Source organism: Malaya genurostris, chromosome 2 (genome assembly GCF_030247185.1).
Source record: "Malaya genurostris strain Urasoe2022 chromosome 2, Malgen_1.1, whole genome shotgun sequence".
In the NCBI taxonomy this organism is placed as follows: Eukaryota; Metazoa; Arthropoda; class Insecta; order Diptera; family Culicidae; genus Malaya; species Malaya genurostris.
This window is the reverse complement of record NC_080571.1, coordinates 343,395,596-343,666,370: the sequence shown is the minus strand read 5'-3', so window position 1 is coordinate 343,666,370 and position 270,775 is coordinate 343,395,596. Positions and strand designations below refer to the sequence as shown.

Sequence of the window (270,775 nt, the reverse complement as noted above, 5' to 3'; positions counted from 1 at the left end):
ATTGATGAAATTAAAAATGAACTAAAAGAATTGCTTGGTTTTGCCCCTTCCCAAGTAATACTTATGAAAAAAGAGCGAATGGTACTTCTAAACCACGCTCTGGAATTTCTTATGAACTTTACCTAATACACTTCAATCGAAGTGATGTAAACAATTTGAAAACTTTAGAAAAAGTACGTTTCATTTCCCACATTAAAATTCATTGGGAACATTATAGACGGCATAATCGTATTGCAAACTTAACGCAATGTCGTCGTTGCCAAGGCTTCGGACATGGAACCAAAAATTGTCATATGGATATACGGTGTTTGAATTGTGGTAAATCGCATTCGAAAGACGTTTGTCCAATGAATGAAACCACTGATAAATTTTCATGTTCAAATTGCGATGGAAATCATAAATCCAATTATTTGAAATGTCCTGTCAGGGAAAAAATTTTAAACGCTCGTTCGCTTAGACAACAAGTCAAATCAATGACCCTCAATTTACAGAACATACCTGAAAATCAAAAAAGTACGGGTGTGTAATGTCAGTGACATAACTGGATGTCGTGAATAAAACTGACACGATTTCTTTTTGTCGTGAATACGACTTACTTTACTATGGGGCGCCTTTTCAAAATTATCCATATGGAAGAATGGGCAGAACTTAATCGTGAATACCTCGACTTGTATTAATGGCAGCAACATAATTCTTTCACTATTTCATCAAAAATATGATCAGGAATTTAGGATAATATTTCGAACAGTGTGAGATAACCACAAACTACTCAAAAATTAAGTTTTCTGAAAATTTTAAAATAACGCAGAAAACTCATTATTTTTGCTTGGGTTTTTCGCGCAAGGAGACGATTTTGAGGTAGTCAGGCACATATCTTCAACTAGTGATGGGCAATACGGCTCATTTCGATGAGCGGCTCTGAACCGACCACTCTTTCGTAAGAGCCGGTTCATTTGAACGACTCATTGGCTCTTTTTCAATAAACGTCAATGTGGAGAAGCAGTTCGAGAGAGTGAGTGTGAGAGCCTCGTAAATGCATGAGCGGTATGGGCGATCTAAAATTGTGTTGCACAACTAGAGGTGTCCGTGTGCGAGGGAGCGGAATATTGAAATGAATAAGTTGAAATTCCATTTGGAAAAAAATATATTTTTCTTCTCCTATTACGACAGAATTCTTTGAAAATTCACTGCTGAATAAATGTTCCTATGTATTTTTGACAGCTTCATTAGAAAACATCATCGTTTAACCAACAAAGCAATCAAATTTGGGCGTACACAGGCACACAGATTTTGCAAGTTGAAACGCAGATTTTAAAATGGCAACTCTGCTTGAGAGCCGCGGTTCAATTTTGAAGAGCCGTGGTTCGTTCGCTCATTGCTACGAGTCGGTTCGAATGAACGGCTCGTGAGCGCTCGCCCATCACTATCTTCATTGAACGTTATAAAAGGGGAACCGTGGTCGAAAATCGATTATTTCTTCTTGTGCGTTGGATGAAAGCAGACGTCGGGGCGAGAAGACGCATTCAAACAGCGGCATCGGAGAGCGCACCTTCTGCGTGGTTAAAAAACTCAAACGCTCAGGTCGTAGTTCTCATTTGCCTTCCGGTCGTCAAGGCGAGAAGACGCATTAAACCAGTTTCGCATCATTTGGCACTGCGAGCGGATGTGTCGGTTTGTACGCAAAGCTAGTTTCAACTTAAGCAATCCGAAATGAGATAATCGACGTCAAAAATCGTTTAGTAGTGAAAAGGGGGAAAGTTTCGCAATTCACACAATCGATCAACTATCAATTCGAATTCGACAGTGTAAAGAAATCGTGTCAGTTTTATTCGTATTCACGACATCCAGTTATGTCTCTGACATTAAAACACCCGTACTTTTTACTTTCGAATTCGAATTGATAATTGATCGATTGTGTGAATTGTGAAACTTTTTCCCTTTTCAGCCCATTTTTTTTAAACTCCTGCATGTTCCCAGCTGCCTTACCAGTCTTCTTGAAGACCCCCTTTCGACCGAATTTCTCCACTTGAATCGACCTGTCCGCATCGCTCACATCCTCCCCAACGACGACAGTAAAGTATTGTGGACCTGGAAGGGGTTTTGAGTCATCCATTACATAAGTCTCATCGTCCATCTAAACGCACTTAGCCATGTGTCCAGAACATTAATTTTCACTTCATTTTCAATACGCGACATTTTGAAAACGCAGAATTTCAACCGCACAAACAAGTAAACAAACGAAAGCTGACAGCCAAACGCACAGCATGCTGTGATCTAAGCATAAAAAACCATCACAAATACATGCGTACAACACAAATGTATGTGGACAGCTTATTTTCGAAGCACTCCTTAGAATTTTAAACGATTTTTGATGTCGATTATCACATTTCGGATTTGCATATTTCATTGAAAGAAACTATCAAGATGCTGTACAGGATTCATTTCTGCCTTCTAGAAGGGCCAAATTGTGGAATTCTGTGCTAAATATCGCACAGTTCGCAACATTTTTCTCGAACGTTTTTCGCTCAGCGAAAAGTGCACGAAGCAAATCAAATTATTTTGGATTTTCTCTAAACTGATGATTTTTACCTTCGATTTACAAAGATGAAATCTTAATAGTTCTTTAGATAATATTTAGAGCCATTAGAACGACTGATTTTATATAATGTTGTCCACTTTTCGTTTTCTTTCTCTCCAATGCAAACGACCAGAAGCTCTGTTACATGATGCAATCGCTCTTGTTTGAGTTGAAACTAGCTTTGCGTACAAACCGCAACACTTCCGCTCGCAATGTCAAATGATGCGAAACTGGCTTAATGTATCTTCTCGGCTTGACGACCGGAAGGCAAATGAGAACTACGACCTGAGCGTTTGAGGTTTTTTACCACGCAGAAGGTTCGCTCTACGATGCCGCTGTTTGAATGCGTCTTCTCGCTCCGACGTCTGCTTCCATCCAACGCATAAGAAGAAATGATCGATTTTCGACTACCGTTTCTCCTTTCATAACGTTCAGTTGAAGATATGTGCCTGACTACCTCAAAATCGTCGTCCTTGCGCGAAAAACCCAAGTGAAAATAAAGTTTTTCGCGTTGTTTTCAAATTTAGAGGAAACTTAATTGTTGAGTTGTTTGTGGTTATCTCACACTGTTCAAAATATTATCCTAAATTCCTGATCATATTTTAGATGAAATAGTGAAATAAGTATGTTGCTGCCAATAATACAAGTCGAGATATTCACGATTAAGTTCTGCCCATTTTTCCATATGGCTAATTTTAAAAAGGCGCCCCATAGTAAAGTAAGTCGTCTTCACGACAAAACCGTTACAAATGCCATGCCTAATTCTTCTAAGGCACTTATTTCTTCGAATTTAATACAAAAAACAGGCACGCCATCCAGTTCATCTTCTAACGAAAACAATTCATTGACAGGTAGATCGACCTCGTCATTATCTTCTTCTAATGTCAGTTATGTTAGTATAACAGGTAGAAATGTACCACTTAATTCTTCTAATGTAAATAATCAAATCACAGGACCGTCTTGCAGTTCATCTTCTAACGAAAACAATTGATTAATAGGTAGATCGGCCATATCATCTTCTTCTAATGGCAGTTCTAATGGCAGTCTAGCTACAAACATTCCTTCAATGCCATTCGCTTCTTTAAATGAAGTTGATTTAGGCGATATAACTGAAAATAATATGATCTACATACAAGATCAACTTTTTCCGAATGAATTCGACTTCATCACTTTTTGAAGCATTTCAAATCGGATGGCAATTTGCAAATAATATTATAATGAATTTAAAATTTAACAGTGATATTAAATAATTATTTGAATATTTTAAATTGGAATGCTCGATTTTTGAAATCGAGTGAAGACGAATTTTATAATTTCCTCAAAGTTCACAAAATTCATATTGCCATTGTGACAGAAACTTTTCTCAAACCAAATGTCAAATTGAAAAGTTATCCACATTATGTGGTTCATCGATTTAACAGGTTTACTGGAATGGGTGGTGGAGTTGCCATTTTTGTCCAACGGCAAATTAAACATCGAATTTTACCTTCTTTCAATGCTAAAGTTATTGAAAGCTTGGGAATCGAAGTTGAAACCATTCATGGAATTTATTTCATCGCTGGAGCGTATTTGCCATTCCAATGCACCGGCGAACAATTAAATTTCTTTAAAGGCGATTTGCAAAAACTCACAAGATATCGACCGAAATTTTTCGTAATAGGGAACTTAAAGGCAAAGCATGTCCAGTGGAATTGTAGGCAAAATAACAGTAATGGTAAAATACTTTATAATCAACTCTCAGCTGGTTACTTCACAGTTCTTCATCCCAGTAATCCGACTTGTTTCTCTTCCGTGAAAAACCCGTCTACAATTGATCTGGTTCTAACGGATCAAAGTCACATTTGTAGTGAACCAATTACACATGCTGACTTTGACTCAGATCATCTTCCTGTAACATTCAGACTTTCCTACGAAGCTATAATTAATCCAATTAGTTCTATATTCAACTATCATAGAGCTTATTGGTTGGATTACAGATCTCACATAGAAAATGATGTGAATCATGAAACTATTTTAGAAAATTCGGCGGACATCGACACAGCAATTGATAATTTGAATCATTACATTATCGAAGCTAGAAATCTTTCAGTTCCCAAAGCTCAAACTAAATTAAATTCTTCTATCATCGACGACAATATCAACGTTCTCGTGATTCTGATATGAAAAACATAGTTAAGGATTTACAAAAAGAAATTAAACATAGATTTACTCTTTTGCGAAATGAAAAGTTGAACAAATTAAACCTCTAAACCTTTCTGGAAGTTTTCTAAGGTTCTTAAGAAACCTCAGAAACCAATTCCTGCTCTCAAGGAAGGAAATCAAATACTTCTTATAAATGGCGAAAAAGCTCAAAAACTTGCTCAGCAGTTCGAGAGTGTCCACAATTTCAACGTTTGAACGTTGTGAGTCCTATTGAAAATGAATTCTCACTGAAATATGATCATATTTCAACCCAAGTGTCATCACAAGATGATATTATTGAGACGAATTTTGATGAAATTAATCAATTATTAGGAAACTTAAAAACATGAAGGCTCCTGGTAATGAAGGAGTCTTTAATATTCTCATTAAAAATCTTTTCGATGTTGCCCTGAGACTCTTGGTTAAAATTTTCAACAAGTGTTTTTCATTAGCTTATTTCCTAAAAAGATGGAAAAACGCTAAAGTAATTCCTATCCTGAAATCTGATAAAAATCCAGCAGAAACATCAAGTTATCGACCAATTAGCTTACTTTCTTCTATCAGTAAACTTTTTGAAAAAATTATCTTGTTGAGAATGATGTCTCATATAAATGAGGATTCATTTTTTTTACCAGAGCAGTTTGGATTTCGTCATGAACATTCAACTACTCATCAACTTGTCGGAGTAACGAACATGATAAAAGCAAATAAATCTTCTGAGTTATCCACTGGAATTGCTCTTCTAGACATAGAAAAAGCATTCGACAGTGTTTGGCACAAAGGTTTAATAGCAAAAATGTCTGATTTCCAGTTTCCTATTTATTTGATCAAATAGATTTAAAATTATTTAACTGATCGTACTCTTCAGGTTAGCTAGCAGAATTGTAAATCTGAATTGCTACCCGTACGAGCCGGTGTTCCGCAGGGTTCGAGCGTAGCTCCAATCTTGTATAATATTTTCACTTCTGATCTTCCAAATCTACCCGTTGGTTGTCAGAAATCGCTATTCTGTGACGACACAGGTAGAAATCTAAGAGTGATCTGCAGTCGCCTACAAAGAAGTTAAAATATTTTCAGTGATTGTCTGTCAAAATGGAAAATTAAACCAAATGCAGCAAAAACGCAATTAATTATCTTTCCTCATAAGCCAAGAGCTTCTTTTCTGAAACCAAACAATAATCACATTCACAAATTGAATGGCTTGGAATTGGCATGGTCTGATCAAGCTAAATACTTAGGTTTAACGTATGACAAAAAACTCACTTTCAAGGATCACATTGAAGGAATCCAGGCAAAGTGTAATAAATATATTAAATGTTTATATCCTCTTATAAACAGAAATTCTAAGCTCTGTCTAAAATACAAATTGTTAATTTATAAACAAATTTTCAGATCAGCCATGCTTTATGCAGTACCAATTTGGTCAAGTTGTTATTCCACCAGGAAGAAAACGCTTCAAAGGATTCAGAATAAAATTCTGAAACTGATTTTGAAGCGTCCTCCCTGGTTTAGTACAAATGAGTTACACAGACTCACAAATATAGAACCATTAGATGTAATGTCACATAATATTATAAGCAAATTTCGACATAAATCGATGCAATCTTCAATTGAATCGATTCGCTCTCTGTATTAGTTAGTAAGTTAGTATATAAGTTCCTTTTCCCCATTACACAATACAAGTAGGTTTAGAATTTTCCCTACACAAAAATCTCAGAATTGCGGAAGCAAATGATGTCCTCATGGTAATAACCAAATCATATATATATATATATATATATATATATATATATATATATATATATATATATATATATATATATATATATATATATATATATATATATATATATATATATATATATATATATATATATATATATATATATATATATATATATATATATATATATATATATATATATATAATAGGGCTGAAAAGTCACCACTTGTGGTATTTATATCTTAATAATTTAATTTTAACTCATATTCCAATAAATAGTTATTTTAAAAAAAACTCATTTAATTCATGTTATCTCGTTCACTTCACCCAAGTATCAAATCTGAAAGTCGTTCACCGGAAGGGATGAAAAATTTAATCATTGACAACACATTCAAATCATTTATATCGATTATTATTCTCGGTGCGATCCGTCCGATGCCCTGTTTCAGATTCAATATATTACAAGTGAATTTATTAGAGGACAAATTTCCTTTCAAATTCAATTTTACTTAACTTTCCAGTAAGTACCTTCTCTGATATCAATAAACATGTGCTGATTGGCTGTCATGCGTCATCAACAACCTTGTAAAACCGTTAGAACCCCATATTCTGGAGACAACTCTATCTAAGTAGGCTCTGTATAAACACCTAGTTTATACACATCTACTTCGAAGTAGTTAATCGCCGTTCCATTCTAATACCAATCAGTTACGATTGCACGGTGAAACAGCTGTTTTCTGTTTACTAAACTTGATCCATATTCATTGCAGCCAATCGTTTTGCATTTTCATATTCTAAACTGCGCATTTTGCGTCAATTCAGATAGGATGTAAATAAAAATAAAGATTCATTCACTCGGAGTTAGACAGTTAGACTCTGTCTAGACAATCCTTGCCAGTGTAGGGATGAATCACAGCGGCATCAACATCCGCGGAAAGCTCATCTCTGCCAGTGCCGATCCCTGTTCTCTAGATGTTTCAATTAGCTAATTAATGCATTATGTCGTCATCCAGTTGATGAATTGATCTCACGGGTTATGTGCTAATTTATGCATATATTCAGAGCCGCATTAGTTACCTCCCTCATGCGAATCTAGATCAATTGCAGTTGCCTATCACGAAACAAGGGATTCAATCAAGGGGTGTCTGATGAAATTTTTCTCGGACTTGAGCAATGGCCTACTCGGATTAGAGGTCTTGATTTTAATTAATTCTACTCGTACCATTCCTTTGGCGACAGACGACGGGTCTTCTCGGTTTGCCTTTCAAAGATGGAAATCCTTTGCAGTAGTCTAGTAGTATTTCAGTAGTATTTCAGCACTATATAAGTGGACAGATGAGTTCTGGTTGCCATCATAGTCGATTGAGCTTCCGCGTTTGAAGTTAGTCCTGTCGAGTCCGAAACTGCCCAACATGAAGGTTTGTTCGAAACATTAGTGAAATTTAAAATTGAAATTTTAATAAGTTTCGTTTTATAGTGCTTCGTTGCCTTAGTGATCGCTGCCATTTCGATGGTTACCGATGGCGCCGCTGTTCCATTACTCTATGCAGCCGGACCGATTGCCATACCCGCTCCGGCCGGTTTGGCCATTCCCGGTGCAACCGTTGTCCAATCGAATCCTGCTCTAGCGCATCTTTTGCCAGCGCCCGGTGCAATTGCGGTCGATGTTTCCGGAGTTCCATCGGTGGTCGTAGCTCACGCCCCAGTAGCCCCAGCCGTTGTCGCAGTGGCCCCAGTCCCGGTCGCTGCTACTTCCGTTTCCGCCACACGAGGTGCCGTTCACGTTGCCCCTCTACCGGGACATTCGGTTTCGCAGCAACAACTGAACTTGGCCCCTGCCCCAGGATCGGTGTGAAGGACCTAGGATCGGATGAATACCTAAATCATAATGTCAAAGTTGATTTTCATAAGAGAACGTGTTGAAACGGAACATGTGTACAGTGCTGAAAAGTTTACCAGAATACTCTATTGTAAAATAAAGTGCAAACTGAAAACCTGAGAGGGGTTGGAAATAAAAATGGTGTTGAGCTTTATTATTCTTCCGCGACGAACTCTATAACTTTTCCATCAAGACCACTCCAAACCGTTCAGCACAGAGATGTGGGGACATCAATTCAAATTGAACAACCATTCGTTTAAAAATACTCATTTTCCAGTAATGAGTACAAAGTATCAAAGTATTTGCTTTGATTTGTATCTAACGGTAAACTTGTGCGGCATTTCTCCGTTAAATGAGCGCAAGCGAAATAACGATTAATGCTATTAATTGCTATTAATGCTGATTGAGTGGCAGCGAGACAATCTTTACTAGAGTGAACAGGTTTGTGTGCAAGAGTAAAGCAAAATGAATATTATTGACGAGGATGCAGAATTTTATTTTAATTATGTTAATAATCTAGCAGACTCTGAAAGAAGAACAGTGGGTTTCCCGACGCACATTGAATAAGTTGATTTTAACAACAAAATTTCCAAAATATCTATAAAATTAGTTAAAATTGAGAATTTACTCTGCTGAAAAATACTCTTATTTTTTGAGAATGTGTTTAGTTGGCGAATATCCTGGACACAAACCAGCAATATTTCAATCACAAAGAAAACAAAAATGAAATTGGTTTTATTGACAAGTTTATTAGCCAAAAACTAATAAGAAGTGTCAAAGCAAGACAATCCATTAAAAAGCTAAAAAGGGCAATCTTGTTGAAACTGCTTGAAAATTGTTTTGAAGTTTTTCGCATGTGTTCGATATAACTTTATTTAAATTTCTAAACCGATATATAAAATGTCATAAACTGTTAGTGGAAATCATTTTTCTTCAGAATTTGTGCGCACTTGAAGCGATTGTGCGTAATAGTGTTTTTATGCGGAACAGTGAAGTGAATTTCGAATGTTTCACTCTAATTGAATATGTCAAATGTAGTTTTTTTGTATCTTCAAACCTTCCGAGCTGCGCCGTCCGGTGTACTACTTGTATTCGGTATACATTTATTGTGGTTGAAAACAACGTTTTATTTCTCTAATTCAACTAAAAACTAATCTCTAATTCAACTAAAAAATCGGAAATGAAGTGTGCCTTAGCTAAGAAATGACAGCACGTTTAATTGGTGAATTTAACTAAAAAAATTTCCATTTCAACAAATATTTTATTATTATTAAGGGAATTAAAATTAAAAAATCTAAATTAGCAAAAGTAAGATTTTTTTAGTGGTCTCAAAAAATAACTAACTAAAATCAGAAAATCAACTAATTTTTTCGCCAAAATGCTGATTTCGGTCTTTCCGTGCAGTGATGCCAAGGCGTAGAAATCCAAAAAATAAAATTATTTTTTTCCTGCACTGTATTATTTTTCTGAATTCTCAGATAAGAGACGGATTACAGTTTAATGTATAAAATTTTTTGAATAAGATATAATCTCTCCATGTCCTCTCAAACATAGGGTATTTTAAGTTTTCTTTTCATCCTTCCATACAAAATATATGGCGCAATGAGAAATCACAGAAACAAGGACCAGACTTTTGTAACTGAAGTCGGTGTCAGTAAAATTTAAATAAACGGCTGTATGATAAATAAAATCAGAAAATTTATAACATACATAACATAAAACAAATATATAATATAATTCTATTTATAATATATCAGACTATTAAAGTTTCATGATTTTTGGTGAGAGTATCATTGCAGTACCGTTTTTCTAAGTATTGTCCATCGTTTTATACCACCACTAAGATTCGAATACCGCGTTTGAAAAATTCCTTTTCCTCAGATTCGACAAATGAATCGATCCAATTTTTGATGGTGTCGTAGTTTTTGAAGCTGACCTGACAAGTTATGCACCATGGATTCGAGCAAATGTCAACCGTATGGAACAATGTCAGGTAAAAAATGGCGGCTTGGGCAGAACTTTTCATTGCAGCGATTATAAAAATAAGCTGTAAAAGCTTTCGAAGCATGGAGTCTTGCATTATTATACTATGCCCTGAGGATCTTCATATTGCGACCGCTTTTCATGCAATGCTCTGTCTGAACGCATTTGAGTAGCTCATAATAAATAGCGCCCAGTTGATCCCACCACATGCACTTTTTATGTTTTCCGGAACTTTCTTGTAGTCCATATAAAAATTCCCAAATTCGAACCACGAAAACCACTTTATGCATGTTTGCTCAGCGTAATTTTTTTCGTCATTTTTCATTTAACGTAGTTTAATATGATACTTTAACATAATAAAAATCCACTGTTATTACTAAACCGGTAGTATTCAACCAAACTTAGCTTCCGCCGTTTTTTTCAAAATTAAAAGCTTTATTGCGAAAAAGTGTTTACAGATGTATTATTCACAGTATGAAGCAACCCATTTTTCCAACTATTAGAAGGATTGAAAATGTTGATCTGCCAGGCCGTGTGCCATCGAACGGAATATGTAGAAGTCAGAAGGGACGACATCTGGGGAATACGGCGGGTGGGGCAAGACTTCCCATTTCAGCGATTCCAGGTACTTTTTGACCACATTTGCGACGTGAGGCCGAGCATTGTCGTGTAGCGAGATGACTTTGTCTTATCGCTCTTGATATTGTGGCCGCTTTTCTTTTAGCGCGCGACTAAGGCGCATCAGTTGCGTTCGGTAGCGATCTCCGGTTTCAAGAGCTCTTCATCAAGCAATGCTTCTAGTTGTTCATCTTTGAAGGTTTCTTCTCTTCCACCACCATGTTTGTCTTCGACATCGAAATCACCATTTTTAAAAGTTGAAACCACTCCCGACACGTTCTTTTACTCAGAGCAGCATCACATCAAGTTTCTGAGAGCATTCGATGCGCTTCAGCTGCATTTTTTTCGAATTGTAACAGAAAAGTAAAACTTCCCGCAAATGGCGAGAATTGGGTACATAAACAGACATTTTCGAGCGTGAATAATACGAAAACAAGAACAACTGTCACCGAAACGGCGATGACAATTCGTTAGTGTGTACAGTACACTCACTTTAAAGGCATTATCATCTATGTATTTTGACCAGCCTCAGCCGGTACAGCCACCTAAAGACTGTCCCAGAAAGTATGGATGCAACCAAAACCCGCTGCCATTTCGCAATGGTTCAGAATCTGTCAATTTTTATGGCTGCGTCCTGTTGTTTACAATCTTCTCTAATCACTTGTTCAGTTGTTTATTCGTTTTCATTAGTTTGTGTCGAAACGCGTGGACTTTTAGCAGAACAACGTCGAAAAATTGTGTACAAATGGTGCACAGAACGCGGACTGTCATTGAGAAAGATAGCAAAAAATGCGAAATGCAATCAGGAAGTCCGGTGAGGATAACACCTTTGAGGATAAACCGAAAACGGGTCGAAAAAAAGGTCCTGCTAACCCTCAGTTGGATAAACGTATACTGAAGGCGTTCGAGCAAAAGAAGGAGGTTTCAGTTCGGGATGTGGCCAAAAAAGTGGGCACTTCGAAGTCAAATGTTCTTCGTGCTAAAGAACGTTTGAATCTTCGAACCTATAGGAAGCAGAAACAACGAAAACGTAGTCCGAAACAAGAAGCATCGATCAGGCCGAGGGTTCGAAAGCTGTACAATAGGATTCTTGCTGGAAATTTGAACTGCATAATCATGGACGACGAAACCTACGTGAAACTCGACTACAAATCCTTGCCGGAACCACAATATTTTACGGTGCGAGAAGAGCAAGTGTTAAACCAGTCCGAGACATCGATTGATGTCGAAAAATTTGGTAAGAAAGCTATGGTCTGGCAAGCAATTTGTAGCTGCGATAAGATTTCGAAACCCTTTATCACCACTGTTTCAATGAACAGTGGAATATACATTAAGGAATGTTTACAAAAACGACTTCTATCCATGATTTGAAGCCACAAGGATCCTGTTGTCTTCTGGTCAGATCTTGCTTCTTGCCACTACTCGAAATCAACGGTAGAATGGTATTCTGCCAAAAATGTCACTTTCGTCCCAAAAGACATGAATCCACCAAATTGCCCACAACTTCGACCAATTGAGGAATTTTGGGGCATTAACGAAGGCACATCTTAGGAAACATGTCTCGGCAGTCGAAATCATTCAACAGTTCGAAAAAGATTGGAAAAAGTGTCAAAACTTGTCGCCAAGAAGTCTGCACGGAATTTTATGAGGAACGTTCGCAAGAAGGTGCGCCAGCTAGTCTACAATGGCTAAGTAGCAAATGTTGAGAATAATATTCTGTTGTTGTAGTCTAATATTATCAGTATATCGAATAAAATTTGAATATCTAACACTTGTGGATTATTTATAGCAAGATCAAAGTGCGTCTATACTTTCTGGGGCAGTCTTTACCGTATAAATGTTTTAATTTCATCTGTGAGTAGTGTACTTTCGGACTGTTCATGTTAGTGTAATTAAAAACGGTGACCGCTTAAAAATTGGCTACTAAAGTGAAATGGTATTATTTATATTTTCATGAAAGTGCATCTGCAGCATTCGGCTTGTCAGCAACATTCTTGAAAACGGAATCAAAAAAGCTCGTCCAGCAAACCATTCTGCAAGTGTGCCCTGTGAACGTTTTGCTGGTGAATTCCCTCTTGAGAATTGTAATCTTTTATTGTTTTTTCTATATAATCTGTGAGTTCAGTGATAAAACTATTAGCAACTACTTAGGGAAAATTTCGTTTTTCAAGCGTGAACGATTAGCTACCCTTCCCGAAGAGACTAGAAGTTCAAATAACTGAATGATTATTTAATACAACATTTTCTGTTTTTATGCATAACTACAGTTAACTTTGCTAAGATTGTGTCATTGTTCAGTTGCACGAGTGATACCTCATTGAAACGTTTCATTTTGCTATTAGAGTGCATGCCATTGCTCAACTGTAACGTTTCATTGATCGTTTGTGGTACGTGTCTTTGCTGGGTGTCATTGCTAAACTGCCAGCACGATAAATAAAAAATGGCAGTTTAGTTAAAACAACAAAGTTGTACCAAATTTAAACCAATCAAATTCAGAAAAAAACAACTAATATTTCGCGATCGTTGACTTTTCGGTGTGGTGGCCGAGCAGCCGGGTTAACAATTCCCAGTGTTTTTCAGTGCAACAAAATTTTTCGGAGATGAAAGAATCAATTTCGAAAGACATAGACTTGTTCGAAACCTACCAGCGAAAGTCGTTCTCAAGTATGTTTTATTAAAATTGTAGGGTAAGAACTCCCTATTTCATCTCATTTGTAAGGACGTTACCTTAAAAACAAGATTTAGCCACTAAAATTACAATGATTTTTAAATATTTTCGCTTAATTCACCTTGCTCCACATTGAGATCTGATTCACATTCCTTGGAAATAAAAATAATATTCATAAAACAGCAAAAAACACTTATGACATGTTCACTACTCTGCTCCTAATTCCATCTCAAAGGTTTTATATTCATCCTATCGTTGGTCCTTTATTCATCCCATAAATTAGCAATGGCGACAGCAACCAAAATATTTACTATTACACTCTCAGGTTCAAAATGTCAGAATTTTTCATAAAAAGGACCTGATGCCAACTATAAGACAAGGCACGATATTTTTAGAACCAGTTTGGAATCAATTGAATTTTGAAAATTATTGGCGCGTTTTCGTTTCCTTTCGTTTTACATTTAAAATTTTATTGTAAGGTTAATCTTATGCAACCGTTTTGCAAACTCCTGTTGCCGTTGTACCGTCGATCAGAAATTACATTCAACGGAATTTTTCCTCACTTACTCTGCCCTTTTTTGGCATTGAAAACTTCACTGTATATTTTGCTTTGTTTCCTAGAACATAGGATATTATGATTGATGATTGCTACTTACGTGCACTAATTTTATCCATATTTAAGAAATTGTTACTGCTCAAAGCATAAACAATTCGTTTTTCTTCTGTTGTTGAATTTTAATCGTTCCGAAACGCAGTACGAAAATCTGAAACAGTAAATAGGAAGTTTAATGTATCGTTCCGGAATGATACTTCATGGGATGCAGAGCCAGCGATGCCATTTATAGAGATTTATCTGTATTATGAAGATGTTTGTATTCGCGTACTGATTTAATACATATTACCTAAACTCAATACAGATTTGTACAGGTTCACTAAAAGTAAAAAAATTATCTTTTCTCTTTGAGCATCTATTAGTATTTGATTGCAGTGCTGAGACAAAAGTTTATTAATCAACAGACAAATCACATATTGAAATGGAAGTCTGCTGTGCAGATATTTGTTGATGAACGCCGAAATACATTTATATTATGATTTTAAAGCGATTTGAGCTAATATTCATGGAAGTCGTGGCATCATGAAACATTTTCATACTAGATAAATATATATAATTCAATTGTTATTTAATATACTTTTGAGTGCGGCAATGATTTAAGGAGATATGAAGAATGATATTTGCATTACATTTTTGTAAAAAAATATTTCATTTTATTGATGAATATTTTTTATGCAAAGCAATGCAGATTTTCTATGAAAATATCTGGCATCTCTGTGCACAGCCGATGAAACGCACACACTCAACAGCGTAATATTGACATATATCGGAATGAAACCAGTGCAACTGGGTTTGCCACAATGGTTATTTGATTAGTAATTAACACGCTCTTTTTGGTAATATTCGAATCCGAAAGAGTTTTATTGAAATATAAATATCAATAATATTACTAAACTAATACCAAAAAATACTTATTGATGATAATTAAAAGAAGAAAAAAGAAAATTTGTTTATGTAACATTGTGAGAAAACTTAGCAACCTTGCGATACGAACTGAGATGAAAACAAAGCGCAATCAAGTTATTTAAGTGCAAATTTTCATCTCTTATTTTTGAAGACTTTCATTGCTTAACAGGTAATTTCAGAAGTCTTTAATCGTTGATTACACAAGTGTAAAGTAAACTTTACTAACTATATAGTCATCCAGCATTGAATAGTGGTGTAATTATGTGAAATAGTGATGATGTTTTGAGGCAAATCGATTAGTAAATATTCAGAAACATGATGAATTGTAAAACTTCAGACGAAAGTGGTTCCCAAATTTAAAAAGTTAGTTTATTTTAAATGAAAAAAGCTATCGCTGAAGGTTTTCAAACTATTTTTTTTCAATTGGAAAGTGTGGCAAAAACTTGAATAATTGTTTTAAACATTTCACAGTTTTGCTCAGGTACGTTGAAGGATATGATTCATGTTCAAAGTTATGAGATGGAAATTGGAGCTGAGATGAAATAGGGAGCCCTTACTCTAGTATAATAATTATCCTAGAGTTGAGGGTGTCAAGTGTCAAGGCATAATTTGTCGTTTTGCGATACGATCAAACGATCAACATGTTTCATTAAATGTGGACATTCATCTTACGCATGGTTGGATTCGTGCGTTGAGAATGGTTCGCCTGGCATGGAAGGTCGTGATCGTCAATTAACAAAATGATCGGAAGTAAGTGGGCTCGAACTAATTATGCCGAAAAAACAAGGTGGAATCCTTAACTATCAAGAATATAAATACTAAAGTTCTCCGGCAGTTACAGCACAGTTTACCGTGAGCTCTTCGAAGCATCAAACCAGTGTCTTCTCAAAAAAAACAAAAAAACGAACCATTTGTGAAAATGAAGGTAAAATTTTCACGGAGCTAACAACTGTGAAGTGATCTTATAAAAAGTACAATTTTTTTCCAATAGGCTTTCGTCGCTCTGATTTTCGCCTCATTGTGTATTGTGGCCCACGGATCGTACGCCCCGTCGGTGTGGCCTGCCAGTTCCCTCGGTTGGAACTCGTGGAACGGCTGGAACAATGGCTGGAATGGCTGGAACAGCTGGGATGATCACAGTTCGATCGCATGGCCAGCATATGGAGGAAACTCGTGGTCATCGGCAGCATGGCCAGCGGCTTCCCTCTACAACCAGGGCTGGAATGGATGGTACGCACCGAAGACCACCGTCGTTCAGGCCAACATTGCCAAAGTGAACCCATGGGGATTGCCTTGGGGATCGTACGGACTTGGCTACAACAACTATCTGGGAGCAGTTCCGGCTGCCAAGTACATTGCCGCCAACCCGGGATCGGTTCACGTGGCTCCACTCGTTAGCCACGCCATCAATCAGAAGCTGATCGTTGCCTAAGCATAAGTTCAGATACTTTCTTTTTTTTCATTTGCTACGATTGTGATATTGGATTGGAAATAAAACCGTTTTTAACATAAGTTCTTTGGTCCGCATTTACTACACTTACGAGGTTGAACAACAGGTTCGTTTGTTGAAATCCACCCACATTTTCGCTCGGCTTATGGCCACTGATTTTGGTCCAGGTGAGTCGGTATAAAAAAATGGCAGCAACACTCGCTGGGTCAGAAATGATGATGAAGCAATACAGAGAAATAAAATGTTCTGCAGCATTGTTGATCAAGTCCAAATAACACATGCTTTAAGCGATTGATTTAAGCTCCACTATCGAGCAGAAAGTTGTTGCCTTAGGTTTTGGTGTCTACAATTCGATCGGACAGGTTGGTGCCAGTCGGCTGCTCGGCAACTATTAACTGTTCGGCAGTTCGACAACGATTGCCCAAGATTGTTCAAAATGTTTGTATCAAACGGCAGTACTGACATGTGGCTTGAACAGTTGTTCTTGAGTTCGACGATTTTTGATCGTTTCGGGTGTAGAAATTATTTCAGCCACTGCACAGTAATTGCATTTGCTTGTTCTCGGTGATCAATTCTCGTTTCCCGGTCAGACTTCAGCAGTGGAAAATGAAATTCCTAAAAAAATGACATTAAAATGATAATTTCGATTTATTTACTCTGTGCATCAGTTTTCCGCATTCATTAAGATATAAGCGTTCAACTCGAGTTGACTGGTTTTATTTTTAGAGTTCGCGAAGCACGCGTCACTCTACCTTCCAAAACCAGTGCCACGATCGGACATATTTTTGTGGTCGGTAGCTGATATCTTTCCATCTTAGCTTGGTTAGACTGGAAACGGCGACCGCGTAAAGCTTAACTTGCAAGACCCTAGCCGGATTGATTAATAACAGGCGAGACTGATCGTGAACGCTCGCACACACACCCACAAACGATCATTGCTGTGAGGCACTATTTATGATAATAAGCATAGCGGTTCATGCTTTAACTGGATCGTACGCGGTTTCGTCAAGATCAATGTCACATACTGGCGGATTATTGACGGAAATAAGAAGAAAAAAACAGCGTAAAAGTCATGTCAATACATTGATACCGACAGTACTGAAATCTTCGGAAACTGTCACTTGAAAAAAAAAAAAGGCGGAAGGGTAATGTCAGAGACATAACTGGATAACGTGAATGCGCATACAAATCTTACATACTTTTTCCACACGGACTACTTGATTGTTTGTGTGAGTTTTACAAATTTTCAATGCAACACTTGCATAATTGTAACGATGCAATTAAGGGCTGAGGCCAGTGTGTTTTAGAGCGTTTTAAAGGGGCTATTTTCACGCTTCAAATCTGATTTTCTCAGAAACGGTGACGAATATCAAAAAACCCAATTGACAATCTCTTAGTAAATTAGTTTAGATTATTCTGTGAAAATTTTAGAATGATTCATTGACTTTAGCGGTCGGGAAAGTCTTTTTTCTGCAGGAAGAATTACATAGCTGAAAACGCCCTCTTTCAACTTGTTCATTGATTATCTCGCCTTCAAAAGCATGGATCAAAAATCTATCCTGACAATGGCTAGACAATTAAATTTAGATGCGATTAGTGCAGAAAAACATAGTTGTTGTCGCGATAAAAATGAAGTGAATGTTATTTTTATGAAGGTAAGTCGATTTCTAAGGCGGCGCCATTTTATCTGAGAGAGAAATAAAATCGGCTCAAAAAGGCTGCCAAACAAGCGGCAGCTTTCTTGGATTTTATGTGATGTAGTCAAACTTGTAACCGAAAATATCAAAACTTTCTTGGCCACACGGCCACATCGAGAGTCATTTTACACACTTGCGAGAGAGCATGGAGAGAACCGCGCCCGGGTTTGCGGTTCAATGCATAGGACGCTGGTCTTACAAGCCAGTTGTCGTATGTTCGAGCCCCGACCTGGAAGGATTCTTAGTGTCAGTAGGATCCATAGTACTAGCCATGCAATGATTCTGTACACTAAGAATCGGCTGCGAACTCTGTTGAAACAGAAAGGCTGTCCTCAGATCTTAAGGTGAAATGTAGTTCCAAAAAAAATGCGCGCAAATTTTTTACCGCTTGAATTGAACAAATCGTCGCACAAAGCATAACAGTCAAAACAGACACATAGAAGTCAGAAATATGTTCACTCATTGAGCGCAGCAGGCTTACCACACGCATTTTTTGGCTTGCAAAAAAAGGATTCTTTTTGATTCGTAGCAGATTTGTGAATATTCTACATTTTGAATATATCCTAATTCAAACTTTATTGCTATTGTTCACTAAGGAGTGTATCGAAAATAACCTATCCACATACATTTGTGTTGTACGCATTTGTATTTGTGATGGTTTTTCATGCTCAGATCACAGTATGCTGTGCGTTTGGCTGTGAGTTTTCCTTTGTTTACTTGTTTGTGCGGTTGAAATTCTGCGTTTTTTTTTCAATGTTGCGTAGTGAAAAGGAAGTGAAAATTAAGGTTCTGAACACGTGGCTAAGTGAGAAGGGTATTACTATGCGAAAATTGGCGAAGCGGATTGGAATTCATCATGCCAATGTTGAAACCATCATTAATAAGTTTGGGGAACACTATTCTTTGGATGAGCTACCAGGAAGTAAATCAATGTCAATACGTGATTTGGCAAAAAAGCAGGAACAAGTGTTGGAAGGATCAAGAGGCGAAATCACCCGAAGACCTACAAGAAGCAGAAAATCTCGAAACAAAGTGTACAACAAAAGAAGCGAGCAGCAACAGGGGCCCGGAAATTGTATTCGCGTCTTTTGCAGTGTCCGGATGCATGCATTTTGATCGACGATGAGACTTATGCAAAGGAGGACTCAAAAACCCTTCCAGGTTCACAATACTTTACTGTCGTCGTTGGGGAGGATGTAAGCGATGCGGACAGGTCGATTCAAGTGGAGAAACTCGGTCGAAAGGTACTGGTATGGCAAGCAATATGTTCCTGTGGTTTGAAGTCAACCATTTTGTACACTAACGGAACTCTAAATGCAGAAATCTATCGATTTGAGTGTCTGCAGAAGAGATTGCTGCCTTTATATAAGAAGCATAGTATACCTCCACTGTTTTGGCCGTATTTAGCGTCGGGTCACTATGCCAAAACCACTCTCAATTGGCTGGCGGAAAAGGGTATAAATTTCGTTGAGAAAAATATCATTCCACCAAATTGCCCTCAGCTTCAATCCGTCGAACGTTACTGGACAATCGTGAAGAGGGTCTAGGCAGCTGGGAACATGCAGGAGTTCAAAAAAAAATGTGGGCTTAAGCGTCCAAAAAATACGATGCAACACTTGTCCGGAACTTGATGAATTCGAAAATTCGTGAAGGAATAACTTAAATTTCATCCGGTTTTCATTATGCTCAAGTTTAACCTCGTACAATAAAGGATCAGTTTTTAGTTTGAATGAAATACCGTTTTTTTTATCATAATTTGAAAAAAAAATTGTGGATAGCTTATTTTCGATACACTCCTTCTTACAACAGAACTATATTATTCATTAGTATTTATAATTGGCTGAAAAGAGATTATACGTAAATGTATTGACTAGATGGTGTTTAGGGGTTCAAACCTCTCACGAAACATAGAGAAATAATTTTGTTATGAAAACTCTTCTCTATAAATATGACGAATTTCGCGCTATCTTGATTTGTTGTCCTAAAAAGTCACTTTGCCTACTTTGTTTTCCCAAAATTGATTCAGGCTGTCTTTTGAAAAGAGCTAAAAATTTTAACAAATTTTTTTCAAGGAGTTATTGTGAAAAATGATCAGTCCTGCAAAAAAAGTGTTGCATTAATGATTTTCACAAAATCATTTAAATTTTTCAATACAAATACTGAAAAAAAATCTTATCCAGAACTACACTGAAGAAAATTGATAATAAAATTTAAAATCGATTTACAAAACCATTATTGATTTTAATAAAATTTTCACATTCAAGGAAAAAAAGTTTTTCAAACAAAAACTATTTTTGTCGTAACTGATTTTATCCATTGTCTTTTTATGTAACACTAAATTGAACTATAAGTCTTTATCATACAAGATTCCAATGAGATAAGATAATTTCACCGTGTAATATGAGCTTTTAACACTAAATCTCCTCACACATCCTAGACCATGTAATATGGATATTCAAGACTAAATTTTTCACACACCCCAGACCACACGCAACGGGGTTTGCAAAACGTGCAGTTTTAGTGCCAAGAAAAAGAAGTTAGTTTTTGTAAGAAAACCCTTTTTCCCCTCAAAACGCCTATCTTGAAATAAATGAAAGGTTGGCTGGGAACATAATTATCGATGTTTGGACAAAATTTTATTCAAATAAAGTATGTCGTTATCTTGTGATTTGACTCCAAATTTCCAAGATCGATTTTTTTCAGTGTAAAATTCGATTAGTAATTTTTTCAGTGTTTTCATTCGAAATTTAGACATATTGTGCAAAAAATGATGAAAGCATCTAGTCTAGATCAATATAAAATTCGTCTATTTGAATCCTTCACTGAAAAAAAACCGGTTTTCAAAATTTAAAGTCTTTCAAAAATAGAACACAACTTTCGAATTCAATGAAACTTTATCCCAAGGTAGGTTGTTATGTTCCCTTCAAACCGTTCATGTAACGTAAAGCGGACAGTTTTAGGAGAAAAAGTAAACTATAATTATTTTTTTGTCCATTACTGATCCTATTTGCAAATATCGGGCAGCTAGTATTCTGAGAAATGCCTTCTCAAATTGAGATTCATTGATTTTTTGGACGATAATAACCTCCAGTTTAGTTTAGTACTGATAAAAAGATACTGTAATTTTTTTTGTTAAACTGAAAAATGTATTTTTTTGTAAATTGATTTTTAATTTTTAAAGTCAGTTCGATATGGAAGTTTTTCAGATTTTGATTGGAAAATTTGACTTACGTTTTTGTAGGCTTTGTCATTTTTCGTCAACTATTTGAAAAAAGTTTAGCCCTTTTTAAAAGACAGTCTATATCAATTTTGGAAAAAAAAACAAAGTGTGCAATGTGACATTTAAGGACAAAGTTTACATGCTCAGAAAGTTTCATTCAAATCTGAGAATATTCTGTCAACTGTGAATATGATTTATAGGTTTCAATGTTCTATATAAATGCTAATATTGGACTTCATTTCATTCTGTTGCCTGTCTAGATTAAATTTTTAGTTTTTCTACAATCTGAAGTAATATCTATTCGAGATGTGACTGAATATCAATTGATTTGATACCGTTTGACCGTTAAAGATTTTGTAGAGCTGAAAAGGACAAATATTGGTTTCCGATGATTGCGTTTGTATTCTTGGAAGCAGGTCGGCGATTTAATCGACTTTTCTAAATAAGTTCTTTGCGTTACTTTTGGAGTCCTGAATGGACCGTCAGTTGCTTTGTTGTCCTGGAAAAGATTATTTAGTTACGGATGATTACGTTTGTATTCCAGGAAGTAGGGCACCATTCCCAATCAATTGCTGGTTTAAGCCTACAGAATCGTACCATAAGTCGTATAATCGTTCACTAATATCAAACTATCGAAATGCTGTACGGGATTCATTTCTGGCATTTAGAAGGGCAAAATTTTCTGCGATATTAAACACTGTTCGGAACTTTTTTCTTGAACGCGATGCAGTCAAATGCTAGCATTATATGCACTCGTTTGATGCGAACTTCGCACAGCGAAGTAAACACAAAGCTAATCAAATTATTCTAGATTTGCACTAAACTGATGATTTCTACCTTCGATTTGCAAAAAAGCAATCTTAATAGTTCTTTAGATAAAATTCAGAGCTATTAGAACAACCGACTTTGTGTAATGTTCCCCATCGTTGTCCACTTTTCGTTTTCTTTTTCTCCAATGCAAACGACCAGAAGCTGGATTTGTTTGAAGCGAAACTCACACTGCGAATGTCAAACAGCAGATACGCTCACAGAAGAACTAGTTCTTCTGCGTTTAGCTCTGAGGAATGGAACCTACAATGAAACAAAGTCTTGGCATTACATTCCTTTTGTGGAATTTGGCCTTTCTGTTTCAACAGACTTCGCAGCCGATTCTTAGTGTACAGAATCATTGCATGGCTAGTACTATGGATCCTACTGACACTAAGAATCCTTCCAGGTCGGGGCTCGAACACACCACAACTGGCTTGTAAGACCAGCGTCCTATGCATTGAACCGCCAACCCGGGACCTACAATAACAAACTAAATAAATTCTAGATAATGATTCTAAGTTAATAGTTTTTACTTTCTTATTGTAAGAATCACTGGATATGAAGCAAAATTGTTCAATTTCGTTCATACTGTAACTTGATATTGTTTCAAACATAAACAGTCATTGTCATAGTTACGACGCAGCTTGCGATCAGATGCTTGTTGTTTTGCGTCAAAAGACTGAAACTGACAGTGAACCGAGCTCATCGAGAGGTCATATTCAAATAATACATAAGAAATCGCTGACCACTCCATCTTGAGTTTATCTTTGCTAATTGTAGAAACAATCACAAATCCTGTTATGCTGCTGATTAAAAATATTACCCAATTTAACTTGAGTATCTTACGCAGAAGTAACAGGAGTGCAGGTTTTCGCTGCGGCTGCTGTGTGCTCGAGACATGCAAAATGCTGCACTCCTGTTATTTCTATGAATCAATTTCATGCTTAATAGCGTTTTATTGGGTTTAATCTAAATAGTGCAGTGTAGTCAGCCAGCTGGAATTAAAACAGCCCTCCGTCGTTATCATAACTATTTGAATTGTAGAATGAAATATTGTTGTTCATATTTACCACCCTACGTGCCTCGAAAATATTGCAGTCATTATTGCTCAGTGGCAATTCGGTGGCGAATTCATTCAGTAGAGATTTTATTATTGTTAAAAATATAATTATTAAATCTTGCTCGAATTACTTCGGTGTCTAACTGAAACGTGACGGCGCTGGTCTTACAAGCCAGTGGTCGTATGTTCGAGCACCTACCTGGAAGGATTCTTAGTGTCAGTAGGATCATAGTACTAGCCATGCAATGATTCTGTACGCTATGTGTCGGCTGCAAAGTCTGTTGATACAGAAAGGCCAAATTCCACAAAAGGAATGCAATGCCAAGACTTTGCTTTGAACTTCGATTGGGCTCTGAATTTTGCGGATGCTTGTTTCATGAATGAGAATCATAGATGTGATTTTTTCAGTCACTGAAGTTTCAGTTTCAGTTTCCTTGCACTACCATACACTCCATCAGCAACTAACACATTTCAATTTAGATTTTCTTTCGCAGATTTGGCTTCAAAATAAAGGTTCGTATATCTTTTGTTAAAATTCCACGGCAATAGAAACTTTTGCCTCGCAAAGCCGGTATGTTGCTGAAAAACTATTTATTCCTTCGGAAAACTGCTTTTTCACAAAACACGTTCAATTTTGTTAATTTTGTATCGCGCAATCCAATACAGATGCACTGAAGCAGTGTAGCTAAACTATCTAATATGTAACAAACAATCAAAACCTAAAAATGTATGCAGTTTTTCATCAAACATTGACGAAAAATTGATCAAATTTACTATTTCAATTTGAAATCATGCTTTACATTTGTTGAAGCATATATTATTGAATAAATAGAATGTTCGAAATTAAATTCTATACGCGCCTTTGATAAACTGGTTGCACTGAACATAGAAAATTTGGTAGAATCGGAAGGTGCAGCATCGGTGGCATCACATGAGTGTTAGTGTCCCATACTGTATTGGAAAAAAAGTAACACACTACCAAAGTTATCAACTGGTAGCTGCACCTTTCTTGTCAAATTATTCTGAACGGTTGTTCCTTACTAGCGTTCTCGTTTTCAACACTGGTTTTTTCACCGATGTAGGGTAGGAAAATGTGCCTTGATAACCCTTTTCAAAAATGAGAGAAAAAAACTCTAGACCAATACTTTATTTGCCATACCGATGCAAAGTTTTGACGGGGTTCGTGGTAGAATTTTGGCATCCATGGACGATTTGGAGTGGAATTGCTTCAATATCGATGATAAATCGGCTGCAATGTCGGTTGAAACCAAAAAAGAAGTTCTTTACTTTACTCTAGAATTTAAATAAAGAGTATTGACCAAAATTCAATCATCGCCATTCGCAGCTAGATCAATGCCATTTTGATCGGAGATGGTTGGATCAAGTTTTCGAGGAAAAAAAATTGTCCAATAGAACACTTTTAGATTTTTCCGGATATGGCTCCTGGTTCCAGAGTTTTGGATTGATGACTAAGAAGAATCTGAAAATCACACTAACCTCAGACCAGCTCCTTGCAATCACTGTAATCGCATTATTGACCGTAAGTTTGACTCAATTTTACCATTTTGCAATGCTTGGTCATCAAAGTTGATTACCGGCAACCTATGCTTCCGATTCCGTTATCCATTTTCAGGTGAAGGTCGTCTACAAATGACCATCATCGAAAAATTCAATTAACACAAGTTAAATACATAAACACTATTGTATTTTTTAAAATCAGATAGAAGCGTTGCCATGGAATGGAGGACGACCCTTCATCCACTGCCAAATACGCCTACTTTGACGCACGGTTAAGCTTCACTGACCTGAGGTATTTATTTATGACTCGATAGTCAGTCAGCAGTAGCAAAAAAAAATAGAAGAATTAAATGCAGTAAGGTGCGTAGCGAAAATGAAACTCGGCCTTGACCACCAGTAGAAATAAAAAACGAAAAATATTGTCTAAATAAAATCTGTTCAAATTTATCATCATCCACGGATGTTGGAGGACGATTAACAAGTGGTTAATTTAATAGTGTATAAAAGTTGTTGTTATCGGAAGTAACCGGTCATAGTTTCTTCGAAGCTCCGGCTGTTCGGTTTGCCAATCGTCTGCACGATGTTGAAGGTATGCAAAGAAGTGACATTTTTTAGTTCAGTTTTTGCAAAAAAAGTATGTTTTTTTTCACGAATAGATCCTTATCCTCACAACCCTTGCGGTCTCGATTGCTGCTCAAATTGTAGTACCAGTGCAGCCTCAAGGACAATTCTTTCCTCCTGGATACCAAGACTACCCATCACTGGCCCAGTCACCGTTGACACCATTCAACGCACCTCTGGACGGATATTATGGTTTCAATCCTTACCTCGCACCCAACGGCTTTGGAGTTCCTCAACAAAATCCGTTCGTAAATGGTCCCTTAAATTTACCAACTGGACCGGGAGTTCCTCCTCAAACAGCATTCTTCAATCCGATCTACAACAACGCCATACCCCCAGTTCCGGCCTTTGGTGGTGGTTTGGTGCCTCCTCAGATACCGTTTCCTGGTTTCCAACAAATTCCCCAATTCCCACCTTTTGCTCAGGTGTCTCCTCCAGCAGCCGGTTCCCAGCCAGCCAGCCAGCAGCAAGTGGTTCAACATGGCCGTCCCTTTTCGGACGCTACAGCAGTTTCGTTCACCCGTTTTCAAACGGGACCAAACAACTCCACCGGACCAGCACCAGTGACTGCAACGCAAGGAGTCAACAGTGGAGTTCCGCGACCGGTAGCGCCAGTAACGCCGTACGTGAATGGTAACAATGGCAACGGCATCCTAACCGGAGGCTACGGTCCTGTCTATGCCGCTCCCGCGAGTAACGCTTTGAATCCGGCAGTTGCACAACCAAGTAGAAGCAGGTGAAATTAACTGAAAGAAGAAAAAATAAACATTGAATGTGCCTTTATTTATTTATAATAATTCTGTTTCCTTAATTCAACAATAGTGAAAAACGCCGATAGGGAAATTTTATTCCTAGTTCCTAGTTCATTGAGTTTCTCTAATAATGGAAAAAGATATTTTTTTTGCAGAATACTTTCATTAATGTACGATGTGATTCAATTTTTTTTCTATGTTCAATAAAAGTACCATGAAAATCGAGTCAATTCATAGCTCACATTCACTCGGTCATATCCCGAACATTTAAAAGTAATCAGACAAGTAGGCTTTGGTGACAGCGAACACACACCGAAATAGAAAATCAGGTTTTATTTCCCCTTTCAACTGTCAGATGGAATGCTTCGAACTAGAGTGCCTATAACCAGAGTGACGACATCTCATCCGTAATTTTGGCAACAATTCAAAACATTCCATTACCTTTACATTGAATTGACAGGTCGTTTGCTCGTTTGGAACTGGGAGCTGTCATTCCAAACGAACAGCTGTCGCCACTCTGATTATAGTCACTCTACTTCGAACAATAACAATAACAATAACAACAACAAAAACACTTTCAGTTTCGAAGCACTAGACCGTGTCACGTTCGGCCTTCATTTTCAATTATTCCAGTCGTTTCGAACAGGCCTCTCTACGGTGAGTGTTGAATTATTAAATTCTAAGACAATAAATAAGCAATTCAATTTGTTTTCTTCCACCGCACCTTGTTCTCCACCTCCTGTCTAAGTGAAACTGATGGGTCCCGCTTGCGGTCACCGGTCTATATTTGAGAAAGATACTTTCATGTGAGGTGTAAAATATTAAGTTAATTCTGGTATCCGGGTTGTATATTCAAAGAGTTTATCAAATCTTTTTTGGTCACTTTCTTCGCCACAGAATACTAGTTTGCCTTAGGTGGTATCCTGTTGGCAACTTGCACGACTTCTTTAGGTTTCGCTTGATGGTCGGGCCCTGGACGTCTGTTCGCCGGTCCAAAATTTGCTGGTTAATGGTTACATTCTCAATGTAAATGTCTCTTTTCTAGCCACATTAACAGCTAGCCTGCTTCACAAGATATTTCTTTGCGAACTTCGATAGCTTGGGACCTTGAAAAATCTTTCCTCAGTTTCCGTATAAAAGTCCTGTTCAATAGAATTGTACTTCATCAAGCTCGTAGCATTTTATGACTGTATTACATAACACATGAAATTATAAAAGAAAACTAATCTTTCGTACATAAGCTTCCGACATGGAATACCAGATTTTGATTTTTTGGAGAGATCCTTAGTAGAACCGGGTGGAAATGCATTTTGGTGATTAATGACGAGCATGATTCATCAACTGAGTGTTTGCAATTTGTCAGCAGCTCCCATGACTTCTTTAAACTTATTTAAAGTGCTACCAAAAAACGAAGAGCACTCGTCATACTCCGCATAGTTTATTCTCTAAATCCTTTATCAAGCATTATCCCTTGATCTAGACTTATTATATTACGAGTCTAGCTCCATATTAAGATCTGGGTTTTAGAATCGGGATTTCGATCTAGGCTTGGATTAGTAATATGTTAAGTAGAGATACAACTGCTCTTTCGCTTTTAGAGGTAAATGGACTCCACATTGTTTAACATCGACGGGCTTGAAAGATTGTTTACATCCGTTTTCACGTCATACGGTTATGTCTCTGACATTATCCACTCACTTTTTTAATAGTTACTTTTTTTTATTCGACAAGCAAAACATTCTTATTTTTTTTCATAATCTATTCACTCTCTATTTAAATAAGGAGTGTATCGAAAATAAGCTATCCACATTTTTTTCTTTCAAATTATGACAAAAAACGATATTTTTTTTTCAAACTAAAAATTGATCTTTTGTTGTACGAGGTTAAACATGAGCATAATGAAAACCGGATGAAATTTAAGTTATTCCTTCACGAGTTTTCGAACTTTTGATCGATCGTTCTTCATCAAGTTCCGGACAAGTGTTGCATCGCATATTTTGGACGCTTTTAGTTTTTTAAAAGTTTTTTTAACTCCTGCATGTTCCCAGCTGCCTTACCAGTCTTCTTGAAGACCCTATTTACGATTGCCCAGTAACGTTCGATGGGTCGAAGCTGAGGGCAATTTGGTGGATTGATATTTTTATCAACGAAATTTATACCCTTTTCCGCAAGCCAATTGAGAGTGGTTTTGGCATAGTCAGCCGACATTAAGTCCGGCCAAAACAGTGGAGGTGTACTATGCTTCTTATATACATATACTCTTATATGCATTTATAGCTCCGGTAGTGTAAAAAATGGTTGACTTCAAACCACAGGAACATATTGCTTGCCATACCAGTTCCTTTCGACCGAGTTTCTCCACTTGAATCGACCTGTCCGCATCGCTCACATCCTCTCCAACGACGACAGTAAAGTATTGTGGACCTGGAAGGGTTTTTGAGTCCTCCTTTACATAAGTCTCATCGTCCATCAAAACGCATGCATCCGGACACTGCAAAAGACGCGAATACATTTTCCGGGCCCTTGTTGCTGTTCGCTTCTTCTGTTCTACACTTTGTTTCGAGATTTTCTGCTTCTTGTAGGTCTTCAGGTGATTTCGCCTTTTGATACGCTGGATCATTCCGACACTCGTTCCATTGATTTAAAAATTTGCATTAAAATTGTCCGTTAACGATTTACCGCCAGTTACCAAAAATATAGCGACCCCCTGATAAAGATAAAAAATAATGTGTTACTCGAGCAACACTGCTTAAGTTGCTATGAACTAGTTACCAAGGATCCCAAGGATAAATAAACAAACATTTTGAGAAAGTTGTGGAATCGTTCCATAAGTTTTTAATTTGGTTCCCTCTGCGCCAGCTCAGTGAATTCCTGAGAACAACTCGAGGATTTAGACCAATGAAATGCTACAGCCATCATCAGTACGATTAAAGTGAGTGCCTCAATTTTGTTTCTGTGTTTTGAGAGCATTAATTCTTTTGTATGTAAACATACTATCATAACACTCCAAACATTATCTTCAACAACCTGTTTATTGCATATTTTTTTTATTCAGATTCATTTCTATTCATTGCAGTGCTCATGAAGTGGGATATTAACAGTCATTACAGAAGCAAAGCTCAGGAGGCAGATTTATAATATCAATATTTTTATGAAAAAGATAGTAAAATAAAAAAGGGGAAATATAAGCCACTCTTAAATTCCACGTTACGTTTTTTTTTTCTATAAAAATCTTTCGTATTCAAAGCAACTGTACTAATCATCATCTAATTCGTTGTGCCACAATCGATGCATGGCTAAAAAACAAAACCAATACCTTTGATAGCACTTCCAATCACAAGATGAGAGTTACGCAAGGAAAATAGTATAATTAATAATATTCGAGAAGTATTATCACAGACTAACAGACATGACAGTATGAGTAAATTCTTATACAAATAATTTTTCGTGATGTACTAGTTCCACCTATATTGTACTGCGCGAACTATTTACTATCGGTACACCCCTTGTGTTATGTGAAAGTTTTTTTACTAGTTGGTTTCCCCTCGTTTGTCAACACCGATCAGCTGCTTGCCGGGATGCCTGATTTCATCATAATATTTGAAAATGAATTATCACAATAAATTATTGGATTACGTTGATAATATATTTAACTTTTTTAGCGATGTTGAGAGGTAACCGTCTATTTTTCTCAACGATGCTCATCTATATTATTTTTTATTGTGTTGGTAATTTTCACCCGAAATTAAGTGGCGGCAGAGTAAATATTGTAACAAAACGCAGGATAAAATTGTACTGTATCCTGCATGAAATTCGCATGGAGGTAAACAAATCAAAACATTACAGGTAATTCTGTATGAAATGCAACTCTGTTGGTAAATGAAAAAAATAAACACAGTCTAGATGACAGACAGGATGTTTTTTGATAGGGTAACGTGGCGACATCATGACATAAGCGTGTACTGTCCCAACTGAAGGAATATTCGAAATGATCGTTAAAATGATTAAAGAATCTAATTTGAGTGTCCTGTCTGTTAGTCTGTGGTATTATATTGATCCGGATGCACAAAAGAAAAAGATAGTTCTTTTAAGTTACCAGATATTTTTTGTTTTATGCATATTATTGCTCGAAGAAAATGTTTCTCCCTCACTCACTCACACGGATTTTATAATAATAATGAATAATTCTTATAAGTATAATCAGGAAATTCTTTTCGCTTCTCCTTCAGCGACTTTCAAGCTTTCTAAAGTTTTTTGCGTCGTCTTACGATCACTGATTATCGCTTGCAAATAGTAAGTACACTCACAGCTCACATTATTTTTAACCCAATTATTTTATCGATGGGCTGACTGTAAATGTTAGTATATCTATACAATTCATGAAAAAAATTCCATAACACAGACTTGAATGTAGGATTTTAAATCCGTAGAAAACTTCGTTCGTTCAATTGCAAGTGAATCCTTTTCGGTTTTCTCAACAGAAGAATTCTTTTTTAGCAAATCCGAATGACTAGTCGATCCATTGCTCTGATACTGAAGCAGTTTCCACGGGAAAAGATTTTCCCACTCGGAAAATCCATTTTAATTATTCGCTTTCAAATATCCGATTTGCAGTTTGTTTTGTTTACATTTCTCATGTCTTCAAAATGCAGTAACCAAGGTTACGGTAACTGTTAATTAAAATCAATAATTTATCAACATGTGTTGCCAGTTTCAACATTTTTTTAAGGGATTACGTTTTGACATTACCAGTTACTGAGGCAGAGATGCCATTTGTACAGTTTTATCTGTATTACACAGATTTTTACATGCTCATACAGATTTAATATAGAGTACAGATTTTATACAGATTTCCCCAATTTAATACAGACTTATACAGATCTCACTAAAAGTAAGAAGCCATCTTTTAGTATTTGATTCCAGTGTCGAGATAAAAGTCTATCAATCAACGGACAAATCACAAATTAATATGGAAATCTGTGAAATCCATTTATATTATAATTTGAAACCAATTTGAACTGATATTCAATTTTTTTGCAATGACTTAGTGGAAACATATATTGGAGAAGCCAAATGAATTAAAAACTAATAGAAAATATGATTTATAGGAAAAAGATACGCTCAGAGACAGTACTTCATTTGAAGAAGTAATGGCATCATGAAACTTTACTGTCAAACTGATAGTTGTATGAGCCGACTCTACGTTTCATATTGGGCGTTGAAATTCCATGTCAAATTATAAAGTCACTAATTTCTAGCTAGATAAATATATGGGACTACAATTTAATTGTTGTGGATAAAAAAATGAAACTTCGGTTATTGAATATTCTGGTGAGCGCGGCAATGACTGATTGAATCTACCATCCTACAACCACAATCTATTGGAATAACATAGCTTAGCATCATTTTGTTGTAAGAATTTCATTTTATTAGTGAATGCAGATTAATACAGATTTTTTATACAAAGACTACAGATTTTCTATGAAAATATCTGGCATCTCTGTACTGAGGGGTAGTTAAATTTACGATACAGTTTTATTATACGAGTGGCAGATCGTGTCGTTTACCGGGTTTTCTGCCTCTTCCTGGTAGCTCATCCAAAGAATAGTGTTCCCCAAACTTATTAATGATGGTTTTAACACTGGCATGATGAATTCCAAACCGCTCCGCCAATTTCTCATAGTAATATTCTTCTCACTCAGCCATGTGTCCAGAACCTTAATTTTCATTTCCTTTTCAATACGCGACATTTTGAGAACGCAGAATTTCAACCGCACACACAAGTAAACAAACGAAAGCTGACAGCCAAACGAACAGCATGCTGTGATCTGAGCATAAAAAACCATCACAAACACATGCGTACAACACAAATGTATGTGGATAGCTTATTTTCGATACACTCCTTAAAGTATTTTGGAACTTCGAATTATTCAGTGTTCTAAACTGTGTCATTAGATTAGATTTTATGCAATGGAATACATTTCATTTGATTATGTGAAAATATAGAAAACCACCCAAACATATGTCGTAGGTTATCCTCAAACATCAATTTATATTCAGTGTTGATTTCACCGGACATACGTTTGCATAATTACTATCTGAATTTAAAACATTTTTAATGGCATTCGACGGGGAAACGGCTTTGAACATAACTTATGTCTTCATCAAGCATAAGGCTTTCCGTCGTAATTAAGCCCGATCAGTAGTTTATAACCGGGCACAGCCCAAGTCAAAAGTGCCAGTGCATTAGTGGATCAATTTAAATTGCTCGAATGACACGTTTACTAGATTTATCGAGCACAGAGAATTATGACCGTAAATTGCTATTGCGCGACACACGAAGGGTTTTGCTGAGTTGGGCCGCCGCGACGCCACACCGAAGAGGGAAGTCAGTCCAAGTGCAAAGAGACTCTGCATCTCGGATCACGGTTCGCTTCGACAAGTATCAGCTGGAAGATGTTGACCTTGATTTAGTTATTACCTTCCTTCATTCCTCACTGAACGAAGTAAGTAAATAAGTAAGCGAACGATCGCGCGAAGGAATGCCGAGTGAACTAAACTAAACTAAACTAAACTAAATTAAGCTAAACTGAACTCAACGGAATCTGAACCATTCTCCGTGAAAGCTTTTCAAATGCCCGGCGACACACGGAATGGGGTGTTAGACAAAAAGCGAGTGTGTAATGATTGGTAAAATTACAAGCACATGAGTTCGAGTGTCTATCCGCGGTGGGTTCACGTTTCCCGGCTTGTTGCTTTCGCGTTCGAACGCGCGTGATCAATGCGAATTCTCTGCGTTCACCGCGGGGAACTAAGTTTGGTTATGTTTTGTTTTTTGGTATTTCAGTTTGTATTTTCACGAAAGTCCCAATGTTTTGTGTTAATCAGTGAAAAATTAACATTCACATTCGATCAAGTACGGTAGGGTGTCTCTGAAGCTTTGGAAACCGAAAAAATTTCTCATTGAAACAGATGTTTTTTGAGTCACCTTACAACAAATTCCTCCGAAAGTGCCGCTTTTGATTTGATGGGTTTGCTGCATCGATGCACGCATAAAACATCTTCCTTTTTAAATTCAGTAGCGAGATAAATTATCTCACAACACCCCGGTTGGTGGCAGAAAATTGCGATGCGTTTGACATCAGCAAAGGCCTTCAGGGTATGGTTCAGTACCTTTTCGTGGGTTAAAAGTGAATTTCGACGAATGATGAGCAGGTTATGTTTCAAAAGATATCATTTTAAATTATCTTTCATCGTATAAAAACTGCCACCGGAGACTGATCAGAGATACAGTTTGATTGATCTTCCAGCGGTTCGGACAGCAGTGCGGCAGTGACTAGTGGCCATTGTAGACAAATCAAAAAAAAAGTTCTACTAGAATGAGGGTGCGTTGTATTTCTAAAATGTGTTCATCTTAAATCCAACTTAAACCAAACCTGTTTGTTTAGGTATTTATTTCGATTGTGGCAATTGCTGCTGTAGCAGCTGGCAATGCCGTTATCCAGGAGCCATCATCGCATCTGCAACCTCCCAGTGATTCGCAACAGGACTTCAATGCTCCATGGAGTGACCAGAGCTCTTGGGTACCGATCGCCGAACCTCAGCAGCCCATCCATGATTCTCAGGCCGGCAGCTACGAACAGTATCAAGATCACAACAACAACCACATCGATCAGGCTTCGCCGTCCGTCACCGTACAAGTGAACCACCCGAATTGTGCTACCTCATTTGCCACCGTCAACAATTATGCTCAGTGGCCAATCGGTGACGGCCACGCTCCGGCCGTTACGACGGCTGACCACACCGAACAGGTAGCTCCCGTGGTCGACTACAGCAACACTGTAGTGCAATCGAATCCATGGAACAACTACTACCACGCACAGGCACAGAACTCGTACGGATCCGGTCACGTCCAGTCGGCGGTGCCGGCGGTTGCCAAGTACATTGCCATTACTCCCGGATCCATCCACATCGCTCCACTGCCGGGACATACGGTTTCGCAGAAAATTGTAAATCTGGCAGCGGCCGGTGGTTGGTAGGGGATTCGTTTTACCCCTCCGAATCGGATGAAACGGGTGCAAACTGATAATGTTGACTAGTTGTAATAAAAAAATGCAGAAGACTGTTGATGTGATAATGATGCGTTTGTCTTTTCATTCCGCCTACTGCTGTCAAACTGTCTCCGCCCGCGGCTGTCAGCTAGTTCAACGTTTCAATCGGGGAAGAAGAAAAAAATCGCAGCAACCAGCGACTTCTTAGCATAAACGGTCGCAGTAATTAAACCGATCCAATAACTGTCAGCGGGAGGGAAACTGGTGAAAGATAAATTGTAACCATCTGTGTGAAAATTAATATTAATTTGCGTTGCAAATCAGTGCGGGGTTGTGTGAAAAGATATTCAATCGAGTGTTTTGTGCGGTTTCGCTTTCGTTTGATCGAACTCTCACGGTTTCAATTAGCTTGCAGAAAAAATGAAGGTAACTGTTTGGTTTTTTTTTGTGTTTGCCAAATTCGATACAGTAGCGTGATTTTGTGTTGTTTTCAGGACATGGTCCCCGGAAAAGTGCTTCTGGATTGGTGGGAGAAACCGAGTGTCCTTTATGCGTGAGTAGAAAGATTAAAGTTTCTTAAATTGAATGAATAGAAATTTATATATTAAAAATACAAAATGGAGCTGAAAGAGCAATTTTACACGCAAGCATTCTTCATAACTAGAAAGTACAATTTTCATTGTCATTTCCCAATTTTGAATCTAGCTTTACTGTTTAGAAGGGCCCAGTCCGATTGATTTGGTGTCTTCGGCAATGATTTAGGTTATGTGCCAATGATGTTGATGGGTTGATGAGTAGATGTCGGAAAACGTTATTTGAGGTGGTTCTTAAATCCCAGCTGGCGACTTCTGGTTTATCGATATTCCTTGAAAACCTTAACAATATGGGTATTTTCGGAACGGGATTTATGGGTACTTTTTGAAGACCATAGATACTTTTTGCACAACTTAGGATATTCGTTAGGGAGTGTAATGTTTGTACACGGAACCACCCGCGATCCCATTTCAACTAGAATATTAGTTGATTTTCTGAATTCGATTGGTTAAAATTTGGTACAACTAATCGATTGTTGTTTTAACTAAACTGTCATTTTGTTTTTCGATTAGCAGAAACGATGATTGAAACAACTAATTTAATTGGTTGAAAAAAAAAATGCTGTCAATTAGTGAGGACCCATACCTTTCAATTTCAACAAATATTCTAGTTGAAATAACAGACGTTGTTATTGAAACAAAATTCTGTTAGTTGAAAAACAAATCGATTTTAGTTGTTTTTAGCAGAATCAAAAAAATTGTGGTTGCTTTTAACCAATAATTATTGTTGATCTCATTAAAAATTGTTGTTGAATTAACTAATACGAACTGTTAATTTTAGCTACAGCCGATAACGAGTTTAATTTATATTAGTTTATTTATTGGAATTGTCAGTTGATTTGATAAATAGACCTTGAGTTCAGCAATATTTCTACTGTTTATAACAGTAAACTGTAGCAAAGGAAACAAATGAAATGGTCCAGTTTTTCCAAAACAAAAATTTGATAACCTAAACTTCCATTCACGAACCTTATAAAGGGTGATTTTTTAAGAGCTTGAGAACTTTTTTAAACAATAAAACGCATAAAATTTGCAAAATCTCATCGGTTCTTTATTTTAAACGTTAGATTGGTACATGACATTTACTTTTTGAAGATAATTTCATTTAAATGTTGACCGCGGCTGCGTCTTAGGTGGTCCATTCGGAAAATCCGCTTTTTTATCGACAAATTTTGTTCAGCGATGAGGCTCATTTCTGGTTGAATGGCTACGTAAATAAGCAAAATTGCCGCATTTGGAGTGAAGAGCAACCAGAAGCCGTTCAAGAACTGCCCATGCATCCCGAAAAATGCACTGTTTGGTGTGGTTTGTACGCTGGTGGAATCATTGGACCGTATTTTTTCAAAGATGCTGTTGGACGCAACGTTACAGTGAATGGCGATCGCTATCGTTCGATGCTAACAAACTTTTTGTTGCCAAAAATGGAAGAACTGAACTTGGTTGACATGTGGTTTCAACAAGATGGCGCTACATGCCACACAGCTCGCGATTCTATGGCCATTTTGAGGGAAAACTTCGGAGAACAATTCATCTCAAGAAATGGACCGGTAAGTTGGCCACCAAGATCATGCGATTTGACGCCTTTAGACTATTTTTTGTGGGGCTACGTCAAGTCTAAAGTCTACAGAAATAAGCCAGTAACTATTCCAGCTTTGGAAGACAACATTTTCGAAGAAATTCGGGCTATTCCGGCCGAAATGCTCGAAAAAGTTGCCCAAAATTGGACTTTCCGAATGGACCACCTAAGACGCAGCCGCGGTCAACATTTAAATGAAATTATCTTCAAAAAGTAAATGTCATGTACCAATCTAACGTTTAAAATAAAGAACCGATGAGATTTTGCAAATTTTATGCGTTTTATTGTTTAAAAAAGTTCTCAAGCTCTTAAAAAATCACCCTTTATATGCATACATATACGTATGTATGTGTGTAAAATTTTGTATACATATGAAAATTGGTGAAATAAAATCAATCATTTATATGTATAAATATATACATATATATGCACACGTGTTAGAATGTTGGGGAGTGTTCATATTCTAATGATTAAGAACAACATCTTTAACACCTGTAATTCACTTAAGTGGAATAATAACTCACATCAGAAACAGAAATTCAAATTCAACTTACCTTACAGAGAAAGCTCAAAAATTATAATCCGAAACTTCATTTTGTTGACATGAAATGTTTGGTCGAAGTGTGAGGCGCCGTTTGAGTACCCTCCCTGTTTCTTCATGGGCAGCTAATCAATCGCGGGATTGTGCATCGACGAAAACCGCCAACAGGGGTTCACACACTTTTCTACATATTTTTTGCATCTATCGAATCAGTTATTTCCTTTCCGTTTGAATGTTAATTACGTTCTTAATGTTGTAATTTAGCAATTGTTTTATTATACTCATTCCTTTCTTCCTCTAGACTAGCACTTATTTTCCGTACATGGTACATCCACAAGAAAAAGAAACAGGCAAATTTTTGGTGATTAGTTAATTTAAATTATACATACGACTTACAATAACAAGTTCACTTGAAAAGAATATGAAAAAATATATAAAACTGATAACAGGACCTACGACGGTAGCAATAATTATTAATATTCAATTTAGCATAAATTTTGACTGGAATTCGAGGTAACTGATGAGATCGTTAATTGAAAAATATGCACATACCGGAGGCAACATTTTGAATGATTTCAAGAAACACTAGCGTTCGTTGAAATAGCTAAATTTTAGGTATTTTATTTCAACTGAAAAGATTGTGATTTTAAAGCGCAAGAATTCTTAACTTTATCTAAATTTCGTTCATTCATAACAAATTTTTCAAATTGAATTCACTGTAAAAGTGTTTGTCAAGAAATTGACAGAAACGCAAAGGTGAAACATTTGTTTTTTTTTTACCTTTTTTTATCAAAATGTCGTTTGACATAAACTAGCACACTGAGTAAGATTGGTTCATGTTTTGTAGTTTCAAGTAGCAATGTTTTGTATATCAAACCAGATTTTCTTTTGTCATTATTTTAACAAAAAAAATCGTTGCGTGAAACCCAAATTTGGTTATATTTACAATTTTTTCTCTGCGTGTACGGTAACATTAATAATTAAAGTTGAAAGTAATATTAAAAATTAATACTCACATTATTGCGGTATTTTCACGTTTCAAGTTTCATTTGGGCTCGTTCTTTATAAAATTCAGAATCTGTTTTTTTTTTCAGCAAAGAATCAGCATAGCCTTATGTTCAAGGTTATCGTAATTTTCACCATCTTGTGGATTATCTATTTCAGTCCAGAAGCAAATAACTTCGTCTTACTAAAAATAAGAGCTCCAATGAGCCTAACAAATCGATTTTTTTGTTAGGCTCATTGGAGCTCTTATTTTTAGTATAATAGAAGAGTACTTATCTTTAAAATTTTAGAAATTTCGATCAATTTTCGATTAGGATCAGCGTAAAAACATCCACCACTACAATAACACCAATCTAAACTTCTGCCATTACTAATTACCAGAGATGCCAGGTAAAAATTTCTGACAAGGTTGCAAAAGTCTGTAAATTCGAAAAAAAAATCTGCAAAACGCGAAACTGCAAAATATAACGTCCTATTTAAAAAATATTTGTCTGCGAATCTGCAGACCTGGCATCTCTGATTTCGAATTCATTCGGATCCGATAACGGGAGAGTACTCAGACTCACGATGGTGAATGGACAGGTGGCGATATTTTTCCATCTTGAGTGCGGTTATCCTTATTTTTGGAAAAATTCATAAGGTCTGGAAGAGAATAGTTTATTCGTTGAGCGTTTCAGGATCATCTGTCGTATCACGTCCAGTTGTTATAACCGTTAACAAACTTTTTTTTTTCATATTTACCAAGACGGAAAAAATTGATAACTTGGACAATTAAACTATATACCCGAAAAAGCAGATATTAACTCTGAAATAGAATGTTAAGCCATGTTTTGTTCCGATGTTTACTTGCGTTGATTCCGGCGCTATATTATATTTTGTGAGAAAATAACAAACTCAGCCAAAACCGCCCTATCTCGCCGCCAGTGTTAGTTCTACAACGTGGATTCCATACTCTCATCTCTCATACACTACCAGGGATGCCAGGTCGTGTGTGCGTCGCTTCTAAAATAAGTCGGTTGAATATCTTTGTTATTAATATTGATTATGGGGTTGGTTATGCGACAGCAATGAGAAAAACTCGCTCGAGTACGCTAGACCGCAATTCCATAAACAAAATATGTAGTATTTGAGTTTTTTTTTCCATAAATACGTTTATTTGCTAAGGCAATTTACATAAATTTGCCAACGCCGTAGCATCACTTCTACATAGAATTGTTATCCTTATATAATTCTAATATAGAAGTATTTGATATATCGGTGTACACTTACATGCTTAGTAACTCATTGAAAACTGGTGAAATGTAGTTTCATCTGTAAACCTGGCATTCCTGTTTCACTCATCTTACATTGCCAACTAAAGAAAACGAAAACAATAAAAACAAATCTCAAAGCATAAAAACCAGCCCGCTGCTATGACATCATGAAACTGTGGCCAGCATCATTCTGCAAAACCCAAAACAATGAAGGAGAATGCAAAAAATTGGATATTACAAACTACTTGTTTATACAGTACCCTTTACCACACTTCCCCGCAAATTATCGATCAAAATATCATCACTACGATAAGGAAATTAAGATTTTACTCGATTTGAAATGCTCGAATGTTTGTTTACCATACTCTGAGCACTCTGCCCACCAAATGCCCCAGATGTTGGCTACGATAGCACTTGCTGGAGCGCCCCATCCTTGCCACAGGGCTGATAAAAACTGTTTGGATGGACAGTGATGGCACGTTTGCACATTTGTCTCAAATTTTGCAGAGGTTTTATAAAAGCTGCAGATATGCGAGAAATTTTTGTAGACTTTCTAGTGGTTTTGAAGATATTTTAAGGATTTCCAATTTGTTCTGAAACAATTAAAAAATTTACGCACTTCAAACTAACCCAGATTGCTTTTTTACCTTTTTTTATATATATAAAAAATAGGTATAGAATTCGCTCACACTTTCGAAAAATTTTCCGAGGCCCGGAGGGCCGAATGTCATATACCAATCGATTCAGCTCGACGAACTGAGCAAATGTCTGTGTGTGTGTGTGTGTATGTGTGTGTGTCTGTATGTGTGTTGTCAACTAAGAGGTCGAGATCTCAGAGATGGCTGGACCGATTTTGATCAAACTAGTCGCAAATGAAAGGTCTCCCCGTCACCCAGAACGCTATTGAATGGTTTTGAGATCGGATGTTTACTTTTTCAGTTATACGAAGTTTTATGTCAAAATTTTCAGTTTTTTGACAGTATCTGTCACACTTGACCTTGAAAACAGAATATGTTTTTATACTTAGATTCCACACGATAATACCTATCCAACGAGCCATAGATTGTTAAAATCCGTCCATTTTTAACGGAGATATCGAAATTTTTGTGTAAACGACTTTTTCCCCTATTCCAGCAGTAGGAGTTTTGAGTGCTGTATGACAAAGCAATGCTTGGGAGCAACGTAAAACACTATTTTTTATACTGTTATATACAATTGTTTCTAAATACCAAAAAGACTGTGTACAGCATCCTTTTTCATGACAGTTTGCCTTGGACCGATTTTAGCACGGTTCGTTTTTGGCAACATAATCGTTCGAATATGTAAACCAGATGATGGCAGAAGTTGAAAGCAATTCCATATTTATATTGTTTTAAACTAATTACAGTAATAAATGCTGGAATAACATAACACCCATATACCTTTCGAATCAGTTCGTCAAGATCAGCAAATGCGTGTGTGACAAATAATTTCACTCAATTTTCACAGAGATGGCTAAACTACAAACTCTACAAACTCAGATTCATATGAAACGTCGTATACTCCTAAATAAGGTTCCTGAATTACGTTTGGATCCGACTTCTGATTGCGGAACCACAGGATGATATGTGAAACGAAATTAAAATATTGCAATTCATTTTTCTCGTAGATGACTGAACCGATCTAATATTCAAATAAAACCTAAGAATCAACTATGATTCAAATGAGAGGTCTTCAAATCCTATAAAACATCTTACTTTTTAGTCAGATCCGACTTCTGGTTTAGGAGATACAGGGTGATTAGTATAAAAATGTCAATTTCACAAAAAAATAATTAGGTTTATCGGGTTTGCAGATTTGAATAGTCGATTACCAAATAAATTTATTTCAGTTTAAGCGGCATTCGTTTTTGGATTCGAAATGTACCCCCAAAATTTAATTCGCACTGCAATTTCTCAAAGATGTCTCCTCCTCAGGTGAATATAACTGATTTCGGCTACACCGATTTTAGAATTCCGGTTCCAGTATCGAATCGTTTCTCAAAGCTCAATCATTTTCTCAAAAAGACCAAATCGAACTTCAAACACAGAAATTCAAATTAAAGGACTTAAGGTCCCATACAAAATTGGTGAATTTTATCCTATTCTGGAATTACAGATGATGAGTTTTTAAAATTCATACCGATATAGAAGATGTAAATTGTTTGGCGTATTAGTTTAAGGCCATTCGAATCATTTTGGGTTATACTAGTTCCTGAATACCGGCTCTAGAAGTACCATAAATGATGACGAAAAACTCTAAAGTGGAACTTACTTCGACATCTCATGGAATGTTCAATCGATTGTCACACGTTAAGATTGAAATCCGATATGATTTGCAGTTTCGGCATTACAGGGTAATGAGTGAATAAAATCTCAATTTGCCGTTTAAAACGACGATAATTAAAATGATGTCATGAGAACTAAAACACCTGAGAATATCCATGCAAAAAACACATGCGGATTGATAAAAAAAAGGTATTATCTCACTGCTAGGTGGATTAATCACGTTTTTATTCCTAAATCTACAAAGTGAAGCACACTCTTTGACGTGCTACCGAACCGACTTTCAAAAAGCCTGACCTGGCACCCCTGAGGGTTGATTGCTTATTTCGTAAACAGTAAAATAAAAACTAAAATGCTCGAAAAATAATAAGGGAAGTATTAAATTTTATGTATCGTTTATTTGTTAAGCTAATTGAAGCTTTTATTCGCCAAAATCAGCTGTTTTGGTTTATTTGTTTCAGGTATTATGAGATGCTCAGGATTCGCACCACTGGCGTCAAAATACTACGACATCGATAGAATTTCTTCATACATTTATTGATCTCGTCAGTACGATGCAAATTACTCGATAAAGGAAAAATAATTTGGTTGATGAATATAATGAGGATGAAAATATAAACAAAAATACGAAGCAGGGACAAAAAACATTCACAAAAACTGTTAATTTACATTCCAAACGAATGTTACAATGTTTACATAGAAAGTAAGTCTTTTTGATTTTTTCCCCGAATTGTTTTTATTGAATCTTTTATGTTGCTTCGTAGGAAGTTGACAGAAATCAAAATGACTCTGACTAACCTTCTCTTCCTTGTGTTCTGCGTATTATTAATCTTTTCATGAAACTTATTCTATTCGTGGTTATACACAGTAAAAATGATATGCTTCTCCCAAGCAAATTTTTGTTTGTTCTTTGTAAACTATCACGAAGTGTAATTCCAAACGATTTGCTTTACTTAACCACAGAATTTAACAGCTAATCTAAATCTTATCATTTTTGATAGTAGCTTTTCATTTTGTAAATTGTCCTCTATTGATATGATATTGTGAAGCGGCTATGAATATTTCCGTTCAAACGTTATTAAACGGTAGCCAAATCATTCAGGTGTCGTCTCATACAAAGAGTTCAGAGTTAAATTCCTGAACGACATAAAATTCAATAGAAAAGAGAAAGTAACCAGAGTCACTGTCACTTACTATATTTTCATTTGAAAAATTAACCGAGAAAAGATTGTTTCTTATGTTAAAATAGATTAGCGTTATTTTCAAAATATCGGTGATTAAATGAACAATATCGTTTATTCTGTTTCGATGAGTATGGCATTATGCAAAAATCCTTTATATTTAATATGAACAAAGAGTATGCAATGAACACGTTTGAGTACATTCTGCCCTTGTTCAAAAATGATTGTTAGTTAATCTATAAATAATACTGTCGTTCACTGGCACGATTTGAAATGTTCGAAAGCACGATGCACTAGAATCAAGTCCCAACAATATCTCAATAACTTAATCTTATGTTTTCACCAATATTCACTGAGAACTGGAAGCACTTCACAAATAACTTTAAACAAAGCAAGTTTTCTGCATTATTACATAACTGTCAGTTAGAAAATCAAATATTCATATGTAACACAAAAATATCAAAACAATTCACAAGCAATTTCAATAAGACTATGTTGGTTTTGTTTTTTTTTTAAATTGTGTTGCTTTGACACTTCTCATGAGTTTTTGACTAATAAACTTGTTAATAAAACCAATTGAATTTTTGTTTTCTTTGTGCTGTCTTTCAACAGTGATGAATTTTAACCACAAAATAGTTGCCAAAGAGAATTTTGTGTGGGGTTGAATTTTTGCTGGTTTGTTTCCAGGATTTTCGCCAACTAGAAATACTTTCTAAAAACAAGAATTTTCTTCAGCAAATTAAATTCTGAATATCATCCAATTTATTAGTTATTTTGGCAGTTTTTATGTTAAAATCAACTAATTCAAAAACAGTAATACAAATTAGGTGCAGAGCTAATTTCGGTCGTTTTGTGCAAGGTTAAATTTATCCCGATACCGCTGTTCGGTACTTGTTATGGAATCATAAATTTATTCAAATCGAACGAACACAATTTTCACAAACGTTTTAACTATCGATGTTGTTTTCATTTGCATTCTGAAGCGATGCGAACAGATTTCAACAAAAAATATTTTGATTGCGATTATTGTTTTGCTTTCAGCTGTCTCCGGCATTTGACAGCATTCAAAACAACACATTTTTCAACTACCTGAATATATGCAAATCAAAAACCATATTGGTTGAATCAAAAAGAAATTAGTTGAATCAACTATCGCAAGAATCAAAAACTGCGATATCGCAATTTTATGATCGGAGGGTTCTCCGTGTAAGGGCATAACTCCGGAACTACTGCACGAATTGCTACACGGAACGACCGAAATTAGCTTTGCACCTAATTCGTATTACTGTTTTTGAATTAGTTGATTTTAACATCAAAACTGCAAAAATAACAAATAAATTGGTTAATATTCAGAATTTAATTTGCTGAAAAAAGTTCTTGTTTTTAGCGAATATATTTAGATGGCGAAAATCCTGGACACAAACCAGCAACATTTCAATCCCACACGAAATTCTCGTTGTCAACTAATTTTGTTATTAAAATCAAATAGTTTGACGCTGTCACTGCAGAAAGACAGCACAAAGAAAACAAAAATGCAATTGGTTTTATTAACAAGTTTATTAGTCAAAAACTCATGAGAAGTGTCAAAGCAACACAATTCGTTGAAAAACAAAAAAGGATAGTCTTGTTGAAATTGTTTTGATATATTTTATATATAGATTTTGAAATTTCTAACTGACCGATATGTAAAACTGCTGTAAAGTTGCTTGGTTTAAGTTTATTTGTGGAGTGCTTTCAGCTATCAGAGAATTATTAAAAGATTAACTAACAATCACTTCTGTGACCAGTGCAGAAAGTATATGTTTATTGCATATTCTATGCTTGCTTTGCCATTCCGACTTCTATCTCTGAACTTTTTGTATGAGACGACATCTGAATGCTTTGGTTTCCGCTTAGTACATGTAAATAAACGAAAATATACTCGTTTAGTCGCTCAATAATCAGAAAAGAAAGTAAACAAATTGAAACTGACACTTCCCTGTACGGTCATTTGGAAAATTTACCGTGATGTTACAAGCAGCATCTACAACAATAGAGTAGGACACATGAATCAAAGAGCTACTATCCGAAATGGTAAGACATTTTCATTGGCCATTCATTACATTCAGTGCCTAACCAAAGCAGATCGTTTGTAATTACGCTTCGTGATTGTAAGTGAGAGTTTACAATGAACAAACAAAATGTTGTTTGGAGAAGCAAATCATTTTTACAGTGCATAAGAATTCAACAAATTAGATAAAATGAGTTATAATCAGGACCGTACCCATATGTATTGTTTCTTTTGTTAAGAGGCCTTTTACAAACTTAGGAAAGCAGCTATTAGTTTATAGTGCAAAATCAATTATTCACATTATAAACAGAAATAAATTTATTAAACTCAAGAAAGTTTATTGATCAAATCAACTGACAATTCCAATTAAAATGAATTAATTAATTGGACTCGTTTTGGCTGTAGCTAAAATTAACAGTTCGTATTAGTTGGAATCAGTATATATTTTACTTAACTCAAGAAGGTTTATTGTTATTATTAACTGTCAATTTTCATTGAAATTAACAACAATATCACTTAATTCAACAACATTTTTTACTGAAATCAACAATAATTATTTGTTAAAATCAACCATAGTTTTGTTGATTTTGCTAAAAATATTAGTTGAATGAAAGTGGAGCGTGTCTTTGCTAAGAAATGACAGCATGTAAATGTTGCAAAATCAACTGAAAAATTAGCAAATTCAACCAACTTTTTAGCATCATTAAGGGGTTCGAAAATAACAAATCTGAATTAGCAAATATAAGAATTTTTTAGTTGTCCTAAAAAATAACTAACTAAAATCAGCAAATCAACTAATTTTTTCGCCAAAAAGCTGATTTCGGTCTTTGCGTGTATAAAACTTTGCACAGGTATTTCTTGCTCTTCATAAATTTATACATAAATATATTTTTTATAAGAGACTAGCTGACCCGTCGAACTTCGTCTCGCCCAAAAATTTGTTCGAATTTATGTTTTCGTACATCAGAATTGTGAAACGACTAAGTGGTTAACGTTTCTCTCCATTATATTTCTGAACCTACAATCAACAGAATTTGACACACATTTGCTTTAGCCCGAAAAGAAATATCACAAAAGATTAATGTGAAAATGTGAAATACTTCTGTTAAAAAAAAATCGTGCAAATGCACAGATTATCATCTCTAATTAAAGAGTTTCTTTTCTAGAGTTGTTCATTCTGTAGGGTAGGATATATTTACAATTAGTATTTAGCCCAAGTAACCAAAAGTTCGTAAAAGAGCAAAGGCTTCAGCAACATACAAAGCATTCTGAAGGCTCCGTTTTAAAGAAATTGCTCATACTTGAATGTTCACCCGACGCAACAGAACAAACTTTGAAGAAGTTCCTAATAGAGTTTTTAAACAGCGAGAAAGTATCCTCAGAACTTTTTCTGTACGTTCAAGTTGACAAATAGGCGTATTTTAGAGCTCTAACAAAGTGAATATTTTTCAGGCACTGTGGAACTTAAAAGTTGCTTAGAGAGACGACGCTTTAATTTTAATTTGGTATTGATCTTACCAATTTGAAAAAAAAAGCTTTACAGAACATGAAACATAAAATTGCAGTCTCAATCCATTATTGTAATCATCTTTAACATTGATCTAATTGTCACTTATTATGTGCTTATCTATTTCATTCGAAAGTAAAATGAAAAACCCTTTTTAATCCACCTAGTGGTGTGATAATGCCTTTCTCTTCTTCCATAACAGTGTCATGAAAATATATTTCATACTTTAATTAAATAATTTCGGATACTAATTTTGACACCAATTGATTCAGATTGATTCGAGTAGTTCACAAAAGCATGCTTTAGTGTTTATGTCACACAGTCAGCATCATTTTTCCAAACTAGTGCTTGACATTTGCGTTGCCTATTTGTATGAGAACAGTGATGCTAATCTAAAAAAGTCGGTTTTTCCAGCAATTCTAATACCTTTCTATAGAGAAAGGCAAAAAGCCTTCTTAGTCCACTTAGTGTAATTTTCATATATCTTGAAAAATCGCCAGTACATGAAATTTTCGATATCGAAAAAAAAGTTTGATGCCAAAAGGCTTAGAATTGCATGAAGCGTCGAGATTTAGTGTCATCTCGAAAAAAAATTTTTTGAAAAAGTCGACTTTTTGGGACTTAGAAAAAATATGAAAATTTTTCTAAGTCCCAGAAAGTTGATTTTTTCAAAAAATTTTTTTTTCGGGATAACACTAAATTTCGATGTTTCATGCAGTTTTAAGAGTTTCGGCATCAAAAAAAATTTCGATTTTGGAAATTTCATGTACTCCCCCTATGGTGCTTTTTCAAGGTCGAAAATTGTCAAACCTTTACCACCGGGCAGCACCCCTTACGCATGTCCGATTTAGGTCAAATTTTGCATGAAGGCTTTTTTCGAGGTGCTTAAACTTTTGAGCACTAGAACTTAACGAAAATAGAGGTGATCCTAAAATTTTGGCACCCATATATATATATAAGAGCGGTAAAAATCAATGTGTTTTGTCGGTTACGTCATTTATACCATCATATCTCCGGAACCAAAAGTCACAGCCATTTGATCTTCGAACTTGATCAATGGCCCGACAGTAGCTTTCAAACGAGCCCAAGTTTGTTAAAATCGGTTCAGCCATCTCTGAGAAAATTGAGCGCGTTCAAATATCTTCTAAAAGTGCACACACACATACACACACACACACACACACACATACACACAGACATTTTCCGATCTCGTCGAACTGAGTCGAATGGTATATAACACTATGGGTCTCCGAGGCTTCGTTCGAAAGTCGGTTTTTCCAGCAATTCTAATACCTTTCTATAGAGAAAGGCAAAAAGGCAAAGTCAAAGATCTGGCATTACATTCCTTTTGTGGAATTTAGCCTTTCTGTTTCAACAGACTTCGCAGCCGATTCTTAGTGTACAGAATCATTGCATGGCTAGTACTATGGATCCTACTGACACTAAGAATCCTTCCAGGTCGGGGCTCGAACATACGACAACTTGCTTGTAGGACTAGCGCCCTATGCATTTAACCACCAACCCGGGAAAAAATGAAATGAAAAAAAAATCTCTTAGTTTGCCTTTAGAGCTTGTAGAAGCTCAATCTTTTCATTGATTCATTAAAAAAAATTCTGATTTGCTAAACTCACGCTCACAATGGCCAATATTATTCATCTGACTTCATCACACAAAATCCTTTACCTGGTAAACGATATCAGAACTTTTTCTTTTGCCTACACTGCCCATATTCGCATATCAGTCCCATATCGATTTTCGCGAATTTCGAGTTAGCTGCAATGCAATCTATCCTCAATATACTCTCAGAAATTGCAATAAAAGTCCCATTTAGTGCAAATTTCAATAATTTTATGTGTTGCAATATTGGAATAGCACAGGTGTATTAGCGATATTTCATGTGATAATACCATGATTTAGCATTAGGTAGCACAATAAATTAAACAAATTTTAAATAAAATTTTGATCGTCTTTTTCTCGACATGCCGAATATAGGACTGATATGCAAGTATAGGCAGTACAGCGGTCATACAGCCATATGTATTTCGCCATTATTTAATTTATGTCGTATTCACTTGATTCTAAACCTAACCCAGTTTCCACCACCAGTTTTGGAAAACCGTTTGTTTAAAGTCAGTTTCGAACCTTGTTTCATCGTTGCTAAACTGAAAATCGAGTCCGTTTCGAACCAGGTTTTTATATCAGGTTCGCTCAAACCCCCGTTGTTAAGTGCTGACCCAACACAGTTTCGTGAAAATTGTCTGTTTGATGAAACTACCCTGGGTCAGTCATGTGCATTGCGCCATCCGGTAATTTTTCAAGCAATAATTTTCATACCCAATTAAGTACGTGGCTCGAAGTGACAAATCGCATGGATCAAGTATGCATCCACACGAAACTACACGTTGCGCGCCAAACGATTTTTTCAACGATCTAGTATTCTTTTCTTCGACGACCAAACACTTATGCAATTCGTTATGCGCCAAACACCTATCAATGATCTAGCAAGCATAGGCAACTTTTTCAAAAATTCCATTCTCCATACAAAACAACTTTATGGATTTTTCCCACTTTTCCGGCAAATTTTCCTATTTTTACCTTTTTTTATAAGAATAAAAAATAGGTATAGAATTCGCTCAAACTTTCGAAAAATTTTCCGAGGCCCGGAGGGCCGAGTGACATATACCAATCGATTCAGCTCGACGAACTGAGCAAATGTCTGTGTGTGTGTGTGTGTTGTCAACTAAGAGGTCGAGATCTCAGAGATGGCTGGACCGATTTTGATCAAACTAGTCGCAAATGAAAGGTCTCCCCGTCACCCAGAACGATATTGAATGGTTTTGAGATTGGATGTTTACTTTTTGAGTTATACGAAGTTTTATGTCAAAGTTTTCAGTTTTTTGACAGTATCTGTCACATTTGACCTTGAAAACAGAATATGTTTCCAGACTTAGATTTCGCTCGGTAATACCTATCCAACAAGCCATAGATTGTTAAAATCCGTCCATTTTTAACAGAGATATCGATATTTTTGTGTAAGCCTTATTCCAGTAGAAGGAATTTTGAGCGCTGTATGAAAAAGCAATGCTTGGGAGCAACATGAAACACGATTTTTTATACTGTTACATATAATTGTTTCTAAGTACCAAAAAGACTGTGTACAGCATCCATTTTTATGACAATTTGCCTCGGACCAATTTTAGCACGGTTCATTTTTGGCAACATAATCTTTCGAATATGGCATATATAAACCAGATGATGGCAGATTTTTTTTTAATTATATTGTTTTAAACTACTTACAGCAATAAATGCTGGAAGAACATAACATCCATATACCATTCGAATCAGTTCGTCGAGATCAGCAAATGCGTGTATGACAAATAATTTCACTCAATTTTCTCTGAATATTTCTTTTCTTCAAATTCAGATTCATACGAAAGTTCGTATGCTCCCAAACAAAGTTCCTGAATTATGTTTGGTTCCGACCTCTGGTTCCGGAACTACAGGATGATATATGAAACGAAATCAAAAATGTGTAACTCATTCTTCTCGTAGATGGCTGAACCGATCTAAGATTCAAATGAAATCTAAGAATCATCTAAGATGCAAATGAAAAGTTTCAAGATTCTTTAAAACATCTTGCTCTTCAGTCAGATCCAACTTCCGGTTTCAGGGATACAGGGTGATTAGTATAAAAATGTCTATTCCACATAAATTAATCAGGTTTATCGGGTTAGCAGATTTGGATAGTCGATAAAAAAAATTAACTTTTTTCAGTTTAAGTGGTATTCAGTTTTCGATTCAGAAGGCATCTAAAAATTTAATTCGTGCTATGATTTTTCAAAGATGTCTTCACTGATTTTCAAATATTTTGAAACAAATGTAAACTATACAGCTATTCAGGTGAATTTATCTGACTTCGGCCATACCGATTTTAGAATTCCGGTTCCAGTATAAAATCGTTTCTCAAAGCACAATCGTTTTCTCAAAAAAGCCTAATCAAATTTCAGAATGATCATGATCATGAAAAAATTCCTAAGATTTGACAAGAATCGATAATTCTTGAAGACCATGCCTACATTTTCTATACCTTAGATATGATTATATGGGGGGTGGATTTAGCAAGTGCCTTTAAAAAGAGAGATGTAACGGCATAACTCCGAAACTACTGAACGGATTGCTATCACACCTGCAACAGATGCTTTTTGCTTTTCGGAGATAGTTGTAAGGGTTTTTTTTATAGGGGAGGGAGTGTAGCAAGTATCCTTAAATTGGGGGGAGAGGGTCAATGACGAAATTTATAAAATTTGAAGAGAATCGACATTTAGACTAGAAGAAGTGTTTTTGAAAATAAATGCTCAAGTAAGAAAGTACGTTACAAGCACATATACATATGAAACTCGGAGATTACTAAGAAGATATTTATAGAGAGGAAGGTGTTTTGAATGTTTCTAACAAAAGTGTTCAAATATAAAACTGACCCAATTTGTCGAGAATACCATGAACATTATGATTATTGTGAGATCTGAGATGGGACACTGATCATTCGCAATCTGAACATGAACGGAGTATTGTTCAATCGGTTTGTCATCTAAGTTGTGTTCCATTGCAGTCAGAGTATCAATGGGGAGGACAATTTCTAGAAATTTTTTCGACCTTACTTCACGAAACGTTTCCGAGCAACGCCGGATGAATCAACTAGTATTCAAATTAAACCGGGAACTTGACGAAACCTTTGTTAAAATTTTGAAATATGTCAAAAAAACTTTTTATTCAATCAAGAATTTTCTTCATGAGCTAACTAGGCAACAATGAGTTTCTGGTTGACGGCATGACCAACAAGGGGAGCAACATGAACCGATCCTGGATTAGCAGCGATGTATTTGGCAGTCGGCACTCCTCCCAAATAGTTGTTGTAGCCATGTCCGTACGATCCCCAGGGAAGCCCCCATGGGTTCACTTGGGCAACGTTGGCCTGAACGACGGTGGTTTTTGGTGCGTACCATCCATTCCAGCCTTTGTTGTAGATGGAAGCCGCTGGCCACGCTGCCGATGACCACGAGTTTCCATATGCCGGCCAGGCAACCGAGCTGTGGTCATCCCAGCTGTTCAATCCGTTCCAGTCGTTCCAGCCATTCCAGGAGTTCCAGCCGAGAGAGTGGGAGGGCCAAGCCGATGGAACGTAGGATCCGTGGGCAGCGACGGCCAGAATTATAGACAGTAGAGCGACGAACATCTGAAAACATTCAAAGATTAGTTCTAAAACTGATTGAACGTGTATCAGTTTTTTACCTTCATTCTGAAGGTAATGTTAAGGGATTGTGATTCTGTGCAAGTCTCAAATACACTGTGCCCAGAATCGGCAAACATCATAGTATTTATACCATCCAATCGAAACTTGAAAATTTCAGTGTTCACAGCTAACTGGAATGGATTCCTTAAGCAATTAAGTCATTCATAAGAAAACTCGACTTTTCAACCCGATTTCAACCACTCCATTCGATTTAGTTTTTCAATTCTCTTCCGGATTGTCATTCCATAAACGAACAAAACGCGGTCATAATTACTGTCATGACAATGAGCTACAATCGATCGAACATTCGTTATCAAAAGGATATAAATACCAATGCTTCTAACAGTTACAGTCACAGTCCATCAGCAACATCCACCAGCTCAAATCGTCTACTAAACCAAACCAACTGTGAAAATGAAGGTTATTCAAACTGAATGAATTAAATTTCTTGAATCTAATTATTCTGTTTCACAGGTTTTTGTTGCTTTGTTATCTCTCTGTTTCGCACTCGCAGCCCAAGGATCCTACATTCCTTCATCATTGCCTCCTTATTCGCTCGGCTGGAACTCCTGGAATGGCTGGAACGACTGGAACGGATTGAACAGCTGGGATGACCACAGTTCGGTTGCCTGGCCAGCGTATGGAAACTCGTGGTCATCTGCAGCGTGGCCAGCGGCTTCCCTCTACAACAAGGGCTGGAATGGATGGTACGCACCAAAGACCACCGTCGTTCAGGCTAACGTCGCCAAAGTGAACCCATGGGGACTTCCCTGGGGATCATACGGACATGGCTACAACAACTATTTGGGAGGAGTGCCGGCTGCCAAATACATCGCTGCCAATCCAGGATCGGTTCATGTAGCTCCCCTTGTTGGTCATGCTGTCAACCAGAAACTGATTGTTGCTTAAGAAATAGATGATTTTTCCATTTCTTGAAATAATAAAATGACTTGTTTAATAAAATTCACATTGATTCATTTTTGTAACACCGTTCAGTTTTAGTATGAGGTATGGTTATTTTATATAAGAGTTGCCGTAACAAGGATCGGCTACCTGTCTTAGCGTTAGTAAAGGAGTTCAAGAAACAATGGATTCTGCATTGTTACATGTTTGATGTTCGGGGGACAAAAACATTTGAAGCTAAACCTTAAACGTTAGAGCTGTGATATCTTTAGAACAAATCATATACAGACACGGATAGATAAGCCATATTTCGATGTAGATGGTATTAGGGTGGCTCTTATTATTATTATTAGCATAGTCAAAAAAGCGATGCAATGGGGAAAAGGAAATGTAACGTAACTTCGACAAAGATAGAAATAATCAGAGCAGATTAGAATGGTTAGTGTTAGTAGACCAAACATATCTACATCTAATAGGAACTTAATAGGAAGTAACTCAATAGGAAGTAATAATCGTTTGTACCTCTTCAGACATAAAAGACTATATAGGAAAGCAGGGCCACGACCGAAGCGGATACAATGCGAAATTTTTCAAAGACTCATCGACGAGGACATTTAAGACACAGGAGCAGTTGGTAGGATGACAAAATACCAATACGATTCAGACGCACGACTCAATAATTGACTGGTTACAGGGTGAAGCACACACTTCCTGCCCAAGTGACAAACTCTCTGGCGAACTTGCAATAGAAGATATTCGTATCTTTCGTTGCAAATTGATAACCATAAAGGATTCTGTCGCTTGGGTTACATGCTGGAGGGAACCTATCAATGATAGACCGGTTTCCTCCATCGTTACTAGTGTTCATTTGGGCACCATAGCCTAGTTCGTCCGGTATGGAAAGTGCGGATCGTTGTAACCACCCCCCTCGGCCAGAGTAGCCTAAAAGAAAAAAAAATGACCAACAAGAAAAAAAAATTAACAACAAAATAACCCTATGTTCAGAATGCTCAAAATTATTCCAAGTAGAGTGATTTCTTATCATTTTAAATTCATATATCATGAGCATTATAATATTATCACAATCAATGTTCAATCCTTATATTATCTTCGTGTTTATGATAGTGCATAGAACAAAAATGACTATTCTGCCTTTCACTATTTTTGGCAAAAAGTAGTAATAAAAAAGTAGTCATAGTAGTAGTAATATCCTGGTTTTCTTTACGTTTCATACACTTCTTGACACTCCATATTGTGTTCGCCATATTCAAGCTAACAAAGGTTGTTTTGTTTGCATTTTCGTTATCATAACGTTGGGAAAACTTACCGATAACTATCTGAATCAATGAAGAAATCATATGTTATAATCTTATAATATCTAAGTTATTACTATATCAATTCACAGTAACGATTTACATATACGCTTACGTATTTATAATGGTTTCGCAACGAAAAATAAACCTTTTTACAACTAGTAGCTAAAAGCATAGCTGTGATTAAAGATATGTTAGAATCAAGTAACGATAACTTACAAATGATAGTTAGTTTAATGTGTTTACTTTATAAAGAAACACTGCTGTCACCATGTTTTAACCAGTATAACATAAAAAACATAGTCGTGCTCTTGTTGCAACATAGTTTGGACTTTGTCGTATCAGAACTAGTTGCGGATTGCTACTTGGGTATCGGGCCATTGATCAAATTCGAAGATCAAATGGCTGTGAGTTTTGGTTCCGGAGATATGATTGTATAAGTGACGTAACCGACAAAACACGTTGATTTTTACCGCTCTTATATATAAGGGGGCCAATATTTTGGGATCACCTCTAATTTCGTAAAGCGCTAGTGCTCAAAAGTTTAAGCACCTCGAAAAAAGCCTTCATGCAAAATTTGAGCTAAATCGGACATGTGTAAGGGGTGCTGTCCGGTGGTAAAGGTTCGACAATTTTTGATCTTGAAAAAGCACCATAGGGGGGAGTACATGAAATTTCTAAAATCGAAAAAATTTTTTGATGCCGAAACTCTTAAAACTGCATGAAACATCGAAATTTAGTGTCATCTCATAAACAATTTTTTTTTGAAAAAATCAACTTTCTGGGACTTAGAAAAATTTTGATATTTTTTCTAAGTCCCAAAAAGTCGATTTCTTCAAAAAAAATTTTTCTCGAGATGACACTAAATCTCGACGTTTCATGCAATTCTAAGCCTTTTGGCATCAAAAATTTTTTTTTCGATTTCGAAAATTTCATGTACTCCCCCCTATGGCGATTTTTCAAGATATATGAAAATTCCACTAAGTTGACCGAGAAGGGTTTTTTAGATTAGCATCACTGTTCTCATACAAATAGGCAACGCAAATGTCAAGCACTAGTTTGGAAAAAATATGCTGACTGTGTGACATAAACACTGAATCATGCTTTTGTGAACTACTCGAATCAATCTGAATCAATTGGTGTCAAAATTAGTGTCCAAAATTATTCAATGAAGGTATGAAATATATTTTGATGAGACTGTGATGAAAGAAGAGAAAGGCATTATCACACCACTAGGTGCGTCAATGATGTCATAATCTCGTCCGATTTGCGAAGTATGAACTATCGCACAAAAGGGAATAATTGGAGTACAAATAAGTTGCACAGACTCACAGACAGATATATAGAATTATTACATGCAATAAAATATAGTATCGAAGATAAACTCGAGATAAGCTGATCTACCTTTTTTACATGTATCATTTTGTAACTCGGGTCACTGGCAGTTTCAGTTTAATTATGATTTACATCAAAACAACAAGTGTCTTATCACTACGTGCGTTGTAACTATGACAATGTTCGTTCATGTATTAATAAAATCATGTTACAATATGAACAAAATTAAGGAATTTGTTTGCGTATGCACGGATTACTTATACCACGTTCACACTACGAGTTCAAACGAGTTTTAACTCTGATTTCATGTTTTAAGCGACATAACATGTTTTTCTTCCGTGTTATTCCATATTTAGAAACAGTCACATCAGTCAAGCACAACCCTGCTAGCATTTTCCGTCATTTTTCGACTATGTCAATTGGCAAGCTTTTATCGAAACAGTTTTCCATCAGAGTAGCCATGACAAAACAGAACAGGAAACTTGTACAATCATGCTTGTTTTTTTTTTGTTTAAAGACATCATTTATTGCTAAAAATATTTATTTCACGTAAATGGCCAAAGTTTCGAAGTAAATACCCTTCGAAACGTTGACAACTAACGTGATATAAACATTTAAAACCAACAAATGGCCAAAAAATGACTTTTTAATACGCAGAAGAAAACTTTCTGAGTGAAGAAGTGGAAAAGTTGAAGCGATTGACATAGTATTTTTACCAATTTTTCCGAGGCATTGTGAAAAAGCATGCTTCTTGAAACCGGGAATGCATCTTCAATTTTTTCACTGGGGACTGGTGTAGCGTAATGGGTATATCGATGCCTTTCACGCAGCCCACCTGGGTTCGATTCCCAACCCCGCACATAGGGTCAGAAAGTTTTTCTGGCCCGAAGAGGCGAATGACCTTAAGGTTAAAACCTCTATAATCGAAACAAAAAAAAAAGAAAAAAATTTTTTTTCACTGTAGATTTTTCTATTCCGAAGTACTACAAACTATTCTATGAGAATTCCCGAACCCAGTAAAGCTCCACAGTAATTTGTCTTCTTAACAAGTGCTTAATATTTGCGACGTAAACATTTTGCAGTTTGTTTATAAACAAACTCAATAACAAACAATATGTCATGCGTATAACATAATACAAGTGTAAACAGTTAGGTTTTAACTTTATATTACTATCGTTAAAACGTGTTATTTTCTGCAGGTGTGGACATAGTATTAATATACAAAAGCGAAAATCAATGAAAGTAACAAAATATGATCTACGGATTGTGTCACATATTTTCTTCTTTGTATTGCTGCCACATTTCACATTCACAATTTTCGATCAAAATATATAAAACCTTCTCTAATCGCGTTTTATAAAATGAACTATCAAACGTAATAAAACATCTGTCTTAAAAATTATTTCATTTGTTCAGATTTATATCTTGAGGTTGTTCGTATGAAAAATTGATCTTTTAAGTAACTTTGAAAACATCATAATTGACTTTTATTTAGAGGATATTTTAAATGTAAAATTTTGTGGAAGGTCTCCAAATAGAGTAGAATTCGTTGTTCTGAAAGAAATTTGCAAAAAAATCTAAACACTAAAAGTTGAGTAAGTTTTTAATTTGTCACTGTTTAGTGCATTCACCATCCTTTTTATTTCATTTTTAATGTAATCGTGTTCGGTCGTGTCTAGCATACAACCCTTTTATTTTTTTTTGTTCTAAACCTATAGCCGAATAGCAACTGAACAATTCTGCATAATTTAAAATAATTTACAGCAATTATGATAGTTCCGAAAATACCCAACATTGGAAACTGTTGAAGAATAATGAATAATGGGGATAAAGAGAATCCTCACATCTCTCTCCTCCCGTGCTACCAGATCAACAAAGAGAATTTTCAAATAAGACTGGGGAGTTGATGGAACCTTTGTTAAAAATTTGAAATTTGTCAAAGAAATTTTTTTATTCATTCAAGAATTTTCTTCATTAACTTTTCTAACTAAGCAACAATCAGTTTCTGGTTGACGGCATGACCAACAAGGGGAGCTACATGAACTGCTCCTGGATTAGCAGCGATGTATTTGGCAGTCGGCACTCCTCCCAAATAGTTGTTGTAGCCATGTCCGTATGATCCCCAGGGAAGTCCCCATGGGCTCACTTTGGCAATGTTGGCCTGAACGACGGTGGTTTTTGGTGCGTACCATCCATTCCAGCCTTTGTTGTAGAGGGAAGCCGCTGGCCATGCTGCAGATGACCACGAATTTCCATATGCCGGCCAGGCAACCGAACTGTGGTCATCCCAGCTGTTCAATCCGTTCCAATTGTTCCAGCCATTCCATGAGTTCCATCCGAGAGAGTGGGAAGACCAAACCGATGGAACGTAGGATCCGTGGGCAGCGACGGCCAGAATTAGAGATAGCAAAGCGATGAAGACCTGTGAAACAGATTAATTAGTTTCAAGAAACTTAATGTGCTGAAGTTAATTAACCTTCATTTTCAAAGTTGGTTCGCGTTTGTGAACGATTTGAGCAGGCGAATGCTTTTGTTGAACTGTGTCTGTGACTGTTAGAAACATTGATATTTATATCCTTTTTAAAACGAACGTTCGAGCGCTTACAGTTTAAAGTGACGACTCTAATTACGACCAAGTTCAATTTGGCTTATGTATTGACGAACCGGAAGAGAACACACAAACTCAATCGAATGGAGTATGAAACTCGATTATGTAAGCCATAGTTGAAAAGTCGGTAATTGTCTTCAGGAAAAAAGAATTTTCTGATGTTACTTGGAACGTATAAATACGGTGAATTTTCTGATTGTTAGCACAGTGTATCTAAGACTTGCACAGAATCAAAATCCTTTAGCGTCACTTTCGAAATGAAGGTAATAAAACTGATACACATTCAACTAGTTTTAGAACTAATCTTTGAATGTTTTCAGATGTTCATCGCTCTGCTATCTCTAATTCTGGCCGTCGCTGCCCACGGATCCTACGTTCCATCGGCTTGGCCTTCGCATTTTATCGGCTGGAACTCCTGGAATGGCTGGAACGATTGGAACGGATTGAACAGCTGGGATGACCACAGTTCGGTTGCCTGGCCAGCGTATGGAAACTCGTGGTCATCTGCAGCGTGGCCAGCGGCTTCCCTTTACAATAAAGGCTGGAATGGATGGTACGCACCAAAGACCACCGTCGTTCAGGCTAACGTCGCCAAAGTGAACCCATGGGGACTTCCCTGGGGATCATACGGACATGGCTACAACAACTATTTGGGAGGAGTGCCGGCTGCCAAATACATCGCTGCCAATCCAGGATCGGTTCATGTAGCCCCCCTTGTTGGTCATGCTGTCAACCAGAAATTGATTGTTGTTTAATGTGAATGTGAAAACCTAATAAAGTATGCTTGAAAAATGTTCTTGATTCTCAAGTCTAACTGTATTCATTTTCGTAAGTGCTTCCGAAATCGAAAAAAAAATGTTGATGACAAAAGGCTTAGAAAAAAATCAAATCAAGTTCCAGTAAGTTGATTTAAAAAAAAAATTTTTTTTGAGATGACACTAAATCTTGACGTTTCATGCAGTTTTAAGAGTTTCGACATCAACAAAAAATTTCGATTTTGGAAATTTCATGTTCTCTCCCCTATGGTGCTTTTTCAAGATCGATAATTTTCAAACCGGGGCAGCACCTCTTATGCATGTCCGATTTAGTTCAAATTTTGCATGAGGACATTTTTCGAGGTTCTTAAACTTTTGAGCACTAGCGCTTTACGAAATTAGAGGTGATCCCAAAATATTGGCCCCCTTATATATAAGAGCGGTAAAAATCAACGCATTTTGTCGGTTACGTCACTTATACAATCATATCTCCGGAATAAAAAGTCACATCCGTTTGATCTTTGAACTTGATCAATGGCCCGATAGTAGCTTTTAAACGAGCATAAGTTTGTTAAAATCGGTTTAGTCATCTCTGAGAAAAATGAGCGCGTTCAAATATCTTCTAAAAGTGCACACACACAGTTAGACATTTTCCGATCTCGCCGAACTGAGTCGAATGGTATATAACACTATGAGTCTCCGAGACTCCGTTCAAAAGTCGGTTTCAGCAATTCCAATACCTTTCTATAGAGAAAGGCAAAAAGTTCACTCTATTTTCTCAAAGACCGTTCCACCAATTTTCACAAGCTAAGGTTCCAATGAAAGGTCTTACAATCCCATACAATTTTAGCAAATTTCGTCCGGCTCCGGAATTATCAGCCTGTAATTCTCGGTAAAAAAATCTCAGTTTCAAGAGCGTGCACAGAATAAGTATGAATTTTACAGGTAGTATAATTCTACAAACAGTACAATTCATAACTACTCAACTTTTCAAAAGACGCCATATTCCACTCGTACGGAATTTCACAGGCTCCGAGTGTAACCAAGTGCCTCTGTATGGATTTATATGTATCAAATATTCATCAAGAAGATATGGGCTTCTGTGGTTCAGTCGATTAACTGACGTGCTTTGTAATCGAATGTTTCTCGGTACAAGTTTCGCTGTTGCTATCGATTTTTTGTTTTTTATTTCATTCAGTTTAGAGCCCCGTAATTTTCAAATCACACGTTATATTACATGTTACATGTGTGCATCTTATAAGATGTAAAATTACAAGATTTTTTCGAACTGTGTGGTTTTGTACATGATACTAAAAAAATCGAGCAAAAAACTTTCAACTAACCGTATAATTCTTCAATTGAATACGTAGGGTAACAGAGGTATTTTGGCCCACTTAACAAACTTCATGGTGCATCAATTTGAAACTAAACACAATAAATATTTCGGAAGGGTTTTTTTTAAAGATATTAAGATATTGGTGGATACTTTTACAAAGTGGGCCAGAATAAAATCAATCCTAAAGTGGACCAAAATACCTCTGTTACCCTATGGTTTGATGTTTGTTGAGATATATCCCGGTTCCAGAGGATTCAAATGAAAGGTATTATGTTCCCATAAATAAGTGTACAATTTTGTCCGGATGCAACTTCCGGTTCCGGAAATATAGGGTTAAGTGTATATGAAATTGCGACCCGTCATATATAGAGCGATTTGGGTTGTGCTAGTTACTGTATATGTATGTATGTATGTTTGAAGCCACCATCAGTTCAAGGCATTACCAATGTATGCGGGTAGACTTACAGTAGATTGCTGTTAAGAAGGCCAAAATGGGTTTTGAGGACACGGCGTCTTCCAGCAAGAGCATCCGGCCATATAATAAAGATAATTTTGCTGTACCGGCTTAAACCCGCCTGATGGTTTGTTTGTTAGAAGAGTGCGTCTTACTCATTTCAGACCTTCAGGGAAAAACACAAAGCTTCCCCCACATGGCTCAGGTTGGCATTCCACTCCATCATCCAGTCATTCACTTGTAAGATACCCTGATGCACTCCCTGCCCCTCCCCGTTGTCGATATACTTGAGCATAATACATAATATAATATAAATTCATATAAAAAACTAGCGGACCCCTGCACACTTCGTAGCGCAATAATATTAGATTAAATGTAGAAAATCAAAACTACTCATCAATTTTAATGATTATTAAAGAAAAATATCATTATAATGCTGTATGATAGTGACCCCAACCTTTTTATATCGCGGACAACAGGACAAAATATATAAAACCGATGGTTTACCGAAACGCAAACAGGCAGCGTGCAATTTACCATCCGAAAAAAACTCTAAATTCACGCTACAGACTCATAACGATTATTGACGGTAATTGAAAAGTTAAACGGATGAGAAAATGACGTTCAAATTGAAATGCATAGCAGTTTTTATTCCACGCATTCTAACGATGCCAATTTTCTTCTTCTGATTTGCCATTCAAAATTGTTGCCTCGACAACATTTGCGATTAACTTTTGAACTTCTAACTTTTTTCTGTACTTGTTCCTCTATTGTCTGCACTTTATTTTGTACTTTGTGTGCTTGTTTCTGTAATTTGTGTGTTTGTTCCTGTACTTTCTGTGCTTGTTTCAAAATTTGTTGTACTTTCTGCACCTGCTCCAGTATTTTCTGTATTTGGTCCTGTAACTTTTGTACTTATATCTGTACCATCTGCTCATTCTGTACCTTTTTCTGCACTCAATTGTGCCAGTACTTCCTTTACTTGTTTCCCTCATTTTTGAACTTGGTTTTGTACTTTCTGCACTTGTTCCTGTACCTTGTTTATTTTTTCCTAAACTTAGCTTCTGTACTTCCTTTTATTTCTGTACCTGTAGCTGTCCCTGTGAATTTCTCACAACTCAAAAATTATCTTTGGATGGAAATTATTTCGAATACTCTTGAATTAGAATAATCCAACGACCCTCATGATTGCTCGAGATTAGTGAAGTAGAATGGTAGAGTGTTCTGTAAAAATGAATCATCTGACAATGGTTTTTGATTCGATCTCAACATTTTTCCCCAATTCAGGTACACACGTACACAGCAGTTTTTACCTGCTCTTAAAAGTCACAAATGATTCAAGCAAAATACAACAAAATCAGTTTGACGGTTTATGAGCAAGAGAGTAAATCATTCGAATAGGTAAAACATGTCGATGAGTTCCCAAGTCTCGGTTCAATCGATGTAATTTAAAAACAGAAGGCAAACGAGATGGTTCGAGTACATTGGATGAAACTGTTCATAGTTACTCAAATGCAAATAATTTGAAATTTCGGAATACTCTGGGTTGATATAATTCGAATCACGTTTGGGCCAATTGAAGACGTTTGGACTCAAATTAATAACCGAACTTGCAATTTGAAGCAATTGACGAAATTTGGAGGTCGTTTCAAGAAAAAAATTACACAAAATCCCGTCCAAAAAATCTTTCAAAGGTATAGCACGCGAAATGCTTATGAAAAATTTAAGCCGAAAAAAAACAGAAAACATCCTTTAAAAACATTTATAAAAAGCTGTGTAAATCATACAAGTGAAAATCCGTTAAAAATCACCGCTGCACACGACTTTGCACGTGTGAATGTCTGTTGGATATCTGTTCTCTGTGAAATAACATAATATAATATAATGTAATGTAATAATATATAACGTAATATAACACAGTATAATATAATATAACTAGCTGAATTACCCGGCGTTGCTCGGAAATCTTTCTTGAAGGCAAGGCCGCAAAAAGATTCTAGGAATTGTCCTGCCCATCGGAATACTCTGAATGGAGTAAATCACGGCAACCCGATTTAACAATACTCTGTACATGTCCAGATTGCGCACGGCCAGCGAGCCATTTCAGATCTCACAATAATCATAATTTTTCCCAGTATTCTCATCAAATCGTTTAGTAGTTTTATGTTTTTTGTGCAATCCGATCAATTTTATCTTACACTTACTACACTCCCTCTCCCTCAAAATAACCTAATAATCTTTTTTGATATAAAAATAGTTTCTGTGTTTGTCAAGAAACACTCGAATACTTTTAAGTGAACTCAATACAGCTCTCCTACATGATTACTACCTTTGAATAGTGTAGAAAGTATCTGTGCTCGTCAAAAAGTATCGATTCACACCTTTGGTACATGTGCCAAACTTGGTGGCGCATCATTTAGTTATTTCGTAGTTATATTTAAACTTACATACAGTCGCTTTCATTGGTAGATGAAGATAAATTTCCATCATTTCTTTAAATTTTCCGGTAAAATGGAATCAGATCTCTTGAAATTATGAATACTTTTGCGTTTCATTCCAATTAATTATAGCAATACTACCTAGCATGACCTTGAAATTCTTGCCCCTCTCTTGTTTTACAAAAAATGGGAGAGGGAAATTGATTTTCAAAACCTCCTTCTAGTCTAACTCACCCTCCACCCACCCCCCCCCCCCCCCCCCACTATTTAGTCGACAAATAAGATAAATTTCAGAATAAGCACCTCTTGTAAGAGTCACTTGCTGCAATATCCACCCTTTTGATCCTATAGTATATAAGCTCGCCGAGAAATTGAAAAATGCCCTTAAAACTTCCTCTGAATTGCAAAAAGTAACTGTGCCAAGTTTGGCACAAATTTGTTGAGTTGTTATGAAACTTTGCCGATATATGCAAACACTTTCACTTTCAGCTTCTTTATTAGCGACACTTGCTATCCTTTCACGCGTATAAATATCCTGATAACCATCTCTTAGTTGTTATAAATCTCTGGGCCTGTCGAATAAAGATTTTCGCAAAATTCGAAACATTTTGCCTCAAATTCCCCTTGTTAGGAAACACTTATTATACACTCCCCCCTCAACTCCTAAATTATCCTTATAGCAACCTATAATAACTTTAGCCAAGTTAGGAGTGGTAGTCTTTTGAGTTGTTTTGGAATTATGGTCTACACTCAGGCAATAAATATATGGATTTTTATTAAGATATCTTATGGGTATTAGGAAAAAGAATATCGTATGCGAATCCACAGACCGCATTATGTAGTCACGAAAATTGGAAATCCAATTAAAAGCCTTAAGAAATTCATACGAAATTTTCAGGAATATTGTGCGAAATATTATGACAAACATAACTTCTCCCATATACTGCGGAATTCATAAGTTGTTCATATGAAAACTATTATAGTGATTGATGAGATATATATCGCAGACTCATAACATTATAATAGAGGTATAATTATTGTATTATTGAATATAATTATAATTATTGTATTATTGAAATTGTGATTTTGGTGAGTTTTGATTTATCATAAGATTTGCCTTATATCGTTTATCGTTAAGAATACTTGCTACACACTCTCCCCCCTGAAAATATCCCAATGATCATCTCTAAAGAGCAAGAAGTATCTGTGCCAATTCGTTCAGTAGTTAGGAATTTATGCCGTTACAAATATTACACTCCCCATTTTCAGAGGCATTCACTACATCCACCCCACACGAATATCCATATAAGTTGTGTAAAAAGTATCTATGATCTTTGAAAGGAATCAATTCTCGTCAAATTAAATACATTTTGTCATCACTCTCCCTGTTAATTAGATTTGCTACGCTTCCTCCCCTATAAAAATATGCTTATGACCATCTTTGAAGAGCAGGAAGTACCTGTGCTAAGTTTAGTGGCAATCCGTTCAGTAGTTTCGGAGTTATGTCGTTACCTACACTCATGGTTTTACACGGAATTCTTGAATTTCATCCGGACTTTGGTTTAAATTTGAAAGGCCATGCTAGTGTATGCAGAAATGAATTTTGTTGTTCTTATTCAAGGTATTTTTTGCAGAATCCCTTAGTAATATATGTGGAAATATTCAAATATATGTAATATGTATTGCCTTCGAAAAACTTGAGATAATGGAAACATTTTGTCCAGAATCTGTCTAGAGAGGCATCGACCAGAACTGTTCAATAGCCTATGTGCTTGGATTAGTAACGGTTTTGTTTGGTGCAGGATGCTCGTGACGTCATAATTTTTCTTCTGTTTACTTTTTCGTGACTACATTCTAGTCAATGATTTGGTTTTCTATTTGGTTTCACGATATTGAATTACTTTATTGATTTAGATTTCTGTGCGATATTTACAATTTAAGCAACGATTAACTTTTGAATCGATCCTGGATTGGCAGCGATGTATTTGGCAGCCGGCACTCCTCCCAAATAGTTGTTGTAGCCATGTCCGTATGATCCCCAGGGAAGTCCCCATGGGTTCACTTTGGCCACGTTAGCCTGAACGACGGTGGTCTTTGGTGCGTACCATCCATTCCAGCCTTTGTTGTAAAGGGAAGCCGCTGGCCACGCTGCAGATGACCACGAGTTTCCATATGCTGGCCAGGCAACCGAACTGTGGTCATCCCAGCTGTTCAATCCGTTCCAATCGTTCCAGCCATTCCAGGAGTTCCATCCGAGAGAGTGCGAAGGCCATGCCGATGGAACGTAGGAGCCGTGAGCAACGGTGGCGACCAAAGCGACGGATAGCAGTGCAATGAAAACCTGTTGAGGGAAATACGTTTGTGAAAATAATGAATTCTTATCCGTTTAACGTTTTTAATTACCTTCATTTTCACGTTTGGAGATGTTTGGTTACTTCTTGGAAGGTTGTTGTTTGACTGTGCCGAATTGGGTCACAACTGTTGATATTTATATGCCTCTGTGGGTGCTTCGCAAGTCCAGTGGAACGTGTCGAAACATAGCCGAAAATCACTTCCGTGTCGTCACTCGATTAGAAAGATCGAACCATCATCCATCTTGAAAATTATTCCAGCTAGTACAAGCCGGCCTTCAGAATCGGATCGGAACGCTATCGGCACAGCCGTGAAGCAACAATATAATGCTAAATTTCCGGTGGACCTCGTATAACAAATCCGTGACTTCCGTGTCTTGAATCGCGTGTGCAAGTCACGGGTGAGCAGTCTAGTTTTCACCTGTCTGTCTGTTTTCCTGTGTGTCGCACACCCCCGTGTCATCCTAGTTTTCCGTGCTGGGAAATTTAATTTTTCTTCATTCATTAGCTTATTTGTTCGTGCGGTTTAGCAGAAAAAGTGATACACGGTGCTGCAATTTGAGTGTGACGGTTTTGATGGAAGGTTCGCGTTGTGATTTATGGCAGATATTAATTTGGTTGTGGTTGGTTGAATTGGGAAAATGGGATGACTTTTAAATGTTGTCGGATTAACGCGAATGAATTTCGATTCAGATCTATTTATTCGGGTGCATTGTATGTTCTCGTAGCGTCTAATATTGCCTTGAAGACCAATGAAGGTCTCATTGGTTCTGTCGTTTATAGAATGAGAGAGTACCGGTATGGTTGTTTACATAGGTTACCACTTTCAGCAATGAGATTGAATGCGATTTCGACGATGAACAAGCCAGACATGTTAAATCGAAACCAAAGTCCTTCTTCAAATGACTTCCATTTGTTTGATGGGTGGGAGAATGGAACGGTGATAAACCTTGCACCGGTCGCACCCGTTATCCTGCTAAAACAAATAAAGTTTTTGGCAGAACATCATTGATTCCCCACAAACGATTGTAAAACGCAACACCACATTTGGACTATTTTTTTTTTTTCGATGGTGAAATTTCCTGTACATGCATGCACTTTCATCGTGTATGTAAAGTGAATCCATTGAGGCCCCGAAAAGTCAAAGTTTTCCCCGCCCTGTTCGCTGTTCCATCTTCGAACTCCACGGATATTGGCTCTGGTGTGAAGCACCCGGCAGCGTCCTGGCCCTGGTCGAAAGGGGGGAAACTCAGTCGTGCTTCAAAAGTTGTTAGGAGAACGTCGACCGTTCCCGGGTTTCGTGTCGTTAGTCTCGCCCACGGTGGCTGCCGGTCGTTTTGTTCGAGTTCGACGTCGCGATGGAAGTGTGAACCGACACCGGCAAAATCAAAGTCGCGATGTCGTGGTCGGTGATGCGGTGAATAATGGTGAATGGTGACGGTCGCCGGTGGTGGCAGTTTAGTGCCCGTTACTTAAACAATTTTGAACAGTCTGTTGATGGACTATTGATGAAATGAATCAATTATCGAAACATTCCATCAACCGATGTCGGTATCGATGCAAGAATGTTCATTTGCCGTGAAATGAGATTAGGACTGTATACGCATTAAGTGGTGGTGATAGGTGTGTACATAAAATGGTTTTATTGGAATTTTGAGTACATGAAATCAGTGAACGATGGAAGAATGAATGTATGATAATGATGATGTTATAACACTTCAAATGCAAAAGGGCTAAAAAGTAACGCGGACTACCAAGGGTATCACGAAAAGTGGAACGCTAATTTTGACTTTTTAGGAAGTTTTCAAAAATAAAGTTGTCAACTCAAAGTTATATTGAAAATTGCAAACCAAAGTCGTTTGAAAAAATTTCGTCTCAGTCGAAATGTTTTGATAATTTGAAAGATACCATCAAATATACGTAGAGAATAGAAGTTCTAATTGTAAACGTAATCAAATTTCCAGACAAAAGCATTGAAAAAACTTCGTATATGTGACATATTGAAAGCGTTGACATGTATATTTTATTTAACAATAGATTGCATTTAACACCAGATACCGGAATTGAAAATTTATGTTTTGAGTTATTTTAAAATATCGCTCAATATAGACATTTTTACAGAAATTTTGGAATATTTGAAATTTTATATATAGGCACTGTTTTGGGAATGCTACGCAAGCAGCTTAACGATTGATTTTGATACAAGCTAGTAAGAAATTTATTCCAATTTTCCAAAAATTGATATCTAAACAAAAATTTTGCTCCAAATGAAATTTTTGAACGCGAATAATTTAATGTTCACAGAAAAAATATTTTTTTTTTAACTATCAATTGGTGTAATGAGTTAATATAGATTTAAATATGCAACCCTGATTACTATACAAAATTGAACAAAGCACGCTGTGTGCTAGGCGGGTGCGTTTTCCTCTTCTTCCGTTGGATCTAGATGAAATTGCACAGTTCCTTTAAAGACACTCAGAGCTTCAATTTGAATCATGATTTGTGAAAATCGGTTTAACCGTTGCTAAGAAATTGAAGTGAGTTCCGTTTTTGGAGCTTTTCTTTACTATTACTGGTGCGTTCGGAAGCGGAAACCGGCACTAGTAGTCCCAAAGTATATTTATATATCCACCAACTAACAAGATCTGTCAACTAGATGAATTTTTTAATAAATTTTATAAAAATGTACACCTCGTATCGCCTTCGCTTGTTAAAAAATACTCACGAAATTGAAAATGTTTATTAATCGCACTGTAATACCAGAACCGGAAGCCGGATCTGGATCAACTTTTCGGAGACTTTTCAAAGAATTTTAGGACCTTTCATTTGCATCTTAGTTTGTAAACATCGGTTAAGAAATTTCCGAGAAAATTGAATGCGCATTTTTTCATAGATTTGCATATATTGCGTTGTAATTCCGGAACCGGAAGTTGGAAAAAGGTGAAATTGAATAGCTATCCATGGGACTAAAAGACCTTTCCGTTGAATCTAAGTTTGTGAAAATCGGTCACGCCATCTCTGAGAAAATCGTGTGACATTATTTGTCACATACACTCATGCATACATACACACACAGACATTTGCTCAGTTCGTCGAGCTGAATCGAATGGAATATGATATTCGGTCCATAGTGATTGTATAACCTTTCTATATTTTAAATATATATAAATATAATATTTTATATAAATTTTCTAGTTGTAACTCTTAAATAGTTTTTAGTGAACAGGAAACTTTATTTTGTTTCAACCATAGAGATTTTAACCTTAAAGTCATTCACCTCTTTGGGTCACAGAACTTTCTGACTCTATGTGCGAGGTTGGGAATCCAACTCAGGTGGATTTCGTGGATGGCATCGATTCGCCTAAACAGGAAACAGTTTCCCTTCACATATTTTAACTGGTGTTAACTTCAATCGATTAATTTAGCGGTTAACCTTTTTTCGTGCATGCCTTGGTATTACATTCCTGTAGTGGAATTAGACCTTCTGTTTCAACAGACCTCGCAGCCGATTCAGCGTGTACAGAACAGTTGCATGGCTGGTGCTACGATCCTACTGACACTACGAATCCTTCCAGGTCGGGGCTCGAACATACGACAACTGGTTTGTAAGACCAGTGCCCTATGCATTGAACCGCCAACCCGGGACGCATAGCAGCAGCAGCAATATGATCAGCAATTTATAATTAAATGATATGATTTTTTTGGAAACAATGAGGGAAACTTATAACGCTTGCTTACCTTTCTCGTACCCTTACCTTACCTAACAGCTATAGTCCTGGGGTGTCCTTTGCTGTATCAAGAATACGTCTACACATAACTCGGTCCATGGCTGCTCGTCGCCAGCCACTCAAGGCACGGATGCTTCTGAGATCACCTTCCATTTGATCGATCCACCTTGCTCGCTGCGCTCCTCTTCTTCTTGTACCAGTCGGATTAGATTCGAGAACCATTTTCACTGGGCTGTCGTCCGACATCCTTATGACATGCCAACCCCATTGTAAACGTCCGATTTTAGCTGTCCGTACGATAGGTGGTTCTCCTAGCAGCTGTTGTAATTCGTGATTCATACGCCGTCTCCACGTTCCGTCTTCCATCTGCACTACGCCATAGATGGTCCTCAGTACCTTTCTTTCGAAAATACTGAGGGCGCGTTGGTCCTCTGCCAGCATAGTCCAGGTTTCGTGGCCATAGAGAACAACCGGTCTAATGAGCATTTTGTAGATGGTCAATTTCGTGCGGTTGCGTACTTTTCTCGATCGGAGGGTTTTTCTGAGTCCAAAGTACGCACGATTACCTGTCAAAATACGGCTATGAATTTCTCTGCTGGTGTCATTATCGGCGGTCACCAGTGAGCCCAAATGCACGAACTCGTCAACCACCTCGATATCGTCACCGTCTATCAATATTCGTGGTGGGAGGCTTCTTCTCTAGAGCATCTTCCTCTCATGTATTTTGTTTTCGACGCATTTATGGTCAGTCCGATACGTCTAGCTTCAGCTTTCAGTCCGATGTAGGTTTCCGTCATCTTCTCAAGGTTACGTGTCACAATATCAATATCGTCAGCGAATCAAAAAAGTTGTACGGACCTTTGGAAGATCGTGCCACTCGTGTCGGTTCTCGCTCTTCGAATCACACCTTCTAAGGCAATATTGAACAAGATACAAGATTATGTAGAATGCTTCCTTCTCGTCATCGGGTCTCGTCTCATGTGGGCAGTGCACGTTGATGATGCTGTAATTGAAGAAACGGCCCTTGATCTTCAATACGCACACTCTAACACTGATTGGCTGCCACCCAATCACGCGCTGGCGCATCTTCCCCAACACTACAAATCCCGTTCCTAGAACGTTGGTTGTGCCACAGCTCTGGTGAAAGGTAGCCGCTCGATGCCCACTTTTTCACACCTTCTGTCCCGTCCAACAAAGTTCCTGCGGTGCTACGATATCGAAGCCGTGGATTTGAAGCATTCGGTCGTATCCTGGGAAGCCAAGCGATTTGCAGTTCCATGTGTCAAGCTTCCAATCGTAGTCCTTTGTCCGTTGCGTAAGTCTTTGCCGATTATTCCGAGTCGTATTTCTTACTTGATTTTGCGTAACATTTTTTTCCGGTAATCAGCCGCTCCTAACATGGACAACAGACGCTTTTTCGAGCCGCCCCAACATGGGGAACAGATGCTCGGGTAGGCTCGCTCTCTGTAAAGAGAAGGCAAGAGCCCCCTTCCCTGTCAGCATACGACCAAGATAACACCGGGGTTGGTTACCCGATCTTTCGTACCCCAGCCGGCACCGCGGGGAGGTAGGGATAAGAGTTACTGGACAAGAGACTCAGAACCACTTTGGGGCCTGAATTGCGCATTGTTCAGTCGTTTACCAACCCAGACTTTCTCGTACCCGCAACGACGGTTTTGTAGTAGTCAGGCACAAATTTGTACTGGACGAGTTTATATATTTATATTTATTTATATATATTTTAATCAACAGACAAACTAAAGTCCTAATGATTATTTCTAAGAATATTCAAAAAATTCGCTTTTATTCTGCTACGAGGAAAATGGAAATCGAATCCCATAGATACGCCATTGAAGGTTCGCTGCAATCCAATAACGGCACCGTTGATTCCGTAGTTAGTACGACGTAGAGGCATTCTGAGGAGGTTGTTGTTGCGAAGAGCTCTAGAATGAACATTGATGTTGATTTGACTAAGTAGTGCAGGGCAATCGATATTGTTCGTCGAAATATCGGCAATCAGCATTGCACGGAACAGATCTCGGCGTACTTGTAGAGTATCGAGTCCGATAAGCATCCCACGGCTTTCATAACTAGGCAGCTGGTGAGGATTATTCCAGGGCAAACGACGAAGAGCGAAACGATCGAATCTGCTCTGTATTGATTCAAGTCTTAAAGCTCCATTATGAAAGAGAGGGTTCCATACTGACGAACAATATTCGAGTGTTGACCGTACAAGCGAGCAGTAGAGAGATTTCAAACAATATATATCTGTGAAATGCTTGGCGGTTCTCATGACAAATCCTAGACAACGAGAAGCCTTTGCCACGATGTACGAAATATTCTGCTTGTAATTCAATTGTTCGTCGAGAAGAACGCCAAGATCTTTGACACAATTGACTCTATCAATCACTGATCCTCGAAGACAATAATTGAAACGAATAGGTGTTTCTTTTCGTGTGAAGGTGATAATCGAGCATTTGCTGATATTTAACGTCATTTTATTAATTTCACACCACTCGGAGAAAATTTCAAGCTCACTTTGAAGGAAACAGGCATTTTCAAGAGTCTTGATAATTTGGAATAACTTTAGGTCGTCCGCGAAAGATAGTCGTGAACCTTTCAATGAAAAGTTCACGTCGTTGAAATACAGTAGAAATATCAGTGGTCCGAGATGACTGCCTTGTGGAATACCAGAAAAAGCAAAAAACTCCTTGGAAACATTTTCATTGATCTTAACCGCCAGCCGTCGATTGCAAAGATACGATTGAATCCACCGAAGAATGTTGGAACCGAAGCCCAGTCGGTCCAATTTGGCAATTGTGATAGCGTGAATAATTTTATCAAAAGCAGCAGAGAGATCCCTGTAGACAACGTCCGTTTGATGACCTTTAGACACAGCATCCGTTATAAACGTCGTGAAAGTTAGTAGGTTAGTGGCCGTTGAACGTTTCGGCATGAACCCGTGTTGAGTTGCAACGATGTACTGCTTGCAGTGATTAAAAATAGGCTCCAAAACGACAAGCTCAAACAATTTAGGAATGGCGCTAAGAGCGGTGATACCACGGTAATTGTCGATGTTCTTCTTGTCTCCTTTTTTGTACACAGGAAACATATAAGCAGATTTCCAGATATCAGGAAATACTCCAGTCATGAGTGACAGTCGGAACAGAAGACATAGAGGTACTATAATACCACTAGAGCATCGCTTCAAAATAACTGCCGGGATACCGTCGGGTCCAGCAGAGTGTGAAGACTTCATTTTTGCGACTGCTGTTTTTACGAAACTTGCACTTATGTTGATTGAATTCATTGACTGTCCCAAAACGGGAACGTTAAGTGCCGCCTGGGTGATTTGGGAAGGTGCTAAGATTTCTCTAGAAAATATCTCAGAGAATGTTTTCATGAACATTTCGCAAATTTCCTGCATACTAGAACTTGTCTGTTCATTGTAAAACATAGATGAAGGAAGATCTGACTCCTTCCTTTGCTCGTTAACGTGCTTCCAGAATGATTTTGGATTAGACTTTAATCTCCTCTGTGCACTGCGTAAATAGTTGGCATAGCAACGTTCAGCTGTCTTTTTGTAAACTTTGTTGATTTCGCATAGTTTTGCCGGAGCAACAAACCTCCGTTCATAGAATATTTCTTTAATGCTGTCCTTTTTAAACTTTTCAGTCGTCGTAGTTCTACGGTTTGCCACGGTACTTGTTCGGGTGGCTTACTAATTTGTTTAGGGACATATTGGTCAATAGCATACATCAGAACGTTGGAAAATATTTGAGCTGCAAGATTAACATCGCCATTGTCAAGAATTTCACTCCAGTCAATGCTAGTAAGAAATGCAATAAAACTATTGTGGTCAGCTCTTTTAAAATTATATCTGACGATGTGAGATATCTTGCAATTGTTCAACGATCGATTCCATTCAAGCTCAATGTGCAGAGGAGGATGATGCCTAACGGACTTCACCAGAGGAGAGGGTGCTGCGCTGATTTTAGGTGCACAGTCCGATTTGCTTGAAAAACAGAGATCGAGGATTCTATTGTGCTCATTTTTAACGTGATTTATTTGAGGCAGTAAATTGAAACTGTACCGGTCAAGCAAGTTGATAATACCAGCGTGAAACGAGGAATGCATTGGATCAGTTTAAAAGATAAATCGATAAAAAAAGATGGTAAGGATCTTCCACCAACAAAACCTCAAACGCCTAGGTCGCCTAAGTCTATCAGTAATCGCATTGAGCTTCTGAATTCTGGATCTGGATTCGGAAACTGAAAATTTGGATTGGATACTGGAACTGAATTCAAAAACGAAATTTCGGAACTGAATTCTGAACCTAGGTTTACAATACAATTTCAGGTTACAATTTCAGCAATTAAAACTATGAATCTGGAAAGGAATCCTTATTCGGGAATTTAGATGCCGAATTCTTGGGACAAAATAAGGATATGATTTTTAGATCTGGATTCGGGAACTAAATGTTAGATCTGAACTCCGAGCCTGAACCAATTTCCTTTAATTTAAATTAAATTTAAAAATTAATTTCCTGATTTCAGAACCTGCAAGCTGGAACTAAATTCGATACTTGAATCCAGCTTCAGTTGCTGATTCCTGGTCCAGAATTTTGGTTCAAGTGTAGATAAACGATGACAAAAAATACTCAACAGTTGTAAACATCGAATAAATTCCGCAAATAGGTTCTTTTTTTAAAACTTTTTAAATATTCCCAAAAAACTATGTGAAGTTTTTGTCTTTCTCGTATAGAAAGGCTATGCAAAAAAATGAAAACCGACTTTTCAAATGAAGGATGTCATATACCATTCGACTCAGTTCGTCGAGATCACAAAATGTCTCTTTGTGTATGTGTGTATATTACAAATTATGTCACTCAATTTTCTCAGAGATGGCTGAACAGATTTTACATTTATTTCTGAACTTCATTTGGATCCGACTTTCGGAATTTTTTTATGCAATTTCATACAGATCCGAATTCCGGTTCCGAAATTATAGGGCGATGAGTGTCAAAACATTCAAATCGTCATTCAAAATGACAATGTAAAACTGGTTCGAGTCGGTACGTGCTGCTTTGCTCCGTTCGCAGCGTGCTTTGTTCAATTTCGTATAGTGTGAAGGGTTGCCATGTTTAAATCTATACTTTGCAAGTGAAAAATATGTAAATTTGAAAATAGAAGTACACTTATTGCTTTTCTCATATGGATTGAGCTTTTATAGGGTTGCACAACGTTATTAAGAGCAACCATCCAAAAAAAGGGTGAAATTCTTCTATATTTGGCTCAAATTAATAATTGCTTACTAAACAAACCGATTTCGGCTATACTGGTTCCAAGTTCCCGGTTTCAGAAATACCGGAAATAGTGACCAAAACTCTAAAACGAGACTCACTCAATTTTCTCAGAGATGATTTGATCCATTTCCACAAATTTATGCTCAAATAAAAGTTACTATAATCTCATAGGTTGCTGTTTAATTTCATCCGGGTCTGACTTCCGGTTCCAGATCTGTAGAGCGAAGTGTGTTTATTCATTTAGTGCGACGATGCAAAGTAAAGAAAAATTCTTATAAACTTCAGATAACTAATTACAAACTGAAAAGGATATGTTAGTTCATACCCAAATAAAGTTTCTTGTTTTATTTAAGATTAAAGATGATTTTCTTGACAGAATCTTCTAGTGATATTTTTGAAAATACAAGTAATATGAGAAAGGCATCATTACACCATTAGGTGTATTAAAAAAGGTTTTTGTCGACTTACTACGACTTACTTTACTATGGGGTGCCTTTTCAAAATTTACCCTCTGAGAGAGTGATAAGTTTTTGATCGTGAATATCTCTTGTTGTATCTAACGAATCAACATAATTTTTGCTACATGCCATCGGAAATATGATCATAATTTTATGATAAAATTTTCAGTTGTGTGACATAATCTCAAATAATTCAAAATTAAACTTTTCTGAAATGTTTGGTACAAACGAGTATCAAAGAGGATAATTCATAAGGCGCGTTTGCATTTCTCGAATTTTAAAAGCTCATAGCTCAGTGATCTGTGAAAGGATTTATATAATCTAACTACCAATAGAATCGATTTTTTCAACTTAAGCGTGTAAAGAAAACGCATTGAAGTATTTCAATAGTACACTATTGGAAAACCTGTCTCATTTGACCCATATCAACACCAGCCAATCAGAACGCGTTATGAGTAAGAGAACAAAATATCTGCTGCTGTACAACAAATCGTTCGAGAAAATGTTCCGAACAGTGTTTAATATCATAGTGAGTTCCAGAATTTGCTCCTTCTGAAAGGCAGGAATGAATCCCGTACAGCATCCTGATAGTTTCTTTCAATGAGATGCAAATCCGAAATGAAATATCGAAATCAAAATTCTATATTCTGCTATTTTTATAGCCATTAGGACCGCTCATTGGTGAAAAAGCTACAAACGAAATCAGGTAAAAACAAGCCTCTCAACAAAAATTGGATCAGTTTGGATTCTATCGCCACTGCGAGCAGATGTATTTTGTGTCGTTTGCAAAGCTAGTTTCGCCTCCAACAAGAGCGATTACGTCACAGCTGCCAGTCATTTGCATTGGTGAAAAAGCAACGGTGGAGAGTATTACACAAAATCAGTCGTTCTAATGGCTCTAAAAGTTTTCTAAAGAACTATTAGGATTTGTTGTTCGCAAATCGAAGGAAAATATCCTTAGTTTAGTGCAAATCTAGAACTGTTTGATTTGATTTTTGCACTTTTCGCTGTGTGAAATTCAATGTAATCTAGATCAAGTGAAGCCTTCTTTGTTTTTGCGAAAAATGTGGAAAAGGGGAATGCTTGCATAATTCATACATTTCATCAACTAATTGATATTCGGAAGTGTTAAGGAACATGTCAGTTGTTTTCGTATTCACGACATCCAGTTATGTCTCTGACATTACCCACCCACCTTTTTTTCTACTGAGCATGTTTAATCCCCCCAAAAAGCTACCATAACATTGTTTGTCGTTAATAGTTACTCTGATTTGTTTCTTGTTATTTAATGGTGTGTTAGAATATGTTTCTCGTCGTGCTTTAGTGTAGATGCACCGTTAAAAGTGAAGGTTGCAAAATTCGCTCGATCCACTAATACGAACGATTATTTATATTCGGGAGTGTGGAAGAAGCATGTCAGTTTTATTCGTAATTTTCGTCTTCCAGGTGTGTCTGTGACATTACTCACTCGCCTTTTGTCGTGAATACGACTTACTTTACTATAGGGCGCCTTTTCAAAATTTACCGCCTGAGAAAGTGATAAGTTTTCGTTGGTGAATATCTCTTGTTGTATCTAACGTATCAACATAATTTTTACTACATGCCATCGCAAATATGAACATCAATTTATGATAACATTTCCAGTTGTATGACATAATCACAAATAATTCAAAATTAAAGGTTTCAAAAATATTTGGTATCAACAAGCATTAAAAAAGAAAACTCATGACGCTTTTATCCTACCTGTGTTCTGTGTATTTATAAAAGGTTAATACTTGATATAATTCGTTCACAGTGATGTCAAATCTACGTAAATTTCCGTGGATCTACGGATTTGGATTTGGATGTTCTACAATACACGGAAAGTGGACAACGATGGGGAACATTATCCAAAATCATCAGTTTAGCGTAAATCTAGAATAATTTTATTAGCTTTGGACACCTTTCGCAGTGCAAGACTCGCACCAAACTAGTGCAAATAAAGCCAGCATTTGACTGCTTCACGTTCGAAAAAAAAATGTCCCGAACAGTGTTTGATATCGTAGAGAATTGGCCAATTTGGTCCTTCTGAATGCCATAAATGAATCCCGTATAGCATTTTGATAGTTTTAATTGACTGAAATAAGCAAAGTTTTGCAGTCTAATAGATTCTAGTTAGATACTTTTCGCGTTTTCTCGCGGATCTCTTTTAATTGGAATTTGTGTTGTGTTTGTCTTACAAACCAGTTATCGTATGCTCGAGCCCCGACCTGGAAGAAATCGTAGTGTCAGTAGAATCGTAGCACCAGCCATGCAACTGTTCTGTACACACATTATTGCCAAGATTTCTCGATGGGTCGAAACTGCGGGGATTTATGTTTTCATCGATGAAATCTACGTTATTATCAGCGGATGACTACTGAATGACTTCCCCGCACGGAACGCCCGAAATTAGCTCTGCGCCTAATTCGTATTACTGTTTTTTAATTAGTTGATTTTAACAACAAAATTTCCAAAATAACTATAAAATTAGTTAAAATTTAGAATTTACTGTGCTGAAAAAAACTCTTATTTTTAGAGAATGTGTTTAGTTGGCGAATATTCTGGACACAAACCAGCAATATTTCAATCCAACACGAAATTCTCATTGACAACTAATTTCGTTATTAAAATCAGAAACTTTGATTCTATTTATCTATCACCGTCATTACTGAAGGACAGCAGTGTCAAAGCAAAACAATCCATTCAAAAGCTAAAAGGGACAGTCTTGTTGAAACTGCTCGCAAATTGTTTAGATGTGTTTCGCATGTGTTACGATATATCCCTATATAAATTTCTAAACCGATATGTAAAAATGACGTAAACTGTTAGTGGAAAGTGTATTTATTCAGAATTTGTGCGCAGTTGAAGCGATTGTGGGTAATAATGTTTTTACGGGAAACAGTGAAGTGAGTTTCGAATGTTGCACTCTAATTGTATACGTCAAATGATGTTTTTTTGTATCTTCTCATTCCGGGCTACGCCGTCCGGTGTACTACTTGTATTCGGTTTTTGTTTTCCGAGTGCTCAAAGTTTTCAGTGAGAGAGTCTATTTCGCGAAGTCGAATGAAGAAAACAACGATTTAGAAGTAAAATTTTCAAAAAGAAGTCTATGTTTCGCTTATGTCTTTTTCTCCAATACAACATCGTATTTATACCTGCAAATATAGAAAAGAGAACCGCGACGAAAATTTTTTCCGGTAGTAGTGTGCCATCTAGTGGCTAGTAGTCATTACGGTGTTAACGAGCGCCATATAGCTGCTAATTGCAGAAACCAATTCAACCATTTATGTTGGTTGAAAACAACGTTTTATTTCTCTAATTCAACTAAAAAATTAGTTGAATGGATATGAAGCGTGCCTTAGCTAAGAAATGACAGCACGTTTAATTGGTGAATTCAACTAAAAAAATAGCCATTTCAACAAATATTTTATTATTATTAAGAGAATTAGAATTAAAAAATCTAAATTAGCAAAAGTAAGATTTTTTTAGTTGTCTCAAAAAATAACTAACTAAAATCAGAAAATCAACTAATTTTTTCGCCAAAATGCTAATTTCGGTCTTTCCGTGCGGCTGTAGTGGCAACTCACCAAATCTGACCAAAGCTCACGGGACCGTTATGGGCTTTAATGAAAGATAGTACGCGGTTTTTAAGGCATTTTTGTTTGTACGGCTTCGAGTCCATCGTCTTACTCGTCACGAACACTTTGAGTTTTTGCTCCGCAGCTGCATATTCCTTGCCAAATCATCAGTTTTTTGAAAATTTGTCAATAAAAGTAAACTTAATCTTCACAGGAACATCTCCTTGTATAGTTGCCACACAAAATTTTTGACAGAAAGCTGTCCAATTCTTGCAGCGGTCACTTTCCGCGCCACTGAAACCTTATCACAATAAGTAATTACGGATTCTAACTGGGCACAACTTTACAATTGTGTATTGATACGAATCTATATCGGACAAATGTGAAAACACCAAACGCAATACATGGAGGAACCTCCGTGAAAAAATAGTGTTTTTAGTATCATCATGAAAATCGCGCAAGGACTGTCATCGGTTAGCTGTAGGATCACCAGCTATCTCTAAGTCCACGTTAAGGATTACAAGTCGAAAAGCAGTAGAAACGATGAATGCAAGCAGCTTCTGGGGTACCTTCGACTTACTGCTGGGCCGTGAAGCACGGAAAAACGGTGGCCAGGATGCGCTCAAGGTGGCCCACTGGGTGTCGGCGTACGCCGGTGTGCGGAAATTGCCGGGATCGACTTTCGGGTGAGTTTTTTTTTTGTACTTTGAGCCCCATTTTCCATTTCCATTGTGCATCGATACGATTCCACTAATAATAATGAGTAACGGTAGAAATGACTTGTTTTAATTGCCGGTGCGCAGGTGAGCAACCTCCACTCGATTAATAGCTGTTCGGAATAAAGATTGAAGTTATTTAATATGCGTTGTGTTTCGTCTGATTTGGTTACATCATTAGCACGATAATCGAATTGCTAGCGGGGAAATTCCAAAGGCCGCGTCGGAATCTATTTTGGATTGCTTATGTTCTGGCTGTTACGATCTTAATTTACGTAAGCCTTCATTCGAAGCACATGAACCGTATTTGATTGTGACTTGATGAAATGATTTCTGTATATCAAATTTCTTCGGGAATGACGCAGAAATGAAAACAAAAATGGTTTCTTTCTTTGATAAATTTCCTCATGCTTCACTGTCAAGCCTACAGACTGTTCGCTCTAGAAATCGGAATGGTTTCATTACGAAGCAAATTTCATATGGAAAATATTTCGAATCCTTGAGTATGCAATCCCAAGGCTTTGCGTATGATCGTTTTCTGCAACTGCAACTGTCTGGCTTGCGTTCGTATGTGAATATGGGGGGAAAAAGAAAGGTTATTGAATCGATTTTTTTCCGTTTTTTCGCAATTCCAGCTTTAATGAGTGACACAAGTGTGCCATTGTTTAGACAAGGGTGGAAAATATTTCATTCGTTCTTTGTGAGGGGTTCGGATCCGTTTTCCACTAGGCATGTGCGAATTATGCATTGGCTTTTACTGTCAATCAGCTTGTGCAAAGGCGTGAGATCTAAATTAAACGAATTACGAATTGTACTGTAGCCCCTTTGCAAAGGGTTGGCAAAGCAAATGCCAATTGAAGCGTTCTATTGAAAAGTGCGACTCACACGTTCCGCCAGGCGACCGTCATCGACACGAAACGTCAATATTATTTGTTAAAGGCTTGACGGACGGCAAGAGTTAACCTAATCATAAATTTTAGTGACAGTCGGTGTTGAACAGTCGTTTGCACCGCACGCTTATAGCTCTTGGCTCCTGGAAAATTTTTCTGTCTACCTAGAGTTTCATTGATTCAAGGTTTCAGTCTTTTAAAAGACTATCAATTAGTCAGCCTTTCTCAAGGCTATACAAAGAGTGATATTAGAGTGACTAAGAAATTAATCAGCCTTTTTTAAGGCTAGCTATTCAAAGAACTATTCTTCGAACTAATCAGTCTTTATTTAGACTACCACAAAACCAGTCTTTATCAAGACTTTTCCAAACAAGGAGTCTAATCGAAGACTAATTTAGCCTAGTTAATTTAATTCCAAATTTCATTCATTTCAAAAATGTCTGCGTCCAACCGGAAAGGCAACAAGCCTAAAGCTAAAAAAATTCAATACGGAATAAATCAAAATCCGTTATTCAACATTTTTCTAATAACATTCACGATCATCTAGAATCTGAATGTAAAAATAAAAGACAACGGACGGATTTCCCTTCCGTTGATTCTATGCCGTCTAACAATGTTTACGAGATTCTTCCTGAATCCGATTGTAGCGACATAGAAGAAAATTCTTCAAAAATTCCCAAAATGGACGCTTGTCGTTCTGGGAAGAAACATCAATCTATGCCACCAGTGACGGTGATGATTTCCGACTTCAAAGCATTCCGTACTGAGCTTTCTACTTTTCTCCCGGAAGTAAAAGTCTCATTTCAAATCGGACGGAGAGAAGAATGTCGAGTCTTGGTTGATGGATTGGAAGATTTCGATCGTCTTATTCGATATTTGTCCGAGAAACTTCATAAATTTTATTCATATGATATAAAATCAGACAGACCCTTCAAGGCTGTCTTGAAAGGCTTATCAAATGATAGCCGGTTCGGACAGTAAATGGCAACGAGCCTTTACTTTCTGACATATCAGAGACTCGGATGACTCGTATCTTTAAGATGCCTAAGTTCGACTCCTCTGGTAGAAGGTAAAAGTTTAGATACGAGAAGCCTTCTGCTTACTTAAATGACCCTTGTCACGTCTCACTTTTCCGCACTTTATTCTTCACATCCTTGCTCTTCCTTGAGTACTATGGCTCTATGATTTCATATTCTTTCTCCTCTTATAATCTCTAGTTAGTTTGATATCGTTGAAATACCGAAAAAAGTACAAATGATCAAAGTACTGATGAAAGTAAAAATGAACTAAAAGAATTGCTTGGTTTTGCCCCTTCCGAAGTAATACTTATGAAATTCCACGCTCTGGAATTTCCCATGAACTTTATCTAATACACTTTAATCGAAGTGATGTAAACAATTTGAAAACTTTAGAAAAAGTACGTTTCATATCCCACATTAAAATTCATTGGGAACATTATAAACGGCATATTCGTATTGCAAACTTAACGCAATGTCGTCGTTGCCAAGGCTTCGGCTATGGAACCAAAAATTGTCATATGGATATACGGTGTTTGTATTGTGGTAAATCGCATTCGAAAGACGTTTGTCCAATGAATGAAACCACTGATAAATTTTCATGTTCAAATTGCGATGGAAATCATAAATCCAATTATTTAAAATGTCCTGTCAGGGAAAAAACACTCGTTCGCTTAGACAAAAAGTCAAATCAACGACCTTAAATTTACAGAACATACCTGAAAATCAAAAAACAGTTACAAATGCCACGCCTAATTCTTCTAATGCAAATTGGAATTAAAACAAAAAACGGGTACGCCTGCCTTTTCGTCTTCTAACGAAAACAATTTATTGACAGGTAGATCGAACTCTTTATGATCTTCTTCTAATATCAGTTATGCTAGTGTGACAGGTAGAAATCTACCACTTAATTCTTCTGATGTAAATAATCAAAACACAGGACCGCCTTGCAGTTCATCTTCTAACGAACACAATTTATTAATAGGTAGATCGGCGAAATCGTCTTCTTCTAATGGCACACTAGCTAACAGGTGAAATCTACATACCAATATTCCATCAATGCCATTCGCTTCTTCAAATGAAGTCGATTTAGGCGATATAACTGAAATTAAAATGATCTACCTACAAGATCAACTTTTTCAAATGATCATCCGAATGAATTCGACTTCATCATTTTTTGAAACATTTCAAATCGGATGGCAATTTGCAAATAAAATTATAATGAATTTAAAATTTAACAGTGATGTTAAATAATTGTTTGAATATAACAGTAATGGTAAAATACTTAATAATCAACTCTCAGTTGGTTATTTCACAGTTTTTCATCCCAGTAATCCGACTTGTTTCTCTTCCGTGAAAAACCTCTCTACAGGGTCCGGCACTCGAAGTGTAACGAATTAAAAAGTCCATAAATTCAGTTTGGAAAATTACTTTTACTTAATTCAAAGTACAAAATGTGTAAAAATAATACAAAATTCAGAATCAATTCTCTTTTGCTCGATATGACCACCTTGTGCCTTGACTTGATGACTTGAGAGAGCGAAGGAGTTGCATCGTTTGGCCGAATGTGACTTGCAGGTATTTTGGCCCACTCGCGGAAAATAACTTTTTTCAGCGCCTCGAGACTGGTGTATCTTTTAGTTCGGAATTTGCTCTCCAAAATGGCCCAAAGAGAATAATCCATTGGATTCGCATCTGGTGAATTCGAGAGCCATTGTGTGGACGTGATGAAGTTCGGAACGTTGTTTTTCAGCCATTCTTGGTTCACTCGAGCTTTGTGAGACGGTGCCGAGTCCTGCTGAAACGTCCATGGTCTGCCACCGAAATGTTTGTCTGCCCACGGCTTCAAAGCAACCTCCAGAATACTTTCCCGATAATATGTCGCATTTACCTTGACGCCAGGCTCGATGAAAACGATTGGAGAGCGCCCATCTGCGGTACAGCGGCCCAAACCATTATCTGTTGCGGGTGCTGCCTCCTGGTGGCCAATCGATGACTCAAATTCTCGTATGAACGGTCGGTCAAGTAAACCCTATCGTTTTGAGAGTTTACGAATTGCTCAATTGGAAAAATTTTCTCGTCAGAAAATACAATGTTCGGAAATTGACCGCTTTCGGCCAAACGAAGCAACTCCTTCGCTCTCTCAAGTCATCAAGTCAAGGCAAAAGGTGGTCATATCGAGCAAAAGAGAATTGATTCTGAATTTTGTATTATTTTTACACATTTTGTACTTTGAATTAAGTAAAAGTAATTTTCCAAACTGAATTTATGGCCTTTTTAATTGGTTACACTTCGAGTGCCGGACCCTGTACAATTGATCTGGTTCTAACAGATCAAAGTCACATTTGTAGTGAACCGATTACACATGCTGACTTTGACTCAGATCATCTTCCTGTAACATTCAGACTTTCCAACGAAGCTTTAATTAATTCAATTAGTTCTATATTCAACTATCATAGAGCTAATTGGTTGGATTACAGACCTCACATTGAAAATCATGTGGATCATGAAACTATTTTAGAAAATTCTGCGGACATCGACACAGCAATTGATAATTTGAATCATTATATTATCGAAGCTAGAAATCTTTCATTTCCCAAAGCTCAAATTAAATGAAATTCTCCTATCATCGATGACAATCTTCAACTGCTCATTCGGTTGAAGAATGTTCGTCGCCGACAATATCAACGTTCTCGTGATCCTGCTATGAAAAACATAGTTAAGGATTTACAAAAAGAAATTAAACATAGATTTACTCTTTTGCGAAATGAAAATTTCGCTAAAGAAGTTGAACAAATTAAACCATATTCTAAACCTTTCTGGAAACTTTCTAAGGTTCTTAAGAAACCTCAGAAACCAATTCCTGCTCTCAAGACAGGAAATCAAATACTTCTTACAAATGGCGAAAAAGCTCAAAAACTTGCTCAGCAGTTCGAGAGTGTACACAATTTTAATTTGAAAGTCCTATTGAAAATGAAGTCTCACTGAAATATGATCATATTTCAACTCAAGTGCTATCACAAGATGACATTATTGAGACGAATTTTGATGAAATTAAATCAATTATTAGGAAACTTAAAAACATGAAGGCTCCTGGTAATGATGGAATTGTTAGTATTCTTATTAGAAATCTTCCCGATGTTGCCTTGAGACTCCTGGTTAAAATTTTCAACAAGTGTTTTTCGTTAGCTTACTTCCCAAAAAGATGAAAAAACGCTAAAGTAATTCCTATCCTCAAACCTGATAAAAACCCAGTAGAAACATCAAGTTATCGACCAATTAGTTTACTTTCTTCCATCAGTAAACTTTTTGAAAAAATTATCTTGTTGAGAATGATGTCTCATATAAATGAGAATTCAATTTTTCTACCAGAGCAGTTTGGATTTCGTCATGAACATTCAACTACTCATCAACTTGTCAGAGTAACGAACATGATAAAAGCAAATGAATCTTCTGGAGTTGCTCTTCGAGACATAGAAAAAGCATTCGACAGTGTTTGGCACAAAAGTTTAATAGCAAAAATGTCTGATTTCCAGTTTCCTATTTATTTGATCAAAATGATTCAAAATTATTTACTTGATCGTTCTTTCCAGGTTAGGTTATCTGTCAAAATGGAAAATTAAACCAAATGCAGCAAAAACGCAATTAATTATCTTTCCTCATAAGCCAAGAGCTTCTTTTCTTTACCCAAACAATAACCACATTCTCAAATTGAATGGCTTGGAATTGACATGGTCTGATCAAGCAAAGTACTTAGGTTTAACGTATGACAAAAAACTCACTTTCAAAGATCACATTGAAGGAATCCAGGCAAAGTGTAATAAATATATTAAATGTTTATATCCTCTTATAAACAGAAATTCTAAGCTCTGTCTAAAAAACAAGTTGTTAATTTATAAACAAATTTTCAGACCAGCCATGCTTTGTGCAGTACCAATTTGGTCAAGTTGTTGTTCCACCAGGAAGAAAACGCTTCAAAGGATTCAGAATAAAATTCTGAAAATGATTTTGAAGCGTCCTCCCTGGTTTAGTACAAATGAGTTACACAGACTCACAAATATAGAACCATTAGATGTAATGTCACATAATATTATAAGCAAATTCCGACAAAAATCGATGCAATCTTCAATTGAATCGATTCGCTCTCTGTATTAGTTAGTAAGTTAGTATATAAGTTCCATTTCCTCATGACACAATACTAGTAGGTTTAGAATTTTCCCTACACAAAAATCACAGAATTGCGGAAGTAAAAGATGTCTTCATGGTAATAACCAAATCATGTATATAATAGGGCTGAAAATTCACCACTTGTGGCTGAACACCCAATTTTAATCTTAATAATTTATTTTCAACTCATATACCAATAAATAATTATTTAAAAATAAATAAATTTTAGTGACGTACCGTATGAATCGTTCTTAATTCGCCCCCCTTTGTATATGCTTGGGAATTTTTGCAAGCCGTCAGCCAATGTGTTGTTAGGAATGCAATGTGACAACACTATCGCTCTATTGCGTGTTTGGAACGTTTTGATTGCACAGTAGATCCATAAATCACCGGTCTATTGTACGGGACGGAGTTAGTTCGATTAGTGTTCATTTGTAGTAGTTTATGACAGTTTAAGTTCCGTGATCTTCAGACCTTACGGCGCTGACTGTAACAGTTCGGCTGAAAAGTTCGTATCGTTTAATAGAAACACACATTTTTTGCCAAAATTCGTTTTTATTATTCAACATAATTGCCATCAGAGGCGATACAGCGATTATAGCGATCTTCCAACTTTTCGATACCATTTTTGTAGTATGATTTGTCCTTTGCCTCACAATAGGCCTCAGTTTCAGCGATTACCTCTTCATTGCTTCTAATTTTTTTTTACCAGCGAGCATTCTCTTGAGGTCTGAGAACAGGAAAAAGTCACTGGGGGCCGAATCTGGAGAATACAGTGGATGAGGGAGCAATTCGAAGCCCAATTCGTTCAATTTCAGCATGGTTTTCATCGACTTGTGACACGGTGCATTGTCTTGATGAAACAAAACTTTTTTCTTCTTCAAATGAGGCCGTTTTTTGAAATTTCGTCCTTCAAACGCTCTAATAACGCTATATAATAGTCACTGTTGATAGTTTTTCCCTTTTCAAGGTAGTCGATAAAAATTATACCATGCGAATCCCAAAATACAGACGCCATAAACTTACCGGCCGATTGTTGAGTCTTTCCACGCTTTGGGTTCGGTTCATCGCGTGCAGTCCACTGATCGTGCTGACTGTCGATTGGACTCCGGAGTGAAGTAATGGAGCCATGTTTCGTCCATTGTTATATATCGACGAAAAATATTGGTTTTATTTCGATATAACAGCTCCAAACACTGCTCAGAATCATCAATTCGTTGTTATTTTTTATCGATTGTGAGCTCACGCGGCACCCATTTTGCACAAAGCTTTCTCATATCCAAATATTCGTGAATAATATGTCCAACACGTTTCTTTGACACCTTTAGGGTGTCAGCTATCTCGATCAACTTCACTTTACGGTCATTGAAAATCATTTTGGATTTTTTCACGTTTTCATCGGTAACAGCCTCTTTTGGACGTCCACTGCGTTCATCGTCTTCGGTGCTCATATGACCAGTACGAAATTTTGCAAACCACTTACGAATTGTTGCTTCGCCCGGTGCAGAATCTGGATATCACTCATCAAGCCATTTTTTGGTATCGGCGGCACTTTTTTTCATCAAAAAGTAGTGTTTCATCAACACACGAAATTCCTTTTTTTCCATTTTTTTCACAATAACAAAAGTAGCTACACTCAAAATGCAATATCTCACAAACTAATAATCAGACAGCTGTCAAACTTATACACGTATCTTTTGAAGGAAATGTTACTAACTGGAAATGGTAGTCTTGTTATGATTATGAATTTACGACGAGCTCTTGGATTAGTTAAAAAAATATGTAAAAATGGGAAAGAAAGAGTATTGGAGCTATGTACTCTCAATCGAACCAATTTGAATTAAATAACTAATCATAATCATAATTTTCCTAGAATTACACTAATTTGTTGGAACTATTTTGCGAAAAGTATTATTCGTAAACTACTCTATTCAATTTGAATATTACCCTAGCAGTTCATCAATGGTTCAGCAGATTATGTTGAACTGCTAACGCCACCTAATGGTCCAAAATAAACCGCTGAGCAGACATGAAGTTAATACTATTTACATATGTTAAAAATACTTATGTGCACTTAGCATGAAACTATTTTGCTATTCTGAAAAGTATGAAATATTATGGTATTCTTGACTTGAGACATACTCTTCTGATCGAGATAGAAACAAGGCAAAAGTGTGAAGAATGAATTTGAATTGACTGGAAATTTCTTCGAAGTAATATAATTTTGACGCTGTTTGATTTTTGCAGTGGCGTCTCGTGACAAAATTTACGGGTTGTGCACTGCTTATGTGGTATGGATATCAGATGTATCATGTAACAGCTCGTTGTAAGTGAAAACTAAATATTGAGGATTCGATATTCGTTTACGTTTTAAAATGCAGGGAAATAACAACATACTTTTGGATGGGATTTTTGTTTATTAAATTTATTTCATATCTTCAAGACAATAAAAGAGAATTCGGCACCCTGCACGTTAAACAAATCTGTCAATGACTTCATAAATAAAACCGCTTCGACGTTGCAACTGAGACAGCAATTCGTTTGCAACTGCCAGGAGCATAAGTCACTGAAACAGTTTCCTAATAGTGCCAAACCTGACTGTGAGAACAACAAATCTCAGAGCTGAGCTGAGTTGAGTAATTTCCTCTCTTCTTGAATCGGTGCAGTCATATATTTGTTGTGAACAAAATGGCTTATTTCATATTCGGCACCATCCGACCTGCTTTCATCGATAAATAGAACTTATAAAAAAATTTGATCGTTTATGCAGTTCACTGGAGGACGAGACGTCACTGGATTTTTGCAATAGGAAGTTTACTGGGCTTATTTGGGACGTTCGTTAAAATTCTTGATTTTAATTAGTTTAAATTTAAGGAACATTTTCACCTATATTCTCAATATTATTTCAGTACTAGATGGATGACGTCGGTTTTTTCATGCATTGATTCTAAGGTGATGTGGGTTTCCTTGCTCGGTACGTATTCTCTAAAAATATTTTTGTTGGTGTAGTAAAATCCGTTTGTTTAAAACTTGAACGTATTCACAAATGTTCGCAAAACTTCTTTATATTCAGTTAGTTTAGAGTGAGCACTTGGAAGGTATTTTAAGTTGTCCTGAATTCTACTTTCTCTTTGTTTATCAAATTCATCGTACGAATTACGATGTCTGCAAATAATTATTATTAATTCCATATTTTAGTTTGAATTTTATCGAGTCCTGGTAATTTGATCACAAAATGTTGGAGGTAGGAATTATCACTCCAAAATACATTTCTATTATCAATCAAAAGCATGGAATTATCTAAGGATCCTGTCATCAATCGCTCAGGTGAATTCTCCGCGAATCTCGATGAAAGGACACGAGTGCCATGTAATAGTTCGCTACCAGATTTATCAAAACCCTTAAGAGTGCTATAGTTAATACATTTTTCGACATCCAAAATAGTAAAAACTCGATTCAGGTCAGCTCGATTTTTTCCATCTTGATATCCGTTGTAGCAAAGCACACGCACTGAGTGGCCTGTCAAAGCCATCAAAATTGCGATCATTCGAATAATCAACGTTTTGCTTTCTCCCGGAGGAATCTCCGAAAAATGTTTAGAAACTCCCCTTTTTGGGTCGTCTAACATCCTCAGAATGCATAAAATCTGGGAACCGTGCAATTCGTGAGGTTCTGTCGGATTTGAGAATTTTACCGTTTTAGGTGTTGAAGTAAATCACAAAGCTGCGAGTCCAGCAAAGATTTTTGGGAGCTTGACCTTCGTAAATTTAGCATCCCAAGAATTGAAATGAAGAATGTTCGTTGTTTTCAATTTCACTGCTATTCAAGCGACTCTGCTTTCCTTTTCCAAAGACATGCACTGCTGAAACTGTTCTAAATATTATTGGAATGCTTCGCACATTGAATTCTTATCATTGAAGCTATTAAACTTATCGAAATCGACAAACGCCAAATTTTAATCGTTTCCGATTACGAAGTCGCTTGTAGATTTACTTTCATTGACTAGTTTAACTATTGGTTCAATATAAGTAGTGGAAAAACAACTCCGGTTTCTCGATCGTCACTCTCGCCAGCAGATCATCATCGATCAACATTAGACGTGCAGTTTTATTTCCACGGTTTCCACTGTAAAATGGGCGGAAAAGTTTAGTTCACTGATTTTTCCTCCGGTTGGCTTTTTCTTCTTGATGAATTCGTTGCCAACCGAGGATCGAAATTTTCGCACTTGTTTCAAGGTTAAATCAGAAGATCGTCAGACACTTGTTTCATTCCTATTTCCATCATCGGTCAGACTCAGACTATGAAAACTCTTCGCAACTAATTTTGTGGTTGAAATCATAAAAATTGCCGCTGTCTAACTGTCACCATAACTGCTTTAAGGCAGCACAAAGAAAGCAAAAATTAAATTGGTTTTATTAACAAGATTATTGATCAAAAACTCATGAGAAGTGTCAAAGCAAAACAATCCATTAAAAAGCTAAAAAGGACAGTCTTGTTGAAACTGCTTGTAAATTGTATTCATGTTTTTTCACATGTGTTATGATATATACATATTTAAATTTTCAAACCGATATCTAAAAATGCCGTAAACTCTTAGTAAAGTGTTTTTTTTGTGTAGAATTTGTACACAATTGATATGAATGTAAATAACAATGTTTTTCACGTCAAAATGAGTTTCGTGTTCTTTACTCCAATTGTATATGTAAAACGAAAGTCGTTGTATCTTTCAACATGACAACTTTGCAGCTGGCTTTAGTTTATTTAGCAGAAAACTGCATCGAAACAAGAGGAAAGGTATGTTTTCTTCTGTTCACAACGTAGTTTTGGATCTAGAAAATAAGACCCATCACAGTTTGCGTAGAATAGTAGTAGTAGGCGGTTGCTTTTCTCTGTAACTCCATGTTGTTTTCGCTCGGGCCACGCCTTCCGGAGTACTTTTTGTATTTGGTTTTTGCTTTCTGAGTGCCTAAAGTTTTCAGTGAGAGAGTCACTGTCGCACAATTGAATGAAGAAAATAGTGATTTTGAATAAAAATAGTTACCTGCCTGAGTTTCATTTTCGTTTATGTCTTTTCCGTAAATACAGCACGTTAAGTTGCTACGGTATTTAATCCTGCCATAATAGTAAGGACAATCGCAAATGCAATTTTTTTCGATAATAGTGTGCCATTTAGTGATTAGTAGTCAATACAGTATGAACAATTTTTGGTGACAGCTGCAGATGACAGAATCTAATGTGGGCTGCTATAATTAAATAAAAATTTGACATTTCTCCAATTTCACCATTCACCGACGAAATCTTTAGTCTGTAAGATCGGTTGTATTCAAGATTGATTTCGTCGTGTATCGTCTACTGTTCTGATATTATAATATTTTATGTTTCATTATATAATTAACAAAAAAACAAAGTGATATAAAAACAATAAAATGGTAATCCCTTGTGCAATATATGACTATGGATAAGTGCGTTTATTTAAACATTTTTTTCTGTTATTCTGTGATATATACTGAGAAATTATTAAATGTTGTGTTGAGATCAATATTTTTATTTTGCTATTATCAGTAGAAATATTGTATTAAATATATTAACTGTCGACATAAGTTCAAATAAAAAAAAAATGTGGATATCAATAACGACTTTAGTTATCTCGTTTTAATCACTAAAATTAATACCAAAATCAACAAATATTATTGCTAAAATCAACTAATAATATCAATTGAAATCAATAAAAATATTTTTAAATTTAGGAACACCTTCTGTTGAATTCAACTATTCATTTTGGTTGAAAACAATATTTTATTTTGCTACGCCAACTGAAAAAATAGTTCAATGAAAATGGAGTGTGTCTTAGCTAAAAAATGACAGCCCGTTGAATTGATGCCATCTGCCATTTCAACTATGGTTCTAGCATTTTTAAACGAATAAGAGTTAACAAATTCAAATTAACAAATTGTTGACTTCTGATAAGTCTAAGTCGCTAAGATACAGCGGACAAAAAAAAAAAGAAAAGCGAAAATAACCCCTAAATAGAAAATTAAACATAGCTTCACTGAACAAATCAAACCATGAACCTAAAACTTTCTAAGGCTCAAAGAGGGAAATCAAATACTCCCTGCAAACGGTGGATAAAGTCAAAGTGGATAACTGTTTTAATTCTGTAAGTCCTATTGAAATCTCACACCAATGGGAATTAATAGGACAATGAGCTGTTTCAACATTTTTGACTTGTTGAATAGAAGATATCATAAAAATTGTTACTCATAATTAGGCTAGTAATATTTCTCGGTTTTTCCCGATGAAACGCGACTCTCGATTTTCCTGGTCACTGGTCACCCTGGTTAAAAAGCCAAGAAGAAAGATCAAAAGTGTAAAAAATGGGCTCCACATGAATTAAAACACGGAAGAAAATCGGGCGTATTTTAGGAATCCTAAACGGAAAATACCACAAGTTGATCTGGACAACCATCAACATCGAATGCAAAACCAGTGTTGCCACATACGCAGATTTATATCGGAACTTACAGAATTAACGCTGCAAATATTTATGGACCCGCAGTTTTTTTTTCAAGGATTTCACTTTTTTTCAAATGTTGAATGTACATTTTTGAATTTTACATCTTTCGCCCATGTGACTCTCATTTATTTTCGACCTCCACTGAAGTTGTTTGATTGCATAAACTTCTAAAAACCGGCTTTCAAATTTAACCTGGCAACCCTGATGTGAACGGCATGTGGCATTTGTACTCAAATTAGTGTGAATGCAAAAAGTTTCTGTCAAAATATTTAACACTAGAGTCTCAAAATTTATTCGAAATACAAGCAATTATGAATTAACATGTACAAAACAATCCAACATGCTTCAGTTAATTGAATTTTATGAAATGTACATTACGGAATTGTTTGGTTTCATAGAACCTAGTTAAGATCCAAGAATTATCTAGAATAAAGAAATCGGTATATGAACGTGTGACTGGTGATGTTCTCGTAGTACTATATATAGAGAATTGACTTAATGTGATAATGTCTGTGGAAGTTCTAGTCCATCCAAAACCTGCTTGGAGTAGAGGTCTCTTCAGGTCTACCAACGAAACCGATAACATGAGCGAGTTTCTTTTTGGTGGTCCATACTCGCGGTATCACATTCAGTTAATTGGATCATTGTGATGAGTTATGAGGAAGTGGCCTTAAGATCTACCAGCGTAACCGAGTGAATGATCAAGAGTCTTGTGCATGGTCCATGCTCGTGATACCCCGTTCAAATCATTTGCTTATTGTGACTATTCTAGGTCTTCCAAAAACCACCTAGAGTTCAGACCTTAGGATCTACCAGCATAACAAATTGCAATAACGAACTTATTGATCACGGTCTATACTCGTGATTCCACTTGCAATTAAGAGGTTTATTTTTAGATGGTCTGGATCACCCTAAAATTACCTGAAGTTCAGGCCTTAAAGTCAACCAACACAAGGAACTGCTCTAATGAACCGGCGATTCCGGTTGTAGCTTAGCTTCCGGTTCGCTGGCGCCTCGACGACCCAGGGTTCTACGTCACAAACTACTCGGCTAATCCCCGACGATGGATCTAGCCTACACCGACAGAAAAGTTTCCCGACGATGGAAGTTTACCCGGGACCGACGTTACCGAAATCCGTGAATCGGTCCAGTGATTCCGGTTGGAGGATGGCTTCCGATTCACTGACGCCCCGGCGATCCATACCGGAGTTACGTCGCAATCTACTCATCCAATCTCCGTCGAAGGATCTACGAGTTTCTCCCGACACCGAATCTCGTGTTTTGCCACAAGGGAAAATCGAATGAGTGCCGAGGTCGATCGTGTGATTCCGGTTGGAGCGTAGCTTCCGGTTTACTGGCGACCCGACGACTCAACTTCGATGCTGTGGCTTCTACTCGGCTACTCCCCGGCGAAGGATCTAGCCTACACCGGCGATGGAAGTTCTCCCGTAACCGTCGCTTCCGATACCCGTGAACGAATCGATCGGCAGGATGCCTGGGTCACTCCCATGATTCCGGTTGGAGGATGGCTTCCGGTTCACTAATCCCCGGCAAAGGATTTACACTATATCGACGGAGAGTTCTCCGACAACGGAAAAACTCCCGAACCGACGCTTGATCGCTGATCCCTCTTTAGCGACCGGCGATGTTTGTTCTGCGCTCTAAATCCGCTGCAAGATGCCCGCAATCTGGGAGGTCGTGGTCGACACTGCGTTCCAGTGCTCCTCACTGTGGCACATCTTCTGGACTAGGTTCTCTGGTGTAGTTTCTCTGCCACATACATCCATTAGACCATTCCTTTGTGTCTCTAAGCGGGAACAGTCAAACAGGACGTGTTCTGTCGTCTCAAGCTCATTTGGGCAGCCAGGGCAAGCAGGAGATACCGCGTGGCCGAACCTGTGGAGGTACCACCTAAAACAACCGTGACATGTGAGGAACTGCGTCAGACCAAAGTTTACTTCGCCGTGGGATCTGTCGAATCGACTCTTGGATTGAGCCACCTGCCCTTGGTTGAGCTGTCCCATTTCCTTTGCCACTCGCGTAGGGAGGCTGCGTTTGGTAGTCCTACGGGAGTTCCTGTCCTCCTTGATTTGACAGTCTACGACATGTCGATGGATCAAAAGGGCCAGGATCAGACGGGTTACCTCCGTCGTTCATGAAGCAATGTTCTTCTGCTTTGGCTTTACCTTCATCTCTGCTTTTCAACCGCTCGCTTGCTGAGCACGATTTTCCAGCAAAATGGAAAGAAGCTTCAATAGTTCCTGTTCACAAAACTGGAAACGTGCACGACGTCACCAATTATAGAGGAATTTCTATTCTAAGCTGTTTACCAAAAGTATTCGAACGCATGATGTTGGATGTTCTTTACCCATCAGTAAAGCACTCTCGGATTCATTTCACGTTACTTCGGGTGTAACGGAGCCAAGGGAGCCATCTCGGACCACTTCTTTTCGTGTTATTCGTGAACGATCTTTACGCAGTGAATTGTTGTCATTTAAAGTAATGTATTCTGACGACCTCAAAATTTAACGCATCATTAGAAGCCTTGTGGGTTGCTGTTCTCTACAAATGGATTGGTTTGACAGAAACGGCAAGACAGTAAACGTTAAGAAATGTAATGCGATAACTTTCTCACCGGTACAGTCTCCAATTATATTCGAATACTCATTGATGATGGCTTCAGTTGAGCGAGTTTCGTCTATTAGGGACTTGGGCAAGCTTTGTTGCATCTAACAGTTTTCAAGCGTTACTGCGAAGGCCTGTGCAGTTTTGGGACTAATCAAACGAAACACTCAAAATTTCAACGACGTGTATTGCCTCAAGACAGTTTACATCACATATGAGAAAAAGGGCATTCGAGTTTCTCGGAAATTTCTCAACCGATTTTTACAAACTAAGATGCAAATGAAAGGTCGTCAAATTCTTCAAAAAATCCTCGAAAAATCGATTCAGATCCGACTTCCGAATTTTTCGGTTTTACAGAGCGATTATAAAAAAAATTCTATTTCATGAGAATTTTTTCACAAGCTATGGCGAAACGAGATGCTCACTCATTTTTATAAAACTTTCCGCTAAATTCATTTAGTTTGTAGATCTTGTTAGTTAGTGAATATATAAAACTATTTTCGGACTACTAGACCGCGGTTTCCGCTTCCTAAAGCAGCGATAATATTAAAGAAAATTTCCAAACACGGAACTCACTTCGATTTCTCAGTAACAATCAAGTGAAATAAGTGAAAAACTTTCATCTCATATTTTTGAAGACTTTTATTGCTTGTCGGGTATGTTTTGAAGTTTTTAATCGTTAATTAAACAAGTGGCAAGTGAACATTACTAGTTATGAAGTCATCCAGCATTCAATGGTAGTGTAATTGTGTGAAATAGTGATCATGGTTTGAGACGAATCGATTAGTAGATATTCAGAACCATGAAGAACTGTAAATCTTGAGACAAAATTGAACAGTGAATTTATTTTAATTGAAAAAAAAACGATCACCGAATTATTTCTTTTGCTAAGAATTATTTCTTTTGCTTAGCAAATTATGTGCGAATTTTGCATTAAAGAATAATTGAACAGGTCGAAAGACTTTAAGTTCTGCATTGCGTCTGTATAGATTGTCCGCAAATTCCTTATGAATTTCTGGAACATTTGATTCTGGAAGGTGTGGAAAAAGTTTACGTCTTCTCAATAAAAAACATTCGGCATCATACAGCTCAGTTAATAACAGTTTCAACTTGACACGTTCCATGAGTTCTTCGAACTTAATTCCATAACCAAAATTGCTTATCAGACGCAATCCGAGCAACGGCACACGATCATGTTGGAAGTTTCTTATGTTTACGCAGCTTCTTAGTAGTTGGTATCATTTTTCCAAAACACGATCCAAAAGCACTTTCTCAAACCGAATCTGATCCAGCAGAGCTTTCTTTGCCTGTTCAAAACTGCGTGTTTCATCCAATAATTCCGGCTTCTCGATCATTATTTCTGCCTTTAGATCATCATCCATAGACATCTGGCAGCCTTCGTTAATAATTGTTATCTTACCAGATTCCGAGCTTAAGCAGGCGGAAAACCCGAGTTCGTTAGGTTTTCTGCTAATCTGATTTTTCCTGATATATTCTTTACCATCCGATGAACGAAACTCTCCCACGTGCTGAAGAGTGCAGTCTAACCACTTCAGGGCTGTGTTCAATTCAGAAAAGTCCGTTTCCGGTGTAATAATAATTGGTGGAAGAAGTTCAGTTCTTTTTTTCACACCGCATTCGGCATCATACAATTTAGTTGCGATTTCTCGAAGTTCCACAGAACATATCTGTTTGTCGATAACTGTTTTACACACGATCTGATAATCAATCTGACTGTACTTTTGCAGAATTTTCTTCAAATTAATACAGTCCGTGACTAACTGACAATTGGCTTTCGATACTATATTTTTAAGAGTTCCTCGGAATTCTGTTCGTAGTTGGTTTCGACTTACTAAAAGACCATCGGAAAGCACTTTCTCAACGCGCAGCCGATCCAGCAGAACTTTCTTTGCCTGTTCAAAATTGCGTGTTTGATCCAATAATTCCGGCTTCGCGATCATTATTTCTGCTTTTAGATCATCGTCCACCAACATCTGACAGCCTTCGTTAATAAATGTTATCTTCATCGATTCTATGCTTACGCAGGCAGAAAACCCGAGTTCGTTGGCCTGTCCGGTGCTGTAGTCTTTTCTGATATATTCTTCGCCATCCGGTGATCGAAACTCTCTCACATATCTTAAAGTGAAGGTCGAAGGATGCAAACGACAGTCCATTGAACCATCGAACGAATCTTCGTGGGTTTGTAAATTATTTTGTCTGTTCCGATTCGGGTTAAATGTTAACTGATCGTTCAATTGATCCTTCGCCGGGGTGTCGTATTCTCGTTTACTTGGTCTAACGCTCATCGGTTCCATAGTGAGTTAGTTTCCTGTGAACATTCATACGAAATTTTATCATGAAAGGTTTGGTTTTATTTTTTGGTTGAATCTTACCTCGAGATAAGCTTTCTTTATCGTATGAAATCCACGTGATCTAGTTGTAATCAGTTTTAGGATATTTTTCACTGCAACATCCACGAGTTGTGTTGATTTTACAGACAATTTTGCCTAGCTTCAAACCTCAGCACTTCTCGATAGCAAGTAAGTTGAAAAAATGTCTGAATTGACGATGATGTTTATCGTTTCTGAATTTTTCGAAACGTCTAGCTAAGGCAAGCCCTAGATCTGTATACATCCTTTCGCGAGGTTTGAAATGGTAAAACTGTAATTGAAAACGTAATCTTCGCATGAGATTTAAAAAAAAAATCGTAAATTGTGCTACTAAGCCAAAGGAATGCAAGTTGAATTTTTCTTTTGTCATCAAGATAATGAATGACACTTTTCTGTTTACCTCGTAGATTTAAAGTTCTGTTCACACAAAGTTACCTTTTAGGCTTGAAATGTCATCCACACAAAGTTTCCTAAACTGTTCCCTTGTGTGGAAAGTCTAAGCACGATCCTAATCTTTTCACAATTCCAAACTTAAGCCTTGATCTTGCTAAAACATTCCTCTTGGAAACTGCAGATTAGAATATTTTTTTACAGCGCTACAAGAACTAAACTTAAAATTTCGCTTCTTCCCGAACACCGATTGAACCTTTGCACTGCTTGGATTTCGAGTGACTTCTCTTAATGTCAAACGCGGTCGTTGTTTAAATACTTTTGCTCTGATAAAATTTCAAATTAAACTTTTTATCTATCGATGAAACCATTTTTCATTAACTCTAATCATATCTAGTATAGTGAGAAATTGTAAGAAGATCCATACAAAATCAGTTCTAACCCACCTGGTGGGGTGATGATGCCTTTCTCGTATTATTCATTTTATCTCAAACATTTTTGTGGTATTCTACAAGAAACTTTCAAATCATTTTTGAATAATACCTACCCAATCGGGTATAATGAAGTTTTTGTAAAATGTAAAAGAAGTCCAATCCGGATGAAATGAGTACCGTTTCGGAATTTTTGATTACCTTTTCCGGTACTTCCGGGGGGAACTGAGAATAACCGATCTAGCCGAAGTCGGTTCGTTTGGACAGTAACTAACAGCACTTACAAATTGGAAACAGCTAAATTGATTGCATAGCGTTTCTGTACGAGAAAAGCAAAAGGGGCTTATAGATTGCTTTCGATGATAAAATTTGGGATCTGCTTCCCAGTAAGGCTTTGAATATTTAAGCTGCAATTCTGGGAAGGTATTACGAATCGCTTCCCGAGCAAAGTCAAACATCAAAATGATAACGAATCGAAATCTGACTATGATTATGAATTTGATTTCAGCTTATCAGTGTTTCGTCTGATATCATATTCGCTTTTCAAAAACGAAACTTACGAGGCAAAATGAACGCATTAAAAATTGAACTGCTTTCAAAAAGCGACAGAATAATGCAAAGGTGAATTTCAATGAAAGAATTATTCTTTCACTCTTCTATTTCCAGGATGACCTGTTGTTCATGAATGCGAAATTGATATGTTGGAGTCTCCTGCTTCTTCCGCTTGCGGTAACAAGCTTAGTATTTTGCTTGGAGATTTCTCGATCGCACTATAATGAACACGATGACAACGACAGCCAAATTCGAAATGAATGGCTTCTGTGCCGGTGCTATGCATTTTATATAGCAAATCTGCAGAAAGTTTACTACAAACTACAACTAGTTGAGAAATGGGCCGTATACAGTACAGTGAAGTAAAATTTCGCATAATTCTTTGGGTATAAAATTATGGTTCTAAATGGCACCTTAACGAATTTTGATGTCGATTATTTCATTTCGGATTTCAATATTTTAGTAAAAGATACTGTCAAAATGCTGTACGGGATTAATTTCTGGCATCCCAGAAGAGCCAAATTGTATAATTTTCTAAGATAATAAAGACTGATCGGATATAAACGATTTTAACCTCTGTTGCGAATTTAGAACTGAATTTAGAATTTAGAATTTAGAAAATTGCAAGAAACTGATCAAATTATCTTATATTTGCACTACACTGATAATTTTAATTTTCGATTTACAAAGAAGCAATCTTTATGGTTCTTTAGGTAACATTTAGAGCCATTAGAAAGACTGATTTTGCAATGTTCCACATTGTTGTCCATTTACCGTTGTATTTTGCTCCAATGCAAACGACCATCAACAGGATGATGTAATCGATCTTCTTCGAAAGAAAAACTGGCTCTGCGACCGGAGCGTTTGAGGTTTTGCACAACGCTAAAGGTCTGCTCTTATTACTAGCGACTGCTCCACCTGACGACCGAAGTCCAAATGAAAGCATTGACGACTGCTCCACCTGACGATTGACGTCCAAATGAAAGCACGACCTAAGCGTTTGAGGCTTTATACCACGCAAAAGGCCTGCTTTCATTGCCATCTGCGTTTGAGGTTATTAGCCACGCAGAAGGGGCACTCTCCGAAGCTGCTGGTTGAAATAATCATTCCCACGACGTCCGCTTCCATCAACCCGTGCACAACTCGACAGCTCCCATAAATCGAGAATATAAGTAAAAGTTTTGGTTCTCTGTTCCACAATGGCATCGTAAATGGAATAACATTTGGAAATAACGTATCTGTTTTTCGACAATCTGCGCTTTAAATTTTTATATTTAAATAAGTAAAATAAATTTTGTCAGCATTTCTTAACAATAATAAAATAATTATGGTGATAAGTTACTATGGTTAAGTATAAGTATAATTTTTCTCTTTCATCAATAGAAGGTTTAAAAGTAGTTCATCACCTTTCAATGAACAATAAACGTGAAGTAATTTATACCACTGAATCTTGTACAACAATACTACTAATTTGTAAACCAAGATTAAATCCATGGTTCTCTTATCTTTATCCGGGTCGTTAGAAGATCATCCAATGATAACAAATGCTCCTATAAATGGCTACTAACTATTTGCGTGTTCATTGATACAACTGAATACCTTAGGTACTCTTTAGTCACACACCACATTTAAAAAAACACTTCATTTCTAACTCTATCAATTACTATTAATATTTATTTTCAAGGATGGCTTTTATCGTATCAAAGAAAGCTCACTCGCAACTCTTCCACGATTGAATCAGTGCCATCAAAGAGAATCGGAAATCATCGCAACAACAAAAAACCGGCATGGCTCATTTAACATAGAATAGACACTAGTGCGAGAGCGAATTTCTCTCGGTGAATCGTCTGAGAATCAACGGCTAGCACGCTGCTGTGGGGATTCCCTCTAAAGCAACCAACGGTCGCTTATTCTCGTTTCGCGATCCGATTCTGTATGGGCAGTGGATAATTGCGATAGAATCATTTTACTATTGCCGCTTATTCTAACTATGTGAATATAACCTTTGAATAATTTGTGTCTATGAAAATGTATGTGAATGCTCCACACAAGGGTTTTTAAATATTGCAACCTAGTATGAGAATCATCAAGTCGAATCATCGCACAGTGGTTCGAATCAATAAAAACGTGGACATAAATCAGTAGCTGCCAAACCGTTCTTTTAATGCATATAGTTGCTTTGAAGAAATTATTTACAAATATATACCGCGTATTTTCATCCTATCATTAATTGTTCATGGCCTACTTTGACAAAAAATGTAACCATAACTTTTTTTTCTGAAGAGATTTTTTCTGAAGAGATAGACATTTTTTCTTCTACAAAGTTTTAGAACTATTAAAAATAATTTACTTTGTTAAATATACCAAAAGTCTAGGTCACACCGTTTCGGATATACAAAGCGTTTTTATGGCAACCCCCTTAAAATCAGTTTTTTTTTCATAAATTGTTTCGAGTTATTTTGTTATGCATACTTTGTTTGGAATAATTGTAGAATTTATAAAATCGCATATTTTTGTTGAAGGTAGTGCATAGGTTTGTTTATTCTTGGCAAAGTTATGCAACATTTTACCTTTTTTTTACCTAGGATAAAACCTTGCACCGAAGCGAAATATGCAACTTTATGCAGCTGATTTTTACAAAATTTGTAGGAAAAGATGTGCCCAATATCATACAAAAAAATCTAAGTGGAACTCGGTGGAACTTTTTTTTAGGTCTTTTCAAAGTTTGTTTTAATTACTGAATTATGGCAACCCCCTTAAAACTAGTTTTTTAGTCATAACTTGTTTCGAGTTATTTTTTTATGCATACTTCGTTCGGAATAATTATAGAAAATATAAAATTTCATAATTTTGTAGAAGCTAATGCATAAGTTTATTCTTTTCTGGAAAATTTATGCATAATTTTACCTTTTCTACCTAGGAAACCTTGTGACGAAGCGAAATATGCAACTTAATGCAGCAAACTTTAATAATACTTATAGGCCAACATGTACCTTATCCAATTTATTTTCTAATGAGAATATCTTGAGTACTCTTCGTGTGACTCATTTTCACTATGGCCATGCTGAAACCATGAATGGTTAAGAAACAGAGGGCGCCACGCGTCTGCTATTTCTGTAACTCACTTTTGCAGTGAGCGTCGCCCGATCAACATCTCGTCTTAAAAATCGTGTTGCTTCGCGATAACTCAATTTATTTACACGTTTAAACGTGAAATCTCTTCGTAAAGGTTTGTACTTTAACAATACTTTATCATATTTTGACTAGAAAACATTTTTCCATTTTTTAAATATGTGTTGAAGTTTTGATAATTTTTCGGATTTTCAATAATTAAAACTAAATTTGAAAAGGCCTAAAATTGCATCTAGTTCCACTTAGATTTATTCTAGTATTGTCAATTGTAAAAAGTAACAAAATAAAAATCGCAACAATTTGCTTAAGTTGCGTGTGCAAGCATGAACTTGTTTATGCGTGTTTACGCGCGTCCAGACTGGTAGTCGGAAATAGGATAGAAATATCTTTTATATATTTGCATACGTGCATAGCATGTATAGTAATAATCCATGGGGTATTTCACACAAAGCCTTTTTTCAACAGCCTGTAAAATATAACAAAGATACAAAAATTCGTCCAAGGCATGAAATGTACGGTTTTTTCTTAGTTTTCAAATAAGTGATTCCTTAAAACAACCTTTATAGTTTATAGAAATAAAAAAGTAATATATAAATAAACAAATAAAAAAATCCAAACTTGAGCCTAATTTCTTTTGTTTTTGTTGAAAAAAGATACCTTAGGGGTTTAACTCAATCTTGGCAAAGTTTCAGAGTGAGCAAATTTTTTTTCGGAGCAGTGCATTTTTCAATCACGACCCGCACGCGCGGAATGAATGTAAAAAAGCTAAAATTATGCATAAATTTTCCAGAAAAGAATAAACTTATGCATTAGCTTCTACAAAATTATGAAATTTTATATTTTCTACAATTATTTCAAACGAAGTATGCATAAAAAAATTACTCGAAACAAGTTATGACTAAAAAACTAGTTTTAAGGGGGTTGCCATAATTCAGTAACTAAAACTAACTTTGGAATGGCATAAAAAAAGTTCCATCGAGTTCCACTTAGAATTTTTTTATAGTATTGAGCATATCTTTTCCTATAAATTTTGTAAAAATCAGCTGCATAAAGTTGCATATTTCGCTTCGGTGCAAGGTTTTATCCTAGGTACAAAAAGGTAAAATGTTGCATAACTTTGCCAGGAAAGAACAAACCTATGCACTACCTTCAACAAAAATATGCGATTTTATAAATTCTACAATTATTCCAAACAAAGTATACATAACAAAATAACTCGAAACAATTTATGAAAAAAAACTGATTTTAAGGGGGTTGCCATAAAAACGCTTTGTATATCCGAAACGGTGCGACCTAGACTTTTGGTATATTTGACAAAGTAAATTATTTTTAATAGTTCTAAAACTTTGTAGAAGAAAAAAAATGTCTATCTCTTTAGAAAAAAAAGTTATGGTTACATTTTTTGTCAAAGTAGGCCATGAACAATTAATGATAGGATAAAAATACGCGGTATATATTTGTAAATAATTTCTTCAAAGCAACTATATGCATTAAAAGAACGGTTTGGCAGCTACTGATTTATGTCCACGTTTTTATTGATTCGAACCACTGTGCATCGATTCGATTTTCTGCGATAATTGTCAACTTGCGATTCTCTCTTGGTAAATTCCACACAGCGGCGATCATTATCAGACTGAAATTTGTTTTAAGGGCCATGAAATACTCAGAATATGAAGTGGAGCGAAGAAATGTAGAAAAATTCTCTCGAGGTTCATGCATTGAGAGACTCGAATTCTTGTAGCACCTTCTACCGGATTGAAAATGTTGTATACAATATAGATAAAAATCGAGCAGCTTCTGTCAAATTTTCAGCAATTACCAACATCTTTTCAGAATAAAGAGAAAACGTTGTTACAAAAAATCACAATGTTTCCATTTCATTCAGAAGTTCTTGCGTGAGTCACAATATGAAAATTACGCTCCTTTTAAATATATTGCTGGAACCATACACAGTAACCGTAAATAACACAATGAAGTACTGGTTTCTCTTGTAAACTTTTATTTTCGTAATTCATTGCACCTGTATTGTTTAGGTACACTAACGCCTTCCTGAATTCAGTGGAACACATATGAAACAGGCTCGTTTCTGTCATGTTGTGTATGGGTTGGCTTCTATCAGACCCTGTCAGCTTGGAGCGATCTCAATCTTCAGTTCAGCAACGCCATCGCACGGCGTCTCATTCAACATGTCATGTCAATTGTATGGGTGCGCAGTGCTACTATTTTGACGCGCACGAATTTGACATTTCTTTCTCGTACTTCTATGTACGAGAAACGATGCGGACTCGCCTGAGGGTGCTATGCTCGCAAAAAAGGATGTTGCCAATGGTTTGTTCAGGAAATTTGAGAGCTGGATGTCTTGCTAATATGATGTCTTTGCTTCTATCCGACGCACGAGCAGAAATGATCGATTTTGACCACGGTTCCCCTTTTATACGCAGTCAGTTGAAGATATGTGTCTGACTACCTCAAAATCGTCGTCCGTGCGCGAAAAACCCAAACAAAAGTAAAGAGTTTTCCTTGTTTTTTCAAATTTTGAGAAAATTTAATTTTTGAGTTGTTTGTGGTTATCTCACACTGTTCAAAATATTATCGTAAATTCCTGATCACATTTTTTATGAAATAGTGAAAGAATTAAGTTGCTTCCATTACTACAAGTCGAGATATTCACGATTAAGTTCTGCCCATTCTTCCATATGGCTAATTTTGAAAAGGCACCCCATAGTAAAGTAAGTCGTATTCACGACAAAAGTTCATCGAGTTTTAAGCAATCCTTCCATTATTTACATATTGCGACTTTCCTGGACAATCTAGTGTTAAATGCGCATCCTTACATTATATAATTTAACAAGCTTACTAACACCTGATATTATTTTATTTTATTTTATTTTATTTTCTTAACGAAAACCGAGCCTGCTGAAACAAAGGATTATCATCGAAGATTTAAGACCAAGAAACAGACCCTAGAATGTTCTCAAGAAAATGAAGAAAAATAGGTATTTTATATAATTACCTAACTTTTGGTAAGTAAAATGCCCTACAATTTTAACTATCACTTTTATTATTATTATTACTATTATTATTATTATTATTATTATTATTATTATTATTATTATTATTAATATTATTATTATTGAGGGCACTACTGTGCGCGCTCTAACGACACTTCTCGATCAACCAATTGTGAACTACGACACGATAACACTTTATTATGATCAGGCAATAATTAAGACAAAAGAAGACAGATTACCTCGTGAGCAGTGAATTATTAAAAAATGCTGATTTATATCTTATTAAAAATATTAATTATTTTGTATTGGAATTAAAAAATTAGTGAATTGAACTACTCTAAAAGATTAAAATTATATTGATTGGATTAACTACTTAGGTAATATTTACAATTAGAACTGAATTGATTTATAATGTAGTGACCACATCCTAACCTAAAATTATAAATACATATTCTATGGCGATTACAGATACAGTGGATCATTGTGGTAATAATAATATCGAATTGAGTGTCAGTAAGGTTTTACTGTAGAAAGCAAGTAAGATAGTGATTGTATACAAATATATGCACAATCTAACGTTTACATCGATAGGTTACAAAGCCTTTATCAGTAGGCTCGTCAAAGGAAACCAACGTTCAATTGTTTTGAAGAGAATCACTAAATGTAAGCTATGATCTATGTGAACCTAGCATACTAATGATAAAATTAATACAGGTAATTTGTAACACTTGTTACAAACAGCAGAAAATACTTTCTCTTCATCGAGAACGCCACAATTATTATTATTCCTTTATTCTTGATACTCTACTAGCTTGTGATATTAACAGGTGTCTCCGGTATAGTAATGTGGCAAAAGGAAACGTATCGTAACATCGACAAAGATAGAAAAAATTAGAATAGATTTGATTGGATAGTGTTAGTAGACAAAACATATCTACATTGATTAGGGAACTTCAAAGTAATAATCGTAAGTACCGTTTCAGACATAAAAGACTATATAGGAAAGCAGGGCCAAGACCGAAGCGGCAGCCGACTGACGAGAGTGAACAAATTATGGGTTTGATGTATATACCAGGTGTGCCCTGGATGGCGGTCCAATTCAAAGGGCGCTGGTGTTTTAAGCCAGTTGTTATATGTTCGTGTCTCGACCTGGAAAGATTCTTAGTGGAAGTAGGGTCGTAGTATCAGCCATAGAATGATTCTGTACGCTAAGAATCGACGGCGAAGTCTGTTGGAACAGAAAAACCACGACTTTGCTTTGTTTTGCCAGGTAATAATGTGGGATTCTTTCAATCAATGTCCCCGCAAATAGAGATTAGCTCAACATTGATACTATTGCGTCCTTTTATTGCTGTAACACCACGTTAGTGGAATATACATTTAGTTAAATAAACATGTCAGTATTCAAACCAAGTAAAAAGCATTTGCGGGAAGTGTTGATTCATTACTATATTTGTCAAACAAGAAGTGCTGAATTTGTGTCGAATTCTTGTTGAAGCTTACGGGAATCATGCTTTGCCGGTCGTGGTTCGTGAAAATTCGCTTACACGATTTAAAAGTGTAGACAGTGCGAAAAACGAAGAACGAACAGGTCAACTTAAAAAAATTAAGATGCTAAGTTGCTAGGATTATTTCATGAAAGCAGCACTCAAACTCAAAAACAAATGACAAAGAGCTTAAACAATAATCGTCAAGCCATTTCTCATCATCTACAGTCCAGGAACTTGTTCGGCAGGTAGGAAAATGGGCCTTTCATGAGCTGAATGATACAATGCAGAACATGCGAAAAACGGAGAGCGAAATTTTGCTTTCTCGGCATGAAAAGATGATTTTTTTTTGCACTGGATGTGACGGGAGCCGAAGAATGGATTTAATTTGGACAGTAATTGCACAACCTAATAGCTACGGGTGGGCGGTTCAATGCATAGGACGCTGGTCTTACAAGCCAGCTGTCGTATGTTCGAGCCCCGACCTGGAAGGATTCTTAGTGTCAGTAGGATTCATAGTACTACCCATGCAATGATTCTGTACACTAAGAATCGGCTGCGAAGTCTGTTGAAACAGAAAGGCCAAATTCCACAAAAGGAATGTAATGCCAGGACTTTGCTAATAGCTTCGAAATTACAAGGTTTCCAAACCAGGAGAAATTGTAAATACTAATCGCTACCGATAGCCAAATGATGAAATTGAATCAAGCATTGCTCGAAACCCGACCACAGTGCTCCTCAAGATACAAGAATGTCATCCGACAGCACGACTACTGCTCCGCACACACAGCATCATTTCTGAATTTAGATTGTCTCACCCGCCATACCCTCTAAACTTGGCACCTTCCGATTATTTCGTTTCATCTATTTCTGACGCACTTGGCAAGCAGCTCTTCAATAGTTATGAAGATGTGGAAGAATGGCTTCTTGAGTCCTAAGTTAGGGTCCTTTTTTTTGCTAGACTCTAAAATCAGATTTATGTTCTTGGTTAGTCGTGTTTTAAGGGTTTTGAAAACAATTTGTGTCAAATTGTGTAAAGATAGAGACGTTTTCATTATCGTACAAAAGCGTCCGACGAGAATATTTCAATTATTTAAAATAATAAGTATTTCTAACAGTTTTGGAATAAGTTTCGCGACCAAATTAAATTATTTAATAATTATTTCAACTAAGAAGCAATTTGCTTCACCTGAACCAAATTCTGCACATGTTATTGAACGAAAGAGATCTGATTTGATACATGCCATTAACAGCAAATTATGTGGTTTTTGTGGATGATAACAAAATGCTCCCAAACCCAAAATTTGATGTACGAGCTACCTCGCCGTGCTTTCTGGTAGGGCAAAAATATTCACAATGTAGATCCGGATTCGATGGAATAGTCAGGATAAACATTTGAAAATTGTTAATCAAAAACCCATTTATTCTTTCATCAATTTGAACAATCAATCAAATCCTTCAAGCAACAATCAATTTCTGGTTGACGGCATGACCAACAAGGGGAGCTACATGAACCGATCCTGGATTAGCGGCGATGTATTTGGCAGCCGGCACTCCTCCCAAATAGTTGTTGTAGCCATTTCCGTATGATCCCCAGGGAAGTCCCCATGGGTTCACTTTGGCGACGTTAGCCTGAACGACGGTGGGTTTTGGTGCATACCATTCATTCCAGCCCTTGTTGTAGAGAGAAGCCGCTGGCCACGCTGCAGATGACCATGAGTTTCCATATGCTGGCCAGGCAACCGAACTGTGGTCATCCCAGCTGTTCAATCCGTTCCAGTCGTTCCAACCATTCCAGGAGTTCCAGCCGAGAGAGTGGGAAGACCAAACCGATGGAACGTAGGATCCGTGGGCAGCGACGACCAGAATTAGAGATAGTAGAGCGACGAACATCTAAAAACATGCAAGGATTAGTTCTAAAATGGTGGAAGGCGTATCAGTTTTTATTACCTTCATTTTTAAAAAATGGCTATTGATGTAGACTCGATAAGTTCTTGGATACACTGTGCCTACAATCGGCGAATGTCACAGTATTTATACCATCCAATAGAAACTTGAAAATTTCAGTATTCACAGCTAACTGAAAGGGATTTCTTTGGCTATTAAGTCAATCACAGTAAAACCTGAATTTTCAATCGAATTTAATCACTCTACTCGATTTAGTTTTCCAATTCTCTTCCGGTTTGTCGCGCGAACAAAACGCGGTCATAATTAACGTCATCACAATGAACTACAATCGATCGAACATTCGTTATCAAAAGGATATAAATACCAACGCTTCTAACAGTTACAGTCACAGTCCATCAGCAACATCGACCAGCTCAAATCGTTCACTAAACCGAACCAACTGCGAAAATGAAGGTTAATCAAACTGAATGAATTAAATTTCTTGAATCTAATTATTCTGTTTCACAGGTTTTTGTTACTTTGTTATCTCTCTGTTTCGCACTCGCAGCCCAAGGATCCTACATTCCTTCATCATTGTCTCCTTATTCGCTCGGCTGGAACTCCTGGAATGGCTGGAACGACTGGAATGGATTGAACAGCTGGGATGACCACAGTTCGGTTGCCTGGCCAGCATATGGAAACTCATGGTCATCGGCAGCGTGGCCAGCGGCTTCTCTCTACAACAAGGGCTGGAATGGATGGTATGCACCAAAGACCACCGTCGTTCAGGCCAACATTGCCAAAGTGAACCCATGGGGACTTCCCTGGGGATCATACGGAAATGGCTACAACAACTATTTGGGAGGAGTGCCGGCTGCCAAATACATCGCCGCTAATCCAGGATCGGTTCATGTAGCTCCCCTTGTTGGTCATGCCGTCAACCAGAAATTGATTGTTGCTTGAAGAATAATTGATTTTTCAAATTGATGAGAGAATAAATTGGTTTCAAATAACAAATATCGTGTATCATTCAGAAATTTTATCGATAAACTGGGTGATGATATTTCGATGGACCATAACTTCATAAAAAATGCGTCCTTTTACTGTCAATAAGAGTTCCGTCCCATTTTGAAACAGTCAGGAAATCACGTCAACTTCTGTTTAACAATAATACAAAACCAATTCGTTTAACTCCAGTTTTGATTTTAAAGGATTTTCATTGAGTCTCGTCTTGTTCCGCAGGGAAAATCGAGTGTGATTTGATAATTATGTCAAGTCTACTTTATAAATTTTAATAGAAACTCTTTGCAATAAATTATTATAGATGAATCATTAATGTATAAAACTCTGTTGTAAATGAGAACAGAGTTGTGTTTCTTTTGATAAGGTCAATACTCCGGTTAATCATCTGTGCAGTCAAGTATGCATATTAGTGGTTTCAATTCGAGGACATCATAGTTGTATCAGTTCAATTGTGAATATTACAACAGATTTGTAATTTTTATTCAAACGATATTAGAGTGAAATGTTCAACATATTCTAAACCTTTTCATAGATATATGATAACTATGCTATATTCATATCGGCTCTTCTATTCATTCAATGTATTCAAAACATCCAATCCTTTGATTGTAAATCGAGTGATTGAGTTTTCTGTTTCGAATATTAAGGTCCATATAGGGTAACGGTACCCCCGTTCAACTTAGTTCCAGTACTCTTCTCATACACTAAAATCATTGCTTAATGTAAGATCTGCTGTCTTTGTTCGAGCCATTGGCTCAAAGGAAATGGATGGAAATAGAATCATTCGCGTTTCTGAAACAGCAGTATTGCTAAATTCTCAAGCAATTTTTTTCTGAAATACTGTTTCTTAGAGCCGAAGCAAAGAGGTTTAATTCGATTTTATCACAATTTGTTAATTGAAACTCGACTTTCAGCTAAAAAATAAAGCGATTAAACAAATGAGATGACTGTCGGTATAAATGTATGGTTAAAGGGTTTATCACATTTTAGATTAAGCGTAATTTTCCTTAAGGAACATTTCATGGCCGCCGTTGTGACACCAAATAAATTTTCAAGCCCGAAAAAAGGAGATTGAATTGGCTTTCATCTTTCATTTTCAGAGCATCGAACCCAGCAGGTAGGCTGCGTGAAAGGCATCTACTTACCCATCACACTATCAGCGATGTCAGATAGTAGTAGTGTCATTTCCGTAGATTGGCATTTTTCTCGGAAGCTCTCGCGGTGAAAAGCATTTTTTTTGCTCGCCAGACAAAACTAGTTTCCGTAGTTCTCCGCTGATGATAAATTTTAATTTCCGTTGATTTCCGTAGAAAAAATCCAATTTTCCGTAGATTTTGTCTACGGATCCGTATATCCGTATAAAATGTTCGAATCCGTAGATCTACGAAGATTTCCGTAGATCTGACATCGCTGAACGCTATACCCGTTCCCAGCTAATAATAAGTATAACAAGTGTTTAGCCAGCATGTGTCGAATATGCAACCTCTAATCTTCTGTAACGACGAGCTTTATTGAGTGAAAACATTCTAAAATCGTCTCAAAAGGGTTGAAAATTGAAAACGTTTGAAAGGTGATTGGATTTGCCATTATTGTACAGAGTAGGCCATTTATAGAGGAAGGATTTGTTAATTTAATTTTCATTTAGATTATAATATTTTTTGTTGAAGGAGATATGTTACATCTATTTTTTGAAAATGATATCGCGTCAATGGTGACATTTGGTCTTGAGTACAAAATGTATCCTTTTTTCGGCATTTTCCATCGTTTTCACCAATGTATCGGTCGATATGGCGGCGATTTCACGTCGTATGTCGACTTTGAGTTTTGCTATGCTTCATGACTTATCAGCGTATACCTTGGATTAAAAAACACAAAAAAGTCTTGTGGCGTCAAATCGAGGCCAGTCAAAATCATCGTTTTGCGATATGACTCGTACGGAAGACAATGTTCATAACAAATCGATTGTTAGTCAAACCGTATGGCATGTTGCACCATACTGTTGAAACCAGTAGCCATTCAAACCATTTTGACGAACAGTGGGTATCACAAAATCATTAATCATGGCACGATAACGATCATCATGGACATTTTACGTTGCTATGAAAAAAAAAAACACCACACCAAACTGTAACTTTTTGATCGTATAGAGACTGTTCCTCAATTAATTGAGGGTTCTCAGTTGCATAGAACCAACAATTTTGCTTATAAAAGCATCTATTAAACGTGAAATGTGCCTCTGACATGATGATTTTTGCCAAAAGTTGCTCTCGTTTTGCATGCAAAGCTGACCAATTTCAGCGCGTTCTTTTGATGTGTATTGTTCAATGGTAAAATTATCTTGGAATGACGCTTCCAACGCGGTATGTCATCAGTCGTCAGATCGACAGAATTGTCAAATCGACTAATGACATATCGCGTTGGAAGCGTCATACCAGGTTGCCCGATGCTTCCACTTTAAATGGCCCACCCTGTATTTGCAAGAATGCAATTGGCCCTATAAAATAATATTTAAAAAAATCGGTTTTGAATCTTTTCGCTTCCTCACATGAATGAATATGATCTTAGCTTGTGTTCGCATTTCATTCCAAATTTATTAAATTAACAATTGAAAGTACTTTTCGAAAAGCAGTTTTTGTGTTTGGATTAATCTAATGAAGTTCCAGCTCTGCCTCCATTTTTAACTAACAGTTTATGGCTACAATGTACTGTTGAATATTACGAGCTAATAATGCAATTTTTACAAGGATAATGGGGTAAGGATAATGCTTATGCAAAATTTGAAACAAATAAAAAAAATATATTCGAAATACATGTGTTTTAGTAAAGATAATATTCGAATCAATCCTTCCGATTGTTACTCTATCCTCTGAGTTAATGCCATGCACACATAAACAATTACGCCTATTTTCATGCACATATGTTAAAAACGATAATTAATTCAAAATTACTTTACAGTTTTTTATTTTTCTTTTTACCCAAGAAGCAAACCTGAGCGTTAATTGAAAAATAAAGTTTCATTCATTTAAAATCAATGCATTCGTATTTAGTTTTATATCGAGTATGTTTGTCAATCAAATTGATGTCCATTTCATATTACTATTGACTTACATATCGTATAAGTTTCTTTTTTTTTGTGCAGAGATAATGAATCCTACCCCAACTGATGGTTTGAATGAATTGAATGAATAGAAGATGTTGAACATTTCACTCGGAGTATTGACCTTATCAAAAGAAACACAACTCTGTTCTCATTTTTTTCAGCAATCCTTAATACATGTTTGTTTGTTAATTGGCGAAAACATTATAAATTCAGTGAACATGAATGCATCGTAGTTACGAGTCATTAATAAAGTATATTAGCTCCATCCATTATGGAAAATATAGTTCCGTCGTGATGAAAACAGATACGAACTAAGTTTATCAAGCTATATTTCATGTTTCATCTTCGTACCAAGAGTTTTATACATTAACTAGCTGACCCGTCGAACTTCGTCTCGTCCAATTTTTTTTTCTTGGACAGTAGAATTGTCAAACGTCTTATGCTGTTAATGTAACTTTCTATTATTCTACTGATACTTGGCTGCGATGAATTCATAAAAAAATTTGTGAATAAGTTAAAAGCTTTTGTTAAGCAAAAATTAAGCGAATGCACCGATCGCCATATCATCTTTTGAGTCAGTGCATTGAATGGCGGTTGGTTTCGACATATGGAATAAAGAGTGAAGCAAAAATAACTAATATGACTACTTTAAATTGATTCCACAAATTTACAACAGCTGCCCTCGCGACTTGTAGTTCGTCACTTCTCGCTAGTCTGGTGATAATATTTAATCGTGTTTGATGAATGTTCGTAGCATGACAATCACAGGAAAAAATTTCGCGATAAAACTTTATTTTTACTTTTAATTTATGCCTTCTGGTCAGTCAGAAATTATTTAGTAAATTTTTGACATATCAGAGACTCGCATGTTTAGCATCGCTAAGTTCGACGCCTCTGGTAGAAGGTAGAAGGAGGAACCTTTTGCTCACTTAAATGAACCTTGTTACGTCGAATTTTTCCGCACCGTATCTTCAAATCCTTACTCTTCCTTGAGTACTATGGTTCCACATTTTACATATTCTTTCTTCTCTCACAATCTCTAGTTAGTTTAATATTGCTAAAAAAAACCGAAAGATAAAATGAGTAATTCTTGGGCATTCGAAAATTCAAGTTACCATTATTTTAAATATTGTGTCCATTAACTTTTACATGAACACTGCATTCGTTTAATAGTTTTATCAATAGTCGTCTCATTAGTCAACACCACATCATTTTGTTTAGTACCCTACCTACAATTCACGAATGGTGGAGTTCGGTACAGAGAATCTATATCAGAAAGTTTTATATGAAAATTATGTGCAATTCTTCTGTTATAGAGGAGTGGAGATGAGGAGTGATTGTACCAGTATTCAGCTTACACGGGAAAAAATCCGTTACTGCTGTCATGATTAGAAAATCATGAAACCAATCATTTCAACTTCTCATGAAACCATGAGCAATAAGTCTTTTCCCATGAAAATTTTTCATGATCCGGAAATGCGTTACTTGAAGAATGTATTTCGTTCAAAACTCGTAACTCTAATTTTCTACCCGGATATTTCTTTGAACCCTCTGTCTCAAGTGATGTGATGGATTGCTCAATAGAATAATGGTAAGGCAAAAAGTAGTCATTGAAAGGCAAGAATTACTGAGAATGTTTACTTGATCCTGAGGCATATTCATTTCATAATTGTGTTGTTTTACAGAGAATTGACAACATAAAGATAATAACCCGAAAGTTGACATTATAAGAGACTAAGCACGGTAACGCTTTTCAATTTGGCAAACATATATATTACATTTTGAATGAATATATCTGAACGTATTTCCACAAATTTAATGTGACTATTGTTGTAGAATAATACTATTTTAAATAAACTTTTTTGCAAACGATGTTTCGAAAAAGTAAAAGGCAATATCAATCCGCGGCATTTGCAAGAGTTTCTTTTTAGAAGGTTTGATTTACATATGTTTGTCATGCAGTTCGTTTAAGTGTTTAAATTCTGAAACAGAAAATTCAAAACTGGAGCAATTAACGCAAGTAAACACGTTATTTTAGGCGTCGTCGTTTGTCATAAACATAATATTTTAATTGTTAATGATTAGTTAAAATCGCGTACAAAATACGTTCATCGCACCATTCCATTTAATTCATATTTGAAATCTTCATATTTTAAAACATAACGCCTGAATTTATGCTGCAAAAATTACCTTCGTTGCAGAAACACGCCTAAAGTTATACCCAACAACGTCAAGTGCGTTACGTTTAAATTACAGCTAAATCAGTCCAAATGGATCATGATCCGAGAACTATTAATCATGGTGTATTATCATTTCATGAAAATACACTCTTTTGCCCCAAATCATGACTCCTTTTGCTCATTTCTAGAATCGGAATTTTGCCCGTGTATCGTTCGAGTCAATGCATAAAATCTCACAACTAATGGTTTTCAATCCACCAGAATTTACCCGACGCGAACGAACTTCAGCATTCTACAAAAATCGTTCTATAATGTGATTTGTTCAACTCACGCCTACGATGGCCGACAATAATCATCTAACTGATTACATTGCACACAATGCATCTTCTGGTAAACAATATTAGAACTTTTGATCCTGTTTACGGCATAGCTAGAACACTCATATGCGTTCCATCATTAAATCATTTGGCAAGCAACAAAGTTGATACCCAATTAAGCACGTGGCTCGGAATAACGAACCACATGAATCAAGCATGCACTTCACACAAATCAACTCGTTGCGCGCCAAAAGATTCTCTGAACGATCTAGTATTCCTTTCTTCGACGGCCAAACACTTATGCAACTCGTTATGCGCCAAACACCCATCAATGATCTAGCAATCATTGACGACTTTTTTAGTGGAAAATTCCATTGTCCATACAAAATAACTTTATTGGTTTTTCCCACTTTTCCGGTAAGTTTTCCTAATTTTTTTGATGTACGAACCCGGTGGGGGTAAAAACTGATCAAACAAAAAAAAAAATCAACTCAATCCGTCCATCCGTTCTTACGTGATGCGATTACAAAGAATGATCTCTGCATTTTTATATATATATATATATATATATAGATGATTCATCTATAATAATTTATTGCAAAGAGTTTCTATTAAAATTTATAAAGTAGACTTGACATAATTATCAAATCACACTCGATTTTCCCTGCGGAACAAGACGAGACTCAATGAAAATGTGCTTACATATTACGCCACCCGTAGCAAACTAGCGACCCATGCTTTATCCCGCAGCGGCAGTTGGCCGAAAATAACTTTGAATGCAAAAACCGGATAAATACATTTGTTTTGGAAGAACCGGTTAAGTTTTTGTCCGGTTTTTGCATTCAAAGTATTTTGGTCCGGTTCTTGCAATAAAAATGTTTTTAAACGGCTTTTGCATTTCAAAGTCCGTGTCCGACTTTTGCGCTCAATGTTTTTATCCGGTTTTTGCATTTAAAAAAACTTAAACGGGTTTTCCAAACTAAGTTGCACTTATCCGACTTTTGCTTTCAGCCGTTCAATTTATAGTCGGTAACCAGAAGTAGAATCTTTTTCATTGAAAAACACTGGTGGCGTGGATTGCTGATTGATTAATATATATATATATATATATATATATATATATATATATATATATATATATATATATATATATATATATATATATATATATATATATATATATATATATATATATATATATATATATATATATATATATATATATATATATATATATATATATATATATATTGTTGAAAAACTTTAATTGTACGATGGAATATCGTACAATTAGAGAACGCGAAAAATGGGAGTAAAGCATTACAACAAATAATGTTATAGCAGTTTTTCTGTAGAGGAAGACTGCATCGTTTTAAGGGTATATTAGAATGGTTCTAAAAGAAACCGATTTAAGGAATTTATCCGCGATTTAAAACTGTTCAGTACTTATTGCGACCAATCATTTATCTACACAAGAACCTACATTCAGGAACTGAAATTGAATTCAATAACTTGGTTCGAAACGTGGGAGCTGACTCTGATTTCATTTGAAAAAATTCATGTTCGGAATCCAGATCAATATTTGGAAATGAACTCATTTTCAGAAACAGGTTCCGAATTTAGATCTCGAACTGAACTGTTAACTTAAATTCGGATTTTTTATTAAGTTCCAGCATGCAGGCTCTGAATTATATACCGAGAATCTGGAAATAAGTTCTGAAACTGTGTTGAGGAAATAAATTCTACCCGGCGAACGACCAAATAGGTTGAAGCCGTGTCTAAATAAACCTGATTTCAGGCTCAAAACATCGTTCCCGAATCCCAAAATGTTCGATTTCGACCACGCCTTACCTTTTGAACTTGTCTGGTTGAATATCGAGACTGATACTTGATTGATGCTAAAAATTCTTCCTGGTAAGACATTGAATGGCCAACACAAAACAAAAGTATCACGTATTCGGTATATGTTGAACTGCTAAGTGGCGTAGCTGTGCAACATGAACTGCTATGTTTCGAAAACAGAACGGTAAAGAAGTAATGTGTTTAAAGCAAAAAAAAAGGCTAATCCCAGAATAACCATACATGTTTATTGCACAAAAGTACTAAGACGGTATAATACAATGTTTTGAAGTCGGTTGCACTAAACATAAAAGCAATGTATCGCCTATCCTCAGCCTAACGCCAATCACGCAGCTCATGTGGTTTGAAATACGATACTGAGCCACATGTGAGCTTCCCATTGTTTGTGAAGTCAGTATATTTTTATGGTTCAACTTGTCATGGGGACTCGTTGCTGCAACAGATGTGTGCGTGTATTGGTTCCTTCATTCTGTTACGATCTAGCAATTGACGGCATCCAGGCGTCTTTTCAATAATGTTTATTACTCTTTGACACGTGAGAAACCATTGCAAACCCGTTTCTTTTCGAGGCGTCTATTCTAGAATTGCGAATCGTCACACGATTTGTAGATTTTCGATATGCAGTAGTAATTTCGAAATTTAAAATTTTAATTGTGAAAAAGTATTATATATTATCATCAACCTGAAAAAAATTAATAAGCCTACAAAAAAGGCTTTCAGCATGTCATTTCTACCGTTACCAAAACCGGCGGGAGTTCCGAGAGTCCGTCGATTTGGTTTAACCACCTGTATGTGTGTGTGTATGTTCCTATTTTTCTAGTGACGACAGCAGCCGCACCGCCGGCGGTTTTCATTCAACAGGAAACGATGGATTCACTGCCCTTTCGAGCGTCATCGGTGGTGGTGCCGGGTTTCCATCGATTTCTTGTCAGCCGTCGGCAGTCGATGGTGGCAATCAGCTGATCGTGCCGGGCACGGACCAAAACAACAAACTGCCGCCGGGCAAGGGAACCAAGGCACGCGCCCGGAAGCCTCGATTGGTGAAGCAGCTCTCCGCCAGTAAACAACAACAGCCGACAGCCGATGGGGAAGTGTTGCCAGCCGAATATCTGGGACCGATGATTGAGTACACGTTAGTACTGTGAAGTAGAATAGTTTTTTTTTCCTTTGGCACCGTAGTTTGAGTAGTATAGAAGTAAGATGCACGGTGAAAACTTCTAACAACAGTTTCAATTACAACTAAACGCTCGCTATCAGCCATCGAAGTGCACTTTTTAAGGTGGATAAAGTATAAATTGAAACTCTCGTACCACTCTTGGTTGAACGGTGGTTTTTATCCACCACCGTCATTCGAACTTGTTTCAATGGCCCTCGGTCACGCAAAGCTCCGCCACATTCTATCGAATGGAGGCATGAGGCGAGAGATAGAAAACAGTGACTATATAGTTGAAGCGCAAAGCTGCTTTTCATACCATATTCATCCACTAGGTCTAGAGAGACGTCTCGTGCTTTTAACGAAAGTTTCGACAAAAAGCTTCTTTCAGGATGATATTCAATAGTCAGATAGAGAGATAGTCACAACATACATTGCTATTCGGAAAAGGCGTTATATAGAAGATGAAACAGGATGACTGATTATTCAGTTGAAATAAATATTGATGTGATTTTTTGTGTTAGTGAAACTTGATGACGGATTTTCATCCACCGAAATATCGCTAAATTGGGTGATACCATATTTTTTCCATATTCCAAATAGTGATTATATCGACGAAAGGCTGTTTCAAATCCGTTTGGTTGATTACACTGCACTATTTAGATAAAACCTAATAATATGCTATTCAGAATGGATTTGATTTATGGAAGTAACTGGAGCGCAGTATTTTGAATATCTCGAATACACAGCAGACGCTGCGTTTGGAGAGTGCTTTTGAATTGGCGTAGCGATAGCCTGCGCTCCTGTTACTTCTGCGTATGATATTCAATCTAAATCGAATAATATTTTTAAATCCGATGCATGCTTTGTGATTGTTTTTCAATCAATATAACTATTATTAATCACAGCATTTGGTGATTGATATTACTACACCATCACGGTATTGCTAAATAAATTTCGAATAAGTTACCACTATTGATATTTATTGACTTAGTGAAAAATCATTTCCCGTAAATCTTCAATTCAAGTATCATATCAGATTTGTTTTGTGTGCGAACTTTTTTCGTAAAGTTTAAAGCAAATTCAGCAGCTGTAAGATTCATATGGGTATTCTATAACAGATCGGCTGAAAAGTTCGTATCGTTTCTATGAGAGGGCGCCACTAGAACTAAATCCATACCATTTTCAGTTAGTACCAACCTTCAAAAGATACGTGTATAAATTTGACAGCTGTCTGATTATTAGTTTGTGAGATATTGCATTTTGAGTGAAGCTACTTTTGTTATTGTGAAAAAAATGGGAAAAAGGGAATTTCGTGTGTTGATGAAACACTACTTTTTGATGAAAAAAAGTGCCGCCGATACCAAAAAATGGCTTGATGAGTGTTATCCAGACTCTGCACCGGGCGAAGCAACAATTCGTAAGTGGTTTGCAAAATTTCGTACTGGTCATATGAGCACCGAAGACGATGAACGCAGTGGACGTCCAAAAGAGGCTGTTACCGATGAAAACGTGAAAAAAATCCACAAAATGATTTTCAATGACCGTAAAGTGAAGTTGATCGAGATAGCTGACACCCTAAAGATATCAAAGGAACGTGTTGGACATATTATTCACGAATTTTTGGATATGAGAAAGCTTTGTGCAAAATGAGTGCCGCGTGAGCTCACAATCGATCAAAAACAACAACGAATTGATGATTCTGAGCAGTGTTTGGAGCTGTTATATCGAAATAAAACCGATTTTTTTCGTCGATATATAACAATGGACGTAACATGGCTCCATCACTTCACTCCGGAGTCCAATCGACAGTCAGCTGAGTGGACTGCATGCGATGAACCGAACCCAAAGCGTGGAAAGACTCAACAATCGGCCGGTAAGGTTATGGCGTCTGTATTTTAAGATTTGCATGGTATAATTTTCATCGACTACCTTGAAAAGGGAAAAACCATCAACAGTGACTATTATAAAGCGTTATTAGAGCGTTTGAAGAACGAAATTTCCAAAAAAACGGCCTCATTTGAAGAAGAAAAAAGTTTTGTTTCATCAAGACAATGCACCGTGTCACAAGTCGATGAAAACCATGCTGAAATTGAACGAATTGGGCTTCGAATTGCTCCCTCATCCACCGTATTCTCCAGATTTGGCCCCCAGTGACTTTTTCCTGTTCTCAGACCTCAAGAGAATGCTCGCTGGTAAAAAATTTAGAAGCAATGAAGAGGTAATCGCTGAAACTGAGGCCTATTTTGAGGCAAAGGACAAATCGTACTACAAAAATGGTATCGAAAAGTTGGAAGATCGCTATAATCGCTGTATTGCCTCTGATGGCAATTATGTTGAGTAATAAACACGAATTTTGGCAAAAAAATGTGTTTCTATTAAACGATACGAACTTTTCAGCCGAACTGTTATAATGCTCCACGAAAGTAAGTTTTGAGTCTAAAATTACGCCTAGGTCTCTAATAATTTTACATTTTTCTACAGGTTGGTTTCCTAAATATATGTTAATAGTAGGAGACATGATTTTTCTACTAAACGTTACTGAACTACATTTTTTAACGTTTAGTTGGAGTAAGCTTTTATTGCACCAAATTTTGAACACGTTAATTTCATATTGGAATACTTCAGCATCTACAGCATTTTTTATTTCCATAAAGAGCTTCATGTCGTCTGCATATACAAGTACTTTCAAATGTTTGAGTAAGAAGGAAATGTCGTTTACGTACAAGATAAAACGAAGAGGGCCTAAATGTGAACCTTGGGGAACACCTGAAGTGACGTGACCTGAAGTGTTTACGTTTTGTGAGATATGATTCAATCCATTCCAACAGTTTTTGTTCAATGCCATATTTTTTAATTTTGAATAGTAATAGTGGTATGTCAATTCTGTCGAAAGCTTTGCTGAAGTCCGTATAGAGAGTTTCGACATAATTTCCATTGTCCATAGCTTCCAAAGTGAATGTAATGAATTCCAGGAGATTTGTTGACGTAGAACGACCTTTGAAAAAGCCATGTTGTTTTGGAGTTATGTAATTTTTTACTTGTATTTTCTTTTTATTTTCCCATTGATAATTTTTTCAAATCATTTTGGAATGCATAAGATAATAGCAATTCATAGATAATGGCAATTCCTCGATAATTACGTATGTCTAATTTTGAGCCTGATTTAAAGACCCGTACTAAGAAGGAGGATTTCCATGTTTCTGGAAATATTTCTGATAAGTTGAAGAGATGGTGTAATGGTGTTGTGAGCTCAGTTGCTAATTGTTTCCAAAATATTGGTGCTATTCCGTCAGGTCCAGGTCCCTCTGCTGCGTTTAGGTTTTCAAGTGCAGTGAATATTTCTTGCTTTGATAATTGATTGATACTGATGGCATAAGAAAGCTGTTTCGGCATATGATGTATATATTTCTTGGAAAAAAATTGCAAATAAATTACAAATTATATTCTTCGTGTGCCGTGGTCATTGCAAATGTCGAGGTAGTTTTGCAGACTGATAACACTTTTATCTTTTCTGTAAGTCTTATGTGCTTTCTGCTTTCTGCTCTCTATTTTTCAGGTTTTTCAATTGCGGGTAGAACCAGACAGGCAATTTGCTATTGTGATTTCTTCTTCTTCTTTTTACTGGCACAATTTCCGAAATTAATATGTTAATAATTAGATAGAATTTTTCCACTTCTTCATTGACGTTTCCTTCCATACTCAAAATATTTTGCCAGTTTAATGTACTTAGTCTACGTTTTGCTTCGACGAAAAGCTATTTTGATTTCAACTGGTTGATTATTCTGCACTCAGAGCCGTAGTGAACATTTCTGGCGCCCAAGACGAAATAAAAATAATGCCCCCTCCAATTTTTCAACAAACATCATAAAAACGAATACACATTATTTCATTTTCCTAGAAGGTTATCTCAAGTAACATTATCAATTTTTGTAAATACTTGTAGCTCTTTTGAGTGTTACATCAGAAATACTGAATGGAAAGCTAAATTCTAGGACTGTATTCTGGTATCTGAATTCTGGACATGAATTTTAGTTCTGTATTCTGGAGAAGGATTCTGTAAATGAATTCTGGATCAGGAACTGAATTTTAGACCTGGATTCTGGTTCTAGTGTCTGGGAATGTATTCTGGACCTGGGTTCAGAGCTTTAATTCAGGACCTGGATTTTGCATCTGATTTCTGGTTCTGTAATTGAGACCTGAGTGCTGGAAAGGTATTATAGAACTGGGTTCTGGACATGAACTCAGGAGCTGAATTTTGGACACAAATCTTAAATTCTGCACCAGTACTTGGATTCTGGAAATGTATTTTGAACATGATTTCTGGAACTGGATTTCGGACTTGAATTATGAAATTGGACACTGCACTTGCAATCTCCAAAAGAACGCCTCCACCTGTAAATAAGCAGATATTTATAAGTATATATACATTGTAGATAGTTTTTCATTTCACTTATCTGTGCACGAAATATACAAACCTATTTCCTCACTACAATTTTTTTCTAGCTCCACGAGCAACGGCGACGTGGTGCTTCGGAAAATCGAAAAGAGACAATAGATGATAAGGGCCTCACCGAGTTTCAATAAAAGCTAACTCACTGTTCGAAATTTCAGCAAATGGATTTGCTGATTTCGGTATATTTGCTGTTTACTGACAAGCTCAGCATAGTATTATGCCAAACTTCGGCAAAACAATGCGCTTTACCGAGATATCAGCATATAATTTTAACGAATTTCGGAGAAGAGCATGTGAATTACTAAAGAATCAGTGAAATGTCGTGTTGCCGATCTAATTCGGCATTTAAAAAAGTCGAGCTCGAGAATCGATTCAAAGTGTGTGGACTTGGATTTTGGACCAGAATTCTTGATTCTGTACTTGAATTCTAAATCTTAAAAATAAATCTGGATCAGGTTTCGGTACCAGAATACTAGACCAGAATTCTACAATTGGATTCTGTATCTGAACTCTGAACATGTATTCTAAATCTGTTCTGGAATTGGATTTTGTAAATAAATTTTGGACCTGGATTTTGAACTTGGATTCTGGTCCTAGAATCCGGAGTTCTGGACTTGACTCCTGAACGTTAATTCAGAACCTGGACTCTGCATCTGATTTCTGGACTTTATTTAACTGGATTTTTAACCTAGAATCTGGACCAGCATTCGGGTACAAAAGTTTTAGAATTTTTTTTTCGTTATTCACGATTTTAGAAAAAAAATTTTCCGTTATTCACGATTTGATATAGAATTTTGGATCATTTTGAAAAGGCGAACCAGAGTAAAAAACACTTCTCCAAAAAAAATCGCTCCCGCTGTCGAGACGAACACTTTTTATGCGTTACCTCTTTTTACGTACCTCTTTTTACGAACCAAATCCCAAATAACGTAAACTTTTCTAACGAACCTACTTCGTAAAAAGAGGTTTTGTCATTCATCGAAAGCGATTTCCATGAAAACTACTACAATATGGGTATTTTTGGAACGGGTTTAATGAGTAGATTCCGGAAAATGATGTTTGAGGTATTTTGGAAATCCAAGATGGCGACTTCCGGTTTGTTGATATTTCTTGAGAACCCTTGCAAAATGGGTATTTTCGGAACGGAATTGATGAGTAGATGTCGGAAAATGATGTTTGAAGTGGTTCTAAAATCCAAGATGGCGACTTCCGGTTTGTTAATATTTCTTGAGAACCCATACAATATAGGTATTTTCGGAACGGAATTGATGAGTAGATGTCGGAAAATGATGTTTGAAGTGATTCTGAAATCCAAGATGGCGACTTCCGGTTTGTTGATATTCCTCGAAAACCCTTACAATATGGGTATTTTCGGAACGGGGTTAATTAGTAGATGTCGGAAAACGATATTCAAGGTTGTTCTTAAATCCAAGATGGCGACTTCCGGTTGATTGATATTCCTTGAAAACCCTTGCAAAATGGGTATTTTCGGAACGGAATTGATTAGTAGATGTCGGAAAATGATGTTTGAAGTGGTTCTGAAATCCAAGATGGCGACATCTGGTTTGTTGATATTCCTTAAAAACCCATTCAATATGGGTATTTTCGGAACAGGGTTAATGAGTAGATGTCGGAAAATGATGTTTGAAGTGGATCTGAAATCCAAGATAGCGACTTCCGGTTGAATGATATTCCTTGAAAACCTTTGTAAAATGGGTATTTTCGGAACGAAATTGATGAGTAGATGTCAGAAAACGATGTTTGAGGTAGTTTTGAAATCCAAGATTGCGACTTCCGGTTTGTTGATATTCCTTGAAAACCCTTACAATATGGATATTTTCGGAACGGTATAATGTTTTAAAGGAATACCAATTTTAAAAAATGGCAAAAATTTTCAAAAGATACTAATAAACCGGAAGTCACTGTTTCGCATTTCAAAACCACCTCAAATATAATTTTCCGACGTCTGCTTTTAAATCTCTTTCCGGAAGTACCCATATTGTAAGGGGTTTCAAGGAATATCAACAAATCGGAAGTCGCCATCATGGATTTCAGAACCACTTCAAACATCATTTTCCGACATCTACTCATTAATTCCGTTCCGAAAATACCCATTTTACAAGGGTTTTCAAGGAATATCAATCAACTGGAAGCCGCCATCTTGGATTTTGAAACGAGCCCAAACATCATTTTCTTGCACTTACTCTTCACATCCGTTCCGAAAATGAACATATGATGCGCGGTTTCCACAATAATCACACAAAACTTTTTTTACGAAGTAAATTCCAAATAACGTAAACTTTTTTTACGAACCAAATCCCAAATAACGTAAACTTTTTTTACGAACTACCTTTTATTACGAACCCCCGTTTAGTTCGTAAATGGAGGTTTCGGTGTACCAGTGAATCTGGGAATGAAAACTGGAACCTAGATTCTTACCCCAAATTCTGGAACTGGATTCTGAACCTGAGTTCCAGAGCTGAAATCTGAACCAGGACCAAAAGTTTTAGAAAATATTTTTTTTCGTTATTCACGATTTTAGAAAATATTTTTTTCCGTTATTCAGCGAACTATTTTTGGAACGGGTTTAAAGAGTAGATTTGAAGATTGATGTTCTAGGCAGAGGTGGAAATAAGCCCATTTTGCGCATGAAAATGTGAATGAAGATTTCCGATTGTGAATCAAAAAACCGAACACCGTGAATTAAAAAATTGGATAACAAAACTAAAATTGCGATTATGTTTTTAAATTGTGGGAAATGAAATTGAAAACCTTCCTAAATTCTAAGTAAAACCAAAATTTATCTCATCAAAAATCATTCATTTCAAAATTCATTATAATTTCTACTAAAAATATGTGATATGAAAAGATAATAACTATGCTTGGTGTCGTCTCGAATTTCAATATTTATTCGATATGCCTTATAAACTCTTAAAACAAAGAAATCCGAAACATATTGGATACCAAAAAACGATGTTTGACCTCGTTTCAAAATTCAATGAGGTGACTTCCGGTATAGTGTTTTAAAGGAATACCAAGTTCAAGAAAAATGGCCAAAATTTTCAAAAAAGTCACTGTCAATCTCTTTCCGAAAGTACCCATATTGTAAGGGTTTTCAAGGAATATCTACAAACCGGAAGTCGCCATCTTGAATTTCAAAACTACCTCAAACATCATTTTCCGACATCTACTCATCAATTCCGTTCCGAAGATACCCATATTGTTAGGGGTTTTAAGCGATCTCAATAAACCGGAAGCCGCCATTTCCCTCCTGCGAGGATTAGGGGCACTTTGTTCGTGGCTCGTCTCGTCATCCATTGCCGTATCGGTGGAATTGTTCGCAGTCTTGAGTTTGTCCTGGACTGTTCACCAAAACATTAGGAATTTTACGGTTTGAAAAAGATTTGGCAGAATCGTGTTCATTTATTAGGAAACGCTCTTCCGAAAATTTATATTTATATTCTTTTAACCTTTTCAATTATGTTTCTCGTGTAAGAACTCGACGTTTCATGCATTTCTGAGACAAAACAAGAAAACCGCGTAACTTCGGAAATCCGCGTAGAAAAAGCCGTGTAAAAAAGACCTCAGTGTAACTTCAAACTATTCTGACAATATCTGAAAGTAACGTAAAAATAGACATTATGCGTTGGGCTAACTCAAAAGTGGCCAGAACCCATATGGGACTGATATACGATTACATGGGCAGTGTAATGATATTACTAAAATAATTACATTGTGTTATACAAAAATCAAAAAAAAAATTTCTGCTTCAGATTCTTTGTTTGTAATGCATCCTTCCCTTATCGTATTTATTTACTTTACAAGTTATGGATATTCTAATTAAATTGGCTCAATGTAAAGTTATTGATATCAATAAGCGACAACTAATCTGTCAATCTTCCACAGGAATTTATTCCAAACCAAAACGATTTCCATCCAGTCATGATTATTCGCCGAAATGCCACGATTGGTAGAAAATAAACAATGAATCATCCTTTCTTCCACCGGCAGCAACCTTCTCCTCGTGGTGTGACGTGAAAATAACTGTTTAGCACGACAAACTTTGGACTGAGCACTTTTTCTTCCTTGTTTGTACTGTGTTTGTCGTGCCCCGCAACGGCACGGAAAAGTTGCTCCTTTTTTGCGGTTCCATGATTGTCCTACTGCCGGTATCTACCGAGGTTTCTACCGAGCGTGTAACTTTAGGACACCGAAAGTGTGAACGACTTTGATTTGTTGCCTTTTTGCATGTAACGAACTGTTGATCCCATTCTCTAATGAGGTGTGTATTTTCACTGGAAGTGAACATAATTCGAGGAAATTTATTTACGTGATACCAGAAATAGTAAGCTATTACCTTTGCAGGCGATGATGATGCAGGAGGATTGGCAATTTTGGCTGAAATTAACGAAATGCGTAGGAATACTTACCGCGGCAGTGTACGGGTAATCCGAAGCTCTCATTATGCCACCGCTGCTTTCTAGATATTTCAGCGTGTATCGCAAGGAACCACCGGCACATCCCTGCAATGTTATGATAGGATTTCATCTCATTTCTCATTTATTTCATTCTTTCGACCTGATTTCCTGCCACCGTCGAACAGTCGACCAATTGCTGCGGGCTAACGTATTCCATTCGTCCGATTCGCTGCAGAATTTGACCAGTGATTGCATAGGAGATGCTGAAGGCATAACAGGAACCACAGGTCTTTTGGTTGGCTAGATTCGGTGCGAATCCTTTTTCGCGCCAGTCCAAACTGCTCGGCATTCCGGCCGGTGCTCCGACCAATTCATCCGTAATATTTACGTCCATCTTGCGGTGGTTGGTGTCCTTCATGCGTACCATCTGCTTCTTGTACAGCTCATTATCCTTAAAAGCGGCTCACGAAGTTTTAATTCGTCCCAAATTGAAAACTTTCCCTTACCCGAAAAATATTTACTCACCAAGTCGGCAAACACATTGACTCCCATCTGAAATTGACTCTTGCCCTCTTGAAACTGTTGATTGTGGCTCTGGATTTCCTCCAAGTTCTTCTCGAACGCGGTTTTTCTTCGCTCGATTCTGTATTTTACCACGTACTTTTTATTGTACGCATCCTACAAAGAGAAACCGATTTATTGGAAAAGTTAAGTTCCGCTAAGCTTTTACAGTTTCACGGCATACCAGGTACGAATCGAACGACGTGACATTGTTGCCGGACGATGGTGGGTTCTCTATTTTCGTGTCGTTTTCGGCCGCAGCCGAGCAGCCCATCAGCAGGACGAGCAGTGGGACAGTAAGAGTAAGCCATAGTCGAATTTGTTCATTCATAACTTTTGGAAATTTTTGCTTGTAGAAGGTATTATCCGTGCAGCGAAGTTTGCCCAACAAAAGTGTTTGAGTTACGACTTCGAACTGAACGTCAATCAAAATTAGTGCCACCGTCTTACCGTTAATCGACGTAAATCGGACTGAAATGCTTGTTCATCAAAAACTTGTTGAGTCGCTGAGGTGAAGCCAGAATGGAGTTTCGTTCCGGTGACACTTACGATTAAAACCAAACAGTGACTGTGTGTGTGTGACACTTCAATATAATTTATTGACTTCGAATGACTTATGAACCGAGAGACAGTGAGAAAGAGCGAATGCCAACAGTTGGATCGAAACGTAGGCCCTTCGGCAGAACCGTTGTTGACTCGGTATTAGACCTTGACTTATTTAGCTCCCTAGGCGGAAGGACACGCAAAAGTGCAATGTATTATATTGCATTGAGAACTGGTACCCCCCCTTCGGTAGCAATTGTTTCAAATGTTTGCTGTTCGTGATTGAACTACGGTGCATGGCAGCAGCCGAAGCTTGAAGAAAGAACGGAAATTACCGACTAGACAAACTGGTGCAATAGTTGTGGCTTAAACTGTGCATTGTGACGTCGTGCAACAACGAAGAAAGACAATGTCTTCTTCGGTTGAAAATCAATGTGTAGTTTTGCAGTTAGTTCTGCTTGCGTTTTTAAATCCCTCACTGTAGGTAGCTTTTGAGTGATGCTTGAAAACGTGAGCGTGAACAGAACTATTGAACTATTGATTGCTATCGGTTAGATAAAAAATAACCATTTCATAGTATTTGGATCCTAAATAAACAGGACCGCATCATTTTTTTAAATCTTCGTTATTTAGTTTTTAAACGAAATACTTTTCTGCTAAACATATTCAGCCCTGCTAGAGAAAGCTATTCAACGTTTGAAATGGAACGACAAATTGTTACTGATATTTTTACCGTAATACCGTTTTTAAGATTCATCCATACCTGAAAGTTCACGTAGAATTTGTCCTGTGTTTTTGCGTTTCTATGAGAAAACTCGGAACTACTTTAATTTCAAATGTAAGTTATAAATTTAAGGAAAAATACAGATTAACCTGTATATATGGCAACCCTGTTTTCACACATGGCATATTTTCACACGACCCCATACTAGTATAAAGATGTGTTCAACATCACTTTCGCCTTGCCGTTCGTAATTGAATGTGTTAGTGATGGTACAAATTATTTTAATTTACATCTTGATGAAAATCTGCCTTTCTACCGGTTTTCGGTGCCATCGTGCTGACGGTGTCTCGTACGTTCAGAGTAGCTGCTTTAACTTAAGTGACGCTGTTTCTCACATCACATTTCATTTTTATTTATAGTGTACTATTGAAAAACTTCAATGTTGTTGCAATACACGTTCAAGTTGAAAATTTTCGATTCTATTGGTAGTTAGATTATATAAATCCTTCCACAGATCACTGAGCTATGAGTTTTCAAAATACGAGAAAGGCAAACGCGCCTTATGAATTATCCTCTTTGACACTCGTTTGTACCAAAAATTTCAGAAAAGTTTAATTTTGAGCTATTTGAGATGATGTCACACAACAGAAAATTTTATCATAAAATTGTGATCATATTTCCGATGGAATGTGGCAAGAATTATGTTGATTCATTAGATACAACAGGAGATATTCACGATCAAAAACTTATCACTCTCTCAGAGTGTAAATTTTGAAAAGGCGCCCCATAGTAAAGTAAGTCGTATTCACGACAAAAATCTAAGACACTACGCTAGCTTACTGGATTTTCCTAGCGTTGACGATAGTAAGTAAAGAGTAAGCGATTTATCAGCTTTAAAGCATTGCTCTGATTGGACATTTGTTGCACAAAAAAATAAAGTGAAAGCACACGAATGTATAAATTTTTTATGTTATTCTGTTTATTTTACTGATTTTAATTATTTTATTTATTATATTTATTTTATTTTTTTTATTTATTTTATTTATTTTATTTATTTTATTTATTTTATTTATTTTATTTATTTTATTTATTTTATTTATTTTATTTATTTTATTTATTTTATTTATTTTTTTTTATTTTATTTATTTTATTTATTTTATTATTTTTATTGTATTTATTTTTTTTATTTTATTTATTTGTTTTATTTATTTGGGAGTAGGAAAAGCCTGCTGAATTGAAATATCACAATTTTTCACACCAGCAGGCATAAAACCTCCTCATTGTATATAGCAACAGATTACAATAATCCAACAGATACATGTATGTACTTAATACTGTCAATTAAAACAAACTCTAGCTAGATAGGTAAAAGCAGTAAACGGTAGGAGGTAATGGTTGGAGGAGGAAGTGGCAAATGAGAGACGACAAACGAAACGGCGGTTAGATCTGGCATGCATATCTAATTCGAGCGGAAAGAATTAACCTTAGTACTATATTAAAAGGAATCATGGAATAATCGTTGTATCGCATTTCTACAGAGTTGAAAGTCAAAGTCTTGTGAGAAAAAGGTTCATTATATCCGTAATTGGCATGTAACGCTTCGTAACGCCCATGATTTACAAAAAAAAGTAACGGCCTCTCAGAATGTCAGTTCTGCTCTTTTTTTGTCGCAGTACTAGAATATAATAATAATTATAATAATAATAACAATAATAATAAATATAATAGCAATAATAATAATAAAAATAATAATAAAAATAATAATAATAATAATAATAATAATAATAATAATAATAATAATAATAATAATAATAATAATAATAATTACTATTATTATTATCATTATTATTATAAAAAATACAATATAATATGGCACAATATAATATGGCATAATGCAATAAGGGGAGACCGTGGCTAAGCCGGAAACTTTTAGGAGATTGCAGCATCTATTACAACTAGGTTTTTGCCCAAATTATCTATACCGTTGTGTAGATTAAACTTTCAGCTACAATTCCTAACTTTAGCAACTGGTTTAGCAATATATGCATTGGTTTCCGTGAAAAGTCGCGTTGAAGTGACCAATCTAAAACTAAAAATTTCAGTAGCTGCGGGGTTAAACTGGACCTTTCTCGGACATTATAAAAAATATTCATTAAACTTAGCGTTTTTTTCTCATTTATCTATACAGTTGAGTAGCTTAAACTTTTATCTGAAATGCTCAATTTGTAAATCGGAAAAACAAGCGTTTGTTTTTTTACCAAGTCACCATGAAATAACCCAGCCAGGTATTCTCTCGAATGTATTAAGTGCCTTTAAAAAGAGGGATGTAACAGTATAACTCCGAAACCACTGAACGGATTGCTATCAAATTTGGCACAGATACTTCTTGCTCTTCAGAGGAGGACATTTTTAGGAGGGAAAGTGTTTTCATCTCCCATTTTTTTGTAAAACAATAGAGTGGCAATAATTTGAAGGTCATAGTAAATAGTATTGCTGTTGTTAACGCAATTTTCTTTGAATAATTTCAAAGGATCTGGTTCCATTTTGCCAGGAAAATCAATTTTCTCTGTCTATGAATGCGAGTGTATTGAAGTCTAAGCATAACAACGAAAAGAATTAAACGAATCGCCACCAAGTTTGGCTCATGTACCAAAGGTGGGAATCGATATTTTTTTGAAAAGCCCAGATACTTCCCAGGGTAATCATGGAGGAGATCTGTAGTAAGTTCACTGACAAAAAGGAAGGTAAATCGAAATAGATTATAAGGTTATTTTGAGGGTGAGGGAGTGCAGCAAGTGCCCCGAACATGGAAAGTGTCAGGGAAAATTGATCGGGTCTTACGAAAAATTGTTACTTCTTTACGAGTACAGCATATTTCTAGTAACTAAGTGAGGGTTACAAAAATATTCACAAGAGGGAGGGGAATAAGTTGTGTTTCATTACAATTATAGTATCAATGGGGAAGACAATGTATGTATGTGTGTGTGTGTGTGTGTGTGTGTGTGTGTGTGTGTGTGTGTGTGTGTGTGTGTGTGTCCAGATTACCTCTACTTGCTTTGCGCGCGCGAGGGTCATACTTTTGTAGACAACTCATTTTTTTAACTAAACAAATTATTAAAAATCCATCATTATCATACAGAACATAACAAGCTAATGCATCTTACTTGAGAAAAAAAAAAACAAAAAATAAAATAAATACAATCTTCGTCATTTTATACAATTTTAGAAAAAATCTAATTGCACTAATTCCAATTACAATATAGAATTTACGTGTGAAATACACCATTTTTTGAGCTCCCTCAATGTTGCAGCCCGCTTGATTCGTCCTGGCATCGAATTGAAAAAAAACTAATCCCTTTGTACAATAATGAGTTTTGCGATCTGGCTGATAAAAAGCTTGGTGTTCTCGCATCAGACGCATTTCTGTACACCCGAACCTCCGTTTACGAACACTTTTTATACGTTACCTCTTTTTACGTACCTCTTTTTACGAACCAAATCCCAAATAACGTAATCTTTTTTTACAAACCAAATCCCAAATAACGTAAACTTTTTTTACGAGCCTACTTCGTAAAAAGAGGTTTTTTCATTCATCGAAAGCGATTTCCGACTCCATGGAAACTACTACAATATGGGTATTTTTGGAACGGGCTTAAAGAGTAAATACCGGAAAATGATGTTTGAGGTATTTTGGAAATCCAAGATGGCGACTTCCGGTTTATTTTTATTTTTATTTTTATTTTTATGGAGCAAGGGAAAAGCCCGATGGAGATGGAATTTGGTAATCTCTCTCTCCAGCAGGCATAAAACCTTCTCATTATTTGTATCAACAGATTACAATGATCCAACAGATACATTTGGACTTATTACTAACAATTGAAACTAACAATTAAAACTAACAATTAAAACTAAATCTATATCCCTATAACTAATTGATGACGCTAAGCCTTACATGGCAGTAATAGTACTCTTGCTTAAAAAGTGAGTGAGAAGAAAAGAGTGGGAATATATACAAGGGTTGGTGGAGAAGGTGGTAGACGAGCGTGGGCTAGCAACTGTGTTAGAATCGGTATGAAGATCTAATTAGTGACCAAAAAGTTAGTGGAAGGCAGAGAAAACGACGGGTTTAGAATCGGCATGTAGATCTAATTAGTGATCGAAGAAAGCATGGTGGAAGACAGAGAGAAAGAAGAAATGACGACCGGGTTAATTTCGGCGGGCGAATCTAGTTAGTTTCCAATGGAGAATGATGGAGAGGAGATGGAGAGGAGTGGGGGTTGAACGAAAATACAATAATGTATGTATGCATGTATGTGGGGCAGGGAAAAACCCACTGGAGTTGAGCATTTTTAAACCTCTGCCTCCAGTAGGCATAAAACCTCCTTACCTTTGTACCAATCTTTGATTCTAAAACTAACATGATAAGTGACTAAGAAACAATCGTTTGATTACATTTCGAGTTAGATGAAAATCGAAGACATTATATAAGTTAACGAATAAACGACACATACTAGTAAATGGTTCATTGAATGTTTGTTCTGGCGGAAGGTAATCTTAAAAAGGGGTGATAACGTAGACTACGACGATGAATGTCGAAATTAATTAATTGTAAGAGTTCGGGACAATCGATACGTGATTGTAACAAATCGGCTATAAAAACTGCTTTTGAGACATTCCTACGAACAGATAATAAATCCAAGCCTATAAGTTTACAGTCATCTTGGTAACTAGGTAGATTTGCAGGGTCGTTCCATGGTAGATTGCGTAGAGCAAACCGAACAAATTTTTGCTGGATAGTTTCGACGCGCTCATCGTCAATTTGATAGTAAGGTGACCAAATAATAGCGCCATATTCAAGCGTCGAACGGACTAGTGCACAATATAATGCCTTAAGGCAGTGTACATTGACAAAGTTTTTGGTTACGCGAAAAATAAATCCTAGAAGCTTTGAATCCCTGGAAATTATATAATCAATGTGATTTTTGAAGTTTAACTTGGCATCAAGAATAATTCCTAAGTCCTTTACAAATGATTCGCGTTTCAGCATTTTTCCCGTAATGTTGTATTCGTATCTTATAAACGAGTGTTTGCGAGAAAAGGAAATAACAGAGCATTTAGAGGCGTTTAATGCCATTCTGTTTATTTGACACCAATTGGCGAATGAATCAAGCTGTGATTGTAGAAATATTGTGTCTAGCTGTGATTGTAGAAATATTATGTCTAAGATTTAACCTGGTGATGTAGCTTGAAATCGTCAGCAAAGGACAGCTTACAGCATTTCAGCAAAAAATTAAGATCATTAAGGTATAGTAAAAATATAAATAGAGAGTGGGACTAAAAGGCTACTCGAACACTTTTTTAGCACTATTGAAGGAATACCATCTGGTCCAGCGTTCGAAGATGACTTCAGCTTGACGCACGCTAACTCAATCATAGAAGTCAATATGATAGGGTGAGGGCCGATAGGAGAGCGGTGCGGAACATTGTTGATGGCTTCAGAGATTTGATGATTAGATAGAGTTTCGTCGGAGAAAACACTGCTGAAGTGTTTCCGGAAGAGATTGCATATATCATGTTGCGTTGATGATTGGACATCTCCTAGAAACATGTGAGTTGGTAGCCCTGACTCTTTTCTCTGTTCGTTTACGTGATTCCAGAAGCTTTTCGGGTTGTTTTTTAAATTGTTTTGAACGCGAAGCAAGTGATTATTGTATAATATTTTGTTCAGTCGTTTGTAGCGGTTATTGAGGTGCAGATAATAAGATCGCAGCTGGTATGAGCGACGATTTGTAAACTTTTTCAATGCCGATCGCTTAGCTCGTTTATAGCGTTTCAAAGTTTTGTTTGACCATGGAGGGTGCACCGGTGCGCGTAGTGCTTTCTTGGGTACGAATTGTTCAATAGAATAGGATAATATATGAGACCATAACATTGCAACGGAATTGCAATCACTTTTAGAAAATAATCTCTCCCAGTTCAACGAGAGTAAGAACTGGTTCATAGCATCATAATTCCCATTTTTGAAATCGTAATAAGTGGAATCTGCAACTACTTCGAAGGCAGTGGGGGTATATTCAGGTATCGTAATCAAGAGTGGAGGATGATGCCGACATGACTTAACTAACGGAGCGGGTGCGGTTGTTATAGAACAAGTAGTAGATGTTTCGTGACTGACGAAACAAAGGTCAAGAAGTCGATTATTGCTGTTATAGATATCATTTAACTGAACTAAGCCTGCGGTATTATAGTCATCTATGAGTTTTGAACTAGCGAGAGTTATAGTAGAACCGGCATCCGGAAACAGATATTTGCACGGGCTGCGAGTCCATTTAATTCCAGGAAGATTGAAATCACCTAGTACAATAATTCTGTCATTCAATTTCATTTGATCTGTTATCAATGAGAGTGAATTCAAGTGATGTTCAATCAAGTTCAAGTCATTAATACGATCGGGCGGAAAGTACACAACACATAAATATAGTGTAAAATGTGTAAGCGTGAGAGCAATCCAAATTTGTTCAACATTGGCACAATGATCAAGGCAAGCAACTTTTATTAGCGAGTTTGATTGATATTTCTCGAAAACCCTTACAATATGGGTATTTTCGGAACGTGGTTAATGAGTAGATGTCGGAAAACGATATTTGAGGTGGTTCTTAAATCCAAGATGGCGACTTCCGGTTGATTGATATTCCTTGAAAACCCTTGCAATATGGATATTTTCGGAACGGAATTGATGATTAGATGTCGGAAAATGATGTTTGAAGTGGTTCTGAAATAAAAGATGGCGACTTCCGGTTTGTTGATATTCCTTGAAAACCCATACAATATGGGTATTTTCGGAACGGTATAGTGTTTTAAAGGAATATCAAGTTAAAGGAAAATGACGAAAACTTTCAAAAGATACTACTAAACCAGAAGTCACTGTTTTGCATTTCAAAACCACCTCAAATATAATTTTCCGACGTCTCTTTTAAATCTCTTTCCGAAAGTACCCATATTGTAAGGGTTTTCAAGGAATATTAAGAAACCGGAAGTCACCATATTGGATGTCAGAATCACCTCAAACATCGTTTTCTGATATCTACTCATCGATCCCGTTCCGAAAATATCCATATTGTAAGGGTTTTCAAGGAATATCAACAAACCGAAAGTAGCCATCTTGAATTTCAAAACTACCTCAAACATCGTTTTCCGACATTTACTCAACAATTCCGTTCCGAAAATACCCATATTGTTAGGGGTTTTAGACAATCTCAATAAACCGGAAGCCGCCATCTTGGATTTTGAAACGAGCCCAAACATCATTTTCTTGCACTTACTATTCACATCCGTTCCGAAAATAAACATATGATGCGCGGTTTCCACAATAATCACACATAACTTTTTTTACGAAGTAAATTCCAAATAACGTAAACTTTTTTTACGAATCAAATCCCAGATAACGTAAACTTTTTTTACGAACTACCTCTTTTTACGAACTCCCGTTTAGTTCGTAAATGGAGGTTTCGGTGTATTGTACCTATGCAAGTCACTTCCTCTTTCAATTCGATCACACAAATATCGAGGCAGCATTCCATTTAAGATTTGAACACCATTGTTTAATAATATACTCTCTGTTTCACTAAAAGCCATTGTAATGCATTCAGTAGAATGTTAGAGTAAGTATATCTATTACATTTCAAAATCAATCACATAACCTTATTTTGCAATCGCTGTAGTCTCAATATTTGCGTGTTGTTAGCAAGGAACAGAATCGATGAGCAGAAGTCAATGTGAGGAGAGATTATTGATTTATACAGGAGAAATTTACTACTGGTCGTTAAATCATTTTTCAGGCGGCATCATGCACCGTACTTTTTGGCAACCTTCTTGATGATGTTGTTAACGTGAGATTTGAATGTTAGCTTTTCATCAATTATGACTCCAAGATTCTTCAACTCTCTAACGCGATCAATAATCTCTCCATCAATTTCAATGTTGGCTTCATGTCCAGTGCTTAAAGAAGAAATAACCATATATTTAATTTTTGCAACATTCAGTTTTAACTGCTTGAATTTCAACCACTGAGCCAGAGAATGTAAGTCGTCGTTCAAATGTGCAACCGCTTCATCCAAATCCTTAGCTGTAATAACAGAACAGTATCGTCAGCAAACAAATTTATTTCACAAAACCGGAAAACTCGCTTCATGTCATTTATGTACCTAAAACACTACCCTGTGGCACACCAAGTGAATTACCCTGGAAACTAGACACAACATCGTTGAAAACAGTTCTCTGGGTTCTATCAAATAAATAGCTTTAAAACCAATTATATGCTACTCCTTCGGTACCAAAGCGTTGTAGTGTTTGTAACAGTATAGGTCAAGAAATTATTTCGGAAGCGCGCTTGAGATCCAAGAACACTGCAAAAATAGTCTCTTCAATCTCGATTTTCTCCTTCCATTTTGCTAAAACAAGGTTTGAAGCGGTTTCGCAAGAGTGACTTTTCCGATATCCCGATTGTTCCGGTATTAGCAAACTGTTAGAGTTTAAATCAGCTGATCTTTAACAAGTTCCAAATTTTTTTCCAACGTGTGAAACATGTTAATGGGACGGTACTTACTCCTCGACTTTATCCGTTCCAGTAACCTTGGGGATTGGCACGTGCCTCGTGTACAACGATTCATTTACCAAATCCAGTAGATCGTGTCCGATAACATGAAAGCAATCCAGTATCACTTTTGAGTTTACATTGTCGATACCAGCCGATTTTCCTAACTTAAAACAATTATCTTTCAATTGTTCAAAAGTGATTGGGTGAAATTCAAGAAATCTACAATAATTACTAATCGGCTGTGTTATTTCTACAAGTTCACCAACCAAATCAATACTTTGATTGATCTGCTGTACACTATTTATGAAATAACTGTTTAATTATTCAGGTATCACTTGCTCTGAGTGCTCGTCTACACAGAAAAAAATTATGAATTTTACAGGTGACAGAATTCTACAAACGATACAATTCACCACTACTTTTTTCAAATGACCACCTAATTTTTCAAATGACGCAATGTTCCACTCGCAGAGAATTTTAAATGCTCCGAATGTAATTTGCACTCGGCTATCAAGTGCCGCTGTATGGATTTATATTTATCAATTATTTAATGATGATGATGATGATGATGATGATGGTCCCACCTCATACCCCTACAAAGGTGTGAGCAGAACGAGTTATCTAAATGATAATTAATATTTTTGCACATATCTTAACCAGTAAACAAAAGAAAACGATCTGATTAATCTAGCAGGTATAGATTCTTCTTCAAAAGAACGACTGACCACAAAATAACATTCAAATATCTCGGATTTACTATCCAGGGTTAATCAAGAAAATTTCCAACCCGGGAAGATCCTTGATCACATCAGGAATCGAACCCGATATCTTTACCAGTATCAGACAGTAATTCACCTGGCCCTTCCCGCCGGACCAGTTCATCGCTACACACATCAGCTACGATGGAGTAACGAGACTGCGGATGAGCAGAGCCAAGCCCAATTCCATCAACAACTGTCGATCCCAATTAGTTTCCCGAATCTATTCCTTAAATAATTATCCAACCTTGCGATCAAGGTCAAGAGCAAACTTAACACACTGAATGCTAAGGCTCTTCGGCCAGTCCTGTTCGCTTTCCAAATAGTCACTACCTGCTTCGCGCGCGAGGCTCAAACGTTTGTAGACTGCTCATTATTTTTAACTCTCAAACAAACTAAAAATCCATCATCATCATACCGAACATAGTAACTTAATACGTCTCACAATAATATATATAAACAAAAAAAAAATACAATCTTCGTAATACGTAAAAAAATAAAAAATCTAAAAAAATTGAACTAACTAACTAAATATTTGCTTACAAAGCGGACTTTATGTGTGAAATACATAACTTTTTGAACTCCACCAATGAGGCCGCGCGTTTGATCTCTCTTGGCATCGAATTGAAAAAACTTATTCCCTTGTACAACAATGAGTTTTGCGATCTGGCTAACAAAAAGCTTGGTGTTCTAGCATCAGACGCGTTTCTAGTATTGTACCTATGCAAATCAGTTCCTCTTTCAACTCGATCACACAAATATCGAGGCAGCATGCCATTTAATATCTTGAAAATAAATACCATGGTTAAGTAGTAAATTCTCTGTTTCACTGAAAGCCATTGTAATGCGTTCAGTAGAAAATCTGAGGAGGTATATCTACTACATTTTAGAATTAATCGCATGATCTTATTTTGCAGTCGCTGTAATCTCAAGATTTGTGTGTTATTAGCAAGAAACAGAATGGATGGGCAAAAGTCAATGTGTGGTGAAATGACTGTTTTATACAAAAGAATCTTACTATGGGTCGTTAAGTCATTTTTCAAACGACATAATACACCATATTTTTTGGCAATCTTCTTGATGACGTTATTGATATGAGATTTGAATGTTAACTTTTCATCAATTATGACTCCAAGATACTTCATTTCTCTAACGCGATCAATAATTTCACCATCAATTTCCACATTGGCGTCATGACCGGTGCTGACAGAAGAAATAACCATATATTTAGTTTTCGCGACGTTTAGTTTCAGTTGCTTAAATTTTAACCATCGAACCAGCGAACTTAGATCCTCGTTTAAATGTGCAACAGCTTCATTGAAATCTCTAGCCGTAATGAACAGAACAGTATCATCAGCAAACAAATTTATATCACAGAAACGTAAGACTCGCTTCATATCATTAATATACATGATAAATAGAATAGGACCTAACACACTTCCCTGAGGCACACCAAGTGAATTGCCGAGGGAACTAGACATTACATCGTTAAAAACAGTCTTTTGAGATCTACCACATAAATAGTTTTCAAACCATTCATGTGCCATTCCCCCGATGCCAAAACGCCGCAATGTCTGCAACAATAAAGGTCTTGAAATTGTTTCAAAGGCTCTCTTCAGATCCAAGAACACAGCAAAAATACTCTCTTTGGCTTCGATTTTCTCCTTCCATTTTGCCAATACTAGGTTCAAAGCGGTTTCACAAGAGTGACCCTTACGATATCCCGATTGTTCCGGTATTAGCAAACTGTTAGAGTTCAAATAGTTAATCAGCTGATCTTTAACAACAAGTTCCAAAATTTTTTCCAGCGTGTGCAGCATGTTAATGGGACGGTACTCCTCGGCTTTATCCGTTCCAGTAACCTTGGGGATAGGAACAACCAGAGATTCTTTCCACACTTTTGGCACGTGCCCCGTGTACAACGATTCATTTACCAGATCCAGTAGATCGTGTCCGATAACATGAAAGCAATCCTGTATCACTTTTGAGTTTACATTGTCAATACCCGTCGATTTTCCCAAATTAAAACAAATATTTTTCAGTTGTTCAAAAGCGATTGGTTGAAATTCATCAAGTCTACAATAGTTATTCATCGGCTGTGTTATTTCAACAGGTTCACCTACCAATTCAATACTTTGATTGATCTGCTGAACACTATTTATGAAATAACTGTTGAACTTTTCAGATATAATTTGTTCTGTGTGTTCTTCTATACCGTCAAAAGTTATACTTTTCGATGCACTATGTGTAGGCTTGATAAGCTGTTTGAGAATTTTCCATAACTCTCTACTGTTTTGTTGATTTTGATCGATTCTCCTCTGTATGTATTCATATCTAGTCTTCTTCAGTGCCCGTGAATAAATATTTCGTGCTTGTGTATATCTACTCCAGTGACTATCATTGTTAGTTCTACAGAATCTCTTGTACTGTTTATCCCTCTCCCGTTTTAAGCGTAAGAGGTCTATTGAGTACCAACTACTCGAGCTGTTCAAACTAACATACTTTTCAATTACTAATTCATTAGTACACTTTTTCAGTATGTCAGTAAGAATAGATGCCCTGTGATCCAAATTTCCAGTCAACTGTGTACAACCCAAGCTTCTTGATACAAGTCGAGATATGGTTTGCTTTGAATAGTTTTTCCAACTCTTGATTTTCACCGTATCTTCCTCATTTCTAGAGCTACTCGTTACGGAAATTGCAATTGTTTCATGATCTGAAATCTTGCAATCGGATTCCGCATTTGAATAAACACCGTCGAAATTGGAATACACGTGATCTATCAATGTTTTACTGTATCTCGAAATTCTTGTAAATTCATTCACAGTTTGCCTCAAATTGAAGAATTCTGCTAACTGTTTCAATTGATTCGAACCTTGATCACTGAGCCAATCAATATTAAAATCTCCAGTAATAATATTTAGTTTACCAAAATCGACGAAATTCTCCCACCAGTTTTCTAGAACAGATATGAGCTCTGCGGTTCAGTCGAGAAACTGATGTGCTTGTGATGTAATGTTTCTCGGTTGAAGTCTCGCAACTGCTAACGATCATTTGTTTTTTATTTCGTTCGAATTCAAGCCATGTAATTTTCAAATCACACCATTTTACATTTTCTTGAATAAAAATTGGTGTGAAATTCAACGCTCCATTTATGTGCATCTTAAAAGATGTAAAATCACAAGATTTTTTAATCATTAAATGTAAAGGGTTTTGCTGAGCTATGTGTAGGTTTTAGTAATTGTTTAAGAATTTTCCATAACTCCTTGCTGTTTTTCTGATTTTGATCGATTTTCCTCTGAACATACACAGTTCGAAAAAATCTTGTGATTTCACATCTTATAAGATGCACATAAATGGAGCGTCGTATTTCACACAAATTTTCATTCAAGAACATGTAAAATTATGTGTTTTGAAAATTACATGGATTGAATTCGAACGAAATAAAGAACAAAAGATCGTTATCAGCAGCGCGACTTGAACCGAGAAACATTAGATCACAAACACATCAGTTTCTCGACTGAACCACCGAGCTCATATCTGTTCATTGAATAATTGATGCATATAAATCCATACAGTTTCACTTGGTAGCCGAGTGCAAATTACATTCGGAGCATGTAAAATTCTCTGCGAGAGGAAAATTGCGTCATTTGAAAAATTAAGTAGTGGTGAATTGTATCGTTTGTACACACTTAAAAAAATCCCTGTGATTTTACATCTTATTAGATGCACATAAATGGAGCGTCGCAGTTCACGCAAATTCACGTTGAATAAAATTTAATTTTGTGTTTAAAACTCCATAACATGAAATTCGTTAAAATAAAAAAAGATTTCTGTAGCAATCCACCGCGACTTGAACCGAGAATCATTGGATCGCAAGTTCGTCTGATAATCGACTGAGCCACAGAAGTATGCATCTGCTTGGCCGGTAAAAGGTGCATTTAAATTCATACAGCCGAACCTGCTAGCAGAACGCAAGTTACAGTCGAAACCACTAAAATTCAAGCTCATCTAACATTAAGTCATTACAAATAAAAATTTCCGTCAATTGACAAATTAGGTCTTTATAAATTACATCGTATGAGGGATTAAGTCACCTGTAAAATTCAAATTTTTTTGGAGTGTAGAATTCTGTCACCTGTAAAATTCATAATTTTTTTGTGTATTCACATCTAGTCTTCTTCAGGGCCCGTGAATAAATGTTTCGTGCATTGGTATAAGCATATGAAGCTATAAGGCTTTCAAAATTGCTTTATACCCTTACAATATGGGTATTTAGGAACAGGATTAATGAGAAGATGTCGGAAAACGATGTTTGTGGTGGTTTTGAAATCCACACAGAAAAAAATAATGAATTTTACAGGTGACAGAATTGTACCACCGATATAATTCACAACCACTAAATTTTTAATACGACGCAATATTCCATTCGCACAGAATTTTACATGCTTCGAGTGTAATTTGCACTCGGTTACTAAGTGCCGCTGTATGGATTTATATTTATCAATTATTCAACGAACAGAAAAGAGCTCTGCGGTCCAGTCGAGTAACCGATGTGCTTGTGATCTGATGTTTCTCGGTTCAAGTCGCGCTGCTGCTATCGATTTTTTGTGTTTCATCATTTCATTCGAATTCAAGACATGTAATTTTCAAATCACACAATTTTCCATATTCTTGAATATAAATTTGTATGAAATACGACGCTCCATTTATGTGCATCTTATAAGATGTAAAATCACAAGATTTTTTCGAACTGGGCAAGATGGCAACTTCCGGTTTATTGATGTTCCTTGGAAATCCTTACAACATGCACACCAAAAATATTTGAATAATACAGGTGACCTAATTCCTCATACGATGTAATTTATGAAGCCCTAAACTGTCAAACGACGGAAAATTTCATTTGTAATGACTTAATGTTAGATTAGCTTGAATTTTACTGGTTTCGACTGTAACTTGCATTCTGCTAGCAGGTGTGACTGTATGCATTTAAATGCTCATTTTACCAGCCAATGCGATCCAATGATTTTCGGTTCAAGTCGCGGCGGTTGCTATCAGTGTTTTTTTTTTAGTTCAACGAATTTCATGTCATGGAGTTTTAGAGACAATATCAAATGTTCTTCCACGTGAATTTGCGTGAACTGCGACGCTCCATTTATGTGCATCTAATAAGATGTAAAATCACAGGAATTTTTGGAACGGATTTGAAAAAAACTTGCCGGAAAACAATGTTTGGGACTGTTTAGAAAACTTAAATGGCGACTTCCGATTTATTAGTATTCCTTTAAAGTTACTACCGTATTCCTTGAACCTGGTGCTCTTTGAAAACACTATACCGGAAGTCACTACAATAAATTTTGAATCGTGTTCAAACATCGTTTTTTGGTATCCAATCTGTTCCGAAAATTCCTTTATTTTAGGGAGTGTCAAGCCGGAAGTCGCCAGCTTCGATTTCGGAATAACCTCAAACATTGTTTTCTTGCATATTATCATTAAATCCGTTCCAAAAGTATCTCAATTATAAGAGTTTTCAAAGAATATCAGGTTACAGGAATCTTGGATTCGGAACGATCACAAACATCGTTTTTATCGCATCTACACACCAAATCCTTTCCGAAAATACCCATATTGTAAGAGTATTCAAGGGATATCAAGAAACCGGAAGTTGCTATCTTGAATTTTTGAACCACCAGAAGCATCGTTTTTCGACATCTACTCATCAATCCCGTTTCGAAAATATTCATATTATATGGGTTTTCAAGTAATATCAATCAACCGGAAGTCACCATCTTGAATTTCCGAAATGCCTCAAACATCATTTACCGAAATCTACTCTTTAAACTCTTTCCAAAAATACCCACATTGTAGTAGTTCCTATGAGATATAAATGAGCCGGAAATCGTTTTCATTGCATGCCAAAACCTTTTTTTACGAAGTAGATTCGTAAAAAAAGATTACGTTATTTGGAACTTTGCCCGTAAACAGAGTTACGTAAAAAGAGGTAACTTAAAAAAGTGTTCGTAAACGGAGGTTTGGCTGTAAACAACATGAAAAATAAATATTGTAAAACATAACGGAACACCGTTTAATCTTCCACAGCACTTCAGAACGTATCTCAGGTACGTCAATCTCTCCGTTAATCAATTTTGTGGTGAACAATGCTTGTTGAATTCTTCGGTGCCAATGCAAAGTAACGATTCCCATTGGTTGCAAGTATGATATAAAACTAACATCGTTTAACTCAATGATGACTAAATCGAATAGCCTGGCGAATGCAAACAAGTGTTTCTGGTGTGACTCCGACTGCTGAAGTGACCACTGTTCTACGAACACCGACGTGATATGGCTACTTCACCTCTTTCTATCCCATTGGTGATTGGTTTGAAAATCGCAGCATTTAGCCTACTTGCTTAGGGATAATTTTGATCTTTAACTTGAAATACTCATTATTTATTTTTTGGTTAAATAAAAATCAAATTTAAAAGATAATCACGTGTTACAAGATGTTTTCTAATAGGCATAAAGTATCTTGAAATCAGAATATTTTTTATCAGTATTTTGGTATAGAATACAGTGTAGAATATTGTTTGTTCTATAATTTCTATTCACGATTTCCGCACGTGTTTGTGCAATGCTCGTGTCTCCTACGAAAACGTTATGTAATGCTTCCAATGGTGAATAATTGTCTCGTTACGTGGAACATTCAGAAAGAGAGAGAGAGAGTAAACCAATTCATAGAATTCCACAATATTCAAAAAGTGTGATAACAAGCGATAACAGGCTGTGGTAAGGATTGTTGTTTAAAATAATACGTATGACATAATTGATAGATTCAATTATTAGTGCTCTAATACTACATGCTTCCCCGAATATTGCGCCCGAGGGATTTGGATCACACGTGGGAGTAAAATTTGATACTCTGTAACAAAAAAAAAACAACTCAATGGAATACATTATTGCATTCCGTGCGAGTCACTGTACGGCCAGTATGTGTGTTATATCACGGTACAGTTACTGAATTTATTATTGGGGTCGTGCAGGTGAATTTCGAAAACGCTGACTGTCACTCCAACCGGGCTAGTTGTTTGCTAGTTGTAACCTAGAACTTGGCATGAACGCTTACTGAAACTACCGCACGAGAATTGAGTGCTCGGTTCGACGGAAACCTTCAACACTCACTCCAAGCCGTCACATTTCGTGTAACAGTAACAGTTTTTATGTTTGTTCGGGTAACTTTTTTTTTCTCCAGCACGTGAAGTGTTTGGCACGGTGGGAAATTTGCACCAGAATTGCTGACCTAGCAAGTTTTGTATGCAGTGTGACCAGCAAACGATCAAATGCAAACAAATCGGATGTAGGGATTTTCACAATCCCTTCGCCCAGGTCACCAGTGCCACAAATCATCACTTTTCCATAAGAACATACAAGGAAGAATGGAGACCCAGTTCGGTTACAGGAAACAACAGCAAAAAAAAACTACAAGTTAAGCCTATCATCGTCAGGCAACTTTGTCATGGATTATAGCTTTTCGTTTGACTCGTCACGTCAGTTTTGAGTTTGCAGGCAATTGGCAGTAGAAGAAGCGCGAAATGTTGAACCGCTGTTTCGCCACATTTTGGGATATCCAGCGAGTGCTCTAAAAAAAACAGCCGGACGGATCATCGTCGTTTGGTTCACTGGTGGCAGGAACGGCAGCAGCAGCAGCAGTCAAAAGCACGAGTCGCTCTCGGATGGACGTTGTGTCGCGTACCAAGTGAAGGAGGAGTAAATTCCACCGGTTCCATCATGTGTGTGTGTGTGATCCTTCTTCCCTTTGAAAGCCAGTTCAAATATTGTTTTTGGTCATTAGGCGTGCGATAAGTTGACGGTCCCGCCTCAGGAAGTGTGAGCGAGGGAAGGTGATTCGGTCAGGCTGATCCTGTAGCGAATTGCATTTACAGTGGTTTTCACTTCCGCGGCTAACTACTGCTGACAACTGCTGAGGACAACGACAAGTGACGAAGCAGAAGAAACAAATTAAAATAATCGGACAGCTATTCAGTTACGGGCGGTCGTGATGAACCGGAGACGAGTAGGAGGGCGGAAAAGCAATTCACATTTCCTGCGGCGCCGGGTAGCACTGCGAAATGGAACGGAAAATGCGGCTAGCGACGATTTTACCTTGTGCGAGTGTAACTTCATTGTGAAGCCCGTCCGAGAGAAGGAGTAAGTTTGAAGATGATTGTTGTTATTGATTCTGATGATTTGATTAATTTGCTCCACTAATGAGGATCCAGATTTTGGGCAGCAAAAGGAAATCGCGCCAAAAACTTCAGTTTGTCCTTTTGGTGAAACACTGTTTAGGAAGATTGAATTTCAGTTTAATTAATTGTTTTTTATTCGCTTTTGTGGCCCTGCAGCGTTCGTCTTGTGCAGCGAGGTCAACAGCATCGGGTAGAGAGCTTAAAGTGCAATGATTAAACTTGTGTTCGAGACAGCAACTGTTGGGTTCATGATTTTCGAACTCTTCGTATATTTTTTTTTCATGTTATCATGTTTCAGTTTTACATTATTCGTGGAAAATACATAAATATACTCCTAGAGAGCAACGATTGGCGTATGTAATTCTGGATAAGTTAGTAGGATAGCTATTTAGCAGCAATTGTTCAGGAATGGAAGCGCATATGCACGGCATGCGTTTAATTCGTATTACTGTTTTTGAATTAGTTGATTTTAACAACAAAATTTCCAAAATAACTATTAAAATTATCAAAATTGAGAATTTACTTTGCTGAAAAAAACTCTTATTTTTAGAGAATGTGTTTAGTTGGCGAATATCCTGGACACAAACCAGCAATGTTTCAATCCAACACGAAATTCTCATTGACAACTAATTTTGTTAAAATCAGAAAATTTGGTTTTATTTATCTATCACAATCATTGCTGAAATACAGCACAAAGAAAACAAAAATGAAATTGGTTTTATTAACAAGTTTATTAGCCAAAAACTCATGAGAAGTGTCAAAGCAAAACAATTCATTAAAAAGCTAGAAAGGACAGTCTTGTTGAAACTACTTGCAAATTGTTTTGATGTTTTTCGCATGTGTCACGATATATCCCTATATAAATTTTTTAAACCGATATATAAAAATGACGTTAACTCTTAGTGGAAAGTACATTTATTCAGAATTTGTGCTCATACGAAGCGATTGTGCGTAATAATGTTTTTACACAGAGCAGTGAAGTGACTTTCGAATGTTGCACTCTAATTGTATAGGCTACCTGCGCAGCTCCGGATGCGCCACCAAGTGGCGCATAGCGTCTCTAGCGCGGTGCGCTGCATCGAGTTTATGAAATGTCCAACAAAGTGTGATAGCTTTCAAAGTTTACAATGGTCTCTATTTTCTTCATTTACATACATGCAACTGGAATTTTAAACGCTTCTGTTCGTATTATCTGCAAAAAACCAGATTTTTTTATGAGTTTTCACAATATTTTTGTAAATATAAAAAAATAAGAATAGGATTCGCTCGAATTTTGGGAAAATTACCCGATGCCCGGAGGGCCAACCGGTTCAGCTCGACGAACTGAGCAAATGATCGTGTGCGTGTGTGTGGTTAGTTATGTGTTGTTCACAAAGATGTCAAGATCTCAGAGATGGCGAGACTAGTCGCAAATGATAGGTCTTCTCGTCAGCCAATACGCAACAGATTGGTTTTGCGATTTGATGTTTACTTTTTAAGTTATACATAGTTAGATGTCAAAATTTTCAGTTTTTTGTAATTGCAATAATTGGATTGCATAGTTTCAAAACCAAAAATCCATTCACTTTTAACAGAGTGCTCAGTGGTCCCAACCACATCAAAATACGTTCTATGTTTGAGTTTCAGAGGTTGATTTTGGGACTTCATTGCATTCAGAAAAACTTTTGTTTGGAACTGTCTTCTTCTTTGAATAAAATCAAAGTTGTCATTAATCCACTTAGAAGTTATAAGTTTTAATTTGCATACATTGGTAGTGAATTCAAGCCTTTTGAAGAATTATAAAATAGGTTACTACCAGGCCCGTACCCAGGATTTCGTTTCGGGAGGGGCCCACAAATATGAAATAATGCGTCTAAGTTATGATTATTGTGCCTTCAGTATTTTTTGTTTTATTTTTTATTGAAGGAGGATCTTTATCTATCTATCTTTTATCTATGTGTCAAAGGGAAGGGATCGATTTTTACATTTCTTCTAGTCCTAGTCCCATAGTTCGGATTAGACTTCTAGTTCCAGGAAAGCTGAGTGATGAGTATTAAAACCTTCAATTGTGTGTTCTTATAAGCCACGATGTAAGAAGGAAAAAAATATTTCGAAACTATTCAGTAAGCTCTTCTAGTTTTGCCAAATTTGTTGGTTATTTGTCGAACAGATGGTCAAGCCGATTTTAACAAATTTATATTCAAATGAAGTGCCTTATAATCCCACGTGATCCTATTTAATTTCATCAAGTCAACTTCCGTGTCTGGATCAGAGATGCCTGCAGATTTGTTTGTAAATCAGCAGCTTTATAAAATAAGCTGTAGACATGTTTCAGTTGCAGACTTTTTTGTAGACTTTTGAAAATCACGTTCTTAGAAGACGTTTCTAAAAATTTACCGATTTTTTAAATTGCTGCGATTTTATTTTTGTTCGCTATAACAATTCCGTGCTTCATTCTTTGAAGAAAATTTGGAGTTCGCGGACTTTTTTTCGAGTTTAAATTTTTGAATATATTTGAAATTTTACAGGGTGATGAGTATAAAATTTAAAAATAAAGAAAAATTTTCTTAGTAGCATTCAAAAACTCCAAAACGGAACCCACATAAATTTCTCAGAGCCCACACCGATTTTTAATCGCTCCAATAATTCACACTTATACTTATATTACCGAAATCGGTAATGTCCTGTTCTCTGGCGTATAATAATGGAGTAAGTCAACAGTAACCAACCGACACCATCATCATCAGCATAGACGAACATGCTTCTGAAGTGTGCTCGAGTTCATCTTTTTTATCCTGAGTATGCAAGTGCAGCATCCAGCGGCAGGACCTCTTTTTCATTCGCAGAATCTTGCTAAAACTATGATATGTTTGCTCAGTACTTCATCTTCATCCATTTCCTTTAATTTTGACATTGATTTTAATCACTGTGAAACCCGACTTTTGAGCCTCGAAAATAAATTCAATTGCAAAAAGAAGCGGGTTATTTAAAACTGGTTGGTAAAATCTTCTACTTAGCACATCTTGTTAGTTGATAACCAAAAAACTCATTTCTGTTCATGATTCCGGAAATAAAAGTTAAAAATCCCAAAATGGAAATTACTTTACTTCGATTTCGGGAGGGGCCCGGGCCCCTTTGGCCCCCCTCTGGGTACGCGCCTGGTTACTACAAGAAAATATGTCGAACACATGGGCCCTTTAAAATGCATCGGTGTCGATATAGGGAGCATAATTGATAGGAGGCTCCCAAAATGTAGTTTTTCCATCATAGCTTTCTTAAATACACAGACGAAAAAGGGAATTGAGGGAACCACGAGGTCGATTCACAATTTATACGCGACCCACTGTGCTCAGCCCTTAAATAAATATGAAAATACTCTTTTAGAAATTAGTGTCTTAAGATTCGTTACTAAACGTAGCACTCTAATATGCGTTAGTTGTTCCCAAAACCTGTTGGGAGGTGTAAAAATGTTCCTTCATAATTTCTATCTGAAACAAATGATAACGATCGAATCTAAAATAAAACAATCACTGGTAGATAAAAATTGACTCATCGTTTACGTCACTTATATCATCATATCTCTGGAACTGGTAAGGATAGCCACTTGATCTTCAAACTTCACTAATAACTCAATAGTAGCTTTCAAACGAATCTAAGTTTGTTTCAATTGGTTCAGCATTCTACACACACAAACACACATACACATACAGAGAAACATTTTCCGATCTCGTTGAGCTGGTCGTATGATCGAGCTCGATCAAAAGTCGTTTTTTCAGCAATTCTATTACCCTTCATAGAAGAAAGCAGAAACATTGATGCAAGAATATTCAAATGTATGAAGTGAGATTAAATGTGATTAATCGTTTTTGTACGCGAGTTTCCTTAATCGACAAGATACCTAAAAAAACGGGATAATACAAATTTTCGCGTTTTAGCGAGCTATTGGTGCGCAAAGCAGTTCCCTGGAGAAACCCATTGTCATTTCGCTCTTCCTTATTTTATTCGCTTCCTCAACGATTTATGACGAAAACTATAAAATTTTACGGTTTGAAAGAGATTTTCAATAGCCGTGCTCATACTTCATCTGATTATGCAAATAATATTAATTAAAATAGTCGAGTTTAGTTTGTAAAACCATGGCTAAGGGTATTAAAGAGTACTGCGCTGACGACGCCAGCCCTCATAAGGTGTCGCTTTAATCGCTATTTCGAGATATGCAGTTAGCCCATATGTCAAATGATGTTTTTTGTATCTTCCAACCTTCCGGGCCACACCACCCGGTGTACTACTTGTATTCGGTATTTGTTTTCCGAGTGCTCAAAGTTTTCAGTGAGAGAGTTGATTTCGCGAAGTCGAATGAAGAAAACAGCGATTTAGAACAAAAATGTTCAAAAAGAAATTTATGTTTCGTTTATGTCTTTTTCTACAATACAACATCGTATTTGTACCTGTCAATATAGAAAAGACAACAGCGACTGAAATTTGTTTCGATATTAGTGTGCCATCTAGTGGCTAGTAGTCATTACAGTGTTAACGTTTTTTCGGTGACAGTGCGCCATATAGCTGCAAATTGCAGAAACCAATTCAACCATTCATGTTGGTTGAAAAATCGTTTTATTTTTCTAATTCAAGTAAAAAATTAGTTAAATGGAAATGAAGTGTGCCTTAGCTAAGAAATGACAGCACGTTGAATGGATGAATTCAACTAAAAAAATAGACATTTCAACAAATATTTTATTATTAAGGGAATGAGAATTAAAAAATCTAATTTAGCAAAAGTAAGATTTGTTTAATTGTCTCAAAAAATAACTAACTAAAATCAGAAAATCAATTATTTTTTCGCCAAAATGCTGATTTCGGTCTTTCCGTGTCCACAGCATTTTTTTCTGTATGCATTCATTTTCATCATCTATCACGATTTTATCACACTACAGTGAAAATCGAGGCATCGCTCAAAATCTTAAAAGTGATTCTGACTAGTGATGATTTGTAGTGCGGTAAAATTTCATTTTCAATCGAATAATATAAGATGAAAACGATATTCATGGCCGCTGACCGTCAGCATAGCCCTACTAATTCATTAGACTTTTGCTGGCATTTTCAAGTGAAGCTCCCGGAATTCATCGTCAGTTCAATAATCGTACCTAGTCATTTGAAGTTTTGCTTGCTCAGTTTCGAGTGCCAAGTAGTGTAGCTCCTTTGTTGCCTTCGCTCTTAATGGTAAGCAAGTTCGAACGAATAGAATTATAGATAAATGAAGTAAAGTATTAAAAAGGTGGGTGGGTAATACAAAAACAACTGACATGTTCCCTAACACTTCCGAATATCAATTAGTTGATCAATTGTATGAATTATGCAAGCATTCCCCTTTTTCACATTTTTCGCAAAAACAAAGTAGGCTTCACTTGATCTCGATTACTGTGAATTTTACACAGCGAAAAATGCACAAATATAATTCTAGATTTGCACTAAACTGAGGATTTTTACCTTCGATTTGCGAAGGAGGAATCCTAATATTTCTTTAAAAAACTTTTAGAGCCATTGGAACGGCTGATTTTGTATGATGCTCTCCACCGTTGTCCCCTTTTCGTTGCTTTTTCACCAATACAAACGACTAGCAGCTGTGACGTAATCTCTCTTGTCGAAAGCGAAACTAGCTTTTCAAACGACACAAAATACATCTGCTCGCATCGTAATCGTAATCGTAAAAAAAATTCTAAATTGACCTCAAATCTTCACCAATTGATAGTTTTACCTTTTTTTATATATATAAAAAATAGGTATAGAATTCGCTCAAACGAAGTTTTATGTCAAAATTTTCAGTTTTTTGACAGTATCGCTCAATACCCTGTAATGTCGAAGCTGCAAATCGGATCGAATTTGAATCTAAATGTGTGACAATAGATTGAACATTCAATGAGATGTCAGTTTAGAGTTTACGATTATTTACGGTATTTCCGGAGCCGGTATTCAGGAACCAGCATAACCTAAAACGATTCGCATGGCCAAAAAATAAATATGACGAAATTGCAATAGTTTTCATTCCAATTTTGAAGCTTTTTTTGTCATCTTCTATATCGGCTTGAATTTTAAAAACTCATCACCCTGTAATTCCAGAATCGAAAATCAGAATCGGATATATTTCAATAATTTTGCATGGGACCAAAAATCCTTTAATTTGAATTTTTGTTTTTAAAATTGGATTTTTTGAGAAAACTATCTGAAATTCAAAATCAATGTAGCCGAAGTCAGTTCAATTCACCTGAGGAGTTGTATAGTTTACATTAGATTCAAAATGATCGAAAATCAGTGCAGACTGACTAAAAAGCAAAATGTTTTATAGAATCCTTTAGACCTTTCATTTGAATCTTAGATGGTTGTTAGATTTCATTTGAATTTTAGATCTGTTCAGCCATCTATGAGAAAAATGAATTACACTATTTTAATTTCGTTTGATATATCATCCTGTAGCTCAGGAACCAGACGTAATTCAGGAACTTTGTTTGGAAGCACTTCTCGTATAAATCTGAGTTTGTAGAAAATGGTTGAGTCATCTCCGAGAAAATTTAGTGAAATTATTTTCCACACACGCTTTTTCTGATCTCGACGAACTGATTCGAATGGTATATGGGTGTTATGTTCTTCCAGCATTCGTTACTGTCAGTAGTTTAAATCAATATAATTATGGAATTGCTTTCAACTCGAAAATGCAGCCATCATCTTGTTTACATATGTCATATTCGAACGATTATGTTGCCAAAAACGAACCGTGCTAAAGTCGGTCCGAGGCAAAATGTTATGAAAAAGGATGTTGTACACAGTCTTTGTGGTACTTTGAAACAATTGTATGTAACAGTATAAAAAGTCGTGTTTCACGTTGCTCCTAAGCGTTGCTTTATCCAACAGCGTTTAAGACTCCTACTACTGGAATAAGGGGAAAAGTCGCTTACACAAAAATATCGATATCTCCGTTAAAAATTGACGAATTTTAACAATCTATGGTTTACTGGATAGCTTTTACCGTGCGGAATCTAAGTCTGAAAACATATTCTGTTTTCAAGGTCAGTTGTGACAGATACTGTAAAAAAACTAAACATTTTGACATAAAACTTCGTATAACTCAAAAAGTAAACATTCAATCTCGAAACAATTCAATAGCGTTCAGAGTGACGGGAAGATCCTTCAATTGCGACTAGTTTGATAAAAATCGATCCAGCCATCTCTGAGATCTCGACCTCTTTGTTGACAACACACATACAGACACACACACACACACACACACACACAGACATTTGCTCAGTTCGTCGAGCTGAATCGATTGGTATATGACATTCGGCCCTCCGGGCTTCGGAAAATTTTTTTAAAGTTCGAACGCTCAAACGCTGAAAATATTCATGGATTCTATGTGTCGGTTTTGCTTGTTATGCTTTGTGCGATGATTCGTTCAACTCCAGCGGTTTAAACTTTTTGAGACTACATTTCACCTTTTTTACATCACAGATTATATGGCTCGCGGGAGCTCGCAGGAACTGAGTTGTGCATAACTGCATTACAATACACTGCGCCTAAACAAAAAGCAGCTGTATTTTCAGTTTCGATTTCGTTGCGCTTTAATTTCTTATCATTTTCATATACAGATTTTCAATATTGAAATTTGATCCCCCGATACAGATTTACAGATTTCTTAAAAATATAGATGTAAATGTGGCAACCCTACACGAAATACGAAATTGAACAAAGCACGCCTTTGCTTCGTTCGAAGGACGGTGGTGTTTTCTTCTTCCGTACCAGCACGTACCGATGAGTACTGGTTTTGCATTGTCATTCTGTATGTCGGTTTAAAAGTTTTGACACTCATCGCCATATAATTTCGGCACCGGAAGTCGGATCTGTGGATGAAATTGCACAGTATCCTTTAAAACAATGAGAGCTTTCATTTGAATCAAGATTTGTGAAAATCGGATTAACTGTTGCTGAAAAATCGAAGTGAGTTCCTTTTTGGAATCTTTCTTCACTATTATCGGTGCTTTCGGAACCGGAAACCGGGGACTAGTAGCCCCAAAGTAGGTTTATATATCCACTGACTAACAAGATCGGCAAACTAGAAGAATTTACCAGTGAGTTTCAATCGCTGCGCCATCACTTATGGAAAAATACTCGGATCTGGTTCATCTTGGTTTGTGATAATCGGTTGAGAGATTTCGGAGAAAATTGAGTGCGCATTTTCTCTTAGATTTGCACATATTGCTTTGTAATTCCGGAACCGGAAGTCGGATCGGAATACGGAATACGCATAGAAAAAAACCACAGCCAAAGTTTAGTTGCTATACTTACACAACAGCTTTTGGTATTCCAGATAAACTTGTTGTCGTGAATACGATTTACTTTACTATGGGGTGTCTTTTCAAAATTTACCCTCTGAGAGAGTGATAAGTTTTTGATCGTGAATATCTCTTGTTGTATCTAACGAATCAACATAACCAAGCTACATGCCATCGGAAATATGATCACAATTTTATGATCAAATTTTCTGTTATGTGACATAATCTCAAATATTTCAAAATTAAACTTTTTTCAAATGTTTGGTATAAACGAGTATCAAAGAGGATAATTCATAAGGCGCGTTTGCCTTTCTCGTATTTTGAAAGCTCATAGCTCAGTGATCTGTGGAAGGATTTATTTAATCTACCTACCAATAGAATCGAAATTTTTCAGCTTATGCGTGTATAGAAAAAGCATCGAAGTAATTCAAAAGTACACTATTGAAAAACATGTCTCGTTTGACCCATGTCAACACCAGCCAATCATAACGCGTTCTGAGGAAGAGAACAAAATATCTGCTACTGTACAACAAATCGTTCGAAAAAAATTTTCCGAACAGTGCTTAATATCGTAGTGAGTTCCACAATTTGGTCCTTCTGAAAGGTTTCTTTCAATGAAATGCAAATCCGAAATGAAATAATCGAAATTAAAATCCTATATACTGCTATTTTAGCCGTTAGGACCGCCCAGTAGTGAAAAAGCTACAAACGAAATCAGGTAAAAACAAACCTCTCAACAAAAATTGGATCAGTTTGGATTCTATCGCCACTGCGAGCAGATGTATTTTGTGTCGTTTGCAAAGCTAGTTTCGCTGTCGATTGGTGCATTGGTGAAAAAGCAACGGCGGAGAGCATTACACAAAATCAGCCGTTCTAATGGCTCTAAAAATATCCTAAAGAACTATTATAATTTGTTGTTCGCAAATCGAAGGGAAATATCCTCAGTTTAGTGCAAATCTAGAACTGTTTGATTTGATTTTTGCACTTTTCGCTGTGTGAAATTCACAGTAATCTAGATCAAGTGAAGCCTTCTATGTTTTTTGTGAAAAATGCGGAAAAGGGGAATGCTTGCATAATTCATACAATTGATCAACTAATTGATATTCGGAAGTGTTAAGGAACGTGTCAGTTGTTTTCGTATTCACGACATCCGGTTATGTCTCTGACATTACCCACCCGCCTTTTTGTATCCATGCGTTTAATTACTTGGAAAACAATCCCAATACTCTGGAGCCCTAAAAAAGGAAATAAAAACCGATTCCTAAGAAGGTACATTTGCTAAGAGGGTGCCGATTGGTTTGAGAAAAAGGGACAAATGAAATATTGTTTTGTTTACCATACCATACTATAAAACATACAACTTAATCTACTCGAACCGTAGCGTAGAAATATTTCCAAGTTGTTGTAATTATTTGAAATATTTTCGAAATTTTAAACATTCGCAGGATTGTTTACCCTTTGTAGTTTTAAGGTAGGATACAGAAAAATTAAATAAGACCCAATGACACCTTCGGGTGATAATTTGAAAAAAAAATGTGGTAATCGGTGCAGCTTTTCCTCGATAAATCGAATTTCTGAGATTTTTTCCGTCTCCGGCCTCATCGTTTTATTGTTTGTTCATGTGGTTTATAAAAGCCCCGGCTTTAACCTTTCAATGATTATTCACTGCGGACCATTCATTTTCCTTGAAAATTTTTCAATATACTTATTCGAAAATTTGATAATTTTTGGGACAAAGTTTGTATGTTCAGAAAATTGATTGACAGCAGAGAGAATGCTACCTACTCCGAATAAGATTTCCCGCCAAATACGTTTAGTGACGTAACCAGGGCCGGTGAAAGAGGTGGGTACGGTGGGTAGTACTGCCCACCCGAAAATTCCAAAGGTGGGTAATTACCTACCTGAAACTTCATTCCAGCGAAAAGCAATGACAATAATAGTATTATTCATACCAATAAGAATATTTTTATTGTAACTCGTAATAATAAACAAAATCAAAATTATAAAACACGACAACTCAAGGTAGAGTAAGGATGTGAAGATATATAACAGTAAGGTAAGAAGTGACAAGCAAGCAGAAGTCTTTTAGTAACTTAACATTCACCTTCTAGTAGAGAAGTTGAGCTTGAGTATCTCATCAATGCAAATAAAACAGTACTCAACCGTCGACTTACTCTTATTCGAGCCAACTATTTTTTTTTAGTATCTTTTTGAGATCAGCAAAGGAGAAGTAGTCACTTGGGAGCTAGTTATTAAGAATATGGTGGATGAGCCAGTTATTGAGGTGGTGCATTGTCTTGGTTAAAGATAATTGTTTCTTCCTCGTATGAGACTGTTTATTCGATTTCGCTCTTTAAACGTCCTAGTCGATGTCAATTATATTCGACCATCTAAAAACTGACGCTACGATTGTTCCAGCTTCCTGATGCGTTTTTGGATGGCTTTCTCTGTCTGAATGCGGATATGACCCTGGAGAAGAATGTTGGATCCATGTTTCGTCCATTGTTTCATACCAACGCAAGAAATCCTTTTTATTGCGACTAAATAGTGCAGAACAGCTATCTGGATCGTTGATGCATTGTTGCTTTTGTTCTATTGTGAGCGAACATGGCACCCGAACATGGAATTTCGCGTAAGATCGTAAAACCATATCCAGTTGATGTGCTAACCATCTCAGCACATCTAATCTCTGAATTGTTTATGGATTTGTTTCGTGCGCCGTTCGATACCCGTGCGATACACATTTGGATCGAAAATCAGCTGTTTCTTCGTATTCGAGGAAATTCTTGATGGCCTCGATCATGAGTTGGCGGTTCAATGCACAGGGGGCTGGTCTTATGAGCCAGTTGTCGTATGTTCGAGTCCCGATCTGGAAGGATTCTTAGTGTCAGTAGGATTGTAGTACCAGTCATGCAATGGCTCTGTACGCTATGAGTCGGGTGCGAAGTCTGTTGAAAAAGAATGTCAAATAGTTCTTCGAAAGGAATGTAATACCAAGGCATTGTTTTCCGATCATGGAGAACTGGATGAACGAGTCCAGCACCTTCTATCAGTGATTTTGAAACTAGTTACTAGTTTTATGTTGTATTCGTTGTTTAAATGCGCCATTTTGTTTCAAAACAACATACCGAAAATACTTTAGATTTCGAATTGACGTGTCTCATGCAAAGTTATACCGAAACAAAGTTTTATTAAAAAATGGACCTTTCTCATTTCTACTTATATATTAATTCTTCGAAATGATGGGCAGTACCCCCCGTCCGAAAAATTACCCACCTGGGCTTAACATGGTTCACCGACACTGGACGTAATAACTAAAAACGTTCCCGGGTAACTAAATAGTGGCAATTGTGTCCGAATTAAATTTCTTTCGGATTATCAAATAGCTCTCACATAGCAAAATAGAACAGCGCCCGCACCGCACATATGCCATTGTTTATGCACCGAATAAAATCTGTAATCGCACAGTTGTTTCGCAGCGTGGGCTGGCCTCCAAACAGCTGCAGTGCGCGCAATTTTAATTAAAAAACCCATCGTTCATATTGTGTTGGCTTTTCTACTTAAAAGCTATCGAAAGGATGGGGTTTCTCGATTCATGGCGTTGGTGCCAGCGGTGATTAATTTTATCTTTCTTTGATTGATAGTCGACGTTTATTGGCTTTCCCACAAACACATCCACTCGGGCCACATTCACCTGACATCAGTTAGTTTCGGAGCTGAACCGAGTAATAGATTCCGCAAACTACTCAAAACCACAAAACACCAGTTATGCTTTATGGCATTTTGTTTACGACACTCATCTGTTCATCGTTGGCAAAGCAGGGACACTCGGTGCCTGACGACAACGCCGTGCTACAATTTCCGGTTCTAGAGCGGCACCCGGTCGCGCGAGGGGTCAGGAATCACTAGGACCAACGTCATCAGCAGACTACGTAGGTTTTCCGTTTGAACTGAAGGAAAATATCAATTACCGCCAGTTACTCAATCATTTATCAATATCAAAGTAGCGACTTTTTTGCAATTAAGCGTCGTTTAAAAAAATGCTCTCCGCTCCGGATGCAGAAGAAAGAAACAAACCATGTACTACTCACTATCTCACAGTCGACTATGGCTGCTTTCTTCGTTCAGTTGGCCAACCACTCGAGGATCAGGTTTCCAACCGTCCTCTCTTACTTAATTTCATACTTTTTGGGGTGGCATTTCTCGAACTCCTTGGTCCTTCAAGTAAAAGGATGCCATTGCCAGCGAAGCACGATAAATTATTCCCGCATACAAAATGATACCGTTTAGTCTTTTCAAGATACTGATGATAAGAGTGAACTCCTGGGCGTGTACACGTAAGAATAAGCTCGCACACGTGTAACAAGTCTTTTTCTTCTCCTTCTTCTACCGCAACATGATTAAGTGTGGTGTGTTGATTGATATCCGTGCCTCAAGTGACACTAAACTGTTTATCATGAGTGCTGATTTCAGACTTTGATAATCCGTGACAAGTTTAATTGCCTTAACGTGTGTAGTCGCGAGCAATACTAGTAAAATGTAGTTTGAAAACACGGAGACAAGTGATTTATATGTTGGAAGGAGTACTCACGAAATAAAGCGCCATTCATCGCAATCGTGTGCTGTGGTTCTTACTTAGTGTTAGCAATACTGCTATGAAATCATATTGCCTATTATTTGCAAAAACAAAAACAATAATTCAAGACTAAAAGAACTGAATTCTTTGGTTTGGATCGTAGTCAAATTGATAATGTTAATATTGCAGCTTTCAATGCTCAATATGCAACTAAAATGCAGCGAACAAATATAAAGATTAATTATATATTGATTATAGAGACAAAAATTTTGTTTTTATTTCTGCTGATTGATTCTCATTCAGTATTTCGATTAAGTCCAAATTAACGCTATTCAGCATAACTTTGATCTATAGAAGTAACAGGAGCGCACCATTTTGCTTGTTTCGAGCACCCAGCAGACGCAGTTTTTGAACGCTTGTATGTACTCGCTGTATTTACCGAGATCGCCAAAGAAGCGAGACAATACTGCACTCCTGCTTCTTCTGCACAGAAAGAAATAATGAAATTTACACGACATGTAATTCATTGATACTTTGAAATAGAATAACTTTATGTTCGCTTTCCTGTTCCAACTATGTGCATGAAAATAGATGCAGAAAATGTAATCTGTGTGTGTACGACATTGAAGCTAAACAGGGCAAATTATTTTAAATAGCTGAATAAAAATGCTGTGTGATTGGTATTTCATTAATGCAAGTATGAAAATGGTATTTGCTTCTTGATTGCAATAATTATGAAAACCGACTTGTATGTGTGTGAATTTATGTAGGTAACATTTTGTTGCATTCACTTTTCTCGGAGATGGTGATTAGTGTAAAAATTTCTATTTCAAATTACTTCTTCAATTTTCTCAGAGATGGCGTGAGCGATTTCAACAAACTTAAGTTCAAATGAAATATCTCATGGGCTTAAATAAAAGTTTCAAATTTCATCCGGATTCGAATTCTCCGCCTGAAATCGTTGATCCCCCGCAGAGGGATAACACGTGTCAATGAGAATTTCAAAATCATGGAAATTTTCAATGTTGTATCTTTGAGAAATGTTCCTTGAATACTTCTTATCACAAGAGTTGGGAAAAAATATCGGTTTCGTTACGGTACGGTTTACACAGTTCCAACATATGTTCTCGCACCCGGTGTTCGGTTTCGCAACTGGTTGTTTGATTTGCAATAAAATAAGTACCAGATTAAGAGAAATAAATGCTAGATGAAGGTTTCATGAAAATAATAAGTTTGGATCGTAATAACATTGATATGGTTAATTTTACAGCATTCAATACGCAATGCGAAAGTATTTAAAAAAGATTACACCACGTAAAATGATTAGAGCTACAAAAGACTGTCTGATGCTGATGATGATGTTCATGTACTATTTTGATTAAACATAATAAAACACTTTTTACATGAATTTAATTTATAGAAGTAACAGGAGCGCAGGTCTTGAACACACAGCTTGAATCGTCGTAGAAAAAAACTGCACTCCTGTTACTTCTGCGTATGATATTCAAGCTAAATAGGGTAAATTTATTTGCTGCATGACACGCTGTGTCATTGAGCATATTTTTTATGATTATAATTATTATTATTCACAAGATGTATGTTAATGTTATTTGCTGGTTTTATTGATATTATTCCGTCTACGCCAATGAGTTTCAAATACGAGAAGCATGAGATTGCGATGCGACCGACCAAACAAATTCATTGACATATTTTCATTCTTTCTACCAATACTGGAATACTGGTAATATATTCCAAAATGGACCTCTTTTACTATTAATCGATACTCGAATAATAAGAGAAAGAAATGAAAAACTTAAAATCATTTATAAATTTGCCTCTAAACTATTCCAATCGGTAGTCATTGTCAGTAGACGGCCAAACACATTAATTTTAGTTTTCCTGGTTCCAGGTTCTCAGAAACCACCTAACCGACCTAACTGTTTCACTATGTAGGTTATACTAGTTTATAGACAAACCGTTTTGTTTTGTAAGAATCAAAGAAAATTATTTTTAAGAGTACCTTACATTTACATATGAGAACATTATGTGGGATTTGAGAAAGACATCGTTACACTGCTAGATGGATTAAAACCGATTTTTAATAAGTAATCATGTGATGAGTAGCGAATTCTGTAAATTGACTAATAAATTTCTATAGTCTACTGATCGTGATAGTCTAGGGCCAAAAAAACCAATATCAGATTTTCATGAAATAAAACTCAAATTAACATTTCTGATAATTCCATAAAAATATCCAAGTACGACTTCCGGTTTTAACATTACAAGAAGATAAGTTTTCAACATTTTAAACCGTTTTAGAAAATCGGAAAAAAGTCTTTCAAGTTGGGCTCAACACTGTTCCAATTTGTAGGTCATGTTGGTTAATGGTTACACGAACTGTTTTTGGTTATACTGTACCCGTCATTTATTTCAAACCATCATTTTAATGGAAAGATTTTATTCCAGCCAAGTGAACCTGCGTCAAATCTATTTCGAGATAATTCAAGATTCAAGAATGTTTTAAAACCTGCGTCGTGATAAATATTAAATTTATTTGGATGAATTCCACAGTAAGAATAGCTAAGACTTTATTGACGGCTTTGAAGCTATTTCTGATTTTAACAAAAATATGCGCTTCCATTTTTGTCGTGAATACAACTTATTTTACTATGGGGCGCCTTATCAAATTTTACCCTGTGAGAGAGTGATAAGTTTTTGATCGTGAATATTTCTTGTTGTAATTCACGTATCAACATAATTTTTAAAGCATGCCATATTCACAAATAATTCAAAATTAAAGTTTTCCGAAAAGATTTAAGCCGGGGTAAAATAAACGATAAATAAAATAGTATCAAAAAAGAAAACTAATGACACCTGGGTTCTTTGCAAATCGTAGATAAAAATCATCAGCTTAGTGCAAATCTAGAACATTTTGATTAGTACTTTTCACAATACAACAAAAAGTGGACAATGGTGGGAAATATTATATAAAATCAGCCCTTTTTATGGCTCCAAATGCTAAAGAACTGTAAAGATTGCTTCTTTGTAAATAGGAAATGAAAATCATAAATTTTGTACAAATCTAGAATAAATTGATTAGCTTTGTACACTTTTCGCAGTTCAAAATTCGCACCAAACGAGTGCAAATAAAGCCAGTATTTGAATGCTTCGCGTTCGCGAAAAATGCTCTCAACCGTGCCTAATATCGTAGAGAATTACACAATTTGACCCTTCTGAATACCATAAATGAATAAATGAATTTTAGTGGTTTAATTAGTTGTTATATTGTTTATTTTGATGGTTTCTTTCGCTGAAATATGACAGTCCGAGAAGAAAAAATCGACAACAAATTCTGTATTTCGCTATTATTTTTTATGAGAACTCTCATTTGTTCCGCGCAATTTAATTGTGAATAAATCAATCTTTAGTATAAATGCGCCGTTACAATTTTGTAAGCGAAGCAATTAAAGGTGCAATATTCACACAATCATCTTATGGGAAAGATTATAATTTTTATTCGTATTCACGTCCTCCAGTTATGTCTGTGACATTACTCATCCGCCTTTTTTATCTCGGTATCATTCAGCTCCGCTGCGTCAAAACTTGTGCAAGCGATCTGAACATGATACATAAAAGACTACTAGAGTATTTCCACCGCATTGTATTTTGTGATTTATTTGATGTCAATAAATGCTACGGTAGAACATCACAATGGCGGCTAGAAAGAAAACAGATAAGATACATTCTTTATTGAGAATGTATGCTGTCTTTAATTCTCGCTCTAGCTATTCCATTTTTGGTGAGATGCAATGCAATTACTAAAATCAATGGTAAGGCTTAAATTTTGCTCAGTTGTTAGTCCGTGCGAAAGGTTTTATAAAAACCTCAAAAATGACCTAAAGACTATTATAATACGTTTCAAAATAGGAATTGATTATAGCTGTAATGAAACAGATAGTCAGTCATTGTTGAATTAAGTACAAAACCCTTATAAGTTTCAATTTTACGTTAAAGGCATTCGAATTATGACTTTGGGTTAGTTCGAGTTTTTGACTACACAACTATTGTCCCTGTTAATTTCTGTTTTCAACATTGAGATTGCAGTTACCTTTTTGTACCATTAGTTTGTTAATGTTGGTGAATCAACAGCAGAAATCCGACAAATATCATTGACTCTAATGCAAGTCGAACGGCGTATAAAAATCCACCGAATCCTTCTCCACGGCGTTAATGAACTGTACAGAGTGAAAGTCGCTTCGACAGTAATTTTGATTATGTCAAGAGTCACAGTTTAAATAGTGGCGTCCATGCTATGCGAAATGCAAAGTGATCTTATGTATACGAAATTGTCGTGTTTGTTAGTGGACGTTATGAAAATGGCTTGGAAACAGGGATAATTATGTATTGTTCGTTATTTAATGAAGTTCCGACCACTAATTATCTCGACTATATAGCTTTATTTACTCGAATCGATACGATCTAACCACTCTTTAAACGATTTTATTTTCCGTATTTTGAGCTCGCACTCCTATAATGAACACAAAGACGTAGTTTATAATAGTATAGAAATCAAAGTAACATTTTTATTAATTTGGGACTCCTGAGAACGAATTTAAGGAAATGGCTGTCATTCTCAGAAAGCTAATTTGTGGTGGAAGAAGAATCATCTCAGTTAGCAAATCAATTACGAATGTTGTCCTTTTTATTCAAGCCAAAATTTTAGAAAAAGACACTGTAGTGTTAAACAATTTTTGACTTTCTCATATAGAAAGGCTATGCAATCACTGTGAAAATCGACTTTTTAACCGATTCATATACCATTCGACTCAGCTCGACGAACTGAGCAAATGTGTGTGTGTGTGTGTGTGACAAAAATATGCACTCACTTTTCTCAGAGATGGCTAAACCGATTTTCACTAACAAAGATTCAAATGAAATGTCTCATAGTCCCATAGCCTGCTATTGAATTTCATTCTGGTCCGATTTCCGGTTCCGGAGATATAGGATGATATGTACCAAAAAAGTGAAAAAAATATGCACTCACTTTTTTCAGAGATGGTTGAACCGATTCCACAAACTAAGATTCAAATAAAAGGCATTATGGTCCCATAGCTTGCTATTGAGTTTCATTTGAATGTGAATTCCGGTTCCGGAGTTACATGGTAATAAGTGAAAATTTGAGAAAAAGTTTACACTCAATTATTTCTGGAACAACTCAACCGATTTTTGCAAACTAAGATTCAAATGAAAAGTCTTATAATATCCTAAAAATTTGTGGAACATTTTATCAGGATCTGACTTCCGGTTGCGGAACTAAAGCGTGATAAGTGGAAAATTACCAATTTTATTAGTATTTTTCCACGAACGATGGTTAAAAACTGGTACGAATCCCATAAAACTGTCCGATAAATTCTTCTAGTTGGCAGAGCTTGTTAGTTTGTGGGCATGAAAACTTAATTCTTCACTACTGGTCCCCTCTTTTCCTGTTCCGAGAGCACCGAAAGTGGAGAAGAAAAACTCCTAAAACTAAATTCACTTCGATTTCTCTGCTATGCTTGAACCGATTTTCACAAATCTTGATTTGAATTAAAGTTCATACTGTCTTTAAACCTACTGTGAAATTTCATCCGGGTCCGACTTCCGGTTCCGCAGTTGCAGGGCGATGAGTGTCAAAGTTTTCAAATCGCCATGTACCGAAAGAAGAAGAAAACACAAAACGAACAAGGCGTGCTTTGTTCATGTCAATAATAATAATAATAATAATAATAATAATAATAATAATAATAATAATAATAATAATAATAATAATAATAATAATAATAATAATAATAATAATAATAATAATAATAATAATAATAATAATAATAATAATAATAATAATAATAATAATAATAATAAAAATAATAATCCTATTACATGTTTTATGCTGTTTAGCTTGAGCTTGAAAAACGTTCAAAACTGTTCCAATTTGCAAGTCATATTTGTTGGTAGCAAACGAACCAACTTCGGCTATTCCGTTTATCTGAATCCGGATTCGGAAGAATTTTAAATAGTGATCAAAAACTGCTAAAAGGATCTCACTTACTTTTCTTGGAGATGGCCAAATCGATTTTCACAAATTTATAGGTTCAAAAGAAAAGTCTTACAGTTTCATACGGAATTCCTTAATTTGTGATGATGATGGTCCCACCTCATACCCCTACAAAGGTGTGAGCAGAACGAGTTATCTAAATGATAATTAATATTTTTGCACATATCTTAACCAGTAAACAAAATAAAACGATCTGATTAATCTAGCAGGTATAGATTCTTCTTCAAAAGAACGACTGACCACAAAATAACATTCAAATATCTCGGATTTACTATCCAGGGTTAATCAAGAAAATTTCCAACCCGGGAAGATCCTTGATCACATCAGGAATCGAACCCGATATCTTTGTCAGTATCAGACAGTAATTCACCTGGCCCTTCCCGCCGGTCCAGTTCATCGCTACACACATCAGCTACGATGGAGTAACGAGACTGCGGATGAGCAGAGCCAAGCCCAATTCCATCAACAACTGTCGATCCCAATTAATCTCCCGAATCAATTCCTTAAATTATTAATCAAACCTTGCGATCAAGGTCAAGAGCAAACTTAACACACTGAATGCTAAGGCTCTTCGGCCAGTCCTGTTCGCTTTCCAAATAGTCACTACCTGCTTCGCGCGCGAGGCTCAAACGTTTGTAGATTGCTCATTATTTTTAACTCTCAAACAAACTAAAAATCCATCATCATCATACCGAACATAGTAACTTAATACGTCTCACAATAATATATATAAACAAAAAAAAATACAATCTTCGTAATACGTAAAAAAAAATAAAAAATCTAAAAAAATTGAACTAACTAACTAAATATTTGCTTACAAAGCGGACTTTATGTGTGAAATACATAACTTTTTGAACTCCACCAATGTCGCCGCGCGTTTGATCTCTCTTGGCATCGAATTGAAAAAACTTATTCCCTTGTACAACAATGAGTTTTGCGATCTGGCTAACAAAAAGCTTGGTGTTCTAGCATCAGATGCGTTTCTAGTATTGTACCTATGCAAATCAGCTCCTCTTTCAATTCGATCACACAAATATCGAGGCAACATACCATTTAAGATTTTGAAAATGAATACCATGGTTAAGTAGTAAATTCTCTGTTTCACTGAAAGCCATTGTAATGCGTTCAGTAGAAAATCTGAGGAGGTATATCTACTACATTTTAGAATTAATCGCATGATCTTATTTTGCAGTCGCTGTAATCTCAAGATTTGTGTGTTATTAGCAAGAAACAGAATGGATGGGCAAAAGTCAATGTGTGGTGAAATGACTGTTTTGTACAAAAGAATCTTACTATGGGTCGTTAAGTCATTTTTCCAACGACATAATACACCATACTTTTTGGCAATCTTCTTGATGACGTTATTGATATGAGATTTGAATGTTAACTTTTCATCAATTATGACTCCAAGATACTTCATTTCTCTAACCCGATCAATAGTTTCACCATCCATTTCCACATTGGCGTCATGACCGGTGCTAACAGAAGAAATAACCATATATTTAGTTTTCGCGACGTTTAGTTTCAGTTGCTTAAATTTTAACCATCGAACCAGCGAACTTAGATCCTCGTTTAAATGTGCAACAGCTTCATTGAAATCTTTAGCCACAATGAACAGAACAGTATCATCAGCAAACAAATTTATATCACAGAAACGTAAGACTCGCTTCATATCATTAATATACATAATAAATAGAATAGGACCTAACACACTCCCCTGAGGCACACCAAGTGAATTACCGAGGGAACTAGACACTACATCGTTAAAAACAGTCTTTTGAGATCTACCACATAAATAGTTTTCAAACCATTCATGTGTCATTCCCCCGATGCCAAAACGCTGTAATGTCTGCAACAATAAAGGTCTTGAAATTGTTTCAAAGGCTCTCTTCAGATCCAAGAACACAGCAAAAATACTCTCTTTGGCTTCGATATCCTGATTGTTCCGGTATTAGCAAACTGTTAGAGTTCAAATAGTTAATCAGCTGATCTTTAACAACAAGTTCCAGAATTTTTTCCAGCGTGTGCAACATGTTAAATTTTTTTTTTGAAAAAATCAACTTTCTGGGACATAGAAAAATTTTGATATCCCAAAGTCCCAAAAAGTCGATTTTTTCTAAACATTTTTTTTTCGAGATGACACTAAATCTCGACGTTTCATGCATTTATACGCCTTTTGGAATCAAAAATTTTTTTTGTCGTGAATACGACTTACTTTACTATGGGGTGCCTTTTCAAAATTAACCATATGGATGAATGGGCAGAACTTAATCGTGAATATTTCGACTTGTGTTAACGGAAGCAACATAATTCTTTCACCATTTCATCAAAAATATGATCAGGAGTTTAGGATAATATTATGAACAGTGTGAGATAACCACAAACAACTCAAAAATTAATTTTCTTCAAACTTTGAAAACAACGCGGAAAACCCATTACTTTTGCTTGGCTTTTTCGCGCAAGGACGACGATTTTGAGGTAGTCAGGCACATATCTTCAACTGACTGCGTACACACAAAAAAAAATTGAATAATACAGGTGACTTAATTTCTCATACGATGTAATTCATAAAGACCTAATCTTTCAAACGACGGCAAATTTCATTTGTAATGACTTAATGTTAGATTAGCTTGAATTTTACTGGTTTCGACTGTAACTTACATTCTGCTAGCAGGTGTGACTGTATACATTTAAATGCTCCTTTTATCAGCCATGCAGATGTGTGCTTCTGTGGCTCAGTCGATTAACAGACGTACTTGCGATCCAATGATTCTCGGTTCAAGTCGCGGCGGTTGCTATCAGTGTTTTTTTTATTTCAACGAATTTCATGTCATGGAGTTTTAGACACAATATTAAATGTTCTTCCACGTGAATTTGCGTGAACATTTAGACTTCGGTCGTCAGGTGGAGCAGTCGTCAATAATCAGAGCAGAACTTTTGCGTGGTATAAATCCTCAAACGCTCAGGTCGTGCTCTCATTTGGACTTCAGTCGTCAGGTGGAGCAGTCGGCAATGCTTTCATTTGGACTTTGGTCGTCAGGTGGAGCAGTCGTCAATAATGCGAGCAGACCTTTTCCGTGGTATCAAACCTCAAACGCTCAGGTCGCAGAGCCAGTTTCCCTTCGAAGAAGATCGATTACATCATCCTGTTGATGGTCGTTTGCATTGGAGCAAAATACAACGGAAAATGGACAACAATGTGAAACATTATGCAAAATCAGCCCTTCTAATGGCTCTAAATGTTACCTAAAGAACTATAAAGATTGCTTCTTTGTAAATCGAAAATGAAAATTAACAGTGTAGTGCAAATGTAAGATAATTTGATAATTTTTTTTGCAATTTTCACAGTGCTAAATTCGCAACAGTGTTTAAAATTATTTTTTTTTTTTTTTTTTTTTTTTTTTTTTATTTTTTTATTTTTTTTTTTTTGTTTTTTTTTTTGTTTTTTTTTTTTTTTTTTTTCTTTTTTTTTTTTTTTTTTTTTTTTTTTTAAATCACCCTGTATAACCTTTGTATAAGTGGTGTTCATGCCTAGTTTATTTAATTTCGTCAAGCAAATGTAGACTACATATAAATTGTTTACAATGTTCACTTACATACTACACATTATTTCTACGACAAAGCTTAGATTTGATTTGATTTTTTGACATAGTAAGGTCAAGATGTTCGCAGTATTGATTGTAATGGCGCATTATTCGATTGACTGGACTGTATTTTGCATAATTTGTTCTAGCTTGTTTTTCTAAAAATAATTTCCTGGAACGTAGTTGGCGGCTAGGTATATAAAAATTTAATTGCGATAATAATGGAGCTGATTGAATGCGTTGAGAAATAATGTCGCTGATGAAATAAAGCATTGCAAAGTCGCGGCGTTCTTTAAGTGTTTGTATATTGATAAGCATGCAGCGTGCTTCATATGATGGTAGAGGAAATGCTGTCCAGTTTAATTTACGAAGTGCATATAAAAGATATTGTTTTTGAATAGATTCGATGCGTTCTTCGTGAATAATATTGTATGGATTCCATACTAGGCTGCAATATTCCAAAATAGGTCTGACATATGTAGTGTATAATAATTTAATTGTGTATGGATCCTGAAAGCTATGACTGAAGCGTTTAATAAAGCCCAGCATGCTATTAGCTTTATTGATTATGGTATTGTAGATTACGCCTAAATCTCTTACTATTTTACATTTTTCTACAAGTTGATTTCCTAGATGTATGTTTATAGGTATAGTTTCATTTTTCCTACTGAAAGTTATTGAGTTACATTTTTTTACATTGAGTTGGAGTAGACTTTTGCAGCACCAAATGTGGAATAGATTGATTTCGTTCTGGAATATTACAGCGTCGTTGATATTTTTAATTTCCATGAAGAGTTTCATGTCGTCTGCATATATAAGCACTTTCAGATTTTTTAGTATGAAGGAAATGTCGTTTATATGTAAAATGAAAAGGAGAGGCCCTAAGTGAGAACCCTGAGGTACGCCAGAAGTTACATTAATTGGTTCAGACAGTATGTTTTGGAAGCGGACTACCTGTACACGATTCGTTAAGTATGATTTGAGCCATTCAAGAAGAGTATGTTTTATGCCATATTTTTGTAGTTTGTGTAGAAGTAAAGGTATGTCAATACGGTCGAAGGCTTTGCTAAAGTCAGTGTAAAGAGTTTCTACGTAGTTGCCAGCGTCCATTGCATTCAGAGTGAATGTCATAAATTCTAAGAGATTTGTTGTAGTTGAGCGGCCTTTAAAAAAGCCATGTTGTTTGTTTGTTATTACATTTTTAAGTTGATGAAAAAGTTTTTCGTTTACAATTTTTTCAAATAATTTTGGAATGCATGAGATAATTGCTATTCCACGGTAGTTCCGAATGTTAGATTTTGCACCAGATTTAAATATTGGTACAAGAAAGGAAGATTTCCATGCTTTAGGGAAAGTACATTTATTAAGTGATAAGTTAAAAAGTAGTTGTAGTGGTAGTGTAAGTTCTTCAGCAAGATTTTTTAAAAATATTGGTGGTATGCTGTCAGGTCCAGGCCCTTTTGAGGCGTCTAAGTTTTTCAGTGCTGTCGAAATATCATGTTCTGATAGATAGTTTACAGAGATAGAGTTGGAAAATGCAGGTATGAAAGAGAAGTATTCACGGTCACGGTCAGTTTCTGAATAAGATGTATATACTTCTTGGAAAAAATTTGCAAAGTGATTGCAGATTTCTGTACTATTTTTCCCTACATGTTCGTCGAGGTGCATTTGAGATGGAAAATTGTTGCTTTTTAGTTTAGTTTTCGTGTAGTTAAAAAAGTTCTTAGGGCAAGTCTTTATTTCGTTTTCAATTTTGCGGTTGTATTCTTCGTGTGCTGTGTTAATGGCTATTTTGAGTTGATTGCATAGATTTAAGTAATTTTGAAGATGGGCGTCACTTTTTTCTTGTTTGTAAGTTTTGTGCGCTTTTTGTTTCCTATTTTTCAAATGTTTTAGTTGTGAATTGAACCATACAGGTAATTTGCTGTTATGATTTTTTCTTCTTCTTTTCATGGGCAAAGTTTCGGATAATATTTTGTTTATAATGTGATAGAATTTGTTTATTTCGACGTCGACATTTCCTTCTGTACTCAGTATGTTCCGCCAATAACTTATAATAACTTAGTCTACACTTGACTTTTTCAAAGTCAATTTTATTGTATTCCGGCACTTCCTCATATTCCAAGTCGTAGGGAAGGGATGCATTGTGTGTAAATAATGAATATTCAATTGCGGTGTGAAATGCTTCATTTTTCCATAATGGCAGGTTTGATGCATTCACACAAAAGTCTTCTGTGCAATTTGTGAAAAGAAGGTCTAAATATGCGTTTTGTTGATTTTTTACGGAGTTTACTTGATGTAGGCCAAAATTAGAAATTTTGTCGAAAAAGTAATGCAATGTTGGGTTTTCTCCTACGACTGGAAGTAAGATTGATTCATTTTCAATGTCAGAAATGAAGTCCGCATTACGTTGATTGAAGTCGCCAAAAATATGAAGCTTTACTTCAGGTTCCATATTCGAAATAATTGTGTCTAAAGATTGAAAGAATAATTCAAAAGAGAATTTGTTCGCATTTTCGGCTGGGAAGTAGACAGAGCAGTAAATATGTTCTTCTCCCAATATTGAGACTTTGGCCCATACATGCTCAAATTCTTTATATTTAGGAGTAATAATTTCTTCAGAAGTAAAGCAAGAGTTTATGGCTATGAGGACTCCACCTCCAGATTTTTTCTGACAGAGAGATAAATTTCGGTCGTGCCGGAATACGTTAAAATTATTTCCAAATACTTCTTCGCTTCTAACACTTTCATCCCAGCTGCTTTCAGTTCCAAGGATTACGTCGAAAGAGGAGGTTATTAAATTTTGATGAATTTCTTTCATTTTGGCCGGGCTTTTCATGCGGTTGAAATTTTGGCAATAGACCAAAATTTCAGTCACATTTTGTCTATGAAGCGAAGAAGTTTTTGAGAATTCTGAAATACTTACATTACTAATTCCTGTTTCTATTCCTTCGTCAGAGGGCGTCGTTATTTCCGAAAATTCGGCCTTGTAAAATTGTGTTCGGCTTCCCGGATTAGTTGGAGTCGGCGGATGTGTTCACTTGTCAAAAATTTCCCATAAGAGTCCAGGTCGGCCTGCGCTTCCTTAGGTTCCATTCCATATTCCTGATGCACTTCGATGAAGATTCGTAGGAGGTGGTCAGGTGTTGTTGGAAGGCCTTCTGATGCTAATAGCATTTTTATACTAGTTGGTGTCATACCCTCGATGCATACTGTAGGTTGTTGGTTTATATCCAATCAGTGTTTAATATCTTAGAGAATTATACAATTCGGCCCTTCTGCGATGCCAGAAATTATTCCCGTACAGCATTTTGATAGTTTCTTTTACTAAAATATGGAAATCCGAAATGAAATAATCGACATAAAAATTCTCTACGGTGGCAATTAGAACCATAATTTTATACCCAAAGAATTATGCGAAATTTTACTTCATTATACTGTATACGGCCCATTTTTCAACCAGTTGTAGTTTGTAGTAAACTTTCTGCTGATTTGCTATATAAAATGCATAGCACCGACTCAGACAGTTAGCGGTATCCATCGGAATTTGAACTCAACTTGTCATTCTTCATCACAAACGCTTTCATGAAAGGTTCTTTTCAGTACCACCATTATTTTATCATAAAGAACAATACCGGTTATTTCGTAATATTTATGTGTCAGAATGTTTAATGTAACTAATCTGTATTGTAGTTTAAGTGTATCGTTTCATATTCTAGTAGTGTAAAAGGGCTAAAAGGTTTATTTTAGAACCACCATTACTTTATCATAAATAACTATGCTGGTTATTTCGTAATATTTAATTGTATGTCAGAATGTTTAATGTAACTAATCTGTACTGTAGTTTAGGTGTATCGTTTCAAATTTTAGTAGTGTAAAAGGCAAAACTTGAACAATTCACACAATTGATCAACTAATTGATATTCGAAAGTATAAAGAAAGAGTGTCAGTTTTATTCGTATTCACGACATCCGGTTATGTCTCTGACATTACACACCTGTACTTTTTCGATTTCGAAAATTTCATGTACTCCCCCCTATGGTGATTTTTCAAGATATATGAAAATTCCACTAAGTGGACTAAGAAGGTTTCTTTCACTCTTCTTATACAAATAGGCAATGCAAATGTCAAGCACTAGCTTGGAAAAATAATGCTGACTGTGTGACATAAACACTGAAATTAGCATTTTGTCAATATTAGCATTTTTGATAATTTCTTTCAATGAAGTGTGCAAATCTGCAATGGAATAACCGACCTTTAAATTCTATATTTTGCTATTTTTGTGGCCTTTGGGACCACGCATTCGTGAAAAACGCTACAAACGAAATCATTTAAAAAGAAAGCTTTTAACCAAGATTGGTTCAGTTTGGAATAAATCGACATTGCAAAGAGATGTGTTGCGATTCTTTCGCAAAACCAGTTTTGCTTCAAACAAGAGCGATCGCGCCATTAATGATAGTGTTATAATCCGCAATTACGGTCAAATCATTTAGTTTCCAACCATTTTCAGTTATTTGATTTTGCTTCATATACATTAGTTTGACTTTATAAAATCGATTTTCAATCAGAATAAGTGTCGTCATTGATCTATACGACGTCCAACAATTCATGGTTGCTACGATTCGGTACGGGAAGGGCACACAGGCATGTGTCAGATTTACTTTGTGCGCCGTTCGCCAAACGAGAGGCCACCGATTTGTTAGGAATTTTGCTCGTGGAAATAAATGTCAACTGTGTCCGTTCAAAATAATAGTTTTCCTTATGCAGAAATGTGGCGAAAATTCCTAGTAATGGTAATTCGAACCAAACTCTACGTTATCCAGCAAAGTTGCACCAGAAATTACTGATACCATCATACGGATACGGTTCGGTTATTCGGCTCTTTCATTGCTCTACATTCCTTTTTTCAAATATTTGACCCTCGCCGGACTTACAACTCTGCTGAACTGAATCATGCAATCGTATTGTGTCTAGTTTGAGTGACAGAGCAGTGGAAAACCATTTAAAAGCCGCTATTCTGGAAACCGGAACTAACGTTGCTCATTTCCCCGAACATGTTGCCCTTTATTCCAACGAATCGGTGGTAGTTTCAACTGCTGTTTGTGTGTCTAGGATATGAGCTCTACGATCCACCCTCTTTTTCGAGGAAACCAACCACGCGATGCCAGTCGTCCCGACGAATGCAATTTCTCATCAATCGGTCGGTTTACGTCAACGAACACCTACATGCGAGGATGGCAGGAGAATTAATCCTCGTTAAGGCAATTCCGAAGTGTGCTTGGAACCGGCTGTCTTGCCGGTTAAATGGTAACCTGTTTTCATTAGTTTATATTATGAATTTGAAAACTGCCGCATTTCTTTGGTTTTTTTACGGTTCTTCGTTAAACATTTTTGAATCGATTTATTCGTTAGTGGCCAAGGTCAACGCATTCCAACCGAAGTCAAGTTCCTCAGTGCTAACCCATTTTTTAGGCGGGGTCTTTTTTTTTTCAATGCCATTCGACATTATCATTACGGTGTTATCGCGTTTATTTTTTTTTTCATAATTTGCCGATGGCCAACGAAAGCAAAAAGGATTTTTCTGTTTGTTGCTCTATTTTTTCGCCTCTGTGCTCTAGAAAGCATTCGGTTCCGGTTTGTTGGATTCAATTGTCTTCGATTAACGATTCCGAGTGCACGCCTAGTTCCGTTCGGTGAAAAAAGGATTTTAACGACGGCTGGATGAGTGGGTGTTGTCGCGATGAGATGATGATTTAGCTGGAAACTGTGTTATTTTTCCGGAAAATCATAATATTGGTTCGAAGGAATGTTACTTAACGACAGTAAAGGTTCATGGTTTTTCTGAAAATTAAGTGACAATTGAATCATTTTGTGAAATCTGTGATTGTGTAAAATCATTGTGAAACGTTGTATATAAAAAGGTTATTTTTGTCTCCCACGAATTGTTCGTCGAAGGAACATCATTTTCTTTTTCTGGTACATAAATTACAACATTATGATGGCATTTTTATACCTCTGTGCACATCGGCAACATCGTTTCATTTTTTCGCTGTTCCGGTATTTGCTGGCCATAGCATATCAATTCCTTACATTCGTGTGCAGAACATCAGCTGTCAGTTCTAGTGCTCAGCAGTTGTGTATGGTTGACACGCTATCCATGTACATACATACGACGCGAAATACGAAACGGCTGCAGACCTCCCAACATTCCAGAATGTGTGGAAGGTCATGCAGGACCCGCTCGCGTCCCCCATCGACAATAAATCCAAAACCTGATCGATAAGATGTGTGCTTGGGTGAAGCAAACAGTTGTGTTAGAACAAACCAATTGAGCAGCAGTTCCCCGTTAGGGAACTGACAAACCTCCACCGAATGTGCTGTAGTAGTAGCGATTAGAACCGGTTGCACGCGTGCAGTAAATTAGCACTAAACCACCGAAAAAGCTCACGTGGGAGATTCTATCTGCCGCCTCGCGCTTTAGTGATTGATGATTGTGCTAACCTCTTTGCTTCTTTCTTATCTTGCCGTTTCCCAGTGTAAATCTCCCACGCGTCACTGCACAATTGGAGAAACTGATGGGAACCAACGTGGTGCGGCTAACGGACCGGAAGTACATGCAGGATCTGCAACGACGCATTCAGGAAGATTATAATGTCACCCTGGAGAAGCGCATCCAAGAAAGGGAGGTAAGTTTTTTGATACCCGAAGGGAAGTCTTATAGTGGAAAATTTGGGCACCGCAAAAATCACAATCATTTTCCGATAAAAAAAATCGTAACACCATAACTCAAGCTCTGTTAGTCCGTTTTCATGGCTGCTGTACCTTACGAATTGGCGAACGTAAATCACAATTTTGCGCGTTGCAAAATTCCTGTAGAAGCATATTCCATACTACGAAGAAACAGTGATGATACTGCTCCAGACGATCATTAATTATTTACTAGAAATTGTGGCGATGCATCTTCCTTCCAGTATTTCCCGTACTTAATCAATATTATGTACAGAACAAACCTGTTTCTTTCACGCCAGACAATCACCGGCTTGTTTTAGTTGCTGTGTAATTGACCTAAGGCGTCATCCATACATTATGTCACGCTAAAATGCTGAAGATTTAACCCATTCCCCCCTCTCGTCACCATTAGTCACGAATTTTTAAACCATCTTCAACCCTCCCCCCCTGTATTAACATTTCACGTTAAAGAGAAAATAATTATTTTTATTGCACATTAGTATAACGTTTACAAATGAATTCAACTGCATTTGTCTTCCCACGGAATTCGAAGGTGGTTTTGAATTGTGATAATAGGGAATTTTTTTTATTTTTTTTATTTATTTATTTATTTATTTCGTCAAGCAAATGTAGACTACATATAAATTGTTTACAATGTTCACTTACATACTACGCATTATTTCTACGACAAAGCTCAGATTTGATTTTTTGACATAGTAAGGTCAAGATGTTCGCAGTATTGATTGTAATGGCGCATTATTCGATTGACTGGACTGTATTTTGCATAATTTGTTCTAGTGTTTCTTTCTAAAAATAATTTCCTGGTTCGTAATTGACGGCTAGGTGTATAAAAATTTAATTGCGATAATAATGGAGCTGATTGAATGCGTTGAGAAATAATGTCGCTGATAAAATAAAGCATTGCAAAGTCGCGGCGTTCTTTAAGTGTTTGTATATTGATGAGCATGCAGCGTGCTTCATATGATGGTAGAGGAAATGCTGTCCAGTTTAATTTACGAAGTGCATATAAAAGAAATTATTTTTGAATAGATTCGATGCGTTCTTCGTGAATAATATTATATAGATTCCATACTAGGCTTCAATATTCCAAAATAGGTCTGACATATGTAGTGTATAATAATTTAATTGTGTATGGGTCCTGAAAGTTATGACTGAAGCGTTTAATAAAGCCCAGCATGCTATTAGCTTTATTGATTATGGTATTGTAGATTACGCCTAAATCTCTTACTATTTTACATTTTTCTACAAGTTGATTTCCTAGATGTATGTTTATAGGTATAGTTTCATTTTTCCTACTGAAAGTTATTGAGTTACATTTTTTTACATTGAGTTGGAGTAGACTTTTGCAGCACCAAATGTGGAATAGATTGATTTCGTTCTGGAATATTACAGCGTCGTTAATATTTTTAATTTCCATGAAGAGTTTCATGTCGTCTGCATATATAAGCACTTTCAGATTTTTGAGTATGAAGGAAATGTCGTTTATATGTAAAATGAAAAGGACAGGCCCTAAGTGAGAACCCTGAGGAACGCCAGAAGTTACATTAATTGGTTCAGACAAAATGTTTTGGAAGCGGACTACCTGTACACGATTCGTTAAGTATGATTTAAGCCATTCCAGAAGAGTATGTTTTATGCCATATTTTTGTAGTTTGTGTAGAAGTAAAGGTATGTCAATACGGTCGAAGGCTTTGCTAAAGTCAGTGTAAAGAGTTTCTACGTAGTTGCCGGCGTCCATTGCATTCAGAGTGAATGTCATAAATTCTAAAAGATTTGTTGTAGTTGAGCGGCCTTTAAAAAAGCCATGTTGCTTGTTTGTTATTACATTTTTAAGTTGATGAAAAAGTTTTTCGTTTACAATTTTTTCAAATAATTTTGGAATGCTTGAGATAATGGCTATTCCACGGTAGTTCCGAATGTTATATTTTGCACCAGATTTAAATATTGGTACAAGAAAGGAAGATTTCCATGCTTTAGGAAAAGTACATTTATTAAGTGATAAGTTAAAAAGTAGTTGTAGTGGTAGTGTAAGTTCTTCAGCAAATTTTTTAAAAATATTGGTAAACTGTCAGGTCCAGGCCCTTTTGAGGCGTCTAAGTTTTTCAGTGCTGTCGAAATGTCATGTTCTGATAGATAGTTTACAGAGATGGAGTTGGAAAATGCAGGTATGAAAGAGAAGTATTCACGGTCACGGTCAGTTTCTTAATAAGATGTATATACTTCTTGGAAAAAATTTGCAAAGTGATTGCAGATTTCTGTACTATTTTTCCCTACATGTTCGTCGAGGTGCATTTGAGATGGAAAATTGTTGCTTTTTAGTTTAGTTTTTGTGTAGTTAAAAAAGTTCTTAGGGCAAGTCTTTATTTCGTTTTCAATTTTGCGGTTATATTCTTCATGTGCTGTGTTAATGGCTATTTTAAGTTGATTGAATAGATTTAAGTAATTTTGAAGATGAGCGTCACTTTTTTCTTGTTTGTAAGTTTTGTGTGCTTTTTGTTTCCTATTTTTCAAATGTTTTAGTTGTGAATTGAACCATACAGGTAATTTGCTGTTATGATTTTTTCTTCTTCTTTTTATGGGCAAAGTTTCGGATAATATTTTGTTTATAATGTGATAGAATTTGTTTACTTCGACGTCGACATTTCCTTCTGTACTCAGCATGTTCCGCCAATTTATTATACTTAGTCTACACTTGACTTCTTCAAAGTCAATTTTATTGTATTCCGGCACTTCCTCATATTCCAAGTCGTAGGGAAGGGATGCATTGTGTGTAAATAATGAATATTCAATTGCGGTGTGAAATGCTTCATTTTTTCATAATGGCAGGTTTGTTGCGTTCACATAAAAGTCTTCTGTGCAGTTTGTGAAAAGAAGGTCTAAATATGCGTTTTGTTGATTTTTTACGGAGTTTACTTGATGTAGGTCAAAATTAGAAATTTTGTCGAAAAAGTAGTGCAATGTTTCGTTTTCTCCAACGACTGGGAGTAAGATTGATTCATTTTCAATGTCAGAAATGAAGTCCGCATTACGTTGATTGAAGTCACCAAAAATATGTAGCTTTACTTCGGGTTCCATATTCGAAATAATTGTGTCTAAAGATTGAAAGAATAATTCAAAAGAGAATTTGTTCGCATTTTCGGGTGGGAAGTAGACAGAGCAGTAAATATGTTCTTCTCCCAATATTGAGACTTTGGCCCATACATGCTCAAATTCTTTATATTTATGGCAAGAGTTTATGGCTATGAGGACTCCACCTCCAGATTTTTTCTGACAGAGAGATAAATTTCGGTCGTGCCGGAATACGTTAAAATTATTTCCAAATACTGCTTCGCTTCTAACACTTTCATCCCAGCTGCTTTCAGTTCCAAGGATTACGTCGAAAGAGGAGGTTATTAAATTTTGATGAATTTCTTTCATTTTGGCCGGGCTTTTCATGCGGTTGAAATTTTGGCAATAGACCAAAATTTCAGTCACATTTTGTCTATGAAGCGAAGAAGTTTTTGAGAATTCTGAAATACTTACATTACTAATTCCTGTTTCTATTCCTTCGTCAGAGGGCGTCGTTATTTCCGAAAATTCGGCCTTGTAAAATTGTGTTCGGCTTCCCGGATTAGTTGGAGTCGGCGGATGTGTTCACTTGTCAAAAATTTCCCATAAGAGTCCAGGTCGGCCTGCGCTTCCTTAGGTTTCATTCCATATTCCTGATGCACTTCGATGAAGATTCTTAGGAGGTGGTCAGGTGTTGTTGGAAGGCCTTCTGATGCTAATAGCATTTTTATACTAGTTGGTGTCATACCCTCGATGCATACTGTAGGTTGTTGATTTTTCATGTATGACAAATACAGACGGACGACGTGCATTATTTTCGGGTCACGAAGTCTTGCTTTCAAGAAGCGTTCGTCGCCATTTGCAGATTGTGAAGTAAGACGTACAATTGGAGGACGCATTGGATCAATTTCAAATTGGCTGTCTGTACTTATGTCCTGTGATACTGTAGATGTATTTATGTTCTGTGATATTGAAGATGTGTTCACATAATTAGTGGATGGTGCAGCTTCGATGTCATTACTTCCTAAGACCGGAGTAGTGTTGTTTTGAATACTTCTTGTTCCTTTGTAAGGGTTGATGGTTTCACCTTTTTGAAAACTTATGAATTTTGAGGCAATATCTGCACCTGGATGCCCGGATTGATCATCCCTCCCGTGGTTGGTGGGCTGGGACGGTATTGCAAACATTATCAGATACAATCAATTACAGTTAAGCTACGATCAGACTAGCCAGTTTATCTGTCACAGTTTATCTGCCACAGACCAGTAATTTTTCGGCAGTTTATATTTGGTCTGGCAATGTGATCACACTATTTACATTTAAATGACTGAAACAGTCAAGTTTGACTGCCGACAGTCAATATTTTGGCAGTTGTTATGTTTGACTGTGACAGACTTTTTGAGCATGTCTGTGTTGTGATTACATTGATCAGACAAATCAAACTGGTTACAGACTTAAATTTAGGGAGTGGGCTGTTCATTGCAGTTTTTCTGCACAAAGTGATCACATTGGAAAAAAGTTTGCGGGGCAGAGAACTTTTCACGGAATATTGCATTATGATAAAATATCGATCTGGTCTCACAAACGGAAGTTCGTTGCGTTGCTACTTGGTGTGTTTGGAAGCAATTAAAGACGGAGTATAAATGTGCTTTGGTTTTTTTTAACTTTTTTATAAATATCAAAAATAGGTATAGAAATCGCTCAAACTTTAGAAAAATTTTCCGAGGCCCAGAGACGCATAGTGGATTGGTTATTATTTTAGATAATTTCAAACACTGAACTTTTCCACAGTTTTTAAAAATATGAAACCGAAGCTCTTCGATGTATCTAAAAATCATTTATTAACCAAGTATGAAGTGAGCATGTTTTTGATAAAATGAAACGTTTATTTTGAATGAGAAAATAAAAAAAAATAGTCCAAATAGTGACCATCTTTCTGGCAATTTGTGGATACCTTGAGAATCAGACATCCCATTTTCGACTTTTTCGTAGGAATTGAAATGGTGCAAAGTCAATGCGTGGCTATTCGATGAAAACAAATGGTAGTTATTTCATTTAAATTCATATTTGTTTTCCTTACTTTTTTTTATCTCTGAATGATTTACATTTCAAGTGATTGTATAATAAAATATTTCATCTTTGTTATAGTACTTTGGTTGTTCTGTTTCTTATTTCCTATCTGTATCTTGGTGTTCACTGATTTAGTGTCATTTGATACAAATAGTATTCGGAAATAAATGAATACGATGGTGAGGGAGAAGCTCCCAGTCAAGTGCTTTGATTGTATCCTTCCTGAACTTTGAAACTGATTTTGATTAGACTCTGCAGTATTTTGCTTCAAATGCAAGCATAATTCTAATGCTTTCCCCAAATCATCTCTTTCTAATACAAAATTCGACCATTTTTAAATGATGGAAATATACGATGTTGTTTGTTCTATGACTATGATGTATATTTGATATGTTTAGCAGATGTCATAACAACATGAAAATTGAGATTCTTTCACATCACATGTTCATTATCTACACGTTTGTGTCTTAACGCTCAAATCATACGGGTATATCTTCTATTACTAAAAAATCCAGAGTGGCATCGAGATCGAACGCGTGAAAAAATATGTTTCGCAATTGTTAAGTATTTTTCACGCAACAAATACATTTTCAATAAATTGTGAATGGAGTGGCAGATTCAAATATCAAATGCAATGAAAATCCATAGATTCATCCTATCTCCGTAAATATGACAATTAAAGAGTTGAATTTTTTTGAAGGATTTCTCTTCAGTCCAAGCTCTTTCAAATGTGGTTTAACGGTATGAATTCGCTTTGGGGCAGAGTTCAAATTTGGACAGATCCACAATTTCATTATCAAACGCTTTGTAATCAATTCAATTATCGAACCAATGAACGAACGATACGCTATTGGAAATTCTGTAAATATTTACAAAATCTAGAAAAAAAATTTCAAATAAGTACATTCTCTGTTACCGTTCAGCATTTTTTAATTTGGAGTAGTTAATATTTTTTTTCATTAATTCATTATTTAATTTTTCTTAATTATTTCATCCAAGTACAAAGCAAAACGTTCCAGTACTATGCTTCTGGAGATTCATTGCACTTTATCGTGAAGGAGGAGCTCGGAAAATTCAGTAGTAATTTCTATTAGGAATTCTACGAAATATGCGATAAGCTTCATTATTTCGACCGGAAATGACGACATTGACAACGCGGTTCGGTGAGAAGTTAGTACACGTGGTTGAGAGATAGAATTGGGGTCCAATACTTGTTAAACGATTTCGATCGATTTTAAGTACTTTTTTGTGAAATAAATAATATTTGTGTATAAAACGAAAGAGCCACATCATCATATACAAAGAGCCTTGGGCTATTCCCGGCTTCCTGTTCCTGAAATAGTGGTAATATACTCCAAAATGGAACTCACTCACATTTCGTAGAGGTCGTTTGACCGATATTTATAAATTTAGGTTCAAATAAAAGGCCAAAACTCCTGAGCTTCTGAGCTTTGCGCGGATGCAAGTGTTTAAAATCTCATTTTTGTCATTTCTAAAATTATAAGTACAGGGTCCGGCACTCGAAGTGTAACCAATTAAAAAGGCCATAAATTCAGTTTGGAAAATTACTTTTACTTAATTCAAAGTACAAAATGTGTAAAAATAATACAAAATTCAGATTCAATTCACTTTTGCTCGATATGCCCATCTTTTGCCTTGACTTGATGACTTGAGAGAGCAAAGGAGTTGCTTCGTTTTGCCGAAAGCGGTCAATTTCCGAACATTGTATTTTCTGACGAGAAAATTTTTCCAATTGAGCAATTCGTAAACTCTCAAAACGATAGGGTTTACTTGACCGACCGTTCATACGAGAATTTGAGTCATCGATTGGCCACCAGGAGGCAGCACCCGCAACAGATAATGGTTTGGGCCGCTGTAACCGCAGATGGGCACTCTCCAATCGTTTTCATCGAGCCTGGCGTCAAGGCAAATGCGACATATTATCGGGAAAGTATTCTGGAGGTTGCTTTGAAGCCGTGGGCAGACAAACATTTCGGTGGCAGACCATGGACGTTTCAGCAGGACTCGGCACCGTCTCACAAAGCTCGAGTGAACCAAGAATGGCTGAAAAACAACGTTCCGAACTTCATCACGTCCACACAATGGCTCTCGAATTCACCAGATGCGAATCCAATGGATTATTCTCTTTGGGCCATTTTGGAGAGCAAAGTCCGAACTAAAAGATACACCAGTCTCGAGGCGCTGAAAAAAGTTATTGTCCGCGGGTGGGCCAAAATACACCTGCAAGTCACATTCGGCAGCTTGCGATTCGTTTTTTGACCATCTCAAGGCCATAGTCAAGGCAAAAGGTGGTCATATCGAGCAAAAGTGAATTGATTCTGAATTTTGTATTATTTTTACACATTTTGTACTTTTAATTAAGTAAAAGTAATTTTCCAAACTGAATTTATGGCCTTTTTAATTAGTTACACTTCGAGTGCCGGACCCTGTACTTAAAATTTAAACCGTCGTTTAAAGTACGATGGCCAAATCATATAAAATCCTATAAAATTGACTAAAATCAATACAGTTTGTAAGTCATGTTAACAGATGGTCATTTGAACCGACTTCATTTACCTGTAATAGCAAAACTGTTCAATTTTGTTGGTCGTTGGTTGTGCTAATTGATTTTTTTTGTTTTCTTTCAAGAAGCAATAAAAATTATTTCCAAGAATACCGCATATATGAGAATGTGAGAATATGAGTAATACGAGAAAGCCATCAATATACCACCAGGTGGATTAAAACAGGTTTTTTATTACTATCTAGTTTCTACACATTAGAAAAAAATTGATCACGAAACCAAGCCTCTTGGGGAAAACCACGTGTACTCACTTTTCACACTGGTGCTGGAACGTTTTGCTTTGTGTTTAGATGAAATAAACAAGTTTTTGGTTGTCATAGAATCTGTGGTAGACAACCTTTGCACAACAGTTTCAGAAACAGTCAAATTTGTCTGTACAGTCATCAACTGTTTGTCTGTCGACTATGATCACACTGTGATCACATTGTCACATATAATCTGCACACTTTGACTGCATACAGATGGACAGTCAAGCCGATTTTGACTGCTTGCAGACAACTGCGAATCGATTACACTATGATACAGTCAAACTGCACAAGTTTGTGCAGATAAACTGGCTAATGTAATCGTACCTTTAGAATTCAATATAGATATATGTTACAGCTTTAGCTTAATTCTTGAATTTAATGAATGAAATACGGAACGACTTGAATAAGATGTTGATTGCATTACGCTCCAAACATCCGGCATTTGGAGAGGCCGGTAGGGCTTAACTGAGCTCTGTTTTATGTTTCATTTTCATACTACCGGCCCTTGTTACCAGTTTGAAGTGGAAATTACGTAAAGTGAACGTATCCCAATTGAGTTCCACACGATAACATCAAACGAACGGTAAATGAAGTCCATCTGTGACGTTTATTGGAGGTTTGTGTACCATGGAATACTGTGGAATGAGATGTATGTAATATTGTAAAATAGAATAAAATAATATAGACTGAACATGTGAGCAAACCACTGATAGCTGTCAAACGATGTTCATCCAGTTCATTTTGTGAAGTTGTGTCGTTTTCATGTGAGACCTGATGGGTGAGATGATCTGTGAGTGAAGTGTAAGCAAGTGTATGCAAGAACGGTTTCAGCTCAGGACTAACGATCGACCAATAGCAGAGATAAAAGTAGGGTAACGTTACCCTCATTTATCTCAGCTCCATTAGTCATCTCATATACCAATACCATTAGTTAGAGTGATATCTGTTGTCTCTGTTCGATAGATTGACTTCAAAAGTAAGATGAAATTAGGAGCGTCGCTATAACAAAAGTATTGAACAATTTTCGAACTACTTTTTCTGCGGTAGTGCTTCACAAATCCGAAGCAAAGATATTGTATTCGATTTGATCACAATGCATTAATTGAAAGTCGAGTAAACGCTAAAATAAGATGGTGACACTACTAATGAGATGATTACTGGTACATTAACCCTAGTCAGAATCTATTAGAATAAAAACAGTAGCTCAATGTTACGATGTTTGTTTGTGGAGTACATGTGTGTGAGTATGTTTGTGTCCATTTGTAGATGTATATGTATGTGTAAATTGCAATAATATAGTGACAATAAATTACCAAACTTTTCGTAAATTTTGTTAAAGAATAACTTTTTGTACCTTATGATCAAAAAAGAACCGGAATTTTATTAAAAAACGTGCTTAATCCACCTAGCAGTGAGATGATACCTTTTTTTATCAATCAGCATGTATTTTTTGCATGAATATTCTTCGGTGTTTCAGTTTTCATGACATTATTCTAATGTCCGTCGTTTTCAGTGGCAATTTGAGATTTTAATCATTCATTACTCAGTAATGTCGAAACTGCAAATTGGATCGAATTTGAATCTAAAAGTGTGACAATCGATTAAACATTCCATGATATGTCGAAGTAATTTCCACTTTGGAGTTTACGGTAATTTAAGGTACTTCCAGAGCCGGTATTCAGAAACCAGCATAACCCAAACCGATTCGTATGGCCATATGACGAATAAATTGCAATATTTTTGAGTCCAACTTTGAAGCTTTTCGGGATTGTCATCTTCTATATCGCTTTGAATTTTAAAAATTCATCCTCCTAAAATTCCAGAATCGGAGGTTAGAATTGGATAAAATTGGATTTATTTTAATTTGACCTTTTGTTTCTGAAACTCGATTTGGCTTTTTTTGAGAAAACGATTGAGCGTTGAGAAACGATTTGATACTGGAACCGGAATTCTAAATTCGGTGTAGCCGAAGTCAGACAAATTCACCTGAGTAGCTGTATTGTTTACATTTGATTCAAAATGTTTGGAAATCAATGTAGACATCTTTGAGGAATCGTAGTGCGAATTAAACTCTTGGGTGCCTTTCGAAACGAAAACTGAATACAACCAAAAATGAAATAAGTTAATTTGGTTATTGACTATCCAAATCTGCAAACCCGATAAACCTGATTAATTTATGTGAAATAGACATTTTTATACTAATCACTCTGTATCCCCGAACCCGGAAGTTGGATCTGACTGAAAAGCAAGATATTTTATAGAATCTTAAAACTTCTCATTTGAATCTTAGAGGATTCTTAGTTCTCTTTTAAATCTTAGATCGGTTCAGCCATCTACGAGAAAAATGAGTTACACAATTTTAATTTCGTTTCACATATCATCCTGTACTTAGTTCCGGAACCAGAAGACGGATTCAAACATAATTCAGGAACCTTGTTTGGGAGCATACGACTTTTCATATGAATCTGAGTTTGTAGAACACGGTTGAGTCATCTCCGAGAAAATTGAGTGAAATTATTTGTCACACACGCATTTGCTGATCTCGACGAACTGATTCGAATGGCATATGGTGGTTATGTTCTTCCAGCATTTATTGCTGTATGTAGTTTAAATCAATATAATTATGGAATTGCTTTCAACTGGAAAATGCTGCTATCATTTGATTTATATATGTCATATTCGAATGATTATGTTGCCAAAAACGAACCGTGCTAAATTCGGATCAAAGCATAATATCATGAAAATGGATGCTGTACACAGTCTTTTGGGTACTTAGAAACAAATGTATGTGACAGTATAAAAAATCGGAATGTTTTATGTTGCTCCCAAGCATTGCTTTGTCATACAGCGCTCAAAACTCCAACTGCTGGAATAGGGGAAAAAGTCGCTTACACAAAAATTTCGATATCTCCGTTAAAAATGGATGGATTTTGACAATCTATGGCTTGTTGGATAGGTATTACCGTGCGGAATCTAAATCTGAAAATATATTCTGTTTTAAAGGTCAATTGTGACAGATGAAAATTTTGACATAAAACTTCGTATAACTCAAAAAGTAAACATCCGATCTCAAAACCATTCAATAGCGTTCTGGGTGACGGGGAGACCTTTCATTTGCGACTAGTTTGATCAAAATCGGTCCAGCCATCTCTGAGATCTCGACCTCTTAGTTGACAACACACACACACACGCGGACATTTGCTCAGTTCGTCGAGCTGAATCGATTGGTATATAACGCGAAAATTTTTCTAAAATTTGAGCGAATTCTATACCTATTTTTTATATTTATAAAAAAAGGTAAAACACAAAATTTCAATTTTAAATAAATTTCTTTATTATCCCCTTCAAAGTACTCTCCTCCTGCGGCAACACATGCATGCCAACGCTTGATCCAATTCTTCATACAAGTTTTATAGGCCGCCGAAGGTATGGCCTTTTGTTCACGCAGCGAATTCTCTTTTACGGTCTCAAAACCATAGTCAAAACGCGTTTCCCGCAATGGCAATTTGAGTCTGGGGAAAAGGAAAAGTCACACGAGGCCATATCTGGAGAGTACGGTGCTTGGTTAATGATATTAGTTGAGTTTTTGGCCAAAAACTGCGACACACCCAACGCTGTGTGTGCTGGCGCATTATCGTGAAATTCAGCTTTTTTCGGCTCCAGCCGAGAAGCGACGCGTTTCAAACCCAAAACATCAATTAAAATGTGTTCGGCTGATCCATGAGAGATGCCCAACAACACAACAATCTCTCTAAACGGTACAGAAAGAATTTGCAACACGATTTGCTTCGCCGATTCAATGTTTTCTTCAATAACAGATGTTGTTGGGCGGCCAGGGATCTCATCATGATCCAAGCTTGTACGACCACCTTTGAAGCGTTTATACCATCCGACTTCCGGTTCCGGAGTTATAAGGTAACGTGTGTTCAATATTGTACACCGTCACCTAAAATATTTTCGGATGCAACAAACATTTTAATCGTAATCTAGAATGCGTACTAGAAGAGTTTGTACGTCATTTTAGTTGATGGTCGTACGAACCGACTTTGATTATACAGGTTCTCGGGTTCCGGTGCCGGAAGTGCATATAATAGTGAGCCCATTTCGTTCTCTTAAGAATTGCTTACGCAATCAAAGCACTGTTTTATTCTGTATGTTAAGCATAAACAATCTCTTGGTTTCTTTCAAAAATCGAAGAGAAAAATTTTGAATGCAATATTATATGTAGATAAGAAAGGCATCATTACACCACTAGGTGGATTAAAACAGGTGGATTGTTAAACAATAATTTATTCTCAAATGAATGTTAAGCCTGCCTTTTTAGATAAAATATCAGTGTTGATCAATTTTTTTCCAACGTTTGATGGAAAATTGCCTACATTTTATGAATGTAAAATTTAATACCCTAATAAAAATATAGAACGACTGCTTCAATGCTTCTGTATTAGATTGCGATACACAAACTAAATATTTTCTGTTACAAAAGCAGTTTCTCTGAAAAGTTTTACGACAACATTCCATATCCATTGCCTTCAGTGTGTTAAATTAAAGGTTCCTATTTTGCGAGGTTACTTTTAGAATGTAATTTCTGCAAGAGGAAATCCAGATAGGAGTGGGTTTGTTGCTAATCAAATGTGTTAGTAAGCTAAGCTGAAACTGAAATAATTTTTCTCGAGGAGTTTTCAGGAAAACGGAAGAGTTTTAGATTAAGATTTTCGCTCTTTTTGAATTGCAATTTTAGGCAGAATGAACTGATCGGTTTACCATATGGACGATTTATTGATTAAAATCAGGAGAAGAAGCGCCGGAGTTTGTTTTCACACACACATTGTTGACATTACTCATACGCTTGCAAAGAGTCTTGCTCCTTGAGATGCGACTGTTTTACAGTGAAACAAAGAAATTACTACTGTGGGCAAAAGTAGTAGTGTCACGTCAAGATATTCATTAGAGTTTAGTATACGTCTGTCTTTTTTGGAGTATTAAATGTGATATCAGAGATTTTAACAATGAGTTAAATTATACAGCAAAGAAATTCCATTAAATATTGTGTCCGGAATCAAATTTAATAATAGCTGCCTTCGTACAGCCTTCTCTAAGTAGTGAGTATGGAACAGAAGCATGGTAAAAATAGTTGTAGAACTGTCTGCGCGAGAGGATGAATAAATAATTTCTGAACTCCTTGCGAAAATTGTTTATTACAGCGAACGTTAGAGACCTTCGAAACTGGAGAACAACGTCAGATTTCCAAGAAGGGATTTTCGGACACAATTGGTTTGCTTTTTCAAGCTTTATTCAATTTTCTCACTTAACTTTATTCAATTTTCTTGGATTTTACACAGATTTTACTTACTTATCTAATGACAAATTTTATTACTAGCATGTAGGACAAAACCAAAAAAAACGGAAAGAATTTTAGTTGCACCATTTTTTTCTCAATTATCTCGGGAATTTCTCAACCGATTTCCACATACTAAGCAGCAAATAAAAGACCTTAAAATTCTTCAAAAAGTCCCCGAAAAGTTTATCCTGATCCGACTTCCGGTTCCAGTATTACAGTGCGATTAGTGAAAATTTTCAATTGCATTATTATTTCTCACAAGCGATGGCGAAACGAGGGACACCTTGTTATAAAACCTACTGTTAATTTCATCTATTTGGCAGATCTTGCTAGTTAGTGAATATATATAAAACTACTTTGTGACTACTAGTCCCCGGTTTCCGCTTCCGAAAGCACCGATAATAGTGTAGAAAATCTCCAAAAACGGAACTCCCGTCGATTTCTCAGCAACGGTTACGCCGATTTCACGAGTCAGTGACTCAAATTAAAGCTCTCATTGTCTTTAAATATATTGTGCAATTTCATCCTGATCCGACTTTCGGTTCCGAATTTATAGGGCGATGAGTGTCAAAGTTTTCAAACCGACATATAGAATGACTGTTAGGTTTAAAAAATGTATTAGTGAGTAGTTTCTAAAAAAACAATCCATAAAAGAACTCGGGCCGCCTCTCGGCAATGACCTAAAAGATACCTTAGTAGAAACAATTCCTTTGCATGGTTCTTAATCCAGCTCTGCGCAGCGCCATATGGGTCGCTTCTGAAGACGTATGTGCGTGCTAGTAGAACCTAAGCTACAACTTGAGCCACTTGCTGAATTACATAAAGATGATACTGATTCACGTTCTTGTTCTGGACTTAGTCGTTTGATTGAAGGCTCCATCGAATCTTTTATTTCTTTGTTTGAACATTGATATCTTGTGGAAGATTCCAGCAAAAATTTAACAAAATCTTTGTTACCCCATTTTTCTACTTCGGATATCGGTGTCTCGCCATAATTATTTTCAGTATCGATAGAAAGTCCTTGTTTTACCACCAACCATGTAATTAGATCCAACTGTCTAGAATCGACAGCCCTATGCAGGATTGTATTTCCATGATTGTCCTTGGCATTTTTATTAGCTCCATGCTCTATCAACCATTTCACTTGCTCTAATTTACCTCTTCTGGCAACCCAATGCAGAGGTGTTTTACCATCTTTATCTACAGCAAAAATGTCAGCTCCATTCCTTATCAAAAACTTAAGCATGTAATAGTTTAAATTTTTATGTAATAATGTTTGACCGTCTCTGTTACGAACATTGGTAATAATTCTTAATGTTTCTGGATCTTCTTCTGTCTCCTTCAAACTATAAATAAGTTTCCCATTATAATAATCTTCATTTGTATCATGCATATTAGTGAACAGTTGATCAATAAGTTGTAGTAAATTAAAAATATCTCGATGAAGAGCTAATTCTTGGGGAGTTTTATCCCGTTCATTCGATACATTATAAGCTGCTTTATTTTCTAATAAAAATTGTATAACATCAAAATAATCCTCTTGAACAGCATAATGTAAAAGAGTATTACCTTGATAATAACGAGTGTTAATAACAGCGCTGAGGTAATCAACATTATGAGACTTTATTTTCTGTAAGAAATCAAGAACTGATTGAGGATCATTCCTCTGTATGGCATTGAAACTTTTAATGATTGCATCAAGTAAATTGAAATTTTGGTTCTCCTCAAATTCGTTTGGTGTCTCTTCTTGTATGTCTTCAGCAGTAAAAGTGGCACCATTTTTCAATAATATATTAACCATTTCTACCTGATTCTTTCTAGCAGCCAACTGAAATGGTGTTTCACCATCTTTACCTGTAGCATTAATGTATGCTCCTTTACAAATACAATTTTCAACTTCTAGTATATTATTTTCTTCGATAGCAATAAATAAATCTTTTGCTTTTTGAAGCAACTCAACAACATTATTATGATTATTATTTCCAGCAAGATTCTCAGGACTATAACCTTCATTATTTTTAACACTGATATCTGCCCCTTCTTTTAAAAGAAGATCAGATCGAGAATCTTTTGCCATCAAATTCATCGAATGAAAATCTTTGATATAGGAAAACCGATCTCTTGTATTGAGATATTTCCGGTTGAATTTTAATAAACATTTAATTGCTTCAAAATCATTTTGGTCAGCACCTACATGTAATAAAGTTTTTCCTTTGGCATTTCGAGAATTAAGAATAAAAAGTATAGTGTTTGTTAAATCATATGCAAGAACATTCCATTCATATCCATAAAAATGGTCTTTCCAGAATTTATCTTCGAAATCCTGTATCGAGCTTTTACTATGGAATAAGTTGTCAATCAAGTTCAATAATTCATCAATTTGAACCGATTCGGATTGATAAAGAGATGTTTTGAATAAATCAAGAGGTTTTTTGTCACTTTTATCGCGTGCATCGTACATAGCACCGTTTAGTAATAGTAATTTAGCAATATCAGTAAAACTCTGCTCTAAAGCTAAATGTAATGGCGTTCTACCGTCATTGTTCTTAGCATTAACATTAGCTCCTTGTTTAAACAGATATTTTACAAAGAGTGCCTCTCCTGATTTAACTGCAGTATGTAATAAAGTTTCACCATTTTGATCGGCAGTATTTATATTATCTTGTGTTGTTTGAACAATTTTTCTCGCTGTAGCAATATTTATACGAGTACGCCTTCCAAAATTAGCATTGCATTCTGTTATGAGATATTTTGCTGCATCTAATTCATTCGTTTGTAAAGATACATCTAATGGTTTTAAAACACAGTCCAAAACAGTCATTCCATTTTTAGCAGCAATATTAACATTTGCCCCTTTGCTTACTAAATATTTTATTACATCCAGTCTCTTTTTTTTAGCTGCACAGTGAAGAGGAGTTCTACCATCCTTAGCAGCATTTTTAACATTTGCCCCGTTGTCACATAAATGTTTCATAATTTTCAAATTTCCGTGTTCTGCTGCATAGTGCAATGCAGTATATCCGTAATCTGTTGAAGTGTACTGACGATAGTTTTGCCATAAATACTCTACAATATTAAAACAATTTTTTTCAATTGCTTCAAAAATATAGGTATGAAAATTTTCCTTTAGTCCTTGTTGTTCTAAATATTTAAAAGTCTCAATGTGACCTTCTGATGCAGCAGATTCCAGAATACAATCAATATTATTGTCACCATTTAGACCTCCATTTTCGCGTAAATATTTTATAGCCAGTAAATGATCTCTATCACTAAGTTCATTACTATCGTTAACTCGTTCCAATGGTGTACTTCTCTTATATTCTATGTTAAGAATATTTCTTTTTTCTTCATCTGCTATAGCTCCCAATAATGCATCTGTTACTTTTATATGTCCATCTGCGAAAAATTTAAATAATAACCTAGGATAGCCCTCATTTTCACTAAAATCTTGCACTGCATCAGGAACTTTTATTGACAATAACCCAACAACGGGCCTTAATTTATAATTAGAACGAGACTCCTTAGCAGCATATAACAGTAATTTTTTTTGTTCTTCTTCGTTTAGTGCATTAATATCAGCACCATTCAACAACAAAATACAAGCCAAATTCCAATTCTGCTGTTCAGCAGCATAAAATAAAGAAGCTTTACCATCGTTATCCTGCTTATTAACAAATTTTACAAGTTGAGACTGTGCATATTCTGTTTTATTGAAAATACTACTTCCTATCTCCGTATCTATTTGTAATGGTGTTCTAAAAATATTATCATTAATGTCAATGTCTGCATAATAATTCATTAAATGTTTACCTATTTTTATATGACCATATCTACAGGCATAATGAAGGGATGTTTTACCGAAAATGTCAGATTGTAAGCCGTCGAAACCTGCTGCTAATAAAACCCTCACAATCCAAAAATAACCTCTCTGAACAGCTAAATGCAGAGCTGTTCTTCCTAATCTATCAACTATTGTGACATCTGAATTCTGTTTATATAACAAATCATTGATTGTAGATAAACTTTGATCCAAGGTAGCAGAATGGATGCGAGAGTCTTGTGCCAAAATACGATCAATAAAATTACGAATTACTTGATTACTATCTTTAAACATTTCTTGGAGTAAAAAACTTTTCACTGATTCATACTTTGATGGATTTGATACTTTTTTCTTTAGACTGTCAGTAAATAAAGTAGCAGCAAAATATTCAGCAAAAGTTTTATGAATGAAATAAACATTTTTCGCATTTCCCACAGACTGGATAATTCCAAGTGATTTAACTTCGTTCTCGTCTTCTGGTGTAAGTAATTTCTGTTCACCAAAAATTAGTTCAATATCATTTTGTTTCACATTAGGAAACAACACACTGAAAGCTAAACATTGATGGTCCTTGTTAAAGCATTCAGTTAGCCTATTTTTAATGTATGAAGAACTACTATCAAGACGAATTTTTTCTTTAAAATAAACATCATATTTTGCTTCAATAAAATGTTCATAAATATACAATACATTAAGAGCTTCAAAAGATGGAACGTCATACAGTTGACTCTTCGAAAATTCTATAACTTCCCTTTGAAAACCTTCTGCCAACAAACGTAATTGTAAAGGAATGCCCATAAAACGAGACATATTTTCTCCAAAAATACGGACAACTTTTTTCAGTAAAGCCTCGGCATAAAGTTCTAGCTTTGATTTATAATCCTGCTCGCTATTTTGATTCAACATCAATGAAAGATGAATTCGCCAATAATCATTGAGAAATTGTTTCTGTTGCTCGGACTTAAACTCTTCAAATTTAGTAGCAAATGTTGATAAACTATTTTCCAATTCTTGCATTTTATAGGGTCTCGTACTAACCCAAATTGTAGCAGAAGTGTTTTCTTTTAGAAATTTTAATAATAAAACTATTCTTTCTTGATGTTCACCATTAATGATTTCATCAAAACCATCAAACAATAGCAGTATTGGTTTACAAACAGATATTTCCGGTTTCTGTAAACAATTTTTTAATAATCTTTTAGCCCATTCTGTATTTAAACCACTACTTTCGAATTTGGATAAAAAGTTTAAAGCCTGATCTATATTATATGACCGTAGTTCTTGTTTAGTTGGCAAAAATGCAATTTTCTCCTGACAATCCTTGAAATCTATTCGAATTACCCAGTCCGTTGCGAGTTTTTGTTCCGATAAACTAGTTAAAGTAGTTGTTTTACCCATGCCTGGCTCATCAACAATAATTACAACTTGATCTTTGATTGCTTCAATAAATTCAGTTTCGTCATACAACTCTGGTTTTTTGTCGACATACTTACGTAAAATATTTAAAGAACCATGAGATTTTCGCCAAATGATTGTCTCATTCGTATCCACATGGAGCCAATGAATAGAATCACAGCCGTTTTTTACTAATTCATCAAACTTTTCTTGTCCATTTTCATTTTGGATAATTGTATTTTGTTTTAATTTAGCCGTCACTTCTTGATTCAATTGACATACTTTCAATAGATCTTGCTCATCAACTCCAGTGAAAAAGAATGAAATATAAGGCGTATCTTTAATCAACTCAATTTTTATGTCATTTTTAATGATTAGTTTTGCTTGATACTTAAATTTTCTCCTAAGATAAAAATTAGGATTATAAATTTGTCGCAGGTGAGCTTTCTCAGTTGTTATTTCTATCCAATGAATTATTTTTTCAGGATTGTTTTGACACAAGGATTTGAAACTTTTCATGTGATGTGCTTCATTACAACCAGGAGTAATAATGATTCTTGTTTCAGCAGCAGCGTTTTCCTTGAAAAATCGCACTTGTTGCCTTATGTTATTAGCAATCTTTGCATTACTATCTCCTTCTCTTTTTAGCCGTCTTATTAATTCATCTTGTACTGCTTCAATATTGTCCCGATCAATTCCGGTGATCATAAAAAGCCTAGGCTGGTCTGAAGTTTTTGATAAATCTCGTACTAAATTCTCTACTACAATCTCTTCATTAATTTTTGCATATGCTGCTTCCAAATCTTTTAAGAACGGTGGTGGCTTTCCTATGGTTATTTCTTCGTTCTTAATAAGCTTCATTAATATTTCTGAATCAATGAGTTGTTTTGCGTTTTCGTCACTCGGATCTATTAATTTGTTTAAGCTGATCATTTTTCCTTGAAACATTACTTCTTTTTCCAAAAGTTCGTTTTGTGATGTTTGAGTAAGGTCCTTGAAGCTAGTTGTATCCGTTTCACTACTATACTTATTTTTATACTTAGGATCATTTAGAAATTCATTCGCTGAAGTGTATTTTTTCTTAGTAATTAGAATGATTTTTTTGTTTAGATTAATAATTATATTAGATAATTTATCGTATAACTCCTGTGCATTTTTATTACCGATATTATCTTCTATGACAAACAAATCATAACAATTGGAATTAAAGACTGTAATTAAATTCTTCTGCGTGTTTGATCTCAGCAAAGAGCTCAATTTTACAAAAAGGTAATGATTATACTTTCGATACTCTAACAATTGATAAAGCCTAATCATGCTCAATAAACTATCTTGCGAGAAAATAAAATACAAAATTTTGTCTTCTGATTTTTTTACAAAAAGAAAATTTTTCAAATCATCAGAAATGTTGTTCTGAAACTCGATATCATATTCTTTTAATCTTTCACAATATTCTATGTTAGGTCCAATAGATATTAAACTATCAATTTTTTGCGTTATCTCATCCAAGAAAATCCGTCCTATTTCAGGCGTTAAAAACGTACCCCGATCCTTCTTGTCACCAATTTTCTCTTTGAACCACCATTTTCCTTTGTATGTAATCGACAACCAGCTCACTATCTAAATCTTTGAACTTACTGTCTTCGTTCAGCTCACTCACAATTATATTACCAAGTTCTTCTTCGTTCGGTTGATTTACTGCAAATACTAAATGGTCTAAAAAGTTTTTAATTTCATTCTCAGATATTGTTTGTGGCCATCCTTCATTAGGATCATTGTTTCTCTTCTTAAAATTTGAGATATTTAATTTTATACTTTTCATATATTCACTGAGATCTCTTAAATTAAATTGGTAATCTTCATCTAATATTTTGTTTTGAAAATACTTGTCAAGTACTTCTAACTTTTTCATTTCCTCTTCTAGGACTTGTCTAAACTTTTTTGCTTTGTTTTTCAATTCTTGTTCACAAACCTCTTGAAATCTTCTAATGTCAGAATCTGAGTGTGGAGTGCTGTCAATAAATTTATCATAAAATTGGATGATATTGTTTTTAACATCAACAACAAACAACAATTCTTTTGCCATAATTGATTTATATTCTGCAAAAATACTTCCTTGTTGTATTCTAATAGCCTTTTTGTCCAGAATGTGATCAATTAACTCTTTTGCTAGCTTACATAATTTGAAGTTTTCTAATTTTGGTTTCAATTCCTTAATTATTGTTTCGTTGAATTTATAATGTTTGCTCTCTTTAGATACAATTTGTAAATTTAAAATATCATTTTCTTCTCTTTCTATTGTTTTAACGTGGCTTTTAACATCATCAGCTAAGTCGATATTAGTAAAAACAATTACTTCTTTTATCACACCGAAGGATTTTTTCTTTATCATATCTTGAAATGAAAAAAAATACTTTATCAAACTATAATCCCCTGCACTTTCGGATAGTAAAGCTTCATAGCTAATCTTTTGCGATTCATCTAATCGATGTTTGGCCTGCAAACATAAACTTTCTTCTTTTTTATCATCTTTGTTTCTATACTTAAAAACTATATCATCAAACTTTCCTGCCTCTTCCACCTCTGTTCCTAATTTAAAAGAATAGAATTTCTTTATTGCTCTGCAAAACAATAGTATTAATAGTTTTATTTGATAGAGACTTCCTTCAATACCGGCTGTACCTCCTTTTTTATAAGTCTCCCCCATTCTCTTATTATCTACGTTCGTTTGATCGCTTGGCAACAAATTATTATCACTCATCATCATGTGATTCCAAAATTGATGTTTTGTGCTTCCTGATTATAGTCTTCTAATGTTTCGGCAGTTTCTCGAGTTTTCAGATTTTTAACTAGAAACTAATCTGAAGTAATAACGGTTTGTTTGCTTTACAGAAAACTTTTTATGGTTGTCTAATTTGTAGTATTTAAAGCTGTTTTATCTTTTGTGTTTTCAGTTCTATTCTGTGTCTCGCAGTCAAAATTTCACGTTTCACTCTTAAATCTAAAACAGATTATTTTCTTGATTAGTAGTAATAAAAATTTGAAGGTTATGAAAAATCCTTACATTTTTAGGTTACCCTCAAGTGAAGCGAATCACACTTTTTAAACCTATGCTGAAGAAAAGTGCACAACTGCTAACGAAAAATTGTTCGTTTTATTCGGTTATGTAACGCACTTTTATTGAACTAAGTTCACCACTTTGGCGTCCACATTGTTTAAGGCAACGATCACAGTGAAGTTCTGCATAAAAATCTCATGAAGATAAAAAATTCATTCAAGCTGTAGAGTTTGATTTACCAATAAGATTTCAAGAAATCAATACTTCAATCATGAGTTCCGAATTTAATTCACAACTAGCAATTATTATTTAACGCAACTCGTACAACACCTCAATGCGAACTATGGTTGCTGTTCACTAATGTGGAGGTTTTTATCAGAGCGGCCAAATTTCAACCAATCAAAAATTGTGGAAATGTAATGACATTCAGTCAGTTTAATCACACAAACCATTTGCCCGGGTCTGAGTATCCGTCTCCAAATTTTTCAAGATGAGATAAGACAGCTCGCGTTACCATTTGGAGCCACGCATGCTATTTCAAACTTTACCGCAGCAATGCCACATTGTCACAATATCAATTCCGTAGAATTCAACTGGACAAGACAAGCATTGATAGCACCTAGAGCTCGATTATTACATCAGAAGAAGAAGTAGGAACACTGATATCGAGACAATCATCAAGTTTATTTTGAAGGAAATTGCATTTAGCTGGCTCCAATTTTAAAACTAAGGAGTGTATCGAAAATAAGCTATCCACAAATTTTTCTTTCAAATTATGATAAAAAACGATATTTTATTCAAACTAAAAATTGATCCTTTATTTTACGAGGTTAAACTTGAGCATAAAGAAAACCGGATGAAATATGAAATTCAAGTTATTCCTTCACGAGTTTTCGAACTTTTGGTCGAAAGCTCTTCATCAAGTCCCGGACAAGTGTTGCATCGCATTTTTTGGACGCTTGAGACCAAATTTTTTTGAACTCCTGCATGTTCCCAGCTGCCTAACCTTGAAGACCCTCTTCACGATTGCCCAGTAACGTTCGATGGGTCGAAGCTGAGGACAATTTGGTGAATTGATATTTTTTTCAACGAAATTTATACCCTTTTCCGCAAGCCAATTGAAAGTGGTTTAGGCATAGTGAGCCGACGCTAAATCCGGCCAAAACAGTGGAGGTGTACTATGCTTCTTATATAAAGGCAGCAACCTCTCCTGGATACACTCAGATCGATAGATTTGTGCATTTATAGTTCCAATAGTGTAGAAAATGGTTGACTTCAAACCACAGGAACATATTGCTTGCCATACCAGTACCGAGTTTCTCCACTTGAATCGATCTGTCCGCATCGCTCACATCCTCCCCAACGATGACAGTAAAGTATTGTGGACCTGGAAGGGTTTTTGAGTTCTCCTTTACATAAATCTCATCGTCCATCAAAACGCATGCATCCGGACACTGCAAAAGACGCGAATACAATTTCCGGGCCCTTGTTGCTGCTCGCTTCTTCTGTTCTACACTTTGTTTCGAGATTTTCTGCTTCTTGTAGGTCTTCAGGTGATTTCGCCTCTTGATACGCTGTATCATTCCAACACTCGTTCCTGCTTTTTCGGCTAAATCACGTATTGCCATCCAAGCATCATTGCAGTATTCTGGTCAGAGCTCTGACTGGACATTGCAAACTCAATTATCACATGGCTACTATTCAACGTGCTGAGTATTATTCGTGTGATTTGTGTGAATGCGATTATGGTACTTCATATCATCTGATATGTAACTGTCCCGCATTGACGCAGCTACGTAACCGGGTTTTTGGTTCTCCATACATGGTTGAGTCTGTGTATGCGGAGCTAAAGTTGAAGGATATTCTCTCGTTTCTCACCCAATGTGGTAAGGAGCTATAGTCAGAAGGGTTCATCGTTCTTCCTGGAGTGAATGAATCCCTTCTGTATTCACCTTAAATAGGGTTTAGCAGATTGTTTGGCATCCTTTGGGGGGTACCGAATTTACTTCTGCTCGTACATACTGCGAGTCGTTCTGCATTCTTCCGAGAGTGCAGAATGGTGTCGCTTTTGTAAGATCTCTAAATCCTCTCGGGGGTTGGAAGTTTTATTAACAGCAGACTGTTCGGGACCTCTTAGAGGTTCAGAATTTACTTCTGCTTCCACTAAATGTGATCCTCAGCAGATTGTGCAGCATCCCTTAGGGGTGCAGAATTTACTTCTGCTTTTTTGTGTTTTTGTCAATTTTCCCCATCCTTCTAGTCCAAACCTTATCATTTCCTTTCAATCCTTCCGTCTTATATATCGGGAAAATGATGCTAAAAACAAATTGAAGGCAAGGTACAAATCTTCAAATATCAAGGGGAACGTGCAATTTGAAACAATTTGTTCTGATTCCTGATTCATGATAATCCTGTGTGACAACTTTAATATGGCAGTTCTAAACATAGAAGAAATGACACGGAACCCTAGACCGAAAGCACAACCAAGTGCGTTGGATTTCCCCCTTTGCTCGACCTCGCTACAGTTAGATTTCAAGTGGAAGGTAATCTGTGATCCTCACGGTAGAGATCACTTGCCGTTCATGGTTTCAATCGCCAACCACATAAGACAATCAGAAACAATCAATGTTTCGTACGATCTCACACGAAACATTGATTAGAAAAGCTGCGCGAGTTCGATATCGGAGAAACTAGAAAAATCACAGGAGCTTCCTCCGGAGGAAGAGTATATATTTTAAGGCTGGATTGATTATCGACACCGCCATTCAAGATCAGACGAAACGAGTACCCAGCGCGCAAACTAGTATGCGTTCTCCCAACCCACGGTGGAACAAAGAGTGCTCAGAGCTGAAAACGAAAAAAGCTGCAACCGTCTTCTCGTCCAGAAGCAACGGAACCCCAGACAATCATCGGAAATACGCGGCGAAAGAATTTCAAATGAAAAGTTAGATTAGAGCTAAGAAACGCGCTTACTGGCGAAGGTTTGTTGACGGATTAACGAGAGAAACAGCAATGAGCACTCTTTGGAATACGGCCCGACGCATGCGCAACCGAAATCACGCGAACGAAAGCGAAGAATATTCTAATCGCTGGATATTAAATTTCGCTGAAAAAGTATGCCACGACTATGTTCCGCAACAGACGATATCCCACGTCCCATAATCGAAATCGAACGAAAACCCGTTTTCAATGGCGGAGTTTTCACTTGCCCTCCTTTCGTGTCACAATAAAGCCCCAGGGTTAGACCGAATTAAATTCAACTTGCTGAAAAATCTGCCTGACTCTGCTAAAAGACGCTTGTTGAATTTATTCAACGCGTTGCTTAAGGGTAACATTGTGCCACACGATTGGAGACAAGTGAAGGTTATCGCTATTCACAAACCAGGAAAACCAGCCTCCGAGCACAATTCGTACGGGCCGATTGCTATGCTTTCCTGTATTCGGAAATTGTTGGAGAAAATGATTCTCTTCCGTCTAGACAATTGGGTCGAAACTAATGGTTTGCTTTCAGATACACAATTTGGTTTCCGCAGGGGCAAAGGAACGAACGATTGTCTAGCGTTGCTCTCAACAGAAATTCAAATGGCATTTGCTCGTGAAGAACAAATGGCATCAGTTTCCTCGATGTCAAGGGGGCATTCGATTCAGTTTCCATTAATGTTCTATCTGAGAAATTGCATCAGCATGGTCTTTCACCAGTTTTGAACAACTTTTTATACACTTTAGAGCATACAACTTTATACAACTTCTACGTAAACAACATTGATGAATCTCGCAAGCTAAGACAAATTGCCGACGACAGCGTTGTGTCTATTATGGGACCCAAAGCTGTCGATCTCGAAGGACCATTACAAGATACCCTCGACAACTTGTCGACATGGGCTCTTCAAATGGGTATTGAGTTCTTCAAGGAGAAAACTGAGTTGGTTGTTGTAACTCTAACGCTTTGGTGAATTTAAGGTCCATTCTGACTCAAAAAAATCGAAAATTTGATTTCTGTCTTACTTTCCAAAAATTGCAAACAAAATCATATGTGGAATGATGAACGATTCTACGTGAAAGGTTGCATGCTCGAGTTCGACCTCTGAGCTGCATCTGTACTTTTGAAATGCTAGAAAATTACCTTTTTTCGAACCTGTCCTGCTGAATTTCGTAGACATTCGTGGACTTTTTTTGAAACCTCCCTCTCGCCAGAGAGTTTACGTGGTTTATGATAGGCCCCTTAAAGACTTTTCAACCGGTTCTCACAAATACAGCCGGGTAAGCATTCCCCAAAGGGAATTCATATCGTTATAACATACTTAAATGAGCTTAGACTGGAGACGGCTTTCCCAAAATTACAACCCTTTAACTGCCAAACAAGGAAGTAGTATCCAAAAGATATTTAGGAATTCCGTATGAAACTGTAAGACTTTTCTTTTGAACCTATAAGTTTGTGAAAATCGATTTGGCCATCTTGAATGAAAGCGAGTGAGATCCTTTTTGCAGTTTTTGATCACCATTTCCAATTCTTCCGAAACCGGAGCTGGAACGATAATACTGCACTACCGGATGTGAAAATTGCATGTTTTTTTCAAATAAATTTGAATTCAATGACATTCGTTTATTCTTTCGGTCGCACTTATCATAGGATAACTAAAATTTTTATGAACCGCAGCACGGTCTTTTACCAATATCACGCACCAGTAGCAGACATCCGCAACCGTTTCTTCATAGCGTGTACGAAATAGAACAACGCACGCATCGTTTCGTGTTTTCTTCTTCTTTCGGTGTTGTATATATTGTCAATCTATATGGCGATTTGAAAACTTTGACACTCATCGCCCTGTATCTGCGGAACCGGAAGTCGGATCCGGATGAAATTTCACAGTAGCTTTAAAGATAATATGAGCTTCGATTCAAATTATGATTTGTGAAAATCGGTTCAAGCATCGCACGGGAAAACGAAGTGAGTTCTATTTTTGCATTTTTCTTCACCACTTTTGGTGCTTCCGGAACATGAAAATAAGGGACCAGTAGTACCGAATTAAGTTTTTATGCCTACAAACAAACAAGCTTTACAAACTAGAATAATTTATCAGACGTTTTTATGGGATTTGTACCTGTTTTTTGACAACGTTCGTGAAAAAATACTAATTAAATTGGTAATTTTCCACTTATCACGCTGTAGTTCCGGAACCGAAAGTCGGATACGGATAAAGTGTTCTAGAAATTTTTAGGAAACTATTATACCTTTTATTTAAATCTTAGTTTGTGAAAATCTGTTGATCCATTTTAGAGAAAATTGAGTGCACACTTTTTCTTTAATTTTCACAAATTACCATGTAACTCCGGAACCGGAAGTCGGATATAAATGAAATTCAATAGCAGGCTATGGCACCATGAGACCTTCCATTTGAATTTAGGTTTGTGAAAATCGACTCAGCGATCTCTTGAAAAAGTGAGTGCATATTTTTTTTTCATTTTTTGGTGCTATATAATCCTATATCGCAGGAACCGGAAGTCCGATCGGGATAAAATTCAATAGCAAGCAATGGAACCATGAGACCTTTCATTTGAAGTTTAGTTTGTTTAGGTTCAGCCATCTCCGAGAAAAGTGAGTGTATATTTTTGATGCATACATACACACATACACACACGGACATTTGCTCAGTTCGTCGAGCTGAGTCGAATGGTATATAACATTCTATATGAGAAAGGCAAAAAATAAACGAAATAAAAATATGAGACCGGAACATTAAGAAATTATTTATTTAGTATTACAAAATATAGAGTTGTACCAAAATCAGTAAGAAAGTGTTAGAAATCTCCAAAAAATAAAAAAAAATGGTGAACCTTCCCGACAATGCTCTTATCATCCTGGATTTTTTTTCAAATAGCTCTATCAATATGACAGTTGAAGAGTTAAAATGTAGGAAGAATTGTCTCCAGTCCAAGCGCTTCCTAATGTGATATAACAATATAAGTTTTCCTTGGGGGGCGATTTTACATTGTACTTGTTACTTGTTTTTCTAAAATTAGTCCACTGACACCTGATGTATGTTTCTCATAATTACACAAATTTCTAGCTAGAACAGTTTGTAGTGAAGATTTACCAAAACCGAACTCCAACTCTTGTCGAAAAATAGCTTTTTTTAAAGTAGATTTAAAAAATCATGCACATATCTCTCTTTAAAAGCATATGCGTGCCACTTACTCTTAGGGTTTGTACAACTACAGTAGGGTAAGGGTTCCCTGTTTCATCTCATTTGTAAGGACGTTACCTTAATAACCTGATTTAGCCACTAAAATCACTATGATTTTTTTCATATTGCTTAATTCGCCTTGCTCCACATGGAGAATTGATTCACAATCCTTGGAAATTAAATTAGTGTTCAAAAAATCAGCTAAAAACACTTCTGATATGTTCACTACTCTGCTCCTAATTCCATCTCAAAGGATTTTTATTCATCCTATCGTCGGTCCATTATTCATCCTATTAATTAATAATGGCGAAAGCAATCAAAACAAAACATTGCACTATTACACTTTCAGGTTCAACATGTCAGAATTTTTCTTAAAAACGGCCTAATGCCAACTATGAGACAACACACTACACATTTATAAGTTTAAAAATTTTTGGGTCGTTTTCGTTACCTTTCGTTTTAAATTTAAAATTTTACTGTGTGTGTGTGTTTTTTTTGATAAACTTAATAAACAAAACAAAAAAAGGAATTGTTTTTATTTAGGCATTAGCCCTTCTAAAACAAAATGTAGAGCCAGAGATGCCATTTATACAGATTTATCTGTATTGTATAGATTTTTGTGTTCGCATACTGATTTGTATCAGAGTACAGATTTTATACAGATTTCTTAAATGTAATACAGATTTGTACAGGTTCATAAAAAGTGAGAAGAAAAAAATTAGACTTTTCTCTCTGAGTATCTATTAGTATTTGGTTGCAGTAATTCTTTGAAAGTTTATCAATCAACGTACAAATCGCATGTTAAAATGGAAATCTTCGCAGATATGAAGAATTATCTTTTAACATCATTATATTAGCGAAAACAGATAGAGCAGATGTCAACTTTCTATGCAAAGAAATACATATTTTCTATGAAAATATCTGGCTTCTCTGTGCAAAGCCGATGAAACACACACTCAACAGCGTTATGTTGACATATAGCAGAAAGAAACGAGTGCTACTATGCAATGATAATTTCATTAGAATTTAACACGCTCTTTCTGGTAATATTCGAAGCTGAAACAGTTTTATTGAAATATTAATATCAATAATATAATTAAACTAATGTCACGGACACCAAAAATATACTTTTTGTGTGACAATTTGAAGAACAAAAACAATTTTTGTTTTGTAACATTTTGAGAAAACTTGACAACTATGCGAAACCAAATGAGATGAAAACAAAGCGCAATCAAGTGAATTAAGTGAAAAACTTTCGTCTCATATTTTTGAAGACTTTTGTTACCTAATTAAACAAGTGGCAAGTGAACATTACTAATTATGTAGTCATCCAGCATTCAAAGGTAGTGTAATTGTGCGAAATAGTGATTATGTTTTGACACGAATTGGTTAGCAGATATTCAGAAACATGACGAACTGTGAATCTTGACGCGAAAATGTATCCAAAATTGAAAAGTGAGTTTATTTTATGAATGAAGATAAGAATGTGAACGTGAAAATTGCATTGAAGTAGGAGACGTAATGAGTCAAAATCTTTCTTCCGCAACGCGAAAATTCGTACTACCCGCACTTAAATTATGAAAGCAAAGTCTTGGCATTACATTCCTTTCATAGAATTTGACATTTTGGCAGCCAATTCAGTAGCTATGACACTAAGAATCCTATAATTACAGCTTTTATCCACGTCAAATGATGGATACTGCTTCAACTGATTTAGAATGTTCAAACCATTGATTATTAATATTGTGTTTAGTGCGAGTAAACAATGAAAAATTTACTAGATTTTCATTATACGATAATTGAAAATTTGAATTTAAAGTACATTATTTTCGGACTGTGATCGACTGAGATGGAGTAGTGCCGAGGTGCACGAGTCCACACATTTTGTTAGAAGTTACGCTTTTGAGTGCGTAAAAGAAAATCAATACTCCTGCACAAAAACTTGAAATCAATTTCTATTGCTAAGGATCAATCTATCAATCAAGCACCTCCTCCTCCTCCTCCTCCTCCGTTCGGTGAAAAATTGATACCACTAATCGGAACCGTCGGCTCAATGCGATCACCGCCGGGTAGGATAAACGGTTTTCGATCAACCAGATTCGTTCTGTCGCGGTGATGTTTGAAATGTGTGGGCGAAATACGAAGAATCCTAACCGAGACGAACAGGCGAAGTTGCCATTGAATTTCGTACTATTTTGGTGTCAGTCTGTTTGGTGGAAAAACAGTTCCAATGAAAGTGCTGCACCGTCGTCCAGCTTTTCGTTCTAGAATTTGTTATTTTTTCGCACCCTATTTTCCGATTTGTGTAGGTTTAGCTATTTTTTTCATTGTTCGATGCTTTAACAACTTGTTCAAAACATCGAATGGGGCGAAATCGATTGGCGTGAGAAGCGCTTGATGTAAATTTCGATTTCGTCAGCTCATCGAGTTCGGTTTTTGTTGCAATAATGCTGTCACTGGTTGGGATTTGCAATTACGGGGAAGGGTTGCATTTTATTTCTCTGTGCTGCTCGATAAGCGCATTTGCAATTTAGTTTTGGTGATTTTAGCTGTTGTTATTGATTTCGTTCGGTTCTGTTTTATTCGATGTTTATTTATTACAACACAGTACCTCAGTTCGTATGTCAGAAGTTTTTATTAGAAAATTCGAAAATGTTACCTTTTATTTCTACATTTAGCTTACTGTTTCAATATTTTATATACGAAATCGTTTATTTTAATCAACAAACAGTAAAAGTTTCAAGCATTACCATAAAATGTTTAATTAAAAAGGATCCCGTAGCCAAGGGTAAATTCAGATTCAGCAATTCCGGACGGTTAGGTGTAAGTACCTCTTTCAGTACAACATGGATTCCAGTCGCTTTATAGCACTGCAACACATCTTTGGCGTAGTGACAAGATGCCAAATCAGGCCAGAACTGCGGAGGAGTGTCATGGCAGCGTCGGGGAATGGTTACAATCGGTTCTTTAGTTCATGGCATATTTCCTTGTTTGCAGTTCCGGTGGTGATGAAGCTTGGGTTTGCTCGACCAAGGTTGCATATTGCCTGCCAAACCAAATATTTTTCGGAAACTTTATCGTTTTCTTTGTTTTTTATTTATTTATTTGTTTTGAATCATCGGACATTGCAGTCTAAATGATTTGAGTGGGAAAAAGCCCATTTGAGTTTACCTACACATCCAATGGCATAGTTCTCAAACAGGCATAAAAACCACTATCTTTTCAACTATACTAAAAATAATGACATAATACACAGAACACTAATATAATTGTTGTTGATTAAAAGCAGAATACATACAAAAATTAAATAAAATAAAATAAATCACAGAAGTTGTAGTCTGCGTATGATGGATGCAAATTTTTTTGATGAGTCGCCAAACTCGAAGACACTATCTACTTGTGAAAAAGTGCGTATCATAGAAGTAACTGGCTCGTGATATCCAAAACTTGTGCGATGAAATCTTGTCGATAGTAACGATACATCGCGAGTTCTCCTAGAGGTTCGTAGGTCTATACGGGATAGCAGCTCGGGTACATCAATTTCACCATTCAGGATTTTCACTACTGTTACGGCTTGTTGTATACGACGACGACGTTCTAATGATTCAAGGTTTAGTAGCTGACAACGATCTTTGTATGGTGGAAGGTTCTGCGGATCACGCCATGGTAGATTCTTGAGCGCTAATCATATGAACCTTTTCTGAATTCTTTCGAGTTTCAAGCTCCAAGTTAGCTGATGTGGATTCCAAACCGGCGATGCAAACTCAAGTATTGGCCTGACTAAAGAGCAATAAAGTGATTTCAAACAATATGGGTCAGTAAAGTTGCGGGATATTTTTGAAATGAATCCCAGTTGCCTATACGCTTTTTTAGTTATGTTAGCTATATGAGAGTTAAAATTCAGTTTGTGGTCAAAAATAACGCCGAGATCGCTGATTTCACTGACTCTATGTAGGTTTATACCATCAATGCTGTAACTGAAGATGATCGGATTGCTCTTCCTATGAAATGTCATTACGGAACATTTAGCGATGCTAATGATCAGCGGATTGGAGCGACACCAGTCCACGAAACTATTTAATACGGTTTGTAATTGATAGCAGTCTTCAATCGACTTCACTACTAGATAGAGCTTGAGATCGTCAGCATATATAAGCTTGCATCCAGCACCCAAAACCGTAGCCACATCATTGAAAAAGAGAGTAAACAGCAGGGGACCCAGATTACTACCTTGTGGCACACCTGATCTATTGGTGAATGCGGACGATTCACAAGAACCTTGTTTAACACGTATAATTCTTTGGGTGAGGTAAGATCGTAGCCAAGTAGTTAGCTGGTGTGTGGTGCCAAGTAAACTGAGCTTACGAAGAAGAACTTCGTGATCGATACGATCGAAGGCTGCTTTCAAATCAGTATATATAACGTCGACCTGTGCTTTCTCTTCTATATGGTTAATGCAAGTTGACGCAAATTGCAGTAGATTAGTTGAAACGGATCGGCCTGGCATAAATCCATGCTGGTCAGGTGAAATGTAACTAGTGGTTTGACGGAGAATAAACTGGTAGACGATAATTTCAAATAATTTACTTCCGGCTGAAAGATTTGCAATTCCACGGTACTGCTGGACATTTCGTCGGTCTCCATTTTTGAACACTGGAAACATGTAAGATTGTTTCCAAACTTCAGGAAACCTTGCCTCACTAAACGATCGATTGAAAATTTGAGATAGAGGTTCAGCTAAAGCGTCAGCACAGCGGCAGTACACAACAGCCGGAATTCCATATGGACCAGGAGAGAACGAGCTTTTAAGTTTTTTGATAGCATTAAGTACCATATCCGGTGACACATAAAAGGTACTCAAATCAGCAACATTATGCGGTACAGTAGCTAAGGCAGAAGTCAACTCAGACTCGGTTGCAGAGCAGGAAGCGAAAACAGAGGCAAAGTGATTCGCAAACAATTCACAAGCGGTCGCAGTTGAAGATGCAGTCACATCTTCAAAGTAGACATTAGGAGGTATTTTTGATGTTTTCCGTTTAGAGTTAACGTAATTCCAAAAGCCTTTAGGATTATGTCGCAAGCCTGCTTGAACTCGTAGAACATAAGATCTGTAAAGGACAGCGTTAAGGTTCCGATAAGCAGTGCTGGCGGCATGAAAATCATGGGCAGTAACAGTCGAACGTCTACGGCGAAGTTTGCGCTGGCATGCATTTCGTTTTCGGTGCAATGCACGCAAAAGTGGCGTACTCCAAGGCGGGGAGATCGGTCTACGTGTGACAGGAAGATTAGCTCCAAGCCAGTCTTGTAAAATACTACAAAACATAAGTGCCATTGTATCAGCGTTAGATGATCCTAATAATGATTGCCAATCAAGGCTGAATAAATACTCTGCCAACTTTGAATAATCAATTTTGCGGTAGTTCAGCGGCTGGACTTCACTAACTCCAACACTTAATGAGGGTGCTGCAGTAGGTTTTTGGAACGAAATAACCAATGGAGGGTGGTGAGCATCAATGGGTAGAAGTGGAGCAGCTGATTCCTCAATACATAGTTCCTGTTCATCAGAACCAAAAACCAAATCGAGCACACGCCCTAGGTGATTAGTATGTAGATTGAACTGCTTTAGATTTAAGAAATTTCCCGGGCCCTGTGGTGGAGGAGGAGCACTATGAGGGAAGCTGAGCTGCAAGCAACCGGGCGGGTCATAGGTGGTGGATAATGCTTAGTCGCGATAGCAACTTGTTGTGACTCGCGACCCGAACCAGGTAGCGGGGGCTGACTGCAGGTGTGGGTAGGACGAGGTAGTGGGCCCTACACGTTCTAGGCCTAAAAACCACAAGACCTAAAGCAGTTGGCCCTGACAAGGCGAGTTGGCGCCGCCTTTCAATATGCACCTGGCCCAAATCTCTCTCTTCTCGCGGTCCTTCAGCGTTACTGCAAGGTTGGCGCAGGCCTAGCTAGCCGCCCATAAAAAGAGCTTGCTCAGGAAGTTCAACAAGAAAATTCGGATGGATCTAATCGGCTCAGACCTTTGCGACGAAAACGGACAAGAGATTGGAAACTCGGTACGTGGAACTGTAAGTCTCTCAACTTCATCGGAAGCACGCGTATATTATCCGATATAGTGAAAGACCGGAAGTTCGACATCGTAGCGCTGCAGGAGGTGTCTTGGAAGGGGTCTACGGTGCGGGTCTTTCGCGGGAACCACACCATATACCAGAGCTGCGGCAACACACACGAGCTGGGAACAGCTTTTATGGTGGTGGGGGAGATGCAAAAGCGTGTGATCGGATGGTGGCCGGTCAGCGACAGAATGTGCAGGTTGAGGATCAAGGGCCGGTTCTTCAATATCAGCATAATTAACGTGCATAGTCCCCACCTCGGAAGTAGCGATGACGACAAAGACGAATTCTACGCGCAGCTGGAACGTGAATACGATCGCTGCCCAAGACATGACATCAAGATCGTCATCGGCGATTTCAATGCTCAGGTTGGCCAGGAGGTGGAGTTCAGACCGGTGGTTGGAAGGTTCAGCGCCCACCAGCAAACGAACGAGAACGGCTTAAGACTCATCGACTTTGCCACCTCCAAGAACATGGCCATAAAAAGCACCTTTTTCCAGCACCGCCTCCTGCACCGATACACCTGGAGATCACCCATGCAAACGGAGACACAAATCGATCACGTCCTGATTGATGGACGGCATTTCTCGGACATTATCGACGTACGAACCTATCGGGGCGCTAACATCGACTCGGACCACTACCTTGTGATGGTTAAGCTGCGTCCAAAACTGTCCGTTGTGAATAACGTACGGTACCGGCGCCCGCCGCGGTATAATCTGGACCGACTGAGGGACACCGAGGTCGCGACTGCCTACGCGCGGCATCTCGAAGCAGCGTTGCTAGCGGAGGAGGAGTTCAATGATGCTCCCCTGGAGGGCTGCTGGATCAGAACTAAAGCAGCCATCAGCAATGCTGCGGAGAGCGTCCTGGGATACGTGCCAAGGAGTCGACGGAACGAATGGTTCGACGGCGAATGCCAGGAGATATTGGACGAGAAGAATGCAGCACGCGCAGCGATGTTGCGTCAAGCCACCCGTCAGAACGTGGAATCGTATCGACAGAGACGAAAGCAGCAAACTCGCCTTTTCCGGGACAAAAAGCGCCGCCTGGAAGAGTCGGAGAGAGAGGAGATGGAGATGCTGTATCGTTCTCAGGATACACGGGCGTTCTACAGGAAGCTGAATGACTCTCGCAACGGCTTCATGCCGCGAGCCGAAATGTGTAGAGACAAGGAAGGTGGCATCCTGACGGACGAACGTGAGGTGATCGAAAGGTGGAGGCAGCACTACGATGAACATCTGAATAGTGCACAGGCGGACAATCAGGCGTTGGAGGAGGAAGATTATGTCAGTGTTGCAGCCGACGGAGATGTACCAGTGCCCACTATGAACGAGGTCAAGGAGGCTATCCAACAGCTCAAGAACAACAAAGCAGCTGGTAAGGATGGTATAGGAGCAGAACTCTTCAAAAGGGGACCGGAGAAACTGACGGAATGCATGCACCGAATAATCGAAGAAATCTGGGACAGAGAACAGCTACCGGAGGAGTGGAAGGAAGGGGTCATCACCCCGATATACAAGAAAGGTGACAAATTGGACTGTGAAAACTACAGGGCAATCACAGTGTCAAATGCCGCCTACAAAGTGTTATCCCAGATCCTATTCCGGCGCCTATCACCACTGGTAAATGGATTTGTCGGGAGTTATCAGGCCGGGTTCATCAACGGCAGATCAACAAACGACCAAATCTTCACTATACGGCAAATCCTCCAAAAATGCCGTGAATACCGGGTCCCGACGCATCATCTGTTCATCGACTTCAAAGCCGCATACGACACGGTAGACCGTGTAGAGCTATGGAAAATTATGGACGAGAACGGCTTCCCTGGGAAGCTGACAAGACTGATTAAGGCTACGATGGATGGTGTACAGTGTTGTGTCAAGATTGCGGGCGGTTTCTCGGAACCGTTCGAATCACGTAGGGGATTAAGACAAGGTGATGGGTTGTCCTGCCTGCTGTTCAACATCGCACTTGATGGAGTTATGCGAAGAGCGCGGTTCAACATGCGGGGCACGATTTTCACGAGGTCCGGACAATTCGTGTGCTTCGCTGATGACGTGGATATAATCGGTAGAAACAAGGAGACGGTAGCAGATCTGTATACCCGACTAAAGCGCGAAGCGGCACGAGTAGGACTGAGGATAAATGTGTACAAAGTACATGCTGGCTGGCGGAACTGAACGCGATAGGCAACGTCTGGGCAGCAGTATTACGATCGACGGCGACGAGTTCGAGGTGGTTGACGAGTTCATCTATCTTGGCTCACTGGTGACTGCGGACAACGACACCAGCCGGGAGATCACTCCCAGCAAGCACTCGAAGTCTTCGAAAGGAGGGTGCTGAGAACGATCTTCGGTGGTGTGCAGGAGAATGGAGTGTGGAGGAGAAGAATGAACCACGAACTAGCGCAACTCTACGGTGAGCCAAGTATCCGGAAAGTAGCCCAGGCTGGAAGGGTACGGTGGGCGGGGCATGTCGTGAGAATGCCGGACAACAGCCCCACCAAGTTGGTGTTCACCTCTAATCCGGCAGGTACAAGACAAAGAGGAGCGCAGCGTTCACGGTGGCTGGACCAAGTGGAGCGAAACCTGGATAGTATCGGGCGCCGACGTGGTTGGAGGCAAGCAGCCATGGATCGAGTTACATGGAGAAGAATTGTTGATCAGATAAAATCTTAAAAGATGTAATATCAGAAATATATATAGATTTAAGAAATCCATTCCATCTAACAAGGCAGAACTGGCAGGCGATAGCTGAGATATGTTGTCAGGAAGGATGTTATCATCATCAGATACCCAAATTAACCGTGGTTGATTGTAATCTCCGCAGACCAAAACCATGTCGTCAGTAGAGCCACTGTCGCATAACTCTTGGACTGATGCAATATGAGAGTCAACAGTAGGAACATCTCTATTTTTATCCGGTGGAATATATATTGCACAAAGTAGCAATTTCCGGCTTCCAATACAAACCGAGACACAAACCTGTTCTAAAGTTGACTCATGAGTTACATGTACACGTATACTAGTGAAGCGATCCGATACAGCAATTAGAACTCCTCCAAAGCTAGATTTAAGGCTGTTATTTTCGTTCCGGTCACAGCGGAATACGTTAAATGAGCTGCCAAATAGCTGTATAGACTCAATCCGATCGTCAAGTCCAGTTTCCGTCAACACAATGATATCGAAGTTGCTGTCGCATATAGCTACAAAAGCAGCATCAATTTTGGAGCGCAAACCACGAACATTTTGATAATACAGCCAGATACCGTTTAGGTTGTTGTGTGATATAGATGCAGACTGCAACGGTTAAATTCTTTTTAACTTATGTGCAGTATCAAGGCTAGCTTCGGGAAGACATATACGTTCTTGGTTTTTACCTGACAAACCAGGGTTTGCACTGGCTTCCTTATTACTCTCAGGAAAATCGACAAATACTCCTGGACGAAGTGGACAGTTTTGTGGTAACATCTGTAATTGAGACATCTCTTTCAGCGATGGTGCAGTATCAATCCTAACTTCGGGGGGACATATACGTGCAAGAGTTTTACCTGTCAAACCAGGGTTTTCACTGGTATACGAACATGAGGAGTCCAGAATATCGACTAATTGCTAAGAATAGTCAATTCTCAGCTTGGCCATTTTTAGGCGCTTCAGGAGAAGCGGGCATTCCATGCTCCATACAGGGTGGCAAGCTACAGTTGCTTCGACGGTAGATTGTGACGATTCGATAGATTTTATACAATTAACACATTTCTCGTAATTAGAGTTGCAATCCTTAATTACGTGGTTTTCGGCACATTTTGGACAACAAATAGGCTTATTGCAGGTGGACGCTTTATGACCATACTCGGAGCAATTGTAACAACGGAAAACATCGACATCTTCATAAATTCGGCAACGATCCCAACCGATGAGCACATATTGCATTTTCAGCAAGCAATTATAGGTGCGGGCGTCAGTTTCAAAAACTACTGCAACAGAATTATTCCGAACATGCTCTCGTTTATAAAATTTAATGATTTTTATAGTACACGATTCAGGCAGACTGTTTTGCTTTTTTATTTTTTCAGTAAATTCATTTTGGTCGAAGTCTTCAGATATTCCGATAATTTTTATCCTAGGCTTCAGTGGTTTTTGAATTTCGATGTCATACTTTTCTGATAACAGATCTCTAGAAGTAGATGCAAGTTTTGAGGCGTGGTCACTGGAGATGCACCTTACGGCCACCGCTCCATGATCTTTGAGCTTCACGTTGATTACAGAAAACGTGGTTGGATCTAAATTGCTTCGAATGTCAGTTTTGGTTATGTCAGCAATCTGTGATGTCTTAGGTTTAAAAATAACAGTTTGTTCCAGTTTTTTCACCACTTTTGATTTTGAACTGGATGTTTTCACAGTGAAATCGGAGCAATTGGAATCAAATTCAGGGTCGTCTGCAACATCTCGATCAATTCTACGGCGTTTTCCACATCTTAATAGACCACCTTCAATAATTGTCGGAAAACCATTATTGCTGTGCTTTGTTAAGTTGCCAGCTACTGTTTTCGTACTACTTCGCTTCGGTTTAGAGCAAGATAAATCAGTATCACCAGATACTACGTTAGCATACGAATTATTTGTCTTGGAGATATCTGTTTTGGTGGCACTCACTTCACTTTTTACTGCTTTCTTGATAGCGGATTTCACATGCGTGAGCAGAGATCGTTCAGCCTCTGAAATTCCAGCTTTTACAACATTGTGAAGTTTATCTTCGAAGCCACCAACAGCATCACCAAGAACTTTGATCATCTCTGTTAGTTCAGCACACTTTATCAGAACATCATTCAGACTGAGTTGTTGTTTACGACACTCGAAACACATGAATTTTAGAGCAACGTTATTTTTTATTGCATTAACTCCTAAATTATTCAGATCGGAGCATTTGGAGTGCAAGATACGCATGCAACCTCCGAAACAGTATACACGATCAGTTTCGGAGGAGATCCGCTGCGAGCAAACATCACACTGTACAGTAGCCATGGCTATTGTAACGACCTAGCTTCACACTTATTGATTCGCCCGAGTGCGGGCTGATAAGTAAACAAAAACCGCACTGCTTGAGGCTTTTGTTCTCTGGAGCACGCACTAAAGTAATATTTTCAAATCGATTTATCAGGATAAGTGAGCTGAAGCTGTTGAAATATGCACGACAATATTAATGCACTCGTCACAAGCAACAATTGGACTATAATTTTACAGCTAGGCGATCAATGATTCACCCAGAAATTAATAAATTAGTAGGATCAAAACAAACAATGCAAACAATTGATACTTTACATTCGGTCTTTGAAATGCTCTTTTACGCCGTTCCGTTACACATCTGTAAAAGAGACGTTCCGGGAAGCTGCTTTAAATCTTCCAACACACAAGTTTTGTCGTCCATTATCACGCAGATAAACTTTGTCAAATATTTGCGGTACAACTTGCTAGCCCGGATTTTAGCCATCACATTATGTTTGTCATTACGGTTCGGTACAGTTTTAACCTTGAACGACTTCATACCTTTCCAGTGCTTGAATGTATCCACGAAACTTGCAGACATTTTTGTTTTTCTAGCCGCACCAGAAGAGTTGGTCTCTTCTGCAATATTTTCTTCACCTTAGTGTCCTTCTGGTGGTTACTGAGATTCGGTTTTGTTCCGCTTCCAACCATCTTGGCTGTTGCTAAATGTGTTTCGTAACATTCAAGAACGTTATGGACGGGTGTTTGCAGGAAAACCAACCTTTTTTGCATCATCCTATCTTGAATCTTGCTCTGCATACGGTTTTACTGGATCAGGGCCATTTTGCCGAAAGCCATTTTGCCGAATTCAATTTCGCTGAATGGGCCATTTCGCCGAATTCAATTTCGCCGAATGAGCCATTTCTCCGAATGCGTCGCCGTCGGCAGATTTGTGCCATCTTGGCTTCGGTTATGTGGCTGTGCCGCATCAGTTATACAGAAGTCATAACATACAGGAGGCATGACCCTTTCGGTGAAACGAAACGATACGGCATTCGGCGAAATGACCCGCTCCCGATTCACTCAAGAGTATTTTCGCATTTCATAATCGATGTAAATTCAGTATGACGCTTTTTGGGTGTCGACTAATGCTAAAAGTTCAATTTTAAATTGGTGATCACATTTTCGATAGCGATGGAAATACTGATGTTCTTACATCTAACCTACTCCTCCTGTTGGTAAAGTTTTAAAGATGCCACCGTAGTAGAGCAAGATGAATTAACGTCAAAACGAACCATTCGGGATGCATGCTGATGATCGCCGGAACGTAAGTGAAGAAATACTTGAGTCCTTGACTTTGACTAATACTTTGACATTTAATTTGCACGAATCACCAAAAGATTTAGGAAACTTCGTTTTGTGGATTGGTTTTGTTTGAAAATTTCTGACTTGGCAAGCCATTTGCTGGTGCGGACAAAAAATTACGTATTAGTTCATTTGCCACAAATCTACCTGAAACCTGAAACTTTACTACAAAGAAAGAATGTAAGTTTACTGATAATCCACCCGGACCCAAACTTTTATGAGGCCACAGCTCCCAAAGAGAGTCAGTTTGTGACATCGGTTCCGTAGAAACAGAATGGTTCAATTGTGCAAAGAGAACATATTACCCTGACTTTGACTTTGACCAAAAGCTCCAATTTTTATTGCAAATTATTCAATGAGCTTAAATTTCAGTTCAAATTGAACTGCTTAGTGCAAAACTTAGTGCTACTTGCGAAACCCTTTTCTATATTGCACTAAAGCGCAATGTCTTTCTTGATGTCCCGAAGGATACGAATAGAACCATAGCAAAAAAACGGCTTACAGCCAAAATTAAAAAATCTATGGGTTTCGTTTCAGAAAAAAATCTATGGGTTTCGTTTCAGAATAATTACTGATTTTGCAAGCTACTTGAAACTGTGGACAAAAAAAACTATTGCAATGCAGTTGAAACTCAATTAGGGCGAATGTCTATAATATTTTGCAGGAACAAAATTGTCAAATTCAACAGATGGGATATAAAACTGCGTACTTCGATTGAGTCTAGTCCTACAAGAATTTCAATACCTGAAATAGTGGTGTGAAGATTTCTGATTTGGCAAGCGATTTATTGCTGCGAGTAAAAATAATATCAAATTTTCGTTACAAATGAATTAATAAACCTGAAAATCTTCTAGGAAGAATATCGGAAAAAGGAATGCAGTAACCTGATTTAAGCTTTGGTCGAGAACCAACCTCCAAACGGTTTTAAAATAATTCGTTTTCGCAGGGCAAATTTTTGATACCAGCTTGAAGGTTTCTGATTAGGAAAGCTATTTACTGCAAAAGAGGGTAACAAATTCATCGATGAAACAGAAACTCTACTAGGAAGATTATCTGGAAAATAGAATTCTTCCAATAGTATCTCGGTCGAAGGTTTCTTAGAGACACAGCTCGAGGAAAAACACAGCTATTCTTGAGAATGAGTCTGTTGAAACAGAGTTTCTTCGATCCAGGAAAACAAACTTTTGAAATAATTCGTTTTTGATGGTAAAAAAAAATTCTGATTTGGCAAGCGATTTACAACTGCGGATAAAAAAAAATATTTTCGTTACGAATTAAGCTCAATTAGAGAGAAATCCTGTAAAATTCTCCTCGAACAGAATGGTCAAATTTAACAAATGGATGATGAACAATCTTGATTCTATACTTTGATCTAGAAGATGGCACAAAAATATTCAAAAATATATTTAATGAGTTGGTTTGAAAATCTCTGATAATGCAAGTTATTTACAAATTCGGATACAGTAAAAAAAAAATAAACCTGACCCTTTACTAGGACGAATGCCTAAAAGGGGTTGAACCACCAAATTCAAGACCTAGACCGGACACGGGTATAAACCGGACAGCTTGAATGCACTTTATTGTAATAGACAGACGTCAGTTAGCTGGAGACTTTGCAACCCATTGTATTCGTTTTCAATTTATGGTCTACTTTGCCCCATAATGAGTCTAGTTTAGCTGAAAGGTTTCGGAAATATTGAATTTTGAGTTGGTCACTTCTGCGTGACTTGGTACGAAAATTAATGCATATTTTATTATATTCGTATATTATATTTTCTGATAAGACCTCCCCCCTATTCCGAAAAAAAAATCAGGGTACGGGTCTAGTCTTGTTACAACTTGATCAATGAACTCAAAACTCAATTAGCGAAAATGTCTTTATGAATATTATCGCAAAGATGCCCTGAATATATTTCCGGTTAATTCATTTTTGATAATAAATTGGTTTAAAGATTTTTGATTTGGCAAGCGATTCACAGATGCGGATAAAAAAAAATCAATGTCACATTTATATGAATCAACGAAACTTGAACTTTACAAGGAAGCACGCCTGAAAAATCACATTCTACTGACGGTCTCCTGGGCAATGAGTTCATGTGACGACAGCTAAAAAAAAATTGTGTTTGAAAGTAAGGCTAGTCAACCAGGATGGCCAAAATCCAGGAAATAAAAATACTTTGACTATAGAGGACGGGTATGGGTAAGTCGATGCCTTTCACGCAGCCCACCTGGGCTCGATTCTCAACCCCGCACATAGGGTCAGAAAGTTTTTCTGGCCCGTTTGAAAGCTAATGGCTCAGGGAAAGTGCCTGAGACTTCTAGTTTCGGAGATATAATAGAATAAGTGACATAACCGTTCAATCGCGCCATTTCTCTCCGTTCAATTTTCTCGTAGATGACTGAACCGATTTCAACAAAAGTAGGCTAGTAGTTTCGGTGATTTAATGGTATCAATGACATAAACGTCAAAATTCATTACCACTCAATTTACTCAAATATGGATGAACTAGTTTCAATAGTTCTTCGGATCGTTCGTGACTCGTATTGGGTTGTGGATCGAGTTCGAAGATTATATAGTTGGCACTTTAAGTCTCGTGACGTAACCGACCAATAATTTTTTTTCTAACCGCAGAGAAAAAGTTGATTTTTTACCCTGAAAACTTTTTTATTCTTCAGCATAATCTCTAGAGCGATACACTTGACCCATCGGTCCTCCTACATTTTGATGCCCTTTGATCATAAAAAAGATTTATCAGGGCCTTTAAAATAGACTTTCGTTTCTGCAATGGCCTCAGCATATGACGAAAAATTCTTTCCCTGTAGACACCTTTTCCGAGCAAAGATAAAAAATAGATTTTGGAAATAGATAATAGTCGCTGGGGGCCAGGTCTGCAGAATACGGGGGATGGTGGCCCAATCCGTACTGCAAATCATTCAATGCAATTTCACCGTTGATTTTATGTATGAATGCGCTGGTACGTCTTTTTCCATCGCTTGATAAAAACTAGAACTCGTCTGACACGATCAGCTGTTATTTAAACTTTAGTGACTAGTGGATAAATTGCCATGCAATTTGGTAACATCATGCAATTTGGTAACATGCCCATCTAACACATGGACTGAAAAGTCCCGGACCTGACACATAGATGGCGCTAGTTTTATTGCAGTCACCTTTTTTTAGTTAATACTAACCTTTAAAAGACAGCTGGTAAAAGTTCATGATATTCTATTCAATAGTTTGTGAGTTATTGTGTTAAGAGTGACCCTACTTTTATTATTTACAGAACAATGGATAAAAAACAATTTCGTGTTTTAATTTCACCCTGCTTTTTGATTGAAAAAAATACCGTTCAAGCGAAACAATATCTTGAAAAGTGTTATGCAGACTCCGCTTCATCAGAAAAAATAATAAAACATTGGTTTGCTGACTTCAAACGTGGTCGTAGAGACTGCGATGATGCAGAACTTAGTGGACGTCCAAATGAGGTAGTGACACCAGGAAACATAAAATAAATTAGTAAAATCGTTTTTAATAATCGAAAAGTGAAGTTGCGTGAGTTAGCTGACATAGTAAAGATATAAAAAAGTGTTGACTTCATTTTGCATTAGCATTTGACTATGAGAAAGCTCTATTCAAAGTGGGTGTCGCGTTTGCTCACTGTTGACCAAAAGCGAGACCGTGTTAGCAGTGTTTGGCCATGTTTAAACGTAACGAACCGAAAGTTTTGTGTCGGTATGTGACAATGGATGAAACATGGATTCGTCACTTCACTCCGGAATCAAACGATCGTCGTCAAAACGATCGGCAACTAGTGAACCTCGTCCAAAGCTCCCGAAAGTACAACAATTGGCTGGAAAGGTTATTGCCTCGGTATTTTGGGATGTGTGTTGTGTAATATTTATCGACTATCTTGAGATAGGAAATATCATTTACAGTGATTTTTTATATAGAGTTATTGGAGCGTTTGAAGGCAAACGCAAGGAAACGATCGCATATGGCAAAGAAAAAATTTCGTTTCATTAGTCAATCAAAACAATGGCAAAACTACATGAATTGAACTTCGAATTGCTCCCACATCCACCGTATTCGCCAGATTTGGCTCCCAGCGACTACTGACTGTTCGCAGACCTGAAAAAAAATGCTCGTTAGTAAGAAATTTCGCACGAATGAAAAGGTTATCGCTGAAGCTGAGGCTTATTTTGAGGCAAAAGATAAATCATTCTACAAAAGTGGTATTGGCTGGAATGATTGCGTTGCTCTTGATGGAGATTTCGTTGATGAATAAAGTTAATTATGAACCAAAACAATCGTGTTTTCTTTGTTAGTCCCGAGACTTTTCAGCCCATGTAATGCACTTGGCTTGAGAAATGGTGCTGAATATGTGTCGTAAGCGCTGAAGCATTCTTTGGTGAACTACCCGAATCAATCTGAATGAGTGTGTATCAAAAATGATCCCAAATCAGTAACAGAAATTATCTTCATAAAAAAGCAAAAAATGTTTCAATGAGAAGGTGAAGTAAGAATAGGTTTTTCCAGTTAAGTTGGCTTAAAAATTTCTGATTTAGCAAACGATTTGTTACTGCGGACAAAAACTAAATCTTTTTTTTTCTCTCGATGAATCAACGGAACTGTACTTGAAATTGAGAATGCCTGAATAATTATTCTATCAATAATTTAAGATTCTAGAACATTGGAACATCCGATCCAACTACCCTCAATTTCACTCGATCGAGAAATAATGAACGATTGTGAAGTTGAAACGGCTTGATATCTGTCTAATGATAGTGGAATATTGAGACCGCTAAAGTTTACGAACGGAGTGTTGTAAAGTCATTCCACCAAAGATGGTTAATATTTTCTCTTGAGATTGCAATTTAAAACATTTACTTCTACTGCTAAAATATGTTTTTTTATTACTTAAATTGTACAGAAATAGTTATTATCTCAGTTTATTACAGAGAACGTAAAGAAGTGAGTTTTCTTCATAAAACAACTTCAAACATGGAAAAATCTTGTACGTAATCTGACACAATACCCAGTCAATGTGTACTTATCGTGCACACAACATAAACATCCAATTCATAAACAAACTCATACCGTGGACCGCTAATGCAATTTCTGTTACTTCACGCCTCGGTAACTGTCTATTATTCTTTTCCAATGCTTTGCTCCCTGTTCCGGCTGACAATGGACGCATCTTTACAGCCCAAACGTGTCCCATCATTGTAATGCGATTATCGCGCATAAATCCATCCCCATGAGGGACACCCGCGAGACAATTGCCCGTACCGAACTGATAAGACAGTCTGATCCGGTGAACTGCATTGTTGCACAGTGGAGTTTCGCTGAACAATTGTTGGTCAACATTTTGATTGACATACGCTTGAGGTCGACTGAGTGGGAAACTTTTGTTACACAAATAAAAAATTCCCTTTAGGTAACTTTCTAGATACATGAAATTCAAAATTAAGATTGACATTTTCTTCGTTTTGTGACAGTTGCTGGTCTATCTATGACTATGATGTCCAGCTTGTGGTCGGCCAGCATCCGAACCGTTATCCGTTTTGACACAGCAGTGAATGACAGCCCAAGAGGGATGTACTTCACATTTACACCCAAGCATAACATTCAAAAATTGTTAACTTCTGTAGTGCTGATATGAATATATAATAGTCGAGTCCCTTCCTACAATTGATAACTTTATCATTCAGGTAACAGAAATGCCGAACCTCGGACTGGTTCGATTCTGCAGATCAACTTGATGAGTGTCTGACAGTCATTGGATTTGTGTCACTGTGCCATCCCAGTAGTGGTGAAGCAAATAGATATTTCAGCCTGTAACCTTCACACCTCAACGGAATGGCATTTCCGGTGACATTCTTTTCGACTGCTCTTATGTTTCCTCTCTAGCCTCTACCTCTAGATTTGAAATACCTGACCGAGTCAACGAGTGTAAACAGCAAATATTCAACGCTAATCTATCAGCCTTACGGCTTTCGGTCTCTGGAAGCGTCTAACCGAGCTCCGTCGCCCACACACGTCCTGTAAATACTGATATGCGATCGTAGTAAGCGCTGCAGTCGGTCGACATCTCGCAAGACCAGCACCAGTACCAATATGTATTACCGTCCTGTGGCATGGCCTGCTTGGCTGTTACTTTAACCACCCGTTTGCATTGTACCGGAAGTTAAGCTAGAGTTATGGTGATTACGTTACATTTGTTTAAGGTTTTCCCCCCTGCTTATTATTATTATTATTATTACTATTATTTACGCTACAAATCTAATCTATGTTGATTCACTGTAATCTTATCCATTTGTTTTCACTTTCATTGTGTCATGCATGCATCATCATCATGTCGTCGCTCGTACTTGTACTCCTTCTGCCATCTGTTCGTGGGGTTTTCATTATCACACTGAAAAAAAAACTGCACTCCATTAACTCCATATGCCGGTCCGTATCATGAAAACTGCACCATCAAAACCCACCCCGCACCCCAACGGCATCCCAGTATCAAGAGCTGGAGAGACAGAAGTATCTTATCCTGAATGGGAAATACAATCGCCACAACTGTCCGAAACGGTTGATTCCTTTGCACAGTATTGTTCTGGTAAGTTGCACATTTTTTTCGTGATTTTTTTTGCGTTTCAGTTTCAGTGAAGTGTTATTTACTGCTGTGCATTGAAATGCTGTTTTATAAGACGAGCTTTGGGGTGTGCTTGAGTCTCGCATTGAATGTACTGCTCTTAAGAATAGCGTCTTGTGTTTTACGCAATAGGAATCTTTTTTCATTCGCTCAGGTCATAAGGTCAAACATTGCTAGGCTAATTGGGTCCAGTGCTATTTGGGACTCTTGATTGATATCATGAACAATGACACATCTTCAATGAAAATTTTCATGATATCAATCATTTTGCTCATGAAATTTCATGAGAAGACATGGTTTATGATTTCATGATTGAAAAATCATGGTACCGGCAATAAATTTTTATCCGTGTACTAACAAGACGAGTTTCTACAAAAGTAGCAAATGAAACTTATTGAAATTTCAAGAGGTTCTACAATTGTTTTTGTATTGTTTTTTATGTTAGATAAATTCAGAAAGATTTTCAAATATATTAAAATCGGTTGTGCCACTTTTCACTGTTAAGTTTTACAATACTACCCAAAAAATCACTATAGAACAATTTAAGGTACATCTGAAACAATTGTGCAGCAAATCACCAACTTGCCCACGTTGCACTAGCAGTTATAGAAGCTCAGCAAAAATTTTCACATCGTCATGTGAAAACGAAGTAACTAAAACAATTGTTCAACTTATCAAAAATTTTCCAAATGATTGTCATAATTGTATCCGACTCAACATATGCCGAAATGGCTGTTTATCTCTTGTGAAGAAAAAAATAGTGAAATTATGCTCTCCGCAAGGCGAAAAATGGTAAGCCGAATTGAAAACCTCACAGTAAAAACAATTTTGCAGCCGAGTCCGCATAGTCTTGGTTGCCTCATGAAATATTAGGTCAGTGTGTGCAGATTTCTTCATTTTTAGAAACACAATTCGAAACTTGCAAATAAATTGTACCAGATTTATCTGCTTGAAATGAACGCAAAACTTGCCGATATGAGAATATTATCATAAAAGTTCCAGAAATACAACATTACATATGCAATGAAAACAAAAAACCATTATATAATTTGTATCCAATTTTTATCTCGAGAAAAAAATGAACAGATCTGACATCACTTTTTAAAGGCATTGAAAGCAAAGTTTAGTTCATCATAGTTACTCTCCCAGTTGTATATTACCGCTTAAGCAACTTGTTTTTGCAACTAAAGCGCATGGGCTCACTAAAATAATACCTACAGTGCGTATCACAAAAGTCGGGTTCACTAAGATGAATGACTAAATTATATTGTTGTTTAAGCCAACTAGTTTGATAAATATAAAAACAAAAATTTCTCTTTTTAATATTTACACGTTTATATTTTCTTTTATTTAGGTGAAATAAATCATTACGTTGGGTGAACCATTTTCTTTTCAACACACTGTTATCCTCGATGCCATATTGAAAAATATTGAAGAAAAACATCGATATGATTAAAATTGTCTGAAAAGGTGTATCAATGTTTGATAGCTTGCTTATACATATTTTGAACACTATTCCGATCATATGCATTGAAAAGAATATATTGTTATTTTCATAGAAATTGATGTGCAATCATCAAAACACGTACATTCAAAGGCGCTTGAAAATTTCAGGCGTACGAAGACATGTTTCACCATAAAAATGCAGTTCGTTGTCGATTTTCTATTTTCTAAAACATAAAAGATCAATTCTACAATATGTAGTATTACCATTTATTTATGTGCAGAATTTTTTTATAGTTCCATGTTTGTGTTACGAGCAGTTGTTTTGAAAATCAAATCTGAAACTTATTCATTAGAGATTATGTTTGCTATTTTTTTTGTAAACATCAATTCAATTCTTGTTTACATTAAGTAATAGTTTCACAATCGTTTTTTCGCTGATTTAATTGTAGCATTTGTAATGGGATCGATTCATGAGTTTTTGTATCAGTTGCACAATAATTGTAAATCAATGTTCCCAACAACGGAAGAACTTAAAGATATGTTGCACAACAAAAAAAAATTGCGCTTTTTCCATAACACAACAGTTACTAGAATAGTAATATAAACTAATTTGATAAATTGCACAATCAGTAGAAAAATACAGGACAGCAACTTAACGTGCTACTTGGGTAGTTGGTCATACCAAGAGTACTCCTAATTAATCTTCAATTTTTTGTCAAACGAAACATACTAATGGCAAAGAAACCGTTTTAGTTTATTTGATGTGGAACACATCTTTATTTTCTGTATAGGGGCTCAATTCAGAAACTCAAGGAAAAATACTGGTAGAAATGTGGTCAGACTTTAAACACTTACAGCTCAGTATATTTTGTAATAATTTTAATGTTATTTCATTATTTGATTGGATATTGGTGTAATTTCGTCGCAATCGGTCTCTCATAAATTTCACCTTCAATAGCACCACGTTTGGCTAAAATATTGGCTCTTTCATTGCCTGGAAATTTATTGAACTGTTTGATTGTAGATTATTAGAAATTTTAATTACCTTGTTCCACATCAATGGTTCGAACAACTCCATGGGGCTGATCCTTGTAGTGTTATTCGAAATGTTTTTCATCGTTACCTTCATATTTTTCCATCTTTCTGGCCTTTTGAGGGTAACTTTACTGTCTTTTCGATCACAAGAAAATAGTGAAAGCAAATCTTATTATGCCCTTGTCTTCGACTAGCATAAGAGCTAAAAGTGATATTCGTGAGGTTGAATTAAAAGCAAAAATAACTGGAAAGACTACTTAAAACTGTCACACTCATAAGCAGAGTAATATCTAATTAAGGTATTTCCAATACCAAAACAATAACACAGAAACATTGAAATGTAGCATACAGTGACTAAACTTAAAATATATTTGAATTATCTTTGAAGGACCACGATTGGCGGTTTCAAACAGTATATTTCTTTTGTTGACGCATACCATTTAAATGACACAATAAAAATAACGATGAATAACTTTTTTAATAAGTTTGAGCATTTTATAATTCAAAATTTCAATGAATATCACACAAAATTTGATCAAAATTTTATAGCAATTTTTCAAATACGTTTGTTTAATACCTAAATAAATTTTTTTTTTTTTATTCAACAATATAATATATTTTTAGGCACACTGCTTAAGCTCTAAGATGCCAAGGGTATTTTCTAATCTTAATTAACGACTAACTTAAAACTAGAATAGTATCATTAGATTATGTCGTCTTAGATTTTCTAGAATCCATTGTATGTTGCATGGGTCTTCCAGATGGCGCTATCTATGGCCGATTCCTTTCGGTTCGTGTGGGTCCGCGGGAAACACCCCCAGGCTACGAAGGCCCGGCGGGTGGCCCGCATGCTGGTCATCGACTGGAGCGTAGAACCGTAGACGGTGATGGTGATGTTACGGAAGAGAATGAAAAAAAAAAGTAAATATTGTGGAAACCGAGGTAAATAGGGGGTATGGAAACAAAATGTCTGAAAACTACAAAGATCTAATTAGTTGCCATCGAGATGGTGAAGAGACGGAGAAAGGGGGAACGAATAGTTAGTGACAAAAAAAAAAAAAAGATCTTGTTAGTTCCAATGAAGATGGTGGACAGGGACGGGGATCGAGAGAATCGGGCGGATATTAGTGTCGAACCTGTAGGTGGAGATTATACTTTCTGAGCGAGGTATATCAGATTACACTTGGATATTAATGTGTTTAAGGTACTGATATATGAGAAACATATATGAACTATCCCGACTCGCCATCACATCTCGGACCGGAACCTCAGGTGGTCTACCTCGGGCCCTAAGGGATTCCAGTAGCTTCGACCTGGCGTCGCGATACTCTACGCACGACCACACGACATGCTCGATGTCCTGATAACCCTCGCCACAGGTGCAGAGACCGCTCTCCGTGAGCCCAATACGCCGGAGATGTGCGTTGAATGTGTAGTGGTTTGACATGAGTCGAGACATCACACGAATGAAATCGCGACTCACGTTCATCCCCCTGAACCAAGGTTTCGTCGATATTTTGGGAACAATGGAGTATAGCCATCTTCCCAGTTCGTCATTGCTCCATGAAGTTTGCCAACTTTCGAGTGTCCTCTGACGAGAAATGCTAAAAAATTCATTGAAGCAGATTGGTCTTTCATAAATTTCACCTTCTAATGCACCCACCTTAGCCAATGAGTCTGCCTTTTCATTTCCCGGAATGGAACAATGCGAAGGGACCCAGACTAAGGATATTAAATAAGACCGACCAGATAAAGTTCTCAAGTGTTCCCGTATTTTCCCCAGAAAATATGGGGGGTACTTTCCTGGCTTCATTGAACGGAGAGCTTCTATTGAACTTAAACTATCCGTGACAATGAAGTAATGGTCTTTGGGTAAATTTTCAATGATCTCAAGAGTATACTGAATAGCAGCTAATTCTGCGACGTAGACTGAAGCCGGATCACTGAGTTTGTACGAAGCGGTGATGTTTTTATTGAAGATACCAAAGCCTGTGGATCCGTTGAGATTTGACCCATCAGAGTAAAACATCCTTTCACAGTCAACTGCTCTGAATTTATAATAAAAAATATTAGGGATCACTTGAGGGCGTACGTGATCCGGAATCCCACGAATCTCTTCTCTCATGGATGTGTCGAAAAACACAGTAGAATCAGAAGTATCCAAGAAATGAGCACGGTTGGAAACAAACGAAGAAGGATTAATATTCTGAGCCATGTAATCAAAATACAAGGACATAAAACGGGTCTGAGAATTGAGCTCGACAAGCCTTTCGAAGTTTTCAATCACCGTCGGACTCAAGACATTGCATCGAATCAGCAATCGATATGAGAGATCCCAGAATCGGTTTTTAAGTGGTATAACGCCCGCCAGCACTTCGAGACTCATCGTATGAGTCGACTGCATGCAACCCAAGGCTATACGCAAGCAACGATACTGAATTCTTTCCAGCTTGATGAAATGGGTGTTCGCCGCGGATCGGAAGCAAAAGCATCCGTATTCCATCACGGACAATATCGTTGTTTGGTACAGCCTGATCAAGTCGCCTGGGTGAGCACCCCACCAAGTTCCGGTTATTGTGCGAAGAAAATTAATTCTCTGCTGGCATTTTTGTTTCAGATACCTAACTTGACATTCCCACGTGCCTTTGGAGTCGAACCAGACCCCGAGATATTTAAATGTGAAGGCCTGAGCTATGGTTTCACCCCTTAGTTGAAGCTGTAATTGTGCTGGTTCTCGCTTCCTTGAAAATACAACCAGCTCAGTTTTCTCCGTAGAGAACTCGATACCCATTTGAAGAGCCCATGTCGACAAGTTGTCGAGGGTATCTTGTAATGGTCCTTGGAGATCGGCAGCTTTGGGTCCTATAATGGACACAACGCTGTCGTCGGCAAGTTGTCTTAGCGTGCAAGATGTGTTTATACATTTGTCGATGTCGTTTACGTAAAAATTGTATAAAAGGGGGCTTAAACATGAGCCCTGAGGAAGACCCATGTAACTGAATCGTATTGTCGACAAATCATTCTGCGCAAAATGCATATGTTTCTCGGACAATAGATTATACAAAAAGTTATTCAAAACTGGTGAAAGACCATGCTTATGCAACTTCTCAGATAGGATATGTATTGAAACTGAGTCGAAAGCCCCCTTGATATCTAGGAAGACTGATGCCATTTGTTCTTTACGGGCAAATGCCATTTGAATTTCGGTTGAGAGCAACGCAAGACAATCGTTCGTTCCTTTGCCCCGGCGAAAACCAAATTGTGTATCTGAAAGCAAGCCATTGGTCTCGACCCAATTGTCTAGGCGGAAGAGAATCATTTTTTCAAACAATTTCCGGATACAGGAAAGCATAGCAATCGGCCGATACGAATTGTGGTCGGAGGCAGGTTTCTCTGGTTTTTTAATGGCGATAACCCTCACTTGTCTCCAGTCATGAGGGACAATATTACCCTCAAGAAACTTGTTGAATAGATTCAACAAGCGCCTTTTGGCAGGGTCAGGCAGATTTTTCAACAAGTTGAATTTGATTCTGTCTAGCCCCGGGGCTTTATTGTTACACGACAAGAGTGCAAGAGAAAACTCTACCATCGAAAACGGTGTTTCGTTTGTATTCGCTGTCGCGACGCGGGAGATCTTCTGGTCCGGAACAGAGTCGGGACACACTTTTTTAGCGAAATCGAATATCCAGCGGTTAGAATATTCCTCGCTTTCGTTCGTGGTGTTTCGTTTGCTCATTCGTCGGGCTGTGTTCCAAAGAGTGCTCATCGATGTTTCTTTTGTTAATCCGTCAACGAAACGGCGCCAGTATCCGCGTTTCTTTGCTTTAATTAGGTTCTTCATTTGCATGTCTAACGCCGCGTAATTCCGATAATTATCAGGTGTTCCGTTTTTTCTAAAAATGATATACGTTGCAGATTTTTTAGCGTTTAACTCTGAGCACTCTTTGTCCCACCACGGGTTGGGAGGACGGATGTTAGTTTTCGCGCCCGGTACACGTTTCGTCTGAACTTGAATCGCGGTTCCGAGAATCAAGCCAGCCAAAAACGTGTACTCTTCCTCCGGAGGAAGTTCTTGTGTTGATTCTATTTTCTCAGATATAGAGTTTGCATATCTTTTCCAATCAATATTTCGTGTGAGGTCATACAAAACATTGATTGTCTTCGATGGTCTTAATCCGGTGGCAATTGAGATGACGATAGGCAAGTGATCGCTACCGTGGGGATCAGGGATTACCTTCCACGTGCAATCCAACCGTAGCGATGTCGAGCAAATGGAAAGATCCAGCGCACTTGGTCTTGCTGGTGGTGCAGGAATCCGTGTCATTTCTCCCGTATTTAAAATTGTCATATTGAAGTTATCGCAAAGGTCATAGATCAGAGTTGATCTGTTGTCATCCTGAAGACAGCCCCATCCCGTACCATGAGAGTTGAAGTCTCCTAAAACTAACGTAGGTGTAGGAAGGAGCTCCATGATGTCACAAAGCCGTTGGTGCCCAATCGAAGCTCTTGGGGGAATGTATACGGAAGCAATGCAAAGGTCCTTGCCTTTCATTGTGATTTGACATGCAATAACTTCAACACCTGGTATCGAAGGGAGGTTTATCCGGTAGAAGGGATAGCACTTTTTGATCCCTAAAAGTACTCCTCCGTAGGGGTTTTCTCGATCCAAGCGGATTATATTAAAATCATGGAAGGTAATTGGTATTTCAGAAGTTAGCCATGTTTCGCATAAGGCAAATGCGTCACACTCCAAGATGTTTATTAATACTTTGAAGGGGTCTATTTTCGGTATGATACTTCTACAGTTCCACTGTAAAACAGTGATCGGATCCATTACCTCGTTCAATAAATCAGCCATCGAAGGATACAATCGCTGAAATGAGGGGCCATTTTGCAGTTGACTGCTTCAGAAATGTTTTGACTGTGGGTATAAAACTCATCATAAGCTGTTTCAGGGGGTCGGAAATATTGAAAGTTGTGAAAATCCAGTCCACAATATCCGAGAATTTTATGAATCCAGCACTCGGTCGATTTTCTGGTTGGTTTTCTGGGACACTTGGGGATTTTGATGACCCAGGAAGTGCCGGGAATTCCTTTTTAGATCTGAGTTTCTCAAGATCAGGAGCTGTTTGCTTTGGTTTTTTCATTTTACCAGCACTTCCCATTGCTGTTACTTTTGGGGGACCCTCAGAAGATACCTTCGAACCCTTGCTAGGGAGCTTGTGAGAGGAAATATTTATCCTCTTCCTATAGCTGTGAGGGACTGCCGAAGATGTACCTTCTTGGGGATCGTCAGAATCACACTCGTCAGTTGACAAGCAAGCGTAAAGGTTTCCGGTGAGTTTAGGTGGCGTAGCACTCTTGAGCATTTCTGCAAAAGACCGTTTGGAACGAGACTGGAGAGACTGTTTCAATTTATCTCCTCGCAGTTTGTACGCAGGGCATGCCGCGAGGTCATGATGGTCCTCTCTACAGTAGAGGCACTTTTCGATGCTCTTCCCGCAAGAGCCATCCGCGTGAGCCCCTCCACAGTTAGCACAACGATACTTATTACCACAATGAGAGGCTGTATGCCCCAATTGTTTGCAATTGGAGCAATTCATGACCCGCGGCACATAGAGACGAACAGGCAGACGAACCCGGTCCAGGAGAACGTAGTTGGGTAATGCCGAGCCGGCGAAGGTCACTCGATAAGAGTCTGATTGGGGATAGGATTTTGTACCATCCCCGGCGATCGACACTGAATGCAGCCGTTTGCAATCCAGTATCTTTACATTCTTAAGTACGGGGTCTTTGAAACCGCCGGCCCCGTACTTAAGAAGATCTTCGCATGTCAGGCTCGCATCTGTGACTACGCCGTCTATTTCTACTTCGCGGGCTGGCACGTAGACACAATACTCCCGCGCAAAAAGATCACTTTGAACGATCTCGTTAGCCTGCTTTGAGCTGGTTAACAAGACCCTAAGCTTCCCTGGGCGTACTTTATCAATACGTGTAATAGTAGAGTATCGTGAAGTCAATTCGTGAGATATTTTTATAAGGTTAAATTTGTTGTTGTTCTTGGTCCGGAAATAGACCACACAGGAACCGGTCGAAAGCAAAGGATCATCGGGATACTTCTTTACCCTCGGAATCTTATTGTCAGCTGAAGGGGTAGGGACAAGTGGGGGTGGTTTTGGATCTGTCTCCATTTTTTCATTCGGAGGGGGGGGGAACCATTATTATTACACGGAGCTATCTCCGCACAGATTTGATTATGTATGGTGTAAGTGAAGTAATCAGAGGATAGCAATAAAATACAAACAATACTTAGCTTGTTCGGCTGCAAAAACAAACGGCCACCAAGACCTGATCTTGGTCGATTGCCTCTTCAATAGATGCCTAAAACTCCGTGAGGAAAAAAGCACAATCACAATTGTCTATCTATGGCTGTGTGACGGTGAAAAAACCTCCACGAAGAAAAAGCACAAATCACGATATCTAACTCGGTGCAAAAAAAACTCAACTCACTCGCACACCCGAGTGTCCGATCACAATCGACACTGCGAAAACAAAAGAACGACCTTGAAAGCGGATTAATGCGGACTGTACTGGACTGGATTAAAGCGAATACACATCCGATCGCGTCGACAGATACGGTGGGAATGATTACCTAAATAAATGATATTATCTATAAATTACGAAATTATAGCAAAACAAACTATTATACCAATTTGAAGCATTATTTAGCTATTTCAATAATAAAATAATGCTTGAATAAGCAATGCCAGTAAATTGAACTATTACTTTGATATAAGTTTGCTATCGTTTTTTATTCGGGTTTGTTTTCGAATCACTGGATAAGCAATTTAAAAAAAATTCGAAGTTGCACATGAAAAACAAATAAGCATAGGAAATCATAAACAGTTACTACCAAGTCGCAGTAACTAAGTTACCTGAATTGATCTACTTACACTACTATAAAAGAAACTTTCTTCAAACAGACTTCTAAACTGATACACTGAAGATGAGTGCAAATAGCAATCGAAGTACTAGTATTTGTCTGTCACTATTACGTTAGTTTTTTAACGAAATAGGTAAAAAAAATTCATGGTGGAATTTATGGGAACTTTCATTTTGTTTTCCAAAAACGGTTTGGCTTCATTCCACTAACCGCTCAACCCCCGAACATTTCAATTAGTTCTAATTATTACTGTGATGCATTCGAAATTACCCTTTCGGCGAAATGGCATTCGACGAAATGACCCGCTCTCGTTTCGACCATCTTTCGACTTGGGTTATGGAGAAAAATCACCTTTTTGGCATTGAAAATGTCTTACTCTTCACTACATGGAGTGAATTAAAAAAATGTAAAACTAGCCGCGTAACCTTTTTCTGTCGTCATTTTGAACGCTTAAAACTCAGTCATTTGTTAATGGGTTTCCATAATTTAACTACCAACCGATTCGGGAACATTTAACTCAAATATGTGAGGCAAATATGTATGCACTGTTTCCACGAGTCAATCACAGTTTGACAGTACGAACTATCGCTCAAAATGGAAACTATAAATCTGGCTGTGAGCGAGGCAAGTAGTTTGACTATCAAGTGAATTACAAAACTGAAAGTTACATACATTCGCTCACTGGAAAGTAGCATTTATACTTTGCGGTGTGTGGATGCCGTTTTTCGTCTGCTACAAACAGTGTTCACTTGAGTATATTGAATACCACTTAGCTGTTGATTTCGATTCTCCGATAACTAGCAGGTCAATTAAGAAATATCGGCGATAGATTTTTCGGACCTAATTCAAAGCGCTTGTATCTTGGTGATATGTTTATGGATTTGCCACATTTAGCTTGATTCGAGAGCATTACTGCAATATCCATTACGCTAAAAAATGGATTGATTTGTCGACGAGGTCACGTGCATACAGCAATCTCTATTTACGAGTGAAATGGTGGCTCGCAAATGGATGCGGCCCAAAGTTGTGTTATGAAAATAATTTTGACGTGAATACGTCTTACTTTAAGCCTTTAACTCAAAATCAAAAAGAAGAATTCATGATGTCTGTGTTCATTTGTTTTTGTCATAATTTAGAGCGCGTACAACTCAGTTATTTGTTGATAGATTTATTCAATTTAACTACCAATCAATTTGAAATTATTAAATTTTAGTTTTTTCTAGTTAGTGTTTTCACAAAAGTTATTTGTAATCGACTGACGTCACTTTTGATGTATGAGATCTCTAGGGTGGCCCAAATTTGGAATGAAACCTGGAACCTGATTTTTTTAATTGAATTTAAAAATTATTGGAACTCACAGCAAAGTGGTAGACAATTGTATTTCGAGAAAATTCTGTAGTAGAAAATTTTATTTTGAGAAACCTTGCTGAAGAAGCTACTCTCCTAGCTCTTCATTTGATCGAGTTACATCAAGTTTTCACAGTGAAAGCAGTGAGAAACTAAATTTTGTTGTGAGCAGTTTTAGAAGAAAATTGTCTTCTAAAGAGTTATCATGCCTACCATTGAATCTTTTTGGTAATAAATTAACTCAAACTGTTAGGCGAAAAATATATGTTCTGCTGTAGTTTCTATGATTATCATTTTTCGAAAAAAAAAAGATATATGAGACACTTATAGGGTTCATTTAAAACCATCATTTTGAAGAAGGGTGCATGTTACTACGTTTCGGGGCTCAAGAGTTATTCGATTTTTTCGATTTTTTGTAAGGCAATTTGAAAACATATTTAAATGAGTGAAAAAAATAACACCCTCCCAGATGTCTTTTCAAACTTTCTTTATTAAATGACCTGGCTGAAACCATATAATGTTCACATTAATCGATCTGACATCTGTTGAAAATTTATATTAAAAGGTTGGCTAGCTTTTGGTGAAAAACAATCATAACTTTCTTTTATGATCTTTTGCAACTCGCAATGGTATGAAATTTGACCTTGAAAGTTTATTACCAGAAATGAAATTCGCTTCGTAAAGAAAATGCCGACCTTATTGATGACTATCATTCAGTGCTCGCTCATGACTGTCACATGCGACATTCATCTGTGTTATTCGCGCGACATTCATATACATATGACTGTTTGTGCGACAGTGACTCTCTCACTGAATGCTTTTTGCACTCCGAAAGCAAAAACCAGATCCAAATATTACTCCGGACGTCGTAGCCCGAGCGAATACAACAAGAAGCTACTGAAAAAAGCAACCGCCTACTATGAGTACTCTATGCAAACTGTTATGGATCTTATTTTCTAGATCCAAAACTATGTTGTGAACAGAAGAAAACTTTTTTCTTGTTTCGTTGCAGCTTTCTGCTGAATAAACCATAACTAGCTGCAATATTCTCATGTTGGAAAATACAACGAATTTTGTATACAATTAGACTGCAGCACACGAAACTCACTTCACTGTTCCACGTGAAAAACATTGTTTTTTACATTCATATCATTTGTGTACAAACCCTACAACTACAAAAAAACACTTTTCCCTAAGAGTTTACGGCATTTTTAGATATTTAAAAATTTAAATATGTATATATCATAACACATGTAAAAAACATCAATACAATTTGCAAGCAGTTCCAACTAGACTATCTTTTTTACCTTTATATGAATTGGGTTGCTTTGATACTTCTCATGAGTTTTTGACTAATAAGCTTATTAATAAAATCAATTTCATTTTTGCTTTCTTTGTTCTGCCTTTAAGCAGTTATGGTGACAGTTAAACAGCGTCAATTTCTATGATTTCAACCACAAAATTAGTTGGCAATTAAAATTGTGTCCAGAATATTTGCCAACTAATCACATTCTCTAAAAAACAAAAGCTTTTTTCAGCAAAGTGAATATTAAATTTTATCTAATTTGTTAGTTATTTTGGCAATTTTGTTGTTAGAAACAACTAATTCAAAAACAGTAAAACGAATTAGGCGCCGAGCTAATTTTGGTCATTCCGTGTAAGCTCGACTCCTCTGGTTTTCGACTTCTCTGGTAGAAGGTAAAAGTTATGTTATGTTATTGAGAATATGGTGGATGATGAAACAGATCGGAGCTCAATTCGTTCAATTTGGCCATTGTTTTTGTTGACTTATGGCACGATGCATTGTTTTGGTTAAAGGTGATTTTTTTTTCTTCATACGAGACCATTTTTTCGGTTTCGCACTTCAAAACTCAATGTAACAATCACTTTTGATGGTGCTTTCCCTTTCAAGATAGTCGATTTTAATTATACCCCGAACATCTAAAAACTTACGCCATGATTGTTCCAGCTACCTGTTTTCGGACGGCTTTCTCCGCCTACATGCTGATATGACTCTGGAGAAAAATGGTGGATCCATGTTTCGTTCACTGTTTCATACCAACGCACCATACTTGGAAAATATCTTTTTGTCGGTTACGTCACTTATACCATCTCTGAGAAAATTGAGCGCGTTCAAATATCTTCGAAAAATGCACACACACAGACAATTTCCGATCTCGTCGAACTGAGTTGAATGGTATATAACACTATGGGTCTCCGAGGCTCCGTTCGATTTTTTTCGGTCGGTTTTTTCAGCAATTCTAATACCTTTCTATAGAGAAAGGTAAAAAGTCGGATTGGTAATGTCAGAGACATAACCGGATGACGTGAATACGAATGAAATGAATAGTTCGGTTTCCTGGATGTTAAAAAAATCTGAATTCAGGACCTACCTTCATAAATTCTGAAATCGATTCTGCGGGTCGAATGCTAGAATTGAATTTTGAATATGTATTCTGAAACTCAATTTTGATGCTAGATTCCCAAACCGAATTCTGAACCTGAGCTCGGAACCTGAATCTGAATTGTAGAACTGATCGTTAAATCTGTGTTCTGGAAGTGAATTCTGGAACAAGATTCTGGTTTGCTGTTGGATTCCGATCAAGGATTCAGTTTTCAAGTGCGGATTTTAGTTCAAACATCTTCAGAACCTAGTTCCTGAACTCAATTACCCTTGTGGAACTAAATTTTGGAACCAAATTCTAGACCTGCATTCTGGAACTGAATTCTGCACCGTAATTTTTTAATGTAATTTAAAACTGAGTTCTGAAAATACAACTAAATTCTAGATCGGAATTCTTGTCCTGGATTTTTCATTCTGCAACTGAATTCTAAATCTGAATTCCGGACTGGAAGTTCGGAACTGAGTATTGGAGTTCACGACTAGAATTATTAAGTTCTGAAATTCAGTTTCAGCTCCTGAATTCCAAAACACGAAACTGAATTGTTGATCTGGATTCTGGAAACGAAAAAGAGAAGTCTGGTTTAGGATTCTGAAACTAAATTAAAAAACTGAACTCTAGAATATGATGCTGTACCTGGACCAAATTTTTACTGTTTTTAATTGTCAAACATTTCAGAAAACATTAATTTCGAGATATTTGTGGTTATTTTATACTACTGAAAATTCTATCACAAATTGCTGATCATATCTTCGATGACTACGAGGAAAATCATGTTGACACGTAAAATAAAACAAGAGATATTCACTATCCAAAACTTATCACTCATCTCTATAACACATAGGAAAGACTTACACGTTGAAAAACTTCTTTATTTAATATCATACGAAAATTTTAGTCTAATTTAATGCAAATATAATCTATATATGTTATATATATATGAAAATCTATATATGTATATAGATAAAAATGGATGTAAGTTTGTATGTTTGTAATGCCATAACTTCGGAACTACTGAACGGATTGCCACCAAACTTTGCACAGGTACTTCTTGCATTTCAGAGATGGTTTAAGAAGTACTTTTATAGAGGAGAGAGTGTAGCAAGTGTCATAAACAAGGAGGGGGGGGGGGGGCATTAAAAAATTTATATTACTTGACACGAATCTATATGTTTTGAAGACCATTGAAACATTTTGCATACCTTAGATATGACTATACGGGGGGTGGATGTAGCAAGTGCCTTTAAAAAGGAGGATGTATTTTTTAAAACACAGATACTTCTTGCGTTTCTGAGAAAGTCATAAGGGTTATTTAATGGGGGAGGGAGTGTAGTAAGTGTCCTTAACAGGGGGGTCATGAAAAAATTTGTCTAATTTGACGAGAATCGACACTTTTTCAAGACCATATAAATATTTTGCATTTATTAGATATGATTATATGGGGGGTGGATGTAACAAGTGCCTTTAAAAAGGGGGGTGTAATGTTTGTAATGGCATAACTCCGGAATTACTGAACGGATTGCTATCAAACTTGGCACATGTACTTCTTGCTCTTCAGAGATGGTTATAAGAATATTTCCATAGGGGGAGGGAGCGTAGCAAGTGTCCTTAACAAAAATGGTCATAAAAAATTATCTAATTTTATGAGAATCGGTATTTTTTGGAGACAGTAGACACTTTTTGCACAACTTAGACATGATTTTAAGGATATTCTGTGGGGAAAGGGTGTAGTAAGTGCCTCTAAAAAAGGAGTGTAATGTTTGTAACGGCATAACTCCGGAACTACTGAACGGATTGCTATCAAATTTGGCACATATACTTCTTGCTCTTCAGAGATGAACATTAGGACAGTTTTAGTATGGAAAGTGTTTTCATCTTCCATTTTTTTGTTAAACACCGAAGACGATGAACGCAGTGGACGTCCAAAAGGGGCTGTTACCGATGAAAACGTGAAAAAAATCCACAAAATGATTTTCAATGACCGTAAAGTGAAGTTGATCGGGATAGCTGACACCCTAAAGATATCAAAGGAACGTGTTGGACATATTATTCACGAATATTTGGATATGAGAAAGCTTTGTGCAAAGTGGGTGCCGCGTGAGCTCACAATCGATCAAAAACAACAACGAATTGATGATTCTGAGCAGTGTTTGGAACTGTTATATCGAAATAAAACCGATTTTTTTCGTCGATATATAACAATGGACGAAACATGGCTCCATCACTTCACTCCGGGGAGTCCAATCGACAGTCAGCTAAATGGACTGCACGCGATGAACCGAACCCAAAGCGTGGAAAGACTCAACAACCGGCCGGTAAGGTTATGGCGTCTGTATTTGGGGATTCGCATGGTATAATTTTCATCGACTACCTTGAAAAGGGAAAAACCATCAACAGTGACTATTATATAGCGTTATTAGAGCGTTTGAAGGACGAAATTTCAAAAAAACGTCCTCATTTGAAGAAGAAAAAAGTTTTGTTTCATCAAGACAATGCACCGTGTCACAAGTCGATGAAAACGATGCTGAAATTGAACGAATTGGGCTTCGAATTGCTCCCTCATCCACCGTATTCTCCAGATTTGGCCCCCAGTGACTTTTTCCTGTTCTCAGACCTCAAGAGAATGCTCGCTGGTAAAAAATTTAGAAGCAATGAAGAGGTAATCGCTGAAACTGAGGCCTATTTTGAGGCAAAGGACAAATCGTACTACAAAAATGGTATCGAAAAGTTGGAAAATCGTCTCTGATGGCAATTATGTTGAATAATAGAAACGAATTTTGGCAAAAAAATGTGTGTTTCTATTAAACGATACGAACTTTTCAGCCGAACTGTTATTGCTGTTGTTAATTTGAATGCAATGCAATTTTCTTTGAATAATTTCAAAAGATCTGGTCCCATTTTGCCGGGAAATTCAAAGAACTAAGGGAAAATAATCTTTATCTGTCTATGAACGCGAGTGTATTTAAGTCTCAGCATAACTACGAAACAACTAAACGAATCGCCTCCAAGTTTGACACATGTACCAAAGGAGGAAATCGATATTTTTTGAAAAGCACAGATACACTACTCAGGGTAATCATGAAGGAGATCTTGAGTAAGTTCACTAAGAAAAATAAGTTGAATCAAAATAGATTATAAGGTTATTTTGAGGGTGAGGGAGTGGAGTAAGTGCCCCGAACATGGAAAGTGTAAGGGAAAATTGATCGGGTTTTACGAAAAAAATGTACTTCTGTACGAGTACACAATATTGCTAGCAATTAAGTGAGGCTCACAATAATATGTAGAAGAGGGAGGTGGAATAAGTATTCTCAACATTGATCTGAATTGAAGAAATCATACAATCAATGTGGATTTTATTATGTAAATTGAAAAAACTGTCGACTGAAGGAGATGGAAATAAGATTACAACATCATATTTATTCCCTGAATCATTATTCTATAGGTTTTCCTCCCCGATGAACGACCCAAATGGTTGAAGCTGGGGTGAATGGCATAAAAACGTTATTCTATAATACGAATGTAGTTATGATGTTAAACAGCCTTTCGTTATAAAATAATCATTATCAGATGGAAAATTTTGAGCAATTAATGATTTCAAAAAAAAATTTATAAAGATGAGGGAGTAGCAAGTGTTCATAGCCATGGAAGCCGAAGGTATTGTAGATCGAATGTGACGAAGAAGGTATAAATAAATGTAGACAGAAAGCTGTTTGAAATGTTTCTAACAAAAGGGTTTAAATGAAAAACTGACCCAATTTGTCGAGAATACCATGAAAATTATGATTATTGTGAGATCTGAGATGGGACACTGATCACTCGCAATCTGAACATGAACGGAGTATTGTTCAATCGGGTTTCCTTCTACGTTATGTTTCACTACAATCAGAATATTTCACTAAGCAGGACAACTTCGAGAATTTTTTTTTGGCCTTCCCTTCACGAAACATTTCCGAGCAACGCCGGGTAATTCAGCTAGTGAACAATAAAATATCTGATCCCATATGCACACTCTGAAGTCAATAAAACGCATGCATACCGATACACACGAAATGCAGTTTGGAAAGAGCCGAGAAAAAACATGAACAAAAATTTCTAATCAATCAGACTGTAAACCTTCACTTAACTGATTACTTTCACTTCCACATATTTCAACTGATAAGTAATTCTGTACGGAAATCATTTCGGGCTTTCAGAAGGGCCAAATTGGCGAATTCTCTACGATATTAATCACTATTCGGAGCATTTTTCACGAACGCGAAGGAGTCAAATGCTAGCTTTATTCGCACTCGTTTGGTGCTAATTTTGCACTGCGAAAAGTGCTTTACATTACACTGATAATTTTCATCTTCGATTTTCAAAGAAGTATTCTTTATAATTCTTTTGATAACATTTGGAGCTATTAGAAGGACTGATTTTGTAGAATGTTCCTCTTCGTTGTTCACTTTTCGTTGTATTTTGCTCCAATTCAAACCACCACCAGCTGGATGATGCAATCGCTCTTATTGGAAGCGAAACTTGCAACTGCGAAATGTTTTCTGTGCGGATTAATACAATGCTGAACTGAATTCCTGATACAGGAAGTAATTTCAGCTCAGCTCAGATTCATTCAGTGAACTAAAATTTTATACCTATTCAAATTCCAAGCCTATGAAGAAATACTACAATGTAAACATTCTAGTATCTTTAGCATAATATCTCTTTCTTCCTCAGGCAAAGGAACTCGACCGTGAGCGTAGTTTGATTCTGTCGGGAGCAGGAGATGCCATCCCGCAGGATTTCAGTAGTTCCGTCTTCAGTGTGAATAAGAAATCGAACCTTCAGATATGCAGCAGACGGGAGAAGGTACGGGAAATTTTTGGGTGACATCTACAGCTATTTCAGTGACATCTTCCTATTTTCAGCTCAAAACTATTCGGGAGAAAAATGCTGAGCGATTGATTAAGCAAGGTTTGCGTTGGGAGCGCGAGCGTCTCCAAATGGAGGATTTCAATAGACAGCAGGAAATCGAGCGTCGTTCGCGGCGAGAAGCTCTGCTGGAAAAAGAAAAACTCTACATGATCGAAGACAACGAGAGAGCTTTGAACCTGCTTCGGTTGAAGACGAAGAAGGGTCCGTGTCGCGATATGGACCTACGGGCTCTGTTGATGCAGCAAAGGGTGGAACTGGGCGAGAAGATACAGCAGCGTGATTTCGACATGAACGAAGAAAAGCGAATGGAATCCGATCGTAGCAGTGAGAAAAAGAAGCATCATAAGAAAAAGAAACCTAAAAAAGCGGTTGATGCATTGGATGCATTGCTTCTTTCACCGGAGGAAGGTTACATTTCCATGAACCAGGCGGAAAGTCCGAGCGATTTGGATGGTTCGGTCACGATAAAGATTGAGAAGGGCAGTAAGGATTCCGGAGACGACACGGATCCGTTGGATGACGTGAGTACCGCTGATACTGGCGAAGGCGCTGCCGGTGGTGGTTCGGAGGTAGACGACGCAGAGGCAGCCGAAGCCGAAGCTATGAAGGAGGAGATGAACAAGGTTCTGGAAAAGAAGAAACTTAAGGCCCGCAATGAAGATCCCAAGATTACGCGTTTGAAGGAGGCAGATGTACGGCTGTTTGTTTTTTATGTCATTTAAAGAAAATTGTTAATTTTTGGTTTCATTTCAGACCGTTGACGATATTTATAATATTGCCGATGAGATCATCGTTCTCGAGAAGAAAAAAGCCAAGAAAGGGGTCGCTCTGAAGTAAATTGGTTGGATTTTGGTACTTGATGTGAAATTGGTTTTGCGATTCGCCACCTTAAATTGTTTGTGATAAAACTGTAGTTGTTGTTCGATATCTTGTAAAAGTTATTTTAGTAGACCTGACCAATTTTAACATGTTTAATTATATTGTGAATTTCCCTTGAATTGCTTGAAGATGAACAGAATGAAATTGTCATAGTTGATATGAGCAATATCTTCGCGTAATGTAATGATGAATGTTATACGTATCCGCGGAATTTGACTGAGTTGTTCTTTCTCTCAATATCGGTTTCTCGAAACTATTTCGATTGAACTGTCCGTGATACTTATAACAGGTAAATTCAAGTGAAGTGAAAGCTAAAGTGGAAGTGATAACAGAAATAAAGGCTTACATATCCCCCCCAGGCCAGAGATGGAATGACTCACGCAAACTATGCACACTCTTACACATCTTTCATAAAATGTGTATGCTGTATTTTTTCTCTTCTCTACGTAGCATGGTACGCACTCATTCTCAAAGCAGGATTTCCTGCGCTAGCGGGAGATGTGGGAGCTGTTAGAAATGATGTGCATTTGCCGAATGTACTGCGTGACGTTCTCTTCATGTCTCACTCATTTAAGTGTGAGATCACAAAATCTTACACTGTGCAATCTTTTCTGTGCACATTTTGCTGGGCACAGCTTACTGCGCACTTATCATTTGTCGTTCTGTGTGGTATATTTGAGCAGGTGTGAATCAGCAGTTTTGATTCAAATGCATTTTCATCCCATTGTATGATATGTTCTATATGTTCATGATTTATGACATTAACACTAGATTTCCAAATCAAAGCTGACTGCATCTAAAGCGTGCACAGTAGATATTATTATACGTGAATATTGGTAATTTCAAATGCGCATAGCTTCTTTGTACATAGTAGGAAATTTAACAATAGGCAAAATGATCTGCATTAAAGCAGATATCGCATCTAGGAAAGGAAGGTGCGTACTTGGCATTAATGAACAGTTGACGAACGAAAATATTTACGAAGAAATTATAAAAGTGATGGATAAATTTGATATAAATATTAAACAACTATATTCTATTACTACTGATAATGGTTCGAATTTTGTGAAGGCTAGCCGGTTACTGAGAGAAGCACAGCAAGAGTACATGGGAAGTGCAACAAATTTGAATTTGGAAAACCAATCCGATAATGAAGACTTCGAAGAAGATGACTTAGACGAGATAGAACTGAACAAAAATGGATCTCCAGAGCAACTAAGGTAAGTTTAAAATTTTGATGAAAAGTTCAGTAGTATAGCATACTGTCTAAATTATATTAAATGTCCATATTTTATTATTGTTGCTAATATTTTGAGGATTTGAATTTCGAAATATGACCGGTAAATCCAAAACAGTATGCTGATCGACACATTCTTCACCAATTAAACAATATTGTATGGTGGCTCGATGTGATATTTGTTTTATTTTGTTTTCAATGTATGTTTGAAATAGCATCACAATAGTTCCTAAAACAATTATTTGAAGTTATTCAAAGTACATTTAGATTAATGGCACATTTTTAATTTTTTTCTCTTTGGACATCTTTCTGATATATTGTTTGTACTAAATTCATACATTGCTACGTAAATATGTTAAAGGGGTAATCTAACAATGTGATACACTGTAATAATTATAAAAGCTAATAAAAATTTTAATAATTAAAATATTAATTAGTTTCACACGACATATACATCAATAGTAATTAATAAATATTATTAAATCAATTTTTTTTTATTAAATTGAAAATCACAACCGCTGTAAAATTCAATTGATTATCTATGTATTTTTATGCATCGTTCAGTTTCAGATTTAACGAAATTATTTTAGCGAGGTTGTAAATGTTTTTGTATGTATATTTTTATTGCAAAGTTTGTTCGATTTAACATTTTGCTTTCTACAACAATCGTATTTTTCATAATGATGGAATGTGAAAATACACAGATAAAAATATTTTGTGATTTTACATTTATTTTCATGCACATATTTGGAACAGGCAATTGAATGGAAATTTACATTACAAAACGAAGCGGTTTGTAAATATACAGTCTTGTTCAATGAAAAACTAAATGAATGTCGTGTAAGTTTCATCATTTCTTCCTGTGTATATTCGTGTTTGTTTTAATAAAGGCTTGATTGCTGAACAAAATTTTTGAAAAAAGATCAATTTAATCTATGATGCAATTATAACGTTACAGTGTCATTGAATCTGATGCTACCAACGATCCTGAATTCTCTGGAGCAGAACTAATGGAGTTTCCTAACGATAAGCTGGCGGAAAATAATTCAGATGATGACCTACCACTTATCAAACAACCTTATCTGACAGGTGTTAAGTGTGCAACCCACGACATTCAACTATCCGTTTATGATGTGTTGAAGAGCAGATCTTCATCAAACTTTCTAGTGAAAGTAAGAAAATTGGTGAAAATATTGCGATCACAGCCATATGTCAACTCTTTTAAAATTGACAAAACCAGAAAAAAAACCTTTTCTGGATGGAAGTTCTGCTCATCTCATGGTGAAACGGATCGATGATGAGAAACCATTCATTCTGTCAATGCTATCGACAACTCTTTTAATGGAATTCGATGATAAATTTTGGAATATGGTTACCCGCTTTGTTGTTGTAACTGAACCTCTTTACATTTTAACTAAAAAAATTCAAGAAAAGTAATTAACTTGTGGCTCAATGTATCTTTTTTTGGAAGGAGTGTTGCTCTTGCCTCTAAGCTTCATGAAGCGCTGAAGAAGCGACAATACATGTGGTTTCATAATCCAGTTTTTTCAGCAGCTTTGTATGTTGTTTTCGAATGATTTCGAGCCTCCAATTCTTTCAACTCAACAAAAGGAGGAAGCCATAGTTAGTTCGTTCTAGGATTAATAATGCTTAATACAATATTTCTATCCTAAATAGCAACACCTGATGAAAACCTTCAATTATCTCCGCACTTTCGGAAGTGATGCTGAAGTGATTGTAAATTCGCCATAATCAACATCAACAAATGAGCAAGGTCTTAGTCGTGTGGAGAAATTACTCTCAAAACATCGACAAGCTAAACCCTCGAGTTCTTATGATATGGAGAGAAAACTCAGAAGAATTTTATTGGATCTGTACCTTCCTCTTCATGACGATGTCATAGCTTTTTTGGAAAAAGATAAGTAACTTTCGGACCTGTCCCTAACTGCTCTGCGAATGCCGTGCACACAAGTTTCAGTGGAACGAAGTTTCAACGGGCTGTCTCAAATATTGACGAAATCACGAATGAATTTAGGCACAGTACCACTAGAAAAACTGTTGATGGGGGTTTGCGTCAGGAGTTCAACATAATCTGCTGACGCACTGATGAGTCGAAGACGATACGTAAACTTAAGTAAAAATGGTTATGTGCACCTAGCATAAATTTGGGGGTAAAGGCAAACTTTTTCCCCTTCAAATTACCATAACTAATAATCACAAACTGATTAATGTTGTCACCTTTTTTGACAGTGCTTTGCATTAATAGATTTTGGTTTCAATTTGTTGGAAAGGTTTCTATGCAAAAAATACATAAATGTTAAATGTTATATGGTCACATTTTCAGTTATTGATATTTGCCCTTCTTTGTAATGTAGATATTTCAGATAAATGCTAAAGATAAATGATAAATGAATGCTACTATAAATTATATTTTCTCAACTTGAAAAATGTACCGGTTTTATTGATAAAACATCATCCCTTTCACACTAAAAACATTTCTGAAATATTTTGCTTTAGATGAACCGTTCTTCAACGCCATATTTGTTTTAGTACCAATATTCATAAAATAATTAATAACAGACATGATCTCATGAGAAGACATGTTTCGTGATATTAATGATTTCTTGATCATGGTACCGGAAATGGATTTTTATCCGTGTAGAGTTACGGTACCAGTAGTTATCTCAGCTCCACCGTTCATATCATAGACGGACACTATTGGTTAGAGTAAGATCTGCTATCTCTATTCAATGCATTGGTTCAAGTTATGAGATGGAAATAGGTGTATTCACATCGAACTTTCGCGTCTCTCTAACAGAAATATTATGCATTTTTCATACAAATTTAGTACTGATATTGTTTTTTGGGGTCGAAGCAAAGATATTAGTATCGATTACAGTGAAATCCGCTAGTTATATGTCAAATAATCTGTAAAAAAATGTTGCGGCCCGACTAATAAGATCACAACTGGTACAATTACCCTAGATTACTAACATATGCTTCACATAACATAAGAAATGGAAGATGTTGTTCACTTCATGAGACATGAAATCTTGTCTTACTAAGCGTTTCAAGATTGCTATGATAGAGTAGGAGAAACTTTTCGCTAAGCAACGATTCACCAAAAGTAAAACAAGCAATTACCCCAAAAAAACCTTTTACCTATCGTATCTACATGCATACATATAGCAATTTTAGATCAGTGATACCTAAAAACACCTCAATTTACGTAGCGCTTGAATCGTGTTTCATTTCTGCTGACTGTGTATCAAATACAGATGGGCAATTCGCTCCTGAGCTGTTCCAATGAATCGAATCATAAAAGTGAGCTGACAGCTCACAGCTCTTTTTAAAAGAATCGCAGCTCACCAGCTCACTCATTTGCTACCCAGTTCGCCGCATTGTGAAGCGAGGAATAAGATGCGAGCTGAACGGATTTCCGAGAATGTTTGCACCAAGTTTCGTTATTTCTTCCATGCCTGCATCTATCCTTCTTCAACGGATGTAATGAGACATTATCAGTAAGAACTCTTACTTCTCACGGCACAAGAAAAACGGGTCACAAAATTAACCATCAGTTCAATCTAAATGAGCTGAAGAGCTGATACATCGAATCGGCTCATTTTGGTGAGCTGATCGGTTCGGAGCTGCTCACCAATGTGAGCTGTTTCGCACATCTCTAGTATCAAAGAATGAGCAGCTCAGAAGAGTGCGCAAAATTCTACGCACTCAATATTATACACACGCAGCGCACATAATCGGATGTGAGATATTCTGCTACACACAGAGTAGGTGGATTTCTCTTCTCAGTGTTACCTGAGAAGAGATATCAAACGAATTGTGTGAGACGCAAAAGATCAACAGAATGAATTGCGTAGAGAAAAAATCATGGAACACACTCTCACTCTTAATGTAAAAACGTGTGCTATGTGTTTTTTCTCTTTACTCTCGATGTGTGTGCTGAGGAGCATGCCATCTCTGCCCCCACCCCCTGTGGTGATTTTACAAGATCAAACATTTTCGAGCTCAGTACAACTTTAATCAGATACGAAAAATCAGGTATTTATCTGATGCCGTTTGGGTAAGCATTTGTGATGCACACAGTGAAAAACACCGAGGATGGAGTTTGACAAAAGCCAATAGGTACGTTAGTTTTGATGCATTTTTTCCGAAAATGTGTTTTTCTCGTGGGAAATTGACACAACGAATATATTTCAAAGTACGTCCATCGATTTTGATAGCTTATACTAACTTGAGATATTTTAACAACGGATTCCATTAACATTGATATTAACTCTGTACAAAAGGCTATCGCTAAGGTGAAGTCTTGGGGCAGCAGGGACTACGTCTAAGGGCTTGACGACCCCTCCTCCGGCAATCGCGAGTTGTAGGGCTAGCCTAGGATGCGGCGGGGTTTGCCAGTGGGCTCTGCTAATCCTTTATAAAAAGCTGCATGTATCCGCAAGCAAGTCCTACTAAAGCGATCGTGTGCCGCTCAAAGTGCACAAGCCCAGCGTTAGGACTGACGCCAGTGAGGTCCTAACTTTGGCATACTGGCTACCATACCATCCACGGATACGATACGGTAGATCGGAATATATAGAGAAGCTAGGGCTGACAGTTGCGGTATTCTACTCCATCAGTAAATCAGGGTGGAACCGGCTTGAAATGGCGAGTAGGCTAATGCCGTAGCTGCCTTCCGTCCCATAAAACAGTGGCAGGCCTTATGGCACGCCGTCTCACTTTCAGCCACCTGGTTCTGATGACTGGGTGAAAGTAGGTTCAGATGCCCTTTTTCTGATTTGCGCTGATCCGGCTTTGAGCGTAAAGCCCACCCTCGAATGGCCTCACTGCACCGCATAGGTAACCATGGGATCACGATAGCGACTACTTTCGGCTGGGTTTGACGGTAGCCATAAAGGGGACCCATATACAATGAGTTTTATATACTTTCGCAAGAGGGGGTTCGAGGAGGTCTCCATCCAGAACGGGTGCGAGAGAGGAGAGCGAAGTGGTAGCTGAGGGGACGAGCGACAGCTGCTTTACCAATAGGAGAGGACAGACGCTACTGGAGGCCCTCACCAAGTGAGACGACATGATGGACTGAAAAGTACCTTCCAGCGGAACGGAGTCGAGTCGTTTATCGACCTGACTTTCTGTAGTCCCGGCCTAGCCGGAGATCTTAATTGGAGAATTGATGATGGCTTCACTCATAGTGACCATCTAGCCATTCGCTACACGATCGGTCACTTGGCGAGAAGCACAAGGAGTAGTAATACTCCCAAAACTCTAGCGTGGAAGGTTGCTTCGACCGCGGAACGTTTTGCGCTGCCCTTGAATTGGAAGAGCACAACGCGAACCTGAGCGGGAACGAGTTGGTCGCTATCTTGTCACGGGCGTATGACGCGACCATGCCTAGAAAGGCTCAACCGAGGACCAACAGGCCACCGGTCTACTGGTGGAACGAGCAAATTGCACGCCTTCGGGCATCCTGCCGCAAGGCTAGAAGAAGGATTCCAGAACCGAGTATTGCTCTACGAGACCGAGGAAGGCACACGTAACACTCCAATCACGGCTGTAGTGCCACAGGGATCTATCTTGGGCCCGATCCTGCGGAATATGATGTACGATGGTGTACCGAGGTTGAGGCTCCCTCCGGGTGTCAAGATATTCGGGTTCGCGGACGAAGTCACACTGACAGTCTACGGCGAATCCATCGAAGAGGTCGAACTGAGTGAATCACACTCAATCTGCTTGGTGGAGGACTGGCTGCGTAGCAGGAAACTGCAACTCGTGCACCACAAAACAGAGGTGATGATGGTAAACAACCGCAAATCGGAACAGGAGGCGTTGGTACATGCCGGAGATTGCGTGATCCCCTCCAAGAGATCACTGAAGCAATTGGGTGTGATACTTGACGACAAACTCAGCTTCAGCAAGCACGTTGAATACGCCTACAAGCGCGCATCAATAGCGATCGCGGCGCTCTCACGATTGATGGCCAACAGCTCACCTGTGCGCTCCAGTAAACGTAGGTTACTGGCTGGAGTGGCAGTTTCGATCCTCAGGTACGGCAGCCCGGTATGGCGTGATCAGTGCATAACGCACTGTATCGAGGGATGCGGCCTGCGTGATTGCAAGTATGATGCCTATCGGTCTGATAGTGAAGGACGACGCGGAGTGCTACAGCATGCGAGGAGACAGGAACGCCCGTAGGGCCTCCAAAGCCGCTTCTCTACGCAGATGGCAACAAGAGTGGGACAGCTCAACCAAGGGTAGGTGGACACATCGGCTCATACCTAGGGTCTCGAGTTGGTTAGATAGACCTCACGGAAAAGTAAACTTTGGCCTGACGCAATTCCTCACAGGTCACGGGTGCTTCAGATGGTACCTCCACAGGTTCGGCCACGCGACCCTGTATTTCCTGGCTGCCCAGACGAGCTCGAGACGGCAGAACACGTCTTGTTCGCATGTTCCCGTTTCGCGGCTCAAAGGAGTGAGCTACTGGAGGCATGCGGCATTGATACCACACCGGAGAAATTGCATAATGCAGCGGAAATGGAGTGCGGAGCAACAACAGGCAGCCGCGACCGCTGGTCGCATGCAAGAGGGATCAGCGAATAAACGTCGGTCCGGGAGAACCTCCTTCGCCGGGGAGCTCTTCGTCGTAGTCGTAGTCTAGATTCTTCGTCGGGGACTAGACGAGTAGTACGTAAAACTGTTAGGATCGTCGGGCGCCAGTGAACCGGAATCACTGGATCGACCCAGGCATCCTCTCGGTCGGGCGTTGATGGTTATCGAAAGCGTCGGTTTCGGGAGAGCCTCCTTCGTCGGGGAACTCTCCGTCGGTGTAAGCTAGATCCTTCGGCGGGGGCTAGTCGAGTAGTCGCCACAACACCGATTCGAGTCGTCGAGGCGCCAGCGAACCGGTAGCCATGCTCCAACCGGAATCGCCGGATTGACCTCGGCACTCCTTCGGGTGTCCCGTGTGGTGTAAGAGGACTCGGTGTCGGGGGAATCTCCTTCGCCGGGGAACTCTCCGTCGGAGTAGTCTAGATCCTTTGTCGGGGACTAGATGAGTAGATCGTCGCGTGGTACCGTTAGGATCGTCTGAGCGCCAGTGAACCGTAAGTTACCCTTCAACCGGCATCACTGGACCGACCTCGTCATCCAACTGGTCGATTCCTCGAGAGCAGGATGCTGATCCCCATTCTGCATAAATCTGGAGAAGGTGCTGTAAGCACCAATAGCCTTCCACCCCGAAGTAATATCTAGTGGTGGTTCCGGGGAGGTAGGGATGGAGATCCAAGGTGTTTTAGTGGGTAGTTCCAATCAACAGTTGGGTAGTCCTGTGGAGAGTCCCACACTCCATGCGTAAATAGCTGATAATATTAGACTACAACAACAGAATATTATTCTCAACATTTGCTACTTAGACATTATAGACTAGCTGGCGCACCTTCTTGCGAACGTACCTCATTAAATGCCGTGCAGACTTCTTGGCGATAAGTTTTGACACTTTTTTCTAACTGTTGAATGGATTCGGCTGCCGAGACATGTTTCCTAAGATGTGCCTTCGTTAATGCCCAAAGTTCCTCAATTGGTCGAAGTTGTGGGCAATTTGGCGGATTCATGACATTTTTGGTAGTATACCATTCTACCGTTGATTTCGAGTAGTGGCAAGAAGCAAGATCTCGCCAGAAGACAACAGGATCCTTGTGGCTTCGAATCATGGGTAGAAGTTGTTTTTGTAAACATTTCTTGATGTATATTTCGCTGTTCATTGAAGCAGTGGTGATGGAGGGTTTCGAAATCTTACCGCAGCTACAAATTGCTTGCCAGACCATAGCTTTCTTACCAAATTTTTCGACTTCGATCGATGTCTTGGACTGGTTTAACACTTGCCCTTCTCGAACCGTATAATATTGTGGTTCCGGCAAGGAATTCTAATCGAGTTTCACGTAGGATTCGTCGTCCATGATTATGCAGTTCAAATTTCCAGCAAGAATAGTATTGTTCAGCTTTCGAACCCTCGGCCTGATCTTATAGGTTCGAAGCTTCAAACGTTCTTTAGCACGAAGAACATTTGACTTCGAAGTGCCCACTTTTTTGGCCACATCCCGAATTGAAACCTCCTTCTTTTGAGCCTTCAGTATACGTTTATCCAACTGAGGGTTAGCAGGACTTTTTTTTTCGACCCGTTTTCGGTTTATCCTCAAAGGTGTTATCCTCACCGAACTTCCTGATTGCATTTCGCACGGCTTTTTCACTTACTTCTTCCATTTTTGCTATCTTTCTCAGTGACAGTCCGCGTTCTGTGCACCATTTCAACACAATTTTTCGACGTTATTCTGCTGAAATTCCACGCATTTCGAAACAAAACGAATGAAAACGAATAAAAAACTGCACAAGTGGTTAGAGAAGAGTGTAAACAACAGGACGCAGCCATAAAAATTGACAGATTCTGAACCATTGCGAAATGGCGGCGGTTTTTGGTTGCGTTCATGAAAAGTTTTGAGAAAATAAGTGATATGTGAAATCATCATGGCTCCAACACAAAGTGGCTTGCGGAAATTTTTTGACGTGGACCAAAAGTCGCGAAAGGCGAAGTGGCAAGAAATATGCGTATACTGGTGGCACAACAAATTTATGGGAAAACCTATTTGTACATCATAAAATAACACCACAGTCGACAATTTTGTTTTATTTTGAAATGATTGCTGCGCAAGAATCAATCGATACTTACAGATATCGATACTTTACTGCCTTTTGATACCTTGTATCGATACCCAAAATTTCGGTACCCGGATACCCTAGGTATCGATACTTTGCCTTCCGAGTACCAACTGATCTATGGTTCTACGAACCAATCATAGCATACCAAAGTGATGTCATCGTCTCGACCGTTTAGCACCGTGCAACTATCGCACAAAATGGAATCTATAAATCTATGCACCGATGTAAGTTACATTTATTCGCTCGCTGGATAGTCGCTTTTGTATATGTACTGTGTGTTCACTTTAGTATATTGAATACCAATTTGCCACATTCAACTTGATTCGAAAGCACCATTGCACTGGAATTTCCTTTTACATACGAGCAAAACGGTGGCTCGCTAATGGATTCAGTTCAAAGTTGTGTTATGATGATAATCATAGATACTTCTTTTTCATTAAATGTCGCTAAATACAATGAACTATCTCTCAGTATAAACCCAAACAATGGCCCTTATTATCGGTATCACTTCACGGTGAAAATCGAGTGAAGTGAATTTAGGTCCTTAGTACGGAAGTCGCTTCAAAGACAAAAGGAATTATTTGGATGAACTTGATGTCATTATGAACATTACGCCACCAACATTCCGTTGAAAAAATGAGTTTTTCCATTACAGTGACCACTTCACTATGCGTGATACTGGTAATAGGGAAAATCAAGTGAAGTGACATGTAAGTGAAGTGAATGTGAAAGTGGAAGTGAGAACGGTAATAAGGGCCAATAATCGTGTAACCTAATAGAATGATTAGGAAATGTTGTAGTCTTATGAAGCATAATGCTTCTAGGAACCACATAGACAGATTCCAGACTAAGTGTAACAAAAACAATGCAATTGGTTTGATAGTATAAACAGAGATAAACTCAAGATAGAGTGGTCTGCGATTTCCGGCCCTCTGTCACGACGCCATCTTGATGAGATCAAAATCGGAACTGATTGCCACGTAAACAAACAAACAGTAATGCATTTGTTTAACGCGTTTACCTTGTTTAGTGCACCAAAATTAGTGAATTTTGTGTCGACTCTCTCACAATAACTTGTCGGTTTACCTAAAACACAGCAGACAGTGTTTTGGGACATTAAGTGGAGATAATTTTCACAATTTTAGAGTCGCGATGAGCATCAAAGCAACGCACTGTTTGGGGCTCGAAAGGCGAGGGGTTCAACGTAATCGGTATACTTTCAAATGGCTGGTGCTCACATACCGTGTCAGATGGCTGGCGATTTCTCATGTATCATTAAAATAGGACCCCTCGATGAGTTCGGTTCACTGTCAGTTTCAGTTTTCCTTGGAAACAAAACAACAAGCGCCTGTTCGCTACATGCGTCGTAACCATGACAATGATTGTTTTTGTTTGAACAAAGATCAAGTTACTGTGCGAACTATATTGAGCGATGTTGCTGCATATTCAGTGATTCTTCTAATGAAAAACGTGATTAATCCACCTAGCAGTGAGATGATACCTTTTTTTTATCAATACGCTTGTGTTTTTGCATGGATATTCTTAGGTGTTTTAGTTTTCATGACATTATTTTAATTATCGTCGTTTAAAACGGCAAATTGAGATTTTAATCACTCATTACCCTGTAATGCCGAAACTGCAAAACATATCGAATTTCAATCTTAGCGTGTGACAATCGATTGAACATTCCATGAGATGTCGAAGTAAGTTCCACTTTAGAGTTTTTCGTCATTATTTATGGTACTTCCAGAGCCGGTATTCAGGAATTAGCATAGCCCAAAATGATTCGAATGGCCATAAATTATTACGCCAAACAATTTACATGAAATTTATAAACTCATCATCTGTAATTCCAGAATCGGATAAAATTCACCAATTTTGTATGGGACCTTAAGTCCTGTAATATTTGTTTTTGAAGTTCGATTTGGTCTTTTTTGAGAAAATGATGGAGCTTTGAGAATCGATTCGATACTGGAACCGGAATTCTAAAATCGGTGTAGCCGAAATCAGTTAAATTCACCTGAGCAGTGTGTAGACATTTTTGAGAAATTGTAGTGCGAATTAAAATTTGGGGGTACATTCCGAATCCAAAAACGAATACCGCTCAAACTGAAATAAATTTATTTGATAATCGACTATCCAAATCTGCAAACCCGATAAACCTGATAAATTTATGTGAAATGAACATTTTTATACTAATCACCCTGCATTTTCTAAACCAGAAGTCGGATCTGACTAAAAAGTAAGAAGTTTTATAGGATTTTAAGACCTCTCATTTGAATCATAGATGATTCTTAGATTTCATTTGAATCTTAGATCGGTTCAGCCATCTACGAGAAAAATTAATTGCATTATTTTAATTTCGTTTCACATATCATCCTGTGGTTCCGCAATCAGAAGTCGGATCCAAACGTAATTCAGGAACCTTGTTTGGGAGTATACTACTTTTCATATGTAGTTCTGAGTTTGTAGAAAACGGTTTAGCCATCTCCGAGAAATATTGAGTGAAATTATTTGTCACACACGCATTTGCTGATCTCGAAAAAACTGAATCGTATGGTATATGGAAGTCATGTTCTTCCAGCATTTATTGCTGTAAGTAGTTTAAATCAATATAATTATGGAATTACTTCCAACTCGATAATGCTGGTATCATCTGGTTTACATATGCCATATTCGAAAGATTATGTTGCCAAAAATGAACCGTGCTAAAATTGGTCCGAGGCAAATTGTCATAAAATAGGATGCTGTACACAGTCTTTTTGGTACTTAGAAACAATTATATGTAACAGTAAAAAAATCGTGTTTCATGTTGCTCCCAAGCATTGCTTTTTCATACAGCGCTCAAAATTCCTTCTACTGGAATAAGGCTTACACGAAAATATCGATATCTCCGTTAAAAATGGACGGATTTTAACAATCTATGGCTTGTTGGATAGGTATTACCGTGCGAAATCTAAGTCTGGAAACATATTCTGTTTTCAAGGTCAAATGTGACAGATACTGTCAAAAAACTGAAAATTTTGACATAAAACTTCGTATAACTCAAAAAGTAAACATCCGATTACAAAACCATTCAATAGCGTTCTGGGTGACGGGGAGACCTTTCATTTGCGACTAGTTTGATCAAAATCGGTCCAGCCATCTCTGAGATCTCGACCTCTTAGTTGACAACACACATACAGACACACACACACACACACACACACACACACACACACACACACACACACACACACACACACACACACACACACACACACACACACACACACACACACACACACACACACAAACACACACAGACATTTGCGCAGTTCGTCGAGCTGAATCGATTGGTATATGACATTCGGCCCTCCGGGCCTCGGAAAATTTTTCGAAAGTTTGAGCGAATTCTATACCTATTTTTTATATATATAAAAAAGGTAAAACCTGTTTTAATCCACCTAGTGGTGTAATGATGCCTTTCTCATGTACATGTAATATTGTGATATTCCATTCAAAATTTTTCTCTTCGATTTTTGAAAGAAACCAAGTGATTGTTTATGCATAACATACAGAATAAAACAGTGCTTTGATTGCGTAAGCCATCCTTAAGAGAACGACACTTCCGGCACCGGAACCCGAGAACCGGTATAATCGAAGTCGGTTCGTACGGCCACCAACTAACATGACACACAAACTCTTCTAATACGCACCCTATAACTCCGGATTCGGAAGTCGGATCCGGATGAAATTTAGGAATTTCGTATGGGTCCGGGAGACCTTTCATTTGAATCTAAGTTTGTGGAAATCGGTCAAACCATCGCTGAGAAAAGTGAGTGAGATCCATTTTGGTATATATGACCACTATTTCCGGTACTTCCGGAACCGGATACCGGAAACCAGGATAGCCGGAATCGGTTTGTTTAGTTGCCTACTGATAATGACTATCGATTTGTGTAGTTTTGAGACCAGTTTAGAAAAATTTTCACGTTTTTTGCTTCGCCGATTTAAGTGACGGTGTACAATATTGAACACACTTTACCCTATAATTCCGGAACCGGAAATCGGATCCGGATGAAATTCAGGAATGGGACCATGAGACCTTCCATTTGAATCTAAGTTTGTCAAAATCGGTTCAGCCACCTCCGAGAAAACCTAGTGAGATTATTTGACACATACACACACACAGACATTGCTCAGCTCGATGAACTGAGTCGAATGGTATATGACACTAGTTTTTACTAGTCGGTTTTTCAAGTGATTGCATAACCTTTCTATATATTATTTAGTTTGTTAGTGTATCATTCCACGAAGCAGAAAAGTCAATTGAAACAAGAAATTATTATGTACTGAAGGTAAACATATGTTTGCTCCGTTTCTAACCTGTACAGTACAAGTTCCATGGCATTTTACCGGAGCTAGTTAACGAAAGGTTTATAAAATTACATTATTACTGAGCCTACAATGGATACAATAGGCCGTATGAATAAAATGTAGTAAAGTCTGTTGTTTGTAGTATCTTCTCAAAAACAAAGTCCACAGAGTAATACTATGTTCACACTATGAGTTAAAGCATGTTATAACTCCGATTTCATGTTTTAAGCGAAATAACATGTTTTACTTTTGCGTTATTTCATATTCAAAAACGTCACATTAAAACATGTTTTCCCGAAATAACATGATATAATTGTCAGTAAAGCACAACCCTGCTAGCATTTTCCTTCACTTTTCGACTATGTCAATTGACAAGCTGTTCAACAACAGCAGTTTTCCATCAAAGTAGCCATATAATCATAATAAAACAAAACTGGAAACTGGTACCAACGTTGCCAGGTATACCGATTTCTCGGTATTTATACAGATTTTTTACCTCTATACCGCAATACAGATATGTACTTCCAAAATACCGATAATTCACGGATCATACAGATAAGTAGCGATTTTGGTTTTTAGCTTGAATAGACATGAGAAAAGGTTGTCGTGGGACCTTTTTTTTCGCTCACCTTTTCTACTACTTATGTAGAAGAGATATTGATACCGATATGATATAGATAGATTTTTGCGCCGACTACATATTTTTGGAAAAATGACCTGGCAACGCAAATAGGTACAACCATTTTTCTTAATGTGAACAGTGCGGTTTTAACTTTATATTACTATCGTTAAAACATGTTATTTTTGGCCAGTGTGAACATAGTATAAAACGCATTTGGCATGAATAAAAAAACAAGTTCGAACGTGTAGTTAATGCTACCTTTGAATTTGAACATTTATTGCATGCCGTATCGACTCGGAGCCGGAAAAAGTATGCACAAAGCTAGAAACGTAGTTACTGCTGCAAAAATGTCACTTGATTTAATTTCTCTACTTCATTTTATCAGCAAACACACGAGTAGCAACCTCTGAAGCTACCTACCGAAAAATTGTAGTAAATACTACATGATCGAAAGTTGTTGTGTAGTAAAGTCTCTGCTTTTGACAGGAACATGATCCACATGTAGCATTTACTACCGAAATTCAAGCATACTACGTTTTATTCATACGGCTAAATGGATCGTATAAAACATTGTAATCTTGAGTTTATCTTTGGTATAAATGAGTTGTACAGACTCACATGTAAAGAACTATTAGATGCAATATCATATAGTATCAAAGATAAACTCAAAATAAGCTGACCAGCGATTTTACATGTATCGTTTGAACAGGAACCCCCGATGAACTCGGTTAACCACCAGTTTCCACCTTTCTTGTATTGTTGTCATATTATTTACCGGCACTTTTCGAAAGATTATCGAGGTTTTTAAAAGAACGATTAATAAAATTATTACTGAGTTTACTGGTACAACATTTTTCGTAAACAATATGTAAAATCTTCTTTTGAATCGATTCATAAAATTTATAAATTCGAACGTTTTTCGAAAATTATTATCATAAAATAAAATCGTTTCAATTGTTTAGGTTTTTTTCAAAAAATAAATTTTCGGTATTACTCCAGATCGGGACGTTCCATGCATTTCTTTCTAGACATTTGGCATCAAACCAATATTTTCGATTTCGGTATAATCTCATAACTCAAGTCCAAAGGTCGAGTAAGCAGTAAGCATTTAGCTTTCTTAAATTGCAAGAACCCACGTTAGTAAATAAACAAATACTCCAATCCAACGTGTTAAATTAAAAACTGATGAAACTGATTATGATATCATGATTACTATTCACGAAAATAGTAAATCATGTTGTTCGTTTTGCGGGTCAATGGCGGGTTTTTGGTGAGGTGTGTACTTCGACCTAATTCTGACTTTTGATGACTGTGATGAAGAGCTATATCTACTATAAATATCTGTTTTTGTTTACAGTAAATGGAACAGCAAACATATCAAAGAAGAGCTGTTGTTATTGTGCCATCATTTCAGACGTCTCTTTGTATTTCCAGTAAGCATTTCTATGTCCTTACGAACAGGTAAAGCCTTATTTTTTTTCTCATTTTCATTGTAAACAGGAATCAACAGTGACTGTGCATTTCTCGAGTGAAAAACCCGCCCTCCATTTCTGCGTAAGAGCAAATTATTAATGTCAGCCGTCTTCCGCGTCGGCAAAACGCAAAACATTTTCTGTCGGCTGCGGAAGCGCATCGGAATTTATGAATGAAAAATCGTTCCCGCGCGCGTCGTACGTAGTAAATTCCGTTTAGCTGCCCGGGACGGACTGAGGAAGGTCGGGAACAGCTGCGACGACGACGACGACTTCGGGAAAAGCACGAGGATGCTCGGCCACCAATGCTCACCCGAACAAATGGGAAAAACTAATGACGAGGGTGAATTTCGCTTGCCTGCCAGAGCCGAGCGGTTAGAGTTCACTCCTGGCTCCGAACCAGGCGAGGAAAATGAATGCTCCCGCACTTTTATAAAAGCGTGCTGCTGGCGGAAGAATTCGCTCAAACGCGCTCCAACAAGTGGTTCCCTCGGTTCCGAATAAGGGATACAAATTACTAGCCGTGTGCCGTGAAGTCTTTATCGCTAGGCTGGACTTTTTTTTCCCTGCGAGTCCCGTCGCGTCCAGAGACAGAAGAAGTGGTAAAACGCGTCGCGTGCTTCGGGTTTCTGTTGGTACTGTTTCGGGTACTTTAGGACGGTGTGAAGTAAAAAAACTCAATAAGGAAGATACATTCTTTTGAAGTGCCCCCGCCAGACGTCATCAGCAGGAAAAGGTTTTATCAACGGTCGGTGTCATCTGGCTAATGGAATACGGTATTTTCTTTTATCAATGACTGACTGACTTTTCAGTCTTAAACTAATGATGCGGCAGCGGTTGGAGAAGTGCCTCTGCGGACGGACGAGAAAAAATAAATATCAAAAAAAAAAAAAAAAACACACAGAAAGTGTCAGTCACCAAAACCGGGGAAATAATTAGATTTTTGAAGGAAAAATCTAAGAAAAGGACGTTTGTGATTTCGGTGCGTTCCCCTGGGGAAAGTCCGAATCTGTGTCATCGCGCTAGTGGCGATAGAACATTTTGGAAGTCACGTAAAAAAAGGTTCGATGAGTTCGAGTTCAACAGACATTAAAAAAAGAAACGATTCTATTAAATAGACTTAGAAAGGAGTTGAGGTGTGCTTGTGTATTTTCAATTTTGGTGCGTCAAAAATCGTTTAACCGTGCAAACTGAATTATAGAAGTAAAAAATAAAAGTAAAGTAAAAAGCGGTACGGGCTTCAAATATAAGTATCAATAACCATAACTTTTGATGGTGCGTGTCATGATATCGGGTTTTCCGGAATGTTATTTAATTATGTGGCGTTCAATACTTTAACCTAGGAAACGAAAAACATTTATTTTGTGTAATTTTTATACTTTTTTCCATTAGTCATTCAAATGCATATTAAGAAGCGAAAAAACTTTTTTTCTGTATTTTTTATTGAAATATAAGATAAAATAAAAAAACATTAAGATTGGCTTATGAGGAAAGATAATTAATTGCGTTTTTGCTGCATTTGGTTTAATTTTCCATTTCGACAGATAATCACTGAAAATATTTAAACTTCTTTGTAGGCGACTGCAGATCACTCTTAGATTTCTACCTGTGGATAGATTTGGAAGATCAGAAGGTAGATGAGGTAGATTTGGAAGATCAGAAGTGAAAATATTATACAAGATTGGAGCTACTCTCGAACCCTGCGGAACACCGGCTCGTACGGGTAGCAATTCCGATTTACAATTCTGATAGCTAACCTGAAGAGTGCGATCAGTTAAATAGTTTTGAATCATTTTGATCAAATAAATAGGAAACTGGAAATCAGACATTTTTGCTATTAAACCTTCGTGCCAAACACTGTCGAATGCTTTTTCTATGTCTAGAAGAGCAACTCCAGTTGATAACCCAGAAGATTTATTTGCTTTTATCATGTTCGTAACTCTTACAAGTTGATGAGTAGTTGAATGCTCATGACGAAATCCAAACTGCTCTGGTAAAAAAATTGAATTCTCATTTATATGAGTCATCATTCTTAACAAGATAATTTTTTCAAAAAGTTTACTGATAGAAGAAAGTAAGCTAATTGGTCGATAACTTGATGTTTCTGCTGGATTTTTATCAGGTTTCAGGATAGGAATTACTTTAGCGTTTTTCCATCTTTTTGGGAAGTAAGCTAATGAAAAACACTTGTTGAAAATTTTAACCAGGAGTCTCAAGGCAACATCGGGAAGATTTTTAATAAGAATATTTAAAATTCCATCATTACCAGGAGCCTTCATGTTTTTAAGTTTTCTAATAATTGATTTAATTTCGTCAAAATTCGTCTCAATAATGTCATCGTGTGATAACACTTGGGTTGAAATATGATCATATTTCAGTGAGACTTCATTTTCAATAGGACTCACAACGTTCAAATTAAAATTGTGTACACTCTCGAACTGCTGAGCAAGTTTTTGAGCTTTTTCGCCATTTGTAAGAAGTATTTGATTTCCTTCCTTGAGAGCAGGAATTGGTTTCTGAGGTTTCTTCAGAACCTTAGAAAGCTTCTAGAAAGGTTTAGAATAAGGTTTAATTTGTTCAACTTCTTTAGCGAAATTTTCATTTCGCAAAAGAGTAAATCTATGTTCAATTTCTTTTTGTAAATCCTTGACTATGTTTTTCATAGCAGAAACACGAGAACGTTGATATTGTCGTGGACGAACATTCTTCAACCGGATGAGCAGTAGAAGAAGTTGAAGTTTCGATAATGGAATGATTCAAATTATCTATTTCTGTGTCGGTGTCCGCAAAATTTTCTAAATTAATTTTCAATGTGAGTTCTGTATTCAAACCAATTAGCACTATGATTGTTGAATATAGAACTGATTGGAATAATTATAGCTTCGTTGGAAAGCCTGGATGGCACAGGAAGATAATCAGAGTTAAAGTTTGCGTGAGTAATTATGTAGTTCACTACAAATGTGACCTTGATCTGTTAGAACATTTGAGGAGGGGGTTTCTCACGAAAGAGAATCAAGTCGGATTACTGGGATAAAGAAATGTAAAGTAACCAGCTGAGAGTTGATTATGAAGTATTTTACCATTACTGTTATTTTGCCTACAATTCCATTGGACATGCTTAGCATTTAAGTCCCCTATTACGAAAAATTTCGGTCGATATCTTGTGAGTTTTTGCAAATCGCCTTTAAGGAAATTTCATTGTTCACCGGTGCATTGGAATGGCAAATATGCTCCAGCGATGAAATAAATTCCATGAATGGTTTCAACTTCGATTCCCAAGCTTTCAATAACTTTAGTATTGAAAGAAGGTAAAATTTGATGTTTAATTTGCCGTTGGACCAAAATGGCAACTCCACCACCCATTCTAATAAACCTGTTAAATCGATGAACCACCTAATGGGGATTGCATTTCAATTTGACATTTAGTTTAAAAAATATTTCGGTCACAATAGCAATATGATTTTTTTGAACTTTGAGAAAATTATAAAATTCATCTTCACTCGATTTTAAAGATCGAGCATTCCAATTTAAAATACTCAAATAATTATTTGACATCATTGTTATGCTTCAAATTCAATGTGATGAAGTAGATCATTTTACTTTCCGTTATAGCGTCTAAATCGACTTCGTTTAAAGAAGCGAATGGCATTGAAGGATAACTGGTAGGTAGTTCTCTACCTGTCACGCTAGCGTAACTGTCATTATAAGAAAAAAATGACGGGGCCGATCTACCTGTTAATAAATTGTTTTCGTCAGAAGAGGAATTGGCAGGCGTACCTGTTTTTTGTTTTGAATTCGAAGAAATAAGTGCCTTAGAAGAATCAGGCGTGGCATTTGTAACGGGTTTTTGATTTTCTGGTATGTTCTGTAAATTTAGGGTCGTTGATTTGACTTGTTGTCTAAGCGAACGAGCGTTTAAAATTTTGTTCCCTGACAGGACATTTCAAATAATTGAATTTATGATTTCCATTGCAATTTGAACATGAAAATTTATCAGTGGTTTCATTCATTGGACAAACGTCTTTCGAATGCGATTTACCACAATTCAAACACCGTATATCCATATGACAATTTTTGGTTCCATGACCGAAGCCTTGGCAACGACGACATTGCGTTAAGTTTGCAATACGATTATGCCGTTCATAATGTTCCCAATGAACTTTAATGTGGGAAATGAAACATACTTTTTCTAAAGTTTTCAAATTGTTTACATCACTTCGATTGAAGTGTATTAGGTAAAGTTCATGGGAAATTCCAGAGCGTGGTTTAGAAGTACCATTCGCTCTTTTTTTCATAAGTATTACTTGGGAAGAGGCAAAACCAAGCAATTCTTTTAGTTCATTTTTAATTTTATCAATACTTTGATCATTTGATAATCCTTTCAAGACAGCTTTGAAGGGTCTGTCTGATTTTATATCATATGAATAAAATTTATGAAGTTTCTCGGACAAATATTGGATAAGACGTTCGTAATCTTCCAATCCATCAACCAAGACTCGACAGTACGGAATGCTTCGAAGTCGGAAATCATCACCGTCACTGGAGGCATAAATTGTTGTTTCTTCCCAAAATAATTCTTTGGATGGCTAGCCTAAAAATTAAAGCAGATTAATTTCTTAGTCTTGAAAAAGGAGGGGTTATATTAGAATCTCACTTTTTGCATAGCCTTGAGAAAGGCTGACTAATTGTAAGTCTGCAAAAAGACTGTTAGTGATTCAGGTAGCCGTGAAAAAGACTGAAACTTTGAATCAATGAAACTCTAGGTAGCCACAAAAAATTTCCAGGTGCGAACGACTGTTCAACACCAACTGTAAATAAAATGACTTGTTCGTCACTCAGTTCCGACATTACGTAAATTTTCAAGAATTTCGTAAATATACTACCGTCGTGGGCTGTAAAATATTACTGATATTCCGGCAAATTATACTGAAATAAAATATAAAAAAAAAATAGAATAAGACATAGAATAGATCAACTCATTCTCGTCTAAAAAAATAATTTATTGATAAGTACTGGAGGATAGTTTAGACATACTGTCCAGCTGGGTTCTATATACTTTCTGCGAATTGTCAGTGTTCCGGTTCCATGCAATTTTGTGATAACTTGTTGTTTTATTAGAGTGCTGAAATTAGAATCACGTGGAAATAACGAAAAAAGCCTTTTATTAAATTATTTTACCATATAAGAAATTTTCAGGAATCAATTCGAAATGAAGTGGCCGAGTATTCTCGTTTCATGCTTAAATTTTCTCCATTTCGCTACCATAAATTTGTCCTTTTGACAGCTAAGCTTCTGATCGAAGCTTTCAGTAATCTTTGCTGTGACATTTGACTATTTTCGAATGATTCACTGAAAATTGATAAAATTTTTACTGAGCCGGGAAAAAGTAGTAATATTTCAAACTTTACAAACTTTGTCAGTGAAATAAAAACGAGTGTTCTGTAATATTTCAACAGGATTTGCTGAAATCCAGTAGTTCGTTGACAGATGACTGTGAAATGGAGAATGTTTTACAGATCGTTCAGAGAGGATAATATTTTACAGATCGTAACCGTAAGCATTTTTACTGAACCCCAAAAGCGAAATTTGGTGTGTAGAATTACATCATCCACAGTCTCGATATCATCGAATACTGCTCTCACTCTCTCCAAATGGTCTGGATTTATCCACTAAGCAACGTTTAATGGCATTTATCAGCACATTTAAGAGCAGAGGCCAGTAGGTCGCGTATAACTACGTGGCTCGCTCTGCGTATTACGTTTCCCTCAATGCTCTCTCGCAAATGTGCAAAATAACTCTCGATGTGGCCGAGTGGCCTAGAAAGTTTTGATATTTTCGGTTACAAGTTTGACTACATCACATAAATCCAATAAAGCAACCGCTTGTTTGGCAGCCTCTCTAAGCCGATTTTATTTCTCTCTCAGATAAAATGCCACCGCCTTAGAAATCGACTTACCTTCACAAAAATAACATTCACTTCATTTTTATCGCGATAGCACCTATGTTTTCATGCACTAATCGCATCTAAATTAAATTATCTAAACATTGTCAGGATAGATTTTTGATCCATGCTTTTGAGGGCGAGATATTCAATGAACAAGTTGAAAGGCGGCGTTTTCAGCTGAGCAATTTTTCCTTCAGAAAAAAGACTGTCCCGACCGCTAAAGTCAATTAATCATTCTAAAATTTTCACAGAACAATCTAAACTAATTTTCTAAGAGATTGTCAGTTGGATTTATTGGTATTCGTCCCCGTTTCTGAGAAAAACAGATTTGAAGCGTGAAAATTGCCATCTAAAACGCCCTAAAACACACTGGCCTCAGCCCTCAAGGTCTGAGGACAGAGGGTCACGTGTTGAGTTGTAAATCGACCACGTGGCTCGCTCAATTCCCTTTGCGCATCGTATTTCTCTTGTACTCTCTCGTATATGAGCAAACTGTACCGGGTTGCCAGCATACATTTCATTATTGTGATGAGAAGATGTATCACATTTATCTATCGTATGGCTTGGACATTAAATGGATTCCAATGAACAATGAAAAAATATTCAACTTTCACAAAGATTGAATGTCTGTGTGTTTGGCAGCCTTGTCGAGCCAATTTTATTTCTCTATCCTTTTTCAGCATGCTATCAGGAAACCGAAGCGAAAAAAATGGCGGATGCATTGAAACTGACTTTGTTTCACAGAAAAAATACAAGACTTTATTTTTATCGCGAAAACATATATGTTTTTATGTACTAATCGCATCTAAACTAAATTATCTAGACATTGTCACGGTAGATTTATGGTACAAGCCTTCAAAGCCGAGATATTCGATGAACAAGTAGAGGTATGCATTTCCGAGCGTTCCAATTTTCAGCAGTTCTTCAGTCAGAAAAAAAATACTACACGACCGCTAAACTCAATGAATCATTCTGAAAATTTCACAGAATATTCTCAACTAAATTTCGAAGACATTGTCAGGTGGGTTTTCTATATTCTGCACCGTTTCCAAGAAAATTTAATTTGAAACGGGAAAATAGCAAAAAACCTACCACTTTACGGTACTGACCTCAGCCCTTAAGTCTATATTCTCTAACTTGAACAATTTATTTGGAGTCGCCGTATCCGACAGTGCAAAATATTTTCAATTATGTGACGAATTTATGGAAGCTTTCAAGTGGTTTGTGCATGTTGCATATCACCAGAGATGTCGAATGATGCTATTACACTGGGGTCTTTTTCATGCGTTTTTTTTTTTGCGGTTGATTTTTTCACGCGGATTTCCGAAGTTTAGAGGTTTTTTTGTTTTGTCTTAGAAATGCACGAAACTTCGAAATCTGGTGTTATCCCGAATTTCGTCTTAAATCAACTCTTTGACACTTAGAAAATATTCCCTTTTTTAATTCACCTAGTGGTGTAATGATGCTTTTCTCATATTACTTATATTTTCAAAAACTAGAAACTGTCAAGTTTCTTTTATTGAAACTGGAATAAAATCAAACACTTTCATCGGTATAAACTTCCATCACCTTTTTCAATTTGTAAACAGTTATGCCAAGTTAATAAAGATTTAAATGTGGCAACCCTGCACGTTATACAAAATTGAACTAAGCAAGCTGCGTGCTAGGCGGGTGCGTTTTCTTCTTCTGCCGTACCAGCACGTACCGATTTTGCATCATTTTGTATGAAGGTTTGAAAGTTTTGGTACTCATTACCCAATAATTTCTGATCCGGAAGTCGGATCTGAATGAAAATGCACAGTATATTTTAAGATAAGAGCTTTAATTTGAATTATGATTTGTGAAAATCGGATTAATCGTTGCGCTTCATGCATTTCTAAGATATTTGGCATCAAACAATTTTTAACTTTCTCATATAGAAAGCTATACAATCACTGTGATAACCGACTTTTGAACCAAATCCCGGAGGGCTGAATGTTCTATACCATTCGACTCAGCTCGACGAACTGAGCAAATGTCTATGTGTGTATGTGTATATGTGACAAATAATTTCACTAGATTTTCTCAGAGACGGCTGAACCGATTTTCACAAACTCAGATTCAAATGAAAGGTCTTATAATCCCATCGATCACTATTGAATATTATCTTTATCCTACTTCCGGTTCCGGAATTACAACGCAATATGTGCAAATCTATGAGAAAAGGCGCATTCAATTTTCTCGAAAATTTCTCAACCGATTTTACAACCTAAGATGAAAATGAAAGGCCTTGATATTCTTCAAAAAGTCCTCGAAAAATTGATCCAAATACGACTTCCGGTTTCTGTAGTACAGAGCGATTAGTGAAAATTTCAATTTCATGAGTATTTTTCCACAAGCGATGGCGAAACGAGGTGCACATTTTTATAAAACTTCCTGGTAAATTCATCCAGTTGGCAGATTTGTTAGTTGGTTGATATATTAATCTACTTTGGGACTACGGAACTCACTTCGATTTCTCAACATTGGTTAAACCGATTTTCACAAATCATGATTCAACTTAAAGCTCTCATTGTTTTAAAAGATACTGTTACGGTATTTTCAGAACGAATATAACCGTAATAAATTCCCATAGACATCAGTTAACAAAACAGTTTGACTATTGGACAACTAATGGAACAGTTGTAAGGAATTTTTACGTTTTATCGACTTACTTTACTATGGGGCGCCTTTTCAAAATTAGCCATATGGAAGAATGGGCAGAACTTAATCATGAATATCTCGACTTGTGTTAAGGGCAGCAACATAATTCTTTAGCCATTTCATCAAAAATATAATCAGGAATTTAGGATAATATTTTGAACAGTGTGAGATAACAACAAAAAACTCGAAAATTAGGTTTTCTCAAAATTTGAGAACAACGCGGGGCGGGAGGACGCATTTAAACAGCGGCATCGGAGAGCGCACCTCCTTCTGCGTGGTTAAAAACCTCAAACGCTCAGGTCGTATTTCTCATTTGCCTTCCGGTCGTCAAGACGAGAAGACGCATTAAACCAGTTTCGCATCATTTGGCACTGCGAGCGGATGTGTTGCGGTTTGTAGGCAAAGCTAGTTTCAATTCACACAAGAGCGATTGCATTATACTACAGAGCTTCTGGTCGTTTGCATTGGAGAAAAAGAAAACGAAAAACGAAAAGTGGACAAGCCGTTCTAATTGCTCTAAATGTTATCTTAAGAACTATTAAGATTACTTCTTTGTAAATCGAAGGTAAAAATCCAAAGTAATTTAATTTGCTTCAAGCAAATTAAATTACTTTGGATTTTGTTCGAGAAAAATGTCCCGAACTGTGCTAAATAACGTAGAGAAGAATTCCACAATTAGGTCCTTCTAAAAGGCAGAAGTGAGTCCTAAAAAGCATCTTGATAGTTTCTTTCAATGAAATATGCCAATCCGAAATGAGATAATCGACGTCAAAAATCGTTTGAAATTCTAGTAGTAATCACACAATCGATCAACTATCAATTCGAATTCGAAAGTATAAAGAAATCGTATCAGTTTAATTCGTATTCACGACATCCAGTTATATCTCTGACATCACACACCCATACTTTTTTTGCATGTCTTTTTAAGTAAGGGTTTTGCCATTTTCATAACTCATTCTGGTAGCCGTATTCGAATATAAATTATTATCTACTTATGAGACTACAAGACCTTTTTATTTTTTTTTGTTTTGATTATAGAGGTTTTAACCTTAAGGTCATTCGCCTCTTCGGACCAGAAAAACTTTCTGACCCTATGTGCGGGGTTGGGAATCGAACCCAGGCGGGCTGCGTGAAAGGTATCGACTTACCCATCACGCTATGCCCGTTCCCTCACCTTTTTATTTAAATTTCAGGTAAATCTGAACCATCTCAGAGAAATTAATGTGAGTACCGTTTTGAAAAAGAGCTTATTCGCGACAAAATCTGAAGAAATTTTATTTGGAATATACTAATGTCTTTTTATGCGGTTTTTTATGCGACTTTTTTATGCGAATTTTGTCGTGAATACGACTTACTTTACTATGGGGCGCCTTATCAAATTTTACCCTCTGAGAGAGTGATAAGTTTTTGATCGGGAATATTTCTTGTTGCATCTAACGAATCAACATAATTTTTGCAGCATCCCATCGGAAATATGATCATCAATTTATGACAATATTTGCTGTTGTATGACATAATCACAAATATTCCAAAATTAAAGTTTTCTGAAATGTTTGGTATCAAAGAACCCCCGGCGAACGACCGGGCCCGGCCCCAAATGCTAGAGAACTATAAAGATTGCTTCTTTGTAAAAAGAAGATGAAAATCATCAATTTTGTACACATCTAGAATAAATTGATTAGCTTTGTACACTTTTCGCAGTTCAAAATTCGCACCAAACGAGTGCAAATAAAGCCAGTAGTTGAATGCTTCGCGTTCGAGAAGAATGCTCTCAACAGTGCCTCATATCGTAGAGAATTCCGCAATTTGACCCTTCTGAATACCATAAATGAATCCTGTACACCATTTTGATGGTTTAATTAGATATTATATTGTTTATTTTGATGGTTTCTTTCACTGAAATATGACAATCCGAGAAGAAATAATCGACATCGAAATTCTGTATTTTGCTATTATTTTTTGTGAGAACTCTCAATTGTTCCGCGTAATTTAATTGTGAATAAATCAATCTTTAGTACAAATGCGCCGTTACAATTTCGGAAGCGAAGCAGATAAAGGTGCAAAATTCACACAATCATCTTATGCGAAAGATTATAATTTTTATTCGTATTCACGTCGCCCAGTTATGTCTGTGACATTACTCACCCGCCTTTTTTTATGCGAATTTTCAGAGTTATGCGGTACGTAAACTCGCATAAAAAAAGACTTCAGTGTACAACAAATTTGCTTTGGATTGAACTAATCAATATGCAATTTTTTATTCACTCAACTGTTCATTATTAGTTATCTTAAAACTAATTACAGTTACTTAACTTTTTATTTTAATATGACACGTGAAAATTTCAAGAAATGACTTTTTCAAGTTCCGCGTTCACAAAAGGGAGATTTGTTTTTCAACAGCCTATACTGAAAAATCTAATAAAGATACAAAAATTCGTCCGATACAGGAAATGTGCGTCTTTTCCTTAGCTTTAAAATAAGCGATTCCAAAAACCAACCTGTAATTATGACACTATTTAAATGGCAAGAGAAAGGCATTAGCTGGATTGTGAAGGGTTTTTTTTTTGGTTTGATATTTAGAGTGCTGATCTGTCTCTGTCATCCGCCTGTGCTTAAAACAATCACACCTGTCTTATCGTGCAATCTGTTGCATCATTAGTTTGGTACAACGCACCCAACAAATCACCATCCACATATTGACGAAGAAATTTAACAAAAGTACGGGTTTATGGATTTGTTTTTGTTGACTTTAGGCTTAACTTTCATTTTTTTCCACCGAACCGGTGACGACGTTTGGAATGCCAATGGAACTATCGAACCGAACGGAAGTTGATTGAGAATGGCAGCGCGCTCATAATTGCTAATGCGTTGTTTATATCTTATCTAGATTAACTTCGTGCTGCAAGGAGTGGGTCGACGTGACATTTGTGCTAATGTTTGAAGCATATGAAAGAGTGTAAGCAAACAGAACCGAAATGGTACCGATTACAGCGAAATCAGTGAGGACGGCTATGGCCATCTGAAACTGGTATGTTTGGACAGGTTTATGACCTCATCACATTTTCCGTCGGTTTGGATTGGCTGAAAGCCGATTGATCAGCCTTTCTGATATTCACCTTATTCATAGAGTAGTCAAGTCCATTATTCTCGAGAATTTATTTACTAGCTTATGAGCTAATCCTGATAAGAATTTCGGCTCGAATCAGCCATGCTTTTTAGACTTGAATATAATTCGACGACCTACTGCAGGTGTACTTATGTCTGCCAAAATTACCACAGTGAAATACAGAGCTTATATGCTTTGCGTTTTGTTGTCATGATGGTCAAATTCAGTTCCATCACTAGAATTGTAGAACTAAATTTTGGAATCAAATTTTAGACCTGCATTCTGGTCTAGAGCTCTGAGCCTGGATTCCGGAATGCAGATTCTAGAAATACTCTTGATTTTGATCTGAAGATCTAGAACTTCGGGTCAGGAAACTGTATTCTAAAACTGAATTCCAGACAGGAATTTTGGAACTGATTTCTGGTCTGAATTTCAATTTCAGGCCAAGAATTCAGTTCTAACATTCAGATCCAATGTCCAGGTCTATAGTCGAAATTCTGATTCAGATTCCGGCTTAGAATCAGGTTATGAAATTAGAGTTCAGTTCCAGAGGATTCTGGACCAGAAGCAGAATTTTAGATCTAGCTTTTGGAAACGACAAAAATCACGTCCAAACAATAATAATTGTTACCCTTTCGATGTATTCATTTGATCTCTACACATTGAAGCCTTGAAATGTACAGAGAAAAACTGTCAGTGCTCCACATGGAATAGTCTCTCGAACACAAAATTTGATACCATTACTTTTCGGTATGGTTCGAGAATTTAAATACCGAAACGGTTGGAGATTGATTTCTATTGAACACATTTCAAACTATAACGCGTTAAACGGTAGCGAAATGAGTGACAATGTTGACATTTGATTTTGTTTAATCCATGGCACACTGTTATGTCGTTTTCGCTCAATGCCAATCCTAACACAGTTTCCACCCTAATTGCTGTCAAACTTGCTGCTTGTTTGAAGTTAGTTTCGAACGTAGTTTCAACGTTGTTGAACCAAATACAAATAATAATACGGAATACTTGGACGAATTTCGGTGGACACATTTTGCACTATGCGGTACATTGTCGAAATACACTGTCATCCTGACAACGTACTTTGATGAATTTTCCAAACAACTAGCACCACTGAAGACTGAAATAAATAATGAACAGCGTTTCCATGGAATATGTTTATTATTTCGAGCTGCTGAGGAAAAACTGAAGAAAGTATGAAGAAATATGGCTTTTGGATTTAATTCTTGTTTAAATATGATAGCTTGCCAGATACAAAAAAGTGAAATAATCTATTAATTAATCTGGTTATTATGAAACTCTTAAGGAGGTGGCCAATAAAATCCAATTATCAGCATATTTATCCGAGGGGGACGACAGATCCGGTTTTTTCAAATAAAATACAAAAAGTCAATGGAAAGCGAAAAAAACTACATCTATCCAAACATCTAGATCGATCCGTTTGAAAGCGTTTCTAACCGTGTCAAAGAAAGTCAAAGAACATATGATCTCTTAAAAAGTTTCTGTTACTGGTCTTGACATTCACTGAGTGTCAACATTGATTCGTCAGCAGATTGGTAAAATGAAAATTAGGATTAAAAAACATTGAAAATTTGTTTTCTTAGTAGCTGGGAGCATGAAGATGGAATATATTTCAATTTATTATAGCCCTTCGAAGGTTTATCCAAAGATATCTCTGTCTGTGATATTAAACTAATTTTATATTTTGTTAGATGCTAAGACTTGCAATTTTTATGTTTAGAAACGTTTTTCATTAATACTGAAGCAAAAACTGAATGAGGCTGTGTTTAATATTAAATATGTTATTGAAAATCTTATAGAAAGGATAACAATTCTTTTTTTTTACTTTAATACATATTAGCAGCAAACTACATAACTGTTTACTTTACGATATCCCTTCTGGACGTCTCTACAAGAGAAACCGTATAGTGTACGATGTAGATGAAATTCGGAATAATTTTTGGCTCGAGTTGAATATATAAACTGTGGAAAATGACGCAGATATTAAACGAGAATGGCCAACATTCCGACGGGATATGGCAGATAATCCGGTGCATACGCTCTCGGTGTGTGGGTTTGCTATGCACCAGAATATAACAAAACTGATTTTACAGGACGATAGT

General features: G+C 36.9%; 14 protein-coding genes across 18 annotated transcripts in view; 9 read left to right on the top strand and 5 right to left on the bottom strand.

Moving 5' to 3' along the window:
* Positions 1 to 7,743: 7,743 nt before the first annotated feature.
* LOC131431900 (adult cuticle protein 1-like) lies at positions 7,744 to 8,500 on the top strand. The gene is made up of 2 exons (XM_058597852.1): positions 7,744 to 7,900; positions 7,960 to 8,500. Exons 1-2 carry the CDS (start codon positions 7,895 to 7,897, stop codon positions 8,335 to 8,337), a joined length of 384 nt encoding a protein of 127 aa, XP_058453835.1. The 5' UTR covers positions 7,744 to 7,894; the 3' UTR covers positions 8,338 to 8,500.
* A 7,476-nt stretch (positions 8,501 to 15,976) lies between these two features.
* Positions 15,977 to 16,661, top strand: LOC131428019 (uncharacterized). The gene is made up of 2 exons (XM_058591653.1): positions 15,977 to 16,074; positions 16,141 to 16,661. Exons 1-2 carry the CDS (start codon positions 16,069 to 16,071, stop codon positions 16,579 to 16,581), a joined length of 447 nt encoding a protein of 148 aa, XP_058447636.1. The 5' UTR covers positions 15,977 to 16,068; the 3' UTR covers positions 16,582 to 16,661.
* Positions 16,662 to 25,445: 8,784 nt separating this feature from the next.
* On the top strand, positions 25,446 to 26,351 carry LOC131428018 (uncharacterized). Its single transcript, XM_058591652.1, has 2 exons — positions 25,446 to 25,493; positions 25,561 to 26,351. Exons 1-2 carry the CDS (start codon positions 25,485 to 25,487, stop codon positions 26,263 to 26,265), a joined length of 714 nt encoding a protein of 237 aa, XP_058447635.1. The 5' UTR covers positions 25,446 to 25,484; the 3' UTR covers positions 26,266 to 26,351.
* A 7,129-nt stretch (positions 26,352 to 33,480) lies between these two features.
* LOC131428016 (uncharacterized) lies at positions 33,481 to 34,388 on the top strand. The gene is made up of 2 exons (XM_058591650.1): positions 33,481 to 33,662; positions 33,726 to 34,388. The coding sequence occupies exons 1-2, from the start codon at positions 33,657 to 33,659 to the stop codon at positions 34,314 to 34,316; spliced, it is 597 nt and encodes a 198-aa protein (XP_058447633.1). The 5' UTR covers positions 33,481 to 33,656; the 3' UTR covers positions 34,317 to 34,388.
* Positions 34,389 to 51,135: 16,747 nt separating this feature from the next.
* Positions 51,136 to 51,632, bottom strand: LOC131429372 (uncharacterized). The gene is made up of 2 exons (XM_058593449.1): positions 51,627 to 51,632; positions 51,136 to 51,570 (listed from the first exon to the last, which is right to left on the bottom strand). The coding sequence occupies exons 1-2, from the start codon at positions 51,630 to 51,632 to the stop codon at positions 51,136 to 51,138; spliced, it is 441 nt and encodes a 146-aa protein (XP_058449432.1).
* Positions 51,633 to 51,692: 60 nt separating this feature from the next.
* On the top strand, positions 51,693 to 52,571 carry LOC131431897 (uncharacterized). The gene is made up of 2 exons (XM_058597849.1): positions 51,693 to 52,047; positions 52,102 to 52,571. The coding sequence occupies exons 1-2, from the start codon at positions 52,042 to 52,044 to the stop codon at positions 52,534 to 52,536; spliced, it is 441 nt and encodes a 146-aa protein (XP_058453832.1). The 5' UTR covers positions 51,693 to 52,041; the 3' UTR covers positions 52,537 to 52,571.
* Positions 52,572 to 57,153: 4,582 nt separating this feature from the next.
* Positions 57,154 to 57,769, bottom strand: LOC131431895 (uncharacterized). The gene is made up of 2 exons (XM_058597847.1): positions 57,655 to 57,769; positions 57,154 to 57,600 (listed from the first exon to the last, which is right to left on the bottom strand). Exons 1-2 carry the CDS (start codon positions 57,739 to 57,741, stop codon positions 57,166 to 57,168), a joined length of 522 nt encoding a protein of 173 aa, XP_058453830.1. The 5' UTR covers positions 57,742 to 57,769; the 3' UTR covers positions 57,154 to 57,165.
* A 179-nt stretch (positions 57,770 to 57,948) lies between these two features.
* LOC131431898 (uncharacterized) lies at positions 57,949 to 58,594 on the top strand. The gene is made up of 2 exons (XM_058597850.1): positions 57,949 to 58,049; positions 58,107 to 58,594. Exons 1-2 carry the CDS (start codon positions 58,044 to 58,046, stop codon positions 58,539 to 58,541), a joined length of 441 nt encoding a protein of 146 aa, XP_058453833.1. The 5' UTR covers positions 57,949 to 58,043; the 3' UTR covers positions 58,542 to 58,594.
* A 5,967-nt stretch (positions 58,595 to 64,561) lies between these two features.
* Positions 64,562 to 65,178, bottom strand: LOC131429371 (uncharacterized). Its single transcript, XM_058593448.1, has 2 exons — positions 65,173 to 65,178; positions 64,562 to 65,110 (listed from the first exon to the last, which is right to left on the bottom strand). Exons 1-2 carry the CDS (start codon positions 65,176 to 65,178, stop codon positions 64,706 to 64,708), a joined length of 411 nt encoding a protein of 136 aa, XP_058449431.1. The 3' UTR covers positions 64,562 to 64,705.
* Positions 65,179 to 78,649: 13,471 nt separating this feature from the next.
* Positions 78,650 to 240,556, top strand: LOC131431891 (uncharacterized). 3 transcript variants are annotated; one of them, XM_058597839.1, is made up of 7 exons: positions 78,650 to 78,896; positions 116,719 to 117,030; positions 174,437 to 174,587; positions 221,385 to 221,483; positions 239,403 to 239,534; positions 239,594 to 240,292; positions 240,354 to 240,556. In XM_058597839.1, exons 1-7 carry the CDS (start codon positions 78,754 to 78,756, stop codon positions 240,435 to 240,437), a joined length of 1,620 nt encoding a protein of 539 aa, XP_058453822.1. In that variant the 5' UTR covers positions 78,650 to 78,753; the 3' UTR covers positions 240,438 to 240,556. The 3 variants fall into 3 exon arrangements, with proteins under 3 accessions (XP_058453822.1, XP_058453823.1, XP_058453824.1); XM_058597840.1 differs by lacking the exon at positions 221,385 to 221,483 and having other exon boundaries at positions 78,654 to 78,896; XM_058597841.1 differs by lacking the exon at positions 116,719 to 117,030 and having other exon boundaries at positions 78,656 to 78,896.
* LOC131431894 (uncharacterized) lies at positions 95,017 to 96,768 on the bottom strand. Its single transcript, XM_058597845.1, has 2 exons — positions 96,532 to 96,768; positions 95,017 to 96,467 (listed from the first exon to the last, which is right to left on the bottom strand). The coding sequence occupies exon 2, from the start codon at positions 96,451 to 96,453 to the stop codon at positions 95,377 to 95,379; it is 1,077 nt and encodes a 358-aa protein (XP_058453828.1). The 5' UTR covers positions 96,454 to 96,467; positions 96,532 to 96,768; the 3' UTR covers positions 95,017 to 95,376.
* Positions 106,957 to 107,619, bottom strand: LOC131431899 (uncharacterized). Its single transcript, XM_058597851.1, has 2 exons — positions 107,482 to 107,619; positions 106,957 to 107,424 (listed from the first exon to the last, which is right to left on the bottom strand). The coding sequence occupies exons 1-2, from the start codon at positions 107,485 to 107,487 to the stop codon at positions 106,990 to 106,992; spliced, it is 441 nt and encodes a 146-aa protein (XP_058453834.1). The 5' UTR covers positions 107,488 to 107,619; the 3' UTR covers positions 106,957 to 106,989.
* LOC131431896 (uncharacterized) lies at positions 107,729 to 108,420 on the top strand. Its single transcript, XM_058597848.1, has 2 exons — positions 107,729 to 107,892; positions 107,947 to 108,420. The coding sequence occupies exons 1-2, from the start codon at positions 107,887 to 107,889 to the stop codon at positions 108,379 to 108,381; spliced, it is 441 nt and encodes a 146-aa protein (XP_058453831.1). The 5' UTR covers positions 107,729 to 107,886; the 3' UTR covers positions 108,382 to 108,420.
* Positions 240,557 to 257,381: 16,825 nt separating the features above from the next.
* LOC131431893 (uncharacterized) overlaps positions 257,382 to 270,775 on the top strand; it is a 39,690-nt gene continuing 26,296 nt past the window's right edge. For 2 of the 3 annotated variants that reach the window (XM_058597844.1, XM_058597842.1), the window contains exon 1: positions 257,382 to 257,681. The gene's annotated coding sequence lies outside the window, so the exon portion shown is untranslated. The remainder of the gene's footprint in view (positions 257,682 to 270,775) is intronic. The other variant, XM_058597843.1, reaches the window with a different exon arrangement.

Coding starts and splice junctions, on each gene's coding strand:
- LOC131431895 (XM_058597847.1), bottom strand. CDS start 57,741: ATGTTTCTAACAGTCACAGACACAGTTCAACAAAAGCATTCGCCTGCT. Junction 57,601..57,654: donor AACCAACTTTGAAAATGAAG/GTTAATTAACTT, acceptor TCTGTTTCACAG/GTCTTCATCGCTTTGCTATC.
- LOC131431891 (XM_058597839.1), top strand. CDS start 78,754: ATGAATGCAAGCAGCTTCTGGGGTACCTTCGACTTACTGCTGGGCCGT. Junction 221,484..239,402: donor CTTTGCACAGTATTGTTCTG/GTAAGTTGCACA, acceptor TTTCTTCCTCAG/GCAAAGGAACTCGACCGTGA. Junction 240,293..240,353: donor CGCGTTTGAAGGAGGCAGAT/GTACGGCTGTTT, acceptor GTTTCATTTCAG/ACCGTTGACGATATTTATAA.
- LOC131431894 (XM_058597845.1), bottom strand. CDS start 96,453: ATGGAACCGATGAGCGTTAGACCAAGTAAACGAGAATACGACACCCCG.